The sequence below is a fragment of the Mobula birostris genome, chromosome 18 (genome assembly GCF_030028105.1).
Source record: "Mobula birostris isolate sMobBir1 chromosome 18, sMobBir1.hap1, whole genome shotgun sequence".
NCBI classification, from domain to species: domain Eukaryota; kingdom Metazoa; phylum Chordata; class Chondrichthyes; order Myliobatiformes; family Myliobatidae; genus Mobula; species Mobula birostris.
The window spans coordinates 35270118-35508442 of NC_092387.1; the positions used below are offsets into that span (position 1 = coordinate 35270118).

Sequence of the window (238325 nt, forward strand, 5' to 3'; positions counted from 1 at the left end):
CCTATAATGTCAGGTGAAAAAAATCTCAGCACACTTTTTATTCTTCTATGACATGAATCTCTGTTTCCTTTGCATTGACCTTTGTTGACACTGTCTGGGACCGTGGTAAAGCTCACACCTCTACAACTTGCCCAACCTAATTCGATAGAAGCCCACAACCACAGATGGTAACTCTGGGCAGAATAAGAGAGGACAGGATATGGACCAGCACCATCCCCGAGTCCCCTTCCAGATCACATACCAGACTTACCTCAAAATATTGCTTCATGGGCTTTAAATCCAACAGGTCCAACCTAACATTTAAAACAAACCAAAACAACCCAAAATCCACATTCTTGCCTCTTACTCCTCCTTTACCATCCTGCCACCCATTTAACTAATTCTCTTTTTCTAATTCTCCATTCTCCTCGTTTCTTCATTTATCCATTTTCTAATTCTTCATTTTCCTCATTTCCACTCCAGTCCACTTCTTCTGAGTAAGAGAGCGACATCTTACAGGACAGGAGCCATTTGGAAACAGCAAATCTCATCAGGAGTGAGTCATTGTTTGAGCCAGTAAAAAGAAAGGAGGTGTAAGTGGAGCGGCCACTGTTGGAGCGGACACTGTTAGACGAATCCGCCTTTGGTTCAACGGTCTTGGAGAAGTGCAAGTAGAAGTTCTAAGTAAGTTTCCAGTAAATTTTATTTCTGTTACTACAATTCTAGTGCACTGAGAATGGGTCTAGAGTTACAGGTATGTTTCTTGTGTGAGATGTGTGAACTTTAGAAGACCTCCAGCCTTCCAGGTAACTACTTCTGCGCGATGTACACTGAACACGATGTTAAGGAACTGAAGCTGCAGCTCGATAACCTTTGGTTCATACGGGAGAATAAGGAGGTGATAAATAGGAGCTACAGGGAAATTGTCAACCCTAAGTTGCAGGAGGCAGGTAACTGGGTGACTACCAGAAGAGGGAAAGGGATCAAGCAACCAGTACAGAGTACCCCTGCAGCCGTTCCTCTCAATAATAAATATACCGCTTTGGATACTATTGGGGGTGGGGTAGTGCAGAAATTGCAGGGGCCCCTAACAGGGATATTTAAAAGGTCCTTAGCCATGGGTGATGTGCCAGAGAACTGGAGGGTAGCTAATATTGTTCTGTTGTTTATGGAAGGCTCTAAGAATAAACCAAGAAATTATAGACCAGTGAGCCTGACGTTGGTAGTGGAAAAGTTATTGGAAGGTGTTCTAAGGAACTGGATATATAGGTATGATATTTGGATAGATAGGGACTAATTTTAGATTGTCAAAATTGGTTTTTGCATGGTAAGTTGCGTCAAACTAATCTTATAGTTTTTTGAAGGAGTTATCAGGAAAGTTAATCTTCATATGCAAGGCAGTTCATATTGTCTATTGTAGATTGACTTTAGCAAGGCCTTAGACAAGGTCCCTCATGGGAGGTTGGGCAAAAAGGTTCAGTCACTTGGCATTCAAGATGTGGTAGTAAATTGAATTAGACATCGACTTCACAGCAGAAGACAGAGACAGGTTGTAGATGGTTGCCTCCCTGACTAGATACCTGTGACTAGTGGTGTGCTGCAGGGATCTGTGCTGGGTCCGTTGTTGTTTGTCATCTATATCGATGATCTGGATGATAATGTGGTAAACAGGATTAGGAAATTTGCAGTTGACACCAAAATTGGGGGTGTAGTGGATAGCGAGGAAGACTATCAAAGTTTGGAGGTCTGGACCAGCTGGAAAAATGGGCTGAAAAATGGCAGCTGGAATTTAATGGAGACAAGTGTGAACAAGAATTGCAATTTGGGAGTATCAATCAGGGTAGGTCTTACACAGTGAGCAGTAGGGCACTGAGATGTGTGGTGCAATGAAGGAATCTAGGAATACAGGTCCATAATTCATTGAAAGTAGCATCACAGGTAGATAAGGTGTCAAAAAAAATTTTTGACACATTAGCCTTCATTAATCAATACATTGAGTACTGCAGTTGGACTGTTATGTTGAAATGTATAAGACGTTGATGAGGCCTAATTTGAAGTACTGAATTGTGTGCAGTTTTGGTCACCTACATAAAGGAATAATGTAAATAAGATTGAAAGAGTGCAGAGAAATTTAAAAGAATGTTGCCTGGACTTGAGGACCTGAGTTATAAGGAGAAGTTGAATAGGTTATTACAGGTTATTCCCTAGAACATTGAAGATAGACGATTGATGGGAGGTATACAAAATTATGAAGGGTATAGATAGGGTAGATAGGGTAAATGCAAACAGATTTTTTCCATTGAGGGTGGGTGAGATTACAACTAGAGGTCATAGGTTAAGGGTGAAAGGTGAAATATTTAAGGGGAACTTCTTCACTTAGAGAGGTGCGAAAGTATGGAAAGAGCTGTCAGTGTAAGTGGTAGATGTAGGATAGATTTCAACGTTCAAGAGAAATTTGGATAGGTACATGGATGAAAGGGGTTTGGAGCACTATGGTTTGGGTGCAGGTCAGACTATATAACCATATAACCATATAACAATCACAGCACAGAAACAGGCCATCTCAGCCCTTCTAGTCCATGCCAAACTCTTACTCTCACCTAGTCCCACTGACCTGCACTCAAGATGGGCTGAAGGGCCTGTCTCTTTGCTGTAATGTATGTCTTTTATGACTATGACTCTATCTCACTCACTCTATCTTTCTCTCTCTCTCTCTCTCCCCCTCTCTCTCTCTTTCCTTCTCTCATTCCCTCTCCTTCCTTGCATCTCCTTTTATTGGCTTCACATAATTCATGATTTAAGGTCCCTTCCCTACCCCAGGAACCATTCTTGATGGAATCACCAGTTATTTCCTAACAAATCCTCTAAAATGGACCCTGTTAAACCAGGTGACAACCCAGGGCCTAGCAATCAGTAGACAGTATCGCATGTGACATCTGCTTTCAGCTTCGCCCTTGTGGACCTATTTTAAAATGATGTGACACAATTTTCATCCACGTCCAGTTTGGCATTGGACTAGATTTTAAACATTCTGCTGTTTTGGTTTTCTCTCACATTCATTTAAAGCTTACCAAGTATAAGATCTGCCATGAACAAGGATATTAAATATTCTAGGATGTATGACGAAATGGGAAAGAATTTGAAGCTGGTTTGAGATATGGAATGAGACAAAGAGAGAGGATCAGAGTTCTGGAAATTGGAAAGTAGCAGCAATTTGGTTGATGTAAACAGCACAGGGAAGATGATAGAGGTGGGAGGTTTGTATGGACCATCCAGTGCTGGTAAATGGTGGCATTGTGTGATCTGGAAGTTAAGGGGTGCATCCTAGGAAACACAAGTAACTTTAGTCTACATACAGACATTGCAAACCCAACAGTAATAGCATGAATTCTGAAACTATGGACTGTATTGAGAGATCTTTTCTAGATTAGTGTATTAACCAAAGAGTGAACAAGCTATTTTAGATCTGGTTTTATGTAATGAGAAAGGGTTCATTAACAACCTTGCAGTTATGGAGCATTTAGAGATCTCCCAGTTCCCACCCAACCTTCCCGCTCACTAGACCTCCAGTTCCCTTGCTGTCTTCTGATGCACCAGGTGTCTGGTTCCCTCATTCTGTTCCCACTAACTAGGGCCACATTTCCCACATTTGCTTTAAACTTACAGGGTTCACTGGAAAATAATGGATTATTATATTGTGTAATATCTGTAAAAATATTATCTAAAAGTGTGTTAGGGTACTAATAGAAATGCCATCTAATAGTCCAGGTAGTCTGCTCACCTGCTAGCACTAAAGTTTCAAGATGCCGGATTATCAGAGACTTACTGTGCTGGGCAGAAAAATTAATCCTATATACTGTGTCAAGGTTTAACAAGTAGAAGACGCAGAGGGTTGTTGTGTAGTGGGCTTACAGATAATCAGTTATACAAGAGGTGAATGAAGCAACATTCAGCATGAAGCAACATGAAGCATAGGAGTGGGGACAATATACTGCCATGGACTGAGGACTGGTCAATGAGCAGTAACAAAACAACAGCAGATGCAATAAATGGGTCACTTTTGGGTTGGGAGGCTATGGTTCATGGGATGCCTCAGGTACTGGTTCCGAGGCCGCATATCTTCACAGACCACACTAATGATTTAGATATCAGGGCCGAATGAATATATCTGAGTTTGCTGATGATACAAGGCTGGGTGATAGTATGGGTTGTAAGGGGCTAGAGACATTTCAGGATAGTATAGGCAAGCTAAGTTAATGGACGAGAGCATGGAGAACTGCAACATCATCCAATTTGGTAGAAACGAAAATGGAAAACATAGAAACATAGAGACATAGAAAATAGGTGCAGGAGTAGGCCATTCAGCCCTTCGAGCCTGCACTGCCATTCAGTATGATCATGGCTGATCATCCAACTCAGAACCCTTTACCAGCCTTCCCTCCATACCCCCTGATCCCTTTAGCCACAAGGGCCATATCTAACTCCCTCTTAAATATAGCCAATGAACTGGCCTCAACTGTATCCTGTGGCAGAGAATTCCACAGATTCACCACTCGCTGTGTGAAAAGATACGTACATCTTCATAAAGGGGAGATTGAAAGGTGCTGTGTTCAGATGGACCTGGGTGTCCTTGTAAATAAATTACTGGAATTTCATTTATCAGCACACCAAGCAATTGGAAAAGCAAACTGCATATTGGCCTTTGGGAACCCAGAGAACAGTATAGAGATGCCTTGCTCCAAATTGCAGCGACATAGAGTGACTGCACCTGGAATATTATTTACAGGCACATGACATGTCACAAGTTCTCCCTCTCTTTGGAAAGATACCATTGCGATAGAAGGAATGCTATCGAGGTTCACCAGATTGATTCCTGGCATGGAGGGTTTGTGAATAAGGAGGGAGTAAGGTGAGGGTTTCCTGAGTTTTGAAGAATGAGTGATGATCTTACAGATTTCCAAGGTTCTTTACAGGGCAGATGCAGGGATAATGGTTCCTCTGGCTAGAGATAGTCATCGACTATGAGCTGTCATTTGGGGCCGAAATAGTGAGTCTTTGGAGCTCTCTACCAAGAGGGCTCTTAGGGCTCAGCCCCTAAGTATATTCAAGGTTAGTGGAGATAATTCTTTGAAATGGATGAAATCAACAAGGGATTAGTGCCAGAATGTAGCAAGTAGTTAACCAGCGAGCTGTGATCTTATTGAATGGCAAACTGCTGAGCAGCCTGTTGCTGCTTCTATTTATTATGCTGTTATAATAGATCAAAACGCTGCAATCTGGTACAGTTTGATTTATACAATAGGAAGGTGTTTTCACACAGTGAGCACTTTTAATCTGGTGGTTTTATCCACCACCTGACTTAATGTAATCAAAAATGACTTTACAAAACCATACTGAACCATTTACCATTTTATTTTGTACAGATTTCTCAGTTTTGGTAAAGTGGATTCTGATTAATTGGGACACAGCAGTACCAGCAAATTTTGCCCCAATTAGCCAAAGCTTTATGGAAATAGTTAAAAAGTATAAAAAAAAACACAAACTGAGAAACAAATAGTGCACTTAAAGGAAATGCAGAACAAATTAGAAAACTACCAATAGTACTATAATACTATAAATCTGTGTATTAGTTCCCCAAATAGATATTGAAGGAGAAATTCATCCAGTGTATGCAATAAACAAAATCAGTGCAAATACCTACTGCAGATAATAGACTGCCTTCATACAATACTATCATCAATTGCATCCTCCAACTCTTCATTTTCATTGAAACATTCCTAACTTGAAGTGTTGAAGAAGCAAAATTGTTCATTTTCACTCCCACCAGTTTCTGGTATCTCCAAGCATGAATGCTTGAAACTGCAGTGATCAAAACAGTTCTGAGTTGTCTTACAGCTCACTTCTCACCAACTATCAGTGACAAAAATTCCCTGCCTTCTGAACACAAGCAAACGCAAGTGACGCTATTTAAAAACTGCTTGCTTGAAAAGCACAATGTAACGTCTAATAGCAACACAAGTGTGCATAACTGATGCTATTTAGAACCTGTTTGGCAATAGTTTCTTGCTCCAATTGAGCAGAATCATGTCCTAAATAAGCAAAGGGAATCCTGGCAATGTTCTCAATTAGTTTTTGTTCTTTAAGAGTTGTCCAAAATAAGTGGCTGCCCCAAATGACTGTTGGCCCAATTAAATGGAATCCACTGAATATTAAATATTTTAGTAAAAAACATAGCAAACATAAGAATTTTAAGAGACTTCGTGAAGACTTACAAAATGAGTGCAATTCATGGAATCTCCCAAGGATGGTTCTTTCAATTTGATCAGGGAGGCAATTTCTATCTCACTTTTAAGGAAAAATCAAGATTGCACTGGATGCTTAAAAACTCCTTAATTCTTTGGGTTGATTCAGCCAGTTTTGGGGAAGCTGAACTAAATATGTAACCTAATTTTATGATCATTTTTAAAGAGTTATTTAAGCTGTCTTTTGTTTCCGTATATTGTAAAACTAAAGAGATATTTACATTTATATTGCAACTTTCATTCATGACCTCAGGGTCACCTGAGACACTTTAGAATCAATGCAAAGTTTTGTCTCCATTGTAATGTTGGAACTTTAATATTTATCTTTTCTCTATCAAGTGAATTTCTGAGAAATGGAAGTGTAATTATCAGAGATGTTAGCTCTATTTTATTAATTATAAATAATAACCAATGATCAGCAGATCTATTTAAAAGATATTATAATCAAAGGATTTTAGTTTATATTTTAAAAAGTATTGCACAGGGATAGAAAAAAAAACCTGATCTCTATATTGAAGTCTCGAATTAGCGGTTTCCTGAGGGAAAAAGCACAAGAGCTTGAATCTTAAGGTTTTCTTAAAAAGACACTAGAACTAAAATTACTGATAAGGAATAGGGGAGGTCAGTAATAGTTTGCCAAAGTGACTGTTGTGTAGGAGGTATTGGGGTTGATACACAGAGAGATTGAGCTTGAAACTGATTTGTTTTGAACTTCTCAGCACAACACCTGTCACAAATGCTGCTGTAATATGTTCATTATTGGCAATAATATTCATGTTTGTCAGCTTAATAAACGCATGAACAAGTGATTCTGAATACTGTGGCTCTATTACTTTGAAGACTAATCGTATGAACCACATTATCTGGTAGATGAGGCAACAACACCGTATTGGAGGAAGTCAGCAACGCCTGTGGAAGGAAAGGAATTGTTGACATGTCACATTGAACACCTGCATCAGGACTGAGGATGATGGACAGACAGTGAATATAAAGGGGAAGAGGGAGGAAGGTGAAACAGGAACCAAATTGTGATGGGTGAACTGAGGAGACGTAACTGATGACAGGCAGGTGGAGCCGGATAGAGGAGGTGAGGGGAGGAGTTGGGAGACCAGAGACAGGTGGGCAATAGGAGAAGCAGATAAGCAGATGACGAAGGACAGATAGAGACTTGGATGGGGGGGGGCAGAGAAAGATGAGGGTGAAGGTGGAGACAGCTACTGGAGGTGATGAGTGAGCAGACAAAGGCCACTGATGCGTAATCTGATCTGTAAGGGGGGCAGTAATGGGGACGATTAGGGGAGAGGTGAAGGGCACGTGGACCAGATAGGGGAAGGGTGAAGAATCCAGTGGATAACATTTCCGAGACAACAATTATCAATCAGTTGTTTGGCTAGATCCATGGTTGGATCAATAATGCCACCAATGTAAATCACGTAAAACCTTCTTGTCCACTTGGAAACCCGTAATTGAAGGTGAAACTGCACGAAGCAATGAATCTGAACATATAGATCCCTGAACGTCAATGTGGGGAGGTCACATAGTTAAGGGGAACAGAATTATTTAGTTGGCTTGGGTAAAGTAAGTGTTAAAAATTGTTATGCTATCAGGATCTTAAACTGGTATTAAAAGAGCCACATGTCTGTGTTAGTGCAAAGAGCTGAGTGCACTGCAGATGCAAGAGACTGCAGAGACTGCAATATGGAGCAGCAGTCTGCTGGAAGGACTCAGCAGGTCAAGCAGCTTCACAGAGATAGTTTTCAAAGCAGTCCAGATGGATTTTAGAAAGGCTTTTGTTGGGATTCCACATTGCAGACCAATTAGAAAAGTGAAACTCCTGGGATTCAAGAAAGATTTGCAAAATGGATCCCAAATTATCCTTGGGCCAGGAAGGAAACAAAAATGATCAATAAGTATTTCTGTAACTGGGAAGTTGTTTGTCATAGGGTTTCCAAGGAAAAAGTCCGTGTTTTTTTGTGCTCTAGAGCAACATTAGAGTATGTTTTAATTGCTTCCTTCTTCTGAGGCATTGTGAATGACTTGTTTCTCCTTCAGTCCTGAGGTAAATGATAAAGCCGATGTGGTCATGCAGATTCTGTTCTAGACGGCACGGGATGAGGCAGGCAGGAGGATGGTTTGAGACATAGAGCATAGATTGAAGTTATTTTATTGAGGCATGCAAAGTCTAGAGATCGCCCTTTTGTCTCTGCAATGTTCAGAGACACATCCTATCTTGTTCTTCATACACATTCATTAAAAACAATCAGTACTGTGTCCTCCACACCCTTCACACAAGCACTGTCCTACTTAATGTTAGGCAAGTGGAATTCCATGTCCATTAATGGTCTGTTGTACTTGCACCCCTTAGAAATGTTCCATTTTCCTCTGTCTTAAGTAAACTTCCAGCAACGTGATTTCCCTATTTTGTTTTCAGGTCTTCCTTGCTCCAAGTATTCTCAGCTCACTTACTCATTCCATTTCTTCCATTTGAACTTTCCTTTCAGAGTCTCTGTTTGGTCCCCCCTTTCTGCATGTGAGCTTAAACTATCCATCAGAGCATGAACAAGTTGGCCCAATCCCTGTGATCTTGATCACAGCCTTCCTGATGACCCAACGTCCCTCTGATCTGATCCTTTTGCCTCACAAAATTCAAAACTTCCCTCCCGTGCCATCTCTTTTCAGCCAATCTACACTATCTTCCTATTTCAACCTCACTGGAATGTGGTGAGAAGAGTAATTCAGAGATTGATATTGCTTTGAGTACTGCTTTTCACTCCCATCATTATCTCACTGAATTTCACCAACTACATTTCATTCTTCTTTCTACCTTGGTAGAAAAAAACATCAGAACAAATTCCTGCCTCTGGGAATGTCTGTTTTTTTCGCATGTCCGCTCTGAACTGCTGTGTACTTACCATATTTCCTTTTATCTCCACGTCACTAGTTAAAGTGAGTTGCTGAGTGAAATAGGAATTGGCTGTTTCACTTCGCGAGAGAGTAATCATTGTGACATCAGGGGTTCCTTCCAGGCGGAGGAGGCTTGCCCAGTGTTTCCTTGGAGCTTTTGTGCCTACACTAGTTGAAACAGCGTCCAAGCTGTGAAAAACGTTGTTTCATTTTACTGTTTGTCAGTTCCTGCAGTTCAAGTGAATAAGCCTGAGCCCATCAACAATAAACGAGCAAAATATAAATGTGCATAAGGAAAAAACAGCAAAACAAAAACAGACTTTACACAGAGTGTGTCAGTATTTAACTGACCATGACTCTGTGCGTGTATGTGTGTGTGTGTGTGTGTGTGTGTGTGTGTGTGTGTGTGTGTGTTCATCTGCGTGTGTCCACATATAATGTGTCTCTGCATTGGCTCATTAAAATAATTGCTCATTGAGAAACAGCACAATTATTGTTCTTGGACAAAAATACATTTGCAACCACCTGTCAAAGCTGCCAGAGCCTTGGTTTAATTTTCCATTTGAATGGTAATATATTCACTGAACTAGATTCAGACCAGACGGTGTGGCTTTCCCAAGTGGGTACCAGGATTTTTGGTTTCTCGTTCACCTGATCTGTATGGAAAGGGCCTCGTATCTCTGCACTGGCATCAGTTACATTTTGCCTTCTGCTTTACATAACCATTCCATCGTGGAGTTATGAAAGTAAGTTCACTCTGACTGACGCTGCAGCACCTGAGATGCTCGGGATCACGTAGACAAGGATCTCAGGTCCCACTTAGCACATCGAGCCCATTGGCTACACCGTGGCTGGAGTGTGTACTGCTCAGTGTATGCAGTACCACTCATCAGGGCTGAACACAGTGCAATGACTGATCAGGGACATACACTCAGTGGCCACTTTATTAAGTACAGGAGTGCAGCCTGGTGTGGCTGTCTGCAGTAGAAGCCCATCAAGGTTCAACGTGTTGTGCATTCAGAGATACACCTCTGAACACTGCTGTTGTAATGCATGGTTATTTGAGTTAATATCGCCTTCCTGTCAGCTTGAACCAGTCTGGTCATTCTCCTCTGACCTCTCTCATTAGCAAGGCATTTTCACCCACAGAGCTGCCACTTCATGCAACACACATAAAAATTGCTGGTGAATGCAGCAGACCAGGCAGCATCTATAGGAAGAGGTACAGTCGACGTTTCAGGCCGAGACCCTTTGTCAGGACTAACTGAAAGAAGAAATAGTAAGAGATTTGAAAGTGGGAGGGGGAGGGGGAGATCCAAAGTGATAGGAGAAGACAGGAGGGGGAGGGATGGAGCCAAGAGCTGGACAGTTGATTGGCAAACCAGCTCTTGGCTCCATCCCTCCCCCTCCTGTCTTCTCCTATCATTCTGGATCTCCCCCTCCCCCTCCCACTTTCAAATCTCTTACTAACTCTTCTTTCAGTTAGTCCTGACGAAGGGTCTCGGCCTGAAACGTCGACTGTACCTCTTCCTAGAGATGCTGCCTGGCCTGCTGCGTTCACCAGCAATTTTTATGTGTGTTGCTTGAAATTCCAGCATCTGCAGATTTCCCCGTGTTTGCGTGCCACTTCAAGGATTTTTTTTTTTTGCTTTTGCATCATTCTCTGTAATAGATCACAGTTAATTCCCATTCTGATGTTTGGTCTGAACAACAACTGGACCTCGTAACAATATCTGCATGCCTTTATACATTGAGTTGCTGCCACATGAATAGACATCTGCATTAACGGGCAGGCGTATAGGCGTACCTAATAAAGTGACCACTGAGTATATACAGCACCACAACTCATCAGGAGTGTATGTCGTGCTCAGAGCTAAAGACAATGCAATAACTCATTAGGGCAGAGTACAGTGCAAGACCTCATTAAAGCTATTCACAGTGTTAAAACTTATCAGGGCCATACATAGTGCAGGAATCATCTGCTCTTTGCCACAAAATCTCCAGTATCGAGAAGGAGAAGTATGGCAGGAGCCGGATAACCATACATGCTGCAACACTGCACACCTTCATGACCTATGGTAGATTTAACCATTCTTGCAATATTGTTAGCTCAAAATCCCGGCCTGACTGCACTTTGGGAATAACAACAGACTGTAATGCTTTAGGAAGGTAGCCTCCTATCACTTGAGAAGAACTGAAGATGACCAATATACATGCGCCAGGAACACACATATTATATAACATATGTGTCAGGTCACACCTTATGGCTTACATATGGGATAAATATTTTAAAAAATAATAAATATACCACAATATTCACTAGTACAGAGGTACACTGTCATATTTAATTTGAATTAAGGAAACTTATAACAAAAACCCCTATTTAAAAGCCACAACAGTTTTATATTTCTCATGTTCATTGACAATGCAAACTTGTGACACCGTATTCACTCTTGTTGCCTACAGTGATATTGTGTAATTAGAGCATGACAGGTTTACACAAAGATTTTCCAATACAATTGTGGAATCAGAACGTATAATGTACATCCACAGAGGAAGCATGGTGAACAATAGTGCCCAAGGCTAGCTATATCTCTCGGGGCGGATGTTTATTGGTGGCGGTGGTGGTGCATTTGGAGACGACGCATCGAGCAGTGTGTATGTTGGACTTGCAGGAGCTGTCAGACTGACATTCTGTGACATTGCTGTTGTGGGTGACACGAGTCAGGCTTAGAGTTATTGATCTGTGGTCGTCAACTTTCATCAGCTCTGGAATCCAACTGGGTTAAAAGCTTTCTGCACCGAAGTGTCACTGACCTACATTTGCAAAGCAAACACTCACAAGGTTGAACTCTTTTTCGTATATCCGCTGCCAAAATGTGTTTCAGCCAAACGTTGGAACTTCAGATAATTGCAGCTTTTTTAATGCCAACACAGAAGTTCATAGTGTTCAGAAAAATAACTTTTTAAGGAGTTCAAATTAATAAAACACCATGCCTAAGCTGCATTCACGTGTTTGTCCAGACAGATCCATGGCATTAACTCCTAAGTGGGGCTGGGCCTTCGTAGCAGTCATAGAGTTCATTCTCACGTACGGATGCGAGACGTGGACACTCACCAAGACTATGCGAAAGTCTCTAGATGGTTGCTATACACGAATGCTCCAGATGGCTCTTGACGTGAGTTCACAACAGCTCATGACGAGCATCAAGCTCTATGACGACCTACCGATGCTCACCACTAAAATCGAGGCGAGAAGACTGCAACTGGCGGGGCACTGTCTACGCCACCCTGAGCTACCTGCCAGCCTAGTCATCAAATGGGAGTCTATGCATGGGAGGGTGAACCCTGGGTGCCCTCCCAAGACCATGGTTCTAGAAGACAGCGGCGCGGCTAATGTAGATGAACTGAACACACTGATGAGGGAGAGGGAGAAGTGGAGAGTCTGTTATCGAGCCCGACGCCAGCCCCCTAGGCCTGAGTCGATGTAGTGGTAGTAGCAGGGGCTGGGCCAGTCAAAAGTAATTTTATGAATATTTACAAAGCCACACTATAAATTTGCTTAGGTAGAGACTCTGTCTCTTTGAGCACTATAAGTGAGTGCCTGCAAAATATCTGGCTAAAATTCATACTTTTCTGAAGAAAATCTTTCACTTCGTATGGTGCTCTGTTGGGCTGCGCCTGGCGCAGCGGGTAGAGACACTTTCTCACAGCCCCAGTGACTGGGGTCGATCCTGACGTGCATTACTGTACCGTCAGTGTGGAGTTTGTACTTTCTCCCTGTGACCGTGTGGGTTCCCCCGGCAGCTCCGGTTTCCTCCCGCATACTAAAGACATGAAAGTTGATGGGTTAATGTCCGCTCTTACTGTGCAGGTAAGCGGTAGAGCATAGAATATCACAAAGCAGTGCAGGCCCTTTGGCCCATGATGTTGTGCGGACATTTTAACCTTCTCTAAGATCCATCTAACCATTCCTTCATACATAACCCTCCAGTTTTCAATCCTTCATGACTTTCTTAAATGTCTCTAATGTATCTGACTCTACCACCACCCCTGGCAGGGCGTCCCCTGCACACTGCACCCTCAGTGTAAAGAACTTAACTCGGACATCCCCCTATACTTTCCTCCAAAGATTTTAAAATTAAGCACCCTTGTATTAGCCATTTCTGTCTTGGGGAAAAGTCTCTGACTACGACTATCTATGCCTCTTAACAGTATGTACACCTCTGTCACTTCACCTCTCATTCTCCTTTATGCCAAAGAAAAAAGCCCTAGTTGCTGAACCTGTCTTCATAAGACATAACTTCTTGTCTGGGCAGCTTCCTAGTAGATCTCCTACACACCCTCTCTAAAGCTTTTACGCCCCTCCTATAATAAGGCATGCAGAATGAATGCAATATTTTAAGTGTGGTCTGACTAGAGTTTTAGAGAGCTGCAAATCTACCATAAGACCATAACACATAGGAACAGAATTAGACTGTTTGGCCCATCTGACATTCCATCGTGGCTGATCCACTTTTCCTCTCAGCTCCAATCTCCTGCCTACTCCCAGTGTCCCTTCCTTCACTGACCAATCTAGAATCTATCAACCTCTGCCTTAAATAGACCTACTTGGCTCCACAGATGCATGTGGCAAAGAATTCCACAGACATCACTGGCTAAAGAAACTCCTCCTCACCTCCGTTCTAAAAGGATGTCTGTCTACTCTGAGACCGTGTCCTCTGGTCTTAGACTCTCCCACCTTAGGAAATAACCTCTCCATATTCACTCAATCAAGGCCATTTACCATTCGCTAGGTTTCAATGAGGTCACCCGTCGTTCTTCTGAATTCCAGTGGATACAGGCCCAGAGCCATCAAACACTCTTCATATGACAAACCGTTCAAACCTGTAATCATTGTTGTGAACTTCCTTTGAGCCCTCTGCAGTTTCAGGACATCCTTTCTAAGACGGGGGGCCTAAAACTGCTGACAATATTCCAAAAGAGGCCTCACCAGTGCTTTATAAAGTCTCAACATTATACCCTTGTCTTTACATTCTAGTTCTCCTGAAATGAATGCTGACATTGCATTTGCCTTCCTCACCGCAGACTCAACCTGCAAATTAACCTTGAGGAAATCCTGCACACGTCCCTTTGCGCCTCAGATTTTTTGTATTTTCTCTCCATTTAGAAAATAAGTCAACCCTTTCATTTCTTCTAAAAGTGCATGACCATACAGTTCCCAACACTGCATTCCATCTGCCATTTCTTTGTCATCCTCCTAATCTTTCAAAGTCCTTCTGTAGCCTCTCTACTTGCCCTTCCACCCATCTTCATATCATCTCCAAACTTTGCAACAAAGCTATCAATTCCATCATCCAAGTCATTGACAAATAACTTAAAAGAATTGGTCCCAACACAGACCCCTGTGGGACACCACTAGTCACTAGCAGCCAACCAGAAAAAGCTCCATTTATTTCTACTCTTTGCTTTATTTCTACTCTTTACTCTTTATTTCGACTTCAGGACTGAAGGACCTCCATTTAGAACAGAGAAGCGGAGAAATTACTTTAGTCAGAGGGTGGTAAATCTGTGGAATTTGTTGCCATAAACGGTTGTGGAGACCAAGTCATTGGGTGCATTTAAGGCAGAGATAGGTAGGTTCTTGATTAGCCAGGGCATCAAAGGGTATGGGGAGAAGACAGGGGAGTGGCGATGACTGGAAGAATTGGATCAGCCCATGATTGAATGCAGAACAGACTCGATTGGCCAAATGGCCTACTTCTGCTCCTATATCTTATGACCTTATGATCTCCCTGCCAGTCAGCCACTGCTTTATTCATGTTAAAAATCTTCCCTGTGGTACCACGGGCTCATAGTTTGTTAAGCAGCATCATGTGTGGCACCTTGTCAAAGGCCTTCTGAAAATCCAAATACACAATATCAACTGATTGTCTTTTGTCTATCCCACTTGTTATTTCTTTCAAGAATTCCAACAGATTTTTCAGGCAAGATTTTCCGTTGAGGAAACCATGCTGACAACAGCCTATTTTATAATGTGCCTCCAAATGCTCCAAAACCACATCCTTAACAATGGTCTCCAAAATCTTCCCAACCACTGAGGTCAGACTAACTGGCTGATAGTTTCCTTTCTTCTGCCTCTCTTCCTTCTTGAAGAGATGAGTGTTACTTGTAATTTTCTAGTCTTCTGGAACCGTTCCAGAATCTAGTGATTCTTGAAAGATCATTACTAATGCTTCCATGATCTCTTCAGTCACCTCGTTCAGTACCCTGGGGTGTACACCATGTGGTCCAGGTCACTTACCTACCTTCAGACCTTTCTGTTTCCCAAGAATCTCCTCCCTAGTAATGGTAACTTCACACACTCATGACCCCTGACATTTGGAACTTCCTCCATACTGCTAGTGTCTTCCACAGTGAAAACTGATGCAAAATACTAATTCAGTTCATCTGCCATTTCATTGTCCCCCATTACTACCTCTCCAGCATCGTTTTCCAGTGGTCCGATATCCACACTTGCTTCTCTTTTACACGTTAAGTATCTGAAGAAACTCTCTGTACCCTCTTTAATATTACTGGGTGGCTTACTTTTGTATTCTATCTTTACCTTCTTAATGACTTTTTTAGTTGTCTTCTGTTGGTTTTTAAAAGCTTCCCAATCCTCCAACTTCCCACTAATTTTTGCTCTATTATATGCCCTCTCCTTGGCTTTTACGTTGGCCCTGACCTTTCTTGTTAGCCATGGTTGTGTCACCTTACCTTTGGAATACTTCTTTTTTGGGATATATATATCCTGTGCCTTCCAAATTCCTTCCAGAAATTTCAGCCATTGCTGCTCTGCATCCCTGCCAGTGTTCTTTTCCAATCGATTCTGCCAGACTCCTCTCTCATGCCTCTGTAATTTCCTTTACTCTGCTGTAATACCAGTACACTTGACTTTAGCTTCTCCTTCTCAAAATTCAGGGTGAATTTGATCATATCATGATCACTTTCTCCTCAGGGTTCTTTTACCTTAAACTCTCTAATCAATTCTGAATCATTGCACAGCTCCCAATCCAGAACAACTGATCCCCTAGTGGGCTAAACCACAAGCTGCTCAAAATAGCCACCTCCTTGGGATTCTAGAAATTCACCCTCTTGGAATCCAGCTCACGGTTTTTGAACACAATTCCCCAACCAATGAAGGCAAACATACCATGTGCCTTCTTAACAACCTTATCAACTTTGAGGGATCTATGGACATGGGGTGGTGGTAGATGCAGATACATAAGAACCTGGCAGGTGTTGTGGGGAAAACATGGAGAATAAAATTGTAGGATTACTGCAAATTGGTGCTTAATAGTACACACTCATTGGGCTGAAGGTCCTGTTTCTGCACTGGAAGGCTCTATTAGGAGCATCAGCAGGCCATTCAGCCCTTTGAACATGCTGTGCTACGCAGCAGGATCATGGTTGAATTGCTACATCAATACCCATTTCTATTCTGTCCACAACACCCCTTTGAAGACCTCGGGACCTACATACAAGGAAAATGTGTTTCCCTTTTAAATACATTTGGTGAGTTGTTCTCCACAGCCTTCTGTGCTAGTGAGTTCCTCAAGCTCACCAAACCCTTAGTGAAGAGAATTCTCATATCCTCCATAAATACCATACTGTGTATCTAGAGACAGTAATCCTAAATCCCCTACTCAAGGAAAACACCCTTTCTGACTCCAGCTTGTCGAGCAGTGCCAGAATGTGAAAATTTCAATGAAATCTCTTCTCACTCTTCATTATACAAATCAAGCTGTTCATGGATAACAGCCCTTCCAGCCCTGGACTCAATCCACAATGACCTGTCACATGCCCAGGTCATAGATGTCCAATCCCAATGATTCCTTTCTCACGTTGTCCTGTATTTGCTGATTCCAGTCACCTCCACAAACATCACATATTAACTCAGATCATGGCCTTCCACACTTCATTTAGCTCTGGGTTTGCAAGTCAGACATTAGTGAGTTGGAACTATAGAGGATAATAACAATGGGATCTGTGAAACTCTGGGGAGAGTATAAAAAAGAAACTAGAGAAATTGTGAATGAGAAATGTTTGGGTTGATCTTGTCTCGTCTGATTTGAATTGAATTGCAAAGAACATCTCAGGGTATTTTCAGATATTGCTGGTATATCAGAAATGGGCATTGGGCTCTCACGTGCGCATATATGAGGCTTGTCAATCATTCTAATGTAGCCCAGTGACATGTACAGGCAGTTCCCAGATGAAATACTGTAAGGGTTCTGTTCCTGAGAAATGACTGTAAGCCCACTTTCTCTGTAAGTCGGAAATGTCTGTTTTCTACCTATGTTGCTCATATCATATTGTTCTACGTGCACGTGTTATAATTCATTCATTCCATTTGTCAGTACCCATAATTAAATTAATGGAATTTAGACTGTATCCAGTCATTAATGAAAACCATACAACATTTTATTATTGTAAAACCAGAAGACACAGGAACAGAATTAGGCCATTTGGCCCATTGAGTCTGCTCTACCATTCCGTCACAGCTGATTTATTATCCCTCTTAACCCCACTCTCCTGTCTTCTCTCCTTTATCTTTGATGCCCTGACTGATCAAGAACCTGTCAACTGCCGCCTTAAATATACCCAATGATCAGGCCTCTACAACAATCTGTGGCAATGAATTCCACAGATTTGCCACCTTCTGCCGAAAGAAATCCCCCCCTCATCTCAGTTCTAAAAAGACTATAAGATTCTATTATAAGTTTGTGCCTTCTTGTCCTAAACTCCCTCACTATAGGGATCATCCTCTCCATATCCACTCTATGTAGGACCTTCAATATTTGATAGGATTCAACGAGATTCCCCCATTCTTCTAAACTCCATTAAGTACAGACCCAGAACTATCAAAAGAACTCATTCATTAACCCTTTCATTCCTGGGATAATTCTCCTCTGAACCCTCTCCAATGTCAGCACATCTTCTTTTGACATAATCGGCCCTAAACTGCTCACAGTACTCCAAGTATGGTCTGACCAATGCCTTATAAAGTGTTAGCATTATATCCTTGCTTTTATATTCTAATTCTCTCAAAATGAATGCTAACATTGCATTTGCCTTCCCTACCACTGATTCAACCTGCAAGTTAACCTTTAGGGAATCCTGCATGAGGACTCCTAGTCCCTTTGCACCTATGACTTCTGAATTTTATGTCTTAATTCTTTCTAATAAATTGTATGAGTATACACTTCTCTACACTATATTCCATTTGTCACTTCTTTGCCCATTCTCCTAATCTGTCTAAGTCCTTCTGCAGATGCCCTGCTTCCTCAACACTACCTGTCCCTCCACCAAACTTTGTATCATTCACAAACTTGACAACAAAGCCGTCAGTTCTGGCCTCCAAATCATTGATACATAACATGAAAGGAAACGGACTCAACACCAACCCCTGCCGAATGTCACTAGTCACCAACAGCCAACCAAAAAAGGCTGTCTTTATTTGCCTCCTGCAGTCAGCCAATCTTCTATCCGGGTATCTTTTCTGTAATACCATGGACTCTTATCTTGCTAAGCGGTCTCATGTGCAGCAGCTTGTCAAAGGCCTTCTGAAAATACAAAAAACGACATTCACTGACTCTCTTTTGCCTACTCTGCCTTTTATTTCCTCAAAGAATTCCAGCATATTTGTCAAGCAAGATTTCTCCTTAAAGAAACCATGCTGACGTTGGCTTATTTTATCATGTGACTCCAAGAACCCCAAAACCTCATCCTTAATAATGGACTCCAACATCTTACTAGCGACTGAAGTCAGGCTAATTGCCCTATAATGTCCTGTCATTTGCCTCCCTTCCCTCTTTAAAAGTGGAGTGCCATTTGCAATTTTCCGGTCCTCCAGAACCATTCCCAAAGTCCTGTGATTCTAGAAAGATCACTACTAATGCCACCACAATCTCTACAGCTACCTCTTTCAAGTGGTCCAGGTGACTTAACTTTGTGCAGACCTTTCAGTTCCCAAGCATCTTCTCCTTAGTAATAGCAACCCCTCTCGCTCCTGGCTCTGACACTCTTGAATTTCTGTCACACTGCTAGTGTCTTCCACAGTGAAGACTGAAGCAAAATACTTATTAAATTCATCTGCCATTGCTTTGTTTCCCCATTACCACCTCTCCAGTATCATCTTCCATCAGTCCAATATCCACTCTCTTCTCTCTTTTACTCTTCATAAATCTGAAAAAAACTTTTGATATCTTCTTTTATACTGTTGGGTAGCTACATTCATATGTCTGCTTTTCTCTTATTGCTTTTTAGTTTCCTCCTGTTGGCTTTTAAAAGCCTTCCAATTCTCTCAAATCCCACCAATTTTTGCTGTATTATATGCCCTTTCTTTTGCTTTTATGCTGTCTTTGACTTCCCTTGTCAGCAACGTTGCCTCACCCTCCCTTTAGAATACCTCTTTTTCATTGGGATGTATCTATCCTGTGCCTTTCGAATTGTTCCCAAAAACTCCAGCCATTGCTGTTCTGCTGTCATCCCTTTCCCATCAACTTTGGCCAGCTCCTCTCTCATGCCTCTGTAATTCCCATTATTCCACTGTAATATTGTTTCATCTGATTTTTGGCTCCACCTTCTCAAACTGCAGGGTCAATTCCATCATATTATAATCATTATCTCCCAAGTGTCCCTTTATCTTAAGCTCCCTAATAAAATCTGGTTCATTACACAACACTCAATCCAGAATTGCCTTTTCCCTAGTGGGTTCAACCACAAGCTGTTCTAAATTGCCATTCCATAGGCATTTTACAAATTCCTTTTCTTGGGATCCAGCACCAATCTAATTTTCCCAATCTACCTCCATATTGAAATCCCCCATGACTATTCTAAAATTGCTCTTTTAAATGTCTTTTTTATATCCTATTGTAATTTGTACCCCACATCTTGGCTACTGTTCAGAGGAACACTCACTGTTCAGAGGCCTGTATTTAACTCCCATCGGTGTCTTTTTACCCTTGCAGTTTTACTCTACCCACAAGCATTCTACATCTTCTGATCCTATGTCACTTCTTTCTAAGGATTTGATTTACTCTTTTTTACCAATTGAGCCACCCCACCATTATTACCTTGAAAATGTACTGTTGGATTTTTTCATGTCAGGTTGTTCATAACCCAGGAAGCCACTGTTTTGACACATGGGGCTGCTGTTCCCATCCCTTCCATTTTCCTTCCCTCCATCCTCAGCATTTCAGAATTTGCTGAAGGGCAGCTCAGCGGCTCAGAGTCAATGGAATGACAGGAGTGAGCTTCGCTGGAGGCACCACAGATTCAGCCCAGTTAACTCATTGTAGCCCAGGTCCAATTCACAGGCAGATTTGGAACCTGCTCCATGCTGGGACCTGAGCTGAATGTCCCTTCACTATGTTCCACATGCACTGCCTTCTGAGTTTATTGACTGTGAACTAACATGTTTTGTCATTGCAGAAAGAAGCTCTGAATTATCTGAATTAGTTCAAAGTTGTGAATTGGTGCAAAGTGGATATTTTAGCCGAAGGAATGCAATTACTTAACTTTCTGTCGTTGATTTAGTTTGGTGCAAAAGCAAAATAAACCCTGTAATCAAAATAATTAACACTACCTTTTGAAATTTGCATGCTGGTAAACAAAATTGTCCATCAATCAATTGCAATTAGCTTGATAAGGTTAAGTAAACATTGCCAATTGAAATAAACACGGCCATTATTTCATGTTGTGTTTCTGATTTGCACTCAGAATTCCATCTTTGAACCATGCTGGGTTTATTTTTCTGTAGTACTGAAGCAACGTCATTCACATATTTTCCACCCTTTCTCATTTCAGTGCAGTTTTTTACATGTTACTTTGATGGTTGATATAGCTTTTCAGCATCTGTCATGCTGTTTATTGTGGTTTACACCAGAACGTTTGGAGTATAACCTGTCAAATTGAAGTTTATCTGCAATGATGGCCTTATTCACACTTCTGGAACGTGAGAAAAGACTTATAACGATGCTGCATTTTCTCCAGTCTCAGACTATTTCAAAACACTTTACAATTATTGACCTAGGTTTGGAAAGGATATTTTGTCCTGTTAGGAACATAGCCAGAATCAGAATCAGGTTTAATATCACTGGCATATGTTGTGAAATTTGCCATTAAAGATACCACCAGGTTAACTGTTTACAGTACTGGCTCATACAGTATACACTACAACTAACAACAAGAATGTGGAGAACATCCCCTTTTCAAGTAGTCCACAAGAGAGCAGAATTATAAATAAATTATAAAGATTAGATTTATTTGTCACATGTACATTGAACATCAAAACATACAGTGAAATGTCTCATTTGCATCAACGACCACCACACTCTGAGTACGTGCTGGGGGCAGCCCACAAGTGTCCCTTGCTTTCAGTGCCAACATAGCATACCCACAACTCATCAAACCTAACTGTATATCTTTGGACTGTGGTAGGAAAGGGGATCACTTGGAGGAAACCCAAGGGGTCACAGGAGAGAACTGTTGGAAACCACTATTTTTTAAAAATAATTTTTATAAGATTTGTACTTTTTATCATACTCATGTGCTTTTCACACTCACTGACAGAAAGCGGTATAGCAGCTAAACTAAACATTTAACACCTTTCTAATTTTTCATTGGCTAAGTATTAGCACGTTACTCACATGATGTAATTGTTTTAATTATGTAGCCTATTAATTAATTTATATCTAAGGAATTTCCTTATCTTATCTATAAAAGTGATAGATTTTTCAGAAGTACCATCTTTATTCTTTAGTCTATACTCCCCTCAGCATTAATTTCCCTCTTAGTATCGTTTCTCAGCTCTTTATTTAGTTTGCTTAGTATTTGTATGTTTGTTTCTTTTCTGAAATAAACTTAAGTCTTGGAATTAAGACAGCTTGCCATTTCTTGACTCCTGGAAGGATCAGAAAATAAACAGAGATCCAGCAGAACGTACAAACGTCTTACAGATGCCAGTGAATTGAATCCCGATATCTGTTTGCAGGCACTGTAAGGCATTGCGCTAACCAACAGCTACTGTGAGCCCAAAGTGTCGTCCTCCCTCAGTGAGGCTTGGATAATGTCAGAGAGTGAGAGTCATACAACATGGAACCTGCCCCTTTAGCTCAACTGGTCCATGCTGATCAAGATTCCTATCTAAGTTAGTCTCATTTACCCATATATGGCCCATATCCCCCTGCACCCTTCCAATCCACGTACCTCTCTGAGCACCTTTCAAATGCTGTGATGAGTCCCAAGGACTCATGGGGTCCTTGGTTCGCTCGGGGACAGAAATCCTACAATGAGTACCCCCATTTGCTGACAGCCACACCCACCACCTCAGTTAGTGAAGCCCCACCCCAGGACACCCCTGTTACACTTAGTGGTGTCCCAAGGGCTGCACATGTCCCCACTCTGAAGCACGGGCCTATTGAGCTGAAGGGGAAGAAGCATCTACAATGTTAAAACTTAAGCCCAATTTATTCTTCATCAAATGTACAACGTATACGGCGTAGCCGCATACCCTACGCTGTACTCTATGCTGAACCCTACGCCATAACCTAATGCGCACCTCTCCCAAAATGTAATTACACGTCGTGGCGACGCAGACCACAACGACTGTGATTGGTCCGCTTGGTAGCATCGCATTTCCTCCTACGCATTTCCGGTTGCTTCTTCTTCTCCGCCATTTCAGAATTGAGAGAGAAGAGAGAAGAAGAATGTGAGTTGAGCGTTCTTAGCTCAACATGGGCTCCAACTCCAACATGATGCGTTCAGTTTCAATCGCCATTGCTTGAAGTACAGGGAGAAACTCAACCGCCAACTAGCGTTTTGGCAGTAAATTACAGAGCGATGCAGACACACCAACGCACAAGTTTAAATGCTCACAACGGTGTAGGCTACGGCATAGCCCGTATGCACAAGTATAAATCCGCCTGAAGGCTGATGCAGTGGTGCAGCGGTTAGTTCCGCTGTTGCATGATAGCTTGACCCAGCTTCAATACTGACTTCGAGCACTGTCTTTGTGGAGTCTGCAGGTTCCCTCTATAACTGCATGGCTTTCCTCTGGGGGTGCTCCTGCTTCCTCCCACTTCCCAAAGACAAAAGGATTCAGTAGGTCAACCAACTGTTGTAAACGACCTGGGAGAATCAAATGGTGTTAATGGGAACATGGGGGAGAATAGGTAACAGGGAAATAAGTGAAGGAATGTGACCAATAGGAACCCCCTGAGAACTGGCATGGATGGATAACAGTGAGAGGAAAAAAACCTGGCCAGTGGTGCAGTGGCATCAGCACTGGACTTCGAGGCCAGTGGGTCCCGAGTCTGAATCCAGCTGGCTCCTTGCACACTGGTGTTGGGTTGTGCCAGGCTAGCAGCTCAGCCTCGTAAACAACAGCAAGGTTGCCGCCCAATGAGCCACAAGACGTGGAGAAGAATAATAACAATATGAGAAAAAAGTAGAAACTTTATTTGTAAACTTGACTTAAATTATTTCAATATTTTAACAATTTTAGTTTTTTACTTTTTGTGATAAATCTTTTCAATAATAATGTTATTGAATAATAATAACATTATTATTCAAAAATGTTAAATTAAAATTTAATTTAAATTGTAATATTAAGTGATTTTGAATACATAGAAACATAAAAGTGTAGAATATTATGTAGAAAATGTAGAAAAACATAGAATATTATAGACATTTAATAACAGAAGCACACAAGACTGCATGTCCAGCGTCTGCAGAGTCCGGTGTGATAATGAGCTGCTGGAATCTGGAGCGTAAAACAAAACAGTTGAAGGAAGTCAGCAGGTCAGGCAGCGACTGTGCTGGGTTACAGATTCAAAGCCCTGCATCAGGACCCATAACACCAACAGTTCCTTCATCCCCACAGATGCTGCTTGGCCTGCCGAATTTCTCCAGGAATTTGTTTGTTGCATTTAATAATGGCGATGGATTAGAAAAGCAATACGCCAATGAGAATCGTCAGCTGTTAAGGCCATTCTGTTAGCACATCTGGCCAGCTATGCTGAGGATCACCCACTCTGACACATTGCTGATAGGCTGCAATTTTGTTTCTCATTTCACCTCTAATTTGACCGTCTTTGATTGGACCAGACTCTTCCTGACACCAATCCCTTCTCTAACATCACAAATTACAGAGTTCTGCCACTTTGAACCTTGATGTTAGGAAGCTTGCTATAACGTGACCCTGACCTCGAGTCATTAAGTCATACAGCATAGAAGTAGGCCCTTCAGCCCAGCGTGACAATACTGACCCTTTTGCCTAACCAAGCTAATCCCATTTACCTGTGTTTGCCCCACGCCCCCTAACCTTTTCCTATCATTGTAACTTTTAAATGTCAGAGTTTAGCTTCCTCTACCACTTCCTCTGGCAGCCCATTCTATATACACACCACCCTCTGTGTGAAGAAGTTGCCCTGGGTAAAACAGTCGAATACACAAACAAGTAGCTGAGGTTGTGGGTGGTCAGAGATCTCCATGAGTACAAAGAATCCTGTGTATTGTTGCATGAATTAAATCGCCAGAGACAATTACTGATAGATACAAAGCAGCTTCTTTATTCGACAAAACAAGGTACAACAGGCATCATATGGAGGTGCTTTCAGTGGAAAGGTCTGCTGGCCCAACATGGGGCTCGATATTTATGTGCTAAACACAGAAGACAATTCCATATTTACAAAGTATAGATAATGCTTTCTTTTGAAACTGCATACAAACTTCACATCTTCTGATTCACATCCATCCCAGAGACGTCAGCATCATCTGGACTGGGATTCACAGCTTCTTAGGAATGCATTGTGCCAAATTAAATCCACAATACATTATCAAGGAACAGAAGACTGGCAGCCAAAGCCATTTGCTGAATGTAAATGACCTAAAGCCAAAAATCACTCTAACTGTCCCTCCTCCTGGCCCTCCTGGACAAAAATAAATTTGTACCAGGAAAGGCCAACCAAGGAGGATCTACTCAAATAGGGCAGCAAAAATGCCCTAGCATTCCCTAATCACTACCTACCAAATGCCAAGCAGAGAGATTATTCCAGAAATTTGAACAAGTCTTTAGAAATACGGCTTCTTTCCTGTGCTCTTCCCTGCAGGCCGATTGCAGCTTAATCACATTCCTGGCCTTCGCCCCTTCATTCTCAGGTCACTAAAACCCTTTCTTACCAGGGGCACCAGCAAGGTAAGTGCACTAGGCTCACGGGCCCTCTCATCGGCGTACAGATAGGGGTTGTGGGGGTCTCTATATAAATGACTGCAAGGACCTCTCCCCAGCACCCACTTCCAAACTGTCCAGCCGATCACTGGCCCGACTGCTGAAAGGGCCCAGCTCATCTGGGTTTACTCCTCTTTCAGACTGGGGGTAACTGTCTTTAGATGCCATGTGCAGTCTGAAATGCCATCGAAGTTGTGGAACTTGCTGTCTCTGCTTTTACTTAAAATCCCTCCCCATTTATTTTCCAATATCTTTTCTATTCTATGCTGTTAAACTAATCAATTACCTTCAGCAACCAGCCTTCTTTACAGAGTACCATCACCATCACACTTTAATATGCTTTTCACAGGTTTTTGTCACGCTGTCAGGGGCTTCTGCCTTTGCGGTTCCTCTGGGTGTGTTTTCATCAGCTGTGGTCAGGTCTGGTATGGCCAGCTGGTGTTCCTCTCTTCAGTTCTTTGTAATTACATGGTTATCGGGTACACTTGATCCCCCGCTCTTTCTGTGGGAGCAACAAGAAGGTGAGTTGCATGCTTTAACCTGAGTCCAGTGTTTCCACTGGCTGCCTCGCCGAGTCTGCACACAGACACAAGTATCATTGGTTAAGAATACCATCTGTGGTCCTATCCTCTTGGGGGCAAACCCTGGCCTTTCCAGCAGCACCCTCACCATGACCTGGTCGCCGGGCTGTGGAAGGACTATCTCCTTTCCCTCTGGCTCTCTCTGATCAGCGATGCGCTGCTGTTGTTTCGCTCAGTCCTTCAGAACTTGGTTATAAAGGTCTTTCACATACTGTATCATTCTATCCCTGTAAGTCCCAGGCTTCCCACAATCTGCAGTTACCCCATAAGGGAGTCGTATTGCTCGTCCCATCAATGATACGTAGGAACACACATAAAAGTTGCTGGTGAACGCAGCAGGCCAGGCAGCATCTCTAGGAAGAGATACAGTCGATGTTTCGGGCCGAGACCCTTCGCCAGGAACGTCGGCTGTACCTCTTCCTAGAGATGCTGCCTGGCCTGCTGCGTTAACCAGCAACTTTTATGTGTGTTGCTTGAAATTCCAGCATCTGCAGATTTCCTCATGTTTGCATTTTTTAATGATTCGTAGGGGCTGGAACCCAGGGTGCAGTTTGGGGTGAGGGATCGCCTGGCTGCTGTGACGTTCACCTGTTTTTCTTTCCTCTGTTTCGGACATTGCCTCCAACCACGTCCCAACAGGCCACACCTGTAGCATATCAACTCCTTTACCCTCCCACATCTATTCCAGCAGTTCCTTGCTTCATGCCCTGGTCGCTGGCAAACAAAATAAACTCTCTGGGACATCACATCAGCTGCATCCGCTATAGCCACTTTATGATTTCTCTTGCACTTTCTTCGGTTTATCTCACTGGCCCATGAAACTATCGCAGAGTAGGTTGACCACACTGTTATGCCTAAATCTAAAACTTCCTGGTGGGCTGAGCTCAGGCCTTCCTTCAGCATTTTCAGGAAGACTAGGTCATCCCTCCCTAGATTATCTAACCCGGACCACTCCTCATACACTTGATATTTGCGTTCTGCATAATCCATGGCTGTCTCGTCAGCTTTTTGAATCACTGCTGTTATCTTTCCCCAGTTACTTTCACCTCCCCCCAGTCGCTGCCTTACTTCACCTTTAAAAAAGCGATATCTTTCTTCATTGCTGGCGTTCCATGTAGTTGCCCAGGTGCCAATCTGCACCCACAGGGCCACCCCGTCCCACATATTCCTCGGGCACTTCGCTTTTACCAATGCATGTATATCTTTAGGGTGCACCTGGTAAATTTCAACCATTTCCTTGAGATTGTGCCAGAATTCTGAATTCCCACATGCGACATTAAGTGAGGGCAACTCTGACAAAATTCTCTGTTTCTCCCTGGGGGTGGAGGGCTTATGAATGGTTGTAATCATTGTCAAGGGATGGCTTGGATCATCAGGGTTCTCAATCTGACGTTACTTGATCTCAATAGGTGCCATCCTGGCAGATATATCTGGGTAAAACCTCTCCCTGAAATATCTCCACACTAATTCCCTCACTAGGCAAAATATAAAAGACGGGTACCGGTTAAACAGCACAGAGTTAAAACCGCAGAGTCTGTACTGCACAATCTGCCACTTTTGAGCGCCTGAACTCATGATGCCTGCTGTGTCACACTTGCAAAATGTATACACTTAAAATGCACCTCCCCAAACGAGTATACACGCCCCCACTCTGGTGTCCCAAACCATCGGTAACCACCCTTCGCAACTGGTGGCTTCGTCTCTGCAAATAACGTGTGAAGTTTCCTGCCTTACATTAACACACATGCACACGCACACGCTGTTTTTATATCTACCAGTTCAGCTCTCCGCGTTTGTGATACCTCATGTTCCTGTGTACCACCGACCCGAACAGGTCCAAGCCTGGGGACTAATTTAGAAAATGCTCACCCACTTAGACTGCTAAGATCGCTGGCCACACGATGGGTCACGAAGGTATTCCACTCCTGACACCAAATGTTGCTGTGTGAATGAAATCGCTGGAGAGAGCTACTGGTAGATACAAAGCAGCTTTTTTATTCGACAAAACGAGGTACAGCAGACATCATATGGAGACGCTTTCGGTGGAATGGTCCGCTGGCCCGATATTTATGTGCTAAACACAAAGGACAATTCCATATTTACAACGTATAGATAATGCTTTCTTTTGAAACTACATGCAAACTTCACACCTCCTGATTTGCATTCATCCCACAGACCTCAGCATCTCTGGACTGGGATTCACAGCTTTTTAGGAATGCATTGTTCCAAATTAAATCCACAATACATTATCAAGGAACAGAAGACTGATAGCCAAAGCCGTTTGCTAAATGTAAATGACCTAAACCCAAAAATGAAACTCTCCATAATGAAACTTGCAGTTCAGTCTAAATGAGAATATATTGCAAGTGTGATAGTATGGTCAAATTGTTGACAACAGCAAAAATATGTGCATATATTTATGGAATAAATAATGCAAAGTACTGCAGATGTTGGAAACCTGAAATAAAACTAGAAAATACTGGAAATACCAAGAGTATCTGTGCAGAGAGAACACAGTTAATGATTCAGATTACTATCAATGCATCAGAATAAACAATAATAAGTTATACATTTTAAGAAGTCAAACTTGAATATAATGAAGTAACTAAATTTGGAATGGAAAGCTAGTGTTGGGGTAACCATGGAAACATTGGACTGTAGTAAAACTCAGTTTCTGATGTCTTTCAGAGAGTGAAAGCTGCCATTCTTACTCAAGCTGACCTTTATGTGACTCCCGATCTACCAAAGTATTTTATTTTTAATTGACTTCTGTTGAGAGGCAATAAAATTGTTGTTCTTGCCAGTGATAACCACATCCCAGTACAACTTAATTAAAATTAATGTAAGCACTATGGGTGAACACAAGAGTGATCACTGGGTTATTCAATATTGTGTGCCCTGATACCATTAATGAATTCTGTTGCTTTTGCTTCTTATCAAAAGTGGCGCAGTGGTACAGAATAGAGCTGCTGCTTCAGAGCACCAAAGACCTGGTCTTGAATCCTGTCTTTGTGGAGTTTGCATGCTCTCCCTGTATTTGCTTAGGATTCCTCTGGGTATTTCCATTTCCTCCCTCATTAGGTGGTAGGTTTTTTGGCTGTTGTAAGATGCCCCTAGTTGGGAGGCATGTGGTAAAATCTGAAGATGCAAGCAGAATAAAAATTGCGATCAGTGTAAATGGATGTGTGTTGGGCAACAGAAATTCAGTGGGCTGAATGGCCTGTTTCCCCGGTAACGTCTATAACCTGGCCCCTTTTGGCTTTGCATAAATATGAAGTAACTCAGATTTTCATTTTTGTAATGTATGTAAATAAAATAATGAGACTGCATATTAATTATGTTGTTCTTATTTGGAATATTAGGAAAAATATATTGCAATGACCGAATAGTGTAAATGTGCATTGGTGGAAAAGTGGGTCAGGTCATGTGAAATAGTGAGACTGTAGTGAGATTTTAAATAACATATAAAATAATTGAGCTATATTTCTATGGAAATGGGATTTGAAATGTGTTTGAAATGCTGAGAACTACTCATTTATAAAATAATAATATTGAATTATTCCACAGTGCTTTCCATGGGTGTGATTAGCAGAGCACAGGGTGGGCAGTGGGTGGGATTGGGGTGGGGGCTGGCTTTGAGGGTATAATGGAGTCTCTCTATACCCAGTGCAGACAGAGACAGCTGCTACGGTCAGAGCTGACAAACATGGCGCGTTGTGAGGGAAGGTGGGTGACTTTGTCACAGCGGAATCCGATACAAAACGCCTCTTCATAATGCAGAGCTGCTGCAACAGAATTTCAGGGAAGATCTGTTTCTGCTTTGATTTAGGGAACTCTAATAGATTCGTTTTTTACAACACCTTGGAATTTCTTCCATAAAGCAGTCTTAAATTTATAATTGTCTTTAATGAACACTGGCTTGGCATTGGTCCTGTAGCATACAAAACACAACAGTGAAAGGTCATCAACTTGGAAAGTTAACTCTGTTTCACTCCACACAGATGCTGCCTGACCTGCTGAGTGTTTCCAGCTCTTTCTGTTCTTATTTACAGGGCAGATTAGAGAGGAGGAGAGTCTGCTCATCAGGTGAAGCAAGAAGGTTGCAGGCATCACCACCACCACACAAAGATCCAACAAAACACTCAGCCTGTTAGCTCTACAAACAACTCCATCCTTGGAACTTTTACACCATGCAGTGACCATTAATTACATCAGTCAATGAGTTATCTAGATACAAAACTGGCCTCTGTTATGCTTGGAATGATAATATCTTTTGACAATTGAATCCCAGAAGTCCCTTTATAGTACAGTACACTGAATTATCAAATTCATTAAAACAACAGAAAGCAGTCAGCAAGAAAGTTTCTGAGGAATCATGAGGAATGTATTAACTTTGAATACTTTTCCCATGATTCCTCAGAAGCTATCAGGTGTCAGAAAAAATGCATTTCGGGGTAGTATATGCTGACATATATGTATTTTGATAATAAACTTATTTTGAACATTGTGTTATTGGAAACCTGGTCCTTTTGATTCTAAAGTTTAGAACATAGACCATAAGACCATAACGCATACGAGCAGAACGAGACCATTTAGTCCATTGAGTCTGCCCAGCCATTCGGTCATGGCTGATTTATTATCCCTCTCAATCCCACTCTCCACAGAACACAGAACTGCACAGCTCAGGAACAGGTTCCAGTTGCAAATTAAACTAAATCTTTTCTGCCTGCATGTGATCCACATCTCCCTATTCCCTGCCTATTAATGTGCAGACAGCTTCTCGGAGCCACTGGTGAGAGCTGGGCGGGGTCCAAAGATGAGCGAGCTGCCCCAAAAATGGGTGTGACGAGCCCCTTCACGAGAGCTACTATCCCTCCCTGAGCACCTCATACACGCCTGTGTCTGTCTAATACCCTCCTAAATGCCCCCACCACACCCACCAACCCATTCTAGGTACCACCACTCTCTGTGTGAAAAGACTTGTCCAGCACATCTCCTTTAAACCTTTCCGCCCCAGCTTCAATGAACGTCCTCGATCTCTTGATATTTCTGCCCTGGGATAAAGATTCTGACTGCCTACTATACTTTTGTATTCGGACCAGAAGATAGTGGCCGTGCAATTGACACGTACCCGGGGGCTGTTTTTTGTGTTGGCTCATAAAGCTTCAAACCTGTCTTCAGATCAAGCCAGCTGCAGCAACCAGTTAATTCAGGATGTGGGGATACAAGGGGACAAGGGGCCTGTCTCTACACAGAACACTTTCCACAGTAATACTTTCCATTTGAAGACATGGGTCTCAAAACAATTAGTTAGCAGCCATCTGCACTTGGAGAGGGAGCAGATCAGCCACACCACAGTGAGGGTTATGGACCCATTTGGTCACTGTATTGTACTAGACACCAGATCATTGGTGGAAGGGAATAGCAAGGACAGTCACATTGTACACTTATCCTTGGGACTATGAGGGAGGCATTGGAGAAGCTGTGAGGAAGATATAGTCCACGCTCGGGGAAAAAGTGATTGACTGCACTGGAATGGGTCCATCTGCTGTCCCCACACAGCCATAATTAGCTGGGCCGGGGGAATAGATGATCCCACTGGCCCTGTGCCTTCCTGAGTGCCGAGGAATGGGGAATCAGTCGAGGGGTGGAGGGGCTGGGCAGAGGACAGCATAGAGTGGAGACAAAGCTCGAGATAGATTTGTGATAAATTCCTGATTTTAACAGATTTTTATGGCATTATTTGGAGAATTTAAAATGAGAAAAATAGAATGCATGAAATTCAATTAAATAGATAATTGAACCCAGAAAGAACAGATAAATAGCAAGAAAGGTCAGGCAGGCTGAGGCAGGTCTCACTACTTACGGAGAGGAGGTTGAGGGGAGTCTGTAAATCGCAGAGAGGTTTGATGGGACAGATCTGGGGGAGGTGCTTCCACTTGAGGGAGAAGAGGGGAACCAATCCAGATGGGAATGTGGGAGATTCTTCCTCACACAGAGAGCGCTTGGCATGCAGAGTTCAATGTCACACAGGACAGGAAGGGCACGTGGAGGGGAGAATAAACAAGCGAGGAAGGCAATAGTGGTGAAAGAGTGAGATGTAGAAGGAACGCGTGGGCTACGGCCACCAGCATGGACCAGCTAAACTAAATGGTCTGCTGACCTTCTGAACCATCTAAATGGTTCTGGATCCCATGAAGTCATCAATGTATAATCCTCTGTCCATATCATACAATTCATTTTAAACCACTCTGGGGATATGGGAATTGGTGGCAAGGAGACTATTTACAGCCTTTCCCTAGGGCCTGGAGATTGCGGTGGTGATCATCCCTCAGGATTTGTTTGATGGTGAGCTCTGCATCTTTGCTCAGAACTGCATATGTCAGATATGGATGACAGGGTCAGGTCGACTGCAGCAGATACCGTGAATGATCCTACTGACCTGTGCTGCCATCTTGTGATGTCTATTGGCCACTGCACCGCAGTAGAAACTCCTAAATTCATTGGTCACTTTCCCACATCCTCAGCACATTCCAAGAAATGGTGCCATTCACGTGAGACAAAATGTGAGGATATACTGTGCTGGCTGTGGCAAGAACACTCAAGCAATCACCAATGGTCAGTATTTAAAAGTCTGTTTTTTTGTTCAATTTCAAATGTCTCTGATTACTTGCTTCATCTTCGATTCTCAATCAGTACGCCACAGTTGTCACTGACTTCATTAAAACCTGTGTGTATGACTGTGTACCTATGAGAACTCACTGTACACACCCAAATCAAAAGCCATGGATGAACCGGGTTTGTAGTCTGCTGAGGACTAGATCTGAGGCATTTAAGTCTGACAACCCAGTTCGGTACAAGAAAACCAAGTATGACTTGCAGAGGGCTATTTTCAGAACAAAGAAACAATTCCAGGTGAGGTTGGAGGCGACATTGAATGCTTGTCAACTCTGGCAGCGTTTGCAGGACATTACTTCCACAGAGCAAATCCCAACATTATGAATGGCAGCAATGCTTCACTCCCAGACGAGCTCAACACCTTTTATGCCCACTTTGAAAGGGAGAATAAAACTACAGCTGCGAGGATCCGTGCAGCACCCGGTGACCCTGTGACCTCTGTCTCAGGTGCCGAAGTCAGGCTGTCTTTCAGGAGGTTGAACCCTCATATAACCATATAACAATTGCAGCACAGAAACAGGCCATCTCGGCCCTTCTAGTCCATGCCAAACGCTTACTCTCACCTAGTCCCATCTACCTGCATTCAGCCCATAACCTTCCATTCCTTTCCTGTCCATATACCCATCCAATTTTTTTTTAATGACAAAATTGAACCTGCCTCTACCACTTCTACTGGAAGCTCGTTCCACACAGCTACCACTCTCTGAGTAAAGAAGTTTCCCCTCGTGTTACCCCTAATCACAGGTGGATAGGGTAATTAAGAAAGCTTATGGGGTGTTAGCTTTCATAAGTCAAGGGATAGAGTTTAAGAGTGGCGATGTAATGGTGCAGCTCTATAAAACTCTGGTTAGGCCACACTTGGAGTACTGTGTCCAATTCTGGTCACCTCACTATAGGAAGGATGTGGAAGCATTGGAAAGGGTACAGAGGAGATTTACCAGGTTGCTGCCTGGTTTAGAAAGTAGGCATTATGATCAGAGATTAAGGGAGCTAGGGCTTTACTCTTTGGAGAGAAGGAGGATGAGAGGAGACTTGATAGAGGTGTACAAGATAATAAGAGGAATAGATAGAGTGGATAGCCAGCGCCTCTTCCCCGGGGCACCACTGCTCAATACAAGAGGACATGGCTTTAAGGTAAGGGGTGGGAAGTTCAAGGGGGATATTAGAGGAAGGTTTTTTTTACTCAGAGAGTGGTTGGTGCGTGGAATGCACTGCCTGAGTCAGTGGTGGAGGCAGATACACTAGTGAAGTTTAAGAGACTACTAGACAGGTATGCGGAGGAATTTAAAGTGGGGGCTTATATGGGAGGCACGGTTTGAGGGTCAGCACAACATTGTGGGCTGAAGGGCCTGTACTGTGCTGTACTATTCTATGTTCTATGTTCTATGTAAACTTTTGCCCCTTAACTCTCAACTCATGTCCTCTTGTTTGAACCTCCCCTACTCTCAATGGAAAAAGCCTATCCATATCAACTCTATCTATCCCCCTCATAATTTTAAATACCCCTATCAAGTCCCCCCTCAACCTTCTACACTCCGAAGAATAAAGTCCTAAATTGTTCAACCTTTCTCTGTAACTTAGGTGCTGAAACCCAGGTAACATTCTAGTAAATTTCCTCTGTACTCTCTCTATTTTGTTGACATCTTTCCTATAATTCGGTGACCAGAACTGTAGACGATACTAAGTAAGGTGGCAGGCCCTGATGGAGTACCTTGCCAGGCTCTGAAAACTTATGCCAACAAACTGGTGTGGCTGTAAAAGACATTTTCAAACTCTCACTGCTACATTCAGAATTTCCCACCTGCTTCAAAAGGGCAAGAATCATATCAGTGCCCAAGAAGGGCAGAGTGAGCAGCCTTAACAACTTTCATCCAGTTACACTCACATCTACGGGGATGAAGTGTTTCGGCAGGTTGGTAATGGCTAGAATCGACTCCAGCCTCAACAAGGACCTGGACCCACTGCAATCTGCCTATCACCACAATAGATCTACAGCGGACGCAATCTCATTGGCTCTCCACGTGGCCTTGGATTACCTAAACAATACAATTATCAATGTCAGTACACAGTTTATTGAGCATAGCTCTGCATTTAACACCATCATTCCTACAGTCCTGATCAAAAAGCTACAGAACCTGGGCCTCTGTACCTCCCTCTGCAACTGGATCCTTGACTTCCTAACCGGAAGACCACAGTCTGTGCGGATTGGTAATAACATCTCCACCTCACTGACAATCAATACTGACGCACCTCAGGGATGTGTGCTTAGCCCACTGCTCTACTCTCTCTACACCCATGACTGTGTGGCTAGGCACAGCTCAAATACCATCTATAAATTTGCTGATGATACAACCATTTTTGGCAGAATCTCAGATGGTGACACGAGCCCATACAGGAGTGAGATATATCAGCTGGTTGAGTGGTGTCACAGCAACAACCTTGCATTCAACATCAGTAAGACAGACCAAAGAGCTGATCGTGCACTTCAGAAGGGGTAATGTGAGGGAGCACACACCAATCCTCATAGAAGGATCAGAAGTGGAGAGAGTGAGCAATTTCATGTCCCTGGGTGTTAATATCTTCTAAGACCTAACATGGTCCCAATGTATCAATGCAGCTATAAAGAAAGAAAGACAGTGGCTATATATCATTAGGAGTTTGAGAAGGCAGTCGAAAATTTCTACAGATGTACTGTGGAGAGCATTCTACCTGGCAACATCACCGTCTGGTATTGGGGGGGAGGGGAGGAGTTGCTACTGCACAGGATCAAATTAAGCTACAGAGAGTTGTAACATTGGTGAGCTCCATCATGGGTACTAGCCTCCATAGTATCCATGACTCCTTCGAGGAGTGGTGCCTCAAAAAGGCAGCGTCCATCATTAAGGATCCCCCACCACCCAGGGTGTCCCTTCTTCTTCAAAGTTTCTGGTGAACCTGAGTCCTGACGAAGGGTCTCGGCCCGAAACGTCGACTGTACCTCTTCCCAGAGATGCTGCCTGGTCTGCTGCGTTCACCAGCAACTTTGATGTTTGCTGCTTGAATTTCCAGCATCTGCAGAATTCCTCGTGTATCCCTTCTTCTCATTGTTACTGTCAGGAAGGACCTGAAGGCACACACTCAGCAATTCAGGAACAGCTTCTTCCCCTCTGAGATCAAATTCCTAAATGGATATTGAACCCATGAACACTCCCTCGCTGCTTTTTGTTTCTGCTTTTGCACTGCTTATTCAATTTAACTATTTATTTTACGTACATACTTACAGTAATTTACAGTTTTTATGCTATTGCCTTGCACTGCTGCCACAAAACAAAAAAATTCACAGCAAATGATATTATACCTGATTCTGATTTTAATATAAAATTTGGTAAATTCAAAAGCAACTCTAACACGATTTTGAAGTTTCATCCCCAGCTTTGTCTCCTTTCAGGAATTGCCAGTGCCTTCAGGATCAGGTCCCTGCTTTCCTCCCTCACCGCATCGTCTTCGTGCCACTGGACTCAGGAGAGCAGAAGGCTGGGTGACTATGGTCCATGAGTTTGCTTGTTAGTGGTTCTGTCCCACAGCTCCAACCATTGACTTGAATCCTGACCTCAGGCATTTTGTTTCCACATTACCCCGGTGACTGTATGGTTTTTCCCAACATCCTCACCCCATTACCTCCACATCTCAAAGATCCCCAGGCAAGTTATTGCCTGTAAACTGCCCTGCTTGTTGACAAGTGGCAAAGGAACCAAAGGGAAGTTGATGGGCATCTGAGCTGGAAATGAGGAAGAGGAACAGGACTGAATTGCTCTGATGGACCGAACGGCTTCCTACTGTCATTGATGCCACTTCCACTAATTAGACCTTGTCTCACACAATCCATCTCCCAGAGACTGGATAAGTGGGAAATGATTTCTCTGGGTTGTAGGAGAGTGGTTTATGAAATCATGAGGGGTGTTGATAAGGTGGATGGTCACAGTCTTTGTCTCCAGGCTAGGAGAGTCTAAAACAAGAAGGGATGGGTATAGGATTGGAGAGGGAAGAGTAAAGTAAACCTGAGGGGCAAGATTTTCACACTGTTAGGTATAAAAAACAAACTTCCAGAGGATGAGGTAGAGGCAGGAGTTTAAAAGACATTTGGAGAGGTACATGGGTAGGAAATATTTCGAAGGATATGAGCGAAATGTAGGAAGTAGAACTAGCTCAGGTAGGCAACTTGGTCATCGGGTAGTAGGGCCTGTTTCTGTGTGGTATAACTCTATAACACTACAATTGATAAGGTTAAATTGATAACACTGCAAATCACAACTGATTAATTTTGATCTTTAACACAAAAGAGTTTGGTGAAGTGTGATTTATCTTTGTGACTTTTAACTCCAAATACTTTTTCCGTGTCCAAGTATTGAACTTCCAGCCAGAGGGTGCGCCTTCACTCTACACAACACTGACAGTGAGTAAAGGGCTAACTAACACATCCTCCTATTTTTATTCTGATTGAACTACTAGCTGGGTAACACCAACTGATCGGAAGATAATGAGAAGTGCCAATTGAGGGTTGGACAATGATCCTGTCCAGAGGTAGTGCTGCACTGTCCAAGGTGCTGCTGGAAGGATGAGACATCAATGCAAAGACCCTTCTTGATAAAGGATTGTATCAATCTTCCAAGAAGAGACACACGTTCCTGCTGGTGTCTTCCCCAGTATTCATTGTTTAGCCAAAATAAAGACTGAATAAATATCACATTCCTTGTCATGGGATGGTATGCATGGCTGTTTGGTTTCCATGACAGGCTCACCTCCTGTACCTAATAAAGTGACCACCGAGTGTATGTTTGTGGTCTTCTGCTGCTGTAGCCCATCCACTTCAAGGTTCGATGTGTTGTGTGTTCGGAGATACTCTTCTGCAAACCACTGTTGTAATGCATGCTTATTTTAGTTACTGTCACCTTCTTCTTAGCTTGAAATAGCCTGGCCATTCTCCTCTGACCTCTCTCATTAACAGGCAATTTTTGGCCACAGAACTGCCATTCACTAGAGTATTTTTTTTTTTGTTTCTTGCACCATTCTCTGTAAACTCTAGTGACTGTTGTGCATGAAAATCCCGGGAGATTGGCAGTTTCTGCAATACTCAAACCACCCCCATCTGGCACCAGCAATCATTCTTGGGTCAAAGTCACTGAAATCACATTTCTTCCCCATTCTGATGTTTGGGCTGACCAACAACTGAACCTCTTGACCATGTCTGCATGCTTTTATGCATTGAGTTGGTGCCACATAATTGGCTGATTAGATATTTGCATTAAGGTGCAGGTGTACAGGTGTACCTAATAAAGTGGCCACTGAGTATAGATAGAGTGATTGAGTGAGAATTTGGCTGATGAATTTAATGTGGGGAATTAGAGGTCTTACAGTCCAGTAATAAGAATCAAAAGATGGATTATAATCTGAAAGAAGAGAGAATGCAAATGAGTGAAGTTCAGAGTTATGCTGTTTCTTGCAGAGATTTAGTTTAATTTATGCCGGCCTGTTTCTGTGCTGTAATTGTTATATGGTTATATGTCATGTCTAGCACAGATACCATGGGCTATACGGCCTATTCCTGTGCTCACTGTTCTGTGAAAACTTGAGCCCCCTTCCCCTAACACCCTCCCTACCCTGGTTATTTTTATAAAGATTCTGAATTAAAGACAACATTTTATGATGCAACTATAGACATGGTAGTGCAGGCTAATGGTGCGGAAATATCAGTAAACACTGGAGATGTACACCCTGTGCAGGCTGTGGGGAATGTTACTGTTTATTAGTCAACAGACCATAGATTAGTTACTTCAATACTGCTAAACATGTTCAATTCTGATTACAAGTACACTTGACCTTTAAAATAATCTTCACACTTGTTCAGAAAGACATCTTTCCTTGAAAGTAATTACATCATCCTCACCCTCTCTGTCCTCTGATTGGAATGACTATTCTTGCATTAGTTTTCCTGAGAATGCCCAGGGAGTGAGCGGAGGGTCACCTGCTCTTGCCCGGTTTCCCGGTGCATTCTCCATGAACCATTCCCATCACAGGGATGATGTTAGCACCGAGCAGGGACCATGGATCTAGTACCATGTCCCTGCTCATTACTGGACAAGGGCACTTCCTTGGCAACAGAATATAAACCATAAACTCTCTCTGTAGGCATGGCCTCACACAGGGCAGTGTGCTCTGGTCATTGGTAGGAATCTATGCCAATACCAGTCTGGATTGTATCCTGGGCAACATCTTTCATCAATACTATAGCTGCATGTCATCTAGGATACACTTCAAGGCCCAGCCCATCCCAAACCCCCATCCTCCCCGATCTTGCTGATTAAAGCATCAAGGAAGATTGAAATCATTGAGGCCGAATGAGTGCTCAGCGGTGCCTACCAGCCTCTCGCTCGCAGCTCCTGGTGGAAGGTCCCTGCACGTGATGGTTTCTCTCTCCCTCTTATACGCTGTTCCTTGTGGAAGGTCCCTGCTTGTGATGGTTTCTCTCTCTCTCTTGTACACTGCTCCCGGTGGAAGGTCCCTGCGTGTGATGGTTTCTCTCTCTCTCTTGTTCGCTGCTCCCGGTGGAAGGTCCCTTCGTTCAAATGGTCTTTCTCTCTCCCCCTCACTCGATGCTGCCGGAGGGTGGCTGCAGAGTCCTGGGTCCTGGGCAAGTTGCAGTCGAAGTGGTTTGTGGATTGAATGCGGGTTTCACATTATGATGTGTTTCTGGTTTCTGGTCTCTCTTTTTTTGGTGCTATTTTGTGCGATTTTGATGGGGGTGGGGGGGGGCCTGCAGATGACGAACAACACAACGCTAGACTGAACTGAATATGCGCGGACTCTTTCAATGACATTGTGGGTTACTGTTTTATATCCTGTGTTTCTTGCTTTGTTTTTGCCATTTGCATGATTTGTTTTTATTATATATGAGGGGGTTGATTTTTTTCTATGAATGGATTCCATGTTTTTTTTGTTTTGTGGCTGCTTGTGGGAAGACAAATCTCAGGGCTGCGTATTGCATACATTCTTTGATAATAAAAATACTTTGAATTTTTGAATCTTTGTACATTAATCTTCACAGATGCTGCCTGACTTGTTGAGTTCCTCCAAAGTTTTGTGCGTGTTGCTCAAGGTTTTCCAGCATCCGTAGAATTGAAATAAAGATCATTGCTTTGATACTCTGCAGCTTTTACTAATACTGTATTTTCTCAGTCTGCATTTGTCTGTTCACATTTTCTGTCCCCAGGCTGTCACAGTTTACTTGTCAATTTTGCTCCTCACTATCCCGCCTATAATTCTGTTTACGTGATTCACTGGGACTCTGGTCCAGCACGATTCAGGAGGAGCCCATTCCAGGAGAACAGCTCTCTCGATCCCCAGTAATAATGTCAGTGTCCATTTATCAAAACCTGTATTTCCCACAGCAAGCCTTGAACCATGCATTTACCTAACTAATCCTATATTCCCTTTGCCAATGTGTGTGCTCAGATAGTATTCCAGAGTTTAACCCTACTGTGGTTCTGCTTTTTAATTTTACCCCGGGCTCCCCTTAAGTCCTTTGGCATAACCTCCTTCTTCATCCTACCTAACTCATCGAGTCGTATAACAGCACAGAAATGGGCCCTTCAGCCCAATTGGTCCATGTGAACGAGGATGCCCCATCCAAGATACTCCCATTTGCCAGCTTTTGCCCAATCTTCTGAAACTTTCTTGCATCCATCAGAATGATCCTTATTGGCTACAGCTCAGTATTCAATACCATAATCCCCTTAAAACTAATCAATAAGCTTCAAGGCCTTGGTCTCAATACCTCCTTGTGCCATTGGATCCTCGATTTCTTCACTTGTGGACCCCAGTCAGTTCAGATTAGCAACAGCATCTCCACGATCTCCATCAGCACAGGTGCAGCAAAAGGCTGTGAGTGTAGCCCCCAGCTCTACTCACTTCACACTTATGCCTGCGTGGCTAAGCACAACTCCAATGCCATGGTTACGTTTGCTGGCAACACCACGGTTGTGGGCCAGATCAAAGGTGGTAATGAATCAGTATATAGGAGGGAGATTAAAAATCTAGCTGAGTGCTGCCATAACAAGAACCTTTCACTCAAAATCAGCAAGATCGTGTAGCTGATTATTGACTTCAGGAGGAGGAAACCAGAGGTCCATGAGCCAGTCCTCATCAGAGGTGAAGAGGGTTATCAATTTTGAATTCCTCGGTGTTGTTATTTTGGAGGATCTGTCCTGGACCCAGCACATAAGTGCAATTACAAAGAAAGCATGACAGCCCCTCTACTTCCATAGGAGTTTGTGAAGGTTCAGCTGGGCATCTAAAACTGACAAACTTCTATGGATGTGTATTGGAGAGTATATTGATTGTCTGCATCACAGCCTGGTATGGAAACACCAATATCCTTGAACGGAAAATCCTACAAAAAGTAGTGGATGCGGCCCAGTCTGTCACTGGTAAAGTCCTCCCCACCATTAAGCACATCTACATGGAGTGCTGTTGCCTGGGCCCCCACCCAGTCCATACTCTCTTCTTGCTGCTGCCATCAGGAAGAAGGTACAGGAGCCTCAGGACTCACACCACCAGGTTCGGAAATAGTTACCCCTCAACAATCAGGCTGTTGAACCAAAGAGGATAACTTCACTCATCTTCACCTGCTCCACCGTTGAAGTGTTCCCACAACCAGTGGGCTCACTTTCAAGGACCTTTTATCTCATGTTCTCAATATATATTGTTTATTTATTTACTTTTGTGTTTGCACAATTTGTTGTCATTTGCACACTGGTTGAAAGCCCAAAGTGGTACGGTCTTTCATTGATTCTATTACGATTATTATTTTATTATGAATTTATTTATTATGCCCACAAGAAAATAAATCTCAGTGTTGTATACAATGACATATCTGTACTTTGGTAATAAACTTACTTTGAACTTTTGAACTTTTTCATACAACTTAGTCATTAGTTCTGTTATTTTTGTTAGCCATTAGCATCACTAGTACTTATCAAGTGCTGATGCTTGACTCTGACTTTGACTTTGGACTAGCACAACTGGATCCTCTCTCTCACACATCAAGTTCATCTCCATCCAGAAGAAGTGTCCTCCACCCTGACACCAGGCAGGCAATACAGCCTTTGGGACTCGGGCATTGCAGCAGAAATGCTGTTCCCCAACCATGCAGTCAACAATGACTAGTACAGTTCTCTTTTCTCTGCCCCCCCATGTGAGTAGCTTCCTGTGCCATGGCGCTATGAACAGTTCACACATTCCCTCTGCAATCCCAACCCACTTCCTCCAGAACAGTCCTTTGGATCCTACTGTCTATCTGTTCTGCAGTTTCACTAACCTGGCCATGACCATTCATCAATTTAGACATAGTTCACAAAGGTGTGTGACTGCCTTCTGGACTTGTGTATCCAGGTAATCTCCAGCTTCCTGGTGTGACACAGCTCACTAACTGTCACTTCCATGCTCCAACTCCACTGACCCTGATCTCAATGGTTCTGACCATGATCTCCAAGCACTGTCTCTCCCTCGCCCCTCCATTATCATCTCATGTGTCAATCAGCACGCCTTTGTGATACCTGCAGCTTCAAGTGAGCACCCCCAGGGACATCTCCCTGCTCACTTGAGTGTCCATTAATGCATCTTTGGGCAAAGTTCCCTCCGCAAGCTCTATCTGGCCATTCCATCTCATCAGCTGTGAAACAGGAGAGAACACAGGGGGAGATGAAGATGTTTTGCCTATTTCTCTGAGTGGAAGAGGAGTTGCAGGTTTCCTTGGGATCTCACTGGTTTACCCAAGCTCACAACCAAACCAATAACCCAAAGGTGGCAAGTTGAGGAAAATGAAGATGGTTTCTGTCAGGTGCATCCTAAATCCGCACACATCTGTCAACCAACTGTTTAAACATAGAAGAAACTGATCCCATATACAACTGTCAACTGGATGTGCAAATATGGAGGAAACTAACCCTATACACAGCAGTCCATCACCTGTGTGAACTTGAAGTTGAAGAAGTTCTGTGTGGAGTGTTTGGTAAGTGAATTGGCCCACAACATCAATGTTCTGTCCCTGCTGCGCACTATCCCCTCTGAGTATGAACTCTGACTCACTTCTTTGTCAAGTTGTCCTTAGATTCCAGTCGCAAAGGGCAACCTATAATCCCCTTCCTGATTGGTGTGAGAGGCTTGTCTAGCTCCAGAGCTTCAGCTGTCATCATAACTTGGCCCAGGACCACAACAATGTTCTGCTGCATTCTTCAATCCTCCCTCATCCCACAGCCCTGCCTTACAATCGCCCGGTTCTGTGGTCTGATCTAATCACAGCACCATCCGTAACCTTTCCTAGTGAAAGGGGTCCCAGAGAAGGCTTACCTCAGAATCCAGTCAGCGGGTGACAGAACCACAACAGTTGAAATCCAGAACGAGCTGGCAGCTGGTGCCCAATACCTGGCAGCTGTCGTGTGAGCTTTGTTCTTCTGTACCATCTGCATACGAGGCCCTGAGGTACAAGAGTGGGTCCTTGAGAGTTGGACTGTGTTTCTAGTGCTCAGCCAGGCGCAGGTGCATCAGACACACATGAGTGCCTTGCTGCCTCATAGACTGTGCAACAAAGTCTTTGCTACAAGTGGACCAGAATGCATGACATTTATGACCAACACACAGTAATCTGGAGCAACTTGGCAGGTCAGGCAGCATCTGAGGTGGGAAATGGACAATCGATGTTTCAGGCTGAGATTCTTCATCTGGACAAAGATAGAGCAGAGGGAGCCAGGATGAAAAGGTGAAGGGAAGGAATGAGCTAGAAGCGATGGATGGATGGATTCTGCAGAGGAGAGGTAATAGGCAGGTGACGAGGGGAGAGAGTGGGAATAGTGTCAGAAGATGGGAGAGGGAGGTGGAAGTGATAAAGAGCTGAAAATGATTGGATCTAATGGGAGAGGAAGGTGGAGCATGGGATGGATCTGGGGAAGGAACCCAATGGGAGGAGTGATGAGCAGATGAAGAGGGTGGGTGGGGAAGGGGGGAGATATGGAGATGACAGGGGAGAGAGTGTAGGAAAAACTGGGTAGATCAGGGGCAGAGAAATAAGGGATAAAAGGCAGCAGTTTACTAAAAGCTGGAGAATTCACTGCTCTTGCTATTGGAAGTAGACTAGCAAATTTGAAATATGAGGTGTTGTGCCTCAGTCTCCTTGAGGGAAATTTATAATCAGGCACATGCAGAAAACAAAACACTGACCATACCGGGTGTGATGGGGAATTGGGTGTAAAATATGTAATGGAGTGTAGTGAATGTGATGGGGTGTGGTACATGTAATGGGTATGTTGGGTGTGAAAGGGGGTGGTGGGTGTAATGGGATGTGGTATATGTGTTGGGGTGTGGTACATGTGTATTGGGTATGATTGGGTGTGGTGGATGTGATGGGGAGTGGTGTGTAGTGATGGGATGTGGTGGGGTGTGGTGGGGTGTGGTAGGTGTGATAGGGTGTGGTGGGTGTGATGGGAGTGGTACATGTGAAGGGTGGGGTACATGTGATGGGTGTGTGGGTGTGATGGGGTGTGGTAGGTGTGATGTGTGTGGTAGATTTGATGGGATGTGGTGGGTGTGATGTGTGTGGTGGGTGTGACGGAATGTGGTGGTGGGTGTGATGAATGCGGTGATGTGTGATGGGCTGTGGTGGGTGTATGGTGTGTGATGTGGGTATACGTGGTGTAGCATAGTGTGTGGGTATGATATGGGTATATGCGGAGTGGTGTGGTATGTGAGGAATGATATGGGTATATGAGGTGTGGTGTAGGGTATAGAGTATGGTGTGTTATGTGAGGTGTGATAGAGTGTAGTGGTGTGTGATGGGCTACAATGGAATGCCATTTGTGTAATTGGGATGGTAAGGCTGACCCACCGTTTCCACTTATTGTCACCTAGCCAAACATTTTTCCCCCTTGTTTCTCTTCCTTGCTCCAGTCCTGACCTATTGATATCCATGACACCTTTGATGCCTTCTGCCATTTTGTCATGATGTAATTTCCTAGGGCTAACTAGTTATCTCTAATATGGGTGTTCAATCCCTCGACACCACCATCCCACACCAGGATGATCTAACCGCCCTTCACTTCTTCCTCAAATGTATATTGAACCAGTTCTCCTTTAACTGCACACTTGGTTACCTGGTCTTCACAGCACACAACTTCTCCCTCAACTCACTAGCTATCTGCAGATGTAGGGTATATCCATGGGAACAGGCCTAGTCTCAAACTTTGCCTGTCTTTTGTGGGCTATGTGGAACTACCTGTGCTTTACTCCATCAAATCTAATTTCTGCATTGGTGCTGCATCAGGTAAAAAAGGAAAATTTCCTCATTTTAGCTGCCAACTTCCACCCAGCTTTCACCCTCCCCTGGTTCAGCTCTGGCTCTTCCCAGGCCTGCTGGTATCGCCTCATGTCCACTTGAAGGGATGGACTGCTGTCAGGTATCCGGTACAAGCCTCACAAACCACCTTTCCATCTTCCACCCTGCTTCATATAAAGTCTCCATTCCATTCTCTAGTTCTCCATGATTCCAGTTCCCCCAACTCTGTCTCGTTCCCTCCGATGATGAGACATTCCGCACAAGTAGGTCTGATGTCTTCCACAACTGCAGCTTCCCTCCGTCATGGATAAGAGAGCTTTCTGACTGCATCTCATCTATTTCCCACATGTCGGTTCTCACCCATCACCTTATGGGCAGAGAGAGATTAGTTCTACTGATTCTCATTGTCCAACCCATCTGCTGCTGCATTCAGTGTGTCAGTCCCCAGCTTCCACAAGGTTTCATCACCAGTCCACTACGTCATGGGCATATCCCTCCCCATCATTGAGAGTTTCAAATTGAAACATACCTCACAAAAAGGCAGAATCCATCATCAAAGATCATCACCACTGGGCCGTGCCATCTACCCACGTCTACCCTTGGGCAGAAGGTACGGAAGCATGAAGCCCCACATCACTACTTTCAAGCACATTTACTTCCCTTCACCCAGCTCTTGAACCAACTTGTAGAACTCTTATCAGTACCTCAGTAGAGCAATGCTATAACTTTGAATACCTTGCACTACATTGAACTTTTTTGGATTCAAATTATGTTCTTCCTTGTAAAAAAAATTGTGTACAATTTATGTTTTTATGCTTTTCTGGTTATTGCTGCTTATATGATGTTATGTTGCTTCAAGTAAGCTTTTCACTACACCTCTGCATAAATATGCTTGTACGTATGACAATAAACTCCATTTTGACTTTGATTCTTTTCAGAGAGTTAATTATGCAGCTCCACACCAGACCTGCAGTTCCATTATGATTCCCCTTGATCAGGAAACCTTGGATAGAGTGTGAGAAGTCCATCATTAGAGCAATCTCTTCTGACTCAAGGAATGTTAACTCTACTTCTGTTTCCACAGACGCAGTCTGACCTGCTGAGTCTTTCCAGCAATGTTATCTCTGTTACCTCTTGTTTTTTTTTACAGCTGTGTAGACCAACTATTGCGCTGAGCAGGAAATCATGGCCTGGAAACTGTGCAGCACTTTAAATCACATACTCTTGACTTTACTTATTAATTCAAGGGCATAATGATATTTTAATGAATTTTACCTTGCTCTAACAATTTTTTAATTTAAAAAATTCTTGTTAGATTATGATTTCTTTGAAAGACAATTAACCAGAAAAGTCAGAATGTTGAATTTTTCACATCAAACAAACAACTCACAATACAAGTAGATGATGCCAGGCCATCAAAACATCCGGCCAGCACAATAGCAATAGTAAAATGTTTTGCCTAGATAGTGTCGACATTCAATGAGCTACAAAATTCCATTCTGTGTTTATTGTTTCAATTTGGAACAGTGTTGTAACTTGAAATATGGACAATGTAAATACGCAGAAGCTCTAAAATGTTTCAAAGTAAAGGTTGTGGTACGTTTATTATTTAGAACATTTATGGATTATATTCATTAACATAATTAATTATGTGGTATTTCACAATTATATTAACATAGATTGCAAATTTATATTTGCATAACTTCAAAATTATATTAACATAATATGAAAGAAAATTCCAGCTGGGCAACAACAAAGGCTATGTGCACGGGAGCATTTCAGTTACTGTGTGGCCATGCACCCGTGTAGCTTAGATGGAACAGTGATTTCCAGCATTTTCTGGTTTTATTACAGATGCCCTGTATCTGCAGTTTTCGGATTTTCACAATTGTACCCTCTTTCGCTGCTGCTTTATTCTCTCTAGCCTTAGGTTACCATGGTTGTGTAATTCATGATGCTGCTGCAAACAAAAGTTCTTCTGCATTATGTTCTGTGATCCAGTTTAATACTTAGCTTTCCTTCTCACGATCTTTTTGATTACACCTGTCCTTTTATCTGCTGCTTCCATCTTGTTACATGCACGTTAGCTGCCTCACTATCTGACAATGGTTATTGCCTCTTCAATGTGCCATCTGCTTTCTCTTCCCTACTGCACAGTTTCCAGGTCCCAATGGTTTCTTTAAAGAATTTTTCCTCTCCAGTCTCATGTTTTTTGTTGAGTTGTGAATTCTTCAAATCCTTGTTACCAGTCACTGTGTACTACCATAAATACAAGAGATTCTGCAGATGCTGAAAATCTTGAGCAACACACGCACAAAATAATGGAGGATCTTAGCAAGTCAGACGGCATCAATGGAGGGGAATAAACAGTCGCCGTTCCAGGCCAAGACCCATCATCAAGACTCTTGTAAAGGGTCGCAGCCCAAACTTCGACCTTTTATTCCCCTCCATAGATGCTGCCTGACTTGCTGAGTTGCTGCAACATTTTGCTAGTGTTACTCACTGTGTAATATGGGGTATCCTGTATGCCACCTTGGAAAGCAGGTGTGAACTGGGTTAATTTAACTCCAGGTGCTTCAGAACATGGGCAAAACCATCAACTGATTACCACAAGTCTGACAAATAATTGTGGCCCTACATTCACCTACATTTATCTTACAGATAGAATTCTTTGTGGGGTCAGTTGTACAGGACTTGACTGAATGAATGAGTACAACAATACACCAATAAACTTCTGCATTAATTAGAGTAAGCTGAATTTTAATGTGGTAAGTACAAGAAGGTTTCCCGCATTACGACAGTGACCACACTTCCAAAGTATTTCATCGTTTGCGAGTCACTTTGGGTCATTCCCAGTTCGTGAGCCGTGTGCAAGAATAGAAGTACGAATCCTCCTATAAAGCAAATGGAAAACATAGACAGCTCAGAATGTTCCTTTGCTGGCTGCTAGCCATTTATTCCATGAAGACACTGCATTACAACTATAGCCTGGCAAACAACACTGTAGTGGGCAAACAAAAATAAATCTGTTGACAGGCAGCGAGGGAAACCATGTACAATGTGTATGGTTTGATCAATAGCCCATGACAAGGGGCTGTTCTAGCAGCCACTGGGAGAAAGCAGTCATCTTTTCACTCCCCTCCAGTCTGTGCAAAGTGGGGTCACAGCTTGCATTGGTGAAATCACAAGATGCAACTCAAACATCACGTGCCAACAATCTTGTCAATTAATACCAGTGCTGGGAAAATGACTGCACGGAATTGAATATTCTAATGCTGCATGGAAAGAAAGCAATTTCAGTGAATCTCCTCCCAGCTATTCTGTTCCACAGTCCACCCATAAAGTCCAGATTACCAGGTGGGATCTGCTGATGAAAGGTTTTGAGGAAAGTAATGCATGAAATGAAGAAGTACTTGGTCCCCTTCCCACTTGGGCTTCAGAATGAAATTTCCAGGCAATTAAGCAGTCTTAAGCTGCCATCACTACGACAACGCAATGGCACAGGAGAGTGCAGATGCTGGAGCTTGGAGAACAAACAATCTGCTGAGGGGGGGAGGTGGGGAGAAGGAATTGTTGACCTTTTGGGTTGAAACCCCCACATCAGGACTTGAAACATCGACAATTCCTTTCAGCCCTCAGATGCTGTTCAACTCACTCAGGTCCTCCAGCAGATTCTTTGGAACTCCATTGTTGCCAACTGCGAGGACCACATCCAAATTACTGTCACCTTGGTAGATCATCCAGTTAAGCAGCCGTGGGGAGTGGTGTACAGTATTGTCGGAGCTGCATTCACTCAAGCAAATGGAAGCAATTCCATCACCCGACTGCTACGGCTTGAGGTGCAAAAGGAATTGAAATGGGAATTGGAATTGTCACATGCACTGAATAACACTAAAAAAACTCGTTTTGCATACTGTTCATACAGATCAAATCATTACACAATTCATTGAGGTAACACAAGATAAAACAATATCAGACTGCAGAATAAAGTGCAACTACAGAGAAAGTATAGTGCAAATAGACAATAATGTGCAAGATCATGACAAGGTAGATTGTGAGGTTTAATCTCCATTTTATTATACCAGGGAACAGGTCAACAGTGTTAAAGAGGTAGGAGCTGTCCTTGTATGTGCTTTCAGGCTTTTGAATCTTCTGCCCAATGGGAGAGGAGAGAAGGGAGAATGTCCAGGGGGGTGGGGCAGCATGGTAGCGCAGTGGCTAGCACAACATTTTACAGTAGAGGAGACCTGGGTTCAGTTCCTGCCGCTGTCTGTAACGAGTCTGTACCTCTGGTTCTCCTGGTTCTTCCCACAGTTCAAAATAGTACCAGTTAGTAGATTAATTGGCCATTGTAAATTGCCCCATGACTAGGCTGGGATTAATATCTGGGGATTGCAGGTCATTGTAGCTCGAAGGGCCAGAAGGGCTTATTCTACGCTGTATCTCAAAAATAAAAAAAAATTATGCTGGCTGCTTTACTGAAGCAGCAAGAAAGTCATTGAGGAGGTGAAACTTTACCCCACTGCCAGCTGGCTGTGAACAACATGCAGTCACTGTGCCACAGCTGCACTCCCCACACGGGCAGACTCCCACTCAGACCAAAACCAGGAATAGTATGTCAGCGGGCTGCCGCCGAACGTCATGGTTCCTTCTCACCACGTTGTAGGCCAAGGATGACAAATGTGTCCCCACAGTAATGGGAGCTACAAATGGAAAAAGTCCTTTTCTTCGTCATTTTATGTGATGTTGCTCACAGGGTCAACATCTATTACCTTAGCCCTCAAGTATACGGTGGTGAGCTGTTTTCAGTGCGGTGGAGTTACTCCACTCTGCTGGTGGGTGGAGTCTTCTGGGACTTACAGCCAGTGATGATGAACACTTCCAAATCAGGAGGAGAAGCTGCAGGTAGCAGTGCATCCCATTCACCTTTTGCTGTGCTTGTGGTGAAGCTTATTGCTTTGCAGGTGCTCTCTCTGTGAGTTCCCACGTCCCCTTGTGTAAATGATGCCCGCTGCGGCTCCAGTGTTCCAGCGGAAGGGCAAGTGAATGTTCGTGGTGGGGAGGGGCTACCGAGCGAGGGGGCTGCTTTGTCATGAATGGCCTTGAGAGTTGCGAGAGCTCCATCCATTCACTAGGTGAAGAGTATTCCTCGCTGGAGCAGATGTGCCTTGTAGAACCAGGTACAAATAGTGAGTCATGCATCTAGATGGCAGTTTCTAGTGATGACCCTATGATGTTCTTGCTGGGGTGCACGGGGATTAGACTACCAAGGGTAGGTGGTTGCTGGAAATGGTCATTGTCTGGCACTTGCATGTTACTATCACTATTTGTGTATTACTGGCCTGTGTCTGAATATTATTCAGATCCGGTTGCAGGTGGATGTAGTCTGAAGAGTTGTGACTGGATTGAACGTCGTGCAGTTATCAGCAAAAGCTCCTAAATTTGGCCTGAGCTGAGAATGGCTGTACTGAGGATGCTTCCCCAAGGAATGCCTCAAAATATTATTCCAGCACTCTAGTTTTCAGCTACAATCAAGGTCATGCAAGTTACCGGTGCTTTTGAAATTGAAATGGTGGTGACTGGTTCTCCTCACTCAAGATGTTGCCCATTGACCTTTGACCTGTGTTTAGGAGGGTCCTGAGTGTCAGGTACTCACAGCCTCAAAGGAAATGTCAAAACATTTGGATATGGCCCAAGTGCGGAAAGAAAGACACACTGAAGTGGGTCAGCGGTTTACTGACTTTAATGAAAACTGTTGTAGGATTTAAAGGAAAAGGGAAAAAAGATTCCAGGTCAAGAGGACCATAAAACTCTCAAACTGAAAGTTAAGTACCAACACTACAGCTTGAAGCAATAACTAAAGTGAATTGAAAACTACTCTTTTACAGCATCTGCTGAAAGGGTAGTTCTCTTTTCCAGACAAAGACAAGGGCAAGCAGAGAGCGTAAATATTGCAGTGCTTTTGAGATTTGCTTTCCTGAATCCACAGATTTCCTACTCTCTGTCCTAAATCTATTCCCCTTGAAATTTGAGGCTATGTCCCCTCAGGGAGGGAGAATCAAAGGGTTGTGGTTTTATGGTTGTGGATCAAAGGGTCAGGGAGTGTCTTATCTAGGTGGAAAAACGGCAGACTGGTAACTGGGAATGTATCGTTGAGGTAGTCTTAGTATGGTGGGTGCCCTGACAATGTCGGTAGGTTTCTCACCTACCCACAGGTCTCCCAGGGTGATGCTGAGGGACTAACACCATGTTGTATCAGAAATACCCTACAAAGTTGACTTCACATTAAATCACATAGTGCCGAATAGGTGTGGGTCTTGGCTCCAGGTGCATGTAACTTCCAGGCACAAGCAGCAAGCTCCACACAAGGAACTTGCGATTCAGTACTGAAGTATTGTTGCATTGTCAGAGATATTGATTATTTTCAGTCGTTATATCAATACCTCTTTCACTTCTTGGGCATACCACTGTTTTGAAGAAGATGGAGAAGATTCCCCAGCTGATGTCATCCCACAATCAAGACAGATTGTCTGGTCATGTTTGAGTCTCCCTATGTTACAGTGGTAGCAACACTTCAGCAGTCAGGGACCATTCGTGCTGTGATAAGGAAATAGACAAAAGAAGAAAAATGATTTACATCAGTTGTTCTTGCACTGTGATGTAGGAGATAAGAAACATTAGGATGGATAAATGGTAAATAAATGTGAAAAAGCAACAGCTTAATATTATCGAGCTGAACTAAAATGAGATTGTGTAAAAGCAGAATGGCATGATGCTGGTGGCAGGTCTGAAGTTCGTACTGTCTTGTGGAATCAGTCGGATTCATATTGAAGGTACAGCTTGCGATCATTTGAGTCATCATCAGATGGGCCATATTTTGTCAAACAATGAAACAATGTTGTTATGAAAAGGTACATGCTAAATTTGAATGTGTTTTGATTGGTCACTTTAACAAAATTTATGCAGCTGAAATCTGTGGGTACAGAGGAACCCAACCATCTAGTGGTCCCCCTCTCAGTCACATACCTTCGGGGTTAGAAGTATATCACAAAGCCATCATCATTATTGGAAATCTATCCCTAGCAGAGTTCTGTGAGATCCTTCACCGGAGGAACAGTAGAGGTTCAAGATCCTAAATGAACTGAATAAGTGAAAATATTCCATGAGGAACCTCACTGTGATCCTCGCCTCTAATCATTTACTCCTGAATCTATAGGATTGCATCTTTAAGAAGTAAGCAGACAACTACTATGCAGTTGATTAAAAATTCAGAGTCATTATGATTCTCAATGCTCCAAAAGATCACATGACACAGCTGCCAGTCACCTGAGATTGACATTTATAGGGTGATTCTGTTTGGGTACATTGTAGATCCTAAAACTTGATGGTCAATAATGTTTGGCATAGAGCAAGTGGGTAATGTGGGGTAGAAAATAGTGAGTTGAGGGAGCAAATGTTGGGATATGAGATGGATCACAGTAAGGGAAACATGGAATACAGGAGGGTCGAAATGTTGGTCTGTACAGGAGGAATTTTGGTCACAGTGTGGGGATAGAGAATACACTTAGTCCAAAGGGGCATAGAATGGTATTGGTCCTGGAGTGGATCATGGTGCAGAGTGCATTAGAAGGGTGGGTCAGAGGTGAGTCACCTCCAGAATCCATATGCCACTTTGTGATGTTGTGAGGTTCCGTCCTTGTGATTTCCTTCCTGGGCTCCACAAACAAAATCCACTCCAGTATTGAACTTCCACTGCAACCAACCGAAGTGAGGATGAGTTCCAAGTATCAGCAAACTATAAGTCTCATGCAACAGATCGGACAACTTTAGCACAGGCACATTGACCAGTCAAGCACAGAAATATTACATGGATGAGATTTTTTAAAATAGGTTTTATTTTGATGTCGTAGTTCAATTTAGCAATGAGTAAAAATAACTTTAGCAACAAAAATGTAAGACACTTTTGTGATCCGAACAAAATCGAAGCAATCTCACTCATACATTGTGTTCAGTTCTGGTCATTTCATTTTAGGAAATGCTGCCTTGGTTAGAGAACTTGCCTTTTGAGGAAAGGTTGAGTGATCTAAAGCTTCTCTATTAGGGATGAAGAGCTGACTTGACAGAAATGTATAAGATAACAAGAGTCATAGGTAATATGTATAACCAGAAATCATTTTCTCAGAGCAGCAATAACTAATACCAGAGGACATCATTTTAAGGTGTGTTGAGGAAAGCTTGGGGGATATGTCAGAGGTAGTTGTTTTACAAAGAGAGTGGTTGGTGCCTGGAATGCACATCTGGGGGTGATGGTAGAGGCAGACACATTAGGGTTCTGAGTCAGTGCCGCTATTGCTGAGTGTTGTGGCTGACATGCCATCATGCAGTAGCCTTAGCATTCATAAGTACTTGTCAGGGCAGTCATGTCTTGATAGTGTACACTAGGGAGCTTGGTGGTCTTCTGTATCAAATGCTTTTGTCATGTCTATGAAAGCCAAGTACAAGGGTTGCCTCTGTTCATTGTGTATTTCCTGAAATTAGTATACTGTGAGTATCATGTCTACAGTACCTCTAGATTGATGGAAACTACATTATGATTCAGAGAGTTAATAAGGACACATGCAAGGAATTTGCCTGTTGTCGACAGGAGGGCCTCTGATGACCACAATCTACCTTGTCTCCCTTCTTGAATATGATCAATATTAGAGCAACCCCAAGCTCTGAAGGCAGTTGTTCCTTCTCCTAGACCCTCAGAAACGGTACGTGTATGTGGTGTAGGAGTGCTTGTCCACGTTCCTTAAAGATCTCTGCTGGGAGCCCGTCGAGACCAGTGGCTTTGTTACTTTTCAGGCTCCTGATGATACTACGGACCTCTTTCATATGGGGAGGTTCGCTCCACGTCTCCTCTCACAAGTCTCTAGAGGATTTGGTTAGTGATTCAGCAGTACTGTCATGGTTAAGAAGCTCTTAGACCATTGACTACTTTGGACTGAAGAAACTTCTCATGTCACCAAACTCTGTTAGTCTTTGGATTTCCAGGTCTTTCTCAGTCCACCAGGAATTCTTTAGCTCCATCATCCTGCACTGGACATTTGCCTTGGCTTTGGAGTAAGCTTCTCTTTTGGCCTTGCTGCCAATGTCATTTTGCCTGTCACAAAAGGTTCTCCTTTTCTTGGAGATAAGTTGTTCTATTTCCATGTTGTTATCATCAAACCAAGTCTGATGTTTTCTAGACATGTATTGAAGGTTGATTTTGAGGGTATCGAGAATGGTGGATTTAAGCAGACAGCGGTGTTCTTCAATATCCTCCTAATAATCCTGTTGGAGGTTTTCCCCAAACAAGGCCTAAAGGTGCTGTTGGGTGGCAGTGTCACACAGGCTCTCTAGTCCTGGCCTGGACTGCTTCTTATGAACCCTCCTCTTATGAATAAGATACCATTCACAGCATACCAATTACAGGAAATAGGTCATAAACAAAGGCAACCCTTATACTTGGCTTTCATAGAAATGACAAAGGGCATGGTTGAGTGAATCAGCCAATGATCTGACCAGCAGTATTCTGTGCCAGTCAGAATCCTTGTGATATTCACAGCATGGTAGTCTCTAATTTGGACTATGACATAGTCAATGGAATGTCACTATTTAGATCAGCGGTGTTGCCAAGATGCCTTGAATTTGCTTTTCTGGTGGAGAGAGTGCTTATGATCATAAGATTTTGCTCAGCATATATGGTGAGAGATCATACTCCACTTGAGTTGATGATGTCAATACCATCCTTTCCTGTAGTATCCTTCCAAAGGTTGAAATACTGACCAACCCTGGGATTGAAGGGTCCCTCAGAGAAATACTGTTTACTGACAAGACAGTTGTCAAACAGGACTGTATCATTGCACCCAGCTATTTGCCATTGTTATTGCTGCCACCCTTCACCCCGTTGGCCAAGACCTGCCACAGGGAATCCCATTCGTGTATAGAATGGGCAACAGGCTTTTCAACCTCAAATGGTTCAAGGCCAAGAACAAGGTCAGCACCACCACTATCATGGAGCTTCAGTGTATGAATGACAGTGCCATCGCAGCACACTCTGAAGAGCTCCAATGTGTCCTGAATGGCTTTGCCAAGGCACATGGGGCCCTGCATCTTGCTGTGAATATTAACTCACAGGTCGTGTATCAGCCACCATCCATCCAGCCATTTATCCAACCCTCCATAAATATTGACAATATTGCTCTTGAAAACGTAGATTATTTTGGCAGCATTCTCTTGTCAAAAGCAGACAACGACTCAGAGATCAACAACTGCCCGAGTAGTGCTAATGAAACCTCAGCAAAACTAAGGAAAAGAGGCTTTGAAGACCGTGAGCTACAGATTTCAACAAAATTTTTGGTCTATAGAGCAGCCATCTTTCTTACATTACTGTATGGAGCGGAATCATGGAGTTGTCATAAGGGGGGCATTGTTGGCGGACCCAAATACAAGACACAGACACTGAAGTACTAGGAACAGGACTTGACTAGAGAGCAGGGACAAGAACACAGACTTGGGCTAGGATATTGGCTAGGCAAGCGGGACCAGGACAAGGAACTGGGAACTCGGAGCCTGGGCTTGGACTCCGAGCCAGAGACTGGACAAGGACCCGGAACCTGGGTCTTGACTTGGGCTCTGACCCCGGAATTAGGTGAGGACATGATGTGGCTACAGGACTAGACATAGCTTGGGTTCTTCATGGCTTAGGTTCTTCAAAGCGAGGACATGAGGAGGCTTGGGTTCAGACTCTGAGCCAGAGACTGGACAAGGACCCAGAACCTGGGTCTCGACTCGGGCTCGAACTAGGCGAAGACATAACGTGGTCTTGGACGACAGGACTAGGTGAGGCTACAGGACAGAACGAGAGATTCCTGGGCAAGATGAGGAAACTCCAGTACAGGACGCGGGAACTCCAGCACAGGACGAAGCACATGGACAGGACGAGAACACGAAGCCTTGACTTGGTACTCAGGAACAGCTAAGCCTTGGACTTGGGACGACAGGAACCTCGGAACCTTGGACTTGGGATGACAGGAACGCAGAACACAGAGCCTTGGTCTTGGGGAGGACAGGAATACAGAGCCTTGGTCTAGAGCACGGGAACACGGAACCTTGGACTTGAGAGACAGGAACACAGGGGCATGGAACACAGAGCTGGGACCCCTCCTTGGGAACAGGACATAGGGCCGGCACTCATACACAGAATGCTGAACACGACGAAATGGTTCCCAACACTAGGTAGCGGCAAATGGCCGGACCTACCTAGCGAAGGCGTGAACACAAAGACAGTTGTCAACACTAAGTAGCGGCAAACAGCCAGACCTACTTAGTGAAGGCATGGACACAGAGACAGTTCCAACTCAACAATAGACAGTTCCTTAACTTGACACAGCAAGACTTCGGTCTCGCTCCAGTGGTTGAACTTGACAAGGCTGCAGGCAAGGCTCCAGAAGGAAGGGGAAGGGAACAGTCCATTCTCAGGGTAGCAGCAAAGACAGCCTGGCTTACCCAACGGACGCAAGGGCAGGAAGGAACAGATCGAACTGCAGGGTAACAGCAAAGACAGCCTGACTTACCCCACAGAGGCAAGGACGGGATACTGATGAGACAAACCAGCACCCACACACGAACCCAGGGCCACTTATATTCCCAGCCCCAAGACGAGCATCAGGTGCCTATGATTAAGCCCAACTGAAACAAGGGACAGCCGGAAGACCCGGAGTCCGGAGTCCACGGACTGGACCGTGAACCAGAACGCGGACTTCATGGACCGGACCATGACAGGAGCACCTACAGTGGGCACCTGAAAGCCCTGGAACAGTAACACCAAAAATCCTTACAAAAGATTTTGAGGATCAGCTGGAAGGACAGATGCACTAACACCAGCGTACTGGAGGAGGCCACCACAATAAAGCAACTCCAACTGCAATGGATAGGACATGTTATCCAGATGCCTAACTCGTATCTCTAACAGATCCTTCACTCCCACTTGAAGGAAGATCAGCAAGCCCCTGGTAGGCAAAGGAAACACTTCAGAGATAACACCAAAATAATCCTGGAGAAATTCAACATTACATCTAAAAACTGAGAAGACATTGTTCTCACCTGGAAGAAATCTGTTCAAGGGGGAGCTGCGCTACATGGGAGTGACCTCTGCTGTGCCACAGAAAATGAACACCAGCTGCAAAAGGAGAGACTGAACAACCAAAAGACCCAACCACTAACCGTAACCACCATTTACTCATGCCTCCACTGCACAAGAATATTTGGATCCCAGACTGGCCTCTAAGGCCACTTGAGGACCCATTAATAGACAACTCCTTAGAAGAACATCATGCTCAACTCGAGTGATCGCACTAGTACATTAGGTACATTTAAGAGACCCTTCGCAATGCATATGATTGCAAGAAAATGGAGTGTTATGGGCTGTGTAGGAAGGAAAGGTGGGGTCAGCAGTATAACAATTTACAGTGCCAGTGATGAGGGGTAGGGGGGATTTCAATTCCAGCCACCATGTGTAAGGAGTATGCACTCCGCTTTCCTCCCAATGCATGGGTTAGTAGGTTGTGGGCATTCTACGTTGGTGCTGGAAGCATGGCGACATTTGCAGGCTGCCCCAACACATCCGCGGACTGCGCTCGTCATTGACGCAAACGGCGCATTTCACTGTATGTTTCAATGTACATGTAACAAACATAGCTAATCTTGGAAGAACTCTTTAAAGGAATATATTTAATTGTAGGTTTACATAGGTCAGCACGACATCGTGGGCCGAAGGGTATAAAGTATGGTCCTATGTTCGATATTGTTAATCAAAGATTTCAGGACCTTCGAATCGCAACTTTGCACTAACGTGGAATTTAAAACAATTATAGAAACTCTACAGCGCCGCAGGCAGGGCTCGCCGGAACACCTGAGCGTGGCCGGACCCAGCGCTTGCCCGCGTCCAGCGGCACTGCCCAGGGACCGGCCGCGCGGCCGGCTGTCAGTGCCCGTCAGCTGACGTCATCCCCGGGGCTCCGAGCCGATAAATGCGCTTACTGACACTCGGCAGCTTCGCTTCTGGAGACGAAGGCGAGCAACCAGGGACAGGGTATGGAAAACACCCCTTTGCTTTTCTACTCTTCCGATGCCTTTTCTTTCTGTTTGGAGCGCCAGCTTTCGTGCCCAGCGATGCGTTTGCATTTTGCATGCAGCACTAAGGAACAGTTGCTCCCCGATCGATTTGCCTAGTGGTTTGCTGCGGAGACGGTGTCAGGGTGACGGGTTGTGGTAATGGCTGGTTGTTTAATAACAGAAAACAAAACGGTTTTGAAAATAGTAAAAAGGGACAGCGCTTTAGGACGATTGCACCTGTTTAACGCTGCTCTTGCTTCCAAATTTAGTGTCCCAGCTCTATACCGCAATTCTTTAATCCCATCGCAAACTTCCAGCGCGTGTTGTGCACGCTCGCGCCGGCGGCTTCTTCGACGGTTTGTTGCTGAAATTAAAACTGTCACAAGCATCCCCCCATCCCAAGCAATCGGGAAATTGGTGCATTTTATAAACTTGTGATGTGCCAGGGTTTTAAAAGTTATTATTTGCTAGTGCGTCCCACCTGCCGCGAGATAGTTCTGATATCGATAGCATGGATTTTTATTTTAGTGGATTATTTGGCTATTTCCACGCTCTGAATTGGGGATGGACAGCGACCAAAGAGCGATTGTACCTGTGCAGTAGTTGGGACGTTTGGCTGTTCAACCCCGCTGTAGCTGGTGAAATAAAGTTATAGGAGGAAACTCCTGTTGTTATTTGGCGGGATTTTCAAAATTAAAAACCCTGCTTGCAACCAATAAATGTATAAGACTGTAACAAGCAAATATTACATCCCATTAACAAACACGTAATTATTTTGAAAATAACTTGTCTTTATTTCGCATTGAAATATCTTATTTACAAAAACTGTTACCAAATACAATGCCAATTCATAAGATTCTGCAGCCTTTTGGTGTCAATTATGATTATTTTCCATTTGCAAGATTTCTGAATAGGTTTGGGGAGCCTAGAAAAATCTGTCCTATATTGGTGATGTGAGTCATACAATCCTGGCATATTGGGTGTTGTGTTACCGTCCATATATGGCTTACTCTGCCTGTGGTCTGTTCCTGCCAGATCACTTGTTTCTATTCTTGGGTGGCACTCCAATCTCTTTCACTGGGCAACTCAGTCATTTTGGGACTTCTTTTAAAATTAATTTTTGTTCACAATCTTTTTTTTCTGTTTCTTCCCTCGCTGTCCCACTCCTAAAGGTCTTTCCCAGTAACGGCGTCAGTGGCTGGTGGGAGAGCAAAAGATGTCAGCGTACAATGTGTCTCTTACTGGCCCTGCTCCTTGGGGCTTCAGGCTGCAGGGAGGAAAGGATTTCAACATGCCTCTGACCATTTCCAGAGTAAGTTCATGTCTCCTGCTGCCTTCTCCTCTCTGTCTGTGAACTGATGTTGCCCTTGTTCCTGCTGGCTTAGAAAAGTCACATTTCATTTCCGCTGTTCTGAAGGCGCCGTTGGATTTGGGCATCTTGGATTTGCTCAGGATTTCATTTGTTGTGAAATGTCTAACTCTTTTGAATACAGAGAATTCAGGTTTGCAAATCAGGCAGACAGTGTCTCCTTCCGTGGCTGGAGATAGAGTTACTCTTTCCCAGTTCTGAAAAGAGCAGTATGTTGGCCTCTGTTACTGACATTTGCAATCTCTCATCACCTAACCTGAGGTTTCATAGGGTTGTATGGCATAAAAATGGACCTATGCCATCTTCTCACCCATCTGCACTCATCCCGTTTACCTGCATGCCCCCCAATGCCTTGCCTATTTAAATATCTCCTAAGTGTAGTGATCTGATTCCACCACCTCTTCTGACAGAGTTTCAACCACTCAAGGTGTAAAACAGAGGATCCGCTTTAAAACCCATTCCTCACTTTGATCTTTGGAGGGTCTCGGCACAAAACATCAACTATTTATTCCCCTCTATAGGTGCTGCCTGACCTGCTGAGTTCCTCCAGGTATTTTGTGTGTTCCTCTTGTTTTTGATGCCCCTACCATGCGGAAAAGATTCTATCTAGCTTAATTATCGTTCTTTTAAAATATTTATATACCTCTATCTGATGACCCCTTTGTTTCAGGGAAAACAGGCCCAGCCTGTGCAATTTCTCCCCTTAACTGATGTCCTTTAATCTTGGCAACATCTTGATGAATCTCCTCTTCACTCCCTCCAATGCAACCACATCCATCCTATAGACCAGAACAGCATGCAATGCAGCAAATACTTTCGAACCATTATTTTGTAAAGTCCCATGGATGGTGGAGTGTCCTGATGATGAAGCTACTTCAGAGGCAGATTGGGGAGCTAGGCAGAATTCCTCCTAACCTTGGACAATTCTGAGCCCGTCTCTCAAAATGATATTCGAATGAATATCCTGCAGCAGTCAGCAAGTCTGGACAGATGGTTTCCCCATTACATGTCGGCAGTGATACTCCACACTGGCATTCTTCACTTTAGTGAGTGATAAACATATATCCATCCAACATGAATCTCTTGAAATCCGACACTTCCATAAACTGCTCTTCTGTTCTTTCTCTTTCAATATTTTTATTACTATTAATTTATGTTTGTGTGTGTGTGTGTGAATACAGAGTACTGGAAAAAAATATATGTCAATACATCAAGCTAAATTGCATATAAAGACTCCTTACCCTATATTCGTGCAAGTCAATTAGTTCGTAATATTGAAAAATAATAATTTTATTATATTAAAAAAATCTAACCCACTACCAAGGCAGAAGCTGATTAATAGAAAAAAAAGGAAAAAGATTGTTAGTCATCATCTGTGCTTTAACAGCAAATCAAAGGTTTTTAAAATAATTCAGGAAAGGTCCCCACAATGTTTGAAAGTCTTGATTAGATTCAAAAATTGAACACTGTTCTCTAATTCAGATTCCATGCTTCAACCCTGAGATTAATTCTGCTAAGTCTGAAGCACAGACACTGACTTTCAGCCACCGTTAAAACTGTAGACAAAGTGCAGCTCAGCTACCAAATCCAGATGGAAAGAATTGTGTAAAAACAATAAAGTTGGTCTGTTTGGAAGGCATTCCTGACCTGAACTTGACCAAAGATGAGTTGGTCAGTTGATGCTTGAGTATTTAAGGTGTTTAGAAAAACCCAAGAAGCAGGAGAGGAAACGTTCATCTCTGTGAACCTGCTTCAACATTTAATAAGATTCTGGTGATCCAGTGATGGCTTTGCCACTCTCTCCCTCTCCCTCTTGTCTCCCTTTTTCGAATATTCAGTCTCCTCTCTGAATATATTTACTGACATTGCCTCCACAGCTCTCTAGGATAGAAAATTTCAGAAATTCACAGCCCCATGAGGGAAGAAATTTCCCCACTCCATATGAAATGGGCTACCTCTTACTTTCAAATGGATGCTCCCAAATTCTATAACCTCTCGTATAGATCCACCCACCGTCCCCACCACACCCATGTCATGAGGAAATGTGAGAGATATTTGAAAGGTGATAAATATTATGAAAGGATTGGATGTATTTCCCTTTCTAAATGGCGTCATCTTTGACATTGGTGTCATTTTGTGGCAAACCAGATAGCTGTAGGTTACCTTATTCCACCCCAGAATCATTCATATTTCAAAAAGATTTTCTCTTATCCTTATCTGCCTTGAGCATTGGCCCAACTAGGTGAATCTTTCACCATGAACCCTTTCTTCCCTGGAATCAAACTAGTCAACGTTCTCCACACTCCCTGCAATACAAGCAGCATAGAGTGCCCCAGGTGCTGTAAATTGTACCTTGATTAGGCTAGAGGTAAATCGGTGCATTGCTGGGTGGTGTGGCTTGAAGGGCTGGAAGGGCTGTATCTCAAATAATAAATGCCCAACATTTAGTTGGCTTCCAAATTGCTTGCTGTAGCTGTAAACTCACTTTTTTCCTGTTTCAGTTATTAAGTTTCCTGAGGTCTTTTTGATAGGGAACAACAATCATTTTATGTTAGAATTTTATCTTAAGATTGTAAATAATTTTATTTGTCTTAATACACAACCATGAATTGTGAACAGGCAGGGTGGATTGGAAAACTGCCTTTGAAAGGATGACAGTAGGACAGCAGTGGCTAAATTTAAATAATTATTTTATGGTTTGCAAGTAATTTGGCAAAAAGGCAAAGTTTTCCACCCATAGTTACCAAGAGAAATTAAAAGTACTATTAGATCAAAAGTAAAAGTCTCCTACTGTTTTCAAAAAAGAAGCAGACAGCCTGAATTCATGAGATGAGCCACAAACAATGCACTGGAGGAACTCAATAGGTCAGGCAGCATCTGTAGAGGGAAGTGGGCAATCCAAATTACAGGTCAAGACCCTTAATCTGGGCAGAGAACCAAGTGAGGTGTCTCGACATCAGAAGGGAAACAGGAAGAGACAAGTAGAATGTGAGTGTAACCTACCAAGGGACTTAAAAACATATAGTAAGAGTTTCTGTACCTATCGTAAATCTCCATTAATCTGGCACTATAGTGTGTTAGTCTGACAGATTTTCTGAACTATTGGATGTTACTTCCATCTCAACACAATTTTAAATCACTTTTTAGATGCTGCACAGAATAATAAACTCTACAGTGAACATACTAGTTTTAAAAGTGAGTAACAGGGCGCATGGATTATTAGTTTTACTCTATGTGATGAGAAATACATTAGGGAAAGTTAATGTGGATCCTTATAGACTGAGACAACAGAAATTATATTTGGGAATAAGAAACGGCAGCGAAACTAAATTCATGGAAGAATACAGAGAAAATTTACAGAAAGTAATGCAGGACTCCAAGTCAAAGAAAAATAGTGTTCAAAGCACTAGTAAAGAGCTAGTAGTTGAGAGATTAATGGAGCAAATGGCTGTTGATCTCCAGAACCTGATGACCTATATCCTAAGGAGATATTTGTGGTCAGCTTCCAAAACACTAGGTTGAAAGATACCAAATAGAATTCCACAAAAAGTCTTCAGCATATGTAAAAAAAATCTGTAAAGTGAAGATTCCTTCAGAAATAATGAAACGTTAAGTCTTTAGATATCAACAAAATTACTACAAAAAGCAGTAAACAGTTAAAAAAAACTAAATCAGATCAATATTTATTGTCACCACCCTTTGCCTTTAAAATGGCAACAATTCTCTTAGGTACATTGTTGTGCAGTTTTGTCAGAACTGTAATTAGAAGAATAGGCAAGGCCAACAGTTCGTGTGATATATTTGGCCTTCAATAACATACTACTAGGGAGATTATGAAAGAAGATTTGAGTATACAGTATTGGGTGTTCTGTAATAGCCGGGATCGAAGATTAGTTTATAGATAGAAAACTGTTGTAGAAATAAAGGGTTTGTTTTTGGATCAGGAGGCTGTGATTGGTGGGGAGCTGCAGGGATCAGTGCAGGGGCTCTGGCTGCTTACAGCCTATATCAATATATTGATTGAAGGGATTAACAGTACTCTGCCAATGTTTCTCAATGACACAATGCTCCTTCACCATGTGGACTATGAGAAGAATGCACAACAACTTTAGGAGCATATGGGGAGGACAATTAAGTGAGTAAGGACATGGAAAAAGAAATACGATGTGGGAGAATGTGAGGTCATCTATAACTGGAAAAATAGAAGGATGGGATATTTTTAAATGGGGAGAGATAGAAAAGGGTCAGTGCTCAGGGCAACTTGAGTGAACTCACACATAAACCACTGGAGGTTAACAAGCAGAAACAGTAAGCAATTAGGAAGGCAAACAGTATGTTGACCTTTATTGCAGGAGGAATTTTAAAAGATGAAGGCCTCTTGCTGCAATCGTACAGGGCCCTGGGTGAGATGGCATCTGGAGTACTGTTTGGCGTACATCAGATGTATATGTTTGGAGGTGTGGAGAACCTGCACCGTATTGTTACGTAGGATGCTGGACTCGATCAGTGAGAAGAGATTAAGTAGATGAGGGCCTATGCTTTTCAGAAAAGTGAGAGGTGATCTGATTGAAAAGTAAACAATTCTTAAAAGAGCTTGACAATGTGGATAAGGAATTGATGTTATCCTTGGTGAGGAGACCGTTGGCATAACTTAGTATCAAAATAAAGCATCTCCATTCAGGACTGAGGTGAGAATTCGTACCTGAGGGGGTGATGGAGGCTCAGATCACACTGAGCTGGTGATGAATTGTTTTTTTGATATTATGATATGACGGACCAAATGATGACTTCTGTTTCTGTTTTTTATTCTTTTGATCCATGCTGAGACTCTGTGGGTTTGAACAAATGGTAAATTGATGTTTAAGTAGGGATTGAGATGGTTTAACAACCCTCCATGGTGATCTGTATTCCACAGCTAACAACACAATGCTCACCAGAATAATGTGTAACAAAAAAGTTCTTAACCACTTGCAATGTCTTCATCGGTTGAGGACTAAACCCAAGAGATCAGCAATAGCCCAATTCCAACTAACTTCTGTCGTCGGGACACTCCATTACCTACCCTTTGAAATAATTTGGAAATTGGTCAATGATAATGACTAGACTTTCAAACACTTGTTTTCTTATTTGCTTTGAACATTTAAAGTACAACTGTTGTGTCATATTTATCACTGCCTGTGAGAACTTAATGTGGTAATTCTGTTTATTATAGTAAAGCAATATCTGAAAATTGTTAATATTTCTTTATTTTCTGAAAAGTATTTCATGTCCGGAAAGTTGCTCAATCATGGTATACATATATAATATGTTATCTTGTAAATCAGCATTACTTTGTATTTGTCACTCAAAGCTGAGTGCCTTAGTTTTGGTACTTCCTGCAAGAACACAACAGACTTATGGCCGACTCCAGAAATAGAAATAATGATGGCAGTGCTGGCGTGTACACCTGTCTTGAAGTTGGTTCGGTCTTGGCTGGCTCTGAAACAATGGGCCAACCAAAAAAAAGGGAGAAACTGACCCTGTCTATCTTTCACTGGTCAAAGGCCAACTAATTGCATCTTAATCAAACCTGCACAAAGCGGCTTTGAAGCCGGGCAGTATTTTTGAAACAGGCACTTGTAAAGTTATTAACCTATTTTGGTTGAATATGAGGGCAGGTTGCTTAACTTTGGTTATCTACGTGGCCGGTAGCGAGACAGCAATCATCCTAATACAACCAAGTCAGAGTTACAGAGTTATACAGTAGAAGTGGTTTCTTCGTCCTGGTGTATCAGTGCTGATGTAAGCTCTCCCCATTTACATGCATTTGACTCGTATCCTGTAAACCTTGCCTGTCAGCCCCAGGAGATCCACTGTTACTGCGGATAATTTATTTAGAGTATCAGGCTGAGATTGAATACAGTGTATTCCAGTTAATTGGGACACATTGGGACCAGTACATTTTGGCCCAATTAAGCAGCTGCCACAATTAACTGAAGTTTCATGGAAATAGTATAAAAAAGACAAACTAAGTAACAAATTATATATTTAAATGAAATGCAGAACAAATTAGAACACTAGCAGTAGTACTACTGTACTATAAAACTGTGTATCAGTTCCTAATAGTTATTGACGAGTAATTCATCCAGTGTACATAACGAACAAAGTCAGCGCAGCCACCAAGTGCAGATAATGGACTGACTTCATGCAGTGCATCCTCTAAATCTTCATATTCATTGTAACATTCAAGATTATTGTTGATACCTTCAAATTCTTCTAGTTCCTACTTTGAAGTAGTGAAATCATCTCATTTACTTTTCTGGCATTTCCAAGCCTGAATCCTTGAAACTGCAGTGAACAAAACAGTTCTGAATTGACTTGCTGCTTATTTCTCACCAGCTATCAGTGACAAAATGATGCTTTTTGAACACATACACACACAGCTGAGGCTATTTAAAAATTACTCTTAAACACGGTATAACGTATAATAACCACACAAATGTACGTGAGTGACTCTAGTTAAAACCTGTTCAGTGACAGGTTCCTGCCCCAATTAAGCATCGTAGTGTCCCAAATAAACGAAGAGAATCCTGGTAATTTTCATTTTTGGTCTTTAAGATTGCCCCAAATAAGCAGCTGCTCCAATTAACCAATGGCTTAATTAACCAGAATCTACTGTATTTGGTAAGGTTCCTGTTGACAGCAAAAGGTTCCTGTTGAGAGCAGTGATTCAAGAAAGTAGTTTCTGATACCTCAATCCCAGCCTCCAGTAAAATGGAGAATTCCAGTTGTTGAACAAGTGTTGTGGATAAATGAGTGCTAGATTTTTCCAACTGAGTGGCCCTTGGCCTCTATCACATTCTGCTCCTTTGTGTTTAGCTCTGATGTTTACCTTGACTCACCAAGTTGCTGGATGTGTTGATGAAGGAGATAGATTTCAGCACACAAAGGGCAAAGTGGACAGAGCAGTAACATGTAATTGAGGAGATGGAAGCTCAGATGTAATTGCATTGAGCAGTTATTAAGACTTAATGGTTGAAGAGCCCACTTCTGCTTCTATTTTCTGACAGTTTCAGTCTTGTGTTTGGGTCAAGTCCAACAACTTCATCTGTATAAAAGCAGCTTATTCCCACCTGTTCACTATTACCTACACTGCTTTATCATTATACTCCATAGCATCTTCTCAACTGATCTGTCTGTCAGTTTCTAACCATTATCCACACCCTAAATTGTCTAAAACTCTGTTGTTCACATTAGCTGCTCTATCATATCCTTCACTCCAATCCCCGAGTGTTGACACTGACTCTGAGTGGCCTATTCTTAAAAGGTTTGCCTTCAGATCTTTCCATGGTCCTGCCTTGCCATTTAGTTGTGACCTAATTCAATCCAATATTCAGTTCCCCCAATTTCCTGTTGCTTTGTCTGACCTTTTCTCTGCCTCATCCTTTCCCTGAAGGTTGGCAGAAGAGTCTTCATACGACTGGATTTCCCTCACTGACTCTTCATCTTCTCTGACCAAACATGAACTTGCCTGTCAAAGTCGTGGGTTCTACCCACCCTAGTTTGTGACAATGGCTCTTTCAGAACTTGGAGGCTGAACATCTTACAAGTAGTAAAATGTTGCTTTTCTGTGATTGCAAATAATTAGCAAAATTCCCGAGACTAATTATAGCATCACATTAGTTTTCTGTGCGCACCAGCAGTGGTTGTGTTTGTGTTTCTGATGATATCCAGGAAAAGAATAAACTTTCAAAATTGTGCTTGGTCAGAACTTTAGAAGACATTTCAGTGGTTCAGTGGTTCCATTCAATATCAGAGAATGTATACAGTATACAACCTGAAATTCTTACTCCGCAGACATCCATGAAACAGAAGAAAACTCTAAAGAATAAATGACAAAAGAATGTTAGAACACTAAAACCCCCACACCCTTTCCACACACAAGCTGCAGCAAAGCATCAATCCTCCCCCCCGCACTTGTTCTAGCAGGAAGCATCAGCCCCCAACACCCATCAATAGCAAGCCCCCAGAGACCATGATCTGCAGTTCAACAAAAACTACCACTGAGTTGTAGGAAACTCCAGGGCTGGGAGAGGGTGTGAGTGAAAGGGGAGGGAAGTTAAGATGTTGTAGGAATAAATATTCCTTTATTGCTGAGAATGCACAAGATTTGGAGACAGAAGACTCTCTCTACCTCTATGTAATTGCTTAGTTGACACTTGAAATTCTTGGTAACAATAAATCACTGACATATACCTTATGCTAGTGCTCTCTGATACACTGAACCAGTAAACTGAGAATCCCTGTCAGCTGTTTGATCTAGGTCACTGTCAAGAACAAAAGGGGAATTTGTAGCTTGCTGATGTCATGCCATGTTCCACTGATGGGACAGATGGGATCCCTAATCCCTTGTGGGGCACAGCAGGACAGTCATTGTGTGTGGAATGAATGGCTGTGCCCTTTTCATTTTCTTGCTGAAAAATTGTCTATTAATACGTACTGAAGTGTCTGTTATGTGATCGTGAGGCATTAGGAGTGGATTTATGAGATAGGTGGCAAGATCAGGAAGGTTGCAAGGTCACCTTTAAACCCTGTTTATAATTTGGCTGACACATCTATGTCAGTAACTAGTAGTTCAATTCCACAAGTTGTATCCAAAACAAAGAAGTAACCTAAAGCATTTCAAAGGAGTGTTGAAATGGACTAACTCTCACTCACAAAGTGCTGGGAGTTGGGAGGGTACAAGAGGCAGTGTCAGAGGATTGGGGGATGTGGGATGTTAGTGGGGATGAGGGGCTGATTGTGGGAGAAACTCTTCTTGGGCACAGCTTTTGATGTGTTGGGGGACAGGGACCTGTGATGGGCAAGGTCAGGAATGGGATGGACTGGGATTGGGAGAGCAAGTAGTTTCAATAACGATAGAATGGAGATAACTCTGATGTTCAGAGGAACTAATTTCATTCTTCATTTTACCTCCTTGCTGCTGAGGTTTAATTGTCTACAGATTTCACAAGGTGATGTTCACTGGTGTTTCTAGAGAGGTTCTTCAATGGGTTTTAGGTTTGCTGGTGGTGGAGGAATGATCGAACTTTTCCTGACTGTGCTTATAGCCAGCAGATGATTTCAGGGGTTGGTGGGAGGGCATGTGAGGATAACCATCCCCGGTTGGGGTGGGGGGGTGGGTGGGAGGGTGTGAGGATAACCATTCCCGGTCGGAGCGGGGGGCGGGGGAGGATAAACATTCCTGGTTCTGTACTTATTGTTGCACACGAATAGGAACAAATTAAGGGAAAGAATTATGTCCCACTCTGACTGAACATGGCAGCTCTGAACCTTTGTACTTCATCTTGTCAGGAGACAGCAGGCATGAGGAATGGACAGGGATGACTGCTAACATAAACACAAGAAATTCTGCAGATGCTGAAAATCCAAAACAGCATAAGGATATGTGCTGCTTTTTATTTGAAGGGGGAGGGCACAGAACCCACTGTTGCATTGAACATAAATGGTGGTTTCAGGGCCACGGATATCATTGTAAAGTTAGCAAGCTGGAAGGTCATTGGCCCAGCACAGGAGGACTGAAAACTAGACCATCCCCAGAAGCCGTACACATCATGCAGACTCATTCCTTTCTCAGCAGCTGATGAGCTTGTGGCTCAGAGATTTAAGGTTATTGAGATATGGAAGCAGAAATATCACCACATGCTCCACTGGATAATATGTCACGGGAGAGTGAAGTGTTCTCAGTAGACAGAATTGATGTGGAATTTTTCAGATTGTGATAAGCTCCCAGACACTTGCTTGCTTGTCTCCAGCAGATTGCAGGAGCAGGGTGGCGACATGCAATTGGAGAAACTGTGTCCGTTTAGTGGGTATGTCAGGCAAGGTGTGTGCTTCATGTTCTGAATGCCCTTCCCTCAGGGTTGAAGAGTCAGGGATCAGACCAATGTTGTGGATTAATCAGTGTTCCTTGGTGACCTGGACAGGATAAATTGTTAAGGGAAACTCCTGCAGTGATAAGATAAAATAAGATTAATTATTTCACACATTTACATCCAACCATAAAGTGAAATACCTGTATGTCACTTGCATCAAATCAAATCAGCAAGGATTCTGCTGGGCGGCCTTCAAGTGTTGTCATGCTCTGATGGAGCATGTCCACAACTTATTAACCCTAACCATACATCTTTGGAATGTGGAAGCAAACTCACGCAGTCACAGGGAGAATGCTCAAATGCCTTACAGGCAGCAGTGGGAACCGAACCCCAATCTTAGTGTAATAGCGTTACACTAACCACTAGTGTAATAGCGTTACACTAACCGCTGGTGCTGGAATAGCATTGTGGTAACCTTTAGTGTAATAGCATTACACTAACCGCTGGTGTAATAGCGTTACACTAACCGCTGGTGCTGGAATAGCATTGTGGTAACCTTTAGTGTACTAACGTTACACCAACCGCTGGTGTAATAGCGTTACACTAACCGCTGGTGCTGGAATAGCGTTACCCTAACCACTGGTGTAATAGCGTTACACTAACCACTGGTGCTGGAATAGCATTGTGGTAACCTTTAGTGTAATAGCATTACACTAACCGCTGGTGTAATAGCGCTACACTAACTGCTGGCGCTGGAATAGCATTGTGGTAACCTTTAGTGTAATAGCATTACACTAACCACTGGTGTAATAGCGTTACACTAACCGCCGGTGTAATAGCGTTACCCTAACCGCTGGTGTAATAGCGTTACACTAACCGCTGGTGCTGGAATAGCATTGTGGTAACCTTTAGGCGACCGTGCCGTCTCCAGTTCAAAAGATCATTGGGTTTGTTTCACTGACTTATAGACATACTTTCTGTTGTCCGGATGGTGATTGCAATCAGATATATTAACATTTAAGAAAACACTTCAACAGGTATAAGAATGGGGAAGGTTAAGAGAGATTGGGCCAATTGGACTCAGTCACTTGGGTTGATTGAGTTGGTTGCAGGGCCTGTTTCTGTGCCGTGTGACTCTGCTCCACATGATGCATTCTTCATGGAGTGTGCTGTGTTTGGAGAAAGTTGAAGTCGTGTACATATAATCTTTAATTTGAAAAAATAAAGCTTTTTTCCCCATTTGTACATCTTTGTGGGTCTTTTATTTTCATATCACAGGTTGCCAATCAAAAAACACCCTAATGTAGGGAAGTGGCACATGCTTAACAATGGACATGAGACAGTTCAAGGTGTCATGGCAGGGAGAGGTTGGGCAGCTGAAGACGAGGGTGCCAGTGGTGAAGAGGTGAATGTGAGGAGGAAATTGGAAGGCAGCAATCTTGAAGGTTGTGACACTGGAGGAGGTCACGGTGTTGGAAGGAATGAGGAGATTTAAGAAGAGCGAGAGCATTGCCTGGATGGGAGCCATTGTAGGCCAGTCAGTATGAGTTGGGGGCCATGAGATGAGATTCAGACAGGTTGGAATAGCTCAGGTCAGTGGGATGGCGGCTGAATGAGCTCTATAATGATCAAATCAAGGTAAGAAAGAGGGATTCCCAGGTGGATAAGGTTATGGTGATGGAAGCTGGTGGTTTAGTGATGAGATCACTATCAGTGTGACCAGATACGATTCCAAGATTACAAATGGTCTTAGACATTGTACAGATGGGATGGAATCAACAACCAGGGAGCGGAGCTTGTGTGAGGAACCAAAGATGAATGCATTGGTAATTATAAGTTTTGGTTGGACGATGTTCTGCACTCATTCAGTGAAAACATGATGGATTGGGAACAAATCAGGTGGGTGTTTTCAGTTATGGATGAAACCTAATGTGTTCTCTGATGAGGTCACTGGGGGTTGGGATGTGGATCAGAAATGGGAGGGCTGAGAAATACAGCTGGGAGTCGCGAGAGGTGAAAATGGGGGTACAGAAGAGAATCTGTAAACCTCTGTTCTCATTGTGACTGGGATGTGGGAATAGATCCAGCTCTGCTGCCAAGTTAAGGTGGTCAAATCTGTTGCCAGTTGTTGACTGGATAACAATGAGGGAGAATAACAGATGGACATGTGGCAGCAGACGCAGAAGAATGAGGAACACAAAATCTCTCACTGATGCTGTGCCTATTTTTGACTGATACCACAAAACCAAAGTTTGGCCCTTTATTGATGGTTCAGACATGCATGATTTAACATATAGGTAAATGTTCCCTTCTGTGTCTTGTCCTAAGGAGCATCTCTTGTGTACCTTTAGTTTTATTTTTTTTGTTTTTACTTGTACTTTCAACACAAGCACTCTCTCTCTCTGTCTGTCTCTGTATTTCTCTGTCTCTCTTCTCTCCCCCTCTCTCCCCTCCTCTCTCCCCTCCTCTCTTTCCCCCTCTCTCCCCCTCTCCCTCCCCCCCTCTCTCCCCCTCTCCCTCCCCCCCCTCTCTCTCCCCCTCTCCGCCTCTCTCTCACTCTCTCTCTCTCTTCCCCCCGCCACCCCCGGGCTTACACAAATACCACTGTGCCAGTTGAGGAACAGCTGCCTTCCATATTTGCAATGATAGATAACTTACTTTGTGAGAAGATAAAATGTAATGCATTCTGCCAACTGGATACTAAATATTTCATGATGGTTAACACAATTAAGTTGGATAAAATGATCACATGATTCCAATTATTGTAAAGTAAGACATCACTTGTCCTGCCCACCTGTTCCTCCTGATTGTGCCACTCAGTGGGTGACATTTCTGCCCCTGTCTGAAAATCTGGGCTCCAATCCCACCCTGCAGACTTGGAACTGATGCCCCAGGCAGTTCTGAGGGAGTTTGATGTGCTGTCCTCCAAATGATCAGCTGATGGATATGAAAAATCCCATGGTGTTATTTTTCTGCTGACCTGAACATTTAGCTCTGTCAAGTTTCTAAAGCAGTTTAGTGTTGTTTCTGGGACTTAACGGTCAGGTTCCATGGATCCAAATGTTGTGGGACTGTCGTGACCATAGAACATAGAAGAGTACAGCACAGAAACAGGCTCTTTGGCCCATCATGTCTGTGCTGAAATAATCACATCAATCTGCACACGGTCTGTGTCTCTGTCCCCATTCCTGTGTCTGCCCAAACTCCTCTTCAATATGCGACTGTATCTGTTTCTACCACCACCTCTGCATCTTGGTATTAGCCTACCAACCAGCATGTCGTTGCGGAGTGGAAGGATACTGGAGCACGTGGGGAAACCCATACCGTCACAGAGAATGTACACACTCTGCATGACAGCACCCAGTCAGGGTCGAACTCTGGTCACTGAAGCTGTGAGGCGGCAGATCCATCACGTGCTTCCAGCTTTTCATGCTTGTTTTAAATACATGTACCATCTGCACTGATAAGATTCATGTGAAGAAACAGTGTTACTTCAGCAGGGTCCCAGTGGATCAGGCAGGTTGCAGGAATTGTGCGAGGGATTGATGGAAGTTCGCCTGGAATTGTCTGATGGGCAAACTCAAGGCAAGGGAAAATAAGGTAACAACTGGGCTGTTGAACAATATGGAGGAACAGAACAGGGTCACATACTCTCAGGTCACTGATGGTACCAGAGCAGGTAGATCTGGTGACTTGGGATATGAGATACCCACCTTTATTGGCTAAAGTACAGAACAAATAAGGAGGACTGCACACAACATGAGTTAGGCTGTAGTAGGAGGAACTATGTACAGTTGTGGGCATCACAGCATTGCAGGGATGTGACAAACCCTGAAGGGTGTAATGAGGATGTTGGCAGCGCTGAAGAATTTTCAGTATGAAGTAGGGACTGGGCAGGCTGGAAAACTGAGGGAAGATTTAATCAACGGCTATGAAAACATCACAATGAACAGCAGGGTGGACAGGAACAGCTTCCTTGTCTTAACAGAAACGTTAGAAGGAGAGGTGAAAGGCATTGAGTAGGAATAGAAATACGCGTATTTATCCAGAGGGTGGAGATGGTCCGGAAACTCTGTGCCTAAAGGTGATGGAGACAGAAACCCTTCTCACATTCTGAGATGAACACTTAATGATAACTTATAGGCAGAAAGGGAAGGAAAGGGAATTTCTTTTTGCCCAAACGTTGAGAATTGTGAGGTGGTATGAGCCTGGAAATTCTCTGCTTCCCCATGTGTATGGGGTCAGGGGTAGGTGGCAATGAGTGTACAATAGTGAATCTGAGGGTGAATGTGCGATAGTGAACCCGGTGGTGTGTGCAATAGTGAACCCGACAGCGAGTGTGTGATAGTGAACACGATGGTGAGTGTGCAATAGTGAACTTGGTGGTTAGTGTACGATAGTGAAACCGGCAGTGAGTGTGCGATAGTGAACCCAACTGTGAGTGTATGTTAGTGAACCTGGTTCCTGCCTGTGACCATCAAACTTTACAACTCCTCCCTTGGAAGGTCAGACATCCTGTGCCAATAGGCTGGTCTTGGATTTATTTCATAATTTACTGGCATAATTTACATATTACTATTTAACTATTTATGGTTCTATTACTATTTATTATTTATGGAGTAACTGTAACGAAAACCAATTCCCCCGGGATTAATAAAGTATGACTATGACTATGACTATGTGACGAGTGTACAGTAGTGAATCTGGTGACAAGTGTACAATATTGAATCTGGTGATGAGTGTACAGTAGTGAATCTGGTGATGAGTGTACAATAACGAATTGCATGATGTAAAACACTTCTCAGGAATCATCCCTTACAGGCAAGTCACAGATGGAGTAGTGTAAAATGAAAAATGCATTGCCTTGAGATCTGCAAGTGTTGTGTGCAGGTCGGTTTTACCAAATGTAGAACGATACAGAGCAGGAACAGGCCTTTGGCCCACCATGTTTGTGCTGACCCCGATGCCAATCTAACCGATCCCATCACCCTGCATACGATCCATTTCCCTCTATCAACTGCCTGTTCATGCTCCCGTCTAAATGCCTCCGAAACTTTGCCATCGTATCTAATTCTACCATCTCCCCAGGCAGCTTTAACTGCCTGTGCATGGAATATCCTGCCTCACACATTTCCTTTCCCCTCAGTTTGTAAAATAAAGCAAAAACCACTTTCCCCTTTCATAGTAAACCTGTGCCCTCTTGTATTTGAATTTTCACACTGAGGAAACTACTCTGAGCACCTTCCCTACCTCAGCTACATTTCATGTGCATTGCCACCCCCACCGGTGACTGAAGGCCCCTGAAATAGACAGCCATTCACTGCTGGGCTTTGCCACCTGCTGAGAAGGGATCTGAGGGTTTTTTTTAACAAGCCTCTTTCTTGCCAGTAGGTGCTGTAAACTGAGTCCCCTGCAACCGGTCTGGGAGAGCAGTATGGCACGGGCCATGGGTGCCCAGGATTACGGGCATCTCAGCTTTTCAGCCCCGGGCCAGCACTTCTATTTGTGGCCATGTGCTGACCTCAGGTGCGTCAGGCCTGTGATTGATGCGGTGGTGGGTATGGCTAGCCTTTCCTGCTGAACAGAAATAAGAGGGTGACTCACTTGCCTAATTCCAGCGGGAAGTCAGAGGGATCACTGTCTTTGGTGCCCGGCCTTGATCACCTTCCCTGCCATGGTGGCCAGGCCAGTTCTGTGGTCACAGTGCTTGGGTCATCCTTAGCAGGGGCATACTCAATTTACCTTGGTCCTCCTCACTCAATATCTTAGCACACCAAAGCACAGGGAAAGGAACACGGTTTACTTCGGGCCGAATACTGCCAGGGATAGTAGTAGAGGCTGCTGGGGATGGTGGTAGGGGCAGATACAGTAGGGACATTTAAGAGACTCTTCGATAGGCACATGGATATAAGAAAGATGGAGGAAAGGGTTAGATTGATTGTAAAGTAGGTTAAAAGGTCATTGTTGACTCATGAGCCCATACTGTGCTGTACTGTTGTAATTCCTATGATCTCTGATAAGATAGCACCATTTAAGAGGCACTTAGACTACGTGCAGCAGTAACATTTAGACAGACACACGAATATCCGGTCGGTGGAGGGTAATGGGTCACATCCACAGATGGGATGAGTGAAACTGGCATCAAGGTCATCATAAACATGAATGGCCAAATGGCCTGTTCCTGTGAGCTCCCGCTGTCACACAACACCTACGCATCTCCGGGCAATGCTTCAGTTATTTTATGCAACTTCATCTGCAGCTTAATGTAAATGGACCCCATTCATAGAAAGAGATGATTGCTTATATTTGTCACGTGTAGATTGACACACACGGTGAAGTGCGTCGTTTGTGACAAATCAAATCAGCAAGTACTATGCTGGGGGGGCAATCTGCCAGTGTCACCATGCTGCTGGTATTCACACAGTGTACCCACTTCCTAACCCTAGCCCTACATCTTTGGAATATGGGAAGAAACTGAAGCACCCAGAGGAAACCCATGTAGCCACGGGGAGAGCGTACAAACTCTTTACAGGCAGAACCCTTGTCGGTGATCGCCAGTGTCGTAAAGTGATGGTGCTAACCACTCCACCAAACAATCTCTATGTAAAAAAAAAATAGCTTTGACATCCTAAACTCTCCCTCCAATCTCCTTAATACTCAGGTGTTAGCCACCATGCTGGCTGTCTATTCTTTCACTTTGACTGATGATGGACCTGATTTTGACCAGAAACATTGAAAAATTCCTTTCATCCAACAGATATTTCTCGTCCCGCTGATCTTCTCCAAGAGATTGTTTGTTGCTGTCTCTCATCAGCCCAGCTGATGTGGTGGGTGGAATCACTTGTGTAGACACTGGGGGACATGGATGTAGCAGGAACCGTCTCTTGCCAAGTGGGCAGCTCCCTCCAAGCTCCAGCCTGACATGTGTCTGGCTGCTGGGATGCTGGCCAACAGAGCCCATCTTGCACTGTACACACCTCTGTGGAAGTAGACATCTGGGTGGACAAGATGGGGGAGGAGATTCCAACCTCGCCAACTTGTTGCAGCTATCTGCTTGTGGAGAGGAAAGATCCTAACAGAGAGTCTAGGAGACAGAAGGTGTCCCTGGCCACTGGTATGAAACTCACGATACTATACCGGGTGCCTCTCGTGCTCTGCTTCTAAAGCTTAGCCGACTGAGTTCAATCTATCCAAATTTCAAAAGTAGAGACCCAGTGCACAGTTGTGTGGTTTAGACTCAATGACAAGGAGAAACTTTTACCATGAAACCTTATTACTTCAGAGCCCTCCTCTATTTATATGTGTTGCTTAAGATTGTATGGGACATGTGTGGACAGAAACAGCTTTGAGAAAGCTGCGCTGGTGAATCTATGCAACACACGAAATGCTGGAGGAACTCAGAGGTCCAAGCAGCATCTATGGAAAAGAGTATAGTTGACATTTTGGGCCGAGACGTCGACTACACTCTTTTCTGTAGATGCTGCCTGGCCTGCTGAGTTCCTCCAGCAGTTTGTGTGTGTGGCTTGCATTTCCAGCGTCTGCAGATTTTCTTTTGTTTGTGGCTGGTGAATCTATTGAAGGTTGTGTGAGAACTTGGTAGTAGCGAGCAGCAAATGTGGGTCAGTGTAAGCAGCAGTCTGTGACTTGAGCTGTTTCTATGTAACGTGGCATAGCTGCATTACCTTGCTCCATTCCATTCCTTATGGTATTCCATCTCATTTGATAGCTTTTCCAAGATGCTGTGAAGGGTGTGGATTACTTTAAGATGGGCTGCTATTTCATTGTTTTGACTGCTGATAGGAACTAGTTGGAGACAAATATTTAATACAATATCTTCATAGGAAGCAGCAACCAGTCAGAACCATAAGGGAAAAAAAGTTCTGGTATCTGTTTGCTGTCAATGTAAGCGCATTGTGGGGTGGTGACATCTGCTCTACTCTAGAATCCCCCTGGGTCTCAAGATGGTCAGAATGCTATTCCAGCATCCCTGTAACCCTGGCAGGGACTTTCAACCAAATATTGAGGAAACTGAAGCCATTGTCTTTGGTTCCCACAAAAATGTAATGTCCTGATCGCCACTACCATCCATCTCACTGGCTGAGGTTGAATCTCAAGGTGTTCATAACCCAGGTGTCATAACTTACACTGGGGTGAACGTTGGACCTTTGATGCTATTACTAAGATGATCTGTTCTAACTTAACATACTGCGATCAAACTCTACCCACCCTAGCAAAACTGATGCATGTGTTTCTAAAACTTCCTGACCAATCCATCATGAACTGAAGGTTATGTAAAACTTTACTCTGTTTGTCATAACTTCCACCTACCCCTTCTGACTTTAGGCATTTCTTATTGACCATAAGACATAGCAGAATAAGGCCATTCAATCCATCAGTTCTGCTCTGCCATTGCATCATGGCTGATCCCAGTTCCCATTCAACCCCATAGACTGGTCTTCTCGCCAAAACCTTTGATGTCCTGACCATTCAGGAAACTATCAATTTTTGCTTTAAATATACCCACAGTCTTGGCCTCCACAGCTGTCTGTGGCAGAGCATTTCACAGATTCGCTACTCTCTGGCTAAAAAAATTCCTCTTTACTTCTGTTCTAAAGGGTCACCCCTCAATTTTGACGCTGTCCTCTAGTTCTGGACACCCTATCATAGGAAACATCCTTTTCACGTCCACCTTATCTAGTCCTTTCAACATCAGTAGGTTTCAATGAGATCCCCCTGCATTCTTCTAAATTCCAGTGAATACAGGACTAAAGCTGCCAAACACTCCTCATATGTTAACCCCTTCATTCCTGGAATCATCCTCATGAACCTCTTCTGGACTCTCTCCAATGATAACGCACCCTTTCTGAGATATGGGGCCCAAAACTGTTGACAATAGTCCAAGTGCAGCCTGACTAGTGTCTTATAAAGCCTCAGCATCATCTCCTTGTTTTTATATTCTATTCCACTTGAAATGAATGCCAACATTGCATGTGCCCTACTCAACCTGTAAATTCACCTTCTGGGAGTCTTGACGAGGACTTCTAAGTCCTTTTGCACCTCTGATGTTTGAATTCTCTCCCGATTTAGATAATAGTCTGCACTTCCATTCCTTTTACCAAAATGCATTATCATACATTTCCCAGCACTATAATCCATCTGCCACTTTTTTGCCCATTCTTCCAATTTGTCTAAGTCTTTCTGCAATTGCATTGCTTCCTCAGCTATACCTACCCCTCCACCTGTCTTTGTATCATCTGTAAAGTTTGCCACAAAGCCATCAATTCCTTTATCTAAATCACTGACAATGTGAAAAGTAGCAGTCCCAATACTGACCCCTGTGGAACACCACTATTCTTCGGCAGACAACCAGAAAAGGCCCCCTTTGTTCCCACTCACTGCCTCCTGCCTGTTAGCCATTCTGTTATCCATGCCAGTATCTATCTTGTAATGCTATAGGACTTTATCTTGTCCAGCAGCCTCATACGTGGCACTTTATCAAATACCTTCTGAAAATCCAAGTAAATGACATCCTCTGCCTCTCCGCTATCTATCCTATTTGTTACTTTCTCAAAGAACTCTAATAGATTTGTCAGGCAAATCTTCCCTTTACAGAAACCATGCTGACTTTGACTTATTATTAGTCTGCAAGTATCCTGAAATCTTATCCTTAATAATGGACTCCAACACTTTAGCAGCCACTGAGGTTAGGCTAACTGGCCTATAATTTCCTTTCTTTTGCCTTCCTTCCTTCTTAAGGAGTGGAGTGACATTTGCAATTTTCCAGTCCTCTGGAAGCATGTTAGACTCGTGATTCTTGAAAGATTATAACCAATACATCTGCCATCTCTTCAGCAACCTCTTTCAGAACTCTGGGATGTAGGCCATCTGGCCCAGGTGACTGATCCATCTTAAAACCTTTCAGTTTGCCTAGCACTTTTTCCTTTGTAATAGCAATAGCACTCATTCCTGCTCCTTGATGCTCATGGACCTTTGGCACACTGCTGCTGTCTTCCACAGTGAAGACTAATGCAAAGTACTTACTAAATTCATCCGTCATTTCTTTGTCCCCCATTACCACCTCACCAGCATCATTTTCCAGTGGTCTGATATCAACTCTCACCTCCCTTTTACTCTTTATATAACTGAAAATCTTTTAGTATCCTGCATTGTATTATTGGCTAGTTTGCCCTCATAATTTCATCTTTTCCCTTCTTATGGTTTTTTAGATGTCTCTTGTTGGATTATAAAAACTTCCCAGTCATACAACTTCCCACTCACTTTTGCTGCAGTTTTTTTCCCCTTTCCTTGGCTTTTGTGTAGTCCTTACCTTCCCTTGTCAGCCACGGTTACCTACCCCTGCCATTTGAGAACTCTTCCTCTGTGGGACATATCTATCCTGTGCCTTGTGAACTATACCCAGAAACTTCAACCACCTCTGCCCTGCTGTCATCCCTGCCAGTATCCTCCTCCAATCCACCTGGGACAGCTCCTCTCTCATGCCTCTGAAATTCTATTACGATACTGATACATCTGACTTGTGCTTCTCCCTTTCAAACTGCAGTATGCCTTCTCCCCATAACCTTTTGATGATGCCCTTAATAATCATGAACCTGTGAATATACCCAATGACTTGGCCTCCACGCTCATCTGTGGCATCGAATTCCACAGATTCACCATACTCTGGCTAAAGAAATTCCTACTAATCTCTTTTATAAAGGGATGCCTCTGTATTCCAAGGCTGTGCCCTCAGGTCTCAGACTCTCCCACTATAGGAAGCATTTTCTCTTTGTCCACTCTATCTTGACTGTTCAATATTCAGTAAGTAACAAGATAGGTAAGTAGGGAGTTTAGTTTTGAGCCAATGCCCTCATTTTTGCATTTGTCATTTTGTTTACAGTTCTACCTATGGTATTTCCTTGCAGTTGCTGTATAGCTGCTCTTTATCTTCAATAGGTATCTGTACCCTTCACCATTCCCAATGGTGGCTGTATCTTCAGCTGCTAAGGGTCTCTGTCCCTTTGGAAATATATTTCACACATACCTCAATGACCCAAGGTTTGGGCCGTCTATGAGTCTACCTTTGTGTCAGGCTTTATTGAGACACCTCAGGACATTTTATATCATTATATGTGCTATATAAGCAACATAGTTTGCATGTTATATAAATAGTCGTCCATAGAAAATGGTGGAAGCCAGTTTAAACAGGGAAAGAAAAAGCCTTGCATTTACATTGCACCTTTCTCAGTCCCATCGTGGAGAGCATCATTGCCAACATGGTACATGGTGGGCAGTTCTTGCATTTTACCATCCCATAAACATCAGTGCGATAATGTTCTGCTTTAGTGATGAAGGTTTTAAAAAAACTCTAGAGAAGCTTAAAATACTTTAATAAAACAGGAAGTGCTGAAAATACTCTGCATGTCAGGCAGCGAATATGGAGAGAGGAACAAGGTTAATGTTTCAGGGTGAAGACTGTAGTGGTCACAGGTCAAATTGGATCCATGCAGGTAAAAGTCTCTTCATCAGATCTCAAATGATAATTGTTTCTTTCTCCAGTAATGTTCCCTTACCTACTCACTGTTTTTGGTGAGTTTAAATCTGATTTAATGCTGTTCCTCTTCTCTTCACAAAGTGACATTTCTTGCATGCAAGTGAGAGGCCATTGGAGCTAACCTAGTTGTCTTATTATTTCTTGTTTTACCCATTGTCTGATGTTGCACCGCTTTTGACAGTACAACAGTTCCCGAGTACAGCAGTGAAATACCAGCATGGCTTACATTTCAATGTCTCCAGTGCATGGTGTGAATCATAAACTGACTGTCTCTGGATGAATCTGCTACAGCCACCTGCAGAGCAGAGGGGAAAGTATGGACCAGTATGGCATAACAAAGAAAGTGGCTGAAACATGAAGTATAAATAGGTCAAACAAGATGCCTTGTGGATTCATCTCTTGGTTGAGGTCATTGAGATGACCATAGGACATCAGAAGAAACTTGAATTTCAAGCAATAATTGGTTTTTCTTTTAACTATTAGAATTGACCAGTGTTGATGTTTTCTGGTGTTGGAGTTCTGAACTTGTTTAATGCTTAATTTTGAAGAGGAATGTATTTTCTCCGGTGGAAATTCTTTAGTTTTCTTTCTGAATTATTTCCTTTTACAGTCCTTTCAAAGTGCACAAAATCAATCTCCGGTCTGAGGAAAAGCTGAAAGTAGATGATTTCATCAAGTTGTAGTTTCAAAGGCTTAAGTATTTTCAAAGTAGATAAAAAAAAATGTTGTCTTATTGCTTGTAGTTACCTGGTTACAGAGTCAATCCTTAATGGATACTGATTCATTCTGATTTAGGTGCTGTTTGTACATCTGGCTGGCTGCTGTCACTGTGTTCAAATGTTTTAATGTCAGCAGTGTAAAATCCTGTACCTCGTGTGTTTGTATTATCTAGAGCAGGGGTTCCCAACCTTTTTTTATGCCCCGGACCAATACCATTAGGCAAGGGGTCTGTGGACCCCAGGTTGGGAACTCCTGCTCTAGAGGTCTGACATAGTGGCGGTTGTTAACCTGTTCCACTTCCATGTTCCTGTCAACTTACTCTAAATCACAGTGTTTCATTTTGAGGCTAATGCTGGACGTACAGTATGTTCAGTTCATTTGGATTCCATGCACAGTGGCATGGCTTGTAGAGCTGCAGCCGCACAGTGACAGAGACCTAGGTCCTGACCTTGAATTCCATCCGCGTGGAGCTTTTGTGTTCTCCCTGTGATTGATGGGTTTCCTCCCATGTGCTAAAGATATGTGGGATGGCAGGTTCGTTAGCTGCTGTAAGTGTCTTGGTAAATTGATGAGAATGGGGGGAGAATAAAAATGGAATTCATGTAGGATTACTATAAATATGTGGTTGATGGACAGTGTGGACTGAAGAGGCTTTTTTTCCAACTACCTCTATGACTCCATGTAAACAGAAAGCCTGTTTATATGGAGTCATAGTCCTTCCCCAATGCTTGGATGCAAATGCCTCACTGTACATTTTAGTTATCTTTTCTGTACATTTTAGACATCTGATTGTGTCATTAATATTCTGTTTTATTTTTGCTTTTCCTTTGTATCACCCTGTAATGCTCAGTCCTGTACAGTTAAGGAAGATAGCAGGACTATGCAACCTTATCTGATGTAAATATTTCTCTGTTATTAATAGCTCTTCCATCAGCTGCATCCTGTTGTCACCCTGACTGTGCGGGTGATCTTCATGTCATGACTGAAGATCTGGGGATGACTAACATTGGAGAGGGTGTTGCCCACAGAGGAGGAACAAAAGCTAGTCAGGTGGATGTAGGGATCCTGAGGACATTCTGAGGAGCAGGGAAGCCCCATTGTAACCCAGCAACATTTGTATGTCTTTTGTCTCTTTCCATTGCACAGGTCTTGTTGGGACAAGGCCAAATACCTGCTCTTTTATATACAAATGACCAGATGGGAAGCACTTGGAAAATGTTGCAGTTGTGGAGTGAACAATGTACAAAGGCATGGCATATTCATGATCTCATCACCTCTCCTTCCTGATGATATAAAACAGGCCATTGAGTCACTGAGTACATTCTGATTACCAGGGCAACTCAACAACCCCACTTCACCACTCATTTTATCATTCACTCCCATAAGCCCATAAACAGTCCCATCCTCGATTCACTGACCACTCCCCTAACAGAGTGCAAGCAATTTATAGAGACCAATTATTCCCCCCCCCCCACCCAACCTTTATGTTTTTAGGATGTAGGAGGAAACTGGAGCAGCTGGGGCAAACACACATGGATATAGGGAGAGTGTGCAGACTCCACGCAGACAGCGCCAGAGGTGAGAATCAAGCACAGGTCACTGGAGTGTGAGGCAGCTGCACTACCTGCTGCAGTGTGGAGATTGGGGTGTGCGTATTGCTTACTGCAATACGTCTTACCTAAGTCTGTCACCAAATCCGCTGCAGCTATTTATAAATCCACCTGCACTCACTGCCTGTGCCGATTGACCAGCCAGACAAAACGGTCACTTCTCCAAAGGCTATGCGGCTTCTCCCCTCGTGTGAAGGGCTGATGTTTGTAAAGTCATACCACACAGAAACAGGCCCTTCGGCCCACAATTCCCATCCTGGTCTGCTGCGCTTGACCATTGCCAGCTTGGCATAAAACTCTTGCCAAACGAAGGTTAACCCTCCAATAGTTGCACCCCGGTAGTTGTTAGTTAACCTACAGGTATGATGGTCATTTCTTTCATCCTGAACTATAGATTTTTTGGGGGAGTTAAATTTAATGGCACGTTGAGCCACACTCAAAGCTTCTGATCCAAAGTTACCACACTGGCCATTTGCATTCTGCCAGCGGTAAGGGACATATTGTGAGGGACGGACACCATTCAAGCAGAGATGTCTTGTGACACAATCAGGCTGTAAATTTATGGGAGGTTATTGTACTGTGGAAAATGTGTTAATGGCCCAGTTCAGGAAAGAGTGAGGTTGGTAATATTCCATCATGCATTGTCGATCATGGTGGAGAGATGGAAAGGTATGCTGGAGACAACAAGGTTCTCCAGACACTGGGCAGTGGGAACTGATGTCCTGCTAAGTCCATGCCAGGAGACAAGCCCTGACGATTTGGATGTGGTGCCTTAGGAAGCTCAGTGAGCTGTTAAGGTCACGAAATCCAAGCAACACATGCAGAACTGCTGGAGGAACTTGGCAGGCCAGGCAGCATCTATGGAAAAGAATAAGCAGTCAACATTTTGGGCTGCTACTCTTCATCAAGACTGGGAAAAAAGATGAGAAGTCAGAGCAAGAAGGTGGGGGGAGCGCAGGAAGAAGTACAGGGTGGTAGGTGATAGGTGAAACCAGGAGAGGCGAAGTTGTGAAATAAAGAGTTGGGAAGTTGATTAGTGAAAGAGATAAAGGGCTGGAAAAGGGGGAATCTGATAGGAGAGTTCAGAAGACCATGGAAGAAAGGAAAGGCGGAGGAGCATTAGAGGGAGGTGATGGGCAGGTAAGGAGATAAGGTGAGAGAGGGGGAAAAAGGGAATGTGGGAGTGGTGAAGGGAGAGGGCAGTTACTACGAAGTACATCTTCATATCATTATCCCATGGTTTAAGACGTTGCTGAATGCACCACAGGTCCATCAGGACTTTGATCAAACATTCATGTCTCTTTTCATTCTATCACACCAACTACGAGACCCAAATCATGTGCATTGCACTTCACACTTCCCCTCCCTCTCATGTAGGACTGAACGGTTTAGGATTGAAGTTAGCAGACGACGGGAGCAGCTGTGACTCCTTAACCATATAGAGGAATTGGTGCTTGCCATCATTGCAAAACAAGTTTACAAGGCAGCTGCTATCATTATGCTTCAGAGCAGAGTCAGTAGACAGCCCTTCAACAGAGAGCCTTGTCACTCAGTTGCCTTTTCCTTCTGTACGGTGGCTTAACTGTAGGGTTTGTAGCTGAATGAATGCATTGTGACTGCTGGCTCAACAGCCAGTGAGCTGAGCGAGTAATTGCCCACTCTGAGTCTCAGCAAGAACCAGTCTGTGAGGTTACTGTGCTCCAAGAAATGTACGAGGGGTGATTGATAAGATCATGGCCTAAGGTAGAAGGAGTCAATTTCAGAAAACCTAGCGCATTTATTTTTCCTACATTTACATACTTACTGCAGCGGTGGTGGAGCATACGGATCCCTTCTTTGTAGAAGTCGGCATCTTGGACCTCCAGAAAGTGGTCCACAGCAGGGGTGATTGATAAGTTTGTGCCCTAAAGTAGAAGGAGATTCAAACTTCAAACTTTCTGCATTTTCACTCAAAGAGTTGAACTGGACGTGCATGTAATGAGAGCTATATAGCTCATCTCCTTCTACCTTAGGCCATGAACTTATCAATCACCCCCTACTGTGGACCACTTCTACAAAGAAGGGATCCGTATGCTCCACGACCGCTGGACTAAGTGTGTACATGTAGGAAGGGACTATGTTGAAAAATAACTGTGTTAGGTTTTCTAAAATTGACTCCTTCTACCTTAGGCCACAAACTTATCAATCACCTCTCATATCTTTATGGCTGGAGACCCGAGTTATGTTCCTTGTGGCTTTCTCTTTGATTTCACAAGAGGCTGCAGATGCTGGAATCTCTGGTGACCCAAAGAGCACTGGAGGAACTAGGTAGGTCAGGCAGCATCAATGGAGGGAAATGGACAGCTGAAGTTTTCGATTGAGAACTGGCTATGTCCCTCCTCCCTTCCAGTTCAGAAGAAGGGTCTCAATGCGAAAAGTCAACTGTCCATTTCCCTCCATAGATGCTGCCTGACCTGCTGAGATCTCCCAGCATTTTGTGTTGTCTATGATTTGTTTGTGGTCACCAGTAGATCCTTTCTGCTTTTTTGAACAAAGGTTGGCTACCTTGCCACAATTTAGATTCAGGGAATACATGGTATGGAAACCAGAGCCTTCTCTCACGTTCTCTCTTCTCATCTTTTTTCCTCTTCTTCCCCCTCCCTCTTCCACTGCCCCTGCCTCTTTTCTCTCTTTCTTTTCCTCTTACCATCCCTGGGGCAGAAAGATCCCAGTAATGTGTTAACCGACTCATTTTCTATTGTTGACAACTAACCTTGGTTCCATGAACTTCAGCATAATCTGCATTTTTATATCCGCCATTGGTTTAAAAAGCTTGAGGCCAACTATTTAACAACCCTCTAATACCCTCATCTGTCGATTTGATTTCCTGTCAATTTGAAGCCCCATTGCTGTTTTCACCGTTCCTCTACTCTGCGCAGTTGATGTCAAACTCCCTCGTTGTACAGATGTAAGCTCCCTTCTGCTTTAAACTGCTTCTCCATTTGTTCCTTCAGCTATTTCTCACCATTATGTACAGTGATGTTTGGAATATAATTTATTATCTTTTTGTTTATCGCCTATTTTTGGCTGTGTTTGTCCCAGGCAAGGCAGGCATTTATTGTCCACCCCCCAGTCACCTGTGTGGAGGTGGTGGAGCTGCCTTCTTCAGCCACTGTGGTTCTTCTGAGTGAAGATGTCCACAGTGTTGTTGGGTTGGTAGTTTAGACCAAGGACGAATGACTTGATATGTTTTCAAGTCAGGATGGTGTGTGACTTGGAGAGAGTCAGCAGGTTGGCCACTTGTTTAGATGGTGCCTGCAGTGCATCTTGTCGGGGCACATGCACTCATGGTCTCTCTTTGGTGGAAGAAGTGAGTGTTTAGGATGGCAGACCGGATGCTGATTGACCAAGCTGCTTCGTTCAGGGTGGTGTCAAACTATTTGAGAGTTGTTGGAGCTATATTCACCCAGGCAGGTGCAGAGCATTTCCTCAGACTCCTGGATTGTTCCTTGCAGATGATGGGAAGGCCTTGGGATGCCAGGAAGTGGTCAGGGTATGTTTGTAGCTGGTCCATTTAAGTTCCTGGCCACTAGTTACTCCCAGGATATTGGGGGGGGGGCGGGGGGGGGCTGGAGTCCAACCCCCTCTAACCCTCAGATTGCTGCCCTTGCCCAACTCTGTGACCTGTCCCTAACTGCCTGTGGAACTTTGGAATACCTCACGCAGGCTCTGTCACCCACCCTGTGCCTGGCCTGCAGTGTCTTGCTCCTCTCCACCTGACTGTTTTTTCAAGGGTTTGGACACGTGTCCTTCGAGCTTCTCTGCACCTTGCATCAAGGTTATGGTGTCACAGTTTGTCAGAAAATGATCATTTGAAGCACTTTGGATCTGACTTGTAGAAGGCTAAGGGCAAAGTGCCGGAAGGTGTGATTAATGTGGATAATTTGGATCAGCATAGACATGGTGGGCTGAATGGCCTTTTTCCCTGCTGTATGGCTCGATGATTGGTGCAATGAAATAGGCTTTTTATCCAGGCCCAGTAATCAAGAAACTCTGCCAATTTGGTCTATACTTTCTATCGTACAAAGTAATGGGAATCAAGAATAATTCTTTCTGGGCAGTTTTGCATTGATCTAGAGCAGCCTTTCTCAACCTTTCTGTCCTGGAGGAACCTTGAAATAATTTTCAGGTCTCGGGGAGCCACTGCGTAAAAATGATTATATCTAGAGCTCAAGGTGCATTAGTGTGATCTGTAAGTTGTAGATATAATAATCCAAAAATAATTGTCCGTGTTCTTTTGAGTAGAGAATGAATTTTTAGCTGATCTTTTTTGGAAAAGTAACAAGTAGTTAAGCTTAGCTTACCTTTCTTGAAATTAATCTTTTTCTTTCCCTTACATAAATTTTAAAAATTCATAAGGAGAACATAATAAATTTCTGTTAAATAACTGGCTTAAGCCAAAATGGGATTTAATTTTTCTAAAGGTAAGCTTGGTAGATTTAATTTAAATAAAGGTTGTAAATTGATTTTAATTAATGCTGTTTACAACATGGAAGTGCTGAATAGTAAAGTCACTAAACCATAAGCCAAATCAATATAGATAAAATATGGTCTAGGACACAATTTTATTCAAGACTTTGAAAAAACGTTTTCTTACCAAGTGACATGATCAGGTTCAAATATAGGCTTAACATGTGAAACCTGTTCTTGTTTTTTGCTGCACCACTACTCAGTTCTGGGTCAAACTTGAGATATGCACACACGGATTTCACTTTCAACTGAAACGAGACGATGCTTGCTCTTGATGCTTGTTAAACAAGAAAAAGCTTGCTCACACATCTGTGTCCTGTGGGGACATGCCTTATCTTGATTGTTGAAAGACACTCCTGTTGTGATTGGTGAGTTAGAAAATGCAGCTGCTTTTCCCATTGGATAGTTGCCTGGTCTCCAGTTTCAAATATCCTGCGTATATAAAATGGCACGTGGATGGGGTTTGCTCTCTCTTCCTCTTTTTAAGGTGAGACGATTGGGATGGTATGCTCTGCATGCTCTTTTCACTAAGTATGTTTGTTGAATATTCAGCTTCGTAGTGTCTGTAACTTGGGGAACATGAATGTTTGGTTGAAATTTTACTGTTTGTAAATAAATAATTAGTATACCCATTCATAGAGAGTGCATTTCGTGTCTCACTTGCCAGGCCCACGAACCCAATTCAGTATTACAATGTAAGAAGTTGAAGACTACAACGAAATGTTCATTGCTTTCCTATGAATGGCAAGATACTCTTCTTTTACAGACATCCAGAACTTGTCCAGGAGCAAGTCATTAAATCTCATCTTGAGGGCACAATCAGACTGCAGCTCACAAAGTTCTACCTCTTCTGTCAAAGTCAAGTTCTCAGGCTGAGCAGCAGATTCAGAGAAACGGTTCCTCACCCAGTCATACCCTTGTGTTGAGAGGGTTCCTCACCCATTCATACAATTGTGTTGAAAGGGTTCCTCACCCATTCATACAATTGTGTTGAAAGGGAGGCAAAATAATTTTCAATTTTGTTCTGCAGTTCTTCCAGGTGGTTTTTAATAACACTCAAGATTTTGGGTATTTGATCCTCCACAATATTCCGCTTGGGAATTTAAACTGGAGGTGGCAGTGTTTTTTTTATGTGGTGGAGTTGTGAGCTAGACATCAACCCGGCACGGATGGAGAGCGTGCTCGGGAGCGGCCTGTCACTGGATCGAACTCGGGAACCTCCATTCTCGAGCCCGGTACTGATCTCACTGCGCCACCAGCCGAATTTCTGATATCCTTCCCCACTCTTAAGCCAAGCAGCAGTGGAAACATTTCAGGATTTCCTTTTGCAACATGATTTTTCCAATGATTCGGTTTCCTTTTAAATCCAAGAATCTTGTCACTTGAAGTCAAAACGTTTTCTCCAGGGTCTTGCAGAGACTTGTTCAGCTGGTTCATATGAAAAATGTCTGATACGTAGGCTAGTTTCATCTTCATCTTCATAGCACTCAGCAAAATCTGGCCTACTATTTTCTTGAAAGTACTCCTGCAATTCACCTTTCAGCTCGAATACCCTGTTGAGAAATCTTCCTCTACTAAGCCACCAGATTTCTGTATGTAGCAGGAGATTGGTGTGCTCTTTGTCCAGATTTTCACAGTCTTTTAAACATTCTCAAGTGAACTAGTCCATTGTTGCACTAGTGCAGTGAAATGACTCAGAAGATGATAGTTCTTCATCATTAACCTTATCAGAATTGTCCATAGGCTTAAGCCTAGAATCCTCCTCTTCCATCTCAGTCCTCCTCTTCAAAAATTGCCACATTGGACCATCTTTACAATGAAAATTTCCCTCCAATTTTCTGCTACACTGGCAGAGTTTGTTCACTCCTGTAAGTTAGTCAGTGGTGTGTAAGGGAAGTTGGGAGAGGTAATTCAGGAGGGAGAGGCTAATGTCACAGCCTAAATTGGGTGAGTCTATTCAACGCTCGGAAAATGCACTTCGCGCTCATCAGCCGACCGTCCTCCCCTCCGTGCAATACAGCGTTCACCAATTATCAGCCTATCATCCTCCCCTCCCTGCAATACAGCACTCACCAATTATCGATGGCCTCCCCTATTCCTATAGACTCAACCAAATAAACATGGTCCTACTGTGCACTGCCTACGGGTCTGAGAGACCCCTAATGAGATTGCTAACCGGCGGCTCAGTCACTGCGCACCTCCGTGAGCGCTAGCATCGCTCGTTGTGTCAAGTTCCAAAAAAAATGTTTATTTTTTTAATCACCATTTCTCATGGAACCCTGAGTGACCTCTCAGGAACCATAGGGTTCCGTGGAACCCCATTTGAGAAAACCTGATTTAGAAGCTTTTTGATTTGTATTGGCTTATTATTGTCACACGTACTCAAGTACAGTGAAAAGCTCGTCTTGCACACTTCAAACAGATCAAACCATTACACAGTGCATTAAGGTAGTACAAAGAAAAACAACAACAGAATGCAGGATAAAGGGTAACAGCTACAGAGAAAGTGCATTGCAGGCAGACAATAAGGTGCAACGTCACAATGAGGAAGTTTGTGAGGTCAGGCTGCAATCTTGCCATACTATTCAGTAGTTTTGTAACAGTGGGGTAGAAGCCTGGTGGTATGTGCCTTCAGGCTTTTGTATCTTCTACCCAGTGGGAGAGGGAGGAAAAGGAGATATCCAGGGTAGGAGGGTTCTTTGATTATGTTGGCTGCTTTATTGAGGGTGTGAGAGATATAGGCAAAGGTCACAGAGAGGAGGCTGGCTTCCATGTTGTGCTGAGCTGTGTCCAGAACACAGTTTTTGGACAGTTTTCTGCCATTTTTTGTGGTCGCAGAAAGAGCAGTTGCCGTAACAAGCCCTGAAAGCTCTCTGTGGTACATCAATAAAATCTGGTAAGAGCCGATGGGAATGTGAAAATTTTCCTTAGGCTCCTGTGGAAGTAGATGTGTTGGAGAGATTCTGATTCAATAGAGCACAAGATGTCATCATTCCCTGACTTAGAACAAAGGTCTTCCCTTCAGCCAACCCCAGCCACCAGCAAGGCCTGTGAAAGTCCCGATGCGTTCTTTGCCTTCCACTCTCCTCCCTCTCCTACCACCACTTTGACAGCACATAGATAATTTCCTTGGACCTTGGAAGCAGCAGAGTTTTACAGCAAGCTGTGGACAGGATGTTTTTGGTGTCGATACTGCGGTCTTCTACACTGGCTGCATGTCTTGCTTTGTGGTCCCTGACGTTTCCCATCCACTTTGATCAAGAAATTGTCAGTCCTCTTGGTGACCATTGAAAGAGTTCTTGAAATTGCTCTGTTTGAAACTGCTATTCACCCATTACCGAGTTTTTAAGCAATAATCATGACGATTTAAATTTTAGTGAAAAAGGTAGTCCAAAAGCAAAATAACACAGATGCTGCAAATATGAAATCAAAACAGAAAATACTGGAAGGACTCAGCAGTTCAGGCAGCGCCTGTGGAGAGAGAGAGACGCACACACCGAAGGGTTTATGTTTCAGGTTAATGATCTTTGGTCAGAGCTATGCATGTCATATCAATCAATCCCGAAGTTCCTGTCTGGAGCAATATCCAGTGACCACAGGGAAAGCAGTCACTTGGCATGGCAGAGCTCTGTCTGGTGCACATCATCAGCCCCTTGTCACCCATTCCAGTCTTCCTAATTCTTCTTCCTTCATGCTCTTCTCATCCTTCCCCTGAACTGCTTCAAGTCTGCTTGCTTCTACCACACCTTGTTTCGAGGGTTTCACATTCTAATTATGCACTCCACAGTGGAAGTTCCTCCTGAACATGTTGTACTCTGCCCAGCCAGAGCTGGGCCTTTACACCAATACTAAGGCAATGAGACAGAAACAGGTGTGTCTCTTCACCTCCAGTTTCTTGGAGATCCATACTAACTGGTAACACTCCTGGTTGAACCAGCGTTGTTGGTTCGAATCCCATCCTGGCCTCTTGGCCCAGACACAAGAGATTCTGCAGATGCTGGAAACCTTGAGCACCACACAGAAAATACTGGTGGAGCTCAGCAGGTCAGGCAGCATCTATGGAGGGGAATAAACAGTCGCTGTTTCAATGTTATTGAGTGTTTTGCCCAGGATTTAGACCAACTGCTTGGTCTGGGACTGAGAGAATGCTACATTGTCAATGGTGCTTCCTTAAAGTGAAGCCCTGCCTCTCTCTTGGGTGAGTATGAGGCTTCTCCTGTTGGCTGGGCCAGTAACTCTCGCACCACTTCAGAAGCATACTTGAGGTGTCTCCCCAAGCTGCGGAGAATTAGATACGCGGAAGAGTGATGTATGAGGCACATGGTGGGATGGATGTAATGGTGGGGTTGGATCATAAATCATTAGTGGGAGTGACAACCCTGGGTGAACCCTTGTGTCCAGCTAAGTCGTGGCTGACTGACAGAATCGTGAACACTGCGCAGCCTTTGACCAGTCTCGGGCTGCTGGTTTATTTCTGCCCACAGCTGCTGGTGTAGACAGGCAGGAGCTTTTTAATAGATGGGAGCTGAAGGTCAAAGAACAGTGAGAGATAGCTGAGGCTATAGATACTGCTGTGCATGTGAGGGCTGTCAGCTTTAAAGGAGACCTCTAGCACAACCGACCCACGGAAGCCAACTGTACTATCATATCGGGTGTTAATTCCTTTGAACACATTGTGTTTCGGGGAAGCAGCATTCCTTTGTATCTGAGAGTCGTTTTGACAGGAATGTTTATGATTTAACCTCCTTTGCCAGTCCTTCCCCCTCCGCACCCTCCTGCTCTGACAGCTCTCCCCATTGATTAAATGGGGGAGCTTACACCAGTGACTGACAGAGACCACTGACTTCTTGGCTTTGTGGTGCGGCTGCTGGTTTCGGTTGCCCATCATCACTGGTTAGAAAGTGGGGACAGAAATCCCTGCTGCTTCAGCCTGCTACTCTGGAAGATGTCTGCCGTAGGTGGACAAGAGGTGAAGGGTGCCAGTGGTGCCTTGGTGCTTACAGATTCAGCGTTCTGGTTCCAACAGTATTTCAGCCAACGTCCTGGTTAGATGATGACACTGGGGGACAATAGAACATTTTAAGCCCACACCACGTGGAGATGGAGTTGTAGACTTAAGAGTCATAGAGCATGGAAACAGGCCAGTTGGCCCAACTAGTCCATACTGACAAAGATTCCCATCAAAACTAGTCCCATTGCATTTGTTTGGCGCATATCCCTCTAAACCTTTCCTATCCTTGTACCTGTGCAAACACCTTTTAAATATTGTACCTGTCTCAGCCAGCTTATTCCACATACTGGCCACCATCTGGGTGAAAATATTGTTCCTCAAGCTCCTATTAAATCTGTCTCTCTCACCTTAAATCTGTGTCCTCTTGTTCTTGACTGTGCAACACTGGGGAGAAAGATTGTGCATTTATCCTATCTATGCTCCTCATAATGATCACCCATCATTCTCCCACAGCCTAATGAAAAAAGTCCTAAACTACTCGATTCTCTCCTTAACTCAGTCCCTTGAGTCCTGGCAACTGCATCCTAAATCTGCTCTGTACTCTTCCCAGCTCCCAAGTTGTACTCCACCTTAAGCTCAGTGAAGGAAATTCAGGAGCACCTCTTATCTTCAGAGAGAGGTTGGAATAAGGAACTCACCACCATTAGTGATTGTGGGAAAATGGATGGAAATGTTTAAGGGGAAGGTAGCTACCTCCAAATATGAGGGAGGAATAGGAGGATATGTAAATGAGGAAAGACATAGGACTACAAGACACGGGGAGAATTAAGCCATTCACCCCATTGAGTCTGCTCTGCCATTCTATCATAGCTGATTCATTATCCCTCTCAACCCCATTCTTCTGCCTTTTGCCCAACACCTTTGATACCCTAACTAATCAAGAATATGCCAACCTTCGCTTTAAATATACCCAATGACTTGGCCTCCACAGCCATCCATGGCAATGAAATCCACAAATTCACCAGAAATTCCTCCTTATCTCCTTGTGTTCTGAGGCTGTGCTCTCTGGTCCTAGACTCCCCCACTATAGGAAACATAGGAAGAAAGGGGCTTGTGGAGCAGGGGGTACAGAATGAATGGTGGACTGATATGAAGCTGTGGGATATACAGTCTCGGCCCTGAGGCTGGTGACTGGGCCACGCACTGCCACTGTTGTGGGGGAGTGAAGGAAGGGGTGGATGAGCTGGGATGAATAACTCCACTGGGAGGTAACAGTGCCCCATCTTCTGGTTGTTCATGATAAGAACGTTCTTCAGCTTGAGGAGCACTTTGTTCCAATTGCAGGGAGAGCCTAGCTGAAATAGGGAATATTGTGCTATATTGTGATTTAAAAAATCACTTCTGCTTCAGTATCACATCGCTATTATCAGTCTTTGACACTTCGGTTCTTACCTGGCCTTGTAACAGGCACCCTTCACCAATGCTGCCCATATCTGGCCCATGCAGACCACCAACCTGCCCCTAGGCATTGCAGGGTCTCGGTGTTCCTAGGTTCATTGGTGATTAGTCAGCAGAAAAGGCCTGTAATTAAATACTGTAGTTAACCAATGATTGCTATGACTGGGTTGAGCCTCCAAAGCAAACCATATTGCACTCACCCGAGAAAATCTGGAGATGCTGGAAATCCAAATAACATACACAAAATGCTGGAGGCACTCAGCGGGACACGCAGCATCTGTGGGAAAGAGTAAACAGTTGACCTTTCAGGCCGAGACCCCTCATCAGGACTGAAATTGAAGGTTTCAGCCCAAAATGTCAACTGTTTACTCTTTTCTGTCGATGCTGCCTGGCCTGCAGAGTTCCTCTAGTATTTTGTGTGTGTTGGTTATTCCACACTTTTACAGTAGCCAGAGTGATAAACTGCAGATGCCAAAAATACGAGACAAAACTGAGAATGCTGGAAGAGCTCAGCGGGTGGGGGAAAGAAACAAGAGTCAGCGTTTCATTCTGAAATTTTACAACGTAATGGGAAAACTGAGAAGGCAAATTCCTCTTCTTTTACAGTGCTCATACCTCCCCTTGATTAGGCCATTCAGATTAAAAGCCTTTCTCCTGACCAGTCAGAACGAGGGTGAGAATCACTGAGCATGGTGGAAAGGAACACTAGAGGTGGTGAGATGAGAGGGAGAAGTGGTGGCGGTGAAGGTGCTGGAGGTGTAGGAGGCAGGAAAAGAGTGGAACCCAGTGTTACTAAGTTCACCATCAGTTGACCTTCCATCAGTTCTGAAAAAGATAAAGCGGAAACGTTAACTCTGCTTCTCTTTCTACAGTTGCTGCCTGATCTGCTGAGTAGCTCCACCATTTTCTGTTTTCTTTTTATTTCAGAATTCTAGCAGCTGCGGTACTTTGCAGAAGCAGTTACTGTTTGCCACCTTCTCTCTCTCAATTGTGATGCACTTGGTTTGTAAATGAATTCATTATTCCATCGTCCACACCTTAGTTCCCACTCAATACTGCGTTAACATATTCAATCTGATTGGTTAAGGGAAAAACTGTAGATGCTGGAATTCCGAAATTAAAACAGGTAATGTAGAAAACACTCACAGCTGGTCAGGCAGCATCTGTGGAGGTAGAAACCAACTTAATGTTTTTGGCTGAACATCCTTGATTAAGGAATCAGAATCAAGTTTAATATCACTAGCATATATCATGAAATTTGTTGTTTTATGGCAGCAGCACATAATAATAAAAACTATAAATTACAAAAAGAAATATATATATATTTAAATTAACTAAGTGGTGCAGAAAGAAAGGAGGAAATACTGAGATGGTGTTCATGGGATCATTGTCCATTCAGAAATCTGATGGCAGAGGGGAAGAAACTGTTCCTGAAATGTAGAGAGTGTGCCTTCAGGCTCCTGTACCACCTCCTTGATGGTAGCAATGAGAAGAGGACATGTAGCGGGTGTAGAGAGAGTAGAGCAATAGGCTAATCGCACATCCTTGAGGTGCCCCAATGTTGATTGTCAGCGAGGAGGAGATGTTATTTCCAATCCTCAGACTGTGGTCTCCCTAAGAGGGAGTTAAGGATCCAGTTGCAGAGGGAGGTCCAGAGGCCCAGGTTTTGGAGCTTATTGATTAGAACTGGGGATATGATTGAGTTGAACACTGGGCTTTAGTCAGTAAACAGCAGCTTGAGTTAAGGATTACCTTTGTCCAGGTGATCCAAGGCTGCATGGAGTTTGAAGGCTCCCCATGGGATTTGTTAGCAGCTGACAGTGTTAGAGATGGCTGCCGTTCCATTAGTGCTGAGATCAGAATTTGATCGATCTTAGAGAAGCTATGATGTCTTTAGATAAGTTTGGTGTGGTCCATACCCTAGAGGTGGGACTTTCTCTGCCCTCAGTATCAGTTGTGTATGGCGTGTTTTATATATCATAGATTAAAACCACCTTCTCATTGTTTCTTTACCCTGACTGCAGCTTTATGAATCTATAGGAGCATTTTGGGTCCCTTAACAAAGGAAAGGTGTGCTGATCCTGGAGAGGTTCACAAGAATGATATGTTGAGAGGATGTTTCCATTAGTAGGGGTGCTTAGTATCCAAGAGCACAGCTTCAGAATGAAGGATCGTCTCTTTAAAACCGATATGAGGAGGAATCCCTTCGGCCAGAGGGATGGTGAATCTGGAATTTGTTGCCACAGAGAACTGTGGAGGCCATGTGATTGGACGTATTTAAGGCAGAGATTGAAAAGTTATTGATTATGAAGAGGTTAAGGATGATGAGGAGAAGGCAGGAGAATGGGGTTGAAACAAAAATCAGCCATAAATGAAGGACAGATCAGACTCGATGGGCCGAATGCCCAATTTTGCTGCTTTATTTTATAGTTTAATCTGTTTGATTCTTCAAACAATGTTCAGCTAGGTGAGTCATTCTCTCTTGATTATCTGTAGCAGAGAGTGGTGAGAAGTCCGGCTGTGCGTGGATCTGTGACACACAGGCTAGTTGATTCTCCTGTGGCTTTGAGCTCATCAACCTCACAGGCCTGGATCGGATAGTAGAATTTCTTGGGTTTGGCACAGTTTACAAGCTCTCTTTTAGACCCGATCAAAGGTCAAGGTATCACTTGACACTTAAGTATCAGTTTGCTTCTCCGGAGGGCTTGTTAATATTTAACAATCATCTGACCTCGCAAGAATGTGCAATGTGATAGGAGGAGTTAGCATTTTGGGATCTCAAGTAGCAGTGCATCAGGTTGGATCAAACTCGTTCCCCATCTGCCATTGCCATGAAAATGAAAGCAGAAGGCAGGAGAGTTGGTCTCTTCCTTGGCTGCTTTGCCTGCCTGCCTGCCCTGTAGAAGGATCACTTCAGCTGTCTCACCCCTACCAGAGGAGCCCATGACTCTGGAGAAATGCGGAAATTATCCAGGCAGGATTCCACATGGCGGATCAGCCAGGAATGGTGGTCCTGGCCTTGGGGCCAGCTCCTAACGAGGTGTGTCACACACCTTTGTGGCGCAGAACTTTGTCAGCCTAGAACATTTTCTGGGATTTTGGGGAAATGAGCTGATCCAGGGGTAGATGTTGGCTGACTTTCAACAGTCCTGGAGTAAGGCAGAGCGGAGTGAAACGTGTTGCTGAGAAGAGAGGTGTGAGAGTGTGTGTCTGGTGATCACATCCAAGTATCCTGTGGTGAATCTATGAGCTCTGAGCTGCTTGGCTCCCTGATCTCAGAGTGAGAAGTGGAATATAGTGTTGAACTGCATCAGCTGAGAACTCTGACACTGCACAGGCTTTGTACCATTGATTGGACATCTAGGATGGGTGACAGACTGTAATTACCTTTGGTGCAAGTGTTGCCATTTTTCTGATGACCTCCAAGTAGTGAATTATGAGCTGCAGAATTAGATACACTCACTACCCTCCCATCCATAACAAATCACAACCCTAGGCCACACACACAAACTGCTGGAGGGGCTCAGCTGAGTTCCTCCAGCATTTTGTGTGTGTTGCTTGGATTTTCAGCATCTGCAGATTTTCTCTTGTTTGTGATTTGATAACCCTAGGCCCTTTGGTTAATGGATAAATTTCAAAAAGCAGTAGAAGTGTGGACCCCTCCCTCCCTTCCCTTTCACACTTGCTGTGCCTCTTCCTCATCTCTCACTCGCTGCCTCTCTTTCTCTCCCCTCTCTTGCTCTCATAGTCGCCTCCCTCTTGCATTTATTCTCTCCCTTGTCCTGAAGGATGAAAAGTAAGTCAGGGATTTAACTGAGGCATCCAAGTCCAACTTGGAGAGGACGGGTTGGGGATTGGGGGTTGGGGGGGAGAAATTGAGTTGACCTGGGACTTCCCAACATAACATGAAATGTGTTACTCCACAGTGTTCCAGAAGTACAGGATGGGGAACACCATCATTCCCAGACTGAAACACAAGCACATAAGGGCTGTCCGTGAAAAATCTGGTTAAAATTCCAGGTGACATGGATTTGGAGACACAGGGCACAGGACAAGTGATAACATCATCATCATTACGTGCCTTGTTGTATGACGAGGGTGATCATGGTCCCATGACCGTGATTGCTCTTTGCAAATTTTTCTACAGAAGTGGTTTGCCATTGCCTTCTCCTGAGCAGTGTCTTTACAGGACAGGTGACCCCCGCCCCCCCCCCCCCCCAGCCATGATCAATACTCTTCAGAGATTCTCTGCCTGGCGTCAGTGGTCACGTAACCAGGACTTGTGATATGCACCAGCTGCTCGTACAGCCATCCACCACCTGCTCCCATGGTTTCACATGACCCTGATCGGGTGGGCGGGGGTCACATAAGTGGTATATAATGACCTAAATTAGTTGTTATCACATTTGAATTCTGCTTAGGTAGTGATGGAAAAATAGCTTTATGCTTCTGAATTTCTAGCATCTGTATTATCCCTGGAAACAGCATGAGTTACATTTCCTATCAGTAACTTGTCAAGTTGTGAGACAACAAGGAATGCTGATGAGATACAGATAATGGTGCATCTTGCTGAGTATTTCTGAAGCTGGTGAGGACACTGCAGCCACTCAGAGTTCTGGATGAGTCACCACCACCATCCCCCTCCCCCACACATCTGTCTTTCCACTGACCCTCCCCAGAAGCCCAGTCCTCTGGGTCCATTGATAGCATCGCTCATGCTTTAGCTGTGTTTCCTGTCCATCAGTGTTTAAAAGCTGTTTGGATAGGAAAGGTACAGAGGGATACAGGCCTCACCCGGGCATTTCAGATTAGCGTCGACATGAACGAGGTGGGTCAAAAGGACAGTTTCTGTGCTATGTGTTTCTATGAATCTCTGAAGCCACTTCAAACACAGATCTATTTCAGCAATGATACCTCGTGTATTGCACGTCTGCCATCAGAAATCATCCACTACTGCTCGTTGGTTTATCATTCCTACATGTACTGAAAAACTGTGTTTTGTGTACCTTCCAAACAGATCATTGCAAAATATAAGTACATGGAGGTGGTACAAAGGGAAAAGCAATAGCACAGTGCAGAATAAAGTGTTACCGTGACAGAGAAAGTGCATTGCAAGCAGACATAAGGTGCTAGGGGCCATGACAAGGTAGACTGAGCGATCAGTTCAACTTCATCATACAAGCGGTCCATTAACAGCACGATAGCACTGGGAAAGGAAATCAGAGGTCTTGCGATAAGCAAACATATCAGTTGACCAAAGGATTTGGGATGTTCTTGGTTGTGTTCCTGGGTATGGGAGTCACTGGCTAGGTTACCATTTATTGGTCCTCCATACCTACTCTTGAGAAGGTTTTTGTGACCCACTGCCTTCCTAACCCTGCTGTGCTGCTCCACTGATTTACACTCAGTGTCTGTGTGAGATAGCAATGTCAGTATGAACTTGGAGGACTTGGTTTTAAACCTTACCACATCTGATTTCAAATCAAGGACTTGTGAAGGCAACAAACTATTCTCCGATAGCAAATTTACTTTTCTACAAGATACGGCGGTGGCACAGTAGCACAGCGGTTTGTGTAACACTATTTCAGCACCAGCGACCCGTGTCCTATCCCAACATTATCTGTAAGGAGCTTGTCTATTCTCCCTGTGACCACATGGATTTCCTCCAGGTGCTCCAGTTTCACTCCGCGTTCCAAAGGTGTATGGGTTAGTGGGTTAATTGGTCACACGGGTCAGTTGGACAGCACGGACCTGTTACAATGCTATATCACTAAAAATAAAAGTTAAAAATTAAGAGCTGCAGGTTGCATGAGTGTACTTTGTTGAGGATATATTGACCTGACCCTGTGATGGTGTGAAGAGTCATCAGGCAGATTCTTGCCTGAAAGGATTATGTTATAAGAAGTTGTAAAAGTTACGTTGTTCTGTGTATAGTTTAGTATTTTTTAGTAAAAAAATTTTTTTTAATTCATAGGGATTTGACAAACCACACTGCTGGTTACCACAGTTTCATTTACTTATTACAACAAAGAAAGATGCCATTTTGCCATTAAGTCTATCTCAGTTCTTCGCATAACAATTCCCATTCCTTCTCCTTATTTATCCTTTGCTCCACAACCCCATCTCTAATGCATACCTATCAACTCCCCTTTGATTCTTTACCCACTTATATACTGTACACCAAAGGGATGCTTTACTACAGCTAACTTGCATACCAGTACATCTTTGGGATGCGGGAGGTAACTGGAGTTCCTAATGGAAGCTCATGTGCTCACAGGGAGAACATGCAGACTCTACGTGGACATCACTGGTGGTCAAGTTAGGTGTGAGAGGGGGGGCAGAAGAAAGAGATAGGTATGGTTCCAAAGAAGACAGATTTCAACTCCTGGGATAGGCTGCAGAAACTGGAAATGTTCCCCTTGGAGCAATGAAGGTTAAGAGACAATTTGGTAGCAATGGGGAGGGTCAAGTCTGGGGAGCTGTACCCTGTAGTGAAGCGGAAGAGATGGAGTGGTGGAGGAATATGAAGAAAAATTTTCTACACAGAACAGTTATGATGTAGATGTCTGAGAGAGTGGTGGAACTAGAATTAGTATGGGCCTGTAAGAGAAAGTTTGCAGGTGTAGGGTGAAGCACAGTGCACTGGTGCCCACAGGAGTATCCCAGGAGATGGATTAGGACCCCTCGTTCTGTGCCATTATCTTGGATTCATTGAGTTGGTTCCATGGCTGATCCAGGGAATCCATTTCCATCAGCTCAGAGTCTGGGAGTGCAGAACAAGTGTGGATGACTGAAGAAGACTGGGTCTCTGAGCAACAGTGCCTGGAAATGTTCCTTCACACAGACTGATGGAAGTCTGGGAGTCTCTGCTCCAAAAAGGCAGTGAAAGGAAAGGCCAGCTAAAAGCGGCTTTAAAAATCAGGCTGAGAGGATGTCCTGGGCAAGAATTACAGTACAAGGGCAGGTGGAGGGAGTCAAGGTGTGGTTCAGAAAAGATCTTCCTGGGTGCTGGGATCAGCCTGATGTGTGTGAAGCAAGTGCTGTACCTAGTGGGCCTGTCCTGTGTGTATGAAAATGTTTTGGAGAAATAATGTGGATGTTAGGGACTGCTTAGTAAAACTGCTCCAGTTCCAGATAAAGTACACGCACATACCCCCTGAACTCTCTCTCTCTCAAAAATACTCCTGAGATGTCAAACTGCCATTTCACTGACTCCTTCTCAGGGAGTGCTCTTCTGATAACTTGTCTCCAAAGCCTGTTTATTTACCTTGTAGCTCATGGTAAAAGTTGGTACCGCTAATCATCAGGAGTTTCTTTAAGTCTGCACGTTGTAAAGACTTAAACATACAAATTGGGGGGAAGAGTAGGCCACTTGACCCCTCAAGCTTCCTCTGCCAGTTAATAAGGTGGTCACTGATTTGATTTTAACCTCTGTATTCCTGCTGACCCCCTTGCTTATAGGAATCTCACTGGTACATTAAAAATATTGAAATGTCTATGCTTCCAGTGCCTTTTGAGGAAGAGAGTTCCAGGGACTCATGACTATCTAAGAAAAAAAGTTGTCTCATCTCGCATTGAAATGGGAAACCTTGTATTTTCAGACAGTGACCCCTGGTTCTAGATTCTCACTTGAGGGGAAACATCCTCCCTATATCCACCTTGTCAAGATGTCTCGTGGTGACCTTGTTTCTCTCACTCTTCTAACCTCCAGGAACACAAGCCCAGCTTGTCCAGCGTTCCCTGTAAGAAAACTGACTCATACCAGTTATCTCTTCAAACCGCTTTGAACTGCTTCCAGTGCATTTTTATATTGGAGACCGGTACTGTAAATGGTACCCCAGATGTCCTATATGACTGAGCTGAAATTTTCCTATTTTCACTTTTAGTTCCACATGAAAACCTTTCATTCCTACTTGCTCCTAGACTTTTGTGTATCATGTACTACAGCAGATAAAGTTTTATTCCCATTCAGATAAAACACATCTTTAAAAACTACATTGTTCCCGCTTGAATAAAGGTACACATTTTCCCTAAGTTACAGTTCATTTATCCATACAACTATTGACATCCCTTCCCAACTTGCTCCTGGGCTCTTCAAACGTCGTGACTACCTTAGTGTCATCAGCAAATTTAAAGACCGCACAATCGCTGCTATTACCTGTCACTTAAACACATTTTAAGAAGTTGAGGACCCAGTGCCGATAACAACTGGTGTGCCACAGTTACATCTTACCCACTGGAACAGACCCATTATGGCCACCCTTCGGCACCAGTTTCCCAGCCATGTCAGTATGTTGCATCTTCCTCTACGGACCTCTCCGGTTCCAATGGTGTGGCACCTTATCAAATGCCTGCATGGAAATCCAGTGACAGTACAACTACTGGTTCCCTTTTAACAACAACATTTATAACTAACGATAGTAGGAAGCAGTTCAGCCCATTGACTCTATGATGGCTCCCAGCACATTCCTATGCGTCCTCCACTGACTTCCCTGTAAACTGTTCTCACCCGTGCACCCTTCGACTCTGTAACCTCCTACACCAGAGGCAGTTAAGCTGGCAAACATCTTTGGGACGTGGGAGGAAATTGGATCACCCAGGGAAAACCCAGGTCGCAGGGGGAATGTGTAAATGCCACAAAGACAGCACGCGATGTTGGGGTTGAACCCAGGTCACTGGAGCTGAGAGGCAGCAGCACCACCTGCTGAGCCATTTGTTGGTAAATGAACCCAGATTGCCTTGCAGTGGAATTCCGGATTCACCCTTGCAATGTCTATAGTTAGTTCCACAATTTTATCAATTGCACAGTTAAAAATATATACAAGGCTAGAAATTTACCACTGGGCATATCATCAACCTTTGTTTCAGAAGGTTTTATGGTGACAATTACAAACTGATGCTGGTGGCTGCTTCATTTAATCACAGGTTGAATTTCCCACGTTAGTAACTCTTTTTTTGTGCAGCTCTGACACCAGCACTGGACAAAGAATGGGTGGGCATGTTGGGGTCCTTCAGGGAGAACTGAGGGACCTGCAGGGACTTCTGAAGAATGATGTATGCAGAAGGCAGCCTCCATATGTAAAGTGTGCTGATAGCAGGGAGGCTGAATGCTCTCTGTCAGTGCTCGCTCTTGGGATCCCTCTGGTTGTGAATTTAGCCAAATGGGGAACCTTCTGTGTTCCATAGGTATCTCACACCTGAAAGAGGTAGATGACAGGACCACGCCCACTCAGTGGCCACTTTATTAGGTACCTCCTGTACTTAATACTGAGTGTATGACCGTGGTCTTCTGCTGCTGTAGTCCACCCACTTCAGGGTTCAGCATGTTGCGTGTTCAGATTTGCTCCACTGTTGTGACACATGGCTATTTGAGTTATTGTCGCCTTCCTGTCAGCTTGAACCAGTCTGGCCATTCTCCTCTGATCTTGCTCATTACAAGTTGTTCTCACCCACAGACCTGCCGCTGACTAGGTTTTTTTTGTTTTAAGCACTATTCTAGAGACTGTGCATGAAAATCCCAGGAGATCAGCAGTTTCTGAAATACTCAAATCGCCCCATCTGTTACCAACAATCATTCCATGGTCCAAGTCACTTAGATCAGATTTCTTCACCAGTCTGATATTTGAACTGAACCTCTTGACCATGTCTGCATGCTTTTATGCATTGTGTTAATTCGATATTTGCGTTTTCATGAAGATGTACAGGTGTACCTAATGAAGTGGCCACTGAGTGTATAAATGGCTGCGTAATCTGGGGGTATCATCCTTAAAGGGGTACACAGACAGAGAGACCTGAGGGTTTGCACAGAAAGTGGCAGGGCAGCTCCATCACAAGCCAACACCTCTCTCCCTCCTTCAGCAGCTGTTGAAGTGTCTCGTGAAAGACAATTGTTGCTCTATTTGTGGTGACTCCTGGAAAGACATAAGGAATGCTTGCAACACAGAACATACAAATATCTGAATAGCTACCAACTTGCCTTGCAAGGTAACATACTCTACTCGAACTCTAGAATCATTATGCTACCAGTCTGAAGTTCCAAACCCTCTGACCATCTTGTAATGTTGTCTAGTGGCACACTACATAGGCACAAGTACAAGGAAATCATGGTCCCTGCTGAAAGAACCTCGGCAATTTTGATCATTGAAAGCTGCAGGTGTTTATTCCACTTTACTGTCTCCTTCATGACATATGTAGGGTGATGCTGTGAGACGTCAGAACAAGTGTGGATGAATGCTCAGAAGGAATTTCTTTCTGAATCTCAGCAGAAACACACCCATACTTGCACCTGCCCAGTGAGCCTCTCATCTGTGGTGGGTAAGTTATGAGAGGGGATTCCAGGGAATAAGATGTAGAAGTATTTGGAAAGATGGGGGTTCGGCATAGGACTAGCAGCCCCATTCCATTAAAAACCCAGTGTGGTGGAAATGCCAACAGAAGCTCCAAAGACATAATCCCTGGGAGAGGAAATTTACACCAAGAAGATGGGCCACATCTGGAGATAACCTGAAGGACTGGCCCAAGATGGAGGACTCTGTGGAGCTATTGTTAGCAGTCTATACTCCAGCGGGTGATAGGCTTGTGCAAGTAAGGCTTTTGATAAGTTCCATATAGTAGGCTGCTATGGAAAATTAGATCACATAAGATCCCAGGAGATTTAGCTAACTGGATATGAAATTGGCTTGATGGTAGGAAGCAGAGCATGCTGATGGAAGGTTGTTTTTCATTCTGGAGGCCAGTGACTAGTGGTGTTTTTGAGGATCTGTTTCAGGCCCATTACGATTTGTTATGAGTGTGTACAAGGCAGTTGGCACTGAAATAGGTTGTACCATTGAGAGTGAAGTTGATTATCAGGCTTTACAGTGGAATCTTGAGCAGCTGGGTGACTGGGCCGGAGAATGGCAATGGAGTTTAATTGAGATAAGTGTGAAGTGTTGCATTTTGGGAAGGCAAATGAGGGTTGGGCATTCACAGTGGACGGTAGGAGCTGAGGAGTGTTATATAACAGGAGATCCTAGGAATACATTCATGTTTCCATGTGAGTGGTGCTGCAGGTAGGCAAGGTGGTGAAGAAGGCTATTGGCATGCTGCCAGCTGTACAAGACATCTGTGAGGCTGCATTTGGAAACCTCTGTTCAGTTTTGGCCACCCTGCTATAGAGAAGGTGATACCAAGATGAGAATCTGGGCTAGCAAGGACCAATTGGGTTGAGAGACCTGTTTTTGTGTTGCCTGGCAATATGACTCCATCCCACAGCAATAATCACAGGTCTGTGAGCAAATTGCTCACACAAGACATTTTGACTTTAAGGAGGTGCAGTCGACTCTGAAAAGATCAGTGCTGGTCTTGCTCTCCTTTGCTTTTAAGCATTATGCAGTTTGTGGCAGTGCCTTGTTGCACAGCTCTCAAGTGCAGCAACAGTAATTTTGTTGCTCAATCTGTGCATGTCATTTAGACCTAAAAACATAAGACACCGAAGTAGTCTAAACAGCCCCTTGAACCTCCCTCACCATTCCGTAAGATCATGGCTGATCCAATCTTGGTCTCAATAACACTCTCCCACTCCCTTTCCTCACCCCTTGATATCTGTCAACTCAGCCTTGAACTTATTCTCTGACTCCATCTATGCCCCTCTCTGGGTAGAGAATTCTGAAGAATAATGTTCCTTTATGAGGATGTATTCCCCCTCTTCATCGTCTGAAATGGTTGAACCTTATTTTGAAACAACATACCCTAGTTCTGGATATCATCATTAGAGGAAATCTCTTGTCAGCATCAATCCTGCTCAGAATCCTGTATGCTTATGAGATCATGTCTCATTCTTCTAAATGCCAGTGTGTACGGGCTCAACCCACTCAATCTTTCTTCACTTTTCAAACCCTTTGTTTGAAGGAACAGCCTTATAATCCTTCCATGTCTGCATCCTGCACACACAAATCATTCCTTAAATATGAACACCAAAATTATCCTCAATATCCCAAGTATAGCTGTGGCAATTGCCATTAAAACTTCCCTAATAAACAGTGTGTCATATCCATCCCCCTTTCTCATTACATCTTGCCCTTGCTATTTCATATGCTTCAAGCTAGGGCTTCCCCAGATTCCTTTGCACGGCAACATTTTGAAGTCTCGCCCTATACAAATAATAAGCTGCTTTTTTTATTCTTCTTTCAGGAGTGGATAACCTCACAATTTTCCACGTTATATTCCATCTGCCAACTTCTTTCCTACACACGATGCTCCCCCATGGCAGGCTCTTTGAATCCTCCTCACAGAATACCAACCTAATAGTTTTTGTATGATCAACAAATTAAACAACAGAACACTTGGTCCCTTCATCCAATTCATTGGCTTAGTTATATGAATAGCTAAGATCCCAGCACCAATGGTGTTGGCGCGTGGCCAAGTGGTTAAGGCGTTGGTCTAGTGATCTGAAGGTCGCTAGTTCAAGCCTCAGCTGAGGCAGCGTGTTTTGTCCTTGAGCAAGGCACTTAGCCACACAGTGCTCTGCGACGACACTGGTGCCAAGCTGTATTGGCCCTAGTGCCCTTCCCTTGGACAATATCGGTGGCATGGAGAGGGGAGACTTGCAGCATGGGCAACTGCCAGTCTTCTGTACAACCTTGCCCAGGCCTGCGTCCTGGAAACCTTCCAAGGCGCAAATCCATAGTCTCACGAGACTAACAGATGCCTGTTTATTTATTTAAGCACCAATGGTGTTGACAGTCTTCTAATTATTGGTTGCCAATCTAAAAATCATCAATTTCTTCCAACTGTTTTCCATTAGTTGGCCATCCCCTATTGATGCCAAATGAACTTATCAAATGTTATTTAGAAGCCTACGTACACTAATTCTACTGGTTCCCCTTAATTTGCTCTGTTTATTACATTCTCACAAATCTCTAGCAAGTATGTCAAATGTTTTCCTTTTCGCTAAACCATGTTGACTCTGACTATCTTATGACAGGCTCAGGAAGAGCTTCTTCCCTGAGGCTGTGACACTGCTGAACCTCTCATCACAGCACTAAGCAGTATTGCATCCGTATTGTACTGTCTCAGTACTTTTATATTTGTGGGCTGTAGCACTTTTTTATTCACAGTTGTTTTGTAAATAAGGCTATTCTTTGCATTTCTGGTCAGATGCTAAATGCATTTCATTGGCTTTGTATCTGTGCTCGGCACAATGGCAATAAAGTTGAATCTAGATCTAAATCTAAATTTTCTTAAATGTCTGACTATTTCCTTAATACTGACCCCAGCATTTCCCTACTAATGGATATTAGACTATCTTCCCATCTCCCTTCTTACTTGAATTGTGTTCTTACTTGAATGGTTTCCAGATCCTCTGAAACCTCTTGCGTATCCATGGAATTTTGATAGGTTACATCCAGCACACCAACTTTCACTGCATCACTTCCATTAATAGCCTAGGAAACAAGCTGTCAGACCCAGAGGAGCTGTCTGTCATTGGTTTCATTAGTTTGTCTTGAACTTTGTCTCTAGTGGCAGTGATTGTTTTAAGTTCCTCCTTCAAATATTTGTAATTGGTCGTGTTTCACTGTTGTAGCTTTGTTGCTTGGTGTAGTTGTGTTTGTTGTTCTGCTGAGCATTGTGGACATGATGCTGGAATGCATGGCGACTCTTGTGGGCTGCCCCCAGCATTTCATCGGGTGTGTTGGTTGTTAACACAAACAATGCATTTCACTGTGCTCCAATGAACAAGTAATAAATCTGAATCCGAATTCGGGATTTTTTTTAGTGTCTTCTAATGTGAAGACTGATCCAGAATAATTATGTAGGCTCGCTACCATTTCTTAGAGTGACATTGTTGATTTCCCAGTCCTTTCTTTTCCTTTATCTGAACTTGTCTTGAAGTATTTTCATGCCAGGGAGAACTGAAAGCACAATATCCAACGTGATACTCAACAGGAAACTGGTAGCTACCCGTCAGAGCAGAGGGGAACTCTGCTTACTTTAAGCTTTATTGGAAAATGAGACTGACCATTTCAACTTGACGATAAAGTCAGAATACAACAGAGTAACAGGCCCCCACTTTCACTCACCTACATACTTGGAGTAATTTACAGTGGCCAGTTAACCTCCCAACCCACATGTCTCTGAGGTGTGGACAGGAATGGGAGCCACAGAGAGAGCATGCAGACTCTGGAGATCAGGATTGTACCTGGTTCTCTGAAGCTATGAGAGAGCGGCTCTACCGTTGGCACCACTGGGCTGCTCGAAAAATATCTTTGACTTTGGAGCCAAGAGGAAGCTGAGCAGCTTGCTTTTTGGTTTATTGTTCTGGCATTTGATTGAGCATTAAATCGGTCACTGTCATTGAAGTATTTTAAGAGAAGCCACTTTACTGTTTTGATTTGGAACCCTGGGAACTTTTGGTGCGCTATGCTGCAGCTACTCTGATTACTGTAGATCTACAAGAAGGGTACATGTGTCCCAGCGGTTAAATAAAAATGTTCAAGCTCAGTTTTATCTGGTTAACTCCCCCACCCCCTCACCCTTAGCAACTCCCCCTGCCCTTTAATACTCAAATCCCATGCTTCATTCTGATTTGTCCTTCCACAGCTCCCTCATTGTAACCTGTACTAAGGTAGAGTGAAAAACTTGTCTCGCATACCCTCCATACGGATCAGTCCATTACAAAAGTGTATTGAGGTAATACAGGGTAAAACAAGAGCAAAGTGCAGATGGCATGTAACCGTTACAGAGAAAGTGCAGCGCAGGTATGCAGTAAGGTGCAAGATCATAAAGAGGTAGATTGTGAGATCAAAAGTCCTTTTAAAGCATCAGGGAACCATTCAATAGTCTTGTAACAGCTGTCCTTGAGCCTGGTGGAATGTGCTTTCAGTCTTTTGTACCTTCTGCCCAAATGGGAGAGGGAAGATGAGAGAATGTCTGGTGTAGGTGGGATCTTTGATTATGCTGGCTGCTTTTTCAAAGCAGTGAGAGCTAGAGACAGAATCCATGGAGGGGAGGCTGTGCTGAGCTGTGTCCACAACTCTCCGCAGTTTCTAGTGGTCACAGGCACAGCAGTTGTTTTCCACCAGCTTTATCTCTCATATCTGACCAGGTGTTGGTCCCAGGCCTCCGAGGGTGGCTTGGTGTCAGTGTGCCCTGTCGGGAGGTGTGGGGCTGCAGGTTACTGTGCTGAAACACAAGCGGTTATCCTTGTCACTGGTGTCTTGCCTTGCCATTTTAGGCTGGGGGGGCACAATATTCATGCTGACGCCAACATCAGATGAAAGGTGCTGTACATTTGCTGAGGTGTGCTGCAGCAGAGGATAGCAGCAGACTGGCTGAGTGTCTGTCACGGCACAAAGCAGACTTCAGGGTGAACTCTGACTCACCCCACCTGTGGGTTCGTGTGCTGTCTGCCAGCATCATGCCGCCTCGACTCGGTCCTCAGTCACATTCAGAAGGCCTCTCATCCTTTTAGGTGTGTGCATGCTAACCCAGGGCGGTCTCACGGTATGCCAGCCTGCGCGGTTAGACTTGTCAGATCCCATTGTGAAATGGAATGAGCACCAGCCCTGAAAGCACTGTCACCAAACTCATCATGATCAACCTCCCACCTTCTGTTATCTCAGTGCCGCCAATGTCTGACCTTTCCATTGCATGCCTGGCTTAATAAAGCTCTCTCCTGGTGTGGTGCTGACTTTGCCAGTGACCTGGAACGCTGGAAGTCTACAGCTAAAAACCCAGTGCACAGTTTAGTTTGATTGCTGCTGGTTTTATGCTGGAGCTTTGGTTACAGAGGGGTGGGAGCAAATTATGTGGACCTGTGCAATAAGGCCTTGGCAGACCCCGAAGATGAGTGTACTGGGGGAGCAAAAGCAGTTGGTATTGAGCCACTGTTTTATCTTCTCAGACCCTTTAGATTATGAGGTATTAAAGATGTGTTTGATTGAGAGGGGGCTCATCCAATGAAAAAGTTTGATTTCCAGTGGTGGTGTGAGAGTGAGATGGGATGTATTGGTATTAGTACAAAGTATAGAGCTGGGATGTCTGTGGTAGCTATATTTATTTCTCATTTTCTTTGCAACATTTAAGGTCATTCACTCCATAAAATCCACCCTTTCTTCCATGGTTCTCTCTCACCCTCTCCCTCCCATTCCCATCTACCCTCCTTCATTTTCCCACCATTCACCCCCAATATGTGCAACTTGCTGTAGCTATTTAGCCCAACAACCTGCACGTCTTTGGGATGTGGGAGGAAACAGGAGCACCCTGAGGAAGCTGACACAGGGAGAACTTGCAAACTCCACACAGACAGCACTGGGGATCTGGACTGAGCATGGTCCTTGGAGCTAAGAGGAAGCACCTTCTGTATTGCCGTGCCACCCTAAGAGAGAAAGGCTTCAGGCACGTGGCTGGCTCATATCGTGTGAATGTTTCTGCGGTCTCCCTGGTTACTGCGTGTGGTGGGAGGTTGAAACGTATCTGTTTTTCCCAGCCTCCTACCTCCTCTGCCAGTGGCAATGGTGTCCAGTGAAGGATAAGGAGAGTGTATGTGTCACAATGTCTACAGCGAGCCACGTCAAGGGCACATGAGTAGTGAAGTGATGAACTGACACAAGAACCCAAGAGAATAGGAACAGGAATAGGCCACTCAGCCCCTCATATCAGTGCAATCATATTTGATCTACCCAAGTCTTAAAAATCTCCAGAGCCCTCAATCTTCCAATCTTCAGAAAATTATTCTACTTCCATTTTAATTACTTGTAATGATCCAGCCCCCACAATTCTCTGGGAGAGAGAATTCCAAATTTTCACTACACCTGCAAGAAAAGGTGTCTACCTACCTGAAACTTAAATGACCAACCCTTATCTTGAAATTATATCCCCTTGTTTGAGACTCGTGAAAACATTGTGACATCTACCCTATCAAGCCTTCTTAGGATCTTCAGCAACATCATCCCTCATTCTTCCCAACTCCAAAGATAATAGAGCCAAGACTGGGGACTGCAGGCATTTAACAGAACATAGAGGGAGTTAGTTCTTTTACTGAAGGTCAGGTGTTGAGGTCCCTTTGACCAGGCACAGGGCAGTGATTCTGACACCATACAGAAAGCAGCTGGACCAGGAACTGGACTTCAAATAGCTTCAAATAATTCATTGTAATTAACTGAAGTACTCTAGTTCATTTGCTTTGAAAGAATGATGGCCTCCGTTTGCAGCGTTTGATGTCTTACAGAGTAGCTTGGATCAGAACAAAGCCTTGCATCTGGTGACAATAAGCTGGGGCTTTGGAGATGCATTATCAGCACAGTTTGATACTGAACTGCATACGAAATAATAGACAACTAATCAAAGATTTGATCTGTGGGAAAGCTTTAATGAAAGATTTGATCAGTGAGAAAGTTTTAACAAAACATTTGATCAGAGAGGATGTTTTAACAAGAGTCTGAAGGAAGGAATAGAGGTTGTGCCATTTGGATGCCTGGAGCTGTGTTTTGGTGATTTGAGAGTGGATGGAACTACAGCAGAGTTGTTCTGTGCTATTGATTGGTTCTCGCTGAGAGGAATGTTATTGAAGGACTCAGCTCTTCATACATCTCCTGCAACTTCTTGGTCCCCTTTCACTGAAGTTTCATTTCCTTTTTGTGCACACTTTATTTGTAAGCCAACAGGACAAGTCTATACTGAGCAGCTCAACACTTAGTGGAGGGAAGTGTTCCAGTTCGACACGGTCAACAGGGCAGTCCTTCAGGTGAGACATAGAAACAGCTGTTTCAATCTTGTGATGTGAAGAGTCGCAGGGATGTGCTTCCAGTGCCGCAGTCAATATCCAACTTCCAATGAACACCGTCGTCATTAAGTTGCATCTGGAATTTCCAGTTGGCGGATGATTTCCCTCCACGCCGCTCTGTCCCAACACTTGTCCACAATGTCCCTAGTCTTGTCCAGCTTGGTCCAATCCTTGATGTTATCCAGCCACGTTGTTCTTTGCCCTCCTCTTCCTTTCTTTCCCTCCATCTTTCCATATAGCAAGTCCGACAAGATGTTATCTCTCTGTGTAACGTGCCCACAATAAGCAACTTTTAACTTCATGATCTCCAATGAACACTACCTAACAAATAATCTGAGTCTTTTGTGCGAGCAAATTAGGTGTTGCCTCTGTGGACTCAGTGCCCCCTTTGTGAAAAACGCAGTGAACTTCCACTCAATAGGAGAAACTATGATCTTCTCCCTTTCAGGTTTACCATCCAGCATCCCAGGCACCAGTACTTTATTTTTATTTACAGATACAGTATGGTCATAGGCCCTTCCATCCCAGTGAGCTCACACCACCCAATTACACCTGTGTGGCCAGTTAATCTACTAACCTGTGCCTGTTTTGGAATGCGGCTAGAAACTGGAGCACCGGGAGAAAATCCGTGACCACAGGGAGAATGTACTAGCTCCTTACAGACAGTGGTAGAATTGAACTCGAGTCGCTGACACTGTAATGGCATTACGCTAACTGCTACACTACCATGCCACACCAGTGGTCCACTAATGCAGTACTATGGAGTTGTACTCACTCTTTTCCCTATGGATCTGGCTTCCGGATGAGGTCCCAGGTTTACCGGCCATGTCCTTGAGATCCACACTGCACTCGTTTGCCGTCATAGTCTCCTGCAACTAAGCTGTCTGATTTATCTTGTGGCTCAACACATCCATTAGAGGTCGAGCTGTTGACTGCATCTGGTGGGAATCTGCATTCCAAAGGGTCTCTAAATCTAGAGACCTGAAATAAAAATAGAAAATGCTCAGCAGGTCAGGCAGCATCTGTGAAGAAAGACACGATTAATGTGTCAGGTTGATGGTCTTTCATTAAAAGGATGTCAGTTTCCTTTTTCTAACCCCACATGGTGACAGATAGGTGGAGTGAACTACCTGGCTATTGGAAAGCCCATTGACCTGAATGCACTGATGTCATTGGGTTAACGAGCTGTCTGGTCTCAGTTGGTCAGAGGTGAGGGTGCTTCTGAAGAAAGCACAATTTTAGTATTGGCTCCATTGGGTTAGCCAGTGTTGGGTGAGAGCAGAATGCAGAGCTTCATTCTCCGTGGAAGTCCTGCCTATACCTGTAGCAGAGATTTCTGATAAAAGTAGGATTGTTTCTGTGAGTGGAGGTTGATTGCACAGCATGAAATGTCAATCCCGTTTACTGTCATGGAAGCAAATGATTTACCCAATCATCTTCACCTGGTCAAGATCGGTGGTGTCTCCATAAGCAGCTCTGATGGAAGGAACAGATTTCAGCATACAATGGGGAACAGTTGTCTCTGTATTGACAAGTGTCCAGATATCACAGAACCATAGGGAGATACAGTTGGGGAAACAAGGCCTTTGGCCCATTGAGTCTGCTTAAACTCCTTAGGGCATCATCTTGGCCACTTACTTTCCTCCATAGATGTGTCACTCCAATTTCCATCTTATTTTCTCCACAATTACATCAACTGCCCCAGATTCTACCACTTACCCATGTCAGAAACAGGGTTACAGTATCAGGCAGCATCTGTGGAGAGGAATAAACAGTCAATGTTTCAGGCCAAGACCCTTCATCTTATTAATTCCATGGGGTCCGAACACATCTGGCAAGATCAGCGCTTATTCCTCGTCCTTAACCGTCCTTCGGAGTGTGTTCGAAAGGGAGTTGTAGGATTTAGACGAAAGACAATGAAGGACTGGAGGGATTTTTCCAAGTCAGGATGGACCCCCCCACTCTGGTGACTTGGAGGGGAACCTGCAGGTGATGGTGCTGTCATTTGTCTGCTGCCCCTCATCCTTCTGTGTAGTAGAGGTGAAGGCTTTCGGGAAACTGGGTGGGTAACGGCTGTGTCTTTTGGTACATGCTGCGGTGGTGACTGGACCAATGAAGGGGGAAATGAGTAATTAACGTGATCAAAGGGTACCAGTTAGGGAAGTGCTTTGTCCTGAACATGGTAAGTTACTTCATTAGTTGGAGTCACAGTTATTCAGACACTTGGAGAGAATTCCATCGCACTCCTGTCGCATGTCTTATAGAAAATGGAATGGCTTTGTGGTGTCAGGATTCCTAATTTCCAATGCTCTTGGAGCCCTGAATATTAATCTGGCCGGTCCAGGCAGTCCTGATTCAAAGTTTTGGCCCGATGAGTTGCTCCATCAGATTGTTCCTTGCTTCAGATTCCAGCATTTACAGCCCCTTGTATCCCCAATCAAGTTCCTGGTTGATGGTGGCACCCAGGATATTGATAATAAGGCCATGGCGCTAGTAATGCCATTGAATATCATCTGCAGGTGTTTAGACCTCTCTTGTTGGAGAGAGCCATTGCCAACTCTGTGGTTACCACTACTTTGCCCATACCAGGTCTTGCTGCAAGCAGATGTGAGAAGCAGTGAATGGAATCAATCATTCCATATCAGCAGAAACATCCATTTTAACTTTGACAGAGTAGCTGCTGATGGCTGGGCCTGGGATACTGACCTGTAACATTCTAATAGTGATGTCCTAGGCTGGCATAGTTGGCATTCAACAACCTGAGCCATCTTCCCGCGAGTAATGCTTAATCCCAGGCTTTTGAGAAATTTTTTTCTTGATGCCCAGAGATTCAACTTGAGCCTTGATGTCTCACTGGGTCAAATACCACCTTCATGTCAGACCTGGCAGCTCCTACCTCACTTTATGAGTTCACCTACTTGATTCCTGCTTGCACCAAGTCCGTGATGGGGTCTGGAGTTGAGTTGACTTGGTGAAACATACACTGAGGAATGGTGGGCAAGTTAGAGGCAAATGCCATTTAGTGGTACTATTGACAGTGCATTCTATCACTTCATGACTTTCCTGGCAGCAGAGATAAGGGTGATGCAGTGGTGTGAATCAAGGTAAGGGAACATTCTCCACAGATACTATATTTATTTCCATCCCTTTTTACCAACAAATGTTTTGAATTAAACCAAAGGAAGTTCTTAATCCAGCCACATTAGCAATGGTTGATGTTGTGGTATTTTAACATCCAGGTCTACCAACAGCTCAGGTAGATGAAGTTCAAATGTTTTCCACTTCTCAGTATCACACTGTCTGAAAGAGTTGTATTGACCACCACAACAGGAAAGTAGGTTTGCGAAGTGGATGGAGATTTGAGGGTGCAGGTCTGAAAAAATACAAAACATGCTCACACCATCTGGTGCGAAGGCAGTGAATTCTGTGCTTTGTCAGTGCCTAACTTCAGGCCCTCCTGGCCCAACAGTCACGCACCGCCCAATTACACCCATGTGACCAATTAACTTACTAACCTGTACGTCTTTGGAATATGGGAGGAAACTGGAGCACCCAGAGGAACCCACATGGTCACAGAAATAACGTACAAATTCCGAACAAGCAGTGGTGGGAATTGAACCTCAATCACTGGTGCTGTAACGCGTTTTGCTAGCTGCTATACTGGTGTGTCTCCTTATGTGTTTGTAGTTGTTGCTTTTTGCTGTGGAACTATCCTCAGTGGTGATCCACAGGATCAGACAGCACAGAAAGAGGCCCTTCAACCCAGCTGAACCATACCAGGCAACATTCACATCTAAGCTTGTCCCATTTCAAGACCATAAGATATAGGAGCAGAAGTAGGCCATTTGGCCCATCGAGTCTGCTGTGCCATTCAATCATGGGTTGATCCGATTCTTCCAGTCATCCCCACTTCCCTGCTTTCACCCCATACCCTTTAATGCCCTGGCTAATCAAGAACCTATCTCTCTTCCTTAAATACACCCAATGACTTGGCCTCTATGGCCGTTTGTGGCAACAAATTCCACCTATTTACCACCCTCTGACTAAAGTAATTTCTCCACATCTGAGTTCTAAAAGGACGTCCTTCACTTTTGCCTGCATTTGGGCCATATCCCTCTAAACTGTTTCTATCCATGTACCTGCCCAAGTGGTGTTTTAATGTTATTAATGTACCTGCCTCAGCTAATTCCTTTGGCAGCTATAATTGCATAAACTGAGTGACCTTGGGATGAAAAACTTGCCTTTAAGGCTCCTCTTTACAGCCCTGTCCTCTCATCTGAATCCTGTGCCTTTGAATCCCCAACCCTGGGAAAAAGACTGTGCATTCACTACATGCCCCTCATGATTTCATACACCTTTAAGATTTCCCTTCATTCAGTGAAACCTCTCTCCATAAGTCAATCCTTGAGTCCCACAAGTCCTCTGCATTCTTTGTAGCTTAAAAGCATCTTCCTTATAGCAGAATGACCAAACCTGAACACAGTGTTCCTGAAGAGACTTTACAAGTGTCTTGTATGGCTGCAGCATAACATCCCAACTTCTAAGCTCAGTGCCCTGACTGATAAAGGTCAGGGTGCCAAAAGCTTTCTTTGCCGCCTTTTCTACCCGCAAAACCAACATCAGGAAGCCATGTACTTCTAGTTTCCTCTGTTAAACAACACTCCCCAGGGCCCTACCGATCACCGAGAAAGGCCTACCCTAATTTGTCTTCCTATAACGCAACACCTCAGACTCTTCCGTATTAAACTCCATTTGCCATTCCTTGGCCCACTTACCAAGATGACCAAGATCCCACTGGTAATCATCTTCGTTGTAATGATAGAACCTATTTTATTGTCATCTGCATTCTTACTAGCCATGCCTTGTAGATTTGTGTCCAACCCATTGATATAGATGCCAAACAGCAAACGGCCCAGAACTGACCCCAGGGGAACACCACTCATCATGCGCCTCCAGAATAAAAAAAACACCTTTCACAATTACCCTGTTTCTTACCATCAAGACAATTTCACATCCAGGATACCACGTGAAGTAACTTTCTATCGCAGCCACAGGGAGAATGTACAGACTCCTCCTTACAAACAGCAGGGGAGTTGAATGCTGTAATAGAGTTATGCTAGCTGCTACACTACAGTGTTGTCCCAAATTCTAGAACTAGATTTAAGTTTCTGACAGTTTTGTCATATGAGGAGATGCAAAGTCCTCTCCAGAGGTCATTGACATTTGTAGTATTTCTCTGAGTGTAGGGCCAGGTAGATACAGGGGGTGGTATTTTCCCTGGCTGGGATCTCCAGAAATGTGTCACAAACTCATGGTGAGGAGTTGAGGACTGGCATGAAAAGAAATTTATTCATCCAGAGGGAGGTGAATATTCAGAATTTGCTACATATGAGAACTGTTGAGGCTCAGTTACTAAATGCACTCAGAACAGAAATCAATGTAGTTTTGGGTAAGTGATATCAAAAAGTCTGCAGTGGATACCATCTCCCTGGCCCTACGCTCATCGCAAAGACACTGATGTTGAATTTATGACTACAGCTCTACGTTCAATGCTATACCTCCAAGCAACCTCCGAGACCTGGGAGTCAACACCTCATTCTCTAATCCTGTACTCCCATGACTGCATAGCCAGATTTTGCTCGAACTTCATCTACAAGTTTGCAGATGGTACTACAGTAGGCGGCCGGATCTCAAATAACGATGAGTCGGAGTAAATGAAGGACATAAAGATCTTAGTAACATGGTGTCATGATAACAAGCTTTCCCTTATTGCCAGCAAAACAAAACAGCTGGTTGTTGACTTCAGGAAGAGGATGGTGTACATGGTTCTATCTTCACCTACAATACTAACGTTGAAAGGGTTGACCACCCCTGGGTACATGGTTCTATCTTCATCAACGATGCTAACGTTGAGAGGGTTGAGAATTTCAAGCTCCTGAGAGCGAACATCAGCCAATAGACTGTCCTGGTCTAACCACACGGACACCACAGCCAAGAAAGCTCACCAATGCCTCTCCTTCCTCAGGAGTCATGTCCCTGTCAACCCTTACCAATGTTTACCAATGCCCCATAGAAAGCCTCCTATCCGAACGCATCATGGCAGAAAGTACAAAACCCTCAAGGCGTATACCCCCGGGCTCAAGGACAGCTTGTACTCAACCATTATAAGGTTATTGAATGGTGGCCTAGTTTGATAAGATAGACTCTTGACCTCACAATCCACCTCATTATTATCTTGAACCTTATTGTCTACTGTAGCTGTTACACTTTACTCTGCACTCAGTTATTGCTGTGGTTTGTTCTACCACATTGCACTGAGTAATGATTTGATCTGTGTGAACAGTGTGCAAGTCAAGTTTTTCACGTTACCTCAGTACATGGGACAATAATAAAGCAATTCCAATTCCAGTGTAGGAAGGTGGCACAGTGGTAGATGATTAGCTGTTGTCATATTGAATAATGGAGCCAGTATGAGGGGCTGAATGGCCCATTCCTGCTCCTGCTTCTTGTATTCTAATGTTCTTAACCTAATCTTAGAGTCTTAGGCCCACTGCATCCACGTGAACCTTTTTTGCCCATCTATGCTAGTCCCATTTGCCCCCACTAGGATTGTATCCTTCTGTCCAAGTGCTGGTCTAAATGCCCTTACACATACAGATTGTGTCCAATTCTACCATCACCTGTGGCATCACATTCTAAATACCAACTACTCCCCGTGTAAAATAAATCATCCCTCAAATCCTTTTAAAACTCCTCACTCTTATCTTAAACCCATGCCTTCTTGTTTTTGTATCCCTGTCATGGGAAATAAGATTCTGACTGCCTAGCCTAATAATGCCCCTTATGATTTTATATGGCTCTATCAGGCCTCCTTCACTCCAGGGAAGATGAGCCCAGCCTGCACAATCTCTGCCCATGAATAAAGTTTGTAAAGGGTTAAGAAATCCAGCCTGAGTTATCCTTCTGAACCCCCTTGAGGCTGTGAATGAAGAAGGTTCTCCTCAATTTCTCAGCCTCATTGCTCATTCCAAGTGACTTGAGAATGGCAAAACATATTGGAGAGACAGCCCTACAGGCTTGAATCCTGTTTAAGAGTACATGCTACGTGTCCAGGAGTGACTGCAGTTTAATCACGGAGCCTCCATAGCTGAATTCTTGGGATGACTTGGCCTGTGGTTCCCCAGAACAGAATGTACTTATTTCAGTCGGTGTGGAGGTTTTATTTTGATCTCTCTTCGATCGGCCCCATGGGAGGAGGCTGCGTGTTTGTCCACGTTGCTCCAAGCCTGGCCGACGCCCACCAAAGGCAAGTGTCCGTCAGGCAGGGCCAGTCTGATGAGCACATACAGCTGCAGGGGCCTTTGTTTCACCGACACACGTTGCTGTGAGCACACTGGCTCAGTCAGCAATATGCTTTTCGCTTAATAAGGAGTCCGGCTCAATTTACTTCATGCAGTGCTGTGGCAGCCGTGGATGGGAATCTTAGAAATGCTCTGGATGCATTTGCTCATATTATGTGTCTGATTATTTTGGCTTATGTGGTCGATGTAAATGCAGGGTCCAGAGACAGGGAGCACTGTGCTCAGCACTTGTAATCGTAGGTAGGAAACAGGCCCTTTGGCCCAACTGATCCATGCTAACCATGGCATCTTCTCTGCCTGCATTTGGGGCATAACCTTCCAAAAGTCTCTGAAGATCTACCCTGGGCCCAACATATTGGTACTATTACAAGGAAGGCACAACAGCAACTATATTTCATAAAGAGTTTGAGGAGACTTGGTATGTCACCGAACACGAGCAAATTTTTACAGATGTACTGTGGAGAATGTTCGAACTGGTTGCATCACCATTTAGTATGGAGGGGCCACTGCACAGGATTGGAAAAAGCTGCAGAAAGTTGCAATCTCAGCCAGCTCCATCGTGGGCACTGGCCTTCCCAGCATTGAGGACACCTTCAAAAGGCGATGCCTCAAAAAGGCTGCATCCATCACTAAGGACCCCCATCACCCAGGACTGACCCTCCCTCAGCAATCTCTGCCTCCACACTGACAGGGGTTACCATGGCAATCAAAAGTAGGAAGTTCTGCAGATTAACCCCCCCCACCACCCCAGTGGCTTAAAGGAGATGACAAGCCCAAGGAGGTGATAGGTGCCATTCTGATGTTAAATATTGCTCAAGCATTGCTTGGGGAATGAGGAGAATTTGCTTCTACCCCAGTCTTTTGGTAACTGATGGGGCAGTGTCTGCTGAAGATGGGTTTGATGAGGCCGTGGCTGCCCCATTGTATGCTGCCTTGTCATAGAGTGGAGCAGCCTGGAGAAAAGGCCATTGTGGCCTCCATTTGCTGCTGTTCAGAGACTTCCTCAGTGCCTTCACCAAGTGCTTTCCCATTCAGATCGGAGGTCAGGGTCTCCTAAGAGCGAATGGGGAGTGGGAGGTTTGGGCAAGGTGGATAGTGTGAAGTCAAAACTCCTCAGTGTGTTTCTGAATGGCTGTAGGTTGCTGCTGCTGTTACTGGATCGATTGTGAAAATGTGGCAAGTGCGCATGTGGCCGGTTGATCACGCGGTGGATTGATTTGGTCTCCCTGTGCAGAAGGCCCTCTCTTTTTGCACAGGCTTTCGAGTGCGCACGTCCTTGTCTCGGCTGGCCTGGTGCTTTGCTCCCACACTGTAAGTTGCCCAGTGTGTACCCTGGTTCACATGATTCAGTAAAAACATTTAATCCTACAACATTTTTGCTCCGTGCATACGTAACAGGAGTGAACTGATGGAGGATTGCGCGGAATTGATGCAGTGGGGGAAACCTCCTTTCAGCCCATCGAGTCTGTACCTCAAGCACCCAGCTGCTCTAATCGCTTTTTATTCTCCTCACAGCCCCATCAACTGCCCCCTGATTCTACCACTCACCTACCGTAAATATCAACGGTCAATGAGCCTAGCAGCCTATGTCCAACCATCAGTTTGCCACGTTCGATCTAGAGAGCACTGGATATGAACTGGAAATTGGGTGGTATCGTTTGTCTGCCTTCAGGGTGCACAGATGAAGTATGGGGCAGGAGAGTCATCTCCTGTGCAATGTACCCCTTTCCCATCTGATTTAGTCTTTTTCTCTGTGACCTTTGCACTGATTGAACCTGCCTTGGTGCAGTTCAGTGCAGGATGACCAGTTTTACCAAATGACAAGGTGGAATCTCTGCTGTGCTACATAAGAGAAGGTTGTGAGGTTGAGTCGCTCCGTTGTAGGTAGCTATGGTCATAAGCAGGTCTCACTGTCTGGTTGTACAACAGGCATGGCCGCACTTCAGCCCAACAGTGCTGATCTTTGGTCACCGGGTGCGGAGAGGGGTGGGTCAGATGGGGGAAATCTTCTAGTCAGCTTGCTCCTGGACCTGGACTAGGGAGCCACTCAAGGACCCAGGTGGAAGATAGCCGAGGGTCCTGCCAGAGCTGATTGCCTGCCCCTCTTCCAGAGTTAAATCTATGCCTGTGTGTCCCGTGGGAAGGAGCACATGGCATCCATGGGTACATTAGGGGGCTTTCCAAGACCACAGGGGCTCTAGTGCATTCTGGATAGAGATGACTGTGTTGCAGTTTGAAGCTGTTGACTGTAAATAGCTTACCCCATGGAATACTGTGGCATTGTAATGGTGTGAATCATCATATAAACCTCCTTTGGAAAAGGAGGGAAAAATGTCCAGGGGTGGTCTGTGAGAGATTGAGCCCACTACAGGCAGTAAGGTTTCAAACTTAACTGGCAATAACGGTGCAAAGCTGGGAGCGAGAAGGGGCAACGAGGTCCTCAGAATACATCAGGCCTGACTTCCTGATGTTTGTGGTGAGCAAATGGGGCAGTTGCTGCCTCCCAGCTCCAATGCCCTGGGTTCGATGTTGCTTGCGTGATGCTTGCCTGTTTTCCCCGTGACTGCATGGGCGTCTTTCTGTTTCCTCCCACATCGCGGAGCTGTGCAGTTAGGTGGGTTTTCTAGCCACTGTGTGGCGCCCCTGCTAGTGTAGGTGAGTGGTAGAATTTGGGAAGTTGATTGGGAGAATAAAACGGGATTAGTAGTGAACTTGTGTGAGTGAGTGGTTGATGGTCAGCACAGCCTCGGTGAGCTGAGGGGCCAGTTCCCAAGCCGTATCTCTCTGTGTCACAGGGAAGGTTCTGCCAGTGCTAGTCACAGTCAAGTGGGTACACTGAGACAACAGGCAGGTCATCAGTTGAGACAAGCACCACCTCAACGAGGGACGTGAGCTGTTGCTGGAGGATGAACAAAATGGGAGGAACTTATTCCTTTAGTAATACCTGCCAGTCAGACCTCCCCATGCACAGCAGTGTCACTACTCGATTCTGTGGCATTGGGGTGGGTCATTTACATGAAGTGATGGCATCCAGCCTGGAGAGTCCAAACCTTGTTGAGAGCCGGACATGCTGTTGGGATCTGTATGAGCTTGAGTTGACTGGGAGATACTGGGGAGGCAATGTCTGTCGGCGCTGGGCACTGGAACATGTATCAGCATCAGCAGGGACAATGGTTGAAGTTTCTAGGGCAGGTTCTTCTCCTACTCAGTAGCATTGACCTCAGAGTCTGCAATCACAGCCCCAGTCTATGCATTATCATAGCTTTCTGAATAATTCTTCTGTTTTTTCTCTTTTTTTTACAGTCTTTCTTTTCAGTGCGGAGCAGTTCCTGATTCATCTTTTGTCTGAGATGTTTCAAAAACTACACAAAGACAGGTTGTTGGATAGTCTCCTATACCCTGTGTTCTTTGCAACTTTGGGGTGACATTTATCCGGTGTGTGTCCCCAGGCTTTGAGCCATCATGCTCTGCTATCCCCTGCTCCTGTAATTCCTCAACTTAAAAAAACGTTCTCAAAAACAGACTTTCACTATAGCACTGTTAACATTTTGGGGAAGCTGTCTTTGACCAGCTGAGAGAGGGCAAGTTCAAAGGAGTGTACAGGGCACGTTCTTTTGCACATAGATTATTGGGTGACTGGAATGTGCTGCCAGGAGTGAAGGGACAACCAATTCTGATAGGGATGGTGTAAGGTCTCTTAAATATGCACCTGAATGTGCAGAGAGTAGAGGGATATGGACATTATGAAGGCAGAATTAATTAGTTTAAGTTTACTTGTTAGTTTAAGTAATTCAGCACGGCATTGTGGCTGAAGGGCTTGTTCTTTTTCTGTGCTGTTCCATGCTCTAAGTTCTGTTTACAAAAAGTCTTGTTTTAAGGAATAGTGCAGTACTCTCCACGTATAAAGACGCTGTACCAATATGACTATAATGCATATCATTATGCCTTTTCCTCTTCAAATGTTTTCTGGGAGCATGTTTTCTTCAATAAACTGAGGAGTGTCTTGTATGTGCTCTGTGAGCTCGGACTGGTTATACACATGAACACCAGCCCGTCCTTGCATTTCAGATGTTGGTTGGTTGATTTGCGCATTTGATTCTTAAATTCTTTTACTTTCCAGTCTCCGACCTTTATCCATGCCTCTTCTCATTCCAGGTTAGTCCAGGAAGCAAGGCAGCTCAGGCAAACATCAGCCAAGGAGATACCATCGTGGCCATCGATGGGGTCAGCACGGAGGGCATGACTCACCTGGACTGTCAGAATAAGATCAAGTCAGCCACCTATTCCCTGAACCTGAGTCTCCAGAAGTAGGTGCAGACTTGTTACTGTGTTGGGAATGGATGTGATGGGCGGAGAATGCAGTGGCAATTCAGGGGCGAAGGTGGGCAGCCGGATTGTCAAAAGCTGGAGAGCCCTCAGAAGATAGGTTGAAGCCTCAGATAGAGAGAAAAAGCTGAGATAGATTGTGTGGCATCGTTGACATCCACAGGGTCTGTTTGGGGTATTGATGTTGGGGCGCTTTGTGCCAACTTACTTGATTGTCAAATTTTAAAATCAACATGTTAGATATATTTGAATCTACTATTGAGTCATCGTAGCCTGGGATCCTGTGCAACTTCTGTTTGTAGAGTCACACAGCAGAGGAACATGACCATTGGCCCAACAGGTCCATGCCAACCATGATACTCACCAAGCTACTCCCGTTTGCCTGCATTTGGCCAACAGCCCTCAGAAACATGTTCTTGTGTGTTGTACAAGATTCCAGATTGATATCTGCAACATGGTAAAATCATGGCACACAACATACAATAAAAAGCAGATTTCAAGCCCTCAAGGCATCACCATGACTTGGATATGTGGTGATATGGGATATATATGACTGTCAATTTATAACTAGCAAGCTAGGCCAATGGCAATGAAATGATGTCCAGATGACATACCTCTGGTAAAACTTCCCTGCCGTTTAAGCTATAAAAGTTTTCTTTAGAGGAGAGAAGTGGTCTTGGTTTTAACGACACATTTGAATTGTCTTTGAGCAATACAACACCTACTTAGCCCATACACTGTGAGCTGGATTGAGACTGATAGGAAATATATCTAACATGGCTACTCCATCTGATCTGAAGATATACAGTACAGAAAATGTCTTCCGTCCATTTCCAGATTCCTGTTGCTGAGACCTGGGATGCTAGTCCTTCTTGCGGACAGTTTGATTGGGCAGGGGATGCTTCTGTCGTCTGCTGCAGCAGCTATCTGCAACAATTAAATGAACCTGCTTGTCATTCCTGTATCATGAGAGTGGTCGAGTGTGTCACTTTACACATACCTTCAGTGTGTAAACTTCACTTCACATCCCACATCATCTTGTTTTTGGTTTGTGGACCACATGCGATTGTCAGGTGGTACTTGAGGAGTTTCATTCAGTTCAGTTTTTTTGGATGCAGATGTTATTGATCTGAGGTTCTTCAGAAGTCAAGAATGAGGCATAAAACCTGTTGCTCACTGTCATTTATTATGTGCTAAGTGAGCAGAGGGATTGGAAAAGGAGAATAGCAAAAAAACAGAGCCTGGTAGCGAGGAAAGGCAGCAGCGGGAGGGGAACAAAGGAAAGAGAGAGAGTCAATGTTCTCTGCTCGTATCGTAACTGAAAGAAGAGCTAGTAACCCACTTTCAAATCTCTTACTAGTTCTTCTTTCAGTTAGTCCTGACGAAGGGTCTTGGCCCGAAACGTCGACTGTACCTCTTCCTAGAGATGCTGCCTGGCCTGCTGCGTACACCAGCAACTTTTATATGAGTTGCTTGAAATTCCAGCATCTGCAGATTTCCTTGTGTCTGCTCGTATTGTACTAGTTTGTTTATTTTACTGAATTTCCGTAGATAGCATTCTATTCAAATTTTGTAGATAAGAGTTACCAATCAGATAGCCCCTATTCATTTAATGCAATACACAAGAAGCTTCCAGAATAGTACAGAAGAACTGTAGCCATTAGGAAACGCACTGAACAATTTCATACACGTAGATAAATATATAAAAATGCAAGCAAGCATAAAGAAGTTAAACTGCAAAGAAAATAACAATTATACATTGTAATCCCAACACATTTAGAGTCAGGCAACACACATAAAAGTTGCTGGTGAACGCAGCAGGCCAGGCAGCATCTCTAGGAAGAGGTACAGTCGACGTTTCAGGCCGAGACCCTTCGTCAGGACTAACTAAAGGAAGAGTTAGTAAGAGATTTGAAAGTGGGAGGGGGAGGGGGAGATCCAAAATGATAGGAGAAGACAGGAGGGGGAGGGATGGAGCCAAGAGCTGGACAGGTGATTGACAAAGGGGATATGAGAGGATCATAGGACAGGAGGCCCAGAATTCCTGTTGTTTACATTTAGAGTCAATACATTTGAAAATTCAGTGGCAGAAAAACTTGTATCTACACTAATAATAAAATAATCAAAAATTCATCTGAGTTCTGGAAATATCAAAGGGTATACGTAGAATTATGTCGTTGTTAAATAGATTGTCTTTGTATGTAGGCACATTCATGCAAGTTTGAACTATTCTATTAACGATCTCCCTTGTACAAGTAAAAAAAAATGATGTAAATTGTGATAAAACGTATCAGGACATATACTATGACGCATAATATTGAGTAACCCCAGCTTCCAAGACTCAAATGAATGCAGTCAAAGAAATTCCATCCATTTGATTGATGTACGGTGTTTTATCTGCTTCTTTATGGATATGATCAGCCAAATCAGTTATGTCTTCAGACTCGTCAGGTATGCAAGTACAACACTCCTTGCATGTTCCTCCCTTTACTGCAAATAGAAGATCTATTGCCATAATAATTTTGACAAACCATCTAGTGCTTGGTGACTATTTCTGTTGTTACTTTCCCCAAGGCATCAGTAGTGCTGTTGTTTACATTTTCTAAAGCTGCAGCCTCCTGTTGTACTCCTTGCAACACCATTAAATTGGAATAAAATTGATGCAAAACAAGTTCCTTCTGAAATGTCTCATTTGCTTCTAGACTCAGGATGTAAAGATAAAGTCTGTGTACGTCTCATAGCAAGAAATACATACCCCAACTAACAAGATGCTAATCAATGAGATGGAAGAGAGATGTAGATTCCATTTCTGCACATAAAGTACATATTATTCCATGGACTTAGACCATTTCTTAGAACTTGACAGGAACTTTGTTGAACTGTAATATTTTTCTGATGGATATCTTCAATGAAAATACCAGAGTTATTGCCCCATTTCGGACAGTGTAAAGAATAATTGCATAAATTATGCCCTACTGGAATGGTACCTTCTGAACTCAGGCGCAAGGTAGCTTTTATAGTGGACACTTGAAAAGATTTATTAGCTTTGTCATCAACATTAGATCCAGATATAGAAGTAACTCAGGATAATTCATGAATAGGGTCAGATATGATATGATTCCCTAAATCATGCTGATTATATTTACGTATATAATCCAGATCAAAACAGTGTGTGTTGCGGGGGGGGGGGGGCGTAATTCCTTGTCATGATGATGTAGTAGTCAACTAATTTAACAGGAGAATAGCTTGAAATCTACTGTTGTCCCCTTCCCCTCCCCACCCACCCACCTCCCTTCCTTCAAATTCCATCCCACATGAGATGACTTTCAGTGGGGAATTTCATTCCTTACCACAGCAATTGTATTATAGAAAACCTTTCTCGTCCAGTTCTAAGTTCTTTTTGCTGGGAGGTGGGATGTTGGTCCATATTACAGACAGCGTATACATCTGTCTCAGCTGCTCCAGCAGTGCATCCTCAAGTGAGCACACGCCGAGTTTACGTAGTCCTCTCATCTGTAACCAAATGACCACATGATTTTCCAAGTGGGAGGCTTGGCACTGTTTAAGGAACAGGATCAATTTGTATTTTACCTCGAAGTCTAACATTTGATTTACTCAGCGTCTCGAATCCTTCACCTACGTGTTTATGCAGAATTCTAACTTGGAGGCCTACAGTCATAATCCCACAGACAGTAACACCAATACCAAATGTCTGAATCATGCTTACTGAACAGGAATACAATTACAATACAGTACAATATCTCCATAAACACAAGAGATTCTGCAGATGCTGGAAATCTTGAGCAGTGCACACAAAATGCTGGAGGAACCTAGCAAACCACGCATCGTCTATGAAAAAACAGTCAATATTTCAGGCCAAGATCTTTCTTCAGGACGTCACCTTAGGCTGAAACGTCAACTGCTTTTTTCCCTCCACAGATGCTGCTGGGCTTGCTGAGTTCCTCCAGCATTTTGCTCAAGATTTCTGGCATCTGCAGAACCTCTTGTGTGAGAGAGAAACTAAAACCTGAGAAGAGTAAGAGCTGTGGGCCCCCTCAATTAAATTTATATATAAAAGATCTCTCAGAAAGAAAATTCAGAAAGCAGAAGTGAGTATATTAAAGTGTGGGTGTTAGGACAAACCAGAAGTTTGAGGCACTTTTAAAGTGCCCATGAGTGAGAAGGTCCATTTAGTTCAATGCATGTCAATCAAATCTCAAACCATCACCCCGGTTACCAAGTGACATTGACTCCCAGGTAAGCAGTGCAATGATTTTAGAATGTACATCCACTCATGGTCTTTTTTTCCTTACCTCTGAGTTTCTCCACCTCTGCAATGTTCCAAGATAGCTGTGCCACTCTACCTAACTAACCCTCATCTTTAAGCACTCCACAACCAGAGAAATTTATTGAGCAGTGTAGCCCTAAACATCAAAATTCCCTCTTTAAACTGCTCCATCTTCCCTCTTCACTGCCCTTCTTTCCACTTTTGACCCATCAGTTGAACATTCACCCAAAAGATTCCCAAGCAGCGCTTTGTTCACCATCCCCAAAAAGCATCTGAGCACTTAATTTATTGATTCCATTGTCTGAGCTTCTAGTTGGTAAATTGGTTTATTATTGCACATGTACTGAAGTGCAATGTAAAGCTCTGATTTGTGTGCCATTCATACAAATTATTTAACTACATCAGTATTGAGGTTGGTTGGTTGGTTGGCATCCATCGTCACAAGCCTGGGCGGAAGGTATGGAGATCCTGAGATGCCCAGTCGTCAAGATCCCCCTCTCTGCCTCACAAGTGTAGTCCAAAGGAAAGCTTATGAAGCAATACGTTTGGCACCAACTTGGCTACAGAGCTTTTTCCTCTCCCGAGTCTGCCCACAGGCAGTGGGGCTATTTACCCACAGCTGGGGATCTTGTGGGCCTGCGTGCTACGTGTGCAGAGCCCAGATTTCCAACTCCATCCTCTGTAGTTCCGCCTGAGTCTGAAAGGAGTTCAGTTTCCAAGTGCCACCAGCGAGGAGGCACTCTATGAGGCTTGCTGTTGGAGGGGCTGTGTACTGGCAGAAAGAGACTTAAACACTCAGCTGTCCTTTTCGCAAGACTGCTAGTCAGCGGTGGAAGCTGAAAGTGAGCGACAAGCACTACCCACTACACTACCACGCTAGATGCGTCACAACAACCTTTTTAACACCAGTATTGAGGTAGTAGAAAGGAAAAGCAAAGGCAGAATCCCAGAATGCAGTGTTTTACTTGCAGTGAATATGCAGTGCAAGTGGTCGATTAAGCACAAGGACGTGATGAGGTAGATGTGAGGTTAAGGATTATTCAGCAGTCTTATAACAGCACGTTAGAAGCTGTCCTTGAGCCTGGTGGTATGTGTTTTCAGGCTTCTGCAATGAAGTTCAAAGATTAAAGCATAATCTAAGAAGATTAAGGGATTTGTCAAGGCAAATGGATCAAAACTTTTTTTGTGTGAGGAATCAGAGTGGGTCTTGGGTCTGAAAGTCCCTCACAGATACCAGCATTGTGCCTCCCCTCTTCTGCATACTGCACAATGAGAACTGAAGGCTCTCTCACCAGAGGGCTGAGGCAAACATAATTCAGTAAAGGCATGGCATGAGAATGAGGAGCAAGCAGAGGCCATTCGGTCCTTCAAGGCTGCTGCTGCATTCCTTAAGATTCCAAAATATCCAGAAACCCATGGGCCTCCGTAACTCATGGGCTGAGCCCTTGGAAGATTTACTGTTCTATGCGTGAAGGAATATCTCCTCGTTGCGATTCTGAACAGACTATCCCTCTTTCCGGGACTGCGTCACGAAAGGGTGTAGATGCCGCGCGCTCGAGCAAATATCGATCTGGTGGAAGATCTCAACAAGTCGGGCAGCATCTGTGGAGGCAGTTAGCGTTTTGAGTTCATATCCTCTGACACGATGAGCCCTACTTCCAGACTCCTCAGCCTTGGGGAACGTCATCCCCGTTGAGCCCTGCAAGGAGTTCCAGGCGAGAGATGTTGAGTGAAATGGATGCAGGCAAGTAGAGGATTGGGTTTGTTGAGCTGATTAGCCTCAGTGCTGTTGATGCAGGCTCTCTGTGCTCACACCCACTCAGTTACAGTGCTGAGGCAGAGGAGGAGGCATTGGCTCAGGTACATGCTTAACCAGTTGGGTTTTCTTCTAGACTGGTCTCAAATACTGTGGCATTAAACTGAGGGGCTTTTCACATGATAGAACATGGCCACCTGCTAGCTGCCATTCAAAAGGCTACAAGAGCCTGGTTTGTTTTGGGGTGCCCAGTGGCACAGCTGGTAGAGCTGCTGTCTCACAGTGTAGGAAACCTGGGTTCGATCCTGATCGCCAGCACTGTCTGCCAGGAGTTAATTCATTCTCTGGCAACTTCAGTTTCCTCCCACATCTCAGACGTCTGGGTCGGTAGGTTCAGTACAGTGAGTTATGGTTGTATGCCGCACTGTGTAGATGTGACAGAACAGGTTTGCAATGCTAATTCACCCGCTAATCTTGCCCCTTTGTCCAGTTAGACACTCCTCCTCGTCCTGTCCCTGGTCTAGTTTCCCCAATAGTTCACACACTTTACCTTCCCATTCTGCAGTTCTTGGGAGTTCACCATTTACACACGCCAACAGTAAAACAATCGCTAGCTTGGCTAATCAAAACAATCCCTTCAGTTAACGTGCTCTACTAGTTTATAACTCATAAAGATAAGGATTTTAGACACAGGCATTCCGAGCAGTTACTTTCACTCACACTGGTACAACAGTTTGTAGACAGCAGAACAGCCCCAAAAGACCCAAGGGACAGTTTGGGGCATCCGAAAATAATGCCTGGGTTAATGGGAGCAGGCACACTACACCCTACGCAGACAGATTTAAACCCTCAGTTTGGCTTTGCTGAGGAGTGTGGAGGTTGGATTTGGCAGTTGGTGAATAGTTATATTGGAAAATTAATGACAAAGTGTGTCTTGGAGAAAGCCTCTGTACATTTGTAAATTTTTGTACATAACTTGTTTTCATTTGTCTATTTGTAAATACCTTTTTTTCCACAACTTTTGGGCAGCTTTTGCTCTTTTTTTCACCTGGTGCTAAATAAAACCCCTTGCACTAATGTGCTGTTGCGACTTACCATCTGATTTTTTTTCCAACTGGTGACCCCAGTCGGGCACACTTACCCACACCTGAGAGCGAGGTGTGACAGATGGTGACAACGGTGGGATGGTAAGCCAAGAAGGGGTGAAGGTGTCGAAAAGAGCTGGGCCGCACTCACGGAAGACCAGAGTTAAACCATATGCTTCAGGGATGGAGTCTCATGAGGACAGGCAGTGGGACACGATGGAGTTTGAGGAAGGGTAGGTGGCCCAAGGTGTGACAGTAGGGTTTGTGGCATTGTATCTCCCCCTGCCACAGACACAGCGTAGAATCAGCTCAACTCACATTGAGATACTGGAGAGAAGATCCAATTCTGAATCAGCGATGAAATCACTAAATCAGGAGTGTTTTCTGAAACCTGTGTTAATTTTTAATTGAGCGTACTTCTCTTACAACTCTTATACCTGCGCCAAGCCCCTCTCAGACCCTAGGGGCTGTGGTTGTACCTGTCCGTAAGGCAGGGGTTGCCTGTGTATCCCTTTGTGTAAAGAGCCCCTAAGTGTACACGTACATCGGATGTCATCTCACTAATGCCCAGAATGTTTCCGTGAAACATTCCTGACTGTAGACTCAAAGCATTGTAATGAAAGCATTTGTCTCTTAATTGCTTGCTTGCACCTGCATGTTGGCCTTCAGTGACTGTGTACACGAATGCTCAGGACCCTATGAGCATCAATTTTACCCGGTCTCTCCCCCTTTTAAAAAACACTCTGATTTGGTGTTTCGTACACCAGAGTTGATAAAATGACATTGTTCCTTATTATTCTGCATCTGCCCTTGGACGTTCAGTCACTTGTCTGAATTTATAACTCAAGAGGTTCTGCAGATGCTGGAAGTCCGAGCAATACACGCAAAATGCCGGAGTAACTCAGTAAGTCAGGCAGCACCTATGGAGGTGAATAAATAGTCGACATTTTGGGCCGAGACCTTTCATCAGGACTGGAAAGGAAGGGGGCAGAAGCCAGAATAAGATGGTGGGGGGAGGGGAAGGAGTACAAGCTGGCAGGTGATAGAAAACACCTGGTGGAGGGGTGGGGTGGTATGTGGGTGTTGGGGGAAAGATGAAGTAAGAAACTGGGAGATGATAGGTGGAAAAGGTAAAGGGCTGAAGAAGCAGAAAGCTAATAGGAGAGGATAGTGGAACATGGAAGAAAGGGAAGGAAGAGTAAGGTGAAGGGCTGAGAGGAAAACCAGATTTGTGAATGGAAAAAGAGGAGAGAGGAGGAGAAATTATCAGAAGTTCGAGTAATCAATGTCCATGCCAGCAGGTTGGAGGCTATCCAGATGAAATATGAGATGTTGCTCTTCCAACTTGTGTCTGGCCTCATCTTGGTAGTCGAGGAGGCCATGGACTAAAAAAATGTCAGAATTGGAATGGGAAATTGAAATGGGTAGCCACTGGAAAATCCTGTCTTTTGCATTATGCAGAGCAACAGTCCTCAAGGAAGCAGTGCTCCGATCTGCATCGGGTCTCACTGATGTAGAGGAGGCCACACCGGGAGCACCGGATACAGTAGATGACACTGACAGACTCATAGGTGAGGTGTTGCCTCACTGGGACGGACTGTCTGAATTCATATGAAGCCTCTTCACGTTCTGCACCCTGCTCACTATCCCAGCTAGTTTTGCATCATCAGCAAAAGTGGAAATCTGATAATTGGGTTGCCTTGGGCAATCATTGATTTAGATATAAATAGCCGAGGTGATTATGTAAGGAAGCCCACCATCCTTACTCTGCCTGGGTTACAGTGATTCCTGTCCTGTATAAACACGACGTGCAGTTACAATGTGGACCCAGGTTTCCAGGCAGTAGCATGGCTGGCTGTGAAGGGCAGTGAGAGGAGCAGAGAAATGAACAACAAAGTGATGGACCATTTCTTTGGTGGCTGACTTCCATCACGTGTAGCAAAGTGCCGGAGGAACTCAGCAGCTCAGGCAGCATCTATGGAGGAAAATGGACAGTCAGTATTTCAGTCAAGGCCCTTCATCTGAATTCAGTCGCTCAAGTTCCTCCAGTGTTTTGAGTGTTGCTCCCGATTTCAGTATCTGCAGTCTCTAGTGTCTCCATATTCTGCCAGGTACTGCTGCTTATTCCAGCCCCACATAGTGGAAAATGAGACGACCATTTCTGGATCTCTTCACCCGGGAAATGTAATGGGCCCCCTGTATCCACGTTTGCAACCCCAAACCCCAGCACCCAGCCATCCATTAGGATCGTGTGACAGAATCCCACTGAAATGTGGAATCTGAACGCACAGGGAAGTGACCAGCAAGTTAGATGATGGAACACCTTCGTCAGAGGTTTTGTGTTCTTTAGTTCAAATCCCACCAGTCGCACATGGTTTGCTGTTGGATCATTCCTGGGGCAAATGGATCTGCCCAGGAATGCACGGGCCTGGGACCTCACCAAGGGGCCGTGCCCCTGTGCTGGTCTGGGGGCCTCACCATGGGGCCGAGCCCATGTGCTGGTCCGGGGGCCTCACCATGGGGCCTCCCCCTGTGCTGGTCTGGGGGCCTCACCATGAGACCGTGCCCCTGTGCTGGTCTGGGGGCCTCACCATGGGGCCGAGCCCATGTGCTGGTCCGGGGGCCTCACCATGGGACCTCCCCCTGTGCTGGTCTGGGGGCCTCACCATGAGACCGTGCCCCTGTGCTGGTCTGGGGGCCTCACCATGAGGCCGTGCCCCTGTGCTGGTCTGGGGGCCTCACCATGGGGCCTTGGTCCTGTGCTGGTCTGGGGGCCTCACCATGGGGCCGAGCCTATGTGCTGGTCTGGGGGCCTCACCATGGGGCTATGCCCATGTGCTGGTCTGGGGGCCTCACCATGAGACCGTGCCCATGTGCTGGTCTGGGGGCCTCACCATGGGGCCGAGCCCATGTGCTGGTCCGGGGGCCTCACCATGGGACCTCCCCCTGTGCTGGTCTGGGGGCCTCACCATGGGGCCGTGCCCCTGTGCTGGTCTGGGGGCCTCAGCATGGGGCCGTGCCCCTATGCTGGCCTGGGGGCCTCACCATGAGACCGTGCCCCTGTGCTGGTCTGGGGGCCTCACCATGGGGCCGAGCCCATGTGCTGGTCCGGGGGCCTCACCATGGGGCCGTGCCCCTGTGCTGGTCTGGGGGCCTCAGCATGGGGCCGTGCCCCTATGCTGGCCTGGGGGCCTCACCATGAGACCGTGCCCCTGTGCTGGTCTGGGGGCCTCACCATGGGGCCGAGCCCATGTGCTGGTCCGGGGGCCTCACCATGGGGCCGTGCCCTTGTGCTGGTCTGGGGGCCTCACCATGGGGCCGAGCCTATATGCTGGTCTGGGGGCCTCACCATGGGGCTATGCCCATGTGCTGGTCTGGGGGCCTCACTATGGGGTCGTGCCCCTGTGCTGGTCTGGGGGCCTCAGCATGGGGCCATGCCCCTATGCTGGTCTGGGGCCTCTCCATAGGGCCGTGCCCCTGTGCTGGTGTGGAGACCTCACCATGAGGCCGAGCCCATGTGCTGGTCTGGGGGCCTCACCATGAGACTGTGCCCCTGTGCTGGTCTGGAGGCTCACCATGGGGCTGTGCCCCTGTGCTGGTCTGGAGGCTCACCATGGGGCCGTGCCCCTGTGTTGGTCTGGGGGCCTCACCATGGGGCCGTGCCCCTGTGCTGGTCTGCCTCACCATGTGGTCGTGCACCTTTGCTGGTCTGCCTCACCATGGGGCCGTGCCCCTGTGTTGGTCTGGGGGCCTCACCATGGGGCTGTGCCCCTGTGTTGGTCTGGGGGCCTCTCCATGGGGCCGTGCCCCTGTGTTGGTCTGGGGGCCTCACCATGGGGCCGTGCCCCTGTGCTGGTCTGCCTCACCATGGGGCCGTGCCCCTGTGCTGGTCTGGGGGCCTCACCATGGGGCCGTGCCCCTGTGTTGGTCTGGGGGCTTGCTCTGTGCTCTCCTCTCAGCTGTCACTGCACCCTCACCCTCAACACTGATCATTTCTCTCACCCCCCCAACCATTCCAGCAGTCCAGACCCCACCCACCCAAACTTTTCCCAATGCCCCACCATCCAGCCACTAGCTTACACCCCCCCCTCACCTTCAGATTTCCTGAGGATCTTGACTATTTCTCCCCTTCCTCTCCGCCCCCATATCTCAGATCGTCACCTTTACCTGTCGGTACAGCCCCAGAGGTTGACTCTCTCTGGCCACAACTGTGTTCCTGAAGGTGCAGCTGATGTTCAGCCATGAGGCTTTTCACCCACTAGGGCCGCTATCGCAGCAACTCCACTTCTGGGGTACAGCACCCTGCAGCAGAGCAGCCAGCACTCCTGAAGCTATTGTAATTGAAACACAGCAGAGCCGTGATTGTTGTTCTAACATTCCGAGGAAGATGATGAACTCTGATTATTGTAGTTATTTATTTCACATTGGAGTCTGCTTATGTCACTGCTTCTTATTAAATAAACTCACTGTTGGCCTCTAGACTGACCCTCCATTTGATGCTGGGTAGCTTGGACTGCATTCTGGCACGGAGTTCAATTGAGTCAACTGATTTGCAGAGCGATGCTCCTCTGAATCAGCGCAAATATTGGTACTTTTGCCAGCTAGAAGCACACTTTATTGTAAGGAATGTGAACTCCAGACTTGGGAGGAGACCTGAATGGTATTAGCAACAGATGTATTCACTGACTCTCCTGCAATGCTGGTTTCTTCTCTGGGAGAGTGTCCACTCTTTTCCATTCTATAAGCCATGGCTATATGCAGTTCGATGTCAAACAATACTAACAAATGGGAATCTCATCTGGAGTCAAAATGTACCGTTCTAGAGAGGTGAAGAGTTAATTCTGTGATCCCAGTCTCAGACTTTGAGATTCTTGGTCAGAAACAAACCCCTTGCCTTGACCAAACTCTGTTCCCTGAGTGGCCATCCTACTGTGGGTGTGACTTCTCAGGACTGGTCAAAGCAGCTGGTGGGACAGCTTAACCACAGGATTAAGAATGGATTTGTTGTATCTGATCTGCAGTGGAGCCAAGGTGTCCCATCCACATCCCTGTGGCTTTTGATGTCTGCTCTTGTGCTGTCATCGCAGACTCATGGGCTGATCAAGTGGGCTAAACGGGAAATGGAATGAGATCATCAAAGTCAGTCACCAGGCTACGGTTACAGTGTGGGGCCAGTCACTCATTGAACAGGGTAATAGACTGATCGACCTTCCTCTCCACCAATCCCCACCTCCCATTCCCTTTTCTGTTGTTTGTCCTGTGTTTTGTGAGGCTCTCCCCTTTGACCACAGGATTTTCAATGGGGACAGGTTGGAGGGTGCAAGATAATTGAATTGAAATGCACTTTATGAAGGGGTGATGGGGGGGCTGAGAGGTGGGGCATGACCTGCTTGTGAATAGGGGATTGAACACTGGGGGAGCTTCTAAACGGCAGCAGAAGCCAGCTTTAGATGGGTTGGGTTTGGGGAGGGCTGACAGAAGGGCAGCTGGTACATGACAGTGGAAATGTGTTGAAGCCAGGATGATAGTGAAGGGGCCGAAATCTTTCTCAGTGGGGATGCAAGCTACAGATCTCAGTATACACTCAGTGGCCACTTTATTTGGTACACCTGTTCATTAATTCAAATATCAAATCAACCAATCAAAGGACAAAGGAGAGACTGGCTAAAATGTTTCCTAATGTTGATAGTCAGTGTGATAGATATAAAACCAAGACAGCTACATTGACACATATGTTCTGGTCGTGTTCTGTATTGAAACATTTTTGGAAATCTATTTTTTTCTATGATTTCTAAAGCTTTAAAAATTAATTTACAACCTAATAAATTGACAGTTTTGTTTGGTATAATCCCTCAATATATTCATGGTATTTCTATATCAGACCAACATGTAATTGCATTTGTTACATGATTGGTCAGAAGGGCTATTTTATTGAAATGGAAAGATGCCTCTGCTCCCAATGGTTCTCTCATGTGATGTTATGTCTAGTTTGGAGAAAATCAGAAGTCGAACTTTTGATCCTCGATTTGACTTTGAGAAAAGGTTGGGGTTCATTTGCCTGCTACTATCATCTGATTTGAGTTAATTAAGATGGTTTCCTTCTTATTCTTGTTTAAATGGATTTGAGTTGACAGATTGATGTTTTTCTTTTATGGAAGCTTGTGTGGCGTATAGCTCCGGCGGCGTTGTGCTCCCAATGGGTTTTTTTCGGGGTTTTTTTGTTAGCAGGGGTTTTCTTTTGTTTTAGTTAGTAGGGGTTCTTTTTTTCCTTAAAAAAATTCTTAACACTTTATTTTTTCTTATTATTATTGATATATTGTTTAGCTTTGTTAATTAGTTATTTGGTAATTTAATTACTCATTGTACATATTGACATGTTGACTTGATTAATGTATTTTTGTTGATCAATAATAATTAATAAAAAAGATTTTAAAAATGAAATTCAAATATCAAATCAACCAATCATGTGGCAGCAACTCAATGCATAAAAGCATACAGATATGGTCAAGAGAACCAGTGGTTGTTCAGGTTAAGCATCAGAATGGGGAAGAAATGTGATTTAAGTGACTTTGATCATGGAATGATTGTTGGTGCCAGATGGGGTGGTCTGAGTACCTCAGAAACTGCTGATCTCCTGGGATTTTCATGCACAACAGCCTCTAGAGTTTACAAAGAATGGTGCAAAAAACAAAACAAAAATCCAGTGAGCAGCAGTTCAGTGGGTGAGAACACCTTGTTAATGGGAGAGGTCAGAGAGGAATGGCCAGACTGGTTTAAGCTACGGGGAGGCACCAGTAACCCAAATAACCATGTGTTACAACAGTGGTGTGCAGAAGAGCATCTCTGAACAAACAACACATTGAACCTTGAAGTGGGTGGGCTACAGCAACAGAAGACAACAAACACACATGCAGTGGCCGCTTTATTAGGTACAGGTGGTTGGGTGGTGGAGGGGGATGTGGCCATATTCTGGAGTGTGGAATGGGGGTTATACACTTGGTTGGGGGGGATGGGGGATAGGATGAACAGGGAGAAGAGAAGAAGCAAACCTGAAGTTGTTCTCGGCATGTGGGAATAGCGACCTAAGGCTCATGTTGTTCCCTACTTTCGAGCATGATATGATGAACCCACAGCTTCTGATTCCTGTTCTACTGTGAGTCAGGTCACGAGCAGTGGATCTCACCTTGTCAACTACGGTGGGTGCTCATGTTCCCGGCTGCTTCAAGGGAGGATTTGGAGCAATGCTTTGAGCCTGGCCATTGACAGAGAGAATTGGAAGCTACTTTCAACTAGAACAGAAGGGCTTCTGCATGGTTTTATACAACGTTCTAATGGAGAGTGATTTTGTTCTTTCAGATCAAAGCGCCCAGGCCCAGTTCCCACTGCTGCGCTGAGAATGGATTCTCCAATGCCAGTGATTCCTCATCAGAAGGTAGGACTGGTCCCACCAAGTCCAGCTAGCGTAACTTCTGCAGTCAGTAAAACTCCTGATCCACTCCACTAGCTCAGCTAATTACAGGTTGGGCCGTATGTGTTTACTGTCACTGTAGGGATGGGACTGGGAGGAAATCTTCCACTTTCAGCAGCTAATACTGACTTTCTTGGACTTGGACTTCCATCCAGGCCCTAACCCCAAGAAATGCAGTTATTCACCTCGGCCACCCTGCTGTACTACTAATCCGCGAACCCCATAACTGGCAAGTTCAGGCCAATCTCATCTTTTCTGTGTCTCCAGAAGGATTTTCATCTTCACTGGTCTGAAAAACCGGAATTACATGTCACTCACAATGCATCCAACTTTTACATCTTTGTGGCCCTGAAACTGTGCTACATAAAGGGGCAACACTTTAGCTGTTGGTCTGGTGCCTTTCTGCTTGCTCTACATTTAAGACTGAGATTTCCTTGCAACTTTAGCCATCTTCCTGCACTTTAAGCCCATTGGGCATTGGTCTACCCTGAATACTTCTGTCAGAGATGAATGTTTACGTGTGTGATGAAGATGTGAGGGATGACACTTACTGCCACTATGACCTGGTGGGAGGTAGCATTCAAGACTCATTGCCCAAAGCCTTGCCCTCTCAGGGTTTATTGGGACTCAAGCGCATAGTTTGACTTCTCAAAGAAACAACAGTTACATGAGTTGGTCTTCAAGAAGTTCCTCATTGCGCTGTTATTTGAGTTCATCCTCACACATGCCTCAACTGTGCAGCACTTTGCTGTTGCTTGGAGGTCATACACCCTCTTCGCCTCCCTGCCTCAAAACCATTCTAGGACACTGCTGCTGATCTCTGCCACTCCTCAAAATTTGCTGCTCACTGCAGGGCGTTACTTTGGCTCTCTTTTTAAGGCGAGAAGATTTAGTCTGACGGGAGCAGCTGCAAAAACCCAGTGGCATTGTGTACACTTTGGAGAAGTCAGGCTTACATTGGCTTCATTTACTTAGCATTCCTTGCAGAGAGCACCAGGGCAGCCTTCTGTCAGTAGCACATGCTTCCTGCAGATGGTGCTCTCCACCAGTCCTTGGGAGTACTCTATTTCCATTCGCATTTCAGTGAAGCAACAGTTCCCAGTGGCTGGAAGAGTGCTGCATGCATCTTATGTACCTCCCTATAACAGCAAGCTGCCAAGGTTGCACCTGTATGGCTGAGTACTGGCAGCTGTAACATTTTGCGGTCGATCACCAAAGCAATGAAAGGGACCGTGTTACAAGGGGAAAGCCAACAGTTCTGTTCTGGAAGCCTCACAGCTGATGATCACGAATTATATTGGACATCTGGAAGCATATTTATGATGACACTGTCCTATTTTAAACCCATTAAGAAATGGAAAAGTGACTTCTCAACTTAGTGTTGCATGCCAATGAGCACAGGACCTTCATAATGTAAAATCCACTATGCACTGAATGGGGCAGAGCTGAAAACCCCTCTCTGCATCTAATGATTGGGGTTTGGTTAAAAGTTAAACAATTTTCTAAATTGGGTATTCCAACTTCTCAGTCCTAACTTTGCCCAGTCACGCTGGGTGTTAAGGTTAAGATATGATACCTGATGTCCATTTGACTATCCCTGGCTCACTTCTCCTAGGGCATAGAACCTTCATAATTGGTCAATTGGTGACTGCATTCACTGACTGTGTAGGGAGTAATTAGTATGAGAAATATCAGGGTAATTAAAGTCGAAATAGTTATAACTTAAAGGCTTGAGATTTTTTTGACAAGTATTGCCCAAGCCTGTGGTAAAATGTAGTGCTTTTACAAAAGATGCAGATGTTAGCAAGGTTTTCCGAAGAAACAGTGTGATCCATTGTGGAAACATCTTCTGCTAAATGTCTCAAAGTAGGGTTAGTGTCACTGTGTTGGTATAGACGGTCAAATCCAAATCAGACCAGAGACTTCTCCTGAGGGCCGCCAGGGCCTACTGTGCAGTGAATTGCTTGTTCTTCACTCACTTCTGTATAAAGCACCTACCTCATTGTCGCCAGAATATTGATCTAGCTGTGTGCAGATTAAAACATGTTTCCAGATCAGGCCATTATCTTACAGTGAATGAGATTTGCTCCTGACTGATTCTGTTCAATTTATTTTTTTAAGTCTCTTGGCTCTCCCTGCCTCCCCCTCACTCCCCATCTTCCTTGTTCTTTTCTGCTTCACCCTTCTTCACCTACCCCCTTGTGCTGTACTAACACTTCCACTTCTCCTATCTTTCCTCTTTCTGCTTCGCCCATCCATTGCTGTCCTCTCTCAGACTCATTGTTCTTCTCTCGCTCTCGCTCTCTATCTTCCTGCTGTTATCCCTCTCCTAGCTAGGATGATGATCCTGGGAGAGATGCAAACTAGGAGACAGCACCATCTTCAGAAGCCTCAGTGGTGATGTGAGACTACGGTGAGCCTGCACTGTGGTTTCAGATAAGCCCACAGCACCACCTCGGGGTGACTGCTGGCAGCCCCCTCAACACACCTGGCTCTTTCCAAGCTGCTGCTTAAAAAGCTCATCAAGAGCTCCGCCGACCCTGTCCCATGAAGGAAGAGAGAGAGCTGTCAGGCCGGCAACCAGTTTGCTTTTCATTTCTCTCCCTTCTGGATGTACCTTCTTGTTGAAGTAACAATGCAGATGTTTTCTATGTTTATCTGTTGCAGTAGAACTTTTCCTTGCTGTGCCTTGCTGCTCTCCTCTGTTGCCCCCAACCAAGGTGCTCGGTTCTGCTGTGGAGCAAGACTAGGTCAAACTTGTTCAACCCTGTACATTAAAAGAGGCAGGACCCTGTACACTTTCATCGTATCATCTCCACGATCAGCAAATCATCCTGCACCCCCCCCCCCCCAAGTTTTTTAAGCAAACATGACTTGCGTGGTAGTGTAGAAAAGCCGAGGCTGATGCTGTGCTGTTACAGCAAGTCGGGAATGGATATCTTCTCCAGCACCACAGTCCTTCCCCAGTGGCAGGTGCTAGTCTGTCGTCTCTGATGTGTAGATGTTCCCAGGGAACTGAGCAAATGCAGAACTTACCTATTCATGTGTAACTAATCCCATTTGCTGTCCTTCTTTTGCCTGAGTGGCTCTGATGTAAAGGCTGCTGGTGCGGCCAGTAAGTGCAACTGGTGAAAGTCAATTTTGACCAGATGATTGGGCTAAGCCCTTAATCCTTTCATTTTAACAAGATCATTACACACAGCTTATTTGTGTGACACAGGCACACATACATACACTGGCGCACACGTAAATGTGTGCAAAAGTTTGCATGTGTGAGTGGAGTTACATGCACACACACACACGCACACACACACACACACACACACACACACACACACACACACACACACACACACACACACACACACAACCTCCATTGCTCAGTGCTGATACAGTGAGTTGCAGGGACTGAATGAGGAGAACTACTGAGTACAGAGGTAGGGGTAAGGAAGATAATTCTCCTTATGGGGCTGGATAGATAAAGGTAAGTCTGTGAGTGCTTTGACCTGCTGAGTGCACCTCATCCACTCCGTCAGGCAGTGGGTTAGTGGGCCCACCCAGACTGTGTTGCTGGCACACCACCAACAGAATCCACATCACTCACTTCCCATCAGCGTTTCCTAAATCTGCCTTTTGGCATCCTTGGTCTGAGCCAGGCATCTGGAAGGAAATCCTTTCAGAAACAGCGCACATCTTAACCCTGGGCTCATCCCCTAATATTCCATTCAGTGTCGGGCTGGTACTGCACCCTTGGCATGTGCGGCAGAGACAAAAGGCACTGGACCTATCTCCATCAGACACTCTCATCTCCTGTCACTGTGAGTGTCTGAGCCAGCATTCAGATCCTCAGCTGTCTTACTTCATTCTGTGAAGGTACAAGGAAGATGCATAACTGAAGCTGCTGGAGGTTCCTGGTGCAGACACGGCAGAGCTTGTTCCTCTTTCACTTACTTCATGCGGCTTGACTTCAGTGACAGACTGCAGATGTGCTGGTGTCAGTTTGGGCCTGTAGCCAGCCCAGGCTGCTGGTCACAACACCAACAGACTTGTGAGTAACTTCAGTCACCAGTACTGAACCTACCAAGGCAGCAACATGAGTGACTGGTCATGCTGGCCACCTTTTAGCCCTTTCCAAATGTCAGCACCTCCCAGGGGGAGCTGGGGAAGGAGTTGTGATCTCAGTTACATTCCATTCACCCCAGTTTCTGAAGCTTCTTTACTTACACCATCAGATGGCTGTGGAAATCACGGGAAAAAAGAACAAGGTTGTCACTGGCACTCAATGTCTCTTGTTGCTTCACTGTCCATTGCGCCAAGTGCTGAGGTGAGCTTTAACTAGTGTAGACATTGAGGATTGTCTTCTCTGTATGAGATGTTTCAAAAATCATCTGGTCTCCCTTAGCATCTAAATTGTGCATTTTGGTGGTGATAACCCGGTATTCCAACCTTTCATCATTCATGGAAGTTCTTGGGTTAAAATCCTGGATCTTCTCTCCACATCACTTTTGGAATAGGTTCACCATGCAGACGACATTGGTTCAAGATGGTGCCTCAGTACCACTGTTATATATGATGCTTATATCCCATGTAATGGACCAGAACTGGAATCAGAGAAGTACTGAGATGTTAATGATGGAATAATCATGGGATGGACGGAGAAATGGAAGAGGGATTCAGCATGGTGTCCCCTTGACTGTACATAGAAGAAGCAGGAATGTGAAGAGCACGTTGCAGGGGGGTGAGCTTGAGTTAAGAGCAGGATTTCAAGGGATTCTGCTGGAGAGGTATTGAAAAAAGCATTAGTTGCCACTGAGAACGATCGAAGAAAAAGAGTGTTGGGATGTGCACATTTTGTTAATCCACTCTAAAGAGGTGTACTGGGGGTTGAGGAAGTTGCTTGCTGATTAGAGAATATTAATGAGATCTTCATTAGAAGGAATACAAAGAAGAATTGGAAGAGTGGTTCTGATCTTTGGGGGCTGATTCTGAGATCAATCTGTCCATCGTGGAACTCAACTTTACAACAGTTTGTACTAAATTTGGGAGTGTATCTCTGGAACCTCTGGGGTTTTTTTTGGCTGAACTGATGTAGTCATCGTGCTTGAAGCCCAGTGCTCTATTATGCTGTCAACAGAAGAATGTAAATTTGGGAATTGTGAAACAGATGAGTGGCGGTGAGGTGTGAGACCCAGGGTGATTTTCTTTCCTTCAGGGGAAATGGCAATGAAGTCTACCAAGAGGAAACAAGTGGGCAGTTTGGAGAAGCAGAGACATTTACAAAAATTCAGTGTTGCATTGGAATTTGGCTTCGGCTGAGTCAGCAAAGACAAAGCCAGGTTGGTTGTGGAATGGTTGGGGTGCAGGTTAGTGCGGGTGGAGTAAGGTAATGGAGCGGGGACAAGATTGGGTCAAGATTGTTGAGCAGATAAGGGAGGCAGGGCTGGGTAGATGCACACTCATAGGAAATATTTACCAATATGGTCAGTAATACAGCATCTTGGGGAAAGAAGTCTTCTGGTCATGTCAGCATTGTGCATTGAAGTCCCTTTGCATTTTGTGATATCTCCATATTCTCTGAGGAAATTGCTTAGTGCTGTTTCCTTCTTGTGTTCCGGGTGCTCCTGAGTCCTCGGTGAAAGCTCGCTAATTTATGCCAACAGATTTGTGGTTGCCTGCAGTCTGTGATTGTTGTCTTTTGCCTCCCTGTCCCGTGCTTGGCTGTGTGTTGTTGCAGGAGTCAGACCTGGAAACCAGCCCCGGTCGCCTGAGCAGCAAGCAGACGTCAACCCCCAAGCACTGGCTTGGTCTGACAGCTCAGACTGCTAGCAGCCCACGCACAGCTAACGGGATGTCCTGGCACTGGTCCAGCACCAGGGACAGCAGCTTGTCCTGCAGTTCACCGCTGACCGCAGCCTTCAGGCAGACACCTGCTGGGACCACCACGATGTCCTCACCAGCTACTGGCCTCTCACCTCAAAGAGGGGCTCACCACTCACAGGCATCAGATGTAAATGGCACAATGCCGAAAGTCAGCCCACAAAGGCAATACAACAGCCTGTACTCTAAGGAGACCCTTGAGAAAATGAGGAGGGCTGCAGGCCAGGAAGATGGCAAAAAGGGCAGGGCCTCTACAGGAGGAATACTGCAAGGGTACGTACTACAACAGCATCCCCATGGGAACCTCACTGTATAGCTGAGCGGACCAATTTACTTTGACGTTCTGTAGGGAACCTCTCGCTGAACAACCTGGTGATCAGCCTGTAACTCCCTGCTGGTGACTGACCGCCAAGCAGGATCACCTCACCCAAGCCTTTCAACCTGCTCCCTGTGCGTTTTGGCTTCGCACTACAGGTTCCTCTGTCCTGTGCAACCTTTGGGATTTTGCAGAAACTTGGGAGTGTCCAACACATGCTCCTCGTTTTGCAGGAGCTCAAGGACAGGAAGTGTTGAAATCAGAGAGTCATAGAACAGAAGTACATTCAATCTATCAATGCTAGCTCCAGGAGAGCAATCCCATCCCTGACCTTCCCCTGTCAAATTGCAAATTACTTTTCCATGTATCTGTCCAGTTCCTTCTTGTAAATTCTGACAAATGAGGAGAACACTTGGCCCATGGGTTTTTCCACCACTTATTTCGATGCTGGCTGATCTACTCTCTTAGTTCCGTAGCTCTATGGCAGATCACTTCCATGGCCCAGTGTCCAGTTTTCCAGGAGTGTGGGCCACCCACTGGAATTCGGATTGCTGCATGGGCTCCAAAGTTGTAGATTGGGCAATGGAGCAAGTCGCCTCCTGTTCCAGTGGGTTCAGACACAGTTCAGTGGTGGGCCTGCAGAGTTTACAGTTACAGATTTACATCTGATGCGAGAGTTAGGTTCCCGGAATAAAGCTGGCATTGCAGTGTGTTTGGTATTTGTGGAGTTGAATAAACCTTGTGACCTCTGAACAGTTTTTAATCACCTTATTAGAACTAACTGCTTGCCTTGGCTTCTCATGGAGTTGGCATTTTACAGGTGGCAGTCAGTGGGATTGTGGCTCTGTGTTCAACGAGTGGAGCTTACACTCCAATGCTTGATGCAGATGCCTCACTTCGTGATGAAGTGGGAGCACTTGCTGTGTAACTGGGGTAGGATGACACATATCCAGGTTTGTAGATGACACTGTCTGCCTTTCTACGTAGTGCCCAAGATGTTAAAGAAACAAAGTTGTGGAAATGTGTGTCAGACTTGTCGAAGCGAGGTCATCTAGATTGGACCCAGAAAGGACAGAACAGAGCGCTTTCCCAATAGTGAAAGTCTAGAATCGGTGGTGATGCGAAAAGGTTTGGGAGCTCCCTTGGCATAAATGCATTGGCAGAGTTTAGATGGCATGGTAGGTACAATTGGCAGAGCTGCTCCTGCAGTGCTCCAGTGATTTGGGTTTAGCTGCTGAGTCTGACACTGATGTACCATCACGAACAGAAGGATAGTGAGAGATGGGGACGTGGTCACTGAGAGCTACGGCAGGTTTGAGCAGCGATGTGTGTTTCATCACACCCATCCAGGTATGAGCTCTTGTGTGGAGGTGTGGCCTTTTACTGCCATCACCCCAGGGACAGACTTGTCTATTAATCAGAATCTGGTTTAACATCACTGGCTTATGTTGTGAAATCTGTTGTTTTGCGGCAGCAGTACATTGCAATACGTAATAAAAAACTATAAATTACAATAAGAATATATATATGTTCTGTTCCTATATTTTGAGCGTGTGTCTTCAGGCTCCTGTGCCTCCTTGATTGCAGCATGAGAAGAAGGCATGTCCTAAGTGATGAGCTCCTTAATAATGGATGCCATCTATTTTAGGCACCACCTTTTGAAGGTTTCCTCAGTGCTGGGAGGCTAGTGCCCATCATGGAGCTGGCTGAGTTTATAACCTTTTGCAGCTTTTTTCTGATCCTGTGCAGTGGACCCTCCATACCAGACGTTGGTGCAAGCAGTTAGAATGCTCTCCACGGTACGTCTGCGGAAATCTGTGAGAGTCTGTGGTGACATACCAAGTCCCTCAAACTCCTGATGAAATACCGTATCACCGCTGCTGTGCCTCCTCTTTAATTGCCTCAATATGTTGGAACCAGGGTAGATCTTCAGAGATCTTGACACCCAGGAACTTGAATCTGCTCACCTTTCCATTTCAGATCCCGCGATGAGGACTGGTGTGTGTTCCCTTGGCTTCCCCTTTCTGAAATCCACAATCAATTCTTCAGTCTTACTGATGCTGAGTACGAGGTTTTTGCTGCAATACCATTCTCAACCAGCTGATCTGCCTTGTGCCTGTATGCCTCCTTGTCACCATCTGAAATTCTGCCAACAGTACTTGTGTCATCAGCAAATTTACAGATGGCGTGTGAGCTGTGCTTAGACATACAGTCATGGGTGCAGGGAGAGTAGAGCAGTGGGCTAAGCATGCATCCTTAAGACACAAGTGTTGATTGTTGGTGAGGTGGGATGTTATTTCCAGTCCACGCAGACTGTGATCTGATGAGGATGTCAAGGATCCAGTTGCAGAAGAAGGCACAGCAGCCAGGGTTTTGGAGCTTGTTGATTGCGCCTTAACCCTCCTGAATGATGTTCTGACATTGGTCTCTGAAACAGAGATCGCAAGATCACCAGCAACTGCAGGGATTTGCACAGATGTAGTTTTATTCTCCTTTTCAAAGTGTGTACAAAAGGCATTGAGCTCATCTGGGAGTGAAGCCTCACAGCCACTTATGATGTTAAGTTTCGCCTTGTAGGAAGTAATGGCCTGCAAACGCTCCCAGAGCCAACGTGCATCTGAGTCTGTCTCTAACCTCAATCAGAATTGTTTCTTCATTCTCCTGTAGTTTGTGCCTGGACTTCTGGATCACTGGTTTTGAATGCCACAGATCTAGCTCTCAGCAGACTACAAATCCCTACTTCATCCACAGCTTTTGGTTTGGGTATGTCCGGTCTTGAAGGAAACCTGTTGAGAGCACTGTGGTGGTGGTGTAACAATTGAAGTCAGTTGTTTGAAAACAGAAATCTGGTTCACAGGAAGAGTTGGATTTTCATTGTCAGGGACATGATTCGCTTTAAGCTCATTACACTTAGTTCATTGGATCCATGTTTGCACCTCATGTAGGTAAGGGTTAAGGATTGATGGTGATGTGGAGAGAATCATTTACAGAGAAGGAAAGTCCTTATCCAATCACACTGAAATCTCACTGCTCCCATACCTTGTACACAACAGGTAGCTGACCCCTTGGTATAGACACTATTGCGCGGAGAGCAGAGAACTTCCAATGAGCTGCTGTTTAATTCAGCATGATCAGAACTATCCATGTTTCTGTAGTTCATGGCTACTAATATTCCCTGATTCTTGCCTGCCTGTGACACAGAGTCTTGGGGTGATACATCATGGAAATTGGCCCTTTGGACCAATTCTCAAATGAAGCTCTCACCACCTCTCTCTGGACAGGTTCAGCCCACCAAGCTGTGTCACCTTTTATTTTCAATTTCAGGCTGTTCCCCACGGTTAGAAATGCCCAACCTATGGGCATCCACACCCCAACATATGAACGAGGTCCCATCATTTTATTCAATTCAAAACTCCTTCATGCATTCTTTCCTATAAACAGCAGGACTAGTTTTCTATTTCTCTCCAAATTTAGTAATTGTTCAATTTTAGCCTTATGTGCTTTTGATGCCATTCATTACAACACTGAGGAAGTATGGTTAGACATTGAGTGATTTCTGTGTATTTTCTGACTTACAGACAAAATTGACTTATGGGAGAGGGTAAAAATGGAACCCGGCTGTTATCCAGTGTTGGCCTGTATTGCAACAGTCCAGCAGACTGGAGTATAACTGGAGCTGAGGGAGGGTGCAGAACAGTTTCTGTGAGAGCAACTGCTGGCCCAGCAGCAGAACGCTCAAATCGAGGAACTGGTTAGGAGTCTTGTCTTCAGTAGGAGTTTTGTGGCTGTGGAGGAAGCAACACAGCAGTGATCACACAGCACATTGGTTGCAAGCCACTGAATGGTATAATTACTGAAATACTGTTGCATGTTGGGTTACAGCTTCCACAATGTAACACTATGCTCTTCAGCAGTGCTCCAGATGTGTGTGTGTTTCAGAGATGGGGAGGTGGAGGGGAAGCAGTCCTGCACCAGAAGACCTTGAGTTTCTGAGCTGCTTCTCGATTCCTAAGGTGGAATGCACACATATAACCATATAACAATTACAGCACGGAAACAGACCATCTCGGCCCTTCTAGTCCATGCCGAACTCTTACTCTCACCTAGTCCCACTGACCTGCACTCAGCCCATAACCCTCCATTCCTTTCCTGTCCATATAGCTATCCAATTTAACTTTAACTGACAACATTGAACCTACCTCAACCACTTCTGCTGGAAGCTCGTTCCACACAGCTACCACTATCTGAGTAAAGAAGTTCCCCCTCATGTTACCCCTAAACTTTTGCCATTTAACTCTCAACTCATGTCCTCTTGTTTGAATCTCCCCCAGTCTCAATGGAGAAAGCCTATCCACGTCAACTCTATCTATCCCCCTCATAATTTTAAATACCTCTATCAAGTCCCCCCTCAACCTTCTACGCGCCAAAGAATAAAGACCCAACTTGTTCAACCTTTCTCTGTAACTTAGGTGATGAAACCCAGGTAACATTCTAGTAAATCTTCTCTGTACCCTGTACTCTCTCTGTTTTGTTGACATCTTTCCTATAATTCAGTGACCAGAACTGTACACAATACTCCAAATTTGGCCTTACCAATGCCTTGTACAATTTCAACATTACATCCCAACTCCTATACTCAATGGTCTGATCTATAAAGGCCAGCATACCAAAAGCTTTCTTCACCACCCTATCCACATGAGATTCCACCTTCAGGGAACTATGCACCATTATTCCTAGATCCCTCTGTTCTACTGCATTCTTCAATGCCCTACCACATCCTTCAATGCCCTACCATTTACCATACTTTATACTTTATTGTCGCCAAACAATTGGTACTAGAACGTACAATCATCACAGCGATACTTGATTCTGCGCTTCACACGCCCTGGATTACAAATATTAAATATTAAAAATATTAAAAATACAAAGTTAAAATTAGTAAATATTAAAATTTTAAATTATAAATCATAAATAGAAAATAGAAAAATAGGAAGTAAGGTAGTGCAAAAGAACCGAGAGGCAGGTCCGGATATTTGGAGGGTACGGCCCAGAACCGGGTCAGGATCTGTTCAGCAGTCTTATCACAGTTGGAAAGAAGCTGTTCCCAAATCTGGCCGTATGAGTCTTCAAGCTCCTGAGCCTTCTCCCGGAGGGAAGAAGGACGAAAAGTGTGTTGGCTGGGTGGGTCGTGTCCTTGATTATTCTGGCAGCACTGCTCCGACAGCGTGCGGTGTAAAGTGAGTCCACGGACGGAAGATTGGTTTGTGTGATGTGCTGCGCTGTGTTCACAATCTTTTGCAGCTTCTTTCGGCCTTGGACAGGACAACTTCCATAACAGGTTGTGATGCACCCTAGAAGAATGCTTTCTACTGTCCATCTATGAAAATTAGTGAGGGTTTTAGGGGACAGGCCAATTTTCTTTAGTTTTCTCAGGAAGTAAAGGCGCTGGTGGGCCTTCTTGGCAGTGAACTCTGCTTGGTTGGACCAAGTCAGGTCATTTGTGATATTGACCCCGAGGAACTTAAAGCTGTTGACCTGTTCCACTTGCGCACCACCGATGTAAATTGGGTCATGCGGTCCGCTACTCCTTCTGAAGTCAACAACCAATTCCTTCATCTTGCTGATGTTGAGGGATAGGTTATTGTCTTTGCACCATGCCACCAGGTTCTTAATTTCCTCTGTGTACTCAAACTCATCATTACCCGAGATACGGCCTACAATTGTTGTGTCATCAGCAAACTTACATATTGAGTTCGATGGAAACTTGGCTACACAATCATGGGTGTACAGTGAGTACAGCAGGGGGCTGAGTACACAGCCTTGTGGGGCACCGGTGCTCAGAGTGATTGGAGAGGAGAGCTTGTCCCCTATTTTTACAGCCTGGGTCCTGTCTGTGTGGAAGTTGAAGATCCAGCTGCAGATCTGAGTGCTAAGGCCTAGGTTCCGGAGCTTAGGAATCAGTTTATTTGGAATGATGGTTTTAAAGGCAGAGCTGTAGTCAATGAAAAGGAGCCTTACGTATGCGTCTTTATTCTCCAGATGTTCTAAGGAGGAATGTAGGGCCAGAGAGATGGCATCTGCCGTTGACCTGTTGCTCTGGTAGGCGAATTGCAGAGCGTCGAGGTTGACCGGTAGGCTGAGGTTGATGTGTGCCATAACCAATCTCTCGAAGCACTTCATAGCAATTGATGTCAGAGCCACAGGTCGATAGTCATTCAGGCATGCCACCTTGCTCTTCTTCGGTACTGGGATTATCGTTGCCTTCTTAAAACACAAGGGGATCTTAGACTGAAGCAAGGAGCAGTTGAAGATGTCAGCAAACACTCCAGCTAGCTCGCTTGCACAGGCCCGGAGAACCCGTCCCGGGACGCCATCTGGACCCGTCGCCTTCCTTGGATTTATCTTCAGGAAGGCCTTTCTAACGTCCTCCTCGGTGACGATGAATCTCGATGCCACCAGGTCCGGTTCATCCGGAGGGAGCAGGACGCTCCTCTTCTGTTCAAATCTTGCATAGAATACGTTAAGTTTGTCAGGAAGAGAAGCGCCACAGTTACTGATATTCCCTTTTCTTTGCGCCCAGTGATCTCATTTAGACCCTGCCATAGTCTACTGGCATCCCTTTTGTTAGCTTGGGCTTCCAACTTGGCTCGATATTGCCTCTTGACGCCCTTAATGGCTTTCCGGAGTTCACGCCTGGATTCCGCGTAGCGACTGGTATCCCTGGACCTAAAAGCCGCAGCTCTAGCCTTCAAAAGGGACTTGACCTCATAATTCATCCAAGGTTTCCAGTTAGAGAATACCCGGATCGTCTTGCGAGACACACAGTCCTCTGTGCATTTCCAAATAAAGTCAGTGACAGCTGAGGCATACTCATCAAGGTTATCTGCCGAGTCCTTGAATCCTAACCAGTCCACTGATTCAAAGCAGTCATGGAGGACCCCATCCGTTTCCTCCGTCCAACACAACACTACTTTTAACACCGTGACCTCCTGCTTCAGTCTCTGTTTGTGAGCCGGGAGGAGGAGTATGGCCTGATGGTCCGATTTTCCAAAGTGAGGTTGTGGGACAGAACGGTAGGCATCCTTGACTGCTGTGTAGCAGTGGTCAAGTATATTCGGGCCTCTAGTGGGACAGGAGACATGTTGGTATAACTTTGGCAGTGCCTTTCTGAGCTTGGCCTGGTTAAAGTCCCCGGCTGTAATGAGCAAAGCCTCCGGATACCTGGTCTCAAGTTCACTGATGTTGGCATACAGTATGTTCAGAGCACACTCCACGTCCACCTGGGGGGAATGTAGACCGCTGTCAGTATGACCGAGGTGAATTCCTGTGGCAGATAGTAGGGACGACACTTCACCGACAGGTGTTCCAGGTCCGGGCTGCAGGAGCTTGTCAGTGCCACTGTGTCCGAGCACCACGCAGTGTTGATCAGTAGGCAGACACCACTCCCCCTTGTCTTGCCCGAAGACGCCGTGCGGTCCATCCAATGGATTGAAAATCCCTCTGGTCGGACGGTACAGTCGGGGGTGGCGGGGAGAGCCAGGTCTCGGTGAAACAGAATATACAGCAGTTCCTCATCTCCCTGCAGTAGGCGAGTCTCCCTTTAAGATCATCCACCTTGTTCTCTATGGCTTGCACATTAGCTAGTAGGATGGTGGGCATAGGGACCCTGAAGCCTCTCAGCTTCAATCTGATCAGCAGCCCAGCTCTTTTTCCACGCTTCCTCGGTAAGTAGTGCATCTTTCCAGGTTTAGATCGATGCAGTGTGTTGTTTTCAGCTCTTTGAGGTAGGTGGACGCATCCAGCGGGAATCGCGTCGTCGTGCACTCCGGGTCGGGCCGAGTAATGGGGGAGGCTCCGCTGCCACTTCTAGCTGCCGGGGGCCTGGGCTGTCGATTGGGTCGGGCCCCGAAGCCAGCACTTAATCCCCGATGGCCGGGCTCCTGGCTGAAACAAGTCCCTAAGCCGAGTCACGGTTGCGGAGGCCTCCGCTCCAGTCAAGCCTTGGGCTCGATTTCCGAGGTCGGCGGCGGAGGCCTCACTTCGGCAGCTGTGGATGGCCACCAACGGGGCTTTATGGTGGTCGCTCCGGGGAAGCGTCTGGGGCACCTTGAGGTCTCCGCCGTCACTTCTGTGTGGTCGTCTGCTCCGGAGAGGTGCTGGTCGGAATGGGCCATGTCTCCAAGCACTCCGGTACGGTCGCAGACAGCGGGTCTCCGGGAATGCAGTGGGCCTCATTGGTCGGGTCCAGGTGCGTTCCGGAGTTCAAGAAGCAGTTCTGGCGTGGTGGTCTCCAGCTGGGTCAGTAGCTTTGCCAGGGTGTTGTTGATCTTGATCTTGCTAAATTGGAGGTTTATAAGGGTTTCTCGGGTATAGGATAGTGAAGAGGGCAGTTTGCTCTGGAGAGCACGCGCAAAGTCGCCAGTTACCGGCGCCATCTTTAACGGAACATTAACAAACATGTATGTCCTATTTTGACTAGTCCTACCAAAATGTAGCATCTCACATTTATCAGCATTAAACTCCATCTGCCATCTTTCAGCCCACTCTTCTAACTGGCCTAAATCTGCAAGCTTTGAAAACTTACTTCATTATCCACAACTCCACCTATTTTAGTATCATCTGCATACTTACGAATCCAATTTACCACCCCATCATCCAAATCATTAATGTATATGACAAACAACACTGGACCCGGTACAGATCCCTGAGGCACACCACTAGTCACCGGCCTCCAATCCGACAAACAGTTATCCACCACTACTCTGGCGTCTCCCATCCAGCCACTGCTGAATCCATTTTACTACTTCAATATTAATACCTAACGATTGAACCTTCCTAACTAACCTTCCATGTGGAACCTTGTCAAAGGCCTTACTGAAGTCCATATAGACAACATCCACCACTTTACCCTCGTCAACTTTCCGAGTAACCTCTTCAAAAAATTCAATAAGATTTGTCAAACATGACCTTCCACGCAAAATCCATGTTGACTGTTCCTAATCAGACCCTGTCTATCCAAATAATTATATATACCATCTCTAAGAATACTTTCCATCAATTTACCCACCACTGACATCAAACTCACCGGCTGATAATTGCTATGTTTAGTCCTAGAACCCTTTTTAAACAATGGAACAACATGAGCAATACGCCAATCCTCCGGCACCATCCCCATTTCTAATGACATTTGAAATATTTCTGTCAGAGCCCCTGCTATTTCTACACTAACTTCCCTCAAGGTCCTAGGGAGTATCCTGTCAGGACCCAGAGACTTATCCACTTTTATATTCCTTAAAAGCACCAGTACTTCCTCTTCTTTAATCATCATAGTTTCCATAACTTCCCTACCTGTTTCCCTTATCTTACACAATTCAATATCCTTCTCCTTAGTGAATACCGAAGAAAAGAAATTGTTTAAAATCTCCCCCATCTCTTTTGGCTCCGCACATAGCTGTCCACTCTGATTCTCTAAGGGACCAATTTTATCCCTCAATTTCCTTTTGCTATTAATATAACTGTAGAAACCCTTTGGATTTATTTTCACCTTACTTGCCAAAGCAACCTCATATCTTCTTTTAGCTTTTCTAATTTCTTTCTTAAGATTCTTTTTATATTCTTTATATTCCTCGAGCACCTCACTTGAATTTTTGATGAATTTGGGTTCAGAGACCATTTTTCATAATACTGCTTCATTGCTTCGAGGACTGCTATAAGTCGTACTTCAGCTTCTGGAAGGAGTTAGCTTATGTTGTTATGCATAGGTCGTCTGCATAGATAAACCTGCGTGTGTTAGGAAAGGTTGGTTGGTCATTTGTGTAAACATTAAATAGTAAAGGTGCCAGGACTGATCTCTGTGGTAGTCCATTCTTTTGTGGATGCCACCTACTCGTAATTCCATTCATTTCTACATAAAATCTGTGATTTTCTAGGAGGCTCCTTATTACTTTGACTGTGATTTTATTCTTTAACATTTTAGATAATTTCAGTAGAAGGCCTCTGTGATTCACAGTGCCGTATGCTGCTGTTAAGTCAACGAATACTGCCCATGAAATTTGTCGCATTTGAAAGCCATCCTCAATATACTGGGTTAAGTTCAGGACTTGACCGCAGCAAGAGCAGCCTGGCCTGAACCCGGCTTGGTCTGGTGTTAGAAGATCTTTGACTAAGGGGGATATTCTTTTCAGTATGAGTCTCTCGTAGAGTTTATAGAGGGTGCAGAGCAGGGAAATCGGTCTGTAATTTTTAGGAATGTTGGGGTCTTTATTGGGTTTTAGGAGAGCAACAACTTTGGCTCTTCACTTTTTAGGTATTTTTAATGATCTTAGGCAACAGTTAAAAAGGGACAGAAGCCAGTGGAGTGCTTTAGGTCCAAGATGTTTAAGGAATTCATTAAGAATCCCATCTATGCCAACAGCTTTGTTGGATTTTAGCTGTGATACTTCATCCTTTAATTCTTCTAGGGTGAGAGGTGGGAAGTTGTTATTCCCATTTGAGAGAGCTGACTCTATCTCCTGATGTTGCTTTTTCTTTTGCCTCCGTTCCTTGTTATTTGGTCGGCCATTTAGTATCAGTTGGTGGGCAACCTGATTGGGTGTTACGGCAGCAATTCTCTGTGGTGGTCTATTGTCTGAGTTGAGTTTCCGAACAGTTGCCCATGCCTTCTTACTGTTCTTGGTCATGTCTGTGTTTTCTATCAGCTCCTGCCAACACTGTTGTCTCTCTTGGCTCAGTAGGGACAGAACTGACTCTCCCATTTCAGTTGTGTCTTGACCAAACGGGTCTTGGTCATATAAGTTGACATAGTCATCATAACTTTGCTTGATATCACTAGTCAATCCCTGAATATATTTGGTTCTGCAGCCGCTAGATATGTTCTGCTGTGCTACTTTCCAGATTAGTCGGACAAATTCATCATAATGTTCAGGTTCTGGTGGTATGGTATCGATAAGTTGATCAAGGGATTCTGCAAAAGATGTCCAATTTGCTTTTCTCAGGTTAAATCTTGGTAGGAACTTTGATGGTACAGGTCTCAGAACGGGAAGGGATTCTACCTGAACTGGACGGTGTTGGGATTTGGGTATATGTTGGAGAACTGTTCGTGTGAAGAGGTTGGAACTTGCTGAGGTAATAAAGGCAAGGTCTGGGTTGTATCCTTTTCTCCATCTGGCACCTGTGAAGGTAGGGGTGTCCTTTGACTCATATAGTAGCTCAAGGCTGTTGTTTAGAGCCCATGATACAACTTCTTCTCCACTTGCATCGGCATCTTCGTATCTCCAGTTGGTGCTATGGCTGTTAAGGTCACCAACAATGAGGTGCATTTTGTCCTGGAGATCTAGGTTAGGTGGCCACATGAATGGTTCATTAGGGGGTTTGTAGACTGAGGTGATATTTATGTGTTTTGTTTCAACTTTCAGAAGTTCCATTGATCCAGCTTGGATGTTTGCTGTTCTGATTACTATAGATTTATCTTTAATAAAGATTGCACTTCCATAAGTTTGGCTAGGGGTGTCAAGAGCCATGTGCATTCCTGGCACATAGGGTTGGTTGTTCAGCCTATGAGTTTCTTGTATGCATAAGATGTCCGGTCTTAAGTTTGCCAGGATTTCTGCTTTCCTGTGGCTGAAGCCTTCGATGTTGTGGCTGACGATTTTCATTATTTCCAGTGGGCCAAGGGTTTATCCTTTTACCACCCACTGGATCATTTGATCTGGCGCCTAACGAAGGTCATTGATCTGAAACATTAACACCCTTTCTCTCTCCATAGATACTGCCAAGTTTTCTGCTTTTATTTCAGATTTCCAACATCTGCCATTTATTTTGCTTCTGGTGAAACAATAACCTGAAGTGGTGACCAGAGGAGGTTCAATAGTTACCTGCTGTATGCATCAGGACCACAAGAGGGCAGTGCATTACCAGTGTGGCTTATCAGCCCCAAGTGACCATATTGCATCCAGCCAGAGTCTGTAGTTGGTCACTGGATCTGGGCTGGTTTGAGGTTGAAGATTCCACCAGCGCTGAAGGACATTCCAAACCTCGCTACTTGCAACCATCTCCTGGTGCATCCAGTACCCCATTCTGAGCCAACCTGCATGAACTGTGTGTCTATTTGCAATTGGAATTGGTTTATTTTTGTCACATGTACAGGGGTATGGTGAAAGGTTTATCTTGCATATTGTTCATACAGATCAAACCATTACACAGTGCATTGAAGCAGTACAAAATAAAATAAAAACAGAATGAAGAATATAGTGTTTCGGGTACAGAGATAATGCAGTGCCAGTAGACAAAAGGTGCAAGATCATAATGAGGTAGATTGTAAGATCCGGAGTCAGGGAGTCATGTCTGTAGCCTGACTTACTGTACTTTCTCACCATGTTTGCCATCCTTGTGTGGGGACCAGTGAAGTAGCTATGGCTACAGCAGTATCTTGGCCCCACTGTCAATGGGCTTCTCATTGCCATGGCCGTGTTGAGCTGGTGTTGCCCCAGGAACTCAGCTGGTGTTGGGCCTGTTGTGTCTGGAATGATGAAACAAAAGCAGACGAGCTGGAGCCACTCAGCCAGTGAAGCAGCTTCCGTGGAAAGAGAAACCAGCCAAGGTTTCATGTTAGCAACCCCTCCTGGGAACTGGGAGTTTGTCTCTTGCTTCCTCTAGTGGCTGAGGTTGACGTCTTATTGCCGTGGCTGTTGTGTGATATAAGGTTCACGGGTTCCGTGAGTGGAGACAGAAGCCACTCACTATGGGTGAGTAAGTTAACTATTTATTTACAGGACAAGACAGACCCTAAACATTCAGGAACCCTTCAAGCTACACTTAGTTACAAATATTTATCCAAACTGAGCGCTTGAAGTGGCAGGACAAAACAGAAACTAAACATTCAGTAACCAATCCAAGTTGCACACAGTGGCAAATACTTAACTAAAGTGTGCGTCTGGGCCCTCTCTGACTGTGGCAGACTTCCACTGCTTACTGTTTCCATGGCACCGGTCACGGCCCCCAACCTGTGGTGACCCAGAGACCGTAAAGGGATCACGTGCTTTCAGCGCACTAGATTTATACTCGACTGGCGCTGTGATGTCATCAGCTAAACAGCGAGTGCAAGTGCTGTATTGCTCTTTAAATAGACGGATCCCTGCTACCCACAAGGGGGTGGCTTTCGATGAGCGGCTAACTGCAACAATGGCCTTGCTGTTACTACCTCGACTTGTTTAAGATCTAGTCTGAAACCACTCACTCTGTCTCCCTGACCTTGTCTGAATTTGCTGAGGGTCAGGCCGGTGGGTTGCTCTCTTCTCATTACTACCATCGAAGAGATACAGAAGCCTGAAGACCCACACTCAATGCTTTAGGAACAGCTTCCTCCCCTCTGTAATCAAATTTATGAGCGTTCACGAACACTATCTCACTCTTCGTCTTTTTGCATGATTTCTTTGTTTTATGTTCATTTTTTAATGTCTACTTCCGTACGTCTGACACAAAGCAACAAATGTCAGCAATAATAAACCTGATTCGGACTCTGATACTCTAGCCCTCTTCGTACTTCATGCCGCATAAAACAAGGCCATTCAGCCCATTGAGTCTATGTGGGCTTTCGGAATAATGGAAGCATGGTTGTGGATGTGGGAGGAAACTGGAGCACCCCGGGAGAACGTGCAAACTCGACGCAGGCAGCACCTCGTTACTGGAGCACTACCGTGCTGCTTCCTGCGTTGAGGAAGATTGCGCTGGGTTCTGGTGACTGGTGTGTGCACGTTCCTGCTTGGTTTTGCCAGCCCCATTCACGTCCCTTGGTAGAGGCTCAAACTGGAGGCAGAATCTTCAGATTCCGCGTGTCGCGCTCTCGGAGGAATATTTGTTCACTGACCCGCTGCTGACTTCAGTGACAGTTGCCCGTTGCCCCTGTGTGGGCAAAATGGTGGGAGCGCTAACACAGATAGAGGTACAGGCTTACTCCTGATGTACCATAGTGTGATGTGAAGACTAAACCTTTTTAATTTCTTTTTTCCTCCCACAGATTGTCAACACTGCAGCCAAGTTAGTGGGCAGCCATCCTGTGGTAGCGTGTTGTGTGTTGTGTTCCAGGGCAGCATGATGAGGCCCTGTTGCTGCAAGCTGCGATTCTCTGTCCTGGTCTTGAGTTGCTGTGCAGAACGAGCTTGGTTTGCCGTTGTGTCCCAGGTCATTGCACCCTGCCCTGTGTTCTAGAACCATCATCCGAGTGCATTTCACATTCTGCTAAATCCATGCAAACTCCAGATGTAAGACTGCTCCAGAAACCAGGTCTCTCTTCCACTTGCCATGCTCCATCCTCGGGGTTTATCTTCAGCTCTTCCTGAGATCAAGTGTAGAGTTCCCTATATCAGCCCTTCCTGTTACAAGAGCTTATGACAGGGTTCAGTGCAGGATCTGAGGTTAGGAAGCGGGTTGACAGTATAGTTCTTCAGTCAAGAGCCAGTAAACACAAGATGGGCTGACTAGTCCCCACCTGTGCCCCATGGGTTGGTCTTTAGAGCCCATTGCTACCCCAGTGACAGCTTACACTCATATGGCATCAGAATCCTATGGCATGGAGATGAAGAGGGTATTTCAAATACTGGGGGAGTCTAGCACCAGAGGGCACAGCCTCAGAATAGAAGGATGTCCCTTTAGAACAGAGAAGAAGTGGAATTTGTTTTTTAGCCAGAGGATGGTGAGTCTGGAATTCATTGCTACTTGTGGAGGCCAAGTGATTGGGTATATTTAAAGTGGAGGTTAATAGGTTCTTGATTAGTGAGGATGTCAAAGGTTACAGGGAAAAGGCAGGAGAATGAGGATGAAAGCAAAAATAAATTAGTCATGGTTGAATTGCAGAGCAGAATGAAATGGCTGCTACGTCTTGTAGTAAACATTGGAGACTACGCCAACAGAGCAGAAGACCTGTACCCTGAGGTAAAAGTCTGTGTCCAAAGGTTTGGTTAACAGGGTGTCAGTGGTGCTGCTGATGGGAAAGAGAGGGCATGCTGAATGTCAGTCCCTAACAACAATGGGGTGGGGGAGTTACAGGAAGTACATTGAAGGGGCTGTTCCATGTTCTAAGTTCTACAAGAGTTGGTGGGTCAGAGGGCTGTGCACGTGAAGGGAACCAAGACTTAAACCAGACATTGGACCAGTAGCCATAGCAGCAGTGAGCCCAGCGAGGAGGGGGGGAGCAGTCCATGCCAGGGTGGAGGCAGATCACAGTGAAGAGAACTGGATAGAGGGAGCCTGAGGGCAGATGTGGAAGACTGAAGATAATCCAATGACAGGGTGCTTCATGGACACAGAGCCACAAGATTGCCTTGGGGGGTGGTGGTGTCAGGAAGGAAGGGACATGTCACACACTGCTGACACATGCAGTTGCTGAGGATCAGGCAAAGAGAGAATGAGGTGGAGGAGATAGAGGGCAGAGGCAGAGGTAGAGGAGGGGTTGGAGGGGCAGGTGGAATCCCTTTATTGTAGATACCCAGAATGCAATGTGTTAATTCCACATTGTAGATTGTGGGTTCTCTCAACCACCATGTCCACCCTCTTCCTGGTGTGTTCCAGCTGTGCACAATCAAATGAGAAATGGGGAAAGTCGAGAGATATGGACAAGAAAAGAACTGATGGGGCACTTTGTCTACCACCACTTCATCCTGATAAACTCCCTATTTGCATTGTGCTACACGGGGTCCAAACATACTCTAGCAGTGGTTCCTACCTATGGAAAGGGACTGACAGAGGCTTCGGTTTGGGGGGAAGGTTAGAGTTGGGATCAGGGTTAGGTTTGGGCTAATAGTTGCTGTAGTTGGGACGAGGGTTTGGGTTATGTTAGGAGTTGAGAATAGAGTTAGAGTCTGTTATGGATAGGGGTCAGGAATGGGGTGACAATCTCCTGTGTTTCAGGTGGGGTTTCTAATGTGCACGGTGGGTAAGCCGGCAGAGTTTTGTGCTGTGTGCTGAGTAACCTGACAAGTTGGTGCACAACGTGCTTGGTACGATGGCAGCTTTGTGCATTGCATGCTCGGACAGTGAGTGGGTGTGCCTTGGCCATCTTGGGCAGTACTGGTATGGACAGTGCATGCTGTGTGTTGAGCTTGGACATGGATGGAAGCTTGCAAAAGCGGTGGAGATTGTGTTGAAATGTCAAAATTTTTTTCTCAAAAAATGGGAGCAGGGAAATATTTCGCTTGTGCCAGTGACAGCAGAAGGAAGAGGTAGAGGCTTGACAGACTGACCTTTCATCCTGACTTCTCAGGACTTTCAGCAGCATCCTGAGTTATTAATGCCTCCTCTCTTGCAGCACTGCTGTCACCGACACAAGTCCAGACCCAATGCTGTTGAAATCATCGGTGCTATTTATATCAGAGTGCCGGAAGAGATAGCCTTGTTTGAATAACTCCCCATCAGCCGGTGACCTGCATGACCTGTCTTCTTCCCCTAATAATAATCTATGTGCAGACCCTGTGTGAAGATTAGCAGAAGCCTCTGTCATTGGGGTTGGTTCATCCGGTTATCCCACCTTGTATCTTCATCCTCCAGTGACTGGATCATCAGAGCTCCCCCTCCTGTCTCCGGTTGGGGCCTTGGGTTGGCAGCTCTGCCCTCTGGAACACTAGATGCTGAGAAAGCAACATCAAACTCTTGGCCAAATTGGTGTGAGCCATTGATTCTGCATGTAACATTGCTGGCTGGGACAGTCACTGAATGCTCAACTTTCAGATTTCGTTTTAATGTGTTGACGTTCACCCTCCCCCCGTCCTCATAGTGTGGCAGTACAGGTTTATACTTATTTACCACTGCCAATGGTCCAGTCAGCCCATTGGATCCATGCTAGCCCCCAAGCAGAGCAATCCCATCAGTCCAACCCTCTGCCCTTCTCCGAATTTCCCTGTACCTGGGTAACATTCCCTCTCTCAAACCCATCAGCTCCTGTTTGATCGACAGACACAAAATATTGGAGGAACTCAGCAAGTCAGGTGGAATCTAAGGATGGAAGAGTCAACGTTTTGGGCCGAGTAAAGCCGACACATAACTCTTCATTGCCCTCCATAGATGCTGCTTGACCTGTTGAGTTCCTCCAGCATTTTGTGTACGTTGCTCTAGATTTCTGGCATCTGCAGATTGTCCTGTGAGCTCTCATTTGAACTATATGGCCCTCGCCCACATTAAGGAGTAATTTACACCAGCCAATTAACCTACCCACGTCTTTAGAACGTGGAAGGGAACTGGAGCACCCGGGGGAACCTCTGCAGTCTCTGTGAGAATATTCAAACTACAGACACTGACAGCATCTGAGGTTGGGGTGGAAGCTGATTTGCTGGGAGCAGCACTGCTGTGCTGTCCTCTTGGTGCTGAGCTCAACAAAATCTACCCTTTATCCTCCAGCTTTTGGTTCAGGACATCCGACAGTGACCTTCCATGTTTGCTCTTCCACCCATCACCCACCACCAGCCTCTCCCAAAGAGTAACGGGTCAAGAAACGGCCAGGTGATGAAGAGCCTTGGGAAGCCGGATGTGGCACTTTACCAAAGCCAGGGACCTTTCAGAGGAACTGGAAATAGTTTATGATTGTTACAACGGAAGCACCTTCAGTGTTCTAACAGTGAGAGAGATGCTGTCGTTGAGCTCAGCAGGCTCAGCACTGTGGAGTGTCCCATATGAGGACAGGAGTTGGTTCAGGGAGAATGAGCTGTCTCTGTCTCCTGGGACATTCAGATTTGTGGATGGGACTTTTGGATTTCTAAGTGGGAATTTGAGAGAAGAGGCTTCTGTATCTTCCACCTCTCCAGTACTAACAGAACTTTCCCAGTAATGTTCCTTCCTGCCACATTTCACTCTCCTTTCCTTTCTCACTCCCACCACCTGTAGCGAGTATGTGGAGCGCTTCAACCCCAATGCACTGAAGGACTCGGTGCTGTCCACGCACAAGCCCATCGAAGTGAAGGGTCCGGGTGGAAAGGCCACCATCATCCACGCCCAGTATAACACCCCCATCAGCATGTACTCTCAGGACGCTATCATGGATGCCATTGCCGGCCAGGCCCACGCCAGGGGCAGTGACCTATCAAGGTAGGCCCAGGAGATCTCAGCATGCCAGGGGCTTCAGGAGCCACTTTGCACCTCTGGAGCTAGAGTAATTTCAAAATCAAATAACAATTAGTATTGGATTAAAGTTCAGCATTTGTTTGTAAACTGCTCAACAAAAAGTGGGCTTCTGAAATCATATGTGGGTTTAATATTTCCTCTGGGTCAGCGCACTGTCAAATCCTGCAGCGAAATGTCAACAACAAGAATAATTGGTGCCTGGGTGTTTGTATAGAACTTATCCGTGGCCCTGATCCTCTTCATGGCCCCTTGGAGACCTGGGTTGCAGTGTAGGATGTACCTTTTCTCTCTTTCTCCCCAGAAGGAGGCCATTTGGCCCATCTTTCCCATGTTTGTCCAAAGGAACCTACTTGGCCTAATGCACCTTCTTGCACTGAATCCGCAGCCTGCTGCCCGTCCACCTACCAGTGTAGTTTAAGTGTGGTATTGCTGTCCGGTTCTTCCTACAGTGGGTGCCAAACTCCAACTGCTTGTGGGGGTGGTGGAGGGGTTTCTCAACTAATCTTTCTGCTGACTATTATAATTGTCTTTCCATCAGTCTTTGATCCTTTTACTTTGACACACTTCATTGAGGTCTCTCCTTGATCCTTATCAAATCCTGCCTCCTGATTACTCTTTTTCATTCCTGGTAAACATCTTCCATTCCCTCTCCTGTACAACCATGACTTCCCTGTAATCAGAAGTGTACACAGTGCCCAAACTGTTTCTGACTGCTGTACAGATCCAGCAAAACTTTACTCTCCTGATGCATGATCATAACAGAAAGTAACCCCTAGGTCTCTTCACCCATCTTGTGGATCTTTAAGGACCCACAGCCTGAAAATCTCTCTGATCCTCATATCTCCCAATCACAGTGTGTTTTCTTGCCCTATTGCGCCCTCCAAATGCAGAATTTAACATTAATTCCAAGAAAGGGTTAATGGCCATTTTCAGGTTATATACCTGAATGAGATTTGAAGTTTGCTCAGGATTTCTTTGATCCTGTCACGTTTCATTACCACAGCCTTGTGTGGCCCACAGAACCATCAACAGAAGGATACGCCTACGTTACACTCCCAACGTTCTCTGTCACTGCATGAGGTGCGTGCAGCAACAGAGCGCTGGTCCATGCACACTGCCCCCTTAGAGCAGCCTTCCACCGTAACCCTACCCCATTCCACATAGCCCGCCCGGCAAGGGAACTTGACATGTTAGATTTAACTGAGAGTTGTCATGCGTCACTGAAAAGGAAGCCTAGATCTGGTAGGTGCCTCCATTTCATTGAAAGGCCCCCACAGTACTGTCAGCAGTCAGTGAGAAACAGCAGGCGTTCTTCACCACAGGGTCAAATGTAACTCTCAGTTGCTGAAATCTTTCCTTGAGAGAGAACAGAGAAGACGCGGTAAGGTTTGGTCTTTCCTGTGGTGGTCGGTGGCCCATTCCCTTCCTCACAGGGATGATTGTTTTCCCATCCCGACAACCTAGCATCACTTGTGAGCAACAACAGTGGTGAAAATCAGCTGCTACTCAGATACTTCCCAGCCAGGAGGCAGCTTGGAACACAAGCTCTGGACTTTTTTATTTTGTACAGATGGCGGGTGGTTTTGTTACTGCATACTGAGTTTCAGCCCGGTTCAGTGCAAGGACATTAGGGAATGTCCTTGCTGCTGGGTATGAGGAAATGAATTTGCCCACAGGTGCACCACCAGGAACACCTGCACCTCTGTTCACCCGGACATCTGCCTGTTCCAGAGAACTAGGTATTGGTCACAAGGTAAAGTTACAGTGGTGCCTTGCCTGTAACCCAGTGCGCTGTGCTGAGCATTCTTCGCAGACTATGAACGTAAACTTAAACCAGACTCCCCAAGTTTGAAGTTTGGTCATTGTGTAACGACTAGTTACAAGGCTAGTTCTCAGTTTCTGAGGAAATATTGTGTTGTAGAAGATTGCTCAAAGGTTTATTGACTGTAGTGCCATCTGAACTGAGCCTCTCCTGATACTAGTACATTGTATCACTATGTGGTGAAAATACTCCCATGATTTTGTGATAACTCTGCAGTTAAATGACCACAACTTCATAGTGTTGACTATTTGATACCTTTGTGTAGATCTGGGATTAGTGTTGCAACTCTTGTTTTGATTGGTAGAGCAGTGTTTTATTCTAATGGTATGTTACTTCTTTCTTTACCTCCCTCATCCCATCCCCATCCTACTCACACACACTCTCCCTCACTCCCGTTTCTAACATACAACCGTCATTGTCATTTTTGTTACCTGTCTATCAAACCTACCTACCTCCTAAACAATCACGGATACCAATGGTCAATGCCCTGGGCGCTGTTTAATCATGCGACCCCCAGTGGCCCTGAACCTCCATTTGCGTAAGTAGGTCCAACTTTCATAACCAAGCTATTGTTTCTTAACCAAGTCTGTACTAAACTCTCAGGGGCCAGAAACACCATTTCAATCACAGACGCCAGAGAAGGGAGATTCCCTTTCTTGGTTCCTTGCCACTTGTGCTGTGACATGTCCAATTTTGGTTTTCTGCCTTTAGCAAAAAGGTTTAGGTACATTTTCATGAGCCCACCAGCAAGGTAAATTCTGAGGGTATGTGTTGTAATGCATTAGCCTTTGCCCATGGCATTGCCTTTGACACGGGTGCTGAACTGTTGTGGACAGCTATTGATGGGGTAGTTGGAGCTGGAGGGAAGCAGTATGATTTACGCCATGATCTTGAGAATGGTAAGCTTGCTGTACAGACTCATTTGCCTTCCTTCTTGGAAGCCTGCATTGTGAAGAGGAAACTCACTGGCATTTGAAAGGACATTGGTAGTTCCTTCAGAGGAGGGTAGGTTTGCAGTACTGTGCCAGTCCATTGGGTCGTGCTAGGATACCTTTAGATCCCAGATTTGTCAATGCATCTTTATTAGTATCACCTTGATGAAGTTTGCTAGGGGGTGGGGAAGGTGAGTGAAACAGGCTATTGTATCTGCTCGTCCTCAAGTGGGTGAAAGATGGACAGTGTACCCAATTGACCAAGCGTCAGACTGCTCAGTATAGGTTTATGGCTTTCACATTGCATTCAGATCTAATTTAAACATCAGTGCCAAATACAACTCAATGTTAAACAGTATAAGTACACTTAGGAGCCAGAATATGGATAGAATTGAGCAGTAATGCAGTGTATGGATTAGGAGACTGAAATGACCACTGCAGTCAGTGGAAGAGGGAATAGGATGCTTTTGTGGGTGGTTAGAATGCCAGGCAGGAAACCAGGAGGTAAATGAAGAATTGTTTAAGAACTGTTTGTTGGATTTTTCCTTGTATGCCATTGGAGAGCTAGACAGTGCCAGCAGGCAGAGTGTAGCGCAGCAAAGTTCATCTTTGATCTCATGATCTTAATTGTAAGGAATGTTGGGGAAAAAAACAAGTTTTTATTCAAAAAGAGATATGAGGGAACGTTAGTCGATCCCACTGTCAACGTTGGGGAATCTGGGAGAAAGCTGAGAATTCTGACTTAGCTTTATTTGACACAATAATAAATGAATGGTGGAAGGTACCAAGGAAGCAAATGGTGTAAGTAAGCCAGACAGGAGTTGGATTCAGATAACCATAATTTGATGGGTTTGTTAAACCAAAAGCTTTTTGTTTATGCTCTTAAAATGACCGACATACCTTTCACATACCACTGGATAAGTTCTAACGTTATCCTGAAAATTGTAGTTGTAGTTTTATTCCAGGTAATGTTTTGTGCTTGTTTAAAAATCAGCGTACACCTGAAATGCTGATGTCTGCCCTTCAGCCTTCCCATGATGCTGCATGCAGTGTTGGATTGAGTGTGCAAAATATACCCGTATTAAAATCATTGACACAGGTTGTCGATTAATATTTCCACTACCAAATGCAGAAATTGATTTGTTTTTTTCTGATGTCTGCTAACCTGAGCTAACTATTGTGGTCATGTTTTGTGTCCTGATCTAGACCTGAGTGGAGAGGAGATTAACACTTGTATTCATTACAATTACTCCGAACTTTAGTGTGAACTGTAATCCAGGGATGCATTTTACAATGTTTTGAGCTAAAGGTTTGAAGCCTGTTTTGTTGGATCGCTTTGTGTAACCAATGATCAAGATGCTTAATCATAAGATTATATATCTCAAGGGAGAACAGGTACACTTACACTGAAACAGTAAGTTACCAACTAACAGAACTTTGATTTCAGAACACCTTTTATACAAAAAAACACGTTTAATTGTTGTCAAAGTGGGAAATATCGTCAAAGAATGCTGCTGCCCCAAAATGTAATGTGATACTGCAGGGATTGGCATGGTTTGCAGAGGGCAAGAGGTCAGTGCAAGATAGTTGGAGACCAAAAGATTTTTTTTGGGCTTCTCTACCTTTTCTAAAGGTACGTCGCTTCCAAGTGACTCTTGCAGATTTACTTCTAAGGAGAGTGAGACTCAGTGGAAGTTGCCACTGTGAGCTATGTGCAGTGAGTGGAGTACAAAACTGGTTGAAATTTTAAACAAAAACTGCAGATGCTGCAAGTTCTGAAATAAAATTAGGAAATGCTAGAAACACACAGCATCTGTGGAGACAGAAACAGGGTTAATGTTCCAAGTCTCTTGAATCGTTAACTCTGTTTCTTTCTTCACATTTACTGCGTAAAGAGTTGTGAAGTTGTGTGATACTCTAGCATGCCCACTGGCTTCTTCAGTGGTGACAATGCTGAACTCTGCAGACAGGAGGCTCCCTTTGTCATCACAGAGTGCTTGGCTCATCTAAGAGAGCGGCAGAGCCCACAGCAGAATGAAGACTTTGACAGTGAAGCCTGTAGATCAAGCTGCTTGGTATTGGTAGCAGGTTGCTTTACTAGATGTGGCGTGTGGCAGAGAGCTTAAATGCTAGACAGGTGTGTTTAAAGGGAGATGGCTGGTTGAAGAGACAGACATCAGGTCTTAGAATGCCTGTTAGGTGTTTAAAAACAAAACTACAGATGGTGGAAATCTGAGATAAAATGCTGGAAATAGTCAGCTAGTCAGGCAGCATCTGTGGAGAGAGAAACAGTGAATATTTTGGGTTAATGGCCTTCCATCAAGTGAGAACTGTTGAAAGGTCATCAGCCTGAAACATTAACTGTTTCTCTTTTCCCTGAAGCTGAGTGTTTCCAGCATTTTCTGCTTTAATTGAGGATTAGATGTACTGTGTAATGGTGTGTGTGTGTGTGTGTGTGTGTGTGTGTGTGTGTGTGTGTGTGTGGTCCAGTAGGGAAATTAGTCCCACCCCATAGTGGCCAGGTGTGAATTATTTTATGAAACATTAGACAGATGGTTTTTAAAAACTCTAAACCACCACTCTTTTCTCACTTGGGTCAGGATGTTTGTCTCCCTCTTTCTCTCTCACTCACACACAGTTAGGATACTGAGGTATGACTGTTCCTAAACTTTATTGGTTGAGAGCATTTGTTTTCTGTTCACTCATTGGTTGTTGTGGAAGATTGGGTTTGATGATATGTTCATTGGAATTATTGTGATTGATAATTGCCCACCTCAGTAGAAACAAGATTTATAATGAAGTTTATTGAGTTTCAGCTGATACTTTGGTGTTGAGTTTTGAGCCTCTAGTGACTGTAAGACACCAACTGATATTGACATGTATTATCTATCTGGCTTCCTTCTACGAAAGTCATGGTATGCTTAAAATGTAATTCATTTTTTTTACTATGAGAAGCCAATACTTCAACTGCAGTATTTCATGATACTTCCAGTTTCGACGTACATCGCAGTCCACTGTCTGCAGAGTTTACCTTGAGGATCTGTCTGTGCTTTTGTGTCACTGGTATGCTTGGGATATTTGTCAGGTGGAGTAATTGTTTTCTCAATTACAGACAACCTACACCAGACTCAGTTTGTGACCCTGGTTCACACAGGTGTAGTAGAAGTTGGCATGGAGTGTCATTGTGAAGTGGTGACTTGGTAGTTTCTGTGTATTTGGAGACAGGTTTGTGAGTGGACACAATACATTTTGTATATTCTAGCGTGCCAAGGGAGTTGAGTGATTTTGAGTCTCATGCAGGAAGTAATGTTGGGGTGTAAGATCAGCCAAAATCCTACTGGATGGTAGAGAGAGCTTGAGGAGATGCCTGCCATACTCCTCCTTTTTCCAGAGGAATCCCACTGCTGCCTTTGAGTGACTGGAGAGTGAAGGCCTACAGACAGTACACTTGACGTCTGGACAATAGACGTCATCCTCTGCTCTCTTGTCCCTGCATGTGACCATGTGGTGAGCAATAGGACAGATGCAGAGTTTACCCAGGAGATCAGCCTGCTCCCCCAACATCAGGAACAAATTGCAAACTAACTATTTTCTTAGAGTTTCCTTTAAAACTGTGCCCATCCAGCTGATGACCCCCAATCTGGAAGTGGCCATCAGTGACAGACATGTGGAGGTGCCTGACTAACTTACTGATTCCAAATGTTAATTTGGTATTGAGTTAGCCAACACTCCACAATGCCCTCCGTTCATCACAGGCCTCTGTACTCATGTTCCCACCTCTCCCCTCTCCCGCCTTACATTTGCCCTGAATGGATAGACAAGAAGGTCAACTCACTGGTCACGTCACGCTATGGTAGAGTAGCGGTTAGCGCGACGTAAATACAGCTCGGACCATCGGAGCTCAGAGTTCAGTTCCAATGTCATCTGCAAGGAGTCTTTGCATCCTCCCCATGGAATGTGTGGATTTCCCCAGGTGGTCTGGATACTGCAGAGTGCTGCTCTGTACTTAGCCCAGAGAACGCTGTCCGTACATTCCCCTGCTCTTTGACTGCCACTGCAACTGTTCACCAGGTGGATGATGCAAAGAGGTTCGCTACAGAATTGAATGCAAGAGTTGCTGATATAGATGTCTAAGATGTATGCATATGCAAATGCTAGATAAGAGAAAAATAAAATTGAATTATTTGGTAATTTATTTGAGAGAAGAATTGGAACTCGAAGAACGTTAAGAAGGATTACCAAGCTATCGTTGTCGGGAGGGAAGAAGGAAGTAAGTTCTTTATTTGGAAGATTTCCTCTGGCTTTGTCCAGAGCTGATGAGTTCTGTTGTAGCTTCCTTAGCAGTGGTCTGTGCTTTCCACTGTCTCTCTCAGGACCACACCAGCAAGCCGATGGCAAAGTGGGGAAGGGGGACCATGAATCCTCCTTGGATCTAAGCTGAACAATTTGTTAGTTTAACTCATGAATGGGCCGTGAAAATGTTGATAGACAGCTGAGATCGTGCCCATGGAATGTTAAACTACAACATCCCACTGTTCCCTGTTCACTGTGAAATGATACAAGTTCAATCAAAACTCACTGAATTTTAAAATCTAAAGCATTTAAAATTTTTAAATCATATTTTGAAAAACTGCAGCCTGTGATGGCTGTACAGTGCTCCTGAGCTGGACCATGCAGTGCGGCTGAATGTGGTGCAAAGTTGCATTCCGCTGGTGGAAGAGCCACACGGAGTCCTGCTGTGAAGTGGGTGCAGCTACTTCAGGCCACCGCTGTGGTCCTAGTGTCACCAAATTGGCTACGGTTGGCATAACCCTCAGTGAAAAGTTGATGTGAGCAGATGCTAGGGGCTCTGATTTCTTGTAATTTTTTAAAAAATCACTTTTTGTTCAAAGGAGATCTATAAAGTTTCAGGGCCCGTATCCAGAGGAGAGACATTGAATACCTACATTGCAGATTCCCTGAAGACCAGTTGGAGCCCTGTTGAGGCTCAGAGTTAGGCTATGTTACTGTAAAATGTGACTCTCTCTGTTATTGCAGTAATCTACATGTTAAAGATGCTCTAGTCGACAGTTCTTCTCCAGTCTACCAGGCTGTTATTCGTAACACTACCAAGCCCCAACAGAGCCAACAGCAGGAACAGGATGAATGGACCCGTAGGGCTGCTAATCTGCAGTCCAAATCGTTCCGAGTCCTTGCTCAGTTGACTGGGACAGAATTCTGTAAGTATTGCAAACATTTTCTCTGTTAAATTAACTGGGGAGAAGTGAGCAGTGCACTCAATTAGCCCATTTCCTGATATTAACGAGACTTGGGGTTAGATCCAAGCCAGATCAGGGAAGTGTCCTCACCTGCAGCTGGTGAGCTGAAGAGGTATGAGCCCAGTGCTGACAGGGTCTCGGCTCACAGAGTGATCAGCCTCACTCTGGGAAATGGTGCACTAGGTGGTGTTGCCTTGCTACTGAAGCAGAGCTGAGGAAATTTTACATTGTGGCTAACTTTCACCACAGTCAGGCATTTGATGGGACAGAAGCGAGGGAACTCCACTCTGCTCCTATCCACAAGCCTTCAGTGTATCATTTCTGAGGGAGCATTGCTGATGATCTAACCTGTGTTACACCCAACCCAGAGGGTTTGCTGAGGCAGTGTGGAGACAGTCCCTCTTCATTTTGCTGGAATAGAATTATTCCTCCTTCACAGATTTGTGGAAATCTTTATTGACAAGGTAAACATCCTAATATCTCTCCTAACCTAGCTCATCTTATGTAGTATTGCAGGGGGAAAACACCCAGGGTACACATGGTTAACACCTTTGCAACATTCTAGCTCTCCCCTCAGAACGCTGTTGGAGGGGCAGGAATTTAAATCCTTTGTTGCCTCTGTAGCAAAATGGACTTGCAAACATATGACCACCAGCCCCTCTATGTTCACCCAGGCTTCACCATCTTGTAATGCTGCGGTTATGCCATTGTACATGAGGGTCTTGCAGCAAGTGGCTCGCCTGCCTGCTGTGGCCGGCTGTTGCTGCAAAGGTTCTGTCCTTGCTGTCACTAACCAGCAATGAGGAAGATGAGCAGATTATTTATATCAGTAGGAGCAAGGCATACGTGGGTGCTTGCCACACATTTTTTCGTCAAAGTTACATTATTTCCCCACCCAAACATGGTTTTACAGTTCTGAGATTTTTCATGATTCAGAGGTAAGAGTTGGCTTTAAAGTGATCATGTTACAAATATTCCCTTTGCCCGCCTCTCTTGTCACCCTCTTGTCATACACATGTCTCCAAGTTAACAGTAGGGCAGTGACGAATAAACTTCTGTGGCTACAAGCCAGGGACAGGTATCGATTTTAACTGATGTTTCAATAAAAAAACTCTGCCATCTTCATCAGGGATGAAGCCTGGGCGTGACTAGTCCAGTGGTTTTATACCCCCAACGTTCATCCCTCCTGATTGGTTAGTCCTCATCCAATCAAATTTCCTACCTTGTTTACAGTTGAATTCCAGTTCTTACTTACAGCAAGACTTTCGTCTTTGTTAAAATTCTTTTCTCTAGTTTTACTTCAATGGCTTCCTTTACACCAGGCAGTCCCAAAAGCCATTGGTATGGCATAGTAGTTTTGTGCCGTCAAAGTCAATCCTATGACCATTGCAAATGCAGTGTTCTGCTAACACCGATTTCAATGAGTAACCCAAATGGATACACCTGTTGTGCTCCTTGATGTGGGTTTCCACCATGCGTCCCGTCTGGCCGATATACACTGCTCTGTACTCACAGAGAATCCTGTAAACTCCAGCCGTCCTAAGTCCCAGGTCATCTTTGACCCACATAAGCTGTGTGTTGAGTTTCCTTACGGGTTTGTGGATAGTATTAATCTGGTATTTCTTAAGGACCCTTCCAGAAACCATGGAAATATAGGGAAGACAGGCAGTAGTGACGGGTTCCTCCTCGTTGTTTGGTTTCCTGGTTTTTCTGTTGGCCCTTTTAAGGGCCCGATTGATTTCCTTCACCTTGCATCTATTCTTTTGGAATGTCATGCGTAATCATTTTATTTCTTTGTGGAAACTCTCTGAGTCCGAAATAGTTTTCGACAGTTAATCAAAGTAGAAAGAACCACTCTACGTTGGGAGCCATGATGGTCGCTGTTGTTATTGAGGTACAAGTCCATGTGAGTGGGTTTCCGATAGATGCCATGTCCGAGGCTACCAGCTGGTTTCCTTCGTATTAGAATGTCCAGGAATATGAGGCAACCATTCTTGTCCATCCCCATCACAAATTGAATCTTTGGATGTATGCTGTCCATATGGCTTTTGGGACTGCTTGGTGAAGGAAGCCATTGAAACAGAACTAGAGAAAAAGTATTTTAACAAGGATGAAGGTCTCTAAGTAAGAACTGGAATTTGATTGGAAACAAGGGGGGGAGCAGAAACCTGATTGGATGAGGGCTAACCAATCAATAGGGACCAACTTCGGGGGTATAAATACTACCAGACTAGACATCCCCGATGAAGATGGCAGAGTTTGTCATCGAAATGTTGGTTAAAATCAATACCCATACCTGGCTTGAGCCTGAGAAGAGTTTATTCATCATATATGCCAGGAAAGCACTAGATCCTTTTACAGTAGGGCAGTGTTCTCTCGCCATGTTCTTCACTCAGTATGAGGGCTAATGAATTGAAAGTATACTTCTACTTTTTTTTGTGTTGGCTGCTATATCTCTGAATAAATCCTATCTTCTGAAGATTAACATGTACTGTAAATGCCTTGAAAACTACAAGGGTAAATCCCACAGGATTTACAGTTTCCAGTTAAACACATCAACACTATTCATAAACCTCAGCTTTAGTTTAGTCTGGAAAGGTGGGATTATTAAGGTAATTGCAAGTCAATCTTGAAATTGGATGGGAAAGGTGAGGAGCTACCTCAGAATACAGTCAACGTAGAGCTCTGGAAGTAGAGTTGTGTGTTAAATGCAGGGGATGATTTGGAGAACGTGTATCATACATGTTTCACCCGTGCCATCAGCTGTCCAGCTCTTGCTTGTAATCTGGATTGGTGACCCTTATGAGGAATCTGGGACTTATTCCCGATTGAACTGATTAGTAAGCAGCTGGGTCCTGGCCTTAGTGAGACTGAGGACAAAGGCAGAATAGTTATATCTGCCTGGTGTGAAAGAGTGTCAAAATCCAGTTATCCAGTTAGTCTTCTATCCTGTAATTTTGGAATAGCAGTTTGGTAGGACTGGTTGGTCAACTCCAAAGTGACCTTCAGTTGAACGTTTTACCAATCTGGAATCTTTTCTGTATCATGGTCAGAACTTTGGCTGTGTTACGGTCATTCAACAAATAGTCTTTCCTCTCATTTCAGCCTGGGGTTGAGAGTTGGCGCAGCTGCCATCTTCTCCTTCCGTGCCTTCTCCTGCCTAAAGAAAGCAGTCCCTTAACCTAGCGCCCTGTGGGTGTGAAGGGGTAGAGCTCTTGGACGTTGTCACTCATTGGAATCTCTTATTTTGCAGTGCAAGATCCAGATGAGGATGCAATGAAGAGATCAAGGTAGGCTTCTGTCAACAGCAGCAGCCACCTGGCCTCCTTATCACACCCACCAAACAGTATCCAGTTAAACACATCAACACAATACACGAGCCTCACCATTAGATTCATTTAGAAAGGTGGGGTTATTGAGGTGATTATGAGTTGAAATTGGATGGGGAAGGCTGAAGGTCTGCCTCAGAATACAGTCAACACATAGAGCTCTGGAAGTAGAGGTTTGTGTTGACAATCACAGGGGATAATTTGTTGAGTTCACCTTGAAATTGGGCTTTAGTAGGTAGAGCATAGTCAGGTATTGGTATTTGTAACATATTTCTGAAATTATCTCCACATCCCTCACCCCTCCTGCCTTAAGGATGTTTTCTGTCAGACCTACACTAATTATGGGGGTTTGCGCTGATTTCATATGTAATCCCTGCTCTAACACAGAAATGACAAGGATGTTGAAAGGGTTGTCAATTTAAGGATGTGAAATGATTTGGAAACCAGTGTGCAAAGCAATCTCTTCTTGTTGCTCCGGTAGCAACAGATCAATTGGGGACCTTGGAAGCCTTGTCATTTGGGTTGTGCTTTGATTGGTTTGTGTGTTATAAGGTGAGGAGGCAGAGGACTTATTCCCTCATCCCTTACTCTTCTCCTCCTCTCTCTTTTCTCTCTCTCTCTACGCCACAGGGAAAAGTTTGAACATGAAGTAAAAGGTCCACGGTTTGCCAAATTACGCAATTGGCATCATGGTCTGTCTGCACAGATCCTTAATATCAAAGGTTAAACTGCCCACGTGTAATCAGACACTTTCAGATAGTTACTAAACTAATAATAAAGGGCAAACTTCTGTCATAGTGACTCTGTTAAAAAAAAGTAGCTTGAGAACATCAAATCTTCTAAAACAAGTTAAAGAAAGTGCTTGTTGAGTATCCATAGCCTTGTATCCTTCCTGTGTTGTAACCTAGTGCCCTAGCAGTACACTACTTCCTCATGTATGCAGTTACTCTGACAATAAATTGTTAAAAATCCTACTTCTGTATAAAGACTCAGCTTCTATATCTCTCAGTTCCTTTCAAAGAAGTGTTAGGGAATGATAAACTGTTGGCTTCCTTGTATTTGTGAAAGAGTGCCATTTGAAGGGTACTGTAGCTGTCTCATTGCTGTTTAAGTGACAGGTGCTGTCCAGCCAGAAGGAATGCTCACATTACACAAGTCAGACAATCGGGTTTCGGGGGAAGCCCAGGTAAAAAGTGGAGAATGATTGGCCTGGAATAATGAAAAAGATATGATGAGCCAACTTAGTGGTATTTCAGTGATAAGCCAAGTCAGTTTATTGTACCAAACCACAGGTAACTGCCTGGATGTGACTGAACAAATTCTAAATATGGGTAGTGAAATATTTTTATTAGGATTATTAACATGTTTACAATATTTGCATCATTCTCAATTCAATATTTAGAAATAAACATCAAATTAAACCACAACTTTTCTTGTCCAGGATACACTCCAGCCCCTGCTGCACCCACTGATTTTGGAAGGCTTCCAGACAGCCACAAGGATTACCGATAGTGATACTAACTTTTTATTCTAGATTGAAGTAACTAATTAACTGCCTTTAAATTCTGCAGCTGCCATTATGAGATTCGAACTCATGTCTCTAGAGCATTGGTTGTCTTCTGGTTCGACTCATACTATAACCACTACTCTACCACTGCCCTTCATTTACACTGTTACACAAAGATCTGTCGAAAGTAAGCACCAAGCAAGTCCTGGACTTTTGGTTATATAGTTAATTGGTAGTTTAGGGCTTCTTGCCAAATGTCAGACCTGACATCAACTAAAGTTAATTGAGTTGAGGATTCCTATAAAATTTTGTAAAATAATTCATCTCTCCTCGTTATGTTTCTCTTAACAAAAATGGTGCAACATGACAGGTTTTCCTCTGAGCTTCTGATTGGACTCAGATTCTGGGACAAGTGAAAGGGAAAGGAAGGGCTGGTCTGAACAAATCAGACTGAATCTGGCTACATACAGATAATGTAGGGTGCCCTCAAGTCTCAAGGCCCAAGCTCAACAGACACAAGAGACCAACAAGGCAACTGGCAATTGATTGGAAAATTTAACCAAATTCCCATTACACCAAGGGCTTACATTTTGCACATTGAATTTAGATGAATGTATACTCTGGTATTGTGAGGCCTTAGTGAAAATACTTCTACCAGTCAGATGAGGTATAGTTATTTTTGATAACTGTGATGTGTGAGCATTTCTTCGTTAGGGGGAAATTATGAGTGCTCCATTGAATATTTAATTTTTGAGGTAATGTGTAAAATTTAGATAGACTGATCTGAAAGTGAAGGAATGAGATGGGATGGGTTGACTTGAGTAGAGAACGGGCCTGATAATTGTAACACGCCTCACTGTGATTTTGCAGAGAGAAAATTCTGTACTCAGACCACAATATATTCCCCCTCCTCTGTTTTCCCCTGCTCGCAATTCTGTACGTTTCGGTATTGAGCCCAGATGCTCGGAGAACCCATTCATGTGACACTGTTCAGCCATGACAAGGCTGCAGATTCCTCATTGGACTCAAGGTACAGACCAGGTCACTGGGTGACAATCTGGAGAACAAATTCCAGATGCAGACTCTGTTACCTTCCCTCATTCTGCATTTCCCCAGCCCACCCCACAGCCAGTGGCCCTGAAGCACAAGTCTGATATTTGACCGTGGCAGAGGGCACCACAGGGCCCTCTTTGGATCTGTGTTCCTTCTGTGCACTTGCGATCCTTTGGCTGTAACAAGAAGCAGAAAACAGACACAAGCATAAATTTAATGAGTGTAGCTGAACAGTACCATATTCCAAAAAAAACCAGATTTTAATCTGTGAAACTGCAAAATAAAAGTGGGGTGTGTTATACATTGGTGATGACACTGCCTTGTGGTGGTGATGTGGAGTCTGGGGTACATGGACTCCAGTATTTGAGCCATTTCTGCAGCTTCCTATTGTCCCACTTGTCTTACAGCCAAAGTTCAATGGTTGTTTGTGAATGATTTCAGTCGAGAGTGGACACAAGCTGAAGACCAGGGGTATTTGAACTGGTTTTGGTGTAGAATGGTCTTTTGATAAAAGGCACAATGTGATTATTTGGTTTCTGTATTCTCTGCTTGACTGTTTTTGGTTTGCAATTTCTCTGTATATAGCAGCACTTTTTCTCTGAAATAAAACATAAATTGAGTTTAAAAAAGACAATTAGGTCCTCTTCCAGTCTTTTTCTACAAGTGTAGCTAGACTATCAGGACACTCCTAGTCTGTCTCAATCGCATTATTTAGAGTCGAACATTTTAGCTCTACAGAAGTTGCTTTGAAGAGACAGTCCCAGGTTGGGAGGATTACAGCGGTGCAGGTAACTGGTGAGATGGTGAAGCCAGAGAGAGATGATTTAAGAGGGTAACATTCCAAAAGGAAATATTACGTTGTTTGGATTCATACCACAATTTGGTTAAATTATCTTACTGAGCAAGGTCAACATTTTAAAATTTGCCGCTAAAGTGTTGTCCTCAAATGCAATACTTATATTAAAATTCCCCTTCCCTCTTCTGTCAGGAGAGTGATGTTCTGCAGTTAAAGCTAGGGCTCCCTCTTCTACCTTAGCCTGAGAAAACCTGAGATAATCGGACCTCTCCCCAGTGTTTCCTGACCTTGCAGTCACTGGGATCTTCTATTTGTCATCAGTGCTGGTGTCTTAGCACCATGTGTTCCTGACAGACGACATTTCACCTGTGGTTAACATTTGTTACTTCAGTTGTAACATTGCTGATCCAGACCGTGAGGTCAGCTCTGCTGATCATCTGGGAGCTCTGAAGAATGAAGTTATGTTTCCCTAGCTTTCAGGTTAAGCACTCTTGCACTGATACAGTGTTGTTTGGGAAGGCTTGAAGTGACTTTTGTTTTCTATATATTGAATGAATCCAAGTAGTGTGATAAACCAAGAAGTCAACGGTTTATTTAAAGATGAATTAACTGATATCAGAGTTTAGGTAGGCTGGCATGAGAAGGTACTATCTCTTTCAAATGCTTTATAACAGTAACTTTGATCAAACAAGTATGAAATAAATTAATTTACACATTTGGCATAGTGGTGGACTGACCAAACACATTACACATATGTATATGTTTATGTACGGTATGGGTGTAGAACAGATGATGCACAATTACATGATTTTAAACCTTGTGTTGAATCTGCAAAAGTGGGTTGTGATACACTTTGAAAGGTTGAACTTGAAGGCAGAGTACAAGATTATTAGCAGCATGGAGGAACGTGGGGATCTTAGAGTCCACATCCATAGATCCCTCAAAGTTTTGCACAAGTTGATGGGATGGTTAAGCAGGCATGTGTTGTGTTGGCTTTCATCAGTTGGAGAATTTACAAGAGCTGTGAGGTTATGTTGCAACTCTAAAACTCTAGTTAGACCGCATTTAGGGTATTTTGCTTTGTTCTGATTGCTTCATTATAGGAAGGATATGGAAGCTTCAGAAAGGGTGCAGAGGAGATCTAGATTTAGATTAGATTATGAGGACACTCAGTCCTCGTTTATTGTCATTTAGAAATGCATGCATTAAAAATGATACAATGTTCCTCCACAATGATATCACAAGAAACACAAGACAAACCAAGACTAACAGTGACAAAACCACATAATTATAACATATAGTTACAACAGTGCAAAGCAATACCGTAATTTGATAAAGAACAGACCATGGGCACAGTAAAAAAAAGTCTCGAAGTCCCGATAGCCTCATCATCTCACGCAGACGGTAGAAGGGAGAAACTCTCCCTGCCATGAACCTCCAAGCGCTGCAAACTTGCCGATGCAGCACCATTGGAAGCACCCGACCGCAGCGGACTCTGAGTCCGTCTGAAAACTTCGAGCCTCCGACCAGCCCTTCGACACCAAGCACCAAACACCATCCTCTGCCGAGCGCTTCGACCCTGCCCCAGCCACCGAGCAACAAGCAAAGCCGAGGAGTCGGGGCCTTCCCCTTCAGAGATTCTCGATCGCACAGTAGCAGCAGCAGCGAAGCGGGCATTTCAGAAGTTTCACCAGATGTTGCTCCGTACTTTCATGTACGTCTCCATCAAATCAGGATTGTGCACGGCACCGTACTTGACAGATGGGGATGCCGCCTGGATTAGAGAGCCTATTTTATGGGGAAAGGCTGAGTGAGCTCGGGCTTTTTTCTTTGGAGCAAAGGAGAATAAGATGTGACTTCATAGAGGTGCCTTAGATAATAAGAAGGGTGGAGTAGACAGTCAGCACCTTTTCCCAGGACAGCAGTGGTTAATACAAGAGGGCATAATTTTAGTAATTAGAGGAAAGTATATAGGGGATGTCAGAGGTAGGTTGTTTACACAGAGAAAAGTAGATGCTTGGAAAGGTAGATGCACAGGTGGTGGTCGAAGCAGATACATTAGGGGCATTTAAGAAACTCTTAGATAGGCATGTGGATGAAAGAAAAATGGAGGGTTATGTGGGAGGGAAGGGTTAAATTGATCTTGGAGTAGGTTAAAAGGATGGCACAACATCATGGGCCAAAGGGCCTGTTCTGTTTACTACTGGAATGTTCTATCTTCTTATCCAGCTCCTTTTAAAGAGTGTTTGATAGATAATAGAGGGGAATGGGGAAGAAAGAAGCAAGCACTGAGATGCCGTGGCAGAGAAGGAATGAGAAAGAAAACAGGAGCTGACAGAGGTCTGAAAGGGTCCGGAGGAACCTACAGACAGCACATTTGTGATGGAGTGGAGAGTTGGTACCCTTTTCAGAATCATGGAGGAGATTGAGGGTGGGGATTGGAACACACAGCACAAAGGTCAAGAGTGAGTGGAGCTGGAGGATGAGAGGGGAGCCAGAGATGTTCACGGGAATGGAAATCAATGCAGAAACAGCCCTTTCATTCATACTTTCCAGACCATCAGCTTTCTGCTGAGATGGCCTTGCACAAAGCTGATGTAGCAGCTCTCGAACTCTGAAAGTGAATAACCCGTTTATATGACCTCAGAATTGCCACGTTTAGGCAGCGGGTGTTTTCTACACTGACATTGAGTGTCATGTTAGTCTGGATACATTTCCACCAGCACCACAGCTCTTCAGATCGTTTTCACAAATGCATCAGGAGGAGGTCAAGGGAACTGTGGAAATAAAGCTTGAACTTCAATGGCATTGTTGGAAATATTGATCCCATTGGCACCAATATTTGTCAAACGTCGGCCTTTTGTAAAAGTGTAAAGGACAGAGATTTCCCATCCTGTGAGATTGTTGGCAATTGTGTTTGTCAGTGCAAGCTTGGCTCCATCCCCCTCGACAAGTTACGTGAGCAGGCTGGACTTGGATATGGGAGCAACAGGTACAATGTTTGCAGGTGGCACAAAAGTTGACAAAATTGAAAACAGTTTGAGGGCTCAGAGAGGAACAATGAAATAGATGGAGGCAGAGCAGGAGGGGGTCAATGGTTAGGTGATGCCCTTGGGGAGCAGGTGTAATGATAAATGACATGCTCTAAACAGAGAGACTTCATTGCCCATTGCTAGTCCTTTAAACCGGTAAGGTGTGTTGGAAAAAGTGACTACAAGTTAGCTAAGTTTAAAGAGGCCCTCATATATAAAGGTTATATTTGAACTGTGTAAATGTCTGGTCAGGCTTCAACAAGAGCATTGTGGACAGATCAGAAAAGGTCTGGAAAGGGACACAGAAAGCTTTTTCACAGTGTTACCTAGGATGAGGAACTTCAGTTATGAGGCAAGTTTGGATGAATTACGACTGTTTTCTTGGAACAGGGTTGGCTCAGTAGAGATGTTCAAGACCAACATGTTTTGATAGATTGGGCAGAGGAAAACACTTTCCTGTGGAAATGTTTCAACAAACAGAGGTGGCGGATGGACATATATTACACATGGTAATGAGAAATAGTTTGTCTCAAAGTTGTTTGGCCCAGGAGTATTCTACCTAAAAATTTGATGGAAGAAGATTCTGAAAATAATTTTTAAAGGAAGTGGACAGGCACTATTAGTAAAGGAGAGGAACTTGCAGAGATACAGACAAAGAAAATGGCTGTGTGAGAGTAAGCAATGAACCAGCCCTGTAAGTGTGGTTGATCCCAACTTCAAAAATATATTACAGAATGAGGTATGAGGTTTGGCCTTGCTGTGCTTGGGATGTTTGGCCCGTCCACCACTTCAAATGCCTTTTTTAATGTTCCTTTCAAAATTGAAGCTTAAATCTACTTCTAACTTTGAACTTTGGCATGAGGCCCAAAAGGCAGTGGACTGCAATGTAAGGTCTGTCCATCTCACATTGGAAATGGGCTCAGACTTCCAGGCCTTCACTGATGCCCAGTTAAAGTCTGTACAGATTCCGACTGATAGCAGATTGCAGAAAAGCCATGAGCTCCTGGAAAGAACAGTTAGAACCCGAGTATAATGGCAGTGTACTTCTGTCCATTTCCAATGTCCTGAAGCTATACCATCAGCTTTTCTTCTCTTCAGGCAGGGTGACACAGTGATACTTCGTTCTCTTAAACAAAACACTGAAAACAATAATAAATAAACCTACCCAGAAGTTTCAGAAAATAAACAGTCTAAAAATCCATAAATTTAAATTAATTTGTCCAGTTGTGCATGTGATGAAGTTATTTCATGCTGAAGTGAGAATCTGCTTTGGGCTTTCCCACTGCGTTGCATACTGGTTCAATATTAAACTGACTTTTCAAACTTAATTCATGACACTCAATATGTGTGTGACTCCTTGGTCAGAGTTAGAGTTCTGAGTACCCGTGCAAACCTTCAGTATGTTGTCTTTACAACAGCTAGGATACACCATAAACACCAAGCTTAGATAGGACACCGTTGTCAACAAGGTACTAAACTTGAATGCAGTTAAATTGTTTGACCACATTCCGACCCAGTCCAACCAACAGAAGTCTCTTGTGAAGGACACTGTCTCCCAGATAACTAGGAAACATGTCAGAAACACAGCAGAAAACAAACTGCTGGAGGAACTCAGTGGGTCAGGAATAAACTTCATAGATGGAAGGAGGCTTCTTAAGATCCTGTTGGATTTTAGTAACACGGACGAAAGTGATGCAGGTGTGACACGTGGGCAAGTAGACTTCCTGCAAATTGTGCAAATAATGAGTTCTTGAAGATTGTGTTCCATGGCCGCAGCTGAAACATAAAGAGGCCTCAGGTAAACTGCTTGTCTGGTTGTGACATAGGGAAATATCCAACCTGCAATGGGCTGTTCCCTCCCCAAACCAAAAACTAACCAAAATTCTGCTGAATGCTCCCATGGTGGGGCATGCCCCCAGTGGCTGGCTGAGATACTTACTGACTGCATGCCCTGCATGTTGTGAGTTGGCGATGCCTTTTGTGTGTGTGTGTGTGTGTATGTGTGTACGTGTGTGTGTAGGATGGGGGTGACTTGTGCTCACCTCTCAAGTATTTTTCCCCTGCCTCCATGTCATTATCTGTTGTTCCATTGTCTCAAGTCCTTGGCATCTAATTCCTTCATTCTACTGACACCTACCCCATCTTTCTCTCCCAGAAAGGCAATACCGAGGTGGCATTGATCTGTTTAACCATTGGTCACTAATTTTTTTTAATTGTCAGGCAGTGCCTTGCTCACCTGTGAAGCAATAATTCTCAGTCTCTATAAATTTGCTTGTATTTTCCATCACTCCATCCTCTATTGCTAAGTAAATCAGTTTTAACAGCTTTACTTAGAATGTTTTTTCAAAACAAAATCTGTTACATTTTGCATTTTTTGTCTGAAAACTACTTTTTGAAAAAAACTAATGGAACAGGAGGCGGCTCTGATTTCCTGGGATGTGTAGCAAATGAGCACAGACATGGGTTATGTGTACTCCACACGACTCTACACGGACCCAGCATGGAAACCACTAAGCTGGAGTGTTCTTGTCTGTCTGAGATTTGCATACAAGACATGCATGTTTTACACTCTGAGTGCATGTTGCCCCAGAAGTTGTTGACCCAGTGCTCAGGGAGCATTGAATGGGTTTTGCGTCCATTGGAGAGCTGTGCTCTTCCCACCTCTGTGTGTGTGCGTGTGCGTGTGTGTGTTTGTGTGTGTGTCCTTGCTTTATTGTGGTCTCGTCTGTTTGCACCATACTGCGCAGCTGCCGTAGTTCTGCAAAACCATTTTCTGCACTTGGGCTTCTGGAGGATGGCTGCTTTGGAAGGTAGCAAGCTGATGGTGCAGCTCCTTAATCACCTTGTTGAATCCTCTCAGTGTAGCTAAAGGCTCCTCTGTAGTCTTCCCTTTTAAGAAAGGAATTGACTGAATCAAGCTGAGAAAGTGAGGCAGTTCCCTTTCTGAGGCTGAGGTGGAAAAAGTTGGCAAAAGCCAAGATCCCTGACCACATCCCTACCCTGATCCTGGGCCAAGCTCTTTCCTGAAGCTGATGACATTTCTATTTATGAATAGAGGCCAAGGGCAAGATTGAAATTGGCTGAGGACTTCAGCGTAAAATCTAGTGAACAACATTTAATCTTTACCTTGAAGGGTTAACGATTAGATTTGGGTGACAGGGAGACAGGAATTTGTCTTGGAAACCAGGAGATTACTTCAGCTAAATGTGTACATTGAGGGCCATGGAACCATGAGCAGATTCTTACACGAACTGTGAGGACTTTGGTTGGGATTTTAGTCTTTGGTTTAAAGGCAAAGTGATGAGTTTGAGGTTTGGAGTCAAATCCCTGAGACTCCATTCCACCCTGAGCATGTGAAACAAATCTTCCCTGTTCTCACTTAATCTTCAGCTCTGGATGCTTTCCGCCCGGCCTTCTGTGCGGTTTGTGGGCACGATTTTGTCTGCTTTCCTTAAACCCTTGCAAGCTCTGGCATTTTACTTTTCTGATGCTTTGACAGTCTGTTTGGTGCATGTTGGAGTCATTCTGTATCTAATCTTTGCTGTGATGCTGTTCCTGTCCCATGATCCCACTTGACGGTCCAGTCTGCATTAACATGTGAACCCGCCCCTCCTCCTGGGAGACCGTTATTTCCCTATGTTAAGACTGCAAGCAGACTCAGATTAGATTGAGCAGTGGGCCTCAGCTGGCGCCCTCTATGCGTGGGACCTGCCTCTAACTGCAGTGGCTGAGAAAGAAAAAATGGCTTTACCTGCCTCTAAAATAGTTGTGAACTAAAATCAGCATGAAATAAGCTGTAATCTTAACTTCCTCACCTTTCCTTTCAGCAGCTCTTGTCTCTGTAGTTTTGTCTCTTTCTCACTTAGTGAATAACGCTGGCTTTTGCAGTCTCTCTTCTCTGGCCTCTACATTTTACCATTCCTTGGCTTTTTGTTCTAAACTGTGGGCTTGCCCTCAATGGAGTTTAAGCTTTCTGCAAACTTGATTCCAGGTTCGGACAGGTGTGGAGGAGTGAAAAACATTGTCAGTTCCCAGTTATTGGGCATTGGGGAGGGTAGGTGCTACGAGACCACTTTTTTGTAAGGCAAGACGAGAGGCAGGAATGAGGAAGGGGAAAAGCAAAGAAGCTTGGAGAACCATCTGCTCTTGGCTCTCAACCACAGTAAGGTTGTATGAGCAAAGTCTTCTGCTGGCTGATTCCAACTACTTACTGGAGAAATCATTGCTGGTACAATAGATGAGACTGTTTCGGAAAGTTTTAAACAAGATATTAAGAATGGGGAGATAAGTGGTCCGGAAGTGTCTCTGACAGGTGGGAGTTGCTTTTATTCCCTGGAGTGGGGAGGCAGCAATTCATCAGCTAGAAAAAGTTCAAAGTTCCCTAAAGCCAGGAAAGTGGGGCTCATTCTTGATACTGTGTTTGGATGTAACATCTTGTGAGCCAGTCACAAAACACAACCAATTCCCGTTTTAGATTGCAGAGGCACAAATTCAGAACATTGTTGAGCAAGGGGAGTTGGACCTCCAGCACCAGACTAAAGGCAGTTATTGTGGGTGAGATCTTACCCACTGCCTATGTCCAGCACACTGTGGTGGAGGGGGGAGGGGTGGCCCCTTTCCCCTGTGCTGTGTTGGGACTACAGGACAGGGGGATCACTGCCTCACAGCTCCACCCAGAGATCCCGGTTCGATCCCGACTGTGTGCACTTTGCACCTTCTCTCTGTCACCACCTTGATTTCCACAGTGTGCCCCAGGTTCTTCCACATCCCAACGGCATATGGGACGGTGGATGAACTGGCAGCTGTAAATTACCCTCCTTGTTAAGGGAATCTGTGAGGGTGGAATTGATGGGAATGTGGGAAGAATAAATGAGGTTAGTATGGGTGGATGCTTAATAATCAGCATGGACTTGATGGGCCAGGGGTCTTATCTCCCTGCTGTTTGACTCCAGTTATAAATGCTGTGAGCTGCTGTTAGCTTTGGTACTGCAGAGTCCCACTTTGGAAACTGGGTAAATTTATCCTCACGTGGGAAGGTGCTCTCCTGCCACCAACGCTCTGTCTGTGGCACAATATCCCATTGTTGCCGGGCATGGCAGTGTTTGCCACTAATCTGGATGGAGATCCTCTGCAAGTAGGTACAGCCCTGTTACCGGGCTTCCTCCACTAAGTCGCCAGTGTGGACCGCGGACCGTTGTGTCCGGCCACAGCTGAGCCTCATCTGGCTGGGTCATCCCCATCTGGAAAGGATCTTAGGATGGCTGACAGGAAATGAATACCCAGTGAAGGTGCTTTGATTCTCATGTCACTGTGGTAGATTCCACTGTGTGACTGTTGTGGGAAATCTGGTGTTCCATCTCCTGAAGGTTTGTCCCCATTAACTCTGTTTATCTGGTGCTGATCTCCACACAACGTACCCTGAAACAGTATCGGTGCTGGTGTCGGTGGGAGAGTTCCCACACACTCCAATGGGTAGAGGAGCATCACCTTCTCCATTGGCCATCTGATCTTGATCTTTCTTTCCCTCTCCTGAATGGAGCCAGTTGAAGAAGCTCAATATCTCCCCACCTCTGAACATCTAATTCTGCCCAAGCTGGTCTCCCACCCCTGGAAGACCTGTTGTGGTTCAGCTCCGAGACTCACCCTGTATTCTTGGGTGAGTGGTTGGAGGGGTCTGAGTTAGGGTTGTGTTTTGTGAAGGGTGAGATGTAGCGCTCCTGTGTTGTCTAACACAGGTCACCCATGAGTTTGTTTCAGTTCAATATTTCACAGCCAAGCCAACTGCATAGACTTCTTGAGATTGTTAGTCATGATAGAGGGTTAGTTTAAATCTTGGAAATATTTGCTTATTATTTCAGTTAATGTTTTTGCCTTATCCAACCTGTTTGATGTGTGCAGAAGGCAGGTCAGCCTCCAAAAGGATTACTTTGAGCTCCAGGCTGATTGCTGCAGTGTTTCTGCTCTGAACTGTGTCGTCGCTGGTATTGTCTCTCCATGTAGAGCTTCCCTGTGGCCCAGTGAACACCGTCCCTATTTTAAGGCTGTTGCTAGAAGATTTTCACTTAGTTTTTCACACTGGGTTGTCAAAATGCTTGGCCTGGCAATAAACTCCTCTTCTCACTTCATCAGTCTGTGACTTCTCCGCAGTCTGCGGCTGCACTAACTGCCGATGCATTGATGTGCTGTTAAACGATGGGTGATTAATGGGTCTTGGGTGGTGGAGGTAAGGAGTCTAAATTGAACTGAAGGGGACGGGGTTGACAAGTCATTCCCAAGATCTATTTGAAGAACCACTAGACAGCTTTTGTCACCAGCTGGACTTCTAGCAACAGCCTTTTGTTTCTCGTATCCACTGTTCCGGGCAATCCTTTCCTTATAATTCACAACACCTGACTGTCCACCATCACGCCACTCAGGAAACACGCCCATGTAGTTTACTTAGCGGTGGAGGGTGGGGCTGGTAGTCAGTGACCCCAAGGCCTCATTGCTGCTGGAAGCCTGAAGAAACACAGACACCTCGATGCCTTTCCTGCCTCTTTACTTTTCCAGTGAATGTCATCACCACATAAATAAACTTAACCTAAAATACCATTTTTGGAGAGTGTGTTTTTTTTTGTGTGTCAACTAATTACGTGTTTGCATGGAGCTGTAATTCCTCAGCACGGAGCACAAGTTCACCCACTTTATTGTGATTCACCAGCTTTTCTTTGAGATTGTTTTCAGTGTCTTCACCTCGTCGCTGTCCTCTAGTCGTTCCAATGAGGGGGTCAAGGTCTGTTTTACTTGACGCTCTGCCTTGGCGCAGCCTCACTCAATGCTCTGCTCACTCTGCGTCGGTGTCCACCCGCTGCGTCACACACCTGCGCTTACGGAAAATGCACGTGCAGAGAGCAAAGGCTTCCTGTGCCAAGGACCCACAGTGAGGTGTGACTGATGGTAACTCTCCCACTCGGCTGCTGGAGGTCAAAGGTTCTTTCTGAATGAGAAGCTATTTTGTCTGTTGTTACATCTTGAGACGTGGAAGTGCATTATTGGAGATCAGTAAACCAAATGAATTTTCAAACCAGGCCTCATCTTCCAACTCCTGGACTTAGCAAAGATGGGACCAAGCTCCTGTTAGTGAAATCTGTGTAGATCTTTTGCTACTTCATGACTCTTGTGGGGAATCCGGAATTCCAACACTGGATACCTCCCTGTGGTTTGTTCCGATTCACCCTATTTCTCCAGCTCAGGTCTCCACATAATAAGCAACAGTGCTGGTGTGAGTGGGAGAGTGCGTGTGCAGTTCCTCCAACCACTGAAGTGGCTAGAGAAACATCACCTTCTCCTTTGGCCCGACAGGCTGGTACCAGCATCTCTGGACCACCTGACTGTGGCATCGTAACTCTGGATCCCAGCATTCTCAATGTTGGATGATTCTTCTATTTTGGAGGTAGTTTCAACCACTTTGATACAATCAGGCGTTTGACAAATATTAACTGTTGCATTGTGACAGGACTCATTTCGAGAGGACTAGCATATAAGAGCAAGGATGTTATGCTGAGGCTTTATAAGGCATTGGTCAGACCACACTTGGAGTATTGTGATCACAAACAAGAGATAATCTGCAGATGCTGGAAATCCAAGCGACACACACAAAATGCTGGAGGAACTCAGCAGGCCAGGCAGCATCTGTGGAAAAGGGTACAGTCGACGTTTCGGGCCGAGACCTTTCAGCAGGACTGAAGAAGTATTGTGAGCAGTTTTGGGCCCCTTACCTAAGAAAAGATGTGCTAGCATTGAAGAGGGTGCAGAGGAGGTTACCAAGAACAATTCTAGAAATGAAAGGGTTAAGGAGCATTTGCTGGCTCTGGACGTATACTTTCTGGAGTTTAGAAGAATGAGGGGGGATCTCATTGAAACCTATCAAATGTTGAACAGCCTAGATAGAGTGGACGTAGTGAAGATGCGAGTTTAGGACCAGAGGGCACAGCCTCAGAACAGAGGATGTCCATTTAGAACAGAGATTAGGAGGAATTTCTTTAACCAGAGGGAGGTGAATCTGTGGAATTCATTGCCACGGACGGCTGTGGAGGCCAAGTCATTGATTATATTTAAAGCGGAGATTGATTGGTTCTTGATTAGTCAGAAAATCAAAGGTTTCAGGGAAAAGGCAGGAGAATGGGATTGAGAGGGATGGTGGAATGGAGGAGCAGACTGGATTAGCCAAATGGCCTAATTCTATTCCTATGTCTTATGGCCACTAAACTCTGCCCTGCTGGGAAGTGCCTGGAGTTGGAGAGGACCCTTCTGTGCTGGTTTATTGTGGTCACTGTACCGAGTCAATCATTCCAATCAGATAGGAGATTTCATCTCTCACCAGCTCAGAAAGTTGTGTCATTTATCAGCTCCTGAAACCTTTTGTGATTCAGTCAAACTCTGTTGAGAAACTGAGATTTATTGTTCATCGTCTATCATACCCCTCTGTTGCACATGAAGGGATCAGACAGCTGGTGCCCTTGAGCTGTTGTACCATCCAAAGAAATATTCCATTGTTACTCACCCAGTAGGAGCCAGTTTTAAGAGCTTTGTTTATCAGGAGTTTTGGTTGATTTGTAAATCTTGTTTCACTGCTTCTTGGCCCTTCATCCACCTCCCTCACCTTGGTAACCCAATGGAGCACAACTCTGAGTTGGCTGAAAGCAGGTAATGCATAGGCACTGTCCCTCATTGTGAGTGAGTGTGTGTGTGGTTTTCTCCCACTCGTGCTCTCTATATTTCTTTTGTACTCTTTGTCATATTCTCCCTCTTAATCTCTTTCCCTTCACTTTAGCACTCTTTCCCCCTTTCTCTTTCTGCTCTCTCACTCTCTCTCTCTCTCTCTCCTCCTCTCCGTCCTTCCCACCCTACCCATCTTCTCTCTCCCTCCTCACCCACTCTCGCTCTTTCTCTGTCTCCCTCCCTTTCCGCTCGTTCTCTGTTTTAGTTTGGGCAGGTTGCTGACAGTTATGTGATGTACGGTAGCAGTGGTTCTTGCATCTATGCTCAGGTCACAAGGGAATGTAGACTGAGTGAACAGTTTTATTTCCCAGTCTGATGCTTGGAGCAGCATTTGATTTGCATGTTATGTCTTACTCAGACTGTAAAGTATTTTCTAATTAATGTACTGAGGCTGAGATACTGTCTCTGTGTACTGTGGATGAGGTTCTGTTCTTCACGTATGTTCTGTGGATGAGCTACCATCTCACATGTGTACTGTTGTGTGAGGTATCGTCCCTCACATGTACTGTGGGCAAGGGTCTGTCTGTTGCAAACTCCTACACACGTGTGAATGTATCAGCTCAAGGGAAGAACCAATAGGTAAGGTCAGAGAAGCCGCAGTGGTTACATTAGGTTCCAGGAGTTACTGGTTCCTGCCGTTACGGTGGGACGGGGGTCGTCCTGGTCACTTGGACCTGTTATCAGAAGCTCAATTCTAAAGAGTACTGGAACTTGCGTACAGCAGTTCCCACTGCTGTGGACAAATCACCCAGCTCTGTTACCCTATTTCAAACGGCATCAGGCCTGAAAAACCACTCCCCTCAAACCCTCAGCAGTGTGTATGAAAGAATGCCAGAAGTAAATTTGAATCAGTATCTACAGTGTTAAGGATTGTAGTGAGTTATTTTAAATGGGGGGAGAAGCACAAATATTTTCGATTGCCAGCTGTAATGGGTGTTTCACAGAAAGGGGAAGGTCTCATGAGCTCTTCCCACGCTGTCTTCTGCATGTTCAATAACGAGAAGTTTTGATTTATGTGTACTTGTTAATAATACTTTAAATCCAATTACAGAAACCAGTGATCTTTGTAAGGGTTTAAAAACTGTGGGATTATAGCATTCCCATTTAACTGAAAATCAACAAACATCAGACATTGGAAATCTGAAACAAAAACCAGAAAATGCTGGAAACATTCAACCGGTCAGGTAGTGTCTGTGGGAGAGAGATGGAATTTGTATGCTCTGGGATCTATGCAAGGATTTTCCCAGTTCTGTTCTGTTGAAATTCTGGTCTTTGACAATTAATCCTTGGTAAATCAGGCCCAGTTTCAATAACAGATAATCGGGAGTGATGGGAAGGGAAAGAGGTTGATTTCCAGGGAAATACTGCCTGTCCCTGCACAGGAACCTCTGCTGATTGCGGTCAGAGTTTCTTCTGTCTAACCCAGACTCCATATGGAAAGCTGGCCCAGAATATATCAACCCACTAAAGTTTAATTATGAAGCTTAAAACGTTCCGAAAATAATGTTGTGTAAACATTTAACAAAATGAAGCCAGTTAAAATATGCCTTCAACCGGAAGTGTTGACTGTTTCACAGTTGCTGCCTGACCTGCTTGTATTCCCAGCAGTTTCTGCTGTTCTGTTCAGCAGCCGCTTTTTCTTGTGATTTTTAAAAAATATTTACTAATGACTTAATGTCTTTATTACAGCGTCTGTTATCCGCTCCTCACAGGACACGCTCTCTAGTCGTCCCCCCCGCCCACACAGACTCCAATGATCCCGTGGGCTTTTATCTAAACAGTCCGTATTTGTTACTGAACCTTCCACTGCAGTTGCTGACCCCTCTCGTATCGAATGTGAATCGATGTCCAGCCTCTGCCAGTGGGTCTGCCCTGACTGAGATTGTTGGTTGCATCCCGCTTCTGTGATTCGGTTTTCCAAGGGGTTTTGTTTTTGCTCACAATCACTTTGCAAATCCATTAGGCTGTTGTTCCCTCTCATGAACACTGTTAACAGGGTAAGAGAGCGGTGTAGAAGCGGCTTATAAAACTCAAAGCATCCAATGGATGGACCTTTCTCACTGGGAGTGAGATGTACATGTTCTAAACTAATGGTTTATGGTCTAATCATTGCTGCCTCTCCCTCAGGCCATACTAATGCTACGTTGTTCAGCTGGCCTTCCTTCAGAATTGGCCCCACTCTCGGAGACCGGGTGGGTGGGCACTGAGACTGATTTAACGCTGTGTGTTTTTCTCCCTTCCGCTATCGGGAGCAGTACGCCGATCGAGCATGCGCAGGCCGCCTGGTCGCCGCTCGGCTCCGCGCACTCGGCCACGCCCTCTGCTCCGGCCGGCCAACCCGCTGTAGCTAACCCGATGACGTCGCCCATGTCTCCGCCTACTGCTGCCGCCGCCGCCAATCAGGATCGTGCCGCTGCTCCCGCCTCGCCTGCTCGGCAAAGGTATCCGACGCTTCAGGGCTGGTCCTGATGTGATGCTTGTGTGTTCCCCCGGCCCTCTAACCCCTTATCCTTGTCTGCTCAGCCGCATGCGTGAGCCAGTACAGTAGTCCTTGACGGACGTGGATTTATGTAACATCCCTGCAGATGTGGGGTAAATGGAGGATTTGTTAGAGCAGTCGGAATCAGCCATATCTGTATAAAATGTTGGGGGTACAAAGTTTAGGTCAAATTTCCCTTATTTAAACTTCCATTCAAGGCTAAAACACCAAGTATAGTTACGAGCATCTCCTGTGGAGATAAGCTGGAGGGTTCATGCACAGCTGGCTGTTGTGAGAGGATGCTGTTGAAACAGCAGAGAAAGGTGGGATAAAACATAGAACACGGAACGGTACAGCCCCTTCGGCCCACTGTTGTGCTGACCTCGTCGCCTACTCTGGATCATTCTAACCCTTCCCTCCCCGTTTTCCATTTTCCTTCATCTGTGTGCCTACCTAGGAGTCTCTTAAATGTCCTCTACCACCCCCGGCATTGTGTTCCACGCACCCACTACTCTCTGTGTAACAAAAACCTACATCAGACATATTATGCTTTCCTCCAATCACCTTGAAATTATGCCCATTTCCAGCCTGGAAAAAAGTCTCTGCTGTCCAGTCTATCTCTGCCTCTTATCAATTCACCTCTACAAAGAGAGGAGGTGAGGGGTCTTAGATGGAACCCTCTTCCACCCCCAGCAGCAGCTCAAGCAGCCTCACTTGGTCCTGAGATCTCCTGTAGACACTGAGGCCCCAGGCCCAGCCCCAACTAACTCAACCCCTGTGACGGGATGCCATGTCTTTCTTGAGCCCTCGCATGATCCGGGAGTTTTATCCGTGGCTCTTGGTGGTTCGTGTACAGGTGGGCTGTCCCTCGCGAATGTGGTTCAGCATCCCTCCCCTGCAGGAGGCAAGCAGAGAGCATTCTTGGAGAGTTGCTTTGTGTTGAAGGCTGCTGGGTGGTTGTCCTGTTGGAGGATCCTAGCTCAGAAACAAGTCTGGTATGTTTTGGATAAATTCTATCCTGACCATTTCTCCCCAAGGAATTCCCTGTTTATTCTTCATCTGCAGGTTCTGGAACATTTTCTAATAGTTTATAATACTTGGCTTTATTAGAACAGTCCGGAACTAATCCCTTCCCTCCTCTCTTTACTTTATTCCTAATCTATTCCAGTTGTTTGCACATTCCTCAGTTCCCTGGTATTCCTGTGTTGAAACATTCCCTGCTCTGGAAGTTTTCCAATCTCCTTCCACTCTTCTACAACTATGTTAGGTCTAAGGCCACAGACTCCCCAACTCTATTAAACCTCAGCATTTCAGAATGCTTCATAAATTTAACCCTACCCTGCAGTCTCATTGGAAACATAAGACTCTCTCTTCTCTCCTCTGACCTATAATTCTTCATTTGGAACCAAGGTGCCAAGCGTCTGTTGTTGACGCTGTTAGCTCTCCAGCTTTCTCCTGCACTTGACATCTTATCAGTGCAGAATCAAACCTGAGAGTCCAACAGTGGAACTTTTTTGTTTGATAACTCTGAAAAGGTTTTTGTTAATGCCGGGGGAGTTCATAGGAAAGTGGGAAGAATGAAATGAGTAGGATTAATGCATGTGGGTGGTCGATGGAGCTGTAGAGCCTGTTTTCCTGCTGTTTGGCTCTGTGACGACGGTCGTCTTCTCACTGAACGGCACAGTGGGTGGAGCCGGTAGCTCACAGCTCCGGAGACTTGGGTTCAATCCTGACCGTGGGTGCAGTCAGGGCGGAGCTTGCGTGTTTTCCCTGTGGCCGCAGACACTCCAGTTTCTTCCCGCGTCACGAAAATGTGAGGGTTGGTAGGTGTAAAATTATCCTGTGCGTAGGTGATTGGCAGAACCCAGATGGAGATGTGGGGAGAACAATAAATGGGATTAATATAGAATTAGTGTAAATGGTTGACGCGGCCTGTCTCTGTGGTGTATCTGTCTCTGACCCTAACTCACAGCGTTATTGGTGAGAGACAGTTTGGTTAAGTTGGGCCAGAATAGACACTCATGTAGCATTGGGGATGTGTTGATGGTTCTTTGGTGAACTTGTGTGTTTGTGTGCGCGAATCCAAACATCAGCAGACTCTGAAAATCTAAAGCAAAAGCAGAAAATGCTGGAACAGCCAGCACTGTCAGGCAGCATCCGTGGAGAGAGAAACAGACAGTCCTTCAGGTTGAAAACCCTGCATCAGGACTGGGAAAGCATTTAAAAAAAACAACAAGGTGGATCTAAATTACAGAGAGGGTAGTGGAGGATGGAGAGGACAAGGGGTGTGGCCAGGATTGCCATGGGGATAAGCTGATTGACAGATGGACTCTTTCCAACAGATGGTGCCAGTGTTTTCTCTTTGTCTGATTGCTTTAGCGCTCGGTGTGAAGGGCTTTCTGAAGCTGGGTCTGCTCTGCTGTCTGCTGCCCAGCATGCGGATCCTCTCTGACTCTCTCACCGAACCCTCTGCCTCTTTGGCTTTGCATGATACTTGCCCCTCCAGTGTCTGCCAGTACTCAGTAAGCACAGTAACTCCAGGCAGCACCAGATGCGCTGAGGTCTGTTTCCGCAGCTGTCCGTTGACGTTTTCCTGCAGACTCGGGGCAGACTTACCCCGTTGTCGAAGTGCCTGGAATCGGGGTTATGGTGTGGCGAAGTAGGCAAAGACCATGCCAGAGCCTGTTGTTTACCCTGGTGAGAAGGTTCGGGGATGTGGATGAGGCAGTGGTGGTCGGAGAGAAATGTGGGTGCGTGGTCTGTAACAAGTGGCTTAGACCAGGGCAACGTGAAAGACATGGCTGTGTCTTTGTGTTAACTGGGCAGTGTGTTGCAGAAACACGTGTGGGATTTAACGTGGGCAGGCAGCATTCAGGCCAGCAGCTGGACATTACTGTTTGAAGGGAGGGTTGAGATGCACACGTTGATCCCGGGATAGAAAGGGCGGTTGCCGAGGACGTGGTGCAGTCGGGCAGGACTTACACTCAGAACAACACCGGACAGTGGACAGAATGAGCAACTGAACTCTTGAAAATTCAGACATTGTCAGTCTGGATGTGCTGATGTTACCGTGTTGCTGTGCTCATGGTGTGTTGTGTGTTCATACCGGTGATTCTGTCTCCCTCTCAGTTCTGTGTCCGCAGAGTGGCTACATTTGTCTTTGCTTCACTCACGCTTGGCTCTGGGGTTACGTGGCAGTCTCCTGCTTCTGTCACTGCCCTGTCTCTTCACGAGCTGGGTACTTCACTTGCCCTCATCTCCTGTGCATCAGCCCGTGTCACCTTGTGCCAACCACTGTCGCAGGAGAAAAGTCACCACAGCAGAACCTGGGTGCCACGGAAGCGTAGCGGTTAGCACAGCTCGGGGGCGTCGGTGTTCAGAGTTCAATCCCGCCGTTCGGCAAGGAGTTACTACGCCCTCCCTGTGGACTGCGTGGGTTTCCTCCGGGAGCTCCGGTTTCCTCCCACGGTCCGAAGCCGTACCAGTCGGTAGGTTAATTGGTCACTGTAAATTGTCCCATGATTAGGCTGGGGTTAAATCGGGGGTTGTTGGGCAGCGCGTCCAAAGGGGTCTATTCCGTGCTGTACCTCTAAATGAAATGAAATAAAATACTCAAATGGGAGTGACTCCCAGCTCTCTGACTCTCCACTACCAAACCCCACACCAGTACTCTGGAGCGGGTGCAATCAAAGGTGTGTTTTTAAACATATTTTTCACAATTGCAAGGCCCTGCTGGACATTAAGAACTTAAAGTACTGCAGGTCTACTCCCATCAGCGATTTGCTCATAGACGGAGAAACTGAAGGAGCTGGACTTGGTGGGGACCGTGAAACTGCCTGCGTCAGAAAGGCACTGTTGCACGAAGGAGGAGTTCAGTCTAACAGCGAGTGATCATCTTGGCCGTTTTTATGGTGATTGCAAGATCCTGTTGGACATTACTGGTGTGAAATGCTGCGTCCAATTCATCGGCTTATTGTCAAATGGTGGGGCAGCCGTGTGACCTCGAATGTAGCAAGGACTAGGCCTCAAGCCGTGATGTTGCCAGTTTGCAGCCACCCAGGGGGAGGTGCCAGATTTGCTGCGCTCCACCGAGTGCTGGAGGCCGTGTGGCACAGCATCTGTGCTGGACTCTGTGCTGCCCCCAGTGTTCACTCGGCAGAAGACTGGCTATATTGTGTTCAGCTACAGACTGCTGCGACCTGCAAAGACTCAGGGACTTGGACTATAATTTTTTTGGCGTGACTGCATTTTACTACTATTTATATGTGCTTGCTACTTTTTATGTGCTATATGTGCCTTGTGCTGTGTATGACTGTTAGTATTGTGGTTTGCAGCTTGGCCCCAGAGTAACGCTGTCTTGTTTGGCTGTATTCATGTAAGGTTGAATGACAATTAAACTTGAACTTGTTCGCTGATTGCTTGGGGTACCACCCTAAGCAGCGTGGGTGCGGAATTATTGGAGTGTGTGACTGTGACTGAATTCGTTGTTTAGTAGCAGCTGGAGGAATTTTTTAAATGCTATAAATGACAGTAAATAGTTCAAATGAGGAATAGTGAGGTTCGGCAGTTCATGGACCATTCAGAAATCTGATGGCGGAGGAGGAAGGTCCCTTCAGAAATGCTGAGTGTGTCTCAGACTCCTGTACCTCCTCCCTGGTGGTAGTAATTGAGTGACAGGAGTGAGTGGAGATGGCCACTGCGTGCCGCGGGTCCATTTGTTACTGGCCCAGGGCTAATGTGGCACAGATGTTGCTGCCCTTACTACAGATGGGAACGTCCAGTGCATCATCTGTGGTTTTTTGGCTCGTACTGGATCTCACAATGGATGGACAGTCATTAACAAGGCAACTGAAGGCGGTTTCACCCGAGACCCTGAGGAGATCTACGGTGACATCCTCCAGCAACCAAAGCACCTAGTTTAGGAATCGCAGCGTACTGATGGAGTCTGTCCTGTTAACACCTGTGGTTCTTTCCTACTGGGTGCTGTGGACCATGGGCGAGTCTCAAAAGAGGGAGCCGGTAATGTAATGGAAGGGACACTCAGCAGAGCTTGTTCAGTGCGAAGGGGTGCTTGGGTACGTTCCACCATTTCCTGGAGCTAAGAATGTCTGTCACTCACTCTCAGTTGAAGGCCACAATAGGATCTCCTCCCCAGATCGAAGTGGCTTCTGACTGACCAAGACTCATCTAATCTTTAGTTTGATTTGGATCGAGAAGCTGGATTATTGCCTGTTCTTAGGGTGGTTGTCAGTGGATCTGAAGGAACAGTAGTTGTAAACAAATCAACAGAGAGCTGGGGTTGTGTATTGGCAGGAAGTGTGGGACGTCCTTGGAGAAAGTCACATCGAGTGAAGAGCAAGACCCCATTTGATGAAAATCAAACATTCATTTACCTAGTAAATTCTGAAAAATCCGGATAAAATGATTTCTTGCCACATGTAAACACACAGGCTCCAGCCTGGAGTCTGTGATCAAACAGCTTGCAAATCCCTGGATTGCTGCTCTTATTGTGAACATCAGATTTAACAATGTGTGTCAAAATATTTTAACTGTGGATTCTTGAAGAAGGATCATGAACTTTCAGCAAGCACAAGGCTGCAGCAGAGAGCAGAACAGAGAGGTTGGGGGCAGTGTGCCAAGTCTGATGTCAGATTGGGGGTGAAGAGTTCTCAGAGGGGATGCTGGTGAAACAAGTGTCGGACAAGGCTACTTGATGCACATCACTGGGACTTCTGTGCTGATAGAAAGGCTCCTTAACCAGAAGTATTCCCATCTCGGTCTCCTGCCCAGATACAGCATGAGTTCAATTTCAAATCCTGATGCAAGGGACCAGAATTTCCATCACGTAATTCAACCCAAGTGTGCAGCAGAGGTGGAATTTCAGTGGGAGAAGCAGGAGAGGAGGGGATAATGCTGGGAGGTCAACGATGACCTTATCAGGGGGCCAAAATCTATTGTGACGTCCATTTGCTCAACTCTACAGGGTTTCCTGCCCTGACTCTCCGATGGACGGGGCCCATGGAGTCCCCAACTCTACTCACAGCCCCAGATAAATCCTCCTTCTTAGCGCCCTCCCCCACACATAATCCCCTGACCCGTCACTCACCCCTCCCTTCGCTTGTCCTTCCCCCCCCACAACTACCTTACAACCTGCAGCTAAGACTTCCTTGTTTTCCGTCTGTCTCCCACAGGTAATCTCACCACCCCCACCCAATTTGGTACCATCTATTGGCTACCACCCTCTGCCTCATCCCATCCCCTTACTTCTTTATACCAGCCTTACCCCCATTGCACTGTCACTCCTGATGCAGGGTCTCGATCCGAAATGTCAACCATCCCTCTGCCCCTACGGATAATGCCTGACCCTCTGAGTTCCTCTGGAAGTTTATATTTTACTTCCTTGTTTCCCTCTGGTGGCTCCAGGGGTGCAGTCATAGCCGGAGCGCTCTGGAACGCGTCCGGCACCCCTCTAAGAAAAAAGCCAAAATAAACAAGCTAATTAATTAGGTGCCGCCCCAGGTGATTTGAGTATCTCAGAAACTGCTGATCTCCTGGGATTTTTACGCACAACAGGCTCTGGAGTTTACAAAGAATGGTGCCAAAAAAAAATCCAGTGAGTGGCTGTTCCATGAGCGAAAACATCGTGTTAAATCCACTCGCTGGTTTTCTTTTTTGGCACCATTCTTTGTGAACTCCAGTCTGTTGTGCGTAAAAATCCCAGATCAGCAGTTTCTGAGATACTCAAATCACCTGGGGCGGCATCTAATTAATTAGCTTGTTTATTTCGGCTTTTTTCTTAAAGAGGTGCCGGACGTGTTCCAGAGCGCTGCGGCTACGACTGCACCCCTGGGTGGCTCTGCTGTGATTGAATGAAGAAAGTTCTGCAGTGTGGTGTACCATGCTTTGGCCTCCATGCACTGTGGTTTCATGCAGTGGTGGCCCTTTCAGCAGTCGTGCATGGCCCAGTATGAACGTCGGGTTCACTCTGCCTGTGCCAGTGCTGATCAACTCCCCAGCCTTCGGGGTCTGCAGCACCCTGTCTGTGTCAGTGGTGCTGCTGTGTGGCGCCGACGCCACCCAGTGGCAGAAATACAGTACTGCAGAGCACGGCTGCCTCACTGATGCAGAATCTGGTGATCAGCCCATCCTGTCCAAAATCTCCATGGATCTCAGGCTTGTTGAGTTATGCAGCAAGGTTGCTGTACTCCTCAACAATCGAGAAGGTTCACGAGGAAACTCGGCCTGGTTGTGCACAGGAACACACAGCTTTAAAAATGTGCAGGGATATACTTGCTTATATAATGGGAGCAGAGGCTGATTTAGAAACCTTTAAAGCTCTCAGGGAGCTGGTGGGGCGGCAGCCATCTACCCATTGAGAGGGAGGTGTGGGCTGTGTGACTGGCATCCTGCCAACATGCCAGGGCTCTCGTATCCCTTCCTTCTGACATTAGCTCTGCCAGAATCAGTCTGCCCGATGTTGTCACCCTCCTGTTCCATGGACTCTTGCACATTTGGCATCAACCGCTGTCCACGGGGTGGTCCACCAGCAAGGTACCACCCCCTCCCTTTACCCAGTGGAACCAGATCTGTGGGAAGGGGACTAAAGAGCACTGTCAGTTTTCAAAAATGTGACCATGTTGTAAACAGTCTGTCAGATGCCCTACTCCCAATTAATTGTGGGAGCAATCACCCTTAAATAGCACTGTTCTTAAGTAAACAACAAATTACTTTTATTGATAAATTAGAAAATATTTATTCTCTAGAAAATGCAGCGAAGTTATGACTTTTCTTTAAGCTAATGTTCCCGCTGAGGGCTTTTGCTCTAACGCTGCTGGTTGTGTTCGTATTCCTGTTTTGATGGATCAGGGTGGTCAAAAGTCCGAAGGCCACAGATAATCAGTGGTGTTAGTGGCATTGATAATTGATGCAAATGTTGCTGCCAGAGGTTCTCCAAGTGTGTTGGTTTTATTACTGTCACATGTACTAAGATGCAGTGGAAAGCTAGTCTTCATACGGATGAAATCATTCCACAGTGTGATGTGGTAGAACAAGCTAAAACAATAACAGAGTGCAGAATAAAGTGCAACAGCTACAGAAAAGGGCAGTGCAGGTAAAAAAAATATGGCACAAGAGCAAGACGAGATAGATTGTGGGGTCAAGAGTCCAATTTATCACACTGCGGAACCATTCAATAGCCTCAGCACAAAATGGGAGAAGCTGTCCGTGAGCCTGGTGGTATATGTTTTCAGGCTTTTGTATCTTCCGCCTGCTGGGAAAGGGGAGAAGAAAGAAGGGCTGGGGCCGGTGGGGTCTTTGATTATGCAGGCTGCTTTACTGGGGCAGTGAGAAGTTTAGACAGAGACCATAGGGAATGCTTTCCATGATGTGATGTGTTGAGCTGTGTCCACAACAGTCTCGGGCAGAGCGGCTGCTTTACCAAATAACACGTGTGTTGTATTTCAAGGATGGAAATTGCGTTATTTAGAGCATATAAGAAATAGGAGCAGAATTAGGCCATTTGGCCCATCAGGCCTGATCCACTATTTCATCAAGGCTGATCCATTTCTCTCTCAGCTCCAATCTCCACCTTCTCCCCATGTCCCTCATGTCCTGACTAATCAAGAATCTATCGCCCTCTGCCTTAAATATATCCAATGACTTGGCCTCCACAGCCACCTATGGCAACAAATTCCACAGAATCATCGCTCTCTGGCGAAAGGAATTCCTCTTCATCTCCATTCTGAATGGACGGCCCTCTATTCTGAGGCTGTGCCCTCTGGTCTTAGACTCCTCCGCGTCCACTCTATTGAGGGCTTTCAACATTCAGTAGGTTTCAACGAGATTCCCCCCCCCCCCCCCCACTCTTCTGAATTCCAGTAAGGCCCAGAGCCGTTAAATGCTCCTCATGATAAGCCTTTCAATCCCGGAATCATTTTTGTGAACCTCCCTTGAACCCTCTCCAATGTCAGCACATCCTTTTCTTAGATAAGACACTGTACTCCATCTGCCACTTCTTTGTCCATTCTCCTTATCTGTCTAAGTTCTTTTGTAGCCTGTCTAGCTTCCTCAAAACTACCTGCTCCTCCACCCATCTTGGTACTGTCACACTTGGTACACAAAGTTTGTGGCCAAATTTCTTAAAAGCTTTCTCTTACCTTGCCCTTATATAATGCAAATCAACATAAGAACACAAGAAATAGAAAATAGGAGGAGGAGTCGGCCATCTGGCCCATGGAGCCTGCTCCACCATTCAATAAGATCATGGCTGATCTGGCCATGGACTCATCTCCACCTACCTGCCTTTTCCTCATAAACCCTTAATTACCGTTAATTCAAACCTTTAATTCAAATCAAGCAAGTGTTCTGCTCACATCCTGTTGTAAGCTGTTCTTTAGGTGGTGGTTGTTTGTGAAGAGATGTTAAACATACAGGAGCCTTTGTTAGCTGGTGGGGGCAGAGAGCTGGGGAGAAGCCTTGTGGAGGATGCAGAACCCCTCATGAGGGGGAGGGTCACTCTACTCTGAGCGCCTGTCTTTGGTGGGTTAATGACCTTGGCTGTGACAGCTACTGGTGTGCAACATCCAGACGTTACCCCTGAGTGAGCCACTGGGGCACAACATCTGGTTGGTAATCCTGTTCTGGTTGCTGTTACAACAGCTGGACGTTACCCCTGAGTGAGTCACTGGGGCACAACATCTGGTTGGTAACCCTGGTTTGGTCACTGATTACAACATCTGGTCAGCATCCCTTGGAGAATCATTGACTTGACCAGCATCTGGTGGGCTTGGCCATACATAAGCGGAGCTGACAGAGCTTCCTGCTATTGATCCAACGCACCTCCCTCTGCTGGCCGGGGCCACTGGTCAGACACTGTCCTTGGCGAAATCGTCCCAGCAACTCTCACTGTCTGAGCTCACAGGTAAGGAGAGGTTTCAACCCAGCGTAGAACCGGACAGGCATCTGTGTCAGCAAATGTCGAAAAATATCATCTTCATAATATGTGTTTTTCTAAAATTCTTTGTGGGGTAGATTCGATGCCGAGCCGGCCAAACCAAGGACTGCCTTGGAGGCGATTCGTATCACTCCACTTATCAACACGTCCTTTTTGCCCAAACGAACCCGACCCAGTTCCATTCCTCCGGGAAAAGCCAAGCCGAGGTACCATGAATCCGTGGAGACTAATCCTGCAAAAGGCCACATGTGCAGAGCATATACGGATAAACATGGATTTTTAAATGGATAGCAAGCCCAAGGAATGTCAATATAAAAAGTTGGGGAATTCATCCTGAATTCTATCTGGAATGAACATAGAAAATGAGCATTGCTGTGTGCTGAGACATTAATTGGTGTGTTGCAGATATTGTGCAGTTTCTTGGACTGAAGGTGCTTCCATTTCTTGTGTGGATTCCAGCCCAGCTCACCAGTCTGAGAGCACGATCATGTTTGAGTCTGCAGTGTGACACACAGTCCTGTTGAAGTGGAGGGGTTGTGCGATCCTGCCTGGGGCTCCACAGTTTGACTGAGTGAAGGGAGGTTGCAGCTCAGAGATGGGCTGGGGATTTCTCCCAGTCCCTGCTGTGACTTCCCAGCTCTTGGGCAGAGTTAACGGAGGGAGACCAGGAGAACCCCCTGCCCCACCAAAGAAATCGTGCTTTTTCCAGGATCCCCGAGCCAGTTATAACAGGTAGGGGGGCCCGGTAGTGCTTACAGCTATTAGTTTGTTTTCGAGCACGTGGGATCTGTGGCCTTACACCTCTGGAGTCATGGAGTAATACAGCACAGAAATAGCCATTCGGCCTAATGGATCCATACTGACCAAGAAGCCCATCTGCCCACTTTAAGGCCATATCCCTCTAAACCAGGGGTTCCCAACCTAGGATCCACGGACCCCTTGGTTAGTGGTAGACTCCATGACGTAAAGGTTGGGAACCGCTGCTCTACAGCTTTCCTATCCATATACCTGCCCAAATATCTTTTAATTCCAGTGTCTCTAATCCCATTAAATCAATGCAATGACATAAAAATAATCAACAAATTGTCCCGTAGCATATTTCACCATCTACATTTCCTCCTCTATAGGTAAAGCCCCCTCTCGTAGGTGGTCAAAAACTAGGCTGCCCAGAGCCTGTCCTTCATGGTATCTGCCCCCACAACCCTACCCCTTTGACGCCAGCTTGGGCACTGCAGGAGAAAAGCGACATGCTAGTAAGGAATAAGGAGAGACAGAACCTGCCCTCGTTAGAGAGTGAGTTGGGCAAAAGGGATGGGGGTAATCCTGGAAAGAACATGGAGGACAACGTTTCCGCTCTCCATGCTACGTTGCCTTCAGGTGAAACAAGTTGAAAAAGCACCAGGGATTGAACCAGGGTATCTCTTTAGGACACGAGAGAGACCCGAGATGCTGGACATCATGAACAGTTTTGGGCCCCATAGCTAAGAAAAGATGTGCTTGCATTGAAGAGGTTTATGAGAGTGGTCATAGGAATGAAAGGGTTAACATATGAAGAGCATTTGATGGTTTGAGGCCTGTACTGGCAAGAGTATGGAATGTTGAGGGGAAAATCTCATTGAAACCTATAGAATGTTGAAAGGCCTGATCTGTATAGAGTGGGGATGTTTCCAATAGTGCCAGAGGGCACAGAAAAGAGATGATGAGGAATTCTTTTGCCAAAGAATGGTATCTCTATGGAATTCATTGCCACAGATGGCTGTGGAGGCCAAGTCATTGGGTGTATTTAAAGCAAACGTTGATAGGTTCTTGATTAGTAAGGGTGTCAAAGGTTATGGGGAGAAGGCAGGAGAATGGGGTTGAGAGGGATAATAAATCAGCCATGATAGAATGGTGAAGCAGACTCATTGGGCCAAATGGCCTAATTCTGTTCCTGTGTCTATGGTCTTAATCTGGATTAACACACAAAATGCGGGAGGAACTCAGCAGGTCAGGCAACATCTATGGGGGTGAAATGAACAGTTGACGTTTTGGGCCAAGTGACTTCTTATGAGTCTCCAGAATTTTGTGTGTGGCTCGGGATACCTTTCTCTTCACTTTAACATCTCTTTTGTTTATAAATGTTCTCTGTCGGATCTTCTTGTGTCAGTGCTCACAATGGAAACTGATGGTGTAGACTTGTCACCCTGTAACTGAACCATCCTGGCTGCCTTGGCACTGAGGTATCATTACACCTGCCCCTCCACCACCACTCAGAGCCCCACACTGTCCCTCCGGGTGAGGTGTCACTTCATCTGCGAGCCTCTCGGGGTCATCAATTGTATCTGGTGATCCTTGTGCAACCTCCTCTATGTCAGTTAGATCGATATAGATTGGAGGACCATTTTGATGAGCTCCATTTTCCCAGTGGCCACCCATTTCAAATTGACTTCCCATTCTCATTTTACTACCATGATGAGGCCACAACTCAGGAGCAACACCTCAAATACCATCTGGGTAGCCTCCAACCTAATAGCACGAACATTGATTCTAACTTACGGTAATTTCTCTCCCTCCCCTTTTTCTCTTTTCCATTCACTGTTCTGGGTCCCCTCTCCCCCTTCTCTTTTCCATCACCTCCCTCTGGTTCCCCTCTCCTTCCCTTTCTTCTATGGTCCACTGTCCTCTCCAATCAGATTCCTTCTTCAGCCCTTTCCCCCTTCCACCTATCACCTTACAGCTTCTTACTTCGTTCCCTCCCCAACTCACCCACCTTCCCGCTCACCTAGTTTCACTTATCACCTGCCAGCTTATACTCTTCCCTCTCCCCCACCTTCTTATTCTAGTTTCTGTCCCTTCCTTTCCAATCCCGATGAAGGGCTTCGGCCCAAAAAGTCGACTGTTTATCCCCCTCCATAGATGCTGTCTGGTTTGCTGAGTTCACCCTGCATTTTGTGTCTGTGTTGCTCGAGAATTCCGGCATCTACAGAATCTCGTGTTCATCATTATAACATGACAGGTTTATATATTTGTAATTAAGTATGTCAGATGCTCACAGTTATAAAATGTTGAGTGTGTTATATCTGCAACACCAGGCAGTTGTAAACAACAAATATATTCAGAAATGTCTTCTTTCAGGTGTTAATTTTGACACATTTCAGAGTGAATCTTCCCTTGTTGGGACAATAAATGTTCCATATATACCCTCCTCATGTGGACAGTTTGAAAACAGCAAATGCTTCTCCCCTTCTCCTCACACCTTCCGCCTAATTCGCAGCAGTAACACCCAGTTAAGAATGATCTTAATTTCTGGCACTGTGTGGGTTTTTTCTGGGGTTTGTTTCAATGCAGATGAGATTTTAAAGTTGTACTAATTATTTTGGAATCTGCTTTTGTTGTTTGTGCTGGATCCGTGGATACCACTGAAACAGTCTCCTTGCCGTCTACGTTCCTTTCTCCAATACTGTTTCTCTGTTCATTAAAATGTAGTTTCAGAATTTGTGCTTAGATCTAATCCAAATACAAGACAATCTCCTCCAGGGATTTGCTTTGTGTTGGGACATTGTCCATTCATCACCAGGACAGAACCCCAGGTAGAACAGCAGCAGACACTTGGCTCTGAGCTAGGGGCGGTCATTCCCAATCTGAGTCACCAGCTTGTGGTTGTGAACAGGACTTTCATGACAAATCGAAAGGATGGTTATGGTAGCATTGCCCTAACCCAGCAACGGGCTCTGATGTAAATAAAGGAAAAGATGCCCAAGAAATTTGGCACAGACTCAACCTTTGTGTTGGAATGGGTATCCCAAGGCTTCCTTAATATCAGACGAACAGCCCAGATTCCTGTTGGGCACCCCAATCAGCCTGATGCGAATAGGGGAAGAAAGCTATCTGTAAGCTCAATCATTACAAGCTCTTTCAATTGATAGTAGGATGGTTGATGACCCAGTGTAAAATTATTTTATAAGAATCTTCATCCAGTACAAATTTCATTTGGCCAGACTTGGCAAAACTCGATCTGTTTGAGGATTAAATTTCCATGTTGTTCAAATAGTCACATAAATGTAATGCTCAAACAGCAGCTTGTGGGCCAAGACTGATACTAGAGTTTATCATAAATGAAGTCACAGATGAAAGAGTTAAAATCCATTAATTAGCCTTTTAGTTGTTTCTTTAATCTAAAGATTTGCTATCCATTACAGACCAGTGTGTGAATCAGTTTCACCAGATAATATGTGTGTTTTGTAACAGGAGGCTAATTCACATCATAAAGTCCCTGCCCAAGCGGCAAGTTTTAAACATTCCTCAGTTTATCATCCTATAAATCTTCAGCAATGTTTATTTTCATTTTGATTCCTTTAGTCAACACTTCAACCAAGTGATAATAAAAACGGTGATTCACGTTGTCGGATATTTACATTTGGGCCACTGTATTCAGAAAATATTTACTAACTTTGTTTTGTTTAAACGGTACTTTACTGATTTGTTGCGGGAGAGCTGGATTTACACGTCTCAATCCCACGTCATCACGTGACGCCCGCCCCCCCCCCGGGCCACTGTATTTCAAAAGATAAACATGTTCTTTTCACAATATTAAACTTACATAGAGATTCCACGTTAACCCAGTCGTTTTGAGAGGTAAGGCTTACTGTACACTGGAAAGCAAAGGTACAACAAATCAAAACTGCTCCCTTAATTTTCAGAAACTAGTGTTTTATACAGTCAGCATAGAGTTAAGTATTATTTGTAACCTCAGGCATTAGAGCAAATTTTGTATAAATCCGCTCTCCGCACATTGTTTAGTAGGATAGGAGTGCAGGTTGGAGATGGAACTTGCTGGCTTAGCTCTGTGAAGTGCATGTCTTTGCTCAGAGCTCAACTTGCAGAGCTCCAAGCACTAAATGTCGCGCTCTAATTTTGAGCACAGTCTGTGTGCAGTCCAGCTATTCTGAAGCTGCTTTTGTTATTGGTAAGTTGTAGATGGTGCCTGTACATACTGCTCTGACCAAATAAAATCAGATCATAATGAAGAATAGTTCATGTTTTTCTGTATTCTACAATTATTCTGTAAGTTAAATATATTTTAACAAAAGGAGTTTTCGGAAGTCAGCCATCTCTGCTCTACAGGAGAAACTGCACAGTATGTTTCACTCACTGTGGGGGTTCTTGTTTTAATATCTTTTTCATCCTTTTACACACAGCTGGCAGCAGAAGACTTCTTCCTCTCTTGTCTACCAGAGTGAATCTGCTCACACCCTAAAGACTAGGTACATGTTTGCAGATTTGTGGGTGCAGATTGATAACGGCATTAATGCAATGCGATATTGACCCACTAACAGAGTTACCGAGTATTCTCGTTGCACTTGCATTCTCAATCTTCCGGCTTCCTCTTTGAACTCGGGTATATTAACCAAGGCTGTTTCTGTTAATATTTAGCAGGATGTTAATCTCTTCCTTTCCCAATGTTGATGAGACTTCAGTTCTGAAAAGTACCAATCGGATTTTTAGATTTTTCAGAATTCAAATCCAACTGCACTGACATTCTATAAATGACTTGTGTTTGCTCTCCAGGATGACAATCTACAGAAAGGCAATATTGCTCTAAAGATGTAACTCTGATGCAACTCGCACGCTGGTGTAGCAGGCAATTCTCCCATCAAAAATTAGCTGGTTCTTTACTAACACGCACCAGAGTCCATCTACCAGGCTGTGGGGAACAGCAGCAGTTTGGGGTCTCAAATTTGGAATATTTAAATTAAGTCTGTCACGTTTGTGGCATCCTGTATCATCAGGGTGTAGGATTCTGTGATGTAGGTCAGGGATGGTGATCGTTTCCTGTTGTCTCCAACCTTGAGGTACCAGAAATAACTTACAGTTACAGAATACGCACCAGATCTGCCATTGGTCAGTTCATGGGGGGGTGGTAGTTTAAAATGCATCTGATAGGACGCTCAGCACTCTGAAACAATGGATCACATGGAATGGTGCTTTAACCTGCATATAACACATCCTCATTCTACTGCTAATGAGTTCTCAGTGTCCCCACTAGTTTTTTTTAAATAAACCTGGAATAAATACTAGAAAAGGAGGGAGGATGGACTGGTGAGTGTGAGATGCTCATGGCAGCTATCAGTTCGTTCTGGTTCACTTTCCTCTCCGAGGAAAGCTCATCCTGCACTAAACAGGTCCAAGAATAGATGTACTCTCTTAATTTAAAGAACTGTTGTGGTTGACATTATTAGCCTAGTTAAGTCTTAACTTAGACCCTGGGCAACAGGGTAGATTTTCTACATTCCCATTCCTGGTGCAAAGTGACATCCGAAGGGTTCCTGTTAGAGATGTATGCTTTTGAATGTTGTCATCTCTCTTTTCTCAGCCTAAATTAAACACCTCTATCAACAGCTGATCTAATATTTAATCTTTGGGTCCCTTTCAGAGACTTTTCTTTGTAGTCCAATGTTGCTTATGTTAGATGTCTCTTGCTGAACAAGTGTTTATTCCTGGTGTTGCTTACTGTAAAACAGGAATTATGCAACAAAGTGTCTGCCAGTTCTGATCGGTAAGTGCAATGGATCTGTATCTATGCCCGTGGTAAATATGCTCAGCAATGAGACTACAGCTGATTCTCAACTGTATAGGAATATTTTGGGATTTTTAAACTAGCGAAAATCTGCAGATGCTGGAAATCTGAACAACACACACAAAATGCTGGAAGAACACAGCAGGCCAGGCAGCACCTATGGGGGAAAAACCCTTCAGTACCAGTCTGCGAACTTGCCTTCCTGGGCGCTCGTGCAGCTTTTCACACCGCCCGTGAAGCTATGACAGGGTAGCAACCGCCTTATTCATCTTTTAAAAAATAAAGAGGAAGATGCCGTTGTGTTTCCAAACGAAACATAGCAACGAGCTGCTGGGAGTAAACCTGGGCAACAAGAGCCTAATAGTCAATAACCGTTTGGAGCGTGCTGCTTCTGTAGTCTGATAAAATGAATCCCTTCGTACTTACAAGGTATCTGTAGTTGGAAGTTATAGGCACAAGAGGTTCTGCAGATGTTGAACGGAGGTTGGATGCTTAGTGAATATCTAGGATTCAGCTCTTGGTTTTATTCTCTGATCAGAGGAGGGCGATTCATCTCTGCTGTTCATCTCGTGCGTTTCGCGATTCACCACTCACTCTTCATCCTGTCTTTTAACCTCCCTAGTGGCAGCTTCGGAAGCAGCACCATGGTGCCTGGGCCGCCAGCTCCTCAGACTTACTCAGAAGCCCCAGCGCCTGCTTCCAAGCCGAAGGTTGTCAGCACTGCGAGTATCAGACCAGCTCCCTTCCATCCACCCAAAGGTAACTCACCAGAGCATCATCGGGCACTGTCGTGGAGGGTGGGGTAGTCAATGTAAAGGGAGTGTGAGAGGCTGCAGCTTCTGAGTTTCTGAAGGGGCTGCTCCTCGTGTTCTGGACTCATCTCAGCCCCACTGCCCTGATCTTCGGCCACCCAGTGCAGGGGGTGGGGGTGTGCTTGAGGGAGTCTCCTCGACCCGGACAAGGCGTCTGTTGGCAGGTCCAGGCAGTGGGCAATCAAAGGTTTTGCCCAAGCCATCTGCCAGCTGTTCTGGGTTCACATCTGTGCCTACGTGTCTCTGAAGAGGGAGCCTGCGATATCTACGGTTTACGATGGGGGATTTCTGGGACCGGTGGGCACCTCGGGCTCCGGTGTGTTTTGGACAAAGGTGACCAAGTTATAATTTGAAACTGTTAATAGTACGTCTCATGAAGTCTTGTAATATTGGGTAATACTGTGTTCCTCCGATAGTGTGATCATTTGTATAAATTTTTGTGAGAAAAAAGGGGAATCATCATCCATGGGAGAGTAAGTGATGTCAAGTTACATTTTATTAAAAAACTAATACAGGTATTTGAGTCTGTTTGCATAGATTGTATTGTGTACACGTGTGTGTGTGTATGTGTCTGTGTGTGTGTGTGTGTGTGTATTACAGGGTCCCACCAGGTTATCAAAGCCTTACTACGGACTGCCTGTACGTACAAATGAGTATCTGGGGGGACCGGAGGTGCAGTTAGGAATGGATTTTCCAGCTGCTGAATGTCTGCAGATGTTTTATGCTGGGTGGAAAGGGGGTATCTCCATGTGCCTTCTCACCCTCCCCCCCCGCCCCCCGAACCACGAGGGTAGTACTGTGTGGAACCGAGCAGAGCTGGGAGTTACTGAGATTGGCTAATGGCTGCGGCTGCTGTTCCTGTTCCTGCTCACGCTCCCATCACTGCTGTTGCTGTGACATTCTCCCACACGCTCTCTGTTCACCTCCCGCTTCTGAAAAGTTATGAGCACCTCTCAAAAGTGGATCCCCGTCATAACCAGGCTTGTAGTTCCATATTTTTTGTTTCTGGTGCAGTGCTCAGAGGGTTGAATCCTGAATCCTGTACCGTTCTGTTGGTTGCTTTCTCCATTTTCTGCATTTTGTTTGACTTCCTTCAGCAGGAGATGTCTGCTTCCTGGGTGCTTCTCTGTGAATGCTACATCCAAACATTTAGTTTTAGGGGGAGGCACTTACAGAACTTCAGAAAACTCTGCTCTGAGTGTTTGTTGTGACAGCACTCTGAAACCTTATCACTTACCTCTGTCTTGTGTTCAGCCCCTGCAGCACAGATGCACAGCAGCACGGCTGCGTTTAACGTCAGCAAGCCTGCTGCGGCTCCGGGACCCGTGCAGCCGGCCGCCGCGCCGCCGAGCAACCGACCGCCGTGGATAACCGATGACAGCTTTGCTCAGAAGTTCCAGGCCGGAAAAAGCACCACTACACTCACCAAACACATCCAGCCTCTGCCGCATTCGGCACCCCCAAAGCCGCCGGTGTCGACCCTGCTTGCAGCCCCCGCCCACGAGCCCGCGCACGCCCCACTGCCGGGGCAGACAGCTGGGGGCATCCGCAACCTGGTGCAGAGGGCTGAGAGATTCCCGGCCAGCAATCGAACTCCCCTGTGTGGACAGTGTAACAGCATCATCAGGTGCAGAAACTGTCAGTTCCGAATCTAACCTAAACTAGACACACTCGCAAATGTGCTTGTAGTTCAGTTCTGTGAAAGAATGAGCCGGGGATATCCCTTCTGTTGTCTCTCTTCAACAGAGAGGCTTGGTTAACAGTCAAGTCTATTTGAGATTATTATCTTGGGCACAGTGCGGTGTTCTACAGGTACAGTGAAAAGTTTCCTTGCAACAGCATCACAGGTTCAGGCAACACATGGGTTATAAATTACGCATTAATAATTAAGGGCACTGAAAAGAGAGGGAGATAAAAAGACTGACCAAAACAAGTTATTAATGCAATAAAGAGATACAGTCACAGACAAGTCCATGGTAGTGGGAGAGATGATCTGTGGTGTTCCATCGCTGAGGTAGGGTTAGGAATGTGAAGGCTGGTTCAAGAACCTGATGGTTATTGGAAAGTAGCTGTTCCTGAAGCTGTGGGACTTCAGGCTTCTGTACTTCCTGCTCAACAATAGCAGAGAGGAGAGGGGATGACCCGGACTGTGGGGATATGGAGCAGAAGTCAAAGTGAATGGGACCAAGTTTGAGGCTGATACTGTGAATAGACAGTGAAGTCCTGAGTGTGGGTTGAAATTCATCTTTAAAAAAATAACAGGACAGGAGAAAGGATCACGAATGGAGTTTAAGGGGGTTGTAAATTTTACAATATTCAGGGGAGTACATGGGGCCAGTTGAACTAGGAGCAAGCATCTGCTCAGGAATGGAGAACAGGTATTGCCCAGAGCTGGAATTGTTCAGTGAGTATCATGGACTGAGCAGGTCTTCCAGCTGGCCTGTTTTGAATTTTTTTGAGACAATTAAATACCAGAGTCTCACGGTGATATACACAGGGGGAAGTGAACACTCCCTTGTAACACATTAATCTTGGAATATAGTCAACCTTATCTGTAATGGGTTACATTGTGAAGAAGTGAGACATGAGTGGTTCTGCAGATGCTGGAAATCTAGAGCAACACACATAAAACCAAAAGAAGCTGCAGAGGGTTGTAAATTTAGTCAGCTCCTACATTAGCTCCCACTTGGTCACAATGGTTCTCTCAAATGATGCTATATCTTAGTTTGGAGAAAATCAGAAGTCGCACCTTTGAACCTTTATTTGATTTTGAGAAAAGATGGGGCTCATTTGCTCATTATTATCATTTGAGTTAATTGATATAATTTTTCCACGATCTAATTGTAAATTCTTTTAGTATATTTTCTTTTCTTGCTGGCGGTTTGATGTTTATTTTTAGAAGCTTTTTGTATGACACATGGCCCCCGGGTTGTACACCTAATGGGTTCTGTTTTTTTTTCTCACTTTCCTGCTTAGTAGGTTTTCTTTGTTATCACAAAATTTTGTTTTCAATCTTTAAGAAGATTTTTTTTTGAGGCATTGTAAGTGTTGTTACTTTGATGTACTCATGTTATTTTTCCTATATATATACAATAAAAAGATTTGAAAAGAAAAAAAAAGAAAATTTAGTCAGCTCCATCTTGGGTACTAGCCTAAGTACCCAGAACATCTTCAACGAGCAGTGTCTCAGAAAGGCAGCGTCCATTATTAAGGGCCTCCAGCACCCAGGACATGCCCTTTTCTCACTGTAACCATCAGGTAGGAGATACAGAAGCCTGAAGGCACACACTCAGCGATTCAGGAACAGCTTCTTCCCCTCTGCCATCCGATTCCTAAATGGACATTGAACCCGTGAACACTACCTCACTTTTTTAATATATAGTATTTCTGTTTTTTGCACAATTTTTAATCTATTCAATATGCATATACTGTATAAAGTATACTGAATAAAATGTATTTATTAATTTTTTTTTCTATATTATGTAGTGCATTGAACTGCTGCTATTAAGTTAACAAATTTCACGTCACATGCTGGTGATAATAAACCTGATTCTGATTCTGATTCTGAAATGCTGGGAGAAATAAGCAGGTTAGGCAGGGAAATATAGTTGTTGTTTCAGGCCAAAACACTTCATGGGGATCATAGATGCTGCCTGACATGCTGAGTTCCTCCAGCATGAGGGGGCTCTGTAAGTCCAGGATTCAAGGATGGAGTTTAAAATTCAGATGTCAAAATCTGATAGAAGATGTTGGCAAAAATTCTGTAGTAGAGGGAGATTGTACTCTGGAACTAGAACAATTGGTATTTAGACAAGTTTAAAAGAATTAAGATTATTTGTTTTTAGGAAAGGTGTTTCAGGATTATTAATTGCAGAATTTCAGTGTGAAATGATAACTGGTTTGGAAGGGCGGTTAGTTCATGAATATGATTCTAGGAATGAAAGGCTTATCATATGAGGACTGTTTGATGGCTTTGAGCCTGTACTGGCTGGAATTTGGGGGGGAATTCATTGAAACCTATCGAATGTTGAAAGGCCGAGGTGGAGAGGATGTTTCCTATAGTTTGGGAGTTCAGGACCAGAGGGCACAACCTCAGAATAGAAGGACAACCATTTGGAACGGAGATGGAGGAGGAATTTCTTTAGCCAGAGGGTGGTGAATCTATGGAATGCATTGCCACGGGTGGCTGTGGAGGCCACGTCGTTGGGTGTATTTAAGGTGGAGGTGGATAGGTCCTTGACAAATCAAGGTGTGAAAGTTACGGGGAGAAGGCAGAAGAATGGGGTTGACAGAGAAATGGATCGACCATGATCAAATGGTAGAACAGGCTCGATGGGCCGAATTGCCTTTGTCTTATGGTCCTACATCTATGGTTGAACAACAAATATTCTCTTCCCCATATACTGTTGTATTACTATGTGATGTTCCTCTTTCTGTCTCCAGAGGGCCTTTCCTTGTGGCCTTGGGCCGTTCCTGGCACCCTGAGGAGTTTAACTGCACTTACTGCAAGACCTCACTGGCTGATACTGGCTTTGTGGAGGAGCAGAACAATATTTACTGTGAGCGATGCTACGAGCAATTCTTTGCTCCAAACTGTGCCAAGTGTAACACAAAGATCATGGGGGTAAGTGCGATTCATGGCCGCAGTATTATTGGGAAGCAGCAGGGGGCAGCCGAGAGAGGAACGGGACACTGGTTTGCAGTTCGGAGAGTTCACTGAGCCACTCGCATCCTGTGATCACATCTATGGGAAACGGTCCTGACTGCACCGTAACTCTGTCCCTGAAAAATCAACTTGTTTATATTTCATCCATGTTTAAAAGGAAGATAACAATGTATGTAAGCTGGTATCAGGGGCAGAGACTGTGGGTGATTAAACCCTTCACCCACTGATGCAAATATTGCCAGTCTAAAGCACCAGCTCAGTTCCTCTTCTCGCAGACACTGCCTCGCCTGCTGAAGGTCTCCTTCATTTTCTGAAATTATTACACACCTTTGATATCCCTTTGCTTGTAATATTTCCTTGATGACGGACATATTTCACTGCCCACCTGGCGCAGTGCAGGAACCATCCTCCAGCACCCGACAGACCTCCTCTTCCTCTCGCCAGTCACTAGCTTAGGCATGTGGAATTTGCCCGTGTTGTCCTGGTAGCTCCTGACTTGCTGCTGTGGGTGCAGGGGGTGGTTTAGTGCCTTGGCGTGCTCTCACCCTTGCCCGCCTCGAGGCACTAAGTTTCTTCCTATAGCAGACCTTGCAGGTATCCATGAGATAAAGCAGGAACACTGAGGTTCTAACAACACTCCAAGAACTTATCATGGCAGCTGCCTGTTCTGCAAAGCACTGAATAATCCTGAAGCACCACAGGATCTCTTGGTTGCTCATTAAGGATTTTATGTGTACTTAGAATATGTCACCGGTAAATCCTTAGCAAAGAGACGGACCCATCAGCTAAGCCTTGATACAGTTTCACTTTGGAGAGCAGAGACAGATTCAGACTTGCCACAGCTGTGGAGTTTCAGTGCTGGACACCCATCATGATGGGCTGGGACAGTGAGTGCAGCCGGTTTAAGTAACCCACAACTCATGAGAAGTACGTAACTGTCTTTACTCAATCTCTCTGTCTACCCTCAGGAAGAATCAGAGTATGTGATCAGCACTGGGAAACTGATTCACCCCTCACCATCTTGTCCAAAAGTCTTCACTGTGATTTCCATTCTGCTAATAAAATGGCCTGGTCCCCCCCCCCAATCATCCAACCCTTCAATCTGCTTTAAATAGTTTTATAATTTACATTCAAACTATGCAGTTTGACTCTCTGTTGAACCTGACAGCTTCATAAAGGCCAGTTTTCATGTCAAGCTGTTGGTTCTATTTTTCTCTGATCTAGAATCTAATGTGAACTATACTTCCTCTAGGGCACTATTATTCCCCAAAGGGGGAATGCTTGCACTGGGGTAAAATATTTTGGATGTGATCCTTGTGGAGATGCATTACTCTTTGGTTTGCTGATTGCTTTGTTCCCGGTTGCAGGAAGTGATGCATGCCTTGCGACAGACCTGGCATACCACCTGCTTTGTCTGCGCCGCCTGTGGGACATCTTTCGGGAACAGTCTCTTCCATATGGAAGATGGAGAGCCCTATTGCGAAAAAGGTACAGCGCACTCCAAGGTCTACTGGTAACATGGAAGTGACATTAAAACACTGATCTCTTTTCCCATTACAATTTCCCTCTACCGTCAGCGGTAACTCGTGCTGAGGTTTGGCATCAAGCCCTATCCTTGCAAACTTCCACTTCAGTTTCATTTGGAAGGTAGCGAGAATATTTCCCTCCACAAGCTCTGAATGCCTGGATAGAGTCCTGTGTAGAGAGATCTGCTTTCCATAACTGTTCTTTGAATGACAAGTGACCATGTGGTTTACGGAAAGAATTTTTGCAAGTTTATTTAAGACCCAGACTGACAGTTTAGTTCAAGCACGTGTTAACAGTCATCAGAGTGAAGGACTAAGGGTGCTGCTTTTTTGGATTTGTCTATTATTAAGTGACTAATACCTGTAAGTGAGTCATAAGAACGAAGGAAATGTGCTAATTTACATATATCAAATCCTGTGAATGGTATTTGGCAAAGAACATGTTTTAATTTTGTTGCAGACAACAGATACAAACTAATTCCCAACAGGACTTCTTTCAAACTATAGTACTATGCAAAAGTCCTAGGTACATGTAAAAAAAAATTCTGTAAAGCGAAGCTGCTTTCAAAAGTAATGAAATGAAAAATTTCTAAATGTCAAAAATAATTTGAAAACAGCAGAAAAATGAAATCAAATGAATATTTCATGTGACCACCCTTTGCCTTTAAAACTGCATCAATTCACTGTCGTGCAGTTTTAGCAGAAAATCTGCTGGTAGTTGTTCCAAGCATCTTGGAGAACTTGTCACAGTTCTTCTGAAGACTTTGGCTGTCACTTGCTTCTGTCTCTCCAGGCAATCCCATCCTCATTGATATTGAGATCAGGGCTCTGTGGAGGCCATACCATCTGAAACCATATAAAAAAATCTAGAGTGCCTTAGACCTACACAGTACTGTGTTTCCTCAGCTCCCTGGTATAACCACAGTAAATGGAGGACTGAAGTTATAAGAACAGGTGGGATGGGTTGTGTGTATTCTACTGGAGTGTAGAAGGCTGTGGGTTGACTTTATAGGAGTTTATAAAATGGACAGAATATAGAGTCAAACTTTTTCCCAGGGCAGAGTAGTCTAGAACTAAAGGACACAGGATTAAAATAAGAGGGTGAAAATGTGAAAATATGAAGAAGACTAGAGGGGTAAGTGTTTCACTTAAGGGTTAATATCTGGAAAGAACTGCCAGAGGCAATGTTGGAAGCAGATACAATTACATATTTTAAAGGGCATGATGGATGTGTGGAACGGAAAGGAGTGGAGGAATACAGGCCTAACGCAGGCAGATGGGATTAATATAGGTAAGCATAGTCAGCATGACAAGATGAGCCAACTAGACCTGTTTCTGTGCTGATGATACTGAAGAATGCTGATGTGGGCTGGGTAATCATCAGCACTTCCCAATACAAGAAAGCCTGAAACGGCAAAGTCTTGTGAATCTAACAAACCTTCCTTCAGTCCTGCCGAAGGGTTTCAGCCTGAAACGTCGACTGTACTTCTTTCCAAAGATGCTGCCTGGCCTTCTGAGTCTCCAGATTTTGTGTATGAACCTCCCTTCAGTCATCAATTGCCCATTTGAAGCACAGATGTCGTCTGTCCTGTACGAAGTCTCTCTGACCAATGTGATCATTTTATATATATATGGCTCCTTAATTAACTCTCCTTCTGGCCTTTTGTGCATTTCCAAACAGTATTGTTTTCTGTTTCTGTATTAATTTCCTGAATTTAGTTTTCATGGCAAGCATGAGATAATACCACGATCCCAACTGTTCACTGTACTTGCTCGGGTTGCTAAATACCAAACCCATTCAAGCTCCTTCACCTCTGTCTTGCTCCTCATTCTTTGTACTGTTGTCTCTTCTCCCCACTGGCATCTTGTTGATCAGTTTTCAATTCTCTTTTCATCCCTGTTCCCTCTTCTTGACTATGTGTTTGAGGCACATGCCCACCTTCTAGAATTCTTGGTGCTCCATAACAAGTTTCTGAGTTACTTTAGAAACCTGTAGGAGAGGATAAAAACTAACCTCTTGCTGATGTTGTGCCCTTTATATTTCCCTCATCTCCATTCAGCTTTCCCCCCACTGTAAACCCCACTACCTCAAGAAATGCAGGTGAGCAAAAACCAGAATTTCCCACTGTTTCACTTAAACTCAGACTTTCTCCAGCTTTCCTGCCCAGCAGGTCGGCTGGTTGATGGGGCTCCCTGGTAAGTAGAGAAGTTCAAGGTTGATTAAGATTCATCACGGGCAGGGAGGAGGGAGAGTGGTTCTAGGGGTCAATGATTCTTCTTATTTCCCCTTTATCTAACAGTTTTCTTGGGTCTATATTACCTGGCCCTTTCCTGGGTCAGCTCGGTAGTGTAGTGGTAAACGCAACACTTTACCGTACAGGCGACCTTGGTTCAATTCCCACCAATGTCTGTACCTTTTCCCCGTGGCCACGTGTGTTCCCACTGGGTGCTCCAGTTTCCTCCCACAGATGAACCTGTTTGTGGGTTCATTGGTCATTGTAAGTTGTCTCGTGATTAAATAGGTGGGTTGCTGGGCAGCGCAGCTCGAAGGGCCAGAAGGGTCTATTCTGTGCTGCATCTCAATAAAATAAAAAATGAAAATATTCAGTTCCTTCCTGCTTCACCAGTGTGAATTCAGAAGTTATACCTCACTTCAAACACTTGGAGAGACATTTAAAGTTCTTCATAATACACTTCTGATTAAGGATTAACTTTATTCACTACATACATCTTCATGTTTTAGGTATTTGCTGTGGTGTGTTGGCATGACATGCAACAAAAAGCAACATTCACAATTATAAAGTATTAAATAAAAAATAAAGTTGGAGGCTAAAAGTATGGATATGGAATAAAATGTGCATAAATACATGAATGTTGTTGAGTGCCGTTGAGTTGTTGTTGACTCATGGCAGCCCTACGGATGGTGCAGTTGTCTGTAGGGTTTTCAAGGCAAGATACGGAAGTAGATTGCCTGGCCTTTCTTCCGGACAGGTACTGCTGCTGCCCAGATTGGGAGGACCCGGCCAGATTCAAACTCAGGACCATCTGCTTCGTAGTCCAGTGCTGATGCCACACTGGACTTACCAGCCTGTATTTACGATGTAAATGCAATTATAGAAAATGGTTTAAAGTGTTTACAGTGGAATTGTTGATCAAATTAACTGCCTGTTGAAAAAAAAATGAAGATGGTATGAGGTTTTTGTTTGAATAGCTCTGTAATGCTCATATAATACATTTCTCTTTCCACACAAGTTCACATTTTGATGAGCTAGCAAATCCATTTGTTGCAAAGATGAAGTTGAATGGAAGTGGCCGCTTTTACCAGGTACTGTTGCCACACAGTTTGGTGAAATTTGAACAGACTATCTCTAGTACATGAGACCTGCTTGGTCTCTTAGAGGGAGTGCCTCCATTGCCCTACAGTGAAGTTGCTTATGAAGGCACAACATGAACTAACACAAGATCTATTGTTTTACCTTCTGGATTACAAGTGACCTTGGCAGAGGTGCAAGAACATGTTAGGGAGTTTGCCAAGCTCAACACAGTACATAGAGCCAGCTCTCTATTAACTGAAGCATACTTTTGTTCTCTTGTTTCCTGTGTCCTTTATTTAAAATGTTTATTTGCCTTGTTTTTCATTTTCTTTTATCCTTGCGGACATACCCAGAAGTGAAAGACTTTTGTCCTTTTCCTAGATTACATTGCCCTCTTCAGCACTAAGTGCCATGGCTGTGACTTCCCCGTGGAGGCTGGAGACAAGTTCATTGAAGCTCTGGGATATACCTGGCACGATACCTGCTTCGTCTGCGCTGTACGTATGAAGTAACAACCACTGGAAACAAAGACATTTATTCAAAAGATTGTTAAGAAAATAAGGCACCGAAAATGGAGCCTTTGCCTCACAGTGCCAGAGACCTGGGGTCAGCCCTTGTCTTGGGTGGTGTCTGTGTGGAGTTTGCACACCCTCCCTGTGACTGGCTGGGTTTCCCCCGGGTGCTCTGGTTTCGTCCCACATCCCAATGATGTGTGCTTCAGTAGGTTAATTGGCTGTACCTTGCCCCTGGTGTGTGGGTGAGTGGTAGAATCTCGGAGACGTTAATGGCAATGTGGAGAGGATAAAATCATGGGACTAACATGCGATCAGTGTCAGTGGCCTCCAAGAGGACGACCACCTTGTGTTTGGGTTTGGAGGCTTGTTCCTCAATGACCCGGGGAGCTATGCTGACTGGTGTCAGGGCTCTTTGCTTCGTCTCTCGGTAGGGCCACCCACGTCAGACAGGTCAAAAGGTAGAGGCCGGACTAAGAGTAGTCCAGCAGTCCAGCAGGTCTGGGAGTCAGCTCAGAGCTAACAACCCTGACGGGTAAAACAAACTTGTGGTGGAAACAGCAATGAAGAATCTGAGTACAATGGTATTCCTGAGTCTCCACCTGGAACCTGCATGACTGCCAGCAGTGAAAACCGAGAGAAAGTTCTGAACAGCGCCAGAGATGGAGGACCTTCATTGCTGTCCTAAACGCCAGCAGCATAACGACGGTTGGTAGGCAGTGTCAGCGGCAGGGATATGGTCAGTTTGATCGTGAAGTCTCCTCTATTTTTTTTGTGCAACTGTGAGAACAGTGTACTGGCTCTGCCTACAGACCCTGGTACACCCCCAGAGTTTGTTGTCTACAACCACAACTCTGAGGAACAGAACATGTTGAAAAATAATTATAACACCTTGTTTATATGCTGCAGCATTTTCTGTTTGCATTTTAGATTTCCAACGTCTGCAGGCTTTTATTATAAACAGGATGTTCTTATTTTCTGACCTTCCCAATGATGAACAAAATGCTAAACTGATACTGTTCCAACTCACAGCAGACACAGAAGTGAAAGGAATTTGTTTAAACATTGCTGACAAGAAATTCATCCCAGTCAGAAGCACTGAGCACACATTTGGTGATACCATTTACTGCCCTCCATTTCCGAAGTTCAGTTCTGCAGAACCATAATCCCGGAAGCAGAGTGAACATGTTGTTGCTGCTATTTAGTGTGTTTATGTAAATTCCATGTCTACAAACAGGGCCCTTATTTCTGTGGAGCTTACTGAGAGGAAGTGGGAGTTTGTTTTACCTGTGTTTTTTTTAATTTGTATGACAATTAGTCCATTCCTTTAGTATTAGGTTTGTAGGTTAGGATACAGGCAGAAGGTTTACACACTCAGCTGGGTGTGTCTTACACCTGAGCCTGAGTGTGACAGGCTAAGAGGGTGGAAGAGCTTCCCTATGAGTAGAGATGGAAGACTGAAATATCTTGAGAGCTTTGCTGGCATCCTGGTAGGTCCCGGGCCCGGGACTTCCCCCTGGACAAGCAATGCTGTCCACAGTTGGGAAGGTGTGCTCTGCCTGACGCTGCTGGGTGCACCAGTTGTATCTGTACCTCGGCACTGATAAAGTATCTGTAACTCGGGTTTGTGTGTTGTCCTACACTGGTTAAACTTTGATCCACTGATGTTGTCGTTTGCCTTTCCTCAGGTGTGCCATATGAACCTCGAGGGTCAGCCATTTTATTCCAAAAAGGACAAGCCACTCTGCAAGAAGCATGCTCACGCCATTAATGTTTAAACATCAGGGACCATCAAAGGAAAGATCCTGGCAGAGAGAGCACGGCTCTTCCAACCAACAGAACCAACAACTTCCTTTTAAGTCTTTTTATTCTTTTTTTTGTTGTTTTAATGATGTTTCGAATAATTTACCTGAGGTTGTGCGTGGCTGAAAGAAATTAGTTGCTGGGTGGGATGTACAGTCAGAATGGTATCATCCCACTATGCGTATTCACTACTAACAAAACACATTGCACATGACTAGAAAGTTTACAGAGATAAGCTTGATGAATGCTATTCCTCTGATCCTGATCTGATGGCTATTTTTACTCAAAGCCAGCAGGTTTCCAATTCAGTGATAGTGTCTGCACCTGCGTTAAATAACCATCATTCAGACTGCATCTGCACTAACTGTGTTCAATGGCCTAGTCCTGTCCTTTTTTATAAGTGCCCTGCCAGGCTCCTGGATTTAATTTGATAGTCGTTGGTTTTCGGTGTCTTGTTTGAGTCTGTACAGGGATTCATGGAACTGCCCTAGCTGAGCACTAACCATGTTTCCAATGGCTTTTCTTGTTTAGATACTCTAAGATAACTGCCTAAGGAGTAAAACCCTTCCTGTGGGTATGTATGATGGCTGGTCTCCCAGTGCTGTCCACAATTTCATGCCTGCTCAGCATGGGGATGAGGAGGGAGGCTTTTCATTTTTGCAGTGTGGAGCCGACCACACACGATTCCTTCAGTGCTGTGATCTCTGATTCCATATTTATGTTTAAATAGTTACCTAAAGCCTTAAAACAAGCCTGGGCAGGCCGGCCCTCTTTTGCAAAGCAACCGGAAAGTTCCACAAATCTTACTGGCAATTACTGTTAGTGCTGCTGATATTTTTTTTTCTGCTGCAATTTTCCAAAAATTGGCAGAACCAAGTTTAAGTGCAAATTACACTGAACTCACAAGTCTCCTCAATCTTTTGTGCACCTATAAGAATGTGGTCCTGCCGACAAACCTGGGTATGTTCTCAGAGTGAATGTACCACAACTGGAAGTCTCTGCTGAGTATACTCTCTTGCAGAAATGCAACAGGAGGCAGTGATTAAATTGGCTGTTTCAGATGAGAGGACACAATTAATGCCTATAACTTAACAATGTGGTCATTTTAAACTTACTAAGAAAGTGTTGCTGTCTAATAATATCAGCATATGGTTCATTTTTAATGTTACTTTAAAATGGAATTACTTTCAGCTAATGGATGAGATACTCTGATTAAAAATGCTTATTTTTAGAGCCATGTCAGTGAAACAGTTCCAAGCTATCATACTTACATGAAAAGGATATATTGTAAGGGAACTCATGATATTACATTTTAACCTACCTGACTGCTCTGCTTCACGGTAGGATTTGTGTATGGTGATAAGGAAACAAATTTAGGCAGAAATGTGAACTGGATGCAGTTTATGCTTCAATTGTCAATTCAGCCCAAGTTCTACCATAGCTTTTATTAGGGATTTATTTTTCCATGAGCTAACATTGTCCACATATGCCTATTTTGAGCTGGACAAGTAGGAGAGAATTACAATTAGTTAACTCTCTTAATGCTTCTCAAATGGGGTAGCTTTGATTGGGCCATTTTCTATTCAGATCTGACTTGGCTTTCTGAAGGCTAGTCACATATAGCTATGTGGAAATGAAATATTATTAGTTTGCGCATCCACTTGTGTGTTACTTAATCACATATGGTATTATGAGAAATTATGGTAGTTAGATATTTCTTATTATTTATTGAATAACAGTGACATTAAGCAGTAAGATTTTATCCCTTTTTAATTCTTATTGTAAGTTAATCACTTGTGGTGTTGCCTGGTTTAAATAAAAAGTGTCTTGGGTTCTGATGTACAGCTACATCATGTTCCCCACTCAGTCAACCTCAGTAACTGCACCCCCAAATACCACAGTAGATAATTTTTTTCCTGTGACAACAGGGTCATATTCCCCTTCGTATCCTCCTCCCATAGGGCTCGCTTTATTTCAGCTACAGAAACAGAGAAGGATTGATGCACAGAATGAGGACACGTGGTGCTTTGCATCTTCATTTTTAATATTTGCAGAAACATTCAGGTTATTTTTGCTTCTTCCCAGCAAACAGAACGTGACTGCCGAAGAGCTTATCATAAAATTAGTCTGGGCATTTCGCTCATCTGCTGCTTATTAAACACAGAGTTTAAAAAGGGAGGAACAGAAGGAAGTACTTTAGATTTAATTGGCAATTGTAACGGATGAGCAAGGACCAAGGAGAGATTATCGAACAATCTTTGAATCAGAATACAAGAAACATCAAAAGAATGCATCTGTGAGATACGTATGTGCTAAAAGTTATCATCATCATCATTCTGTGCCATGGTGTATGACGTGGGTGATCATGGTCTATGACCATGATTATTCTTGGCAAACTTTTCTACAGAAGTGGTTTGCCATTACCGCCTTCTGGGCAGCGTCTTCACAGGGCAGGTGACCCCAGCCAGTATCAATACTCTTCATTCAGCGGTTGTCTTCCTGGCATCAGTGGTCGCATAACCAGGACTTACAATGTGCACCAGCTGCTCATACGACCATCCACCATCCACTCCCATGGTTTCACGTGACTCCGATCAGCAGGCTAAGCAGGTACTACACCTTGCCCAAGTGTGACCTGCAGGGAAGGTGCACCTTACAGCTCCTTTGGTAGAGACGTATGTCCACCCCACCACCCTAGTCCTAAAAGTAGACACTGCTTGAGGATCTTGATCTTTATTGACCTTGGTCAGGCTCCCAAGCCAAGCATGGATGGATAAAAAGACAGGGTTATTTTAATTTAACCAATGAACTTCCACAGCACTGGAAGGCTGGTGTTTTTATATGCTGAAGTTATGCATTAGAGGTGATTTCTGCATGACCTGGGGCACTGTGGCAGGTGTCTCCTCTTTGGGGAAATGGCACCCCGATTGTGATTCATGCTGACACGGGTGTCATTTCCTCATCGTATTTCACCCATGTGATGATGCCAACATTGTGCACGTCACACATTTCTTGTTGATCTCCGACCTTTGTTGCTTACTCTTTGTATAACAGTGAGCATCACAAAAAGGGCCAGGAACTATGTGAAGAAGGACCCTGAGGGAAGATGCACTTTATTGTTGCTGAGTTTCCCAAATTTATTTATAGTGCTTTCCTTTAACAGACGATCTAAAGAAATTTTTATATTTAGATCCTACAAACTGAGGCACTGGTAATCACAGCATAGGGTTGATTAGGCCACCATACAAGGCATGAGAGACCCTAATGCTCAGATTACTCAGCACAGAATGCCTTAGGTCCACCTACATGATGCTGATGGGAGGGTCTGGTGTGAGATCTATGGAATAAGTGGTTACATGTTGATAACTCTGTCAGATTCCAAACTGAGACATGTACACCAGGGACCAGATGTTGAGATGAACTGATAACACAAGTTTGAAGCTCAAGATAATAGTAGGAAGCTATAAAGAACAAGGAGATGAGTTGGGGTGCAAAATGGTCAGGAGCAAGAGTGGGATAAAGAGGGTGTGAGAGAGGAGACCTTCGGGAATGATCAGTAGTGTGGGGGTTAAGAGACAACAGATCTTAAAATTAAACAAATGGTGCTGTGGAACATAAAAGTGATGTTGCCTAACTTCAGGAGAAACAGTATAAATCAATTGAAACACTCCTGCATAGGAAATTGTACAGAATGAGCTCCTGAAGATCTGTCTCATTGTACAGCAGTAGTCTACAGACATGTGCGCAAAATGTGACGGATATGAAGTTAACTACCATAAGAATACTTTGCCTGATTAGTTATATAATCCTTTGAAGGTTTAGGCTATCTATTATCTTCTTTATTATCATCCCCCCAACAGATCAGCCAAGCTTTTAATTCCTCTAACATCTGTGCAACCCTCATCCATTCACCTATCATTGAAGCTGCTGCCTGCTGGAGTTCTCCTTGGAGATTCCCTCAAGCCTTCTGCTTCTCCCTCACCCCTCCCCCCACTCTTCACACTTGTTTGTTCAATTAAGGCTTTCCTTAAAACTTGTTTGACCAAGATCCTACTGACCCTCCTACTTTGTCTTGGTTTTTTTATTTTGACTCCACTTCCTGTTAAGGGCTGGGATTTAAAACTTGGTTTAAAAAAAAGAGTACAAATGCAAATTGTCCCCAAATTGGACAACTTTTAGTTGGACTGCAAATATTGTACTTTGTATTTAATTTTTCTGTGTTGATCCCTGATACCTTCTCCCATACCAAGACTTCTCTATCCCTGGATCCCAACTGTTCACCATCCACTCCAACTTTGATTCTTTCACCTGCTCCACCATTATTCAATGATGCACAATATTTTTTCTGTTATCTATTACTGAATTTCTCAGTGGCACACCCAGGGACCAGACATTTGGTGCCCTACACCTGTTTTACTTTCATCGTGAAATCACTGTAATGGATGGAAAAAATGTTCAGAACGAGATCCAGAAAAAATTAATGACCAGATCATTTGTTTCTGATGGAGCTAATTATGCAAAGAACAAGAACTTCAGGATGTATATTGTATACATTTCTCTGATATGAAGTGAACCTATTGAACTATGAAAGGCATTGCAGTCAGAGGCCTGTGAGAACACCCTACTCTAATTAGAATGATTTCAAGCTCAGTGAGCTAAATGTCAAGTATTTACTGAGTTCACCTCTGGCAATCAGCATTGAAAAAGATCTAGCATTGATAAACAACTATAAAAGATGTGCTCATAACTGAAATATTCCCAGTTCAAAAATACTGCCGTGCTGATTCCAGTCAGAAGCATCTAGGCAGGAGATCCCTTGTTGTGTTGGAAGCAAGGCAAATCTTCCAGAGGCTCTCTTGAAGAAAGAAAGACTGAAATAATTCGAACTTTAAATGGTTACAGCAACAAAAGGCCACAAAAACTAAATTAGGAACCTAAACGAATTACCATTATGCACAGAGGGTGCTAGAGTATCAAATATTTTAATCTGAATGATTTGTATATTCCCTGTCAAACATTACTCTTAAGCACTGAATTTTTTTGGATTATGAGAACACTCAGTCCTCTTTTATTGTCATTTAGAAATGCATACATGCATTAAGAAATGATACAATGTTTCTCTGGAGTGATATCACAGAAAACAGGACAAACCAAAGACTAACACTGACAGAATCACATAATTATAACATATAGTTACAGCAGTGCAAAGCAATACCATAATTTGATGAAGAACAAACCATGGGCACGGTAAAAAGAAGTCTCAAAGTCCCCGAGTTGATTGACTCCCAAGTCCCCAATAGCAGGCGGCAAAAGGGAGAAATTCCCTGCCATAAACCTCCAGGCACCGTCAACTTGCCAGTGCCTTGGAAGCAGCCGACACTGAGTCCATCTGTCGGAAAGCTTTGAGCCTCCGACCAGCCCCTCCGATACAGCCTCCCGAGCGCCATCCTCTGCCAAGCGCCTTTGACCTCGCCTTGGCCACTGAAACAAGCAAAGCCAAGGATTCAGGGCCTTCTGCTCCGGAGATTCCAGTTACCACACAGTAGAAGCGGCAGCGAAGCGGGCATTTCAGAAGTTTTCCAGGTGTTCCTCCGTACTCTCACGTCCGTCTCCATCAAATCGGAATTGTGCACGGTCCCCTACTTGACAGATTACAGATATCAATCACCGGAGAGGCCACGCGTGCTGCCGTCGCGCCGCCATCTTCTCCTCCTCTTCTTCTCCACTATCTTTTGTCTTTGATTCATGTGACAGGGAAAGAGGGTAACACGATTCTGTGGGAAACAGGGTTTGTATTAATCTCATCAGATAGAAAGAGAGAGTAACCAGAAAATGAAACCAACTCTTTCCTTGTAACAATCATCCTCATGAGAAATATAAAGGAAAAGGGGAAGTGTGCTTCTGTTATTAACCTCACACATGATAGGTTCATCTCTTGTAAGGAGATTTTTGTCGATACATTGCCTGGAAAAAACTCAAGAAGGGTAAAGAGATAGCAAAGGAGATTCAATCAGAAGTGTGTAAATCTTCCTCCCACTTTTTCCTCTCTGTGCTAGATTGTGCAGTACATTAATCACGAAGAGGCCAGAACCTTGAATTTTACATGAACTAAATATTATGAGCTTTTTTCTTATTTTGATGTACGACTGAAATATCTAAGTTTGAGATTGCTGCTATTGAATTCTCTGCATCCAGCTGCATGATGCATTTGAATTTTAAGCTTCCAATATTTATTTGCCCTACAAATACAGTAGGAAAGAAAATTACAACTGCTTAAACAATATTTTTAAATGTCACCTGAACTAGCATGTTATTTGTTGTCTGGTTTATGAGAAAAGTTTCTCCTGCTGTAGTTGCTGAACAATTGGAAAAAGCAAGGAAACGTAGGGGCTTGATCTCTCAGCAACCTTCTCTTCAAGCCCAGCTCTCTGCTGTGAGCTACAGATTGCAGAATTTATTCAATACAAGTCACTACTTGGGAGGGTCTGGAATTGCATGTGGGCCAGACCAAGGATGTTATTTTCCTCTCCTGAAGGACAGTAATAAACTGGATGGCTCTAACAACAATTGTTAGGTTTGCGGTCATCAGTACTTGGATCAGCTGATTTTCCAAATTTAATTTGTTCCTCGGGTGAGATTGGAACCCAGGTCCCTGGATGGTTGTTCCAGGTCTCGGGATTACTCGTCTGGCAATTTAGCAATGATGCCAGTGTCATAGTCAAGACAATACTGAAACAGGTGAATGTGCAATTTGATCCTGGAAATCCTTGGTACAGATTGAGTCATTTGTGAAGTGATAGTGGCAGTTTAATGATGCCTCGATATGTGGCCCTGACACTGGCACTTGTCACAGCTTCTGACCACCTGTCATTTGGCCATGAACTTGGCAAACTACGTGGACTAATAGATTTGATTTTAGCCTTTAGTTACTCAGGCCATCTGCTTTATAGCCTGTGATAGAATCTAACCATCTTTCAGGGGTGTTGTGTGGGAAATCCATGCACCTTTATCCTTCTGTCCCCCCCTTCCTAATTCCATCCTGCCTCGCCCCCATAGCATCTCTGTTACCCAGAATCTCATCCTGTTTGACCACAACATTTCCCGTGGGTCTGCATCCGAATTCTGCTGCAGATCAAGTTTTAACACTGCTTAGAAAGAGTAAAGCATAGGACAATGTGCTGTTAACAATACACATCAAAATGTAATAAATGTGGAAGAAATGTGATTTCTATACATTTAATTAGTCTCCCTCCAAAACTAATTTTCCTTCAAAACCTAGTCTCTAGCTTTCAGCATCAACAAAATGACTCTAATGTTATTTTGTTTTGCAAAGTACTTTTTATATGAAAAATGATAACTAATGGAAAGAACTTGCAGTCTAGAGTGCCTTCCACAACTTAAGGATAACTGAAAGCTTAGCAAGGAATAAAATACTGTACTTTTAAAATGTGTATCTGTTGAAAGATAAAGAAGTGGCCAACTTGCATACAGCAAACTCCCACAGCAAACTACCAATGAGGTAACTGACAAACCTGACGACCATGTTAACGATAGGATTAAAAAAAAGTTTCATTCAAAGACACAATTTCCGACAAGACTGTACTTGCTCAGTACTGCACTGCAGAAGCCGCTTCAGTAACGTGCTCCTAAATAGTGCTCACACTCGTAACGTTTTGCCTCAGTTGTGTGAGCCTTACCATTGAGCTGAAGCTGACAACATTAGATAAGATTCTGACTGTTCGACAGAATAGACTTTACTGAAAGATGTAGAGATGTTTGCTAATGAGGGACAATAATATTGTTAGCTTTACACACAAACATCAGACTAATCATAGCACGTAAAATGCAGAAGTCCTTTGCGAGCTGCAATGTTCAAAAAATTTTGTTTTAAGATGCTGGAAAGTAGCATTTATTCGTAATGAGATAAAAGTTTATGATGGTATTAAATATTATTTACAGATGTGATGTTTGATAGGAGCTTTACTTTTGACTTTTTCGTTCCAAGTTTTACCTGTTAGGAATTATACCCTTAAGGTATAGTTGTCTGTGAACAATCTTCTCAGAATACACAGCAGGCTAGGACTTGGAATTTGTACATGATCTGAAAGGTAACGTATAGTAACACTATCATTAAGTTTGGGTTGCAGAAAATTGCACAGCTCAGTAAGTATGTTTGTAGAAGCTGACGCTAATTGATATGATTTGCATAATGTTTTGTGCCTTGCACCGGGAAAACACCTGCAATTTTCCAGGACTGATCACAATTCATTGCAAGTTCCCAGTGCAGCTTGTGCCGGCCGGGCATGAAAGGACTGCCAAAAAGGAACTGGAAAACTGCAGGCATCGACAACTTTGAAATGCTCCAGGTAGCATTTAAAGAAACACAGCCACTTTGATTTTTTTCAAATAGGATAACAAAATATTATTTGACAGAGGACATAAAGCTATAAATATAACAAAAAATGTACTTTTCATTCATTTAGGAGATAAGAAGTGTCTCATTTCAGACAACATCCCTACTCATCTTTTACCAATCACCTGCTGCCAAGCTGTTCCCTTTCTCCCCTACATAGTGAGCATGCCCAATAGAAAATGCAGGAAATGACAACAAAGATCAGTATTGTTAGTCAGACCCATGTGAGTTAGAAACAGATCTGAAAGGAGATGGTAAGCCTATCCAGAAGATTGCCCAAGTAGTCACAGGCCAAAGTCAAACTGGTCACACTTATATTTAGAGTTAATGTCATGACCATACCACACACAGTAGAATACGAATTAGAACGAATACGTTTGGCACCATTCATCTAAAATTATGACATTCACTGCATGATGCAAGATCATAGAACAGCACAGCAGAGTACCAGTTCTCCAGCCCACAATGCAGTGCCAATCTTTTAACCTACCCTATGACCAATCTAACCCTTTTAACCTACCCTCCGACCAATCTAACCCTTGCTCTCCACATACCCCTTCATTTTCCTAGCATCCATGTGCCTATCCTAGATTATCTTAAATGTCCCTAATATATCTCCTTCTACCACTACCCCTGGCAGCCCATTCCATGCACCCACCACTCTCTGTCTAAAAACTCCTAACACTGACATCCCTCCCCTCCCCCAATTCTTTCTTCCAATCACTATAAAATTATGCTTTTCCAGCCTGGAGGAAAAAAGTCTCAGGCTGTCCACTTGACCTATGCCTCTTATCATCTTGTTACACTTCTATCAAGTCACTTTCATCTTTCTTTGCTCCAAAGAGGAAAACCCTAGCCCACTCAACCATCCTCACAAAACATGCTCTCTAATCCAGGCAGCATCCTGATAGGTCTCTTCTGCTCCCTTTCTAAAACTTCTACATCAATGCAAAATGAGTCAACCAGAATTGAACACAATATTCCAAGTGTGGTCTACCAGGATTTTATAGAGCTGCTACTTTACCACACAGTTCTTGAACTGAGTTCCCCCCCCCCCAACTAATGAAGGCCAAAACACCACAGGCCTTGTATACAACCTTATCAACTTGTGTGGCAACTTTAAGGGATCTATGGGTGTGGGCCCCAAGAACCCGCTGTCCTTCCACACTGCTAAGAATCTTGTCATTGGCCATGTATTCTGCCCTCCAATTTGACCTTCCACTTCACTTCAGTTGTTGAACTACATCTGCCTCTTCTCTGTCCAGCTCTCAGATCATCTGCTGACTCTGTGGGTAGGTTACCGTGGATAGGTTACAGGATGCCATCTCAATGACTCCTCTGCTCTGGTCTGGGAAATGAGCTCCAGATATCTTAGGCAGCCTGGTTAAACAATCATTGCCTTCAGCGGGAATATGGATCTGGAAATTCCTCAAGGACTGAAAGTGCAATCAGCTGAATTTATCATGGAATCATTCCAGCACATAAATGGGCCTTTGTGACTCATGTTGACTGGGATGCCTGTCTACACTAATCCCTTTTGTGTGCATTAGGCTCTTATTCTTCAACTTTCTTCCTATCTTAAGTACTTGCTCAAACAACCTTTAAACATTGAAGTTGCATCTGGAATGGCAGCTCATTCAGATAACTGCCATTCTCCATGTGGGTAAACAACCCTCAGATCTCACTTAAACTCATCCCCTCTCACCTTAAACCTGTGCCCTTTAGTTCTAAATTCCCCTGTCCAAGGGGATAAAAAAGATTCCGGCTATGACCCTGATAATTTTATAAACCTCCATAATGTCGATATGCAGGCTCATGTGTTCCAGTGAGATGATCCCACCCCATCCAATCTCCTGTTATAACTACAGACCTATATTCCAGGCGACAAACAGGTAAATCTTTTCTGCACACTCTCTACAGGGTAGCATAGTATCCAGGGCTGTACACACAGTTCTCTAAGTAACTTGATGGAGGTGCCACATCAGTTCCATTAATGACCTCAAAGAACAGTATTAAATCAAGTGAAAAGGCCCAAGATAACATGTGTTGTAGGCCTGACATGTAAGAATGCACAAAGAAGTGCTGACAGATGGGATCAAACAGGCAGTAAGTAGATCGTTGTGAAGTGGGGAGGGAGGGGGGAGTTTCAGAAAGGGATAAGATCAGTGGTGTTTGAAGGGGCAGAGTTAGCAGTGACTAGAAGGCTTTTTGGAATACTGAGGGAAATGATATTGGACACTGACAAGTAAAGGTACTGAGGGGATGGGGATGTAATGGCAGAGTGTAATTACATATGCACACTTTTGGAAAGCAGAGATGGATGAGTTTTAAGTCATGATCAGTTGGTGACAGTGGATTGGATACACAAAATTAGGTCAAGCTGGTCAGCATTTTCAGATGGCATATTATCTAATAATGCTGGGAATCCAAATCCTTTTCTGGAAACAGAAAAGTTCAGACAAGTGACTGACCTCAGTGGACATGCATTCATGAAATGTCAACTGAGTACTTCCTGACCCAGCACCTTCAAAGATCTGTTCCACTTTGGGTTGCCAGGGTATAATAGGTGCCCTCATTCTTCTGGTCAGCCTCTTCAGTTTTTGGCAAGTCTTCTTTAACCTCCTAGTAAATAAACGTGTCAATACAGGCTTACTGATTAAGTTTGACTTGCTAACTGCCACAGGATTTTTCATCTTAACAGATCTCTCCTTTAGATATTTTTCAATGTCTTCAAAAAAAAAATTGGCAAAGCTTCTGTACCATTGAAAGTGAGTCCACTGTCTGTGGGAACAGTTCAGTGATGGGTCAAGTGAAGTTAAGAGCCGTATGGTTGAGGGATAATAACTTCCTGAACCTGGAGAGGGTCCTGAGGCTCCTGCACCACCTTCTTGATGGAAGCAGTGAGAAGAGAGCGTGGTGGTGGAGGTCCCTGATGAGGGATACTGCTTTCCTGCAACAGTACTCCATGTAAATGTACTCAGTGGTGGGGAGGGCTTTACCATTGATGGACTTTGTGGTATCCAATACTTGTAGGATTTTCCAATCAAGGGCATTGGTGTTTCCACACCAGGCCATAATGCAACCAGTCAATATATTCTCTACCACACATTTATAGAAGTTTGTCAAAGTTTTAGATGACATGGTGAGTCTTCACAGACTTCTAAGGAAGTAGAAGTATTGCTATGCTTTCTTTGTAATTGTACTTACATTCTGGGTCCAGGACAGATCTTCTGAAATGATAACATTAAAGGATTTAAAGATGACCCTCTCCACCTCTAATTCCCCCTATGAGGATTGGCTTATGGACCTCTGCTTTCCTTCTCCTGAAGTCAATAATCAGCCCTTTGATCTTGCTGACATTGAGTGACATGTTGTTGTTATGGCACCACTCAGCCAGATTTTCAATCTCCCTCCTATATACTGATTCATCACCACCTTTGCTTTGGCCTGTGACAGTGGAGATGTTGCCAATCTGAACCAACAGGGGTCTGCAAGTGAGGAAATCGAGGATCCAATTGCATGAGGAGGTTTGAGGCCAAGGTCTTGAAGCTTATTGATTAGATTTGAGGGTTGTAGCTTTTGGCTAGTCAACGGTAGTGAACCTGTGACATGTACCCAAGATTGCACGCAAAAAAATATGTTGGCAAGTGGCATACAATGCCACCTCTAGATTTTTAAAGTCCCTCACACAATAAAGATAAACAATGGTTATCTTAACTGCCAGATGAAGCAGTGAATGATATCTTACACCCCAAGTAGTGAGATGTTTTTACAGGATGGTTAGCTAGATGGTTACAAGAACATAGGATGCCGGATGGTATGTTTTGAAATCCTCACAGACTTGATGTAGACATTGGTATTTGAATAGTAAACAGTCACAATAACAAATCTATATAGAAATGTCATTTTTATTTGTTTTTTAGATTAATATTTTTAAAATGCCTAATTAATTTCAATCTCTTACAATTTTATTAATAGCAAAACAATGAATACAAGTAAATAAACAACAGGACTCATCCTTTTTCTTTAAGAGTTCAGAATTATTGTTGGTAATTCATTAGTCAGCGATAATCTCTGCTCAAAATTACCATGGCACACAAGAGAATGTTTGAAAGGATTATTGCAAATTTGGACACATGCTCTCAAAAAATGATTGCCAACCCTGGGCTGGACTAATCTTTATAAGACTGAAAGGTCTGGTGTAAATTTCTATTGGATACCCAAATTTCTATTGAATCTGCTCAGCTATTCCAGTAACCATTCTGCATCTCTTCCATCTTGTGCCTTAGGGCTTAGTATTAAAATTATTAATTTGGATTTTTTAAAAATTTGTTTCTAAGACCCAACTTACCAGGAATCTGGTAGTTCTGACAGTTTTTTTGTTCATTCAAATATAGCTATTATTCACAAACTATTATAAGAAATAACCAAGCTAATTTTGTTGACTTTCTGCACCAACAAAGGGAAAACATATAACCCTAGAATTCAATTTCATTAAGGTATTTCTGTCAGAGTTAAGTATTGTGTAATCACTTCTAAAGTAAAAAGCAATTATTTCTTGACTTTCTGACTATTTAGTGAGGCACTTCTTGGAATGATATTCCATTATAACCTGATGGGATTTCTCTATTGGGATATAAAATTGTGTCATTCACATGCAATGTATCTTTTGGAACATTGTAGGGGCACCTGGACCATGTTGTCCTGGATTGTCTGTTGTTGGGCACTCTTGGGACAATGTTGACTCACAAGAGACGGCAGATACTGGAATTTGGAGCAATAAACAAGCTGTTGGAGGAACCCAGTGGGTTGAGCAGCATCTAAGTGAGGAAATGAATTGTTGATGTTTTGGGTCGACACCTTGCATCATTACAAAATATTGAGCGTCATCTGTAAGGTGAAAGGAATTGCCAAACAACTGATTGTTTGTCGCTAGCACATAGTTGAACATATAGATAATGGCAATAACTCTCGATGAAACACTTGTGAAGTAGGGGTGTAAAGCAACTTTATCCTTTGAATATCTGTACATCTGTCAAGTTGAAATGCTAATTCGATGGATATTAAGACTATAAGATATAGGAGTAGAATTCTTCCTCATGTAGGAGTAGAATTAGGCCATTTCGCCCATCAAGATGGCTCCACCATTTTGTCATGGCTGATCCATTTTCCCTCTCAGCCCCAATCACCTGTCTTCTTCCCATATCTCTTCATGCCCTGACTGATCAAGAATCTATCAACCTCTGCCTTAAGTATACCTAGTGACTTGACCTTCACAGCTACCTGTACCAACAAATTCCACAGATTCACCACTCTCTGGCTAAAGAAATTCCTCCTCATCTCCATTCAAAATGGACGTCCCTCTCTTCTGAGGCTACGTCCTCTGGTCTTAGACTCTCCCACGATAGGAATCATTTAATGAACCAAAAACTGAAGGCTTAGCACAGGGAAGTGGCCGTGAGGTAAAATATCAGCCAAGGTTTTATTGAGTGGTGGAATAGGCACTATGGACCAATTGGTCCTCTCCTGTTTCTTCTGTTATTAAGCAAACTGCAGTAATGTTGAGCAGAAGCTTCCAGTTTAACAGTCCTTTAGATGGTTAATATTTATTGTACAGAGAATTCCATGTAAACAACAGTATGAAATGCATATTGACTCTAGATGGCAGAGGCTGAGCAGCCACTTTCAAGTAACACAAGCATCAAATTTACTTAGTTTCTTTTATTAGTCATCAGTTAATAGTTATTATTTACATACAGTCAAAAGAGGCAAAACAGAAGAACCCTGGCATCACGGTGTAAGGCTACTTTCACTGGAAGAAAAGCAACTTTTTAACCAAATGTTATTAATACTTCAATTTTATTAATACATAAAATTTAAGAGACTGTTTGTATTGTGGTTACCTCACAGAAAGACCAGTTTTAGAGAGAGTACTTATCAATACAGGAAATCCATTCAAAATGACATTGTCTTACTTATACCTTTTTAGCCATCAAATTGTTTTGTTACACCTCTAAAATAAACTAGTATTCTCAATAGAGGACGGAGGAAGACAGACAAAAGTCAATCAGATCAAGACAATGCCCACATTAGGTTTGATTTGCTCATCAATAAAGTCTGATTTTGTGAGATAACATTCATGTTTTATATCTACATCGCTGCTGTGACATGTAAAAATGGAAACGAAATAGCTATACTATGTTTTCTGCAGAAAACTAATGACTTAACTTTTGTCTTTAAATATAACGTAACAATTTGAAATTATACATCCAATAACAGGTTAAGATTAGAATAAGCTCCTAATAGATTTGTCTATTCACATATTTTACCTTGTGACTGTAATAATTGCAGATTAACAAATCTAGTATGTATTTTCTTTCATGATGTTGGACAATTACTTCCCTGGGGCCATTCTTGAATTTATCATTGGGAAAATACAAAATTCAGCATATTGTGAAAAGATCATTATTTTTTAAATATGATAGATTTGTAATTTAATTATCCAATCTGTTTGCTTTGTTTGGTACCAAAAAAGCCAAAAACAGTGAACTGGATCTTTTGGTGCGTCTGATTTATTTCTTCTGCATACAGAACATTTGATTTTTGCACATTTTACTTATCCAATCTACTTTGCTTTGCTTGTTACCAAAAAAAAAAGTCAAAAACGGTGAACTGGATCTCTTGGTGCGTCTGATCTATTTCTTCTGCAGACAGAACATTTAATTTTTGCACATTTTACAGCAAAGACCTTTAACAGCTTCAACTTATAGTTGTGAAAAAAGATGAACAAATGTGTAAACGGGATGTGAACTGCCTAAAGGTCATTTAATTTTGTTTCTTCTCTTTTTTTTTAAGCTAAAAATGTGTGCCAAATTGAAGCTATAGGAATGTTTCTCAGTCTATATTTTATGGCATGAGATTGGAGTGAGTGCTACTGATGCTGTTGCTTTCATACAACTGCAAAAATAACTACTTTATGAGCATGTGGCATTAATTAGGATGGTACTGCCTTCTACCATGGGTGATTAATTTGAGTTTTATTTTTAGAGTGCTGGTTGATAAATTAGAATACCAAATGTATCATTGGACACACAGAAGTTTAAATTGTGCTATGGGTTTTTAAATATGTTTGGTTTTATATATGAAATCATGCAATATGCCCATGCTGTTGCAAAAACAGTTCTTTAAAGATGGAATTTAGGCTGATTTTGCGAACACAATTTGTATGTAATTTAGATTGTTCCCTGTACCTAAAAGTTCCAAGCTTTCAGTCCTGTAGAACATCTGGACTGCAATGAATGGCTGGAGGCCAAAGGGTTTGTTATTATTTTCAACTTTGCATGACATTGAATGCATGAAAGATGTGTCTCTGACATTGTATGAATAAAAAATAAATTTACTTGGAGTTGGTATTATGTTTTGTTGTCAGGGTAACTGAATGAATAACTATAAACTGCAATCAGTCACGTAACCTTGTTCAGATATTCAAAAAATACCATTGCACAGGTCTGTAACTACATTTTTGATATCAAAATGCAGGTACTACTATTACATTGAATAGCAAAATTTTGTTTTGTGTTTTGGAATCACAATCTGCAGTTAAGATGAGCAAAAATTGACACCAATGGACTCTGGCAATAACAACTATCTATAATAAGGTACATGAACAATATCCCTACTCTGGCCTCTTAACTTTTCTCCTCACCTGAATATCTCCTCTCCGTGGTGCTCCCCCTTCTTCCCTTTTTCCCATGTTCCATTGTCCTCTGCTATCAGATTCTTTCTTCTCCAGCTCTTTATCCTTCTTACCCACCTGGCTTTACCTATCATCTTCTAGCTAGTCCTCCTTCTTCTCCCTCCACCTCTTTATTCTGGCATCTTCCTTCTTCCTTTCCAGTCCTGAAGTGGGGTATCGGCTCAAAATGTCAACTGCTTATTCATTTCCATAGATTTTGCCTGATCTGCTGAATTCCTCCAGCATTTTGTGTGTGTTGTAGTATCCAATATTCTATTAAGGTAAGAGGAATGGGAAATAAATGAAGGATCAGCATTTGTTTGCAGGAGTGACTCGAGGAACTTTTTGTAAGATCATAAGACATAGGTCCAAAGTTAGCCCATTCAGTTCATTGAGTCTGTTCTGTCATTCCGTCATGGCTGATTTATTATCGCCTTCAACCCTATTCTCCTGTCTTCTCCCTATAAACAGAGACACCCTTACTAATCAAGAATTTATCGATCTCTGCTTCAAGTGTACGTAATGACTTGGCTTCCACGGCCATCCATAGCAATGAATTCCACAGATTTACCACCCTCTGGCTAAAAAAATCAAGATGAGAATAGCTCTGATATACTGTATACTCTATTACTTTCAAGGTGTTTTCACAGAAAGTATGACCTTTAAACCTTTTGTGTTTTTCATTTTCACATGAATCCTTCTGTGCTTGGAGTCTGCACTCTGATATTCCTGGAGTCTGTTGTGTATCATAATTTCCTTGAACTTCATATTGTAATCTTTTATATCAATGAAATCTATGTTCTCAAGTTCTTTTTTTCTATTCCAAAGTTTCACGTGTGACCTTATTCCTTGGTGTCTGTATATTGCCTTGTGTATGTCCTTGGAATCTATGATGGTCATCCTCAAATGCCTGTCTTTCACCCCCCCCCACAAAGTTATTAATTAATGGAATGTGATTGTCAGCATGTATTGTTCATCCTAATTATTCATATAAATGTGTGGTGACCATACTCTTGTAACACAATTTATTAGCGATTTCCAGAACTTTAAGCCAACAACAATGAAGAAATGTCAATTTCCAAATAAGGAGATGTAAAGACAACTCTAGTGTATTCCTTTTGGTAGACATGGAGGGTTTGGGATGTACACTGTATTAGCCTTGCTAAGTTATTGCAGTGCATCTTTCACCAGGTGATAAATTTCATTGGCAAAGTCCTTTGTGTGGAAAGGATGTTTCCTGTAGTGAGTGAGTCTAAGACCAGAGGGCACAGCCTCAGAATACAAGGACATATAATACAGTTGTACAGGGCCCTGGTGAGACCACACCTGGAGTATTGTGTACAGTTATGGTCTCCAAATTTGAGGAAGGACATTCTAGCTATTGAGGGAGTGCAGCGTAGGTTCATGAGGTTAATTCCCGGGATGGCGGGACTGTCACATGTCGAAAGATTGGAGCAACTGGGGTTGTGTACACTGGAG

General features: G+C 44.3%; 1 protein-coding gene across 6 annotated transcripts; it reads left to right on the forward strand.

The window, feature by feature from the left end:
• The first annotated feature begins 58105 nt into the window (after nucleotides 1-58105).
• LOC140212042 (LIM domain-binding protein 3-like) lies at nucleotides 58106-236521 on the forward strand. 6 transcript variants are annotated; one of them, XM_072282482.1, is made up of 18 exons: nucleotides 58106-58198; nucleotides 59394-59533; nucleotides 123524-123675; nucleotides 138180-138255; nucleotides 158499-158518; nucleotides 162353-162553; nucleotides 164929-164949; nucleotides 170381-170562; nucleotides 173855-173891; nucleotides 191334-191519; nucleotides 201587-201715; nucleotides 206687-206752; nucleotides 208688-208824; nucleotides 210132-210504; nucleotides 213321-213501; nucleotides 214911-215031; nucleotides 218765-218880; nucleotides 220584-236521. In XM_072282482.1, exons 2-18 carry the CDS (start codon nucleotides 59438-59440, stop codon nucleotides 220671-220673), a joined length of 2184 nt encoding a protein of 727 aa, XP_072138583.1. In that variant the 5' UTR covers nucleotides 58106-58198; nucleotides 59394-59437; the 3' UTR covers nucleotides 220674-236521. The 6 variants fall into 6 exon arrangements, with proteins under 6 accessions (XP_072138583.1, XP_072138584.1, XP_072138581.1 ...); XM_072282483.1 differs by lacking the exon at nucleotides 164929-164949; XM_072282480.1 differs by lacking the exons at nucleotides 158499-158518; nucleotides 162353-162553; nucleotides 164929-164949 and adding an exon at nucleotides 144026-144441.
• Nucleotides 236522-238325: the final 1804 nt, after the last annotated feature.

Bases quoted from the DNA above. Each gene is read 5' to 3' on its own strand.
- LOC140212042 (XM_072282480.1), top strand. From the start codon at position 59,438: ATGTCAGCGTACAATGTGTCTCTTACTGGCCCTGCTCCTTGGGGCTTC. The intron at 59,534-123,523 runs GTAAGTTCATGT...TTCTCATTCCAG, and splicing joins TGCCTCTGACCATTTCCAGA to GTTAGTCCAGGAAGCAAGGC. The intron at 210,505-213,320 runs GTGCAGAAACTG...TTCTGTCTCCAG, and splicing joins CAGTGTAACAGCATCATCAG to AGGGCCTTTCCTTGTGGCCT.